This window comes from Lutjanus erythropterus, chromosome 22, assembly GCF_056507025.1.
Source record: "Lutjanus erythropterus isolate fLutEry1 chromosome 22, fLutEry1.hap2, whole genome shotgun sequence".
Classification (NCBI taxonomy): Eukaryota; Metazoa; Chordata; class Actinopteri; order Lutjaniformes; family Lutjanidae; genus Lutjanus; species Lutjanus erythropterus.
Genome location: NC_139338.1, coordinates 3,140,600 through 3,422,526, shown reverse-complemented (window position 1 = coordinate 3,422,526; position 281,927 = coordinate 3,140,600). Strand labels below are relative to the sequence as shown.

The following is a 281,927-nucleotide window of genomic DNA, read 5'->3' as shown; positions in this document are numbered from 1 at the left end:
GTGAAGGTGACCATGGACACGGCCATCTTGGGCTGTAACTATGTCACGGGTAGAGAGGGCACCCAAATGAAAAGTAGAAGTGGACAAGAAAACAAAATCAGTACACTAATCATAGACTTTATTGCTTACTTTCACACCAAAAGACCTGATCAAGCTGCTGTATTTGATAAGTTGAGACTGAGAACATGTTGGGAAAACATTGCACTCTTGAATTAGGTCTTTTCAGGAGCATGTAAGCTAAGGAAACAGTCTTATCACATGATTGGGAGTGATGCGTCTTTCATCAACTCATCACAGCTAGTTAGAGGAGGTAACAAGGCCTACAAGGACTGGAATCAATATCTAGACAATAGATTTATGAAGTGGGAGGATTTTTTTTTCCTATCATATTATAAGTAAGATAGTGAGATGTTTGCTGATAGAATGATTCAACCTGAATAAATAAAGGTCATAGAAGCTGTAGAGAGGCTACGCTGTGGAGCTTTGATACATCGTCCAAACTGGAGAGCTGGAGAGCATTTTTGACCAAATGCTGATATCTCGGCAACATCTTCCCAATGAGCAAACGCCCTCCATATGACATTTCAGTGATGCAACTTTATTCATCGTGCTGATGTTGGCAAGACATACGCGTGCTGTCTGGGCTGTGTTGTTCATCTGAATTAAATCTGAATTTTTTCCATAAAACTGCATCAATAACAATGATAACTGTCAAGAGTGAATAGAGTAGCTACCGTTTGGATTGGTTTGGTTTAAACTTTATCAATAAATTCTGAATCCAACAGGAGCTCAGTCTGCCTGTTCGATGGATCTTATTGTACGCACTCATAAAAAATGTATAATGAGAAAACACATAAAAGAGATACTTCTGTGGATAAAATCAGACATATATTAATATACTAATGTGACATGAACAGGTGTGTTGCTGAACTTGTCTGATAGATTTACAATTTGTTTAGTGGCATACCATCAGTCATCTAACTGATGTCTGAAGGTACAACAGCCTAACACGCACACAGGCTTTTAAGTAGCAGCAGAGTATTATATTCTTGTTTAGTTGTGCATCAAAGCCCTTTCAGCATATTTACATATTCATATCTGTGTTGATATATTAAAAGTGTTCTCTAAATGCATTTTGGAGTGCACGTCACCTTCAGATGTAGCTGAGTTGTTTTGATGAAGAGCATAGATCTTTTTCATAAACAGCTCTCCTGCCCTCAGGGCTTTGTGCTTAATGCACACGGAACATTAAGGCTCCATGGATCCAGGCCACGTCTTCCACAGGTCGGCCCAGGACAGGGCATCGAGCCTGGGGGAGATGTGCATCAGTAGGGGGGCATGCCCCGGAGCATTGTGGAGCTCCAGCATGTTTAAAACCTTGCCTGCTGATGTTTCTGTGTCTTTGTCTCCATCTTCTCTCCTGAATTATACATCAGAAGGAGATCATATATTCTTTGACTCAGGGCGAATCACATCAGCTCAGTCCAGGAGGAGGAGCCTATCTCTGGGCATGAGTTCGTCTGTCTGGTCCCCTTGGCTTTAATTCTGCACATGAGGTGACACAGAGGACGTGTGCAGCACACTGTACTGCCTGTAATCAAAGGCAGGGAGGTGATAGTGGAAGAGAAAGTTACAGAGAGCATAGATTCAGGTTGTTGTGCAGTCCTTAAAATTTCTCACGATGAATCTGGGGCTGAGTCAAAGGTAAAAGCGTTGGTATGTACAGTAGTGGAGATGGAGGCTAAAATAAAACTGGACAGGTTGGGAGGCAGAAATTTAACCAGCGATGATTAAGTGTGAGTAAAGTTTTTAAAGCTTCCTGAGCAGGCTGAAGAGCAGTGCTTCGTTGACTGAAAGCTTCAAGCCACAGCATCACATCTAAAAGTGATGTCACAGGGTTCTGGAGTTCACCTGCATATCAGCCTGACATTGTATCTGTCAGTTCCAATGGGCGTTATCAACAGGTGCTGCCCATAATGCCTTTGGATGCGCTTGGTAGACCTGCAGCCCATCAGAGCAACAAAACTTGTGATGTTGTTTAGTTATTTGTTCTACTTTTCATAGAAAATATACCATCCAGGCCATTTAATAGCAATAGCAACAGTTGTAACTCTGGGGCAGCTATCTTGGTTGTTTTCCCCCAAAGGCAAATGAGGTAGTGTCAAACCCGCCCCAGATTAAATAAATGATTGTGATTGACCTGACCAGATCCAGGATGGGTGCAAAGAGAAGGGTCAGATGCGAGTGATGGGAAAAGCAGTTCTTTTCAGTGCACTGAATCACACGGATCCATTCACTGAAAAGATCCATTCACTGAATTGTTGAGTGCTTGACCAGAGCTAAAACTGCATCATCCCACTCACCGGACTAAACTAGTGAACTGAGAGCGACTGTTGGTGAAGGACAAGCCAGTGAGGTGAGAATTTAGTTGGATAAAGATAGCATGTCGTTTGCAACCTGAAAGCTCAAAATCCCACCCTATCATGTACCACCCAACCCCTTATGAAGGAGGGGGGTGGTCAGGCTTGGGTGAATCAGCGGCTGTCTATCCCGCTGTTCACTGTGTAGTACTCTCAGTGACTGAAGCGCTGAACATACACACTGCTCCCTTGCAGTGAAAGATCCAAGACAGTCTTGGGCTCAGGCCCATTCCCTCTGCGAACGAATGGCTTGATTCACTCAGTCACTGAATGAGTGTAAGACTGCATGTTTGCTCACAACTAAGAGCTCAACCAAACTGACTAACAGAAGTGATTCAGTTCAGTTCACTTAGTAGAAAGTTGAAATGAAATGATCACGAATGACTCAACACTACATGCATCTGCCAGAGCAGAATAAAATAGCAGCTTGCAGATTCATTTGGTTCCCAAGCTAAACCACTGAAGGTCAGCAAAAACAAGACTTTGAGGATGGGGAAAAAACTAATAAAAGCAACATATTACAATTTCTCAAATACTAACTACTACTAAGTATTTAGGTAATAGTTTAGAAAGCAAGATAAGAAGATTGATACCACTCCCATATCTGTGTAGTATAGAGGCTTACTGTAAAGTAATAATTCCCAAACAGGGGTGTGGGCTTCCCTGGGGTTGTGCAGAGCTACTGCCGGGTGGTGTGGATGACCAGGGCAGACATAAAGACTGAAAAGTTTGCTGGTGCTATGCTAATTCAGTTTGAATTCAGTTTTTTTTATCAGTTGCTTCCACAGTTATTGTTAATGAATAATAATAATTGTTGGGTGGGGTGGTGTGAACTTCTTTCAGCTTCTGAAGTGGGGCATGGCAGAAAAAAGGTTTGGGAACTGCTGGTATGAAGACCAGTCTGCCTCTCCCCAAGGTTATAAACTATGTAACAGCAGATCACATCACACAACATTGTATCTCTATCAGCCCACAAAAATTTGCGTTTTCGTTGCTCAACTTCCTGAATCTGCAAACCAACAACTTTATGCATTACAGTAGCACAGTTGCCAGGACTGAGTGCTGCACTCTCCAAAGAGTTAATCCTGCTGCTGGGAACAGAGAAGCTGTCAGAGTGCTCTCTTTCTCCCCCTCCCACAGTAATAGGAAGATCAAGGCTTAATAAACTGAAAAATTGTTCCAAATCTTGTTCTTCATTATTAAACGGCAGCAAAACAAACTTTCATTAAACACATGAATTCTCTCTCAAACATATGCACATTCAAGCAATGCATCCTTCATATCTTAACAGTGAATTTTAGCATGTGGCGTAGACATAAGTAGATGCCACATTGGCCTTTGGGTTGTATGGCCATGTTGCTGCCATTCTTGTTATGTCATAACTGACCTGTGAGCAAATATATGTAAGCGGGGGAGCTGTGTTTACTCTGAATAACAAGCACTAGAATGTATCAACAAATCTAAGTGAGTGGTGGTTTACTCATGGGTTTATGGTCTACATGAAATGAGAAAAAAAAGTTTTGTTGTGTTAATAATTTTTCTCTCCACGTAGATCATAAACTCCTGAGTTTAACAACACTTACTGAGATCAGTTGAGAAATAAATGTTATAGAGTGCTATAACATTATCCAGGAAAAATGCAGCTTCTCCATTTACATGAAATTATTCACATGTCCATCTTGACCTAACAAAAATGGTGGCGACATTGACATAAGGCAGCAACAAGCCAAAGCGATCCATTCATCATCTATGTATATAATATTAATACATGTACAGGCCTACACTGTATATTTGGGCCCGTCCACAGTTCGAGGAATTAAACTTTTTCAATGTGGCCAGGACTGGGGGACTCGTGTCACATCATTTAACTCAAGTGAGACTTACAGTTACAAATTTGAGAATTTAAGACTTGGTTGATTGACCATGATTATAGACTCAACTTTGCATGACTTAGGACTTGACTTAGACGACTCAAAAGGACTTCTCTTTTTTAAATGAAATATTTAAAACTTTCTACATATTGAGAAAATATTTGTTGAAACATTAATAGCTGATTGCTAGTGCAATGCATGCGAGCCTGGTGACCTGCAGACCAGCAGATGTCAATGCATGAGGCAGCTGACGTGGAGGAGGCTAGTCCAAATATAATTAACTTTGGATTGAAGGATTATGTTGTTGATGATGGTAGTAAGAAGAGGACGGCAAGGTCTGCAGCTGGACAATCAGCGACACGACCACCCAACATCCAATTTTGTACATCTGTCACTACAAAACCCACACAAAAAAAGATGTGTTACTGTCATATAACAAGTCAAACAATGTGGACACATTACAGATTAACAGGACTGCTTGCTCCTGTGTTTCACTCTCATGATTCCATTTTCCATGTCAAAGTATCATTATGTATCATGAAATTGAAATATTGAAGTAGAGCTGCAACTATTATTTTCATTTTCTATTAATCTGTTGATTATTTTCTTGATTAATCATTTAATTAACAATCACAATCTTGTCACTTGAAACACTGTGACAAGATAATGATGTACATCTGTGTGCTCCACGTTTGGACCTACTGTTCAAGTCTTTCCTGTAATGATTATTTTCAATTATTTTCAGTGTTGATTAATCTGTTGGTCATTTTCTTGTCACAATTAATCAGTTAGTTGTGGATGTGGCTTAAATATGGTTAATAACTATAACTAACTGTTCATAACCACCATAACTCCCAATGAGTGTTATTGACTGTAATAGCTGTCAATGACTGTCAATGATGGGAGTAACTGTTAATAACTGGCAATGACTATTACTGACTGTCAGTATTACTGACTGTCAGTGATCATAACATTAACAACTGTTTATTACTGTCAATTATGTTAATAACTGTTTATAACTGCCAATGAATGTCAATGATGGTAACAACTGTTAATAACTGTCAATGACTGTCTATGATGATATTAACTGTTACCTGTTAATGACCATTAATGACTGTCAATGATGGTAAAAACTGTTAATAACTGTCAGTGACCATTAATTACTATTAATGATGTTAATAACATTATAACTCCCAGTGATGTTCATAACTGTTAAGAATTGCTAATAACAGTCAGTGGATCTAATAAAAAAATGACTTAAAATGATCAATTGATTATCAAAATACTTGGTGATTAATAATTGATTAATCAATCAATCATTACAGCTTTACATTCAAGTAAAATAAAAGTACTTCAGAACTGTACTTAAGTACAGTACGAGAGTAAATGGATTGAAGTAGATGTCAGCAGTGTAACGACAGACCTGAAAGGTCCTGGAAAAGAAAATGTATTTGTAGAAAGCATTGAGACACAACTAATAACATTTATTTATTTATTTATTTATTTATTTATTTATTTATTTATTTATTATTTATTTATTTAATGTTTTTTTTCTTTCCATTGGTGGAACAATAAAATATAAGTCAATACACATCAGTATTAGGAGTAATTAAAATTATTCAGACTGTCATCATGTTCTCAAATCCCCAAGAAAATAAATTCATTCAGTATCCACACTACAATTACAGAACAATAAAATGTAATTCAGTGCACATCAATATAGTGAGTTAATAACATTATTCACATTAACTATGTTTTTCATATCTGAAAAAAAAAGAATGAAGAGCAGATAAAAATAAAGCTTATAATCCCTGTTTAAAACCCTGTACTAAACTGGGTATTTACATAAAAATACTTAAATTCATATCTGAACAATTCATGAAAAAATAATATTTAAATGATCACAACAGAAAATTAAAAGGACTGCCACATTTTCACTGGTTAGGCTTGTTGACTTAATAGAGTTAATGCAGTATTTACACTGGTGTTAATGGCAGCAGGAAGTCAATGTTTCCAGCACAAACTTTAGTCACATATAAACATTTATAACCACAAAATCTGTAAATCTGTGTTTTCCTTTTTTTTGTTTAACAGCATATGCAGATAACTCCTGCTGGAATACTTTTTACAAAAGAAAACTGCTAACAGTTTCACACATTTACACTCAAGTTTTTCTTGGTCATACTAATGTACCGTATGTCCAGGTCTCTCAGAATTGAGACTTTCTCCCTTGCCTTGTCTCATAGGCCTGGGCAATGAAGCAATGTCAATATCTACCAGTGATAGACACGTCATCAGTAGCAATAAGAAAGTAGATCGATAAAATGTTCAGTAGTTTCACTTGCATTAAATGCAAACCATGAAACAAATACACCCCAGCTCATAAACAGCTGGTCGTATCTCTTGATAATGGAGCGAACTACAGGTGAAAAAAACAAAACAAGAGGGATTAATCATCTTCATCATGATTATTTTTGACAGAAGATAATATCATCATCATTTTCTTCATCATCAGCTCCTTCATCAGTAAGAAATCTTCATCTTCATTACAACTGTCATCATCATCATCATCATCTTCTTCTTCTTCTTCTTCTTCATTTTCACCATCTTTTTCATCACCATCCTCATCATGGTCATCATGATCATCATCTTCTTCATTTTCATCATCTTCATCAGATGATGATGATGATGATGACAATAATGATGACAATGATGACGATGATGTGGACGACAATGATGATGATGAATGATGATAAAAATAGAATGATATCCTTGTTACCATCCTTGTTATCATCATCATCATAATCTGGTGATTATCATCATCATCATCATCATCATCATCTTCTTCTTCTTCTTCTTCTTCCCCTCTCAATGCTATCAGGAACCGAATTTTTTTCTTCCAGCCTGGCTTGGCCTCTGATATCTCTCTCTCAATAAGCATGTCAGTGTACTCTGGAGTAGAGAGAAGATTTGGCTTCAGTGCGATCTCTTTGAGTCTGCTCAGACACTTGACAAACGTCTTCACCACCTGAGCCCTCATAATTTTAGAAATCATAGCGTCAACGAATGATCTCTTAATACCTTTGTCTTGCATGTCCATTTCATCCATGTCTTCAAACTCAAACTCCTCAATCTCATCTGGAAACTTCTTCAGCAAAGTTTCAATGGACCTGTCGAGCTGCCGTCTCTCTCTGAGGACCTCTTTCGTCATCGTAAAGCTTTTGGTTCCTATGACATTCAAAGCAGTAAAGAACCTCTTCATGCTTTTTGCCCCCATGTTCCAACAGACCTGATCAAAGCCTCCATCTTCATCTTCATCATCCTCAGTCATGCTATCTGCTGCAGATGAACTGTTGTCTGTAAACAATGCTGAATTGTTGAATTTGAAGTGATCAGGCAGCCCCTCATTTGTTTTAGGACACGGGACACCTGAAGCTTTGATTGCCTCCAGGACTGGTGGGTGCTGGCCATCTGCGAATGTCACCAGAAACGTGATGTTGTCTGCTACATCTTTGCCAAAGATTGAGAGCAAGGAATCAAACGCATACTTCTGTGGTGTTGAGAGATTAGCTAAAGCAGCCTGAGCTACAAAACACACAGCGTCAACTTCACTGACACCACCCTTAGCAGACAAGAGGCCACACAGTTGTTCAGTGATCTTCTCATCTCTTTTTATGCCTCTTGTATCTCCAAACCCTGGAGTGTCAACAATGGTCACTGAGTGATCTATTTTAAAACCCTCCTGGTGGTTGATTTTGTACACCGTGATTCCAGAGGTCTGGCTTTCACCTCGTGATCTTGAATGATCTTCGTCAACTAACTTAAACCGATATGAATCCTCCCATTCAACACCTAGAATGTAATTGATCATCCCATCAATGAGAGTTGACTTTCCAACCCCAGTTGCTCCAAGAAGCATTATGGTGCGATTACATTTTGTGGATTCCTTCCCAAAACTGAAACATCTGCAGCCAGGTACAGTGATTCGTTCTTTTTTCAGGGGAAGTTTATAAACAGATAGACTTCCTGTCTGGGGTTTTGACAATGTGCATTTTTTTTTAACAGCATTAGCGAGCTGATTAATCGCACTTGAGTTTGGTTCAACTCGAGGTGAGGTTTTAATGGAACCACTGACTTCGTTGGCTGGCCCAACACCCACATCGGTTACTGCTCTGCATCTGAACATGTACTCTGTGTCAGGACTCAGATCTGTCACTGTGAATTCCTCACATTTGGATGCTATCTTTTGTTGCCAGTCATCTTCTCCACTGACACAGAACTCAACAGAGTAGGAGGTGATGTTCTCGGCTCCAAACTTTGGTGGAGAAATCTTCAGTGTCACACTCTTGTGGTTTATGTTGCTTATTGATACTGTTTCAGGCTTTGAAGGAGGCTCAAAATTCTCATTGACAGAAAAGCCGTCTTTATAGAGGCAGATGCTTGAACCTTTGTGTTCCTCGTTTGTTAACCCCAGTGTCAAGAACTTAATGTTCTTGTTTTCCTTGTTGGCCTCTGCAAAATCACTGAAGAGCTTTGCTTTATTCCTCATTGTATCTGCTACTTCTTTTGAGGCATACCATTGTTCCCTCTGTACATCATGAGTATGCGGATCTTGAAGGTCGTCTGGTGAGGGCGTTTGTTTTAAGTAGTTTGATAAAACTTTCAGGTACGGTTCAGATCTTCCCAGTGAGGTGAAAACAAAACACACTGCATGCTCTGTACTGAATATATGTTTGTACAGGTCTGATTCAGAAGGGATGATCACGGTGTTTTTCATGATTTTGGTGAAAGACATTAAGGTGTAGATTTCTCTGTCTTTACAGTCCATCCATTTGTTCAGGTTTTTGCTGTTGAAGGGAGAAGAATGTCTCTTCTTCAGGATATCTGCAAGCACATCTTCCTCTTCACCTCCCCCTCGGATTGATGGAAGTTTCTTTGCCAAGTTTTGTTGGAATTCCAGTTTGAACTCGGAGCACATCTCTTTAAAGGTTTTAATTTTTGTGCCAATTTCTGGGAACTTCTGTGCAGCAGTGGTTTTCAATGCATCATTACACCTCATTTCCAGATCACTGAGCTCTTCCAGGACACTCTGTGATTCTTGAACTAATCTTATACTTATCTGACGCACAAGTACAGCTGCAGAAGAGTCTAAACTTTTCAGTGGCAAAAGCCAGACCTTCATTGGTACAGCGTTTTCTCCTTTGGCCCCCAGCAATTTTGGCAGGCTTTGGTAGACTTCTACGGCTTCTTGAAAGGACGTAGGAGTTTTCGGAAGGGAAAAGTCTCCGTAGAATCTGCAGGAGAATTTCTCAACATTTGCTCTGTCCTTCTCATCTATTTTCACTGAACCTTTACCATCTATAGTAAGACAGGGGAGTTTCTTAATTATCATTTTCAAGTTGCCCTCAATGTCTTTATTATCTTCCTTTTCAGAAACCTCACGGTCAAAGACAAAGAAGGCTTGTGCCCCATAAAGAATAGCTGTGACCACATGTGTTGCTAATCCTTTTTCAAAGACATATGGATGCTTTACATTTCCTCTTCCAAGATGGTTCATTGACAGTTCCTGGACTTTTGTGGTGGCATTGTACTTAAGTGTTACTCTGGCTTGATTTTTGGAAGTCTTACTGTCGTTCAGATATTTTGCTGATCCATCAACCTTTATGAGTCCACCCAAGAGACTTGCCTTCAGTGATGCCTCAACATTTAATGCTGAAGATTTGTCCTCAATTGATTCCGATGCAACTATCTCAAAGTCATTAGAGTTCTGGGGTCTTTCTCCAATATGGTCTTTCAGGTCATTGCGGTCCCACAATGTCATTCCTGCAAAATAAGACACAAAACTAAAAATCAGCTTTTAGAACCTGTCAGACAGAAGTCAAATGTGCAAAGTGCATTAGGGGCATGTCAAATGCATAGGTTATTTTGGATTATTTTTTTATTAGAGAGAAGTTTCTCCAAAACATCTAGAACATTGCTTTTTTCAAATGTGATCTCTGAGTGCCCTCAGCCTTGACCTCATACTGATTTTTCCCTCCTCTGTTTATGCCAATAAACCAGAAAAGTAACAAAGATTGAAAGGCTTTCATGACACTGATATAAACTGAATCAATAAAATAAAAGGATCAAACAAAATCTGAAATGAAAACATTGCTGAACATGTGTTTTACTTTATTTATATTTAACTTTAAATGTGAATCCATACCAGGGACGAGGGAATCTTTGCGGCAGTCATACAACATCCCAAGGCTGAAAGGTCGGCCGAGTGCTGCCACCTCCATCGTCCCGCTGGCTTCAGAGTCCATTGCTCAGTCTGAACCAGACAAAATAGACAACAGGTTGTTAGTTCACTTCTCTGACTCATCCAATCTGTTTTTTCTGTACTACACCACACCAAATATAAGTTTTCATTAGTTTTTTTGGCTTTGTTGCTGAAACACATGTCACCTATGACAGAAATACACTCATAAGCATTAGTAAAGGAAGTGCTGGGTTTGGATTACAAAGCACCAGCCCATGAGACAAGCAACAATGCACATGGCATGTTTCAACCATGCAGTCAGATCAGTTGAACCAAGCACTGCCTCAGGTTGTGTTACATCCCCTGGAGGAGAGAAGGTGAGATCAGATAAAAGCCGTGCTAACACAGCTTGGACCAAAGGCTGCTTCTGGCTAAGTCCTGTCAGGAAAATGAAATGGACACAATGGGACTCAGGCTCGCCAAGCAACAGGAAATCAGAGATGGCTGTGCAGACATCTTACAGAAACCTACTCCATCACGACATCAAGAATTTAGCGCTTGATGGTGTGGAATCTGATATCTGGTTGAGACCAAAAACAGAGCTAAAAGCGAGTGATTCTTGGTTAAGCTATTCAGCTATTCTTGGTTAAGAATTGTTTTTTTTAGCCTCACGAAGATTGACTGAGGTCTGAGTTGACAGAGCAAGACTCTGGCAGGACAAGAGAACTCTGTGTTCACATCATGGATAGATTGATGAACACAACTGAAATTGATATCTGTTTCCCAGATATTTCATTTGAAAATGTTGACCATATTCAGTGTTGGGGGACACAAGTTACAAAATAACGGATTACAGTAACGCTATTACTTTTTTTGGGTAACGAAGTAAAGTAATGCACTACATTTACATTATCTGTAACGAAACTACCTTACTAGGCTATAGGAACGCACTTTCCTGCGTTACCCAAGCTGTGTTTGCCTGTGTGTAAAGTTCTGATCTGTTTAAGTGGTACGTGCCTGCGTGCTGCCTGTGTGTATGTGCTTGCCTGGGCATGGTGACACGGTGATTTGAGTGATGTAGCTGCTCGTGCGAAGGATGGAGAGAGGTAAATGGAGATGGAGACAGAGACGGGGGGTTTCAGTCAGTTGCGATATTCCTATTACTTTCAGTTTATTGTTTGAAAGGACAAAAATATTTGTGTGAAATGCGCTCTATGCGCAGGCCACAGGTGTCTTTCAACTAGTGCTAAGTCAATGAGCAACCTGTTTTAGTATTTGTCAGCACAGCATGGCAATTCCAAACTTAAATGATACAGCTATGATGTTTGTCATATAAAGAATGTTTGGCGTGAACCTACAGAGAATTATTAGCTTAAGTTGCAGCTCACTTCAGCTTAACTGAGGTTTCTAATAAGTCTGAGCTCAAGGCTACTGCCCGGTTACAACTTTACTTTTTTGCTTCACTCTCATTTTCAGAGTAAAAAGAGAAAAAGTTGCAAAAACTCTGTGCTAGTGGAAAATTTGGCAGAGCCAGATATCTGATTGAGACCAAAAACAGAGTTTAAGGCGAGTGAATACTGGACTACATTGGCTATTCTTGATTAAGAGTCTGTTTTTTTTTTCAGACTCACAAAGATTGACTGAGTTCAGTGGCCATGCTTATTAACGCTGCAGACCAAACCAACAATTTTGTTTTTCAGACTTTTTAGAGCCTCAAAAGGGAAACTGAAGAAATCACATCCCAACCAAACATTGACTTATGACCTTAATATACTATATGTCTTTAGGCTTTATCTGTGGCATTATGACTGGGTCATGTGTCATCCATAAACTGTAGCTTCTGCACAAGGTTTTAAGTTACTTATTAAATTTTATTCCATATTCCTTCGGTCATGCATGATAACATGATAACTAATTCACTAGATAAGGTACACAGTCTGTAGGATAAGAGCATAGATAAGAGGGGTGTGGAGGTCATATGCAGGTATTGATAGTATAGACTCTGCTTTTCTTTCTGCTCTTCTTAGCAAAGAAACTTTGAAGTAAATGGGACATAAGAACAACTTTGCCATTTATGTATTGTTATTTCTATAGGACATTTCTTATTTATTTAGAACATTTTCTTATTTATTAAGAACATTTTCTTATTTATTAAGAATATTTTGTTATTTATTAAGAATATTTTGTTATTTATTTAGAACATTTTCTTATTTATTTAAGATTGACTGAGTTCACACTGAGTTCAGTGGCCATGGTTACTAATGCTGCAGACCAAACCAACAGTTTCCTTTTTCAGGCTTAGTGGTCAAAAAGAAAGAAATCACATCCCGACCAATGAACTATAAGATGATTATTATTACAGACTGTTGGAATTATAACTAGCAGTAACAACTGTAATTTGGATTTAAATCAAAAAGCTTACCTGTTTGGTTTCAGAGCATTTCATGCAGGTTGAAAGTCCTGACAATGGTGACTGAAGGCTGATTCACATCATCAGTTGAGTTATAACATCAGCAGTAACATGATTCTATTGACAAAGAGAAAAAGATTTAAAGATTATGGCTAACCAGTGTGTTTGGCACATAATGTGACATTTATCCAGGTAATGTTAGCTGAGGATGCTAGAGTGTAAAATCCAATAAATACCAGGAAAAAGTTAATAATGTCAACTGAAATGGTTAAAAGCAAGTACAACCAGCTCCTAAATGGTAGTGCTGAACCACTCCACAAACTAATATAGTCAGCAAAAAGCTCCTTGGAAATAAAGCTCCATCATTACCGCTGTAGGTTTTCAGTTAGTAGCTCTCACTGTAGCTTCAGACACACTGCCTTAGCATGTGGAGATTTTTGTGTTTTTGGCAGTGAGTGAAGCGAAGGGTTAATCTGTGTTAGATGCGACAGACAGATGGTTCATCCAATCACCTGCCAAGTGTTTTTTGAAAGTGCCTGCCCTTTTCCAAACAGTTTCTAAGGACGACTTCACAGATGGTTCTGTGTAAATAACCATCTGGTGTATCAGGTTAATCCTTGTGACCATGGTCATCAAAGCAGCTTCACTAATATTTTATTATCTGTGAGATTATTACTGCACAACTTGGTAAAAGAGTGACCACACATAGATGTCTTTCTTCAAACATCATATGACTGTTTATCTTGAGCTTTCCTCTACTTAAACTTCCTCTACACCTGGCACAGATAACTATTTTGCCCACCAGACTTCTGTTCAGACAGTGGTCAACAGTGATTGGCTGCTCATAAATGGGAAATCAGATCAAAGTTGTATTTGTCCAGCTGAATCTCATAATCTAATGTAACCAGAAATTATGATAATTAATTGGCATACCGATGTGGATTTGTCATACTGAAATGCCTGCAGATCCAACAATATGAGTTCTGATCTGGGCTCAAACTCAGTTTTCCTTTACCTCAGGAAAGATAGCACTGCGATCCAAGGTAACATTCTCAAAGAGTAACAAGTAACAAGAATGTTAGCTGGATTACATTAACAGGATCATTAATAAAGTAATCTGCATTTAAACAACAGACCCCTGCAGTCAAGTAACTGGAATAATAAAGTGACAAAACAGCATCATTGCACTTACAGCAGACAGGTGTGGTGATCCTCTGTGCCTGTTTGGTGGTTTCTGCCTCTTTATTCTCTTTGAGGGACAAACTCCACCTCGTGTTTATTCATTGATAGAGGGAGGTGCAGAAAAGAGTTAGGAGGATTTCTCAGAAACGTAGACTGCAGGAGGGAAAACAAGTGATCCTACAGCTATGCTAGTAGCTATGTGACCCTGTCCTCAGGTATGTTAAATGTTTCAAGTCAACTAGGCATTAAAAGTCTTTCTTCAGTTAAAACACAGACTATGATATCACTAGCAAAACGTAATTCTTGAAAACTGTCCTCAAAATTATTTGTGACATTACTAGATAGATCCTGCATTGCAGGAGGTGGAGCAACTTTAAACTTCTTAAGGGGTTGGGCCCCCAGGGTCACCAGAGAAATATATATAGACACCATCTACGGGGGGCGTTGGATCGTATGCTTGCCCACAGTTGAAGTTGGGGGTGCAGTGACCCCCAGTATATATATATATATATATATATATATACATATATGTATATACTTGCAGAATTGGACAAAGTATTGTCAGCATGGCTCAGGATGCCACCTGGACTGTTCAAGGTACAAGGTTTATTTATTTAATGTTTTACAGCACTGCCATACACTAGTGGGTACTAGTTGTAATCCCTTTATGCAAGGCCCTCATGACAGTCCAAAGATTGAAACATTATATCTCCAATAAAGTTTACTGCAAGCAAAAGGATATTGTGTAGGAGTCTTTTCCTGGCTATGAATATTTCCTACTACACACCAGTCTACAAAAGAAGCAAAAAAAAAAATCTGAAATGAAACCATTGTTGGACATGGCTTTAAATGCTCAAAGTGTGGTTGTGATTCATTAAGTATCTTTAAATGTGAATCCATACCAGGGATGAGGGAATCTGTGTGGTGGTCATAAAACATCCCAAGGGTGAAAGGTCAGCCGAGCGCCACCACGTCCACACTTCACAGTCCATCGCTCAAAATAGACGACATTGATTTGTCCGGCTGTCCCAACAAAAAACAGATAAAACAACACTTGTTATTCTGTGGTACATAATGTGAACCAAGATATTTGACAGTGCTGATGTACACTGCCTGCAAAAAGTCACACACACTAATATTTCACTGGATTGCTTTTAGCTTTGATTAAGGCACAGACTCACCATGGCATCGTCTTGATAAGCTTCTACAATGTCACAACATTTATTTCTGTTCAGAGTTTCATTAATTTTGTGCCTCTCTTCTTACCCTGATGCTCCCATCACTCTGGAACAGGATAAATACTGGACTCATCAGACCACATGACCTTTTTCCATTGTTTCACAGTCAAATCTTTATGCTCCCTCACAAACTGAAACCTTTTTTTTCTGATCAGCCTCACTGATAAGTGGTTTTCTTAAGTCTACTCAGCTGTTTAGTCCCAATCCCTTGACTTCTCTTCACATTGTGTTTGTGGAAATGTTCTTACTTTTACTATTAAACATAGTTGTGAGTTCTACAGTTGATTTTTTATGATTTGATTTCACCAAACATTTAAGTGATCTCTGATCACAATCATTCAATATTTTTTTCTGACCTCATTTCTTCCTGGAAGATGATGGTTCATCACTATCCTTCCAGGTTTTAATAACGTGTTGGACAGTTCTTAACCCAGTTTTAGTAGTTTCATCACCTTAGTTGTTTTCTTTGCTTGATGCAGGACGATAAGTTGACTCTTCTGAAACAGAGTAACATCTTTTCCACGACCACAGGATATGTCTTCTGACATGGTTATTTAAGAAATGAGAAGCTGATCACTGCATCAGTTAGGCTTCAATAACTTGTTACCAGCTGAAACATATTAATCACTGCAGTCATTATCCAATGGAAAGATCTTACCTGTTTGCTTAGTTAAATCCAGGCCAGGCAGTGTAGTTTAACAATCTAAAGGATGTGGGGAAAGTCATATCAAATAAAACACCTGTGACTCTCCATAGTGCTGTGGAAACTGCATTCGGGTCTCTTCCACTAGTAATCATCACGACACATCATTTGGTTTAATTGTATTTGTGATGCTTGCTTTGCATTCTGACTTCTCTGTACTTAATTTTAACTTTTTTTTGTTCTCTGCACCAAACACAGTCAGAGCAGATATGACTGTCTGAATAAGAAACAGGAATAAATTGTCAGATAAACTACTCAGTAAAATGAATTCAACGTTCAGGATGTTTTAGCCTTGGATTACTGTCTCCCTCTTGCTTTTCTCTGGGGTCCCAAAATTCGAATTCTCTTCAGCTCGCCCCTAACTGCTGGAAGAGTGAGCTGAATTTCATTTGCAGCATCATCTGGGTTTGTCTTCTCCCAAGTCACCGATGGAATCGATGCTGATTAATTCAGTATTGAGGAGTGGGAGATGGAGGGCATTTGATTCATGACTACCCATTGATTGGAAGGTGCAGGTGACAATGAGGGACTGTGCGTGTGTGTTTGGGTGTCTTTCACTACATTTGTAGGGTCTAAAAACCAGAAAGACACTTTACTTGTGGGGACCAATAGCTTACTGGGGACCCACATTTTTAAAGGGCTGTTTGAGAGTGAGGACTTGGTTTTAGGGGTAGGGAGTAGGGGTTGGCACTGGATAGGTAGGGTTAGGGAAGGCAATGACAGACACCCATGAATATAGTAAAAGAAGGATGTGTGTGTGAGGTGGTGGTTTTTTGAAAATAGTATGATGTAATAATGGTTTGTTTTGGGGAAGAAAACAGTCACCAGGTTGCCAGTTCTGCTGCTTTAACACTTTGACAGTAAATAATTCTCTTGAATCTCTCCAGCATCCAGTGACATTACATCTTCACTCTGCTACAACACACACACACACACACACACACACACACACACACACACACACACACACACACACACACACACACAACAGCCCAACCAGCTGCAGGTGTGGGTTGCATCAGGCTGGAGCTGCTCCTGAGGCTCTGACTCAGGTAGAGGAATGAGGACAAATTTAGCAATGCAGCAATAACTTGGGTCCAGTCCTCAACGGTCCCAAACACTGTAGCCCTGAGGCCTGTCTCTTGATTAGTATAGACCTTTAGGGCCTTATCTTACCTACTGCAGTCATTTTTGCCATGCCTGCAAGATAGCGAATGAACTTGGACTTAGTCTGTGTGCCTGTAGGTGGGAGGTCTAAAAATGAGGACAAAATGAAGGCATGGCCAGGCGCATTTGGTATCTTGTCCTCGGCGCATTGTAGCTGAAACCACTTGCACCTTAGACCAGCCTCGGCGAAAGCCTGTGGTGCATTAGGCCTGTCTACACAAGATAACAGAAGGCACATTTGGCTGAGGCGCACACACACACACATCTCCACAATCACAAAACACCTTTCATTTATGTGAAACAGCATGTGCGCTTCTCTAAAGTTAATCTCATTAATAAGGAAAAAGGAATCACTATTATCATTATAAAGCCTAATAAATCTCAAAATGCGCAAAAAGCGCATGGGACAGGATCACAGCTGTCAGATCATCTTTAACAGATCAGTCAGCATGACAGCTGGAGTGTTTGTGCCTGCGTGTTTATTGGGATCCAGAAAAACAAGCATTAAACAATTATGATCTATAACATACAAAACGAACAAGATATTATATCTGACCATGAAATTGGCCTGAAAAACGTCTGTGAACATCTGTAAGAGCCTGATGCTGGTTGGAAATACAGTGGGAGGGACAGAGCAAAACACCTCTGCACCCCTGGTGTGAGATGGCAAAGATGGATTTGGATGCGCCTCGAATAAATTAAAACCATTGCGACGTGCACGTTGAACTTGCGCTTTAGTGTAAGATGGGGTCCTGGCTGTTGATTTTAAGTGGAAGTCCTAGGAGAGACTACTGGCAGATACAGGCGTGGTTTTAGTGTGACAACAGCGAGAAGTATCCATGGAAACGACTCTTGAACAAACAATGGCAGCTCCTGAAGAGGTTAGCGTAAATACTGTGATAGCATCAGTTATATTAGAACTGGAGAGGATTTTTTAATTGAAAGAAGAGCAAAGAACGGCACTGAAGGCTTTTATTGATGGAAAAGATATTTTCACTTTTCTCCCAACCATTAGCCGAAGTTAGCCTGTGTTAGACATGATAGACTGATTGTTCATCCAATCTCCTGTCAAGTGTTTTTTGAAAGTGCCTGCCCTTTACCAAACTGTTTCTAAGGATGACTTCCCAGATGGGTCTATGTAACAAACCATGTAGTGTGTCAGGTTAAAAGTGGTGTACTGAGAGTGCAGTCAGGTTTACACATATGACCAATAACTATTTCTACCCAACTCAAGACTGATTGTTATTACCAGCAACCTTTCCAGCAAAGTCCAACAATGTTACCGTACACAACTTCAGGCCATGCTTACTTTTTTTTTTTTTTTTTATCAAATATTTAATACAAAGAAAAATAGAAATTGTATTACCACTATCAGTATTACTGCTTTCACTCTTTGCCAGGTCTGTGTTTGCTGCAGCAGTTTGGCTGATCATCCCTCTCGCATTAATATTTGTCAGCTGTGCCTGACTAGCTCAGGAAATTATTTTAGCAATGAAAAAATGTAATTACAAATTCAGAGTCTGCTGCTGCTGTTATAGAATTCCAATTGCAAGTTTAGCAGGGGAGACAGGATCCAGATGAACTATTTTTCATTTTATATTGTATTTGTGTGTGTTTGTGTGTGCATGCGATTCATCACTGATATAGATGTATTTTTCTAGAGGCAATGAATTTGTCCAGACTGAAAATGGGAACACAAGATGCAGTATTTTACACACCAGGTTGAACACGTACATATAATGAACATGCATGCATGCACACACAAACAAACCCCATTTATTCTCCTAAATGTATCCCTATAAAATAAAGCACAATCTTGTTGCAAAACCAGGGAAAAAAACAATAAAATGGGGGACACATGACCTAAAATGAAAAAAACAACAACAAAAAAAACCAGACCGAACAGGAAAATTGGACTTTTGAAACAAGCAAAAACATCTAGCCTTCAAGAATTCACAGATATGTCAGACCAAAAGCACATACATTTGTCTTGATACAAAGAAAATATTTAAATATTTGATAATTATGTTCTCAATACAGAGTAAAATGTGCTTGAAACAAGGCTTTATGACTAGACAACATATCTTATCACAAAAAACAATGTGTTTAAAATCCGTAATCCTGGTGAAGACAAATGTAATAGAACTACTACTAAAAATGAGATAGATTTGTCTCCATAAAGTCAAAATTGATGTTTAATGAGGAGTCAGCTGACTAGACCACTTTCCTTGACATGTCTATGGACTGCTTTAGCTTGTCAGTGTCTGTGACAAATCCCTCTCTACTGCCTGCTCCGCTAGCTTAACCAGAAGTTAGCTCAGCCAACAGAAGTCCCTGGTGCAGATGCTCCATGGGCACTGGGGCCAGTGTGGGCTGTGGGTGTCTGACTTGGTGACTCGAGTGACTTGAAAATTAGTGACAGACTCATACATTCAGCGAACAGAGTGAAACCTCGCATCTCATCTCACCTGAAGACCGACACAAAGACAAAATGTGACCACAAAAACATTTCATCTTTGTATCTTATGGTCAGGTGATGTGAAAATTCTAATACGTACACTAATTTCTCAGTGTGAAGCACAGTGATGTGAAAATAATAATTGTCTCATTTAATTTTCTGCAGTATGGAAGCTCATTTCCACAAGTGAAAGAACATAATAACTGTATGTTAATTCTCAAGAATGAGATAAAATCATAATTCTATAATAATTTTAACTTTTTATCGCACAATTATGACTTTTTATCTCATAATTTTGACTTATCTTATAATTTTGGATCTTTTATCTTATTTCAACTTTTTATCTAATAGTTCTGAGTTAATCTCAACATTTGGACTTTCTATTTCAGAGTTATGACTTTTTATCTCATAATTTCTATTTTTTGTCTTGTAATGAAGGCCTTTTATCTTCAAATTTTTAATCTCATAATTAGAATTTATATTTCTTTCACAGGCAGAAATGGTCTTCTGTACTGCAGCCAGTTATTTAAACAAACATTAATTATTTTCTGGGATTCTTTGTCAGTGCCAGTGTTGGCCTCATGAACATAATCTATGTGTCATCAGGTTTTAATGTTGCACACTGACAGAAACAAACAACATGCCTACAAACACACCTGAGAAACACACACACTTGAGTCCAGCTCCTAACAGCTTTGCTGCACTCATGCCAGTCAGAAATTAAAACTACGGGAAAGTTAAAATCATCAATTTGTCAATCGATGGGATTTAATTGTTTTGGTGGACTGTCTGTCTGCTCGCTAAACGCTAATTACTTATTCCTGTGATTCCTTCTTCACAGCTCTATACCCTGCTTCTTACGTGACCATAGCAACCTGAGGCACATGCATCTATTAGAAAGGCCCCTGTGTGTTCTCTCATCGGAACACTTGTTTCTGTGTTTCAACTCTCATAAAGACAAGGTTTTTTTTTTTGCATGATACATATAATCACATAGATTCTTGCTGGCTTATGGTGTTAATGAAGGTCATTTTTCCAACCAAATTCACAATGTGCATAAACAAAGCCTTTCAGCTCAAAATAACATAGTATGTGCCCAAGACCCCTGAAAACTGCAGTAATACTAAGCTGCATTAATTAAAAAGCCTGACACTCAGAATAAAATTAATAGCAGAATAAAACATCATCAAAATAAAAAAACAAAAAACTATGAGCTGTAGTGCACGTACACAACGCTACATTACACTGATGTTCTTCCCCTTAAAGAAGGTGAGCTTACAGCATAAAACTATAAAACTGGACGTGTTCCACATACTTTTCATAGTTGGCCACAGGTGGAGAAACAAACACGATCAGATGATCGATTACTTTTCTTCCCTTGAGATGAAAAAATCCCCAATTACTCATAGCTGTTACAAGCTAAATTTAGCTTTTCACAAAATAGCCCTGCTGTGAAAAGTACAGAAAGACACAATAGTGACTAATTATCTGTTAAGAAATGGAATCAGTAATGCAACTCAGGTATCACAATTTTAAAGTGATGTAAATTGATTACTGTCCATTACTAGTGGATTACATCAATATAAAATATTGTTTAGTCAAATATGGTGTTTTTAGGGTTGCAGCTAATGATTATTTTCATCATCAAATAATCAGTTGATTATTTCCTCAATTAATCGATTTGTTGTTTAGTTCAAACACGTCAGAAATTGGTCAAAATGTTGATCAAAGACCAAGATGACGTCCTTAAATGTCTTGTTTTGTTTTTTACTGATTATTTGAATTTCTTGAAAAATGACCCATAATGATTATAGTAGTTGAGTAATAATAGATTAACTGTTGCAGTTTGTTGTTAGGTTTATCAGTTTGTCCAGCTGTTCTTTCCTTTGTTCTGTTCAATTTATTGATTGATTGGTTAACTTAAAGACAAAAAATAGCAAACTTTCAACCCAGTGAAGCATTTTTTCACTACAGGCCATGGTAATGAATTAGCAGCTGTGTGTGCACTGTGTATGGTAGAAAATCAGTCTTTATTTTAAAACTGTAATGCTACTAATAATCCACATTTTTACTAAATGCACCTGTAATACGATTACATCTGTAACTGTAATGGAATACAGTTACATTTTTTGTATCCAGATTATATAATCTGATAACATGATATGGTCATCCGTTGTATCAAACATTAATTTATACTCAAATATAATGGATATATATCTCAGCTCTATCTCGTCCCATGATGATGTAATTCTTGTAGAAGTTTCCACCAGTGTTTGGTTCACACACTGCTAAGCCTGGCTCTGGTTCTCACAGGCCCTGACAGTGTCAGCTGGGTGCAGAGCATCTCCTCTCTGGAGTCACCTGCAGTCTCCTGCACTCACACACAGCAGCTTCTTCTCTGCTGCAACCTCTGTTCCACACACACTTTGTCATGACCCTTCATGTGACTTTGCCACTTAAAATGTAGCAAAGTACAATATAAAAAATGAAAAACGTATATCGTTTATATTAAACAAACTCCATTAAATGTAGTTAATTACTTCCGGCCCTGCCTGATAAGCCCTGGTGGAAAAACTACTCTGTACAAACAATTTATTCCTCTGCAGTGGCAGTAAACACAACACATGGGCCCCTTGATAGCTGTTCTGTATTCACAGCTTAACAAGACATTTAAGGTAATGTACTGATACTTACACACACACACACACACACACACACACACACACACACACACACACACACACACACAGGCATGAGCAACAACACAGGTACCTAGACAGTAACTCTCAAAAGGCTCCAAATGTGCTTCCAGTGAATACATCAGACTCCCTGTCTTTCCAACAGAGACAGTGTGACAGTAGCTACTCATTGCTTGGTTTTTCCTGACTACCAACACCCTAAGGCGGGAAGTAACTAAGTACCAATACTTCATTACTGTACTTAAGTAAATTTTAGAGGTAGGCACTTTTCTTGAGTATTTATTTTTACTTTTACTCCCTTCATTTTAACACAAATAGCTGTACTTTCTACTCTTTACATCTTGTTGCTTTAGATTTAATGCATTTAAAGGAAATGATTGATTATTTTATTTGGGCTCATTGCGTGCCACCTCCACAACATCGAGACAGATTTCACATGAAATGGATGGAACAGTAACACAGAAAAGACAATTTCCCAGTATACAGAAACAGTGCATATCACAGACAGATGAAAACAATGAGAGGAAAATGACATAACAAGATGAAATGCACCACAGAAGATATAACGAGAGGAAAATAACATTAACTAGATGAAACTACAAAAACAGCAAGAGGATTAACGTAAAGAAAACAACGTAAAAGATGTAACACGACTAAAACAACATAACAAGAGGAAAAATATGTAACAAGACAAATACACCAGGATGAAAACAAAATAAACAATGTAACACAATGAAAGCAATGTAAAAGCAACAAAACAAAAAATGACGTAGCAAGACAAAAAACAATGAAATAATATGAAAACAAGGTAAAAAAAAAAACAACAACAATGTAACAAGATGAAAACGACGTAACAAGACATAAGAAGACGAAAAAGAACAACATGAAAACAAAAGACGTAACAAGACAAAAATGATGTAACTGCAGGGACAAGGTGAGGTTCAGTTAGTTGTTAGTTCAGCCAGGTGCATGAAAACAGCTGGTAAAAATATCTTTCAGAGGGTGACTCTTTACTTCTGTACTTTGAGTACATTTCAGAGCCTGTATTTTTCACTTTTAGTTGAGTAAAGGAGATGAATCAGCAGATTTACTTTACTACATTTACCTGTTTTTGTTACATGAATTTCTGTACTTCTTGGGTCATATACGTACTTTTGCCAACTCTGCACAGCTCCAAGAATCCAAGGGACACTCAAAATACTCCACTACAATAAGGTAGTGATTCCTACAAGGAGTACAGAATTTTATTTAAGCATGTATTTGCCAGTATTTAGTCACTGACCTCTAGTTATTGCTGTCCAACCACACAAACCTGCACTAAAAAGCTGCAAGCAGCACTGCTGTGTTAGTATGAGTCAGATAGTTCAGATAGTTGTCCATGAGATAGCTGTCTCCCACCCTCACGTCCCTGTATAATCTGCACCTGGTGGGACAGACAGACACAGGCAGACTGATTAGGATGAAAAGACAAACAAAGGAAGAGATCACATTTGAAAGAGGACGGTGTAGGACAGTATACAGCCAATCGGTTAAATTAATTACAAGCTGATGCGATCACTACTAATTCAGTGATAAAGAATTGCGCTGCTGTTGCTAACCTGACTTGACTGATGATAGGTCAGAGGCTCTGTGTGCGAGAAGGTGAGCCAAGACTGAAACACAGCAAAGATGATTTGTCTTTGCGACTAAGTGGCTTTAAAATCAAATCATACACACACACACACACACACACACACACAATACAGAACTGCACACAGCCCATGGTAATGTTCTCAGAGACAGTAATGGCATTAGTCTTAAGTGGAATTCTTTCCGTGATCTCTTTAAGCAGTTCCTGGATGCAAAGTTCAGCCAGAGTATTTGATCCAACTTGGTGGAAGGATTAGGAAATGATGAAACATAGCATGTGAGTATTTGTAACCTTACTGTACATGTTTATTTGTACTTGTACTACAGAATTTATCAGCTACTTACAATACTGCCCTAACCAGAGTTTAGGCATGAGGCAACAGAGGAGATAGCTGCAGGACACTGAGGCAGAGCAGGCTGAATTATAGGCACTTAACTGTGATTCATGGTCCATGAAAAGACTTCTGACAGCAGCATGTTCTAACACTGATAGCAGAAAACAGGAATGATTACAAGAACAGGGAAAAAGCAAATTTGTGTGGAATGCTAGGTGAGGTTATTTATAGACTGGGGCTTGATGAGAGAATTGGACACAGGTGTGAAGGGTCAAGTGATTGTCAAAGGCAGGACACTGGTTAAGTGCAGGGGTGCATTCAGCTAGGGTTGTCACCTGTCCTGTATAATACAGGAATGTCACATACTGAAAAATAAAATGCCACAAAAACACACATCTGCAGCAAATAGTTTGTTGAACCTCCGGCGCATCCACTGTTCAGGACTAATGCAAAACGCTGTCCACGGCAGGAAACTGGTTAAGTGCAAGGGCGCATTCTGCTAGGGTTGCCACCAGTCCTGTGTAGTACAGGATCATCCCATGTTGAGAAATAAAATGCCTCAGAAATGCCCCTGTGCAGCAAACAGCTTATTGAACCTGTGGTGCATCCATTCCTCAGAGCTCACACAAAGTGCTGTCAAAGGCAGGAATCAGGTTAAGTGCAGGGGCGCGTTCAACTAGGGTTGCCACCCGTGCTGTATAACACAGGATTGTCCTGTATTGAGAAATAGAATGCCACACAAACAGCTCTGCAAATCGCTTGTTGAACCTCCGGCGCATCCATTGAGCACATGCAAAGCTACTGGCAGAAACTCACACATGCTGGTACAATACCGAACAGTTTCAATTTCAAAATAAAATTCCACTGTTCATGCTGTCTTTTAACTGATTTTAATGTGGAACCTGTGGAGAACCATTAGGATTTCTTATGACTTGACATGTGACCTGCTTTACCTGAGCAATGACTCGACTTGACTTGCTTGGTTCTTATCACAGTGACTTTGAACTTGCTTGAGACTTGAAGGTTAAGACTTGAGAATTGCTTGTGACTTGCACATGTGTGACTTGCTCCCACCTGCGATGTACTCTGCTGTCAAATTGGCCTTTTAACATTTAATAACACCTTTATGACCAAAATGTACTGCTTTACTTGAAATGTAAAAACATAAAGATAAACCATTTCCTCAAGTTTCATGATATCAAGTTATCATAAAAATAACAAAGATAAAGATAAAATAGACTAAAAAAAACAGTCACAAACATTCATAAAGACTGCAAAACAGAAAAAAACAAACAAACAAAAAACAATCAGAACCGATATCACCGTTAGGACCTCTTTCTCTTCGAACAGCCATGTTTGATTCTTTGTTCCAGTTATTTTTGCATGCACAGCAGATGTGCACAAAGTCTTCTTGGTGTTTTATGTTGATTGGCAAACAACATTATGGTGTAATACCACCAACTGGTCTGAAGTGTTACTAGCACAGTCCTTTTTACTCAGAAAAACCAAATAAATATTATAGGATGAAACATATTTGAGGGAAAAAAGTACAGACAACTCAGTGTAAGCAAGAAAAGTTAAAATACTACTTTAAATTAAGTTAAATGCACCATTTAATTCAAGTAAGGATAATATTTGCATTGACAATGCATCATGTTCCACACATGGTAAACCGTTACCACCATATTGTTATCACAGAAATACCCTGATATTATTTTAGGGCCATTTCGCCCACCCATAATGCTCTTTGCTCACAGGTTGTAAATAGCCAGTGTGGCTTAGCAGATACAGATCACGGTAATACTATATATAAAGTCCAAAGTTGTGGCTACAGCTGTGATACAGATATGTTCCATTGTATTTTAAAAAGTACTTTTTAAAGTTTTGCCTTTTCACTTTTAATTGATAGGACAGCTGAGGCAAAGACAGGTAAGGGTTTGGAAAGAGAGAGGGGATGACATACAACAACGGACCACAGGCTGGCATCTAACCTGGGGCTCCTGCAGTAAAGACTTTTGTTTATTACCACTCTCTACATACTTATTCTAACCACGTTTTAAGTCCATTGTATGCATACTAAAAGCACTTGATCTTATTGCAGCACAGATAAATGGAGCTCCCTGCTGGAAATAATTCAAACAAATTGTGGACGTGCTCTCCTGTCACACACCTTGCATTAGTTCCTGACAATTCATCAGAGCACTCGCTGCATGTGGCTGAGAAACACTCCGAGGCAGCGTGTGGCCTGCAGCTGATCAGTCACAATCACATCACTTTAAAATGATTTAATCTCCCTTTTTGTTCACTTTGTTGACATCGTCCTCTGTCACCATCTTTTATTCATCCGCTGTTATCCCTCCTCCATGCATGGTCGTGCATTCACTGTAAAGCTGCTGGATTTTAATGATGTGTGCGCAGCTGAGATACGGGAAGTCCAACTGTTGGTGGCAGCTCTCCTCTGGCTGCATGATGGAAATGCCAGAGGAGGGTGGGAGAAGTAGACAGTCGCTGATAGGGTTCATCGCCTCCGGATACAAGCAGCCCTTCATGATACGCAGGTGAAGGCCTGCAGCACATGTTCTATATCACACTATCACACACACACAGACAGTCAGCTGCTGGTAAGAACTCAGTGCTGCTACCTGCACTCTACAACTAGCTCATAGATGAAGTAATATGAACAGTAATCGTCATAGCTTTGCATTTTTTTTCACTTCACTGCACTAATTGTATCATGGGTGCAGCCACAGGGCTTCATAAAAAATGAATGGCTTTACTGTACATGATGTTGAGCGCTTTGATGCCACTGCTGATGCAGTTTTAGGGGCTTTTAATAAAAGTCGATAGTCTACCATGATTCAACTCAATTTAAAGGAGAAATCTGTAATATATTTACTATAATAAATCATAAAAATGACCATAATGTGTCATTAAAGATCAGGGAAACATGTTAAGTTAACATGAACGCTGCAGCCGCAGTGTCCTCCTTCGAAATTTCCTTTCCAGGCTGGAATAATTGTTTTGTATGTCTGGTTTATGTTAAACAGAGTTCAAATGAATGCTGATTTTTTTGCCAAATGAGTAAGTGCCATTGATAATTATCATTAATAATCTTGTAGAAGGTGTAGATACTTATAACTGTTAAATTGAGCAAAATGTTAAAGGAGTAGCCATTTAACTCATCATCCATAGTGTGTTATTTCAGAGCAGTGGCTTTTGTTTTTAGGATAACAGGCTGAACTTTACATTGACAGACAACTGACAGTTATACACAGCTGATCAACTTACAGTGGAGGACTTACTGTTACTTGTTACTGTCAATTTACGAGGTTATGTGCATCCTGCTCTCCTGCAGAGCTCTTGCAACCTGCCTGTCTCTGGCGTGTCTGGGGAGGAGGGGGACACACATATTTACATCGGTCTTGTTTCACCATCCAATTGGTGTAGCCATAGGGAACATACAGCCTGTATTGTAAAATTGTTACAGGTGATCACAATGTTGAGAATTGGATTTTAAATGACCGATGATTGACTTTACTGCATTGATTGATGATGTTTCAACAATCAATTACCATAGATTACAACCTGTTTAATACACAGTCTATGGCTCCAACTTGCTATTTGGACTGCATGACTTATTTTGCATGTATATTGGCTACATCTTGCTCCTTTAACCACTTTTGTAGTAACAAACAGATGTCATGCATGAAAACAGGTTTGGGATTTATTTGGCCTTTAAACAGCTAATCCTCTCATGGTTTTATTTAAGAGAAATAAAGGGAAAAATTAGTGAATTTCTTTGTTTTTTTTAAAAGTAATAAAGAATAGTTTGCAAAAGGACTCTGCATACTGTCGAACACCATTTTAAATAGGTAGTAGTCAGCAGACTGACACCGAAATGTGAACAGACCGACACCAAAATGTTGCAAATAAATGATATATTGCAAGTTAGGCGGTGTGCTGGAGTCCTTTTGAAACTTTGTGGCCTATTCTCTCCAGTGCACCTGTCTTATCTAATAGAAGTGTTTCCTTTGTTCTCAATAAAGAATACTTTAAAATACATTTGTCATTTATATACGTTTGAAGAAAGTAAAGGCAAAATAAAAATAAATGTCATAAATTTGAGAGGGGACTGGTAGGAGGAAATGGCTGATTAATTGAAGAAATGGTTCTGGCATATTGCATTTCCTCTTCCATCTTGGCCACAAATAGGATGAAAAGGATGGTCCTCTTCAGTGTCATTGATTTGTATGGCAGGATGTCTTTCTGCATATGTCACATAAATATCACATGCCCTCTCGGGGGTGACCCTGAGCCGACACAGACACTGGAGCCAGGCCTTTTGAATGCCAATAGTGATCTTAACCCTGGATCTAGTTTGCTTGCGGTTAGATGAACCCACAGACGGCCTAACAAATGGCTGCCTTACTAATGTGCTCAGCATCTCCGGTGTTTCAGAGAGAGCTTCCATTTGCAAAGAGCCAAAGTGCAATAAATAAAATCTATTAAAAAGATCACTGATGTGTGATGAAGGAAATTTGCAGGAGTGGAATGTTGTTTAAAAATATTATTGAAGATGCTGCTAAATGTCTAAGTGGGGTCTACTCACCCTGTTCAGATGTGAACCTCCATGTTAATTACATCATTCAGATAAGGGCACACCATGTCCAATGTCTAACTCATAGCCTTAAGTGAAGCGAGTTGAAGTGAAGGTTAGCTTCAGAGTATAAATTGCCACAGTTACTGATCTAGAATTAATGTGATCTTGGTCTCTGGAACAATGAAAACCTCAGACCCCAGAAAACCCCAGACTCCCCCGCAAAACAGTAGTGAATTGTGGGACATGAAATGTAAGACATGTGCCAGTGGAGAGTCCCAGCGACAGGCATTTTTGTTGTCACGCATTCTACAGTCGCTGTTTGAGTAGGTTTTGGCACTAAAACTACTTAATTGGGTTAAGGAAAAGATCATGGTAGAGTCACATTACTTCAGGTAAGTAAAGTTACTTATGTAAGTTAAGTTACATTACATACATGACCTAAGTTAAGTGAGTTATGGAATGTTGTGTGAAATGTCAATAAAAACAGAATGATTTGTAAATCCTGTTAGACCTATATTAAACTGAATACAATACGAAGACAAGATATTTAATGTTCAACCTGATTAGCTGTGATGTTTTTTGCAAATATACACTAAATATAAACACATTCTGAATTTGATGCCTGCAACATGTTCCAAAAAAGGTGGGACAGGGGCATGTTTACCACTGTGACACATCGGCTTTTCTTTTAACAAAACTCAGTCAGTGTTTGGGAACTGAGGACACTAATTGTTGGAGCTTTGAAATTGAAATTCTTTCTCATTCTTGCTTGTTATACGACTGCAGATGCTAAACAGTCTGAGGTCTCTGTCGTAATTTGTGCTTCATAATGCACCACACATTTTCAGTGGGAGAAAGGTCTGGACTGCAGGCAGGTCAGTCTAACACTCCTTCACTACAACACCACGCTGTCGGAACATCGCCTGCATGGCAGCATTGGTCGCTCTGAAAACTGTATGTACATTTCAGCATTAATGGGGCCTTTACAGATGTAACAGATGCCCATGATACAATGAGCACTAACACACCAGCAAATTCTATTCTATTCTCACCACTATACCACCAATGCTAACTAGACAAGACCTGGGTCAAGATCAAAACACAGGAGGTTGAAAGTTTCACAGACCATATCAATGCAGTGGACAGAAACATAAAGTTAACCTGTGAAGATCTAGGAGGGAACAGTCTAACCCCAAAACGGCCTCAGCTGGAAATCCTGCAGCAGCATCCGCACGGACGCAGCAGCATCAGTGACGGGCAGCGTGAGAGGACTCATAGTGCGCATTAAAAAGGAAAACCCCGACGTGAAGTGGATACACAGGGAGGCATTGGCATCCAACAAAATGAGCCCTGACTTACATTACATTTTGAACTACAGCGTCAAAGTGGTTAATTTCATCAAGTCAAGGCTACTAAATGCACGCCTGTTTCACCACCTCTGTGAAAATATGAAAAACACACACAGCTGCTGCTCCACACAGACGTTTGCTGGCTCTCTCGAGGGACAATACTCAATCAGTTGTTGGAATTACGATCAGAAATACATACCTTCCTGATTGAGCACAATTCCCCCCATGCCACCTTGTTTCAGGACAGACTGGCTGGCAAAGCTGTGCTATCTGGCAGATATATTCAGCAAACTGAATGAACTGAAGACACCAGCATTTTAAACCTGTTTGACAAGGTAGGTGGCTTCCTGAAGAAAGCAGAGCTGTAGAGAAGGGCCTGTGAACAGGGAAATTTAACCTGCTTTCCTCAAGTGGACTATTTTCTCTCTGGTGGAACATTGGACCAACTTGATTCAAGATATTTATTCCTGCTTTCCTGACACGGAGGAGAAATCTTTACAGGAAAAGCTCTTGGAAGTGTCATCTGACCATGGCCTCCAGACAAAGTCTGCCACATCCACACTCACACAGTTTTGGGTGTTTGTGAAGCAGGAGCACCCTGGCCTAGGGCAGAAATACTACCCTTTGCCTCCACATATTTATGTGAGGCCTCCTTCTCTGCAATAGCTGTGATCAAAACAAAGCAGAGAAACAGACTGCCTGGAGAAGAGCTTGATCACAGCAGTTGCCTCCCTGCCACCAAGACTGACCAAGATCCTCAGTGAAGCACAAGCCCCAGTTTCTCACTAAAACAATGCAATCTTCAGTGTGGACAGTTGAGATGCCACTTTTATTTTGATCGTTGAACATTTTCTGTGCACATATATATTAATGATTTTTTGTGTTAATTTATGGATTTTTAACAGATCTTTATTATTAACCTAAAAGAGGACACTTTAAGTTGATGATTATTTTTATGTGCACAAATCTTTATTTATAACTAAGTTAATTATTTATTTTTTAAGAAGTCTTTAGTTATTTTTTTATATATTTTTTTTTATTTCCAAAAAGAATGCAATGTTGCACAGTTTAAGTGCACAGTTACAAAGTTTAATAAATCAGTTTAATAAATCAGACACTGACAGTGTTTTATGTCTTTTTTTTCAACCAAAAATGCTTTGTGCTGGTGAAGGGGTACTTGGCTGAAAAAATATTTTACAGGGGGTACATCACTGAAAAAAGGTTGAGAACCACTGGTCTAGAGGCTAGGATTCAGTGCTCTCCCAGCTGTGGTTAGGGTTTGATTCCCAGTCAGGAAATAGTGAGTTTTAGCACTAGGATGCACTTGTGACTCTTTAAGAAGGCTCCTATGCTTTTCTCCCATGGTACATGTCAGTACCTGATGCTAATCAGACACAATCACCGAGATAAACAGTAAGTGTACAATAAAGAACACTTATGACTGCTTTACTGTAAGGGTATAGACAAGCACAGTAAGTGAATTACAAGACTGTGTGGTTTGATCTACAGTTTAAACCTGGTCACCAGCAATACTCACATCTGTAAACAGGTACTTAGTGAAACCCAATCTTCCCACTTTACCACAAGAGCTGGGAAAAGCCTCCATCCTTTGTAGGACCCTTTGTGAAGGTGAAGGCCATTTTAAATGTTTTGCATTGGCCGGGAATCGAACCCGGGTCAACTGCTTGGGAAGCAGCTATTCTCACCACTATACCACCAATGCTCCTTACAAAATGATCAATGCCATGAGACATGACGATGGATGAGACCTGGGTTAAAATCAAGACACAGGAGGTTGAAGGCTTCAATGCAGTGGAGAGAAACATAAAGTTAACCTGTGAGGATCGAGGTGCACACTGAAGAGGACAGAAGCATCAAGATTTGTGACCTGTAATAAGTGGGTCCTTGTTGGTTCAGTGGCTAGGATCTGGCACTCTCACTGCCGTGGCCTTGGTCCTGGTCACCATCATCGGTCAGGGAATGGTGGTTTTAGCACTGGGATGCACTTGTGACTCCCCAGCAAGGTTTCTGTGCCTTTCTCCCATGGCACATTTCAGTACCTGACACTAATCAGCCACAATCACCCTGAGAAAGAGTGAGTGTACAATAAAGACGACTTATGAAGGCTTTCCTGTAAGGTTAAAGACAAGCACACAGTACGTGGAGGACAAGATCATGTGGATTGATCCAGTTTAAACCCGGTCATCAGCAACAGTCACATCTTTAGCAGGTACTTAGTGAAACCAGATGCTCATCAGACACTTTTCCACAGCTGGCTCAAACAGGCTTGTTAATTTAGTTTTTGATGCATTTGATGGAACTTGATGGGTCAAAAGACATTAAAGACAAAAAAGCCACCAAAAAAAATTAAGACGAATATGTACAAAAATTATGTAACAAGACAAAATAGATATAACAAGTCAAAAAAGACATAATATGATCAAAAACAATCTTAAAGATGTAACAAGATGAAAAAGCCCTAACAACATGGAAACTATAAAGAAAACATAACAAGACAAGAGATTTAAAATTAAAAGATGAAACATTCTAAAAGAAAAGACAACACAGATGTAAACAAAACAGTTGTAATAAGACAAATAAAACATAAGATGATGAAAAACTATGTAAAATATCCAACAACACAGAAGACATGCACCAAGTTGAAAAAAAAATCTAACAAAACAAAAAAAAAAGAAAACACACCATAAAAGCTGCAATAAGACAATAAAGATTTAACAGCAACCAATATGAAATTTTTACTTTTATACTTTGACTAGATTTTAGATGCTGCACTCTTTCATTTTCACTTGAATAAAGAGGTTGAATCAGAGCTTCTACTTTCACCAGTCTTTTTTACACAAGTACTAAAGATCATGTGTACTTGTACCACCTCTGCCTATTTCCAATGAACCTGCCTGCCTGTGGAATGTTCCAAACTGTTGTTTTTCAGCATTATATAATTTTCCCAGTCTATTGTTGCCCCTTTCCCAACTTGCTTGGAACAACATGTTGCAGCATTACATTGAATTCAGAATGAGTGTATGGTTACAAAAAACAATAAAGTAAATAAGTCTGAACATGAATATATTGTCTTTGTATCATTTTCACTTGAATATATGTTTTACACAGTGATCCACCTTTTTATAACCAGTGTATTTCTTCTTAGATGCTGAACAGGTGATATTATTCATTCTTCATGTTAAATGAAAGCATCTCACATGAATCATGTGCTCTGATAAACCTCCACACACTTGCACTCAATTCGACATCATATTTAACATTTTAATACATTTAATTATGTGGACAGTTAGGCTATAAGCAACTGCAGCTACAAGACTAAAACATCAGATGCATACCAAGTAAAGCAGAATGTTAAAATATTTATAATTCTTCATTCTGCCTCCCCTGGTATGTGATTCCCTGCAATAAATAGGATAATGCACAACAAATAGTCCGTATGTATCCATGAGCTGATGTTTGATGAAGAATTTGCAAGACACCGGAAAAAAGCATTTGCCAGTTGAATGTAATGTAATGTGGAGAATATGAGAGTCTGCAGAGAGAGCAGCATTATGCCGAGCAGAGCAGCACTCCCTCCACCTGCTCACATAAAACACTATCATGTATAATATATGCATATAAATAATTTAAATGAAAATGAACTCAAAGTATGAATAGAAAAGTAGAAAGAAGACCATACATTTGTAGACATTTATTGGCACACACTGGTATCAACACACACACACACACACACACACCCTGCAAGCACACCAGCAGTATAATGTAGAGCCTCTGTTCCGTCTTACTTACAGCCCAACCTGTTGAACTTCCAGCTAGAACACGACTCACGAATGTATGAAAGCACATGAGATGAGATGAAGAAAGAACCCGCAAGTCATTCTAATGAGAACCTTTGTTGAAATAATGAGTTAGTATCTGAAAATAATAAGAAACTTTTTTTTCAGAATAATGATTGTAGTGTAAATGTGCAGAAAGTGATTTTGGAGAAAGATGGTTGAATGTCTGTTCTTCTTCCCAAGTGATCAAATACTGATTTTGGTGCTCAACAATCAACAATCTTACCATCCTGTGATTGACCAAAGTCTACCATCATGGGCTAGATTTTTCTAAAGCCAAAAAAGACAATAAGACATTTTAACAAGGTATTTGAACTTGTTTTGCAAAAAAAAAAGAAAACCTATAAGACACATTTTATTACTTCTTGCAGGACATTTTATATTGTTTAAAACATGACTGGTGGTGGACTTTAAAATACAACAGACAAATTGTGCAGTTAGGCTGTTACGGTGGGAGCCACAGGGATGCTGGAAAAAAAAAAAGGCAGCGGTGTGAGGCAGATAAAACTGAAACAGGGTCAACTTTTGGGAAACTGATGTCATGCTGCGGTGGCCGGTCACCTGACCCAGCGACCAGACTGCTCCAGAGACAGCCTGAAATCTCAACTGACTCTTTCCCTGCCAGGAAAAAGTTTCCAAAAAGCTGCCAGCCAGCGCCAGTATTTTTGACTTTTCAACACTCACAGAATATTCAGTTCTGTGTGTTAAATATATCAAAAGAAAGAACAGATCTTCTAGTTCCAGACACACAAAAAGTTCTTCCTTCATTCTTTTTTTTTTTTTTAAAGCACTTGAATATTGGTTGCTTGCAAGAAAAAGTCCACTTTTCAGACAAAAAACTGAGAAAATTGCATTTTTGTGAAAGAGATTTTTAAGCTGAATATCAGCGTTTTTATTTTTGTTTATGACAATACATCATCGAAGGCCAAGTCACACATATGGGAGGATTTTGGTGCGAGTTCTCAGACACTCTGAGAATAATGTTGTCAGTCTTGCAGCTTGTAAACTAGCATTAGCTTTGGGCAGCCGCAAACTAGGCTTGTTGTCACTATGGAAACACACTGGCTGCAGGAGCACAGGTGTTTCTTCAATTGAGGACACAAGTGAGTTACAACTGAGTGACTGTGAGTGTGTGTTAAATCATGGCTGGGTCACGGCTATGCAGATAATCACAAAGTTGATTAAAAGCACTCTGGCTTTACTAAGATCGGTCTTGATGTCTTTTGGGTGCCATCTTCACTGCTTATGAGACACGTTCCAGTGCTTTTCTCTTTGTCGCCTGTCTTCTTCACACACATGCACTAATAGTGTTGTTGATGTGTTATTTTCATTCCAGGCTCTCATGCTCTGCAGTGAGACAGTAATTCATGATGTCCTGAAGCCTCGCTCAGCCTCCTTCGCTGCCATTTCTCCTCCCCTCGTTCCTCTCGCTGTGGGCTGACTGATGTGGTCACGTATGAAGGCTGACACACTTGACGTAGGAGACGCTTTAATATGCAGCGGGCCTCAAACCTTCAGGCCGATGTCTCTGCCCCTCCGACTCTTCTTTCCCTCTTCCATGTTGTCATCTCTGTTTCTTCCCTCCCCGTCTCCCGCCTTCCTCCTCCTCCTCCTCGCCACCACCATCCTCCATCTTTTTCCACTCATGCGTAGCAGCACCAAACCAGAGCCTCAGGTTGTGAACACAGGGTGCCATCTGACTTCATAAATATCCCTGTCCTTGTACTTAAAGTGAATGTTGGGGCTTATTTGCATCACACTTTCAGAACATGCACATCATGGTAGTGAAATCTCAGCACATGTCACTGTTTTTTAGGTTGTGATTCAGTCTTTCACTTATTCAAAAGGATGGAACTACAACCCCAGTTACAAAAATAATGTTATGTTGTGTAAAATATACATTATAAGCAGAATGCAATGATGTGCAAATCATTTTGGAATTTTCCTCAATTGAATACAGTGCAAGGACAAAATATTTAGGGCCCGAGTTACTAGGTTTGCATGTGTTAAATGTGTGCAAACTTGATATCACCTGCAAAGTAATGTGTAAGCTGATCTACTAAAGGTGCGCACTTTCAAATGTCCAAGACAGCATGCACTGTCCATTTAGACTGTTTGCCTCAATGAATATGCAGTATGGGACGTTTCTACCCTAGTGTGCAAAATACAAGGGATCGAATTTCATTTTGCATCATTCCGCTTTCCATCCAAACTCCCCATGGTAGAAACCTGTAAAACATGCAAAACCCACATTTAAATCCTTGCTGTGTTTGCATCTGTTGTCATTTACACAGTTATTCTTAGCAGATCATCCGCAAAACGCTCAGCAACCAAACATGCAATATGTTAGAATGCACACGCAATATAAGGTCTTTATCTGGGATCTTAAAAATCAGGCCCTTAATGTTCAAAGTGATTAACTTTGTTGTTTTTTGTCAACACCTGTTTGTAACATTCACCAAGTAAACAGGTTCATTGGTGAGAGCTGACAGGATCATGACTGGGTATTAAAGGGGCATCCTGAAAGGCTCAGTTGTTCACAAAGTAAGGATGGAGTGAGGTTCACCAGTTTGTGAAAAGCCAATTTTCTCATATTTTGAGTTTTCTTTCTCAGATACAAACACTGTTCACGAGGTCCAGACCTGTCTTAGAGTCATGTGTACAGTCTCTCATCATTAATTTAATTATGTATTATTACCTGCTGTCAGCTGTCTTTGTGTATATCTTCACATGCAGGTTTATGAAGGCTCTGTCCAGGAGAACATTTATCTATCACTTATCTATCTGTTGTCTTTCACTCCTTCCTGTGACGAGATGCTTTTTTTTCTTTGAAGACATTTTCATACCAAGGTACTTCAGTGACAGTCCGACCTGCAGGTAACACGGCATTAATAGCACTGGGTTTTCCCGTTTCTTTGCTTTATCAGGTCCCTTAATTCCACTGTTGACGCTGTTAAAATGACAGATTTTCCTTCACGGATCTCTGAACGCAGAATGTACGCAAACTCCTCTTCACCTCTTTTTACTCTTTGATTTTCATTTCATTTTCATGAATGAACGCTTCCTGACATATGGGACAGGAAGTGTAGCCTTATATGGTATCATTGGGGTGTTAATTATGCTAATTTACAAGCCTCATGCGCGTGCACAGGTGGATTATTTACAGCTATTTGAAGTTACAAGTGTTTGCTGAATCTAGTGTGGCATTTTTGTATGTATGTTTGTACAAAAAAGTAAGAGAAATTTAAGATATGACAATGTTCTTGCATGAGGCCCAACATTTCTCAACCCAAAACTGCAGGATTTCACCATCGAAAATCCATAATACTGTATCATTAAAAGATTCATAGAATCCAGAGGAATCTCTGCACGTAATGGGCAAGACTGAAACTAAAGAGGAGAAATGAAATCGTGATCCCTGATGTCTGTGATTGTTACCAGAGCTTACTTCCAAAGCCAGCATCAAGGTGAGAGATGATTTTGACATTTCTTTCCATTTTGCACACCAATCAGAAATTTATTTTTAACCAGATGACGGTATAATTATATTGATTTTATTTTTTGTAAATATTTACAGTGAATATGATAAACTGTGCTAATAAAGTGAAACAGAAACATTTTCAGCCCTTAATAAAGCTAAACCTTACACAATTGCAAGAAACACACACACAACCATGCACGCTTGCACAAGATCTAAAAAGCACAATGAAGATAAAAAAAAAAAAAAAAAATCCTGAAGTGTAGGGTGTGTATATATGTATGTGTTTGAAGTAGTATTTCATACACAGTATACTGTGGGCTATGTTCACATGACAGATTTAACATAGAGCTAAGAATAGCAGCGTAGGCTGTTTAACTCCCCTATGGCACACGCACAAACACATACACACACGCACACACACACATACACACACACACGCCTCCTGTAAATCGGAGGCAAAGAGGAAGCAATTTGACTTGTAAGAGATTCCATCAGTGTGTGGAGCTCCGTGCTGCTCCGCTGTCTATGTATGATGGTATGTATGAGGCCGGAGGCTGTGGGAGGCTAACCTATGAATGTTTCATAAATGTAAAGTAAAGCTGCAGTTATGGGAGATTTATTTATAACGTGCTTTAAACACTCCGAGTCTATTACACACAACAAATAGAGCGAAAACACCAATCATAACAAGAGACAACTCAACTACAACAATATTAAGTACTTTGCAGCAGGACAGCTGGGTTGATATTTCAGAATGAATTTCAGTAATAATGAAGGACTGCTGTAATATTTACACTCTTTAAAATGTAAATCAGCTCTGGATTATAAAATGTCGGGTTAATGTTCAGTGACTACAATTTATTCATTTAGACCTGTGCTAAGTGGCAACTGACGCAGTGGTTCCAAAAGTGGGTACCATTGCACCCTGGGGTGCCTTGAGGACGGGCCAAGAGTGCTACAAGATTTACAGTATTACTGTTCATTTATGTTGTCTTTTTAATAATGTTTCACCACGTTAAATAATAGCAGACATTTACTTTAACGACATGTCAGAATCTGCTTTTATTGACCAAGTAAATGTACACTTACAAGAAATATATCTATAAACCCATCTGTTCCTGTCTATTTTCTCTTGTGGGTGAGTGTGATTTGTGGAGAGAGGTCATCAGTATAATCAAGGTCTTCTAGCTGGGTAAAGAGAGTCCTCTGGATGCCTCTGGGCTTGTCTGAGGTGGTCTCTTGCTTGGTCCAGTCAATGGCAATCAGGAAGAGGATGGAGGAGATGATACTTCCCTGGCGTACACCAGATTCCACGGGGAACCAATCAGTGAGGCTGCCATTTACAATGACAGCACACTCAAACTGACTGTAATACATGCTCATCAGTTCAGTCATCTTTGAAAACCTTCAAACTGTTTTTTTTTTTTGTACCAGGCTGTGAACAGCCTGTAAGGTTAGAAATTTTAATATGTGGCTCCCATTTTTGTAGCAAGCCCCATGTGGTCATTACAGGAACTGCAGTTTTTAGCATTTCCATGTTGGCTTCCCTTTTCAGGTTAAAAGTTGCCGTGTGATAACAGCTAATGACGCAATACTAAACGTGATCGAGCTGGAGTTGTGTAATATTCCCTCTCCTGTTGGCTCTTCAGCTCTAAATGCTTCATTATGTGCACCAGTTTCCTTCCAACTGTGTCAGTCTGCTGTTTAGGACTGAGTATGTAGTGTACAGTGGCTTTTTAGACGTCCTTCTCTGAAAACAGCTGCCTACTGCTGCTGGAAATGAGGCTGATGATAGTGTGATAGTGCCAGAAAATCCAAACATGAGCTAATAGAGGTTAAACAGCTCCAGAGAGCTGATTAACTGCAGAGCTGGGTCTGCCACCACAAGCAAAATGCTTCGATTATACACTGTTATTAGATCCTTAACATAAAATAACCTTCCCTTTGATAGTGTGAATAACTCACTAGATATGTCACTAGTCACTTAATTCATATAATACATATTTTAGCAGTAAAAAGAGAACAATGGCTAATGATAGTTAGCGGACCAAATCAGTGTGAGGCATGATGAGAGGGAGTATGCAATCTTTACAAGCTTAAAAATTTATTATTTTATGTCTATATGTAGCACAGGTGCTTTGTAATACTCAATCTCATTAGTTTACACTGAGTAGACACTGACAGACAACAGTAGTTATATTTTTTTGATCAAAATTATTGTGGGAAGCAGTTCAGTAATCACTATGGTCCCCCCTAATTCTACACCCTTGATATAAAAATTCTGTGGTTGCAACGGATCAAAAAATTCACGATTTGGATCGTATCGTGGTTTTCAGTCATGGATCAGATCATTTTTCGGATCAGCAAAAAAGAAATAAAGGTGGGATTGGGGTTATATTATTTTATTTTTGGCTTTGATCTCTCTCTGTCTGTAGTCATCACTGTTGTAATGTAATGTGATAATGATAATAATAGCAATACTACTACTACTACTACTACTACTACTACTACTACTACTAATAATAATAATAATAATAATAATAATAATAATAATAATGAAATAATCAAAAATATTGAATAATTATGGCGGCACAGTACAGCAAGAAGTTCCTTAGTTCGATCCCCGGCTCGCTGGGGCAAGGCCTTTCTGTGTGGAGTTTGCATGTTCTCCCTGTGTCTGTGTGGGTTCTCTCCGGGTTCTCCGGCTTCCTCCCACAGTCCAAAGACATGCATACTAGGTTAATTGATGATTCTTAATTGCCCGTAGGTGTGAATGTGAGTGTGAGTGGTTGTCTGTCTATATGTCAGCCCTGTGATGAACTGGCGACTTGTCCAGGGTGAACCCCGCCTCTCACCCAATGTCAGCTGGGATAGACTCCAGCAGCCCGCGACCGTTATGGAATAAGCGGTTGCAAAAAAGCCCTCAGTGGACGCCCTTCCAGTGGACACAATGTGGCAAAGTGCCCTCTGGGGTGCCCTTCTAATGGAACAAATGTAGTAAAGTGTCCTTTAGAGTGTCCTTTCACACCAGAAAATTATTCAGACTTTAAATGGTTAGATAGATATGCTGGAAGAAGCGCAGTCCACGACTGGTTAGAATAGTTAATTAATAGCATCTGATCTCCCTGACCCACACAGGTCATATAAACATTGTTGAAAACATTTGGGATAATGTACACGTCATTCACTTGTGCACACACACTGTCACTCTGCACACACCTGGTTCAGACAGTGTGCACGTGCACATGAACCACATGGCTCCATGGTAAGGATCTATAATGAAGACTTTTTGTTTTTTTCAGTTGTTTTTTTCCATTTGAAAACTGGTCATCATTCACTTAAATTGTTTGGGAGATTCTACAACACTGTTTTCCTGTGAAACTCCAGCAGTGTTTTGTGGACTGAAAAACTAAACCTGACCTCACATCAGCAGGAGGGTGAGTAGATAATGACTGAAATTTCATTTTTGCATGAACTATCCCGTCAATACCAGATTGAAACAGCTCTCAATAGGATGTATTTCAGTAATTTTGTGTCCCTGTTGTAGAAACAGGTCTGCAGCCATGTTTCCTTCAGAGAGATATTTCAGAGAAAGAACAAAAGGGACAACAACAGCTGGTGTCCTTAACTAGTCTGAGCAAACAGATCCATCTCATTTACAGAGAGAGAATCATATTGATTCAGAGTAAACACACTGAGGAGATGGAAGGGACAATCCTGAAAAAGACGACAGAACATCCAGACACATGATTAAAGGTTAGTGTGTTTGCTAACCAGGCAGGGAAGAGTCCTGTCGTAATCTTAGTGTGAGGAGACTTTACACTGATGGAAACAACTGTAGTCCTTCTGTGTGTATTGCTTATGTTTTTTCTGTTGTATCGTGATCCCTGATGTCTGTGATATGATCCCAGACAAAAGAAAGATAGCAGATAGTCTCTGACTATCACCTTTTTTCTGATGAGCCAGATGGAAAACGAGTATATTCTGAACCCCCATATGTTGGACTGTTCCTCTACAAACACATCCCATTTCCCCCAAAAACTGAGCATGAATTCTCTGCTTGTTCATTCATGCTACTCTGCCGTTTTCTCTTGTTAGACATCTGGCAATACAGTGAAAGACATGAGATGTTGTGTTTCACAGCACTCTGGGGACGCTGATTGCTGTGGCTGTGTGATTGGAGAGGAGGGGTGAATGCAATCACAGACTGTGTATTCACTGTACAAAAACAGGGTCTGCAACACTGTATTTCATTCATCTCATGTATTCTAATGGCTTCAGTGATCCCCTGTGGGATCTCCTGCAGGTGAAATATGTCAATAACTGCTGGATGGAGAACTGCTACATTTGGTGCAGATATTCATGAACACTCATCAACTCTTACATTTATTTTAGGTTGGACAGGAGGTATGTAAACTATATCAAAAACAAATTTGGACATTGGCTTCTAGATTCTTTACATTAAAGCCTCTCATAGAACAAAAACAGAAATCTCATCCTGCCTTATTGTGGTAATGGTGCAAAGAGCTAACACTATAAAGAATGGCTCAAAGTTCAGTTTCTTTGCCTAATGTGTGAGATTCCCTCTGCACTGTCTCTTCTTTGGGTCATAACCACTGTGACATGATGTATGCATATATAAATAATGGAAAGATGGGATGGCACATCATCACCCAGTCCCAGTCTCAATCTCTCATCACTCCCTCCATCCTGCCTTTATCCCTTTCATCTCTCGCTTCCTCTCTGTATATTTACATGCTTCTATGTTTCACTTGTAGTGTGATGCTGGGGGTGGATTCCCCTTCAGATGGCAGCAGTGTGAATAATGGATGCTCACTGCTGACAGCTCTATGCTGCCACTGTAGAGCAGCTGATGGCAGAGGTCAGGCTGTGGAGACGGGAGATGGGGACAGAAGCCACATGGACAGGATTTAAACCCCTCCTGACAGCAGACTGATAACACCCTGCAGGAGGATAAAACTCTGCCGTGTGGATTGTGCTTAAGTATGAGGCAGCATCTGCAACATATGATGTGTATTTTATGTGATGGTGCCAAATGATATTATCTACAATCTCTGGAGGCTTTTGCTCCACTGTTGGCTGGGACGAGGGATGGCAAAGGTCTGCAGCTTAGTCTGCCCGTCCAACACTTTGGTCTTGAGAAAAGTATCTCACAGTAAAAGTACAGTTTAGCCAAAACTTGTTAAACCAAAGTAACTGGTAACACTGTTATGACCCAGGTCATGAAGAGTGTTATTGTATGGCAATATATTATGTCAATGTTCTTTTCCCCTCCTTGCTGGAGGGTGGTGTTGTGTTTCTATTTGTGCTCTTTCCTCAGCATGGGCATCGGATGATGATTGGCTCTGAGGCTGAGGCCGCCTACTTTAAAATGGCACCTGCCAGCGTCGGAGCGTTTCCTCTGTTTCCCGACTCCCAACCAGACCGTGCCACTCCATCCGTTTGTGCCGTGCAGCCTTGAGAAGGCTGACGTTGTGATTAATGTGTTGCCTTATGCCAAATGTAAATACTCAACAGAGAGGTAGGGGTGAGAAGTTTATTTTGTAACCCCTTTTTCTCCTGTTTATGTTAGGGAGTCAGGTAAGATACCTGTATTTCGGTTACTTTATTTTATGGGTAGGTAAGTTAGTTAATTTAACCCCAGATCGTTTTGTTTGTTATTTTGGGCCATGCTCACCCTGATGTTTCTACCATGTTTTCTTATGTGAGTGATGAATAAATCATTCTTTGTCGGACTGCACCTGCTGTGGCACTGGTCATCCTTGGGAGTGGGGAAGTGGGGAGTGGGCTCAAAACTCAAAAATCTATTGCAGTAAGTTGCATAAGTTCTTGAAGTTTTTTTACAGGGACAACACAGAGGTGTTGACATGCAAATAACACAGCATTGAGTCATAATTAATACCCCATTAAGGTGCAATTAACACCTTGTTGAGGTGTAAATAATGCCTGGTTGGTACGTGAATAATGCCTGGTTCAGATCCAAATAATGTCGGTTGAGATGTGACAAATGCCTGGCTGAGATGCAACAAAACGTTTCACTGAGATGCAAATAACACCTGGTGGAGACACAAATAATGCCTACTTGAGATGCAAAAGATGCTTCAGTGAGATGCAAATAACACCTGGTTGAGATACAATTAACACCTAGTTGATATGCAATGTACGCCTGGTTAAGATGTAATTAATACCTCATTGAAATGCAAATAATGCCTAGCTGAGACAATTTACACATGGTGCACATGGTTGAGATGCAAATAACACCTGATTGAGATGCCAATAACGCCTCAGTGTGACGCAAATATTGTGTGGTTGAGATGCAATTAAAACCTGGTTGAAATACAAGTAACACCCGGTTAAGATGTAATAAATGCCTCAATGAGATGCAATTACCATCTGGTTCAGACACAAACAATGCTTGGATGACATGCAACTAAAACCTCAGTGAGATGCAATTAACTGCAGCATCCATTTGGAATTTGATAAAAGCGTACTTTTAGTGGACATACTTTGACAGGCACATTTGCCTCCAAGGATTATGTTGCACCCATGACAGCCCATTTCACTGCTGTTGGCTGAGGCGAAACTTTGTACTTTTTACTTATTTAGATCCCCAAATGTGTAAAAATAGGGCCCACGCTTAAAAATACATGAATTACCTTTTTATACGCTGCCATTTGAGTGACAGATCACTAAACAAACAATTCAAAAGTTCAATATTTGATGGTTGCTTGTGAACAATAAATACAATACATACCATGAATCAAAAACTTTTGCAAAAAGAGCTGGAATCTCCCTTTAATTTTGTTAGGATTGTTGAAATGATTGGAGTCCATGTGACAAGTGTGTGTTTGTGCGACTGAGACCATGTGTTTTAAGCCAGTGCTTTCTTACACCAACGATAGAGGATGCGTCACCGAGCCAGCACCTGCAGGTAACACATTCAACAAGTGGTAACAAGAACAAAGAGTGTGTGTCGGGACAAACACACACACTCTGATACACATTTAAACACAGCCCAGGCCTGAGCTCCCAAAGGGTGAGTAGCACCTTGCTACTGTAGTTCAGACAGATGAGAGTGTGTTACAGAATGAAAACAGGTCAGATCCTCAAAGTGCCTTTTTCACTCAAGGATGTTCTGCTCTAATTCTCTGAGCAGAGAAAGCAGCATCCACAACTGTTGTAAAATGCATGAAGTATTCACTTCTTCTACTACTATCACTGCCGCTGCTTTCTCTATCCAGCATGAAGTTTTCTCTGAACACTTTAAAGCTGGAGCGGGCGACTTTGTAAATGGTGGTGTAAGGTAACTGTAGATGGAAGACTTCAAAGAGTCCTCTGTGAGGTCCCAAAGTCACACTGGACTACAATTACCTGCAGACCTGCAGATCTCAGTTAAAAATTCATCCTCCATATTTGGGGTTTTTATAGCATGAAGATGAGAACACAAGCCAAAATATCACTTGTTGAACACCTTTTAGAAACACATTATAACCATAAATTATTAAATGTAATTATCTGTGTATACTGTACGTTCATAGAAATAAAGGTGTTAATGAGAACCACAAAGGGTTCCTTAGCTTGTCTCCATAGGACAATCAGTTTTGGTTCCTTGTAGAAATGCTTTAACTCAGAGCGCTTCCAGAGTCTTCTACCTAGAACCCAACATGAAGGGTCATACCTAGAACCATCTATGAAAGGTTTCACCCAGAACCTGCTATGAGAGATTCTACAGAGGACCCTTCTCAGGTGTAATGGTTCCTCCCAGAACCCTGACTGGGGGGTTCTATGCAGAACCTCCTTTCAAGTGGTGCTAAGAAGAAACCAGTGGTGGAGAGAGTACTAAAAATCTGTACAAGTACGAAGTATTCGTCTCAAAAACTACTCTGAGTAATACTTTTTAACTGTTGGTGTTTAATATATTATCAATTTTTCCTTCACTGTTCCTTCACCATTCACCACTTTAGCAATAATTAGAAATGCTAGCAATCGATTACAAGATACAAAACATGTTCCTGCTATTTTTATTTTCTCATTTTCATTTTTTTCTGTTTTGTTTTGTCTTTTTTTGTCATTTAAAAATTCATTTCTAGACTATTGATTATATATCCATGAATAATTTTTTAATTGGTTAAACTTGACAACTTACTATGAGTATTTGTACTGAGTATTTGTAATTAGTTACGTCTGCCCCTGCAAGAAACCACCCCGGGGGTTCTACTGATCAGCTCCACCTACATTGAGACAGTACAACAGTACAGTGGAGTACAGTAAAGTTTTACTCAAATACCACCTAATGCTGTCTACCCTGGTAAAATGTCAGGAGGGTATGAAGGTATGAAAAAATAAATACTGACCCAAGGAAGTGAGATTATTAGTATTGCAGCATCAGTGTACAGCATGTTGTTGTCGTGCACAGTCAGACCTGTCAGCACTGGAGGTGGAGCTCATTTGAACTACTTTATAACTTTATTGCCATTACTGCTGCTTGCTCATTCTTGGATATAAATATATATTAAAAACTTGTAGTAGTTCTGCATTTGGGATTTTCTGTCTGCTGCTCCTCGGCTCTTCCATCTCTCCCTCCTCTGCCATTACTCTGCGTCTGCTCTCATTGGTGGATCTAGGACTTGAGGAGACTGCAACAATTTTTTTTTTGGCTTCCACACACACAATAACTTTTTTTCTTCTTCTTTTGCTTAAGCGCACACCAAAATATTTTGCGCCCTAATGAAATGCCTTAAGAACTTAAGGCGGACAACAGGCACTGGAGAACTTATTTACACACATAACTTCACATCCTTTAATCATGCAGACAAATGTCTTAACTCACTCATGATTCAGTCAGCAGCTGGTTGAAGTCACTGGTCAGATCACTGACTTGCCTCACATCTGTTCTCTTACAAGTGCTCTTGGCTACTCCTCTGCTCTCCTTTACTGCTCTGTTCTTCACTCCTTTCTTCTCAGCACATTTTCATCTTTCGCCCCCTTCCTTTTCACCTGCCTTCTCCACAAGTTTCCACATCTCATTTCCTGTTTTTTTCTCCTTCATTCTTTCCCTCGCTTTCTCTTTCATTCTTCTCTCCTCCTCACTCCTTAAATACTTCTTGTCCTCCTCTCACCAGTTCTCCACTCCTCTCCTCCTGGGTCGTCATCAAACATTTTTCTCCTCTCTCCTCCTCTTAACTTCTTTCACTCCTTTCTCACTCCCCTCATCTGTCTCCTCTTGTCCTGCTCCCTCCTCTGCTTTGTGCAGTGTTGTGACAGGTTTTCTCCTGTCCTTTCCTCTTCACTCTCTCACTCATTCTCCCTCCTGGCTCATTTTCACATGTATTTTATTTTCTTGATCCACCTTCATCAATATCGTCCTCCTTCCTCCTTTATTTTCTTCACCTCATTCTCTTTTCTGCGTATTTCTATCATTGTAAACTGACCAACTTTGAACTTTAAATTAATGAATTTGAATTTATAACATGTAACAGCCATGAACCATCCAGAAATACTGTATTAAGCATTTCCATTATGTGTTATTTTAAGTGTCATACCTGCAGTTTCACCGCAGTTCACTGATGGCTGATGCTGCAGCTGATGTACCACTTTCAGTCAATGGTGGCAGTGGTAGCTTTTTGAAAAAAAAATGCAGATGTCCATGCTCAATAACAAATGTGAGTGAGACTGAAACACTAGGCTCCTTCAAGGTGAACTGCACCTCACCTGGAGTTAGATGAGATCAGCAGGAGGCAATGACAAAAAGATGCAGACTTCAGAGAATAAACAGGAAGAGACACTAACGTCCCGGTAGGTCACCTGTAGGCTACCTGTAGTTTACAGAATACGGTCATAGCTGAAGAAGTAAAGTGTATTCTTGATCGCTGATTGAAGTTGAAATAGAAGTGATCCCCCTACTGTCACATGGTCCTCTGTTCTTTTATCTGAACTTTGTAACTGTTCGTTTAAGAAGTCATATACCTAACCTTTATTATTATTATTATGATCAGCCACAGAATATATGCTTATTAAAAGATTGAAACTCCATTGCACAACAGAGGACTAATATATTTAGTTAAATAAAACAATTACACAAAAAGTAGTGTTTTATTTTTATTTTTTGTTGTCAAAATTAAGAGCCAATCAGAGGCTGTCAGCTCATCGATCAGGTGACAGCCAAGCGCTTGCAGTCGGTGGAGAGCAGCTGTGAAGCCTGGCTCTAAAAACTGTCTCTGCCTTGATCTTGTCAGGTTATTGTTGCCCACATGTGTATGGCGCCTGAGCAAGTGGAGCTCAAGCCAGACACAAATCTAACCAGCATACATTGTGCGGTGATTGCCGGGGATCAATTCTGCGTGAGCTCACCTTGGCTCATCTCGAACACACCTACTTCTTCTTCAGTACTGCACACTGACACACACACACAGAGAAGATACACAGATGCAATCACAGAGAGACTGAGAAAAATTACTTGTACAATGTCATTTTCAAAACATAAAAGATTCAGGGCTTTTGAGAAAACATGTTAGATATTAGATATTAAACCTGCTTGATATCCATCTGGGTGTCAGTGAGTCACCAGTGAGCTTTCGTCCAGCTGAGGATCAGGTCCCTGAACAGCGAGGCAAATTGCACTTCGATTTGCCTCAGATCAGGGGTGGTTTATCGGCAATATCCAGAATTTGTTGGTAAGGGGGGTCAGGGCTAAAATTGCTTAGTGTGGCCCTGGATTTATAAATTCAGTCTGATCAGAAGCAGGGATAACTTGTATCCCCACTGGGGATTAAAAATGAATGACCACAGGAAGGGATATCAAAAGGAGAGAGGGGGAAATCCCCCTCCATCCCCCCCAGCAATTCACACCCAGGTTACAACTATAGTCTGGAAAACTCAGAGTGTTTTGCCTGTTGTGCCACAACTACTTCACACAATAGCTCACTGTTAGTAAAATCACACAATTTCCTTACATCCTGGAGGCCGAGAAAAGGATCAGCTCATGAAAATGAATCTACTACTGCAACACTGCATGTTTATGAAGCACACCACCTCTCCACTTTTCTTCTGTTGTCAAGCAACCTGCAGATTTCCCCCGAAACCAACCTGGCGATACCCTGGAGATCACAAGGAGTCACAGTGGAGGCTGCTGAGCTGTGGTCTTGTTTGTTCACTGTAATTAATGTCTCACATGGAACATGAGATTAAAATAAAGATAAAATGCTTCATGTACATCGGTATCTTTAATTGGTACGAGGAAGTGTGAAGCAGCAGACGGGGGTCAGCGGTGGAGAGTCAGATGGAGGTGCAGCACTGTCACCAGCACTACAAACACAAGCACAGATGCTGGGAGAGAACGCAGTCTGCATACAGTTTATTTTCCCTCTTTCTGTTGCCAAAGCTAACTTTGAAGAAGCAACACAAACACATTGTTTGGCAGCGCTCCTGTTTCCTCAGCGGCGGTGTCTCACCGCTCTTGACTCCTCTCTTCCAGCTCCCCTTCACACACACATGCAGATCAAGAAACTGAGTTACGTCAAGCACAGAAGATAAAAGTTACATCATTAAGAATCAGGATCAGGTTTATTGCCAAATAGCTTTTCATATAGCCTACAAGGAGTTTGCTTTGGTAAACTGGTGCATACCAATTAACATGATATCAGAAAAATATTAAAGTAAGTCCTGCAAGTCACAATGTGTAAATAGAAAATTGTGGATAAAATGAAAAAGTATTGTCAAAATAAAAGACTATATGTACAGTTATTGAAATTGCTTTACAGTTTGTGCAGGAATATGCCAGAGTTCACAGAATAAGTATAATTTATATTATATATATTTGCAATGTGCAAGATAGAGACCAAGATCTGCACATTAAAGGAGAAATCTGTAATATATTTACTGTAATAAATCTTAAAAAGACCACAATGTGTCATCAGAGATCAAGGAAACATGTGGGACCATATTTTACGCCCCGTGCAAAGTGGATGAGGTGCAGGTGGCATTGCTATGTTACACCAGAAGAGTTCTTGCTACACCTGCAAGATAGCAAATGAACTTGTACCTAGTCAGTGTACCCATAGGCGGGAGGTCAAAAAATGAAGGAAAAACGAAGACGTGGCCAGGTGCATGTGGTATCTTGTGCACAGTACATTGGAGTCGAAACCACTTGCACCTTAGATGGCTAAAACCTGGTTGATACACAAAGTTTGTGGCACAGTAGGTCTGTCTGCACAAGACAGCAACCGGCTCACAGCTGTCAAATCGTCTTTAACAGATCAATCAACATGACAGCTGGAGCAACTGTAGTGTTTGTGTCTGCTTGTGCGCATGCGTGCACGTGTGTGTCTAACCATATGTATGAGAGGGTGTGAACCGGTGTTCCGTGATGTGACGCAGTCATGGGGTATATGAGGAAAAATAAATAAATACATAACATTCAAAATAATTAATAATTATTAGTATTACTATACATTCATAACAAAACAGCAATAAAAATAATAATAATAATAACAACTGCAAATATGATAGAATAAAATATTGATGCTATTACCATTAATTATAATAATAATTATAGTAATAACCCAATTTGAAAAGTAAACATTTACCTATATATAAGTACAAACATATACCTATATACACATATACACACCCCTAACGTGTATATATACACCAAGAAGGAGAGATATTAAAAAAAAAAAACATTGTAATAATGAAATAATACTCTTTAGTTATAATAGTTATAATTAATGTTGCAGCAGTGCGGGGTGAGAACATACCGTGCCATCGGAGAGGCAAGCAGCCCCACGTCCCCCCAAGGCCCCAAGCGACGCGCCCAGGAGATGTTACATCTGACCGCGAGACCGGCCCAACCCGTGGAGAAAAAGGTATGTGTACTTCTGTCAGAGCCTGAGGCTGGTTGGATATATCCATTGGATAACACGTTCGTAATTTTGTGCACAGGTTATCAAACTTAAGAAACACTTTCCAATTCCATTTCCTCCATCCACAGTAGTGTTAGCGGGACGAGAAGCAAGGATGGGAATAGGAGATGAGGATGAGGAAAGGGTGATGAAGAACAGCTTCGTCTGTCTCTCAATGTAAAATACAATCTAATTTCAAGGTGCTTCAGTGTAAAACAAGCTGTTGCATGTCTGCATGACCTTTATAGCTCATGTATTGTATTAGTTTTTGCACGTGATAATGTAAAATAAACTATTTACACATGAAATTGCTTTGGAGGTGTTCTTTTGTCTCCTTATATTGTGTGCTCTTGTGTTTTCACTTCTCTAAACAGGAGATTTGTCTCCTTGCTGTTCTCCTTGTTTGCTTCTAGTAAATCCACCTTCATGTTACCATCGTTTGCTCTCCTGGCACACCTGCCTCTTAAAGGTCATGAGAACTGACTTTCTGATTTCTTTATTGTATGTACAGCCAATGAATTAATTAATGGACTTGTGCACAGCTGATAGGTGTATCCTGCTGTGTGATGCAGGCGCAAGGGGCGGGACAAAGCAGGATACCCCTGCTCCCCTGACGCAAGATGGCAAAGGTGGCTTTGGACACATCTTGAATAAATTAAAACCACTGCACCTTGCACTTCGAGCTTTTACTTTAGATCAAACATACGGCCTGTTAAGTTCAAATACTGTCTTCAATTGATGAGAACACTACAGCCAGTGTCCTCCTTTGAAATTTCCATTCCTGGATTAACTTTTTTGTTTGTCTGTTTCACATTGATCAGAGTTCAAAGTAATACCAATTATTCACTGAATGAGTAAGTGTTTATGAGTCATACCATTCAAATCATTAGTAAAAGGTGTAGATGTTTATAACTGTTAAATTGAGCAAACTGTCAATGGAGTTTGGCAGGCAGTAAAGTGCTTACAATATGCAATCCTAATATTTGCACATTATGACTGTTTTGATCCAGATGAAAGCAGCTGTACATGTAGACATATTGTGCATAAACTAAGCACTAAGTGTAAATGTACACTGTAACATTTAGAGGATTTGTTGACAACCTTTAGGTGAAAGGCATAATAAGCAGGCTTTTATGTGATTAGTTTTAGTTTTCACAGCACTGAAAGTGATGCTGGTCATGTTGCTCATCACGATGCCAAAAGAATATAATGATTGCACTCGTTAGACAGGCCTCCTCTCTGCTGTGATTATTGATGCAAGAGCTGCTGCACTGTTTAACTTTTTACAGTTTTTTATCTTTGAGAATCTGCACATTATTGACTTCACTGGTATCAGAAAGTTGCTGCAAGATGCGCTTTCAGTAACTGTAAGCTGTCTGACAAAACCCCAAAACATGTACATAGTACACTGTACATAGTAGAGCTATAATTGAACAGCAGAGGGTGTAGAAGGTAGAGTTGAAAAATCCTTCCTGATTTGATTGTCGGGTCTCATGTCCTAGTGTTCGAATGGACCAGTAAAAGACCTCTAGTCGACACTAGAACATCTTGATAACTGTTGGATGGATTGCCATTAAATTTGGATCAGACATTTTAGTTCAATAGAAAAGTCTTATTGACTTTTACAGCGAGTGCCACCAGCGGGCACTTGATGTTATGTAAGTTAAGTTAGATAACCACCAGCTGGATACATGGACTCTCATAATGTTGTCTTGCTTTTATTTTTGTACCTGTGACATTTGGAGCCTTTACCACAACCCCCCTGATGTACCAAACTCAGCAGCAGATAAATGTGCCTCTCAGGGGCTGCACTCTGTACATTTTTTCAGCGCAAGACCTTCAGTGAATTTCCTTCTACTTGATCTGAAAAGTTTACAGCGAACTCCTTAAACAGCCTTGATCCCCGAGGCTTTGTGCTGTTCCGCTCGGTGCATAGCAAGTAGCTCACTGCTTGTCAAGTCTTACTCTTCTGCACAAGAATGGCTGTGTTTAAATATAAATGTGTTTGTTCTTTTTGGAAGGAAGATGTTAGTTTGAACAGTCTCTGGAGTCAGCAGATTAAAACACATCCACAAGCAGAGCCACACAGCAACTCTCCGCTTCCTGCTTGGCAACCGAGAGGCTTCTTAATGAAAACTGGCCGGTGATGGCCAAGCTCGCCGAGGGATCTAGATCGTGCTCCGGGGAAACCTGGAGCATCCAGGCGCTTTTTGGAGTTGCGCCCATGGACGAGGGACAAAGACTTTCAGAAATCGACTGGCTGGTGTGAAAATCCTTTCTTTTCTTCTTCGTCATTGGACATGGAGGGATCCAGGAGAGAGCAGGGAATAGCGGAATGAATGTCAGAGCTGACAATATTAGCTGTCAGTCAAAGAGGAGGCCATGTAATGAACAGGTGAAGGAAGACAGAAAGATAAGATGACTGAACGAAGAGAGGATAAAACCTATTTGTCTGAGAAGAGTTGTGGCACAGAGAGCCTGATATGTCCAGTCCCTGACTGTTGGTACAAGAGAACAGGAAATGAGAAAACAGAATGTTCTAGAAAGCAGGTCACAGCAACCTTTTCTCTCTAGAAAGACTCTCACCTACTTTAAAGTCTCTCTAGTGACCACAATCACACCAGCGTTATCCCTTGTTTTTTTATTTCCACATTAAAGTGCCTGCTCAAAAATAACCTTGTGTATACTGATTACTAAATAATGTTTTGAATCTGAGTGTCAGCAGAACATCCTGCCTTGTTAACCTTCACATTTCACTATTAATAGTTAATGGCACACTCAGTATATCAACAAGCTGTGGACCTGGGGCCTTTTTCATCAAATTTTCAACATGCACGCTACAATCAGCAATACTCCCTCTTGCTTCTCTTCTCAGATTCCACTCATTGATACAGACCATACTTGTGGCCCATGCATGAGCATACAAGGGACCTGTAGGACCTGAAAATGTAATTGCAATTTGCAAGAGAACATTTGAGATCATTTGGCATAATTTCTGCCATGCTACAAGATTTTAACCTACATTAAAAACTGGAGCAGAGTGCCAGAGAGCAGCACACTCTTCTCCCTTTAGGTTGGAAAATGTAGATAAATATATTTAATTCTGTACATTTTACAGGGCACCAAACTCGCATTTATGCAAATATTACCAAAAAAAAAGACTTGAAGTATAAATAAGCACTTCAGGTTGCAGATATGTTATGCCCGTGAGACACAGCTGAGCAACCCTGCATGGATGGACAGGAATGACTGGAAGTCAATTAAACCATACAAAGAATAAACCATGAAGTCTGTGTAAAGGAAAAAGAGTTTTTTCTTTTCAACATATAATACATGTAAGAAAGTAACAGCTGGAAACATGTGAAAAGACTGAGAACTATGTAGTACCGAATTGTGGAGGCTGTTAAATTGCTGCTCACTATTTCTGTGTGCAGGATTTTATAAGCCCCATGAAGCGACACACAAAAAACACCATCTCATCCTCCCTAACGGTCAGTTATGAACACACCTTCAGTGACTCTCTCAGTCCAAATCAGCCCAGCAGTTCACTTCAGCTCACTTCAGTTCCAACAACCTGACACAGAAGAAAAGAAAAATACCATCCTGTCACTGTCCTCTGGTGGCTCAAACATGTGTGGACATGTCCAATGAAGCTGCTGGACAAAGTGTCCATGTTGCAGGTGGTTTTCAAGTCATAGTGTTGTTTGACACTGAGACAGCAGAGTGGACACACTCCTTAGTGACTTTTTCATGCTTGAGACCTAATTTTATGGACTTTCTTATGGACTATTTTTTAATCATTCAAATTTGGCTGGGTGGTTAATAACATGTTTCTGTGGTGTGACAAACTCAGAACACATTTATTGTTGCTTTACACAAACTTTAATGGTGACAATATTGGGGCATCTTGCGAGGCAGCTGTATTTGCAAGATCACATGAGAGTCCATCTTGCCAGGCTTCAAGTTACCTGTTTGTGTCCACATCAAAAGTGGCACAGCTAATCAGCATCCTAGGAGGGACTACTGGCAGCTATGGGCATGGTTTTAAGTGACGACAGCGAGAACCATCCATGAAAGAAACTCACAATGACAGCTCCTGATGAGGTTAATGTAAATATTGTGATAGAGTTTGATCTGATTGGTTGAAGTTAGCCCTTTTTAGACGTGATACAGAGACAGTTCGTTTAAGCGTCAAGTGTTTTTTGAAAGTGCCTGCCCTTTTCCAAACAGTTTCCAAGGACGACCTTCCCAGGTGGTTCTTTGTAACAAACTATCTGGTGGGTCAGCCTGGCAAGATAGACTCTCAAGTGATCTCATCAATCCAGCTGGCTCACAAGGTGAGACTTTAAGGGTTTGAACAAACAGCCAGTGCTGTTGTTTCTCAGATGAGGACAGCCTCACCTGTTGCCATGCCGATTCGGACATCTGATTTGTGCAGCAGACTTTGCGGTCTGAACACGCAGAGATGCTGTAATTATAACACAGCTTTTGGCTTGTATTCTGAACCAATTTGGTATATTTGTATGCAGAATGTGCAAAAAAACACACGCCGTCTCTACATGCCAAAAGACTTTACTTTACATGATTGTTTTTCGGGGAGCCAAATGTGCTTGGCATCACCCAATGTGGAGCACATCTGCCCACAAGGCCTTCACTGAATCAGTGCGGCAACTTCTGAATGAGAGAGAAGAGAACAGTTGTGAGTTTATCATGCCAGCAGAGGATGCTTTTCTCTGTGATTCTTTCAATCTATCTATCTTCACGTGTACATGCAGCATAGAAGTTTCTCCTCAGGATATTATTATTTTCCAGGAGCAGAGCGTGGAATAAGGTAGAAGATTAATTGAAGCGTGTCAGAGTAAAAATATTGATCATGTTTGCAGCATTGAGAGAGGATTATTATCGACTGCAGGGAGGCCGAGTGTGTGGCTGAGAACACATTCAGATGATTACAGTCTGTTTATTTTCGGTCACAAAGACTTGCTCTGAATGCAGGGCTGGTAGTACATTGTGTAAGTGTGTGTGTATTCCTGTGTGTGGCAGTTGGACAGAGGAGGATGGAGCCTGCTGCAGACAGTCAGCTTCATGGGTGTGAGCAGAATCTGCTTTTCCTCCTCTGGAGAGAGATTTTTAAAATATTCCCACAGTCTAACATCCCAGAGGGTGAGCTGAGTCGCTGCTCTCCTGCTATGTTTCAAATGATTCAGCTGTCAAGTTGGCCGGATCAGGATTTCATTTCATCACGTGTGCAGGGGACAGGCTTTGCTTCTGTTTTACTTTAACTGTTGGCTGCAGGCTGCACAGCAATCAATCTCAAACTGACCAGGAGCAGAGACATCAGCGTGTGTCAGAGTGGCAGGTGGCTGTTGGGTGGCTGTTATTTAAAAACCCACTCAACTTTTACAGCTGACAGTGAGGTTTTATATCAAACAACTGAGACACATCATTCCCTCAATCTATTATTTTCTTTCAAGTAGCACAGCATTAGAACAAACCCTCAAAGGCCTGTCAGTCACTCATTCCTAAATTTCAACTTTTTTCGTCTAAATCACATCACACTGAGTTTTTATTTTACGTTGAAAAGCACACCTCACCTTATTAAAAATAACATAGCAATAAGATACAGATACATCTCGCACATGTGCTTGAAATGCATCATCAGTGATGTAATCTGGGGTCATCGGGTGTTTCGGGTCTTTCAACATCAGACACCCTCACCCAGGTGACCCAGCCAGTGTAGATCAAATCCCGGCTTGCATCCCAGCAGCATTTGCTCAGGGATCTGCCCTCTTGATCCAAAGCCACCTCGTAGCATTCTCTGCGGCCTCTGTAGCTGATCTGATGGCCCTCCTATTCACCTGCCCAGTCATGCCCAGCAGCATCAACACTTTGCAGAGTGAACGTCCTGCAAATCCTTGGCAGCCCACCTCCACAGACTCACAGCTTTGCAGTCTTAAATCATCCACAAGCTCCTGATATTTGACGCGCTTCCTGTTGTTGGCCTCGTCCGTATGTTCTTCCCAGGGCACTGTCAGTTCCAGCATGATCAGTTGCTGAGTGGACTTTGAAACAGTAATCATGCCTGGTCACATCCGTGTTGACGATATCTGGGCCAGGAGCTTTAGTGGCAGAGCTAGAGAGTGGTGGCGGCTTGCGTTCCTAAAGCCCTGGCCTTGATTACCTAAAGGAGGCAGAAGACCTCCCCTCCTCATGCAGGAACATGCTAAACCCCTATTCATGGCTGTCACCAGCGGCCCTAACCAGCCATGAACAACACCCTCCTTCTCCCAGGTTGATCACAGCCACTAGCTCAACAGTAGGCTCCTCAGACACACAAACAATGGGTGACCCTCTCCTCTTTAGCCCCAGAGTCACAGGCTGCGCAATTACTCACACCTGATGTTCTTTATTTCATTACCTGTTGGTCCAGTGGGGGCAAGTTCAACAACTCCTCTCTGTTTACATCACAGTGTTTACATTTTGCATTGACAGATGGGTTAAATTTGTATGTACTTTGTGGTTTCATTTCACATAATTTGGGTGACATTTGGGTCTCTTGCCCAGGCAGTTAAGGAACATCAATATATTTTGCATTTTAAGTCAACCATCTTATATGATAAAAATTAAAATTAGCATAAATATCTATGTTCTCATTTAAGTTCTTTCTCTCCTAATGTTACTATTTAAAACACATTACTGCCGTGTAAAATGACATTTTTTCTCTGTTATTAGGTTGTCAACTTTATCACAGTGAAAAAAGTCAGCAGCTTTTTAAAAAAAATGTTTTTAAGTGTTACCATGGGAAATACATGGCAACATGCAGCATTGGTCAGCAAGGTTAAAAGGAATGTGTATCGTTCCCAGCAAGATTCTCCCTCTATCCCCCAAAGACAGTACATATAAAAGCCCGTGTCCATACAAACACACAAAGGTCTCTTTTTCTCTCACATTCAAACTCATGGTCACATTCAACAGCCGTATTTACTGCTGTCAGAGTGGACTGTATTCACCATGCCTGAATAATGTCCAGAGATTTTAAAGTACAACACTCACACGCACACACAGATACACACATGTTGACTTGTGTTTCTGCAGAGCTCGAGCAGCCAGTCTCAGCGTACTGTTAGGAGGCTTTTAAATCCTCCCCAGGTGGTTTGTGTTCCCTGCTCTCCATCTAACAGGTTCCATCATCTCCACAGCCTGACCCTCCACAATCAGCTCTACTGTACTGCAGTGTATACCCATCAGCACTGTGTCTCCATTAATCATACAAACAAGCTTGTTTGTTTAATGTCACTGCTACGACAGGTAATAAGTTGAGCAAATGTTAAAGCTATTTTATGTTCAGTGAGCAGAACAAATTACCAGCATCTTTATGGCAATAGCAATTGTTTTTTTTTTTAATTCATTCACTGTTCTAAGAAGCAGTTTGCAATGCAACTTTTGCAATGCCCTACAACCTACTACAACTGGTTCAGGAGCTGATTGACTGAACTGATTGAGTGATTAATTGTAGGTAGGAAACAAGAAGTGATCAATGGTGTATCTTTTAAAGTCAGACAGTTTGTTAACCCATCCATCCACCTCCTATGCAAACTCATTGTAGTAGTGGTAGTTTTTATTTCAATCTTTATTCACAACTTTCCAAAATGAATGCACATAGAAATCCATAAATATTAATGAGTCATATAGTGCTGCAGGAATGAGTCTGACAAACTGGAAATGAGTTAGCATATTCACACTGGTTGCTTTGTTTTGAAGTCAGTGAGATTTTTGAATGGACTTTGGTTAGTTGCCTAAAATAAGGTGTGTGGTTTGAACAAGTTTAAGAGATTATGGCAGTTAATACCCCTTTCATGATTTTGAAGCTTTTACATGTCGTAAAACATGCAGTTGCTAACAGATGGCTAAATGAGACTACAGAGGACATTAAACATCATCACACCAAGTAAAAGTCATCTACTGGCAAGTCCACCTTTACAGCTTGTGGTGTTTCATAGTCACATTCTTGCAAAATATTCTAAGTCAAACGTTCAAACTTGTCGATATATCTATTTATAGTGAAATCAAATTATAAGTTGGAAGCTTAGTAGTGGTGATGTTGAAGTCAAGCGATCAGTGTAGTTTATTTATAGCTTATCATTGGCTAACCTTGAAGCAATCGCTTCAAAAATCATTAAAGAATTATTAGGTAGTGACAATTATCTTGCTGAACAAAATGTGTCAGTATCATAAACTTTTGTTGCTACAGAGCTGAATTCTGCAGTAAACCCAGTGGAAAAGACACCATTAGGTTTTTGTGCAGGAAATTGGGGCACTGCTAATTTCCACAAAATACATCATCCTTGTAGCATCCTATTAAATTAAAAGGAAATAATGCTCTATAATAATATCACCCAAGTGATATTAGTAAAAGTTAAGTAAAAATTGATTAAAAGGAAACACTGCTGGTGTGTGTGTGCTTCTATTTTGCTCTAGTGGGCTAGATGGATCTTGCCTGAGTTTCCAACATGTAATTCCAACTTGAATGATCGTTCCACTTTTCCTTGATGGGGCCACTTTTTTTCTGATATAAAGGATGGCAGCATAGTCTGCACGATAAAGGCTGTCCTGTGGTTGGAGCCCATTGCATTCAACCTGTTTACCTATGGTTGTACTGTGAATAGACCACTAAGCACACCTTGATGTGATTCATTTAAAAACTAAATTTTTGCTGCTTTGCAGTCTGGATGAGTTGGAGTTCTTCTTAGGAGGGCTGTCTCCATGGTCTGTAACTCAGCCAAAAGTCTGTATAATTGCAGCTTATGTTAAGATAACTAGCAGCTTGTTAGTTTACACAGTGGTATGACTGACTGCTTCCAGGGCTGTGACAGGCTGTGGTTTTAATGGCTGCAACTGTCTACATGCAGGGGTAGTGAGTTGGCACATGGTAGCATTGGGTGGACATTGTGGTGAAGCTGTTCATTACATTATCTTACATTTATTCAGCTGACACTTTTATCCAAAGCAACTTGCAATCAGTGCATATTCTTTTTGGGAACATTTAAGGCAATGTTTTCCCCATTAATGATAAAAGACACAGAAAAATGCAGTCTTTCTGGTCAAATATTTTGTCTGCAATGCTTGACAGCAGTGACTGACTGCCCAGTTGACTGCCTCTGCTAATCTGTCTTACCAGTCATGCCTAATTAGCATGCCTTGTCATATTTAGTGACAGCCATGCTAATCCTTTCCCCCTGTTGGCTGTCACTCCCTCGAGCAGGTCTCATCGAGGTCTGTCTCATCTTCCCATCAGGCCGCTCTGCTTCAGCCGACACTTCTCCCTCTGCGCTGGACTCTTATTGATTGGTCTGCCTGGTCAGGAGGCATCAGGCGTTATGTAAGAGCTCAGCAACAGGCCTCCTTCTGAGGTCATTCAGGACACAGAGATGAACTACACTGTGTGTGTGTGTGTGTGTGTGGAGACACTATCTATACATTGCAGAGCTGCAGTGTCCGGTAGAGTCAGTCCTGTCCAGAGCGGTCACAGTGATTAATGACTATCTGTTCTTTTCCTGCTAACTCACTTTTATCACGGACTAGTGAACATCTGTCTTTCTCTCCATCTCTTTCCATTTCATTGTAGAGGTTTGAGTATGCCCAAACCAAATAGACCCAGCACTCAATCGACAGTAATCTAATCATAATATTAACTAGATTTATGTTGGTATACTGCTTTCAGTTTTAAGTGGACATATGCTGCATTCCATTTTCCTTCAAAGTTGTAGCTGGAAATACCGTCACACCTGAGCTGACCACGTTCCAGCACAAGTCAGAAAACAAAAATGGATGATGACAACACATTGTATTGCACATGTCCAAAGATAGCAGAGGCAGGAAATAACTTAATACTAATGCTTACTAGTACTTATCTACTTGAGTAGATTTTTCAGGTATCTGCACTTTACTTGAGTATTTGATTTTTCTGACAACTTTTTACTTTTTTAATCTGTACTTTCACCTCCTCACATTTTCAAAACAGACACATTACTTAGTTTCAATGCATTTGAGGGGAATTATTGATTATTTTTATTTTGCATCATTGTGCGCCGCCTTCGCGATAACACATAGAAAAGATGATTCCTTAATGTATCCGTCAGTGCATATCATGCATGACATACATAACAAGACGAAAACAATATAAAAGATGTGACAAGACATATTAAGACATAATGAGACAGGAATGATGAAATAGATGTAACAGGACAAAGAACGGTCTGAAAATATCATGCATGTCAAAATATTCAGTTGGTCAGATTGGCTTAGTCAAACTCAGAGCCAAGGCCACAGATATCACCACATTTCTCTCACACTGGTCATTTTGTTGTCTGGGACACGTAGCGTATACCCATCTTAAAACTCGAGATATAAAATTCAGACCTGAGCAATCGGGATACCAAGGAGAAGTGATGGAGCTTGAATGGGATCAATCAGGCCTCTAGTTTCCCTGTGTCCTTAAATGACTGGATGGTGTTTGGAGTTTGAAAGATGGAGATGTTTACCAGGCAGAGAAGGTCAAATGAAAGATGATATTGAGCTGCACTATGGGAAATGTAGGATCCAGCGTTTCTTGATCCATACAAGGGACTAAAAGTCAGGATATCTGTTTTCATTTTGACAATTTTTTGTTAAAACTGGTCTCTTATGAGTCCCCCAACTTTATTAAAGAGCAATCCCAAATCACTGGGGAACCCTTTTAGCCAGTAGGTGGGCATTTAATCCAACATAACTGAGTATTTTGCAGTTCAGCCCACTGATAATGGCAGAAGTCATTAAAATACAGAACCCGAAGTCCTGATGCAGTCCCTGATTTGCAGTGATGACTCTCACTGCATCTATAGTCAGTGCTGATTGTCTGATTCCATTTTTCTAATATACCTAAAATACAAAACAATTACTCGCACAGCAGCAGAATACCGATTGCTGAATGTCCTGAATACCGATTGCTGAATGTGCTCTACCCACATCCAGTCTGACAGTTCAGCAGACAGGCACTCTGGGGGTTCTGTATCCAACGGCTCCATCTAGTGGTCAGATCAAACACTGAGCAGGACCACTCAGTATCTGATGCTCTGTGCAGGATGACCACAGGGAAGAGCTACAACATCATCAGACACACCGTGTACTGACTGATTCCACTTCTGACACAGATCTGAGATCAGTGGGTTTGCAGTGAGGGTGAAATACAGTGCAGGGGTTCACACAGAGGACACACACAGACAGACACACACACACACACGGTTATATGGTGTTAAACACAGGAAGTCTAAGTGTACATCAATCTAACTGTATTGATGTATTGATGTTCTCAGCTCCATATGTTAACTTGAACATGCGGCAGGCAGAACATGTCTATATGTTTTATACTGTAAATAAGGAAGGATCATTGATCATCACAGCAGTGAAGCCCAAAGCCTCTGATGAACTACTGCTGTCTCTTCAATTTGTGGACAAATATTACAAGTTCAATTTATCAGTCCTTCATTAACATCTCTGGGGAGCAGATGTGTCCAAACATCATGCAGAAAAAATGTCAGGTGACGTAGTGTAAAGAGTCCACAAAGGGTGGAGGCTGGGTTTGATGGATGGGTCAGACAACCACAGGACTTCACCCAGGAGATGGGAAAAACTACACCACATTTACACCTGGTATTACAATGCAGTCTGTATCTAGATAAGTTATCCAGATAAGGAAAAATGCAGGTTAAGGCAAAATGTAAATGCTGCATGATCAGAATGTGATCAGATTTGCCTGACCACATCTGGAGGTAGTCCAGCTTACAATGTGTTTGGATCTTATGTAGATGTAAATGCAATCCATACATCAATCTGGATAACTTACCCAGATACAGATTACATTTTAATACTAGGTGTAAACATGGTGCAAGAGTCAGTATAGACTTCTTGTAACATACATCCGTAAGTCAACAACATAACACAGTTAAATTATATAACGTTATGATACGTAAATTAAATAAGTTACATTAGTTTAACTGTGTTTATTTTTGTCACCATGAATATGAAGGTCAACTGACTATCGATCTGCTCCCAACAGAAGTTTAAGGGCAAGTGCTGGAACATCACAAGAAAAATTGGACTTAAGTGTGTGCACAGAATGCAATTTGAAAGTCAAAAGTCAAATTATTTGTTCACAGAGAGAGGAGACTGGGTCAAATGCACAGGTAGGCATAATTAACCCTTACTATGCCACACCCTTTTTCTCTGTGCTCCAATAACAGTTGAGCAAGCATGTCACCTTGGTCAACTTTCTTCTTTTCTTGCAAAAGCAACATATATTTACACCTTAAGTTAGCTAATAGCAAAACACTAGTTAAAGGAGCAATACACCGATCAGGCATAACATTATGAGCACTGACAGGTGAAGTGAATAACACTGATTATGTCTTCATCATGGCATCTGTTAGTGGGTGGGATATATTAGGCAGCAAGTGAACATTTTGTCCTCAGAGTTGATGTGTTAGAAGCAGGAAAAATGGGCAAGCATAAGGATTTGAGTGAGTTTGACAAGGGCCAAATTGTGATAGTGATAGTGAACCGGTGACAGGGTCATGGGCAGCCAAGGCTCATTGATGTACATGGGGAGCGAAGGCTGGCCCGTATGGTCCGATCCAACAGATGAGCTACTGTTGTTCAAATTGTTGAAGAAGTTAATGCTTGTTCTGATAGAAAGGTGTAAGAATACACAGTACTTCGCAGTTTGTTGCGTATGGGGCTGCATAGCTGCAGACCAGTCAGGGTGTCCATGCTGACCCCTGTGCACTGCCGAAAGCACCAACAATAGACGTGAACATCAGAGCTTGACCACGGAGCAATGGAAGAAGGTGGCCTGGTCTGATGAATAGTCGTTTCTTTTACATCTCGTGGATGGCCGAGTGCGTGTGTGTTGCTTACCTGGGGAACACATGGCACAAGGATGCACCATGGGAAGAAGGCAAGCCAGCAGAGGCAGTGTGATGCTTTGGGCAATGTTCTGCTGGGAAACCTTGGGTCCTGCCATCCATGTGGATGTTACTTTGACACGTACCACCTACCTAAGCATTGTTGCAGACCATGTACACCCTTTCATGGAAATGGTATTACGTGATGGCTGTGGCCTCTTTCAGCAGGATAATGCTCTGTGCCACAAAGCAAAAATGGTTCAGGAATGGTTTGAGGAGCACAACAATGAGTTTGAGGTGTTGACTTGGCCTCCAAATTCTCCAGATCTCAATCCAATTGAGCATCTATGGGATGTGCTGAACAAACAAGTCTGATCCATGGAGGCCCCACCTCACAACTTACAGGACTTAAAGGATCTGCTGCTAACATCTTGGTGCCAGGTACCACAGCACACCTTCAGGGGTCTAGTGGAGCCCATGCCTCGACGGGTCAGGGCTGTTTTGGCAGCAAAAGGGGGACCAACACAATATTAGGCAGGTGGTCATAATGTTATGTCTGATTGGTGTATGTAACAATTGCACATGCAAGAATTAGTACTGCAGTCTATGAGATGGAGCCATAGACTGTATATTCAATATGTTGAAATCCTATTTAATATATGATCTATGGTTGTAGTCAGTTGTTCCCCCCAGTCCCCTTCTCCTCAGACTCTGGGATGCTTAGACTGCCAGCAGGAGGTACTACTTCTACTCTGTTTAAAAGTTTATTAATGATTTCTTATGACTTATAAACTGATTCTTATTCATTCGGCGAACATTCAACATTAATTTGAACTTTGATTAACATGAAATGGGCGTCCAAAAAGTTATTTTGGCTCAGAATAGAAATCATTGCAGCTGCAGTGTTGTTGTCAGAGTAGCAAGTATGTCACCTTAACATGTTTCCTTGATCTCTGATGACATGTAATTGGCATTTTATGATTTATTACAGCAAATATATTACAGATTTTTCTTTTAACTAGCTAATGATGATGTATATCAACTCATTAGTTAGCTAGCATTAGCTGATTTTACCAAAACACTAGCTAACTGGACAGCTTGATTAGCTTGTTTGTTAGTTAGCATTTTGCTAACATTAGCTAACGGTAGATGTGACCATTCATATGTGGTCATCCAGCAACAGTTTAAGCACCTTCAAAATTGTTTATTCTTTTCAATATAGACAAGCCAAGCACATAGCATATAAGGAAAGGAGAAAGTTGACCGTGGTTCAAAGCTTGCTCAACTGTTATTGGAGGACAGGATAAAAGGGGGTCGGAATTAGGAAGGGCCAATCACAGACAATGCATGAATCATCCCAATGTTATAAAAACTAAAACATTTAGGGGTATTACTAATGACAGTCCAAAGTCCATCTTAGTGACATGGCACATTCATCTTCTCATTTTAACTGAGTAGATATCTTTTCTGAACTTTGTGGGCTGTGATTGACATTTCCCTCACACTCTTGGCAACATAACTCTTCAACCTGACCATGGCTCTAATGAGCCAGAATATAACACCTGTGAGGGTCTGCAGAGGCAATGCAATTGACTGGTCATATGTTTGATTTTATCTATAATGCAGAAAAGGAAGCCGTAGATATTCAAGGCAGAAAAAGGTCATCTGTTCACTTAACCTTAGTTACCCTATGCCACTCCAGTGGCCGCTATAGTAATCACTGAAGTCATCGCTAACCCTGTAAGTGTTGGTGATGAGCTGAAAAGAAGGCCAGTGCAAATTTAGATCTCTCACCTTTTATGAACTGAATGAAATGCTGCTTTACCACACTTAAATTAAAAAATTATTTAATTTTCACATTTAATCTTATTTTCCCTCCAGAAAGATTGCCAATTGTATAAAGAGCCAAGATGGCAGCAGTGCTTGCAGGACAAACTCCTCTCCTCATCATCATGCTTGTTCCTGAGCTTAGTGCCTGTGACAGTCTGTGAGATCTTTGCCATACTAATGACTCACAGGAAGCACAGGCCTGGCCTTCTCTGAAGGTAAGGATATTCTCGTAACAAGAAAGACTTGTAAAATTAATCCAAAGTATACTGGAGCACACTGACTGAAGGCAACAAGAGCAGAACAGAGCAGAAACAGAAGTTTGTGTAAAGCAATAAAAAATATCTATCACAGAGATGGGCTTACAGGCCCTGTCGCACCATTTCAGTACAAGCAAAAAACAAAAATTAAAGTAAAAAAGGTCACTCAGCAAAGTGCAGATCCCTGTCAGACAACCAATGGTGAAACACCTACTGCAATGCCACCACAACTGATGCAACCAACAGAGATTTGTTAAGTTCTGCCAACATTAACATGAGTTCCACATACATTGTCCTGAGCTGAAACAAGATTTCAAATAGAAGCAGTTGTTCATCATTTGCGGCCCCTATTGGCTGGTTAAGAAGAGTGAGAAGTCAGAATTACTGCCTCACAGTTGTTTGTCTCCACCAACCAGTCAAGTTATATTCTACATTCATGTCTGTTCAGACTCACGTAATGTATGTAGTGAAGACTTTGAAGGAATTTAATATAGAACCTACCACTACTCTCTAAGTTCTCACCATACATGTGTGATTTCAGTGAATCATTTCCAGGTAGAAACATGCTGTCTGCACTTAGAGACTATTTTTACAGAGGAGGACAGAGGACTGATAGAGAGCTGAACATTATGATGTCACAGTGAAGTTGACCTTTGACAGTTTGAATATAAAGTTTAATCACCTCATCATTTTATTCTGTTAGATATTTGTGTATAATTTTGTCATAATTAGCATATGAAATCTTGAATTATAGACAAAAATATTCTTAGTGAGGTCACTGTGACCTTTGATCACCAAATCAGTTCAGTGAGCCAATGTGAACATTTGTGCTGAGTTTGACATCAGGTTCAGAAGAATGGGGTGACCTGAAAACTAAATAATGAAGCAATGATAATGAGGGCTTTTAACATGTACTTTTTGTGGACAGTATGGTGGTATGCAAGCTCCTGTTGGTGTGTTAAATATCTGTTTCATGATAACTATTGGCTATATGAGTGACAGGTGAGTGGATGATAACTGGATCATCTGTTTAATCTATACAATCCACATGTGGAGTTGTGGATTGTTATCTTAGCATATGGATTTCTTTAATGACTGAGCAGGAGAGGAGTACACAGGGTTAACCAATGAGTACACAGACTGTATGTGTGTGTGTGCTTGTGTGTGTGATGTGCCTCACATCACCAGAGCAGCTTCATCTACCTTTAAGGGAGTTTATGGTCTTGACAGTTGCAGCGTTCAGCGTCTCAGCCAGGAGCCTCCTGAGGCAACGAGGAGGAGAAATACTGGAAGAAGAAAAGACAGACGGCAGCAAAACAAAAGGAATTTAGAAAACAACAGATCAAAAAGTGAAGAAATGCTCTCAAACAGCACGATACAAGAAGATGAAATGTAAAACAGAGATCAACGGTTGTCAGAGTGTGGAAGAGGGAATTATCTCTGCGTGCCTTCACCTCCTGGGGATTGTTGGTTTGTGTGGATACTGATGCTGCGCTGGCAGGTGTCAGCAGGTGAGACAGAGCAGGGAGCTGAGAGGATGGCGAGAACTGAGGCCTCCAACGTTCCGTCACACTCCAGACACGAGATTCTGGGCAGGGAGGAGAGGAGGGGGAGGCGCCAGGCAGGATAAGGAGTCAAAGCGTGATGGCAGCACAAATACGAACTCTGAAACAGCAAGAGGTGAGATGCTGGAACTCAGATCTTCACACATCAGCTGAGATGCCACATGTGGACTGACTTGAAAGTACAGCATAAAGAAAAACTTTTTTTTTTTATGCATTCTGAGAGGTTGTGCTGGTGAAACATTTTCCCAAAACACTGTTTGAACTGTTCTGGTTCAATGTAGAGCAACAGTAGTAACAGTAAAGTGAGCAGAAGCCAGTATACTTTAAGTCTCTGTGTGTGAACAGAACATTATTCTTGTGGTAGTGAAAGTAGGCCTAATTCATTAAATAAAGACACAAACAAAGAAACATAAAAACAAAATAAATTTTCAATAAAAATTAAAAGGGGTCACCTTGACCTGAACCCCTCATGAGGGTTAATGGCCTTGGCTTGCATCCCCATTTGATAATGTGCTATGTAAACATTTCTATAAGTTCCCCCTGACTCTATTTTGCAGGGACGAGAGCTGGGCAGATCAATCCCTCAAGTATTGATACTACCAATACAAAGTCTAGTTTTGAGACAATGCTCACATCAGTAGGATCAATACAGGATATGAATGCACACCATTACAAAACATGTCACATGTATGCACTTAAATGGAAGTGCGCAACAGGTCAGTTTCAGGGTTAGTGCACAAAACATTCTACTGTACAAGAGACAGTCAATTAACAATTAGTGAAGACAATAATTCAGAAATTGTAATGACCGAATAAACACAGAAGATTGAAATATATGTACTATTATTTATTGCAGGAACATTATGTTTTAGAGCTCCCCTCAAATTTCTCCAAGTAGGTTTTTAGGGGTGCTCATGTCTTTTTTGGGGGAGTAATTCCCCCTTAGTAATTTGAACTACAGATCAAACCAAAAAAATCCATCAATCCATCAAATGTGAGATGTGAGATGGCACCCTGGGCATTTGAACATTCTTAGTGCTGCAATATTTGAATCTCAGCTGCTGTTGTGTGCATGTGCACAATGACGATTCACACAATGAACATTCACCATTATTTACCCTAAAAACTTTTTTGTATAGCGTGATTAAAGGTCCATCCATCCATCCATCCGTCTTCAACCACTTATCCAAAATTGGGTCACGGGGGTAACAGTTGCAGCAGGGGACTCCAGACATCCCGTTCCCTGGCTACATTAACCAGCTCTGACTGGGGGATCCCCAGGCGTTTCCAGGCCAGGACAGAGATATAATCCCTCCACCTAGTCCTCGGTCTCCGCCATGGCCTCCTCCCAGCTGGACATGCCTGAAACACCTCCCTATGGTGGCGACCAGATGGGATCCTTACAAGATGCCCGAACCACCTCAACTGGCTTCTTTCTATGTAAAGGAGCAGCAGCTCTACTCCAAGTCCCTCACGGATGACTGAGCTTCTCACCCTAACCCTAAGGGAGATACCAGCCACCCTCCTGAGAAAACCCATTTTGGCCGCTTGTATCCGCAATCTCGTTCTTCCAGTCTTGACCCACCCTTCATGACCATAGGTGAGAGAAAGAACAAAGATTGCCCATTGATTAAGGGTATAATATGTAATATTTCAGTATAATATGTAATATTTCTGTATTAAAATGTTTAAAAAGGCGAGACCTATGATGTATATTTTGTTGAGTTGTGTATTTATATTATCCCAAATGTTTCCAACAATGTTCAAACAGGGAAATCTGTAATTTATTTGTGTTTTCTTCTAGCCAATACTAGTTAGTTGCTAGTTGCTATAATTTCCAGGAAAAGGGCACACATGGGTAACATGAGTAAAAACTTAAATATCATACCATATCAATTTTCAAAAGCTTTGGTTGTTGTTTAAATGTGAATAACTAACTTCCATGTTCCCACACCACTTTAAAATTTACATATTATGCCTTTAATTACTTAACAAACAATACTAAAACCAATTGCCTAATGTTTGGAAATTATTAATATATATAATTTATGAAATGTTCTGGTTTAAACCTGCTCTGTGCCAGAAAACACCCTTGTATCAGACAGGAATTCCCAAATACAGACAATTTAAAAATGTATCAAAAGCCTTCAAAATCTAAAACTAACAATACCTATGGAAAAAATAGGTATAAAAATGAACTATTATAATCATCTTTGTTTGAAATCTTGTTTCAGCTAGAGACAGTGTATGTGGGAGTCATATTAATGCTGGTAGAGCAATCTGGCAGTTGTGGTTACATTGCAGTAGATGCTTCACCATCTGTTGCCTGGCGGGATCTGTACTCTGTACATCACGCCGAGTGCATCTCACCAAGCAACAATCAGTTCAATGTTATCTTCCAAGCTAAATCTGGTCAGTCCACCGTGATCTCTATTTAGCAAAAAATTAGACGTTGACAATTGGGCCGTGTTTAGTCCAGCCGATTTGGTCCAAATGTAGCTCAAAATTAGATGTTGAAATCTGGGTCTTGTTTGGTCCATTGGATTTGGTCCAAATATAGCCCAAAAATAGATGCTTATATTTTGGGCTGTGTTTAGTCCATCTGCAATTTCAGCGACAACTTTTCTCCTTTCACTTTCAACTAAAACTGAACATGGATGGTCTTCAGCAACATGAAATACATGTGTTTTCATTTATCATTTTCAACCAAAATCAATGTTTCTTAGACATTGGGAAAGCTTTTTTATCAACGTCTTTTCAGCCAGATTTTACAGTGTGGGATTCTTATAGTTCTAAATATGATTTACTTTTCAGTCATCAGGGTTCATTTCGGTGTTCAGGAGTGCGAGCAACAGGATGCTCACTGCAGTTGACTGAAGGATTTCCTGAAAGTTCCATCTTGAACCTTTAAACATTCTTTATGCCAGTTAGAGTGAAAAACTAAAGAAAGTAAAGATGATAAAAAGAAAACACGCATGGTAGGTGTGTACTTTTCTAGTTAACTTACAGCTAACATCTGCACAGTTGGGCCATTGATTGTTCGGGGAGACTGAACAAACAGCCAGCAGTCAAAGTGCAGTAAATTAGTCCTCATCTTTATCTTTGCTGACTGTTCAGTGACTTATGAAAATCCTCAGTCACCAAACAGGAGAGATCAATGTGATGAATCACTTAAACACAACAAGAAACTCTGTAACTCGCGGCATGAATGATGCAACATCACAGAAAGAAAATCAGAGAGTAAAGTTAAATTTGAGACAGACAGACATGAAGTGTGTTAAAGCAAGTTATTAAACACACTCTGGGGAGTGTGTTTGCTCCTGTGCTCTACATGATTCCCTTTGAAGCTGATTCCAAAATCCATCTCATTAGTTATTCATTGGAAGCTCCATGCTGAATGCACCATCTACACTAAACACAGTTTGGGGAATTGCATTGTGTGCTGTTGTATGCGAGTGAATCTGAGACAGAAAGAAAGCAATTAGAAGAGAAGTGTGTGGTAGTTATATATGCATGAACTGACTAACGCACACTAATTATGTATATTTATGTAAATAAGATCATAGTTGGATAAATGAAATAAAAGAAGCTGAACTCAAACGTGAGTGTGTGTTTATATGTGTGTGTGTGTGTGTGCAGCCGACAGCAGCACTTATCACAGAGGGAGGACGATTTTCAGCCCTGATCAGTGAAAGGAGCTGGAGAGTGTCTGAGCAGAGTCACAAGACAAACCTTCAGACCAGACCAGAGAGGAGAGGAGAGGAGAGGAGAAGAGACGAGAAAGCTAAAGTTCATACTGTGAAAATGTGTGTAATGACTTAAGGAACACTGACATTGCTGCGCACATGAAAGCGTTAGAAATGACTGAAAGCAGCCTCTCTAATCATTCAAAAGAGCAATAAGTATCAAGTGACCCTTCACTTAGCCCCACCTCCTACAGCAACTGTCAACTCATAATTTAGTAATGGCTACTAAAAGAAGCTTTCAGTTTCTCTACATGTTGACACGCTGTGCACGAAGCTCTTGAGAAGAGGCACATGCACATTTTTTCTATCATATTGGAAGAAATTGTCTTCCATAGATACAGATGCAGCGGTTGTTTAGTTTCCCCAGTCTACAGGTCTGTGCATTCCTCGCTACACCGGGCTGCGTGCACCACATTGCCCGCTTTTCCCGTGCAGGTTGGTATCCTTGGCACCACGGCAAGTCTCAACTTTTAGCTCTTCTTCCCTTCACTCTTGAGCCAGCTGGGTTATGTTGTTGAAGCGCTCAGCCACGTGCAAACATGTACGAGTGCCATGGCTGGCTAAAAGCCATCTGGATGTCGGAATCGGATCCAGTCAGGCACGTAAATGTCATGCAACGTCTTGTCTCATGGCGCTGAGCTTGCTGTGGCGAGCATTGGTGGTATAGTGGTGAGCATAGCTGCCTTCCAAGCAGTTGACCCGGGTTCGATTCCCGGCCAATGCATGGCGTTTAAGAGGTCCTGCGGCGTCACAAAGGCTTTGTGCGAACACGGAGGGTTTTTCCAGCCACTGTGGGGAAAGTGTCTGAAGTTTGTGACAACACCTGGAACACTGGGTTGCACCAAGGGCCTGCGACAGTTGTGAACCCTGCTGCTGGTCTGGCTTAGGCTTAAACTTAAACTCTGGAGCAATCCACAAGGCGTGTTCGCTACGTGTCTCAAAGCCTTCATCGGTCGTCTTTATTTGCACACTCACTCTTTCTCGAGGTGACTGGGGCTCTTTGGAGTCCCGAGGGCATCCCAGTGCTAAAAACACCATTCCCTGACCGGGAATCGAACCCGGGCCGCGGCGGTGAGAGCGCCGAATCCTAGCCACTAGACCATCAGGGACCCGCTCTTTGCAACTGGGAGGTCACAGAAGTCGTTCAAATCTAGGGCCATTAGTGTCGGTGAAGAGGTTCTCAGTCATCCGGGGAGCTCCATTCGCAAAAAGGGTCACGGTAGGAAACTGGGCTTGTTTTTGTCTCTTGAAGACGTTCTGCCTCTCACCCAAGAGGCTTCTTCGGTTCTAACTGACTAGTGGGGACTTCCAGGTATTCGGGGTCGTTAACAGCTTGGAGAGGCATGTGAGTCATGGACCCACCCCCCTCCATCAACTGAACCGTTAGGGTCACCTGACTAAATGTGTGAGCGGGTGTCGTTAAGGTCACCTGAGGTGTAGGTGGACTGCCGAGTCCTGACCAGAGGAATTGGCTCCCCTGTGTTGTGCCGTGCGCTTATGCAGCGGTTGTTTAGTTTCCCCAGTCTACAGGTCTGTGCATTCCTCGCTACACCGGGCTGCGTGCACCACATTGCCCGCTTTTCCCGTGCAGGTTGGTATCCTTGGCACCACGGCAAGTCTCAACTTTTAGCTCTTCTTCCCTTCACTCTTGAGCCAGCTGGGTTATGTTGTTGAAGCGCTCAGCCACGTGCAAACATGTACGAGTGCCATGGCTGGCTAAAAGCCATCTGGATGTCGGAATCGGATTCAGTCAGGCACCTAAATGTCATGCAACGTCTTGTCTCATGGCACTGAGCTTGCTATGGTGGTATAGTGGTGAGCATAGCTGCCTTCCAAGCAGTTGACCCGGGTTCGATTCCCGGCCAATGCATGGCGTTTAAGAGGTCCTGCGGCGTCACAAAGGCTTTGTGCGAACACGGAGGGTTTTTCCAGCCACTGTGGGGAAAGTGTCTGAAGTTTGTGACAACACCTGGAACGCTGGGTTGCACCGAGGGCCTGCGACAGTTGTGAGCCCTGCTGCTGTTCTGGCTTAGGCTTAAACTTAAACTCTGGAGCAATCCACAAGGCGTGTTCGCTACGTGTCTCAAAGCCTTCATCGGTCGTCTTTATTTGCACACTCACTCTTTCTCGAGGTGACTGGGGCTCTTTGGAGTCCCGAGGGCATCCCAGTGCTAAAAACACCATTCCCTGACCGGGAATCGAACCCGGGCCGCGGCGGTGAGAGCGCCGAATCCTAGCCACTAGACCATCAGGGACCCGCTCTTTGCAACTGGGAGGTCACAGAAGTCGTTCAAATCTAGGGCCATTAGTGTCGGTGAAGAGGTTCTCAGTCATCCGGGGAGCTCCATTCGCAAAAAGGGTCACGGTAGGAAACTGGGCTTGTTTTTGTCTCTTGAAGACATTCTGCCTCTCACCCAAGAGGCTTCTTCGGTTCTAACTGACTAGTGGGGACTTCCAGGTATTCGGGGTCGTTAACAGCTTGAGAGGCATGTGAGTCATGGACCCACCCCCCTCCATCAACTGAACCGTTAGGGTCACCTGACTAAATGTGTGAGCGGGTGTCGTTAAGGTCACCTGAGGTGTAGGTGGACTGCCGAGTCCTGACCAGAGGAATTGGCTCCCCTGTGTTGTGCCGTGCGCTTATGCAGCGGTTGTTTAGTTTCCCCAGTCTACAGGTCTGTGCATTCCTCGCTACACCGGGCTGCGTGCACCACATTGCCCGCTTTTCCCGTGCAGGTTGGTATCCTTGGCACCACGGCAAGTCTCAACTTTTAGCTCTTCTTCCCTTCACTCTTGAGCCAGCTGGGTTATGTTGTTGAAGCGCTCAGCCACGTGCAAACATGTACGAGTGCCATGGCTGGCTAAAAGCCATCTGGATGTCGGAATCGGATCCAGTCAGGCACCTAAATGTCATGCAACGTCTTGTCTCATGGCACTGAGCTTGTTGTGGCGAGCATTGGTGGTATAGTGGTGAGCATAGCTGCCTTCCAAGCAGTTGACCCGGGTTCGATTCCCGGCCAGTGCATGGCGTTTAAGAGGTCCTGCGGCGTCACAAAGGCTTTGTGCGAACACGGAGGGTTTTTCCAGCCACTGTGGGGAAAGTGTCTGAAGTTTGTGACAACACCTGGAACGCTGGGTTGCACCGAGGGCCTGCGACAGTTGTGAGCCCTGCTGCTGGTCTGGCTTAGGCTTAAACTCTGGAGCAATCCACAAGGCGTGTTCGCTACGTGTCTCAAAGCCTTCATCGGTCGTTTTTATTTGCACACTCACTCTTTCTCGAGGTGACTGGGGCTCTTTGGAGTCCCGAGGGCATCCCAGTGCTAAAAACACCATTCCCTGACCGGGAATCGAACCCGGGCCGCGGAGGTGAGAGCGCCGAATCCTAGCCACTAGACCATCAGGGACCCGCTCTTTGCAACTGGGAGGTCACAGAAGTCGTTCAAATCTAGGGCCATTAGTGTCGGTGAAGAGGTTCTCAGTCATCCGGGGAGCTCCATTCGCAAAAAGGGTCACGGTAGGAAACTGGGCTTGTTTTTGTCTCTTGAAGACGTTCTGCCTCTCACCCAAGAGGCTTCTTCGGTTCTAACTGACTAGTGGGGACTTCCAGGTATTCGGGGTCGTTAACAGCTTGAGAGGCATGTGAGTCATGGACCCACCCCCCTCCATCAACTGAACCGTTAGGGTCACCTGACTAAATGTGTGAGCGGGTGTCGTTAAGGTCACCTGAGGTGTAGGTGGACTGCCGAGTCCTGACCAGAGGAATTGGCTCCCCTGTGTTGTGCCGTGCGCTTATGCAGCGGTTGTTTAGTTTCCCCAGTCTACAGGTCTGTGCATTCCTCGCTACACCGGGCTGCGTGCACCACATTGCCCGCTTTTCCCGTGCAGGTTGGTATCCTTGGCACCACGGCAAGTCTCAACTTTTAGCTCTTCTTCCCTTCACTCTTGAGCCAGCTGGGTTATGTTGTTGAAGCGCTCAGCCACGTGCAAACATGTACGAGTGCCATGGCTGGCTAAAAGCCATCTGGATGTCGGAATCGGATCCAGTCAGGCACGTAAATGTCATGCAACGTCTTGTCTCATGGCGCTGAGCTTGCTGTGGCGAGCATTGGTGGTATAGTGGTGAGCATAGCTGCCTTCCAAGCAGTTGACCCGGGTTCGATTCCCGGCCAATGCATGGCGTTTAAGAGGTCCTGCGGCGTCACAAAGGCTTTGTGCGAACACGGAGGGTTTTTCCAGCCACTGTGGGGAAAGTGTCTGAAGTTTGTGACAACACCTGGAACGCTGGGTTGCACCAAGGGCCTGCGACAGTTGTGAACCCTGCTGCTGGTCTGGCTTAGGCTTAAACTTAAACTCTGGAGCAATCCACAAGGCGTGTTCGCTACGTGTCTCAAAGCCTTCATCGGTCGTCTTTATTTGCACACTCACTCTTTCTCGAGGTGACTGGGGCTCTTTGGAGTCCCGAGGGCATCCCAGTGCTAAAAACACCATTCCCTGACCGGGAATCGAACCCGGGCCGCGGCGGTGAGAGCGCCGAATCCTAGCCACTAGACCATCAGGGACCCGCTCTTTGCAACTGGGAGGTCACAGAAGTCGTTCAAATCTAGGGCCATTAGTGTCGGTGAAGAGGTTCTCAGTCATCCGGGGAGCTCCATTCGCAAAAAGGGTCACGGTAGGAAACTGGGCTTGTTTTTGTCTCTTGAAGACGTTCTGCCTCTCACCCAAGAGGCTTCTTCGGTTCTAACTGACTAGTGGGGACTTCCAGGTATTCGGGGTCGTTAACAGCTTGGAGAGGCATGTGAGTCATGGACCCACCCCCCTCCATCAACTGAACCGTTAGGGTCACCTGACTAAATGTGTGAGCGGGTGTCGTTAAGGTCACCTGAGGTGTAGGTGGACTGCCGAGTCCTGACCAGAGGAATTGGCTCCCCTGTGTTGTGCCGTGCGCTTATGCAGCGGTTGTTTAGTTTCCCCAGTCTACAGGTCTGTGCATTCCTCGCTACACCGGGCTGCGTGCACCACATTGCCCGCTTTTCCCGTGCAGGTTGGTATCCTTGGCACCACGGCAAGTCTCAACTTTTAGCTCTTCTTCCCTTCACTCTTGAGCCAGCTGGGTTATGTTGTTGAAGCGCTCAGCCACGTGCAAACATGTACGAGTGCCATGGCTGGCTAAAAGCCATCTGGATGTCGGAATCGGATCCAGTCAGGCACCTAAATGTCATGCAACGTCTTGTCTCATGGCACTGAGCTTGCTATGGTGGTATAGTGGTGAGCATAGCTGCCTTCCAAGCAGTTGACCCGGGTTCGATTCCCGGCCAATGCATGGCGTTTAAGAGGTCCTGCGGCGTCACAAAGGCTTTGTGCGAACACGGAGGGTTTTTCCAGCCACTGTGGGGAAAGTGTCTGAAGTTTGTGACAACACCTGGAACGCTGGGTTGCACCGAGGGCCTGCGACAGTTGTGAGCCCTGCTGCTGTTCTGGCTTAGGCTTAAACTTAAACTCTGGAGCAATCCACAAGGCGTGTTCGCTACGTGTCTCAAAGCCTTCATCGGTCGTCTTTATTTGCACACTCACTCTTTCTCGAGGTGACTGGGGCTCTTTGGAGTCCCGAGGGCATCCCAGTGCTAAAAACACCATTCCCTGACCGGGAATCGAACCCGGGCCGCGGCGGTGAGAGCGCCGAATCCTAGCCACTAGACCATCAGGGACCCGCTCTTTGCAACTGGGAGGTCACAGAAGTCGTTCAAATCTAGGGCCATTAGTGTCGGTGAAGAGGTTCTCAGTCATCCGGGGAGCTCCATTCGCAAAAAGGGTCACGGTAGGAAACTGGGCTTGTTTTTGTCTCTTGAAGACATTCTGCCTCTCACCCAAGAGGCTTCTTCGGTTCTAACTGACTAGTGGGGACTTCCAGGTATTCGGGGTCGTTAACAGCTTGAGAGGCATGTGAGTCATGGACCCACCCCCCTCCATCAACTGAACCGTTAGGGTCACCTGACTAAATGTGTGAGCGGGTGTCGTTAAGGTCACCTGAGGTGTAGGTGGACTGCCGAGTCCTGACCAGAGGAATTGGCTCCCCTGTGTTGTGCCGTGCGCTTATGCAGCGGTTGTTTAGTTTCCCCAGTCTACAGGTCTGTGCATTCCTCGCTACACCGGGCTGCGTGCACCACATTGCCCGCTTTTCCCGTGCAGGTTGGTATCCTTGGCACCACGGCAAGTCTCAACTTTTAGCTCTTCTTCCCTTCACTCTTGAGCCAGCTGGGTTATGTTGTTGAAGCGCTCAGCCACGTGCAAACATGTACGAGTGCCATGGCTGGCTAAAAGCCATCTGGATGTCGGAATCGGATCCAGTCAGGCACCTAAATGTCATGCAACGTCTTGTCTCATGGCACTGAGCTTGCTATGGTGGTATAGTGGTGAGCATAGCTGCCTTCCAAGCAGTTGACCCGGGTTCGATTCCCGGCCAATGCATGGCATTTAAGAGGTCCTGCGGCGTCACAAAGGCTTTGTGCGAACACGGAGGGTTTTTCCAGCCACTGTGGGGAAAGTGTCTGAAGTTTGTGACAACACCTGGAACGCTGGGTTGCACCGAGGGCCTGCGACAGTTGTGAGCCCTGCTGCTGTTCTGGCTTAGGCTTAAACTTAAACTCTGGAGCAATCCACAAGGCGTGTTCGCTACGTGTCTCAAAGCCTTCATCGGTCGTCTTTATTTGCACACTCACTCTTTCTCGAGGTGACTGGGGCTCTTTGGAGTCCCGAGGGCATCCCAGTGCTAAAAACACCATTCCCTGACCGGGAATCGAACCCGGGCCGCGGCGGTGAGAGCGCCGAATCCTAGCCACTAGACCATCAGGGACCCGCTCTTTGCAACTGGGAGGTCACAGAAGTCGTTCAAATCTAGGGCCATTAGTGTCGGTGAAGAGGTTCTCAGTCATCCGGGGAGCTCCATTCGCAAAAAGGGTCACGGTAGGAAACTGGGCTTGTTTTTGTCTCTTGAAGACATTCTGCCTCTCACCCAAGAGGCTTCTTCGGTTCTAACTGACTAGTGGGGACTTCCAGGTATTCGGGGTCGTTAACAGCTTGAGAGGCATGTGAGTCATGGACCCACCCCCCTCCATCAACTGAACCGTTAGGGTCACCTGACTAAATGTGTGAGCGGGTGTCGTTAAGGTCACCTGAGGTGTAGGTGGACTGCCGAGTCCTGACCAGAGGAATTGGCTCCCCTGTGTTGTGCCGTGCGCTTATGCAGCGGTTGTTTAGTTTCCCCAGTCTACAGGTCTGTGCATTCCTCGCTACACCGGGCTGCGTGCACCACATTGCCCGCTTTTCCCGTGCAGGTTGGTATCCTTGGCACCACGGCAAGTCTCAACTTTTAGCTCTTCTTCCCTTCACTCTTGAGCCAGCTGGGTTATGTTGTTGAAGCGCTCAGCCACGTGCAAACATGTACGAGTGCCATGGCTGGCTAAAAGCCATCTGGATGTCGGAATCGGATCCAGTCAGGCACCTAAATGTCATGCAACGTCTTGTCTCATGGCACTGAGCTTGTTGTGGCGAGCATTGGTGGTATAGTGGTGAGCATAGCTGCCTTCCAAGCAGTTGACCCGGGTTCGATTCCCGGCCAATGCATGGCGTTTAAGAGGTCCTGCGGCGTCACAAAGGCTTTGTGCGAACACGGAGGGTTTTTCCAGCCACTGTGGGGAAAGTGTCTGAAGTTTGTGACAACACCTGGAACGCTGGGTTGCACCGAGGGCCTGCGACAGTTGTGAGCCCTGCTGCTGGTCTGGCTTAGGCTTAAACTCTGGAGCAATCCACAAGGCGTGTTCGCTACGTGTCTCAAAGCCTTCATCGGTCGTTTTTATTTGCACACTCACTCTTTCTCGAGGTGACTGGGGCTCTTTGGAGTCCCGAGGGCATCCCAGTGCTAAAAACACCATTCCCTGACCGGGAATCGAACCCGGGCCGCGGAGGTGAGAGCGCCGAATCCTAGCCACTAGACCATCAGGGACCCGCTCTTTGCAACTGGGAGGTCACAGAAGTCGTTCAAATCTAGGGCCATTAGTGTCGGTGAAGAGGTTCTCAGTCATCCGGGGAGCTCCATTCGCAAAAAGGGTCACGGTAGGAAACTGGGCTTGTTTTTGTCTCTTGAAGACGTTCTGCCTCTCACCCAAGAGGCTTCTTCGGTTCTAACTGACTAGTGGGGACTTCCAGGTATTCGGGGTCGTTAACAGCTTGAGAGGCATGTGAGTCATGGACCCACCCCCCTCCATCAACTGAACCGTTAGGGTCACCTGACTAAATGTGTGAGCGGGTGTCGTTAAGGTCACCTGAGGTGTAGGTGGACTGCCGAGTCCTGACCAGAGGAATTGGCTCCCCTGTGTTGTGCCGTGCGCTTATGCAGCGGTTGTTTAGTTTCCCCAGTCTACAGGTCTGTGCATTCCTCGCTACACCGGGCTGCGTGCACCACATTGCCCGCTTTTCCCGTGCAGGTTGGTATCCTTGGCACCACGGCAAGTCTCAACTTTTAGCTCTTCTTCCCTTCACTCTTGAGCCAGCTGGGTTATGTTGTTGAAGCGCTCAGCCACGTGCAAACATGTACGAGTGCCATGGCTGGCTAAAAGCCATCTGGATGTCGGAATCGGATCCAGTCAGGCACGTAAATGTCATGCAACGTCTTGTCTCATGGCGCTGAGCTTGCTGTGGCGAGCATTGGTGGTATAGTGGTGAGCATAGCTGCCTTCCAAGCAGTTGACCCGGGTTCGATTCCCGGCCAATGCATGGCGTTTAAGAGGTCCTGCGGCGTCACAAAGGCTTTGTGCGAACACGGAGGGTTTTTCCAGCCACTGTGGGGAAAGTGTCTGAAGTTTGTGACAACACCTGGAACGCTGGGTTGCACCAAGGGCCTGCGACAGTTGTGAACCCTGCTGCTGGTCTGGCTTAGGCTTAAACTTAAACTCTGGAGCAATCCACAAGGCGTGTTCGCTACGTGTCTCAAAGCCTTCATCGGTCGTCTTTATTTGCACACTCACTCTTTCTCGAGGTGACTGGGGCTCTTTGGAGTCCCGAGGGCATCCCAGTGCTAAAAACACCATTCCCTGACCGGGAATCGAACCCGGGCCGCGGCGGTGAGAGCGCCGAATCCTAGCCACTAGACCATCAGGGACCCGCTCTTTGCAACTGGGAGGTCACAGAAGTCGTTCAAATCTAGGGCCATTAGTGTCGGTGAAGAGGTTCTCAGTCATCCGGGGAGCTCCATTCGCAAAAAGGGTCACGGTAGGAAACTGGGCTTGTTTTTGTCTCTTGAAGACGTTCTGCCTCTCACCCAAGAGGCTTCTTCGGTTCTAACTGACTAGTGGGGACTTCCAGGTATTCGGGGTCGTTAACAGCTTGGAGAGGCATGTGAGTCATGGACCCACCCCCCTCCATCAACTGAACCGTTAGGGTCACCTGACTAAATGTGTGAGCGGGTGTCGTTAAGGTCACCTGAGGTGTAGGTGGACTGCCGAGTCCTGACCAGAGGAATTGGCTCCCCTGTGTTGTGCCGTGCGCTTATGCAGCGGTTGTTTAGTTTCCCCAGTCTACAGGTCTGTGCATTCCTCGCTACACCGGGCTGCGTGCACCACATTGCCCGCTTTTCCCGTGCAGGTTGGTATCCTTGGCACCACGGCAAGTCTCAACTTTTAGCTCTTCTTCCCTTCACTCTTGAGCCAGCTGGGTTATGTTGTTGAAGCGCTCAGCCACGTGCAAACATGTACGAGTGCCATGGCTGGCTAAAAGCCATCTGGATGTCGGAATCGGATCCAGTCAGGCACCTAAATGTCATGCAACGTCTTGTCTCATGGCACTGAGCTTGCTATGGTGGTATAGTGGTGAGCATAGCTGCCTTCCAAGCAGTTGACCCGGGTTCGATTCCCGGCCAATGCATGGCGTTTAAGAGGTCCTGCGGCGTCACAAAGGCTTTGTGCGAACACGGAGGGTTTTTCCAGCCACTGTGGGGAAAGTGTCTGAAGTTTGTGACAACACCTGGAACGCTGGGTTGCACCGAGGGCCTGCGACAGTTGTGAGCCCTGCTGCTGTTCTGGCTTAGGCTTAAACTTAAACTCTGGAGCAATCCACAAGGCGTGTTCGCTACGTGTCTCAAAGCCTTCATCGGTCGTCTTTATTTGCACACTCACTCTTTCTCGAGGTGACTGGGGCTCTTTGGAGTCCCGAGGGCATCCCAGTGCTAAAAACACCATTCCCTGACCGGGAATCGAACCCGGGCCGCGGCGGTGAGAGCGCCGAATCCTAGCCACTAGACCATCAGGGACCCGCTCTTTGCAACTGGGAGGTCACAGAAGTCGTTCAAATCTAGGGCCATTAGTGTCGGTGAAGAGGTTCTCAGTCATCCGGGGAGCTCCATTCGCAAAAAGGGTCACGGTAGGAAACTGGGCTTGTTTTTGTCTCTTGAAGACATTCTGCCTCTCACCCAAGAGGCTTCTTCGGTTCTAACTGACTAGTGGGGACTTCCAGGTATTCGGGGTCGTTAACAGCTTGAGAGGCATGTGAGTCATGGACCCACCCCCCTCCATCAACTGAACCGTTAGGGTCACCTGACTAAATGTGTGAGCGGGTGTCGTTAAGGTCACCTGAGGTGTAGGTGGACTGCCGAGTCCTGACCAGAGGAATTGGCTCCCCTGTGTTGTGCCGTGCGCTTATGCAGCGGTTGTTTAGTTTCCCCAGTCTACAGGTCTGTGCATTCCTCGCTACACCGGGCTGCGTGCACCACATTGCCCGCTTTTCCCGTGCAGGTTGGTATCCTTGGCACCACGGCAAGTCTCAACTTTTAGCTCTTCTTCCCTTCACTCTTGAGCCAGCTGGGTTATGTTGTTGAAGCGCTCAGCCACGTGCAAACATGTACGAGTGCCATGGCTGGCTAAAAGCCATCTGGATGTCGGAATCGGATCCAGTCAGGCACCTAAATGTCATGCAACGTCTTGTCTCATGGCACTGAGCTTGTTGTGGCGAGCATTGGTGGTATAGTGGTGAGCATAGCTGCCTTCCAAGCAGTTGACCCGGGTTCGATTCCCGGCCAGTGCATGGCGTTTAAGAGGTCCTGCGGCGTCACAAAGGCTTTGTGCGAACACGGAGGGTTTTTCCAGCCACTGTGGGGAAAGTGTCTGAAGTTTGTGACAACACCTGGAACGCTGGGTTGCACCGAGGGCCTGCGACAGTTGTGAGCCCTGCTGCTGGTCTGGCTTAGGCTTAAACTCTGGAGCAATCCACAAGGCGTGTTCGCTACGTGTCTCAAAGCCTTCATTGGTCGTTTTTATTTGCACACTCACTCTTTCTCGAGGTGACTGGGGCTCTTTGGAGTCCCGAGGGCATCCCAGTGCTAAAAACACCATTCCCTGACCGGGAATCGAACCCGGGCCGCGGAGGTGAGAGCGCCGAATCCTAGCCACTAGACCATCAGGGACCCGCTCTTTGCAACTGGGAGGTCACAGAAGTCGTTCAAATCTAGGGCCATTAGTGTCGGTGAAGAGGTTCTCAGTCATCCGGGGAGCTCCATTCGCAAAAAGGGTCACGGTAGGAAACTGGGCTTGTTTTTGTCTCTTGAAGACGTTCTGCCTCTCACCCAAGAGGCTTCTTCGGTTCTAACTGACTAGTGGGGACTTCCAGGTATTCGGGGTCGTTAACAGCTTGAGAGGCATGTGAGTCATGGACCCACCCCCCTCCATCAACTGAACCGTTAGGGTCACCTGACTAAATGTGTGAGCGGGTGTCGTTAAGGTCACCTGAGGTGTAGGTGGACTGCCGAGTCCTGACCAGAGGAATTGGCTCCCCTGTGTTGTGCCGTGCGCTTATGCAGCGGTTGTTTAGTTTCCCCAGTCTACAGGTCTGTGCATTCCTCGCTACACCGGGCTGCGTGCACCACATTGCCCGCTTTTCCCGTGCAGGTTGGTATCCTTGGCACCACGGCAAGTCTCAACTTTTAGCTCTTCTTCCCTTCACTCTTGAGCCAGCTGGGTTATGTTGTTGAAGCGCTCAGCCACGTGCAAACATGTACGAGTGCCATGGCTGGCTAAAAGCCATCTGGATGTCGGAATCGGATCCAGTCAGGCACGTAAATGTCATGCAACGTCTTGTCTCATGGCACTGAGCTTGCTGTGGCGAGCATTGGTGTTATAGTGGTGAGCATAGCTGCCTTCCAAGCAGTTGACCCGGGTTCGATTCCCGGCCAATGCATGGCGTTTAAGAGGTCCTGCGGCGTCACAAAGGCTTTGTGCGAACACGGAGGGTTTTTCCAGCCACTGTGGGGAAAGTGTCTGAAGTTTGTGACAACACCTGGAACGCTGGGTTGCACCGAGGGCCTGCGACAGTTGTGAGCCCTGCTGCTGGTCTGGCTTAGGCTTAAACTTAAACTCTGGAGCAATCCACAAGGCGTGTTCGCTACGTGTCTCAAAGCCTTCATCGGTCGTCTTTATTTGCACACTCACTCTTTCTCGAGGTGACTGGGGCTCTTTGGAGTCCCGAGGGCATCCCAGTGCTAAAAACACCATTCCCTGACCGGGAATCGAACCCGGGCCGCGGCGGTGAGAGCGCCGAATCCTAGCCACTAGACCATCAGGGACCCGCTCTTTGCAACTGGGAGGTCACAGAAGTCGTTCAAATCTAGGGCCATTAGTGTCGGTGAAGAGGTTCTCAGTCATCCGGGGAGCTCCATTCGCAAAAAGGGTCACGGTAGGAAACTGGGCTTGTTTTTGTCTCTTGAAGACGTTCTGCCTCTCACCCAAGAGGCTTCTTCGGTTCTAACTGACTAGTGGGGACTTCCAGGTATTCGGGGTCGTTAACAGCTTGAGAGGCATGTGAGTCATGGACCCACCCCCCTCCATCAACTGAACCGTTAGGGTCACCTGACTAAATGTGTGAGCGGGTGTCGTTAAGGTCACCTGAGGTGTAGGTGGACTGCCGAGTCCTGACCAGAGGAATTGGCTCCCCTGTGTTGTGCCGTGCGCTTATGCAGCGGTTGTTTAGTTTCCCCAGTCTACAGGTCTGTGCATTCCTCGCTACACCGGGCTGCGTGCACCACATTGCCCGCTTTTCCCGTGCAGGTTGGTATCCTTGGCACCACGGCAAGTCTCAACTTTTAGCTCTTCTTCCCTTCACTCTTGAGCCAGCTGGGTTATGTTGTTGAAGCGCTCAGCCACGTGCAAACATGTACGAGTGCCATGGCTGGCTAAAAGCCATCTGGATGTCGGAATCGGATCCAGTCAGGCACGTAAATGTCATGCAACGTCTTGTCTCATGGCACTGAGCTTGCTGTGGCGAGCATTGGTGGTATAGTGGTGAGCATAGCTGCCTTCCAAGCAGTTGACCCGGGTTCGATTCCCGGCCTATGCATGGCGTTTAAGAGGTCCTGCGGCGTCACAAAGGCTTTGTGCGAACACGGAGGGTTTTTCCAGCCACTGTGGGGAAAGTGTCTGAAGTTTGTGACAACACCTGGAACGCTGGGTTGCACCGAGGGCCTGCGACAGTTGTGAGCCCTGCTGCTGGTCTGGCTTAGGCTTAAACTTAAACTCTGGAGCAATCCACAAGGCGTGTTCGCTACGTGTCTCAAAGCCTTCATCGGTCGTCTTTATTTGCACACTCACTCTTTCTCGAGGTGACTGGGGCTCTTTGGAGTCCCGAGGGCATCCCAGTGCTAAAAACACCATTCCCTGACCGGGAATCGAACCCGGGCCGCGGCGGTGAGAGCGCCGAATCCTAGCCACTAGACCATCAGGGACCCGCTCTTTGCAACTGGGAGGTCACAGAAGTCGTTCAAATCTAGGGCCATTAGTGTCGGTGAAGAGGTTCTCAGTCATCCGGGGAGCTCCATTCGCAAAAAGGGTCACGGTAGGAAACTGGGCTTGTTTTTGTCTCTTGAAGACGTTCTGCCTCTCACCCAAGAGGCTTCTTCGGTTCTAACTGACTAGTGGGGACTTCCAGGTATTCGGGGTCGTTAACAGCTTGAGAGGCATGTGAGTCATGGACCCACCCCCCTCCATCAACTGAACCGTTAGGGTCACCTGACTAAATGTGTGAGCGGGTGTCGTTAAGGTCACCTGAGGTGTAGGTGGACTGCCGAGTCCTGACCAGAGGAATTGGCTCCCCTGTGTTGTGCCGTGCGCTTATGCAGCGGTTGTTTAGTTTCCCCAGTCTACAGGTCTGTGCATTCCTCGCTACACCGGGCTGCGTGCACCACATTGCCCGCTTTTCCCGTGCAGGTTGGTATCCTTGGCACCACGGCAAGTCTCAACTTTTAGCTCTTCTTCCCTTCACTCTTGAGCCAGCTGGGTTATGTTGTTGAAGCGCTCAGCCACGTGCAAACATGTACGAGTGCCATGGCTGGCTAAAAGCCATCTGGATGTCGGAATCGGATCCAGTCAGGCACGTAAATGTCATGCAACGTCTTGTCTCATGGCACTGAGCTTGCTGTGGCGAGCATTGGTGGTATAGTGGTGAGCATAGCTGCCTTCCAAGCAGTTGACCCGGGTTCGATTCCCGGCCAATGCATGGCGTTTAAGAGGTCCTGCGGCGTCACAAAGGCTTTGTGCGAACACGGAGGGTTTTTCCAGCCACTGTGGGGAAAGTGTCTGAAGTTTGTGACAACACCTGGAACGCTGGGTTGCACCGAGGGCCTGCGACAGTTGTGAGCCCTGCTGCTGGTCTGGCTTAGGCTTAAACTTAAACTCTGGAGCAATCCACAAGGCGTGTTCGCTACGTGTCTCAAAGCCTTCATCGGTCGTCTTTATTTGCACACTCACTCTTTCTCGAGGTGACTGGGGCTCTTTGGAGTCCCGAGGGCATCCCAGTGCTAAAAACACCATTCCCTGACCGGGAATCGAACCCGGGCCGCGGCGGTGAGAGCGCCGAATCCTAGCCACTAGACCATCAGGGACCCGCTCTTTGCAACTGGGAGGTCACAGAAGTCGTTCAAATCTAGGGCCATTAGTGTCGGTGAAGAGGTTCTCAGTCATCCGGGGAGCTCCATTCGCAAAAAGGGTCACGGTAGGAAACTGGGCTTGTTTTTGTCTCTTGAAGACGTTCTGCCTCTCACCCAAGAGGCTTCTTCGGTTCTAACTGACTAGTGGGGACTTCCAGGTATTCGGGGTCGTTAACAGCTTGAGAGGCATGTGAGTCATGGACCCACCCCCCTCCATCAACTGAACCGTTAGGGTCACCTGACTAAATGTGTGAGCGGGTGTCGTTAAGGTCACCTGAGGTGTAGGTGGACTGCCGAGTCCTGACCAGAGGAATTGGCTCCCCTGTGTTGTGCCGTGCGCTTATGCAGCGGTTGTTTAGTTTCCCCAGTCTACAGGTCTGTGCATTCCTCGCTACACCGGGCTGCGTGCACCACATTGCCCGCTTTTCCCGTGCAGGTTGGTATCCTTGGCACCACGGCAAGTCTCAACTTTTAGCTCTTCTTCCCTTCACTCTTGAGCCAGCTGGGTTATGTTGTTGAAGCGCTCAGCCACGTGCAAACATGTACGAGTGCCATGGCTGGCTAAAAGCCATCTGGATGTCGGAATCGGATCCAGTCAGGCACGTAAATGTCATGCAACGTCTTGTCTCATGGCACTGAGCTTGCTGTGGCGAGCATTGGTGGTATAGTGGTGAGCATAGCTGCCTTCCAAGCAGTTGACCCGGGTTCGATTCCCGGCCAATGCATGGCGTTTAAGAGGTCCTGCGGCGTCACAAAGGCTTTGTGCGAACACGGAGGGTTTTTCCAGCCACTGTGGGGAAAGTGTCTGAAGTTTGTGACAACACCTGGAACGCTGGGTTGCACCGAGGGCCTGCGACAGTTGTGAGCCCTGCTGCTGGTCTGGCTTAGGCTTAAACTTAAACTCTGGAGCAATCCACAAGGCGTGTTCGCTACGTGTCTCAAAGCCTTCATCGGTCGTCTTTATTTGCACACTCACTCTTTCTCGAGGTGACTGGGGCTCTTTGGAGTCCCGAGGGCATCCCAGTGCTAAAAACACCATTCCCTGACCGGGAATCGAACCCGGGCCGCGGCGGTGAGAGCGCCGAATCCTAGCCACTAGACCATCAGGGACCCGCTCTTTGCAACTGGGAGGTCACAGAAGTCGTTCAAATCTAGGGCCATTAGTGTCGGTGAAGAGGTTCTCAGTCATCCGGGGAGCTCCATTCGCAAAAAGGGTCACGGTAGGAAACTGGGCTTGTTTTTGTCTCTTGAAGACGTTCTGCCTCTCACCCAAGAGGCTTCTTCGGTTCTAACTGACTAGTGGGGACTTCCAGGTATTCGGGGTCGTTAACAGCTTGAGAGGCATGTGAGTCATGGACCCACCCCCCTCCATCAACTGAACCGTTAGGGTCACCTGACTAAATGTGTGAGCGGGTGTCGTTAAGGTCACCTGAGGTGTAGGTGGACTGCCGAGTCCTGACCAGAGGAATTGGCTCCCCTGTGTTGTGCCGTGCGCTTATGCAGCGGTTGTTTAGTTTCCCCAGTCTACAGGTCTGTGCATTCCTCGCTACACCGGGCTGCGTGCACCACATTGCCCGCTTTTCCCGTGCAGGTTGGTATCCTTGGCACCACGGCAAGTCTCAACTTTTAGCTCTTCTTCCCTTCACTCTTGAGCCAGCTGGGTTATGTTGTTGAAGCGCTCAGCCACGTGCAAACATGTACGAGTGCCATGGCTGGCTAAAAGCCATCTGGATGTCGGAATCGGATCCAGTCAGGCACGTAAATGTCATGCAACGTCTTGTCTCATGGCACTGAGCTTGCTGTGGCGAGCATTGGTGGTATAGTGGTGAGCATAGCTGCCTTCCAAGCAGTTGACCCGGGTTCGATTCCCGGCCTATGCATGGCGTTTAAGAGGTCCTGCGGCGTCACAAAGGCTTTGTGCGAACACGGAGGGTTTTTCCAGCCACTGTGGGGAAAGTGTCTGAAGTTTGTGACAACACCTGGAACGCTGGGTTGCACCGAGGGCCTGCGACAGTTGTGAGCCCTGCTGCTGGTCTGGCTTAGGCTTAAACTTAAACTCTGGAGCAATCCACAAGGCGTGTTCGCTACGTGTCTCAAAGCCTTCATCGGTCGTCTTTATTTGCACACTCACTCTTTCTCGAGGTGACTGGGGCTCTTTGGAGTCCCGAGGGCATCCCAGTGCTAAAAACACCATTCCCTGACCGGGAATCGAACCCGGGCCGCGGCGGTGAGAGCGCCGAATCCTAGCCACTAGACCATCAGGGACCCGCTCTTTGCAACTGGGAGGTCACAGAAGTCGTTCAAATCTAGGGCCATTAGTGTCGGTGAAGAGGTTCTCAGTCATCCGGGGAGCTCCATTCGCAAAAAGGGTCACGGTAGGAAACTGGGCTTGTTTTTGTCTCTTGAAGACGTTCTGCCTCTCACCCAAGAGGCTTCTTCGGTTCTAACTGACTAGTGGGGACTTCCAGGTATTCGGGGTCGTTAACAGCTTGAGAGGCATGTGAGTCATGGACCCACCCCCCTCCATCAACTGAACCGTTAGGGTCACCTGACTAAATGTGTGAGCGGGTGTCGTTAAGGTCACCTGAGGTGTAGGTGGACTGCCGAGTCCTGACCAGAGGAATTGGCTCCCCTGTGTTGTGCCGTGCGCTTATGCAGCGGTTGTTTAGTTTCCCCAGTCTACAGGTCTGTGCATTCCTCGCTACACCGGGCTGCGTGCACCACATTGCCCGCTTTTCCCGTGCAGGTTGGTATCCTTGGCACCACGGCAAGTCTCAACTTTTAGCTCTTCTTCCCTTCACTCTTGAGCCAGCTGGGTTATGTTGTTGAAGCGCTCAGCCACGTGCAAACATGTACGAGTGCCATGGCTGGCTAAAAGCCATCTGGATGTCGGAATCGGATCCAGTCAGGCACGTAAATGTCATGCAACGTCTTGTCTCATGGCACTGAGCTTGCTGTGGCGAGCATTGGTGGTATAGTGGTGAGCATAGCTGCCTTCCAAGCAGTTGACCCGGGTTCGATTCCCGGCCTATGCATGGCGTTTAAGAGGTCCTGCGGCGTCACAAAGGCTTTGTGCAAACACGGAGGGTTTTTCCAGCCACTGTGGGGAAAGTGTCTGAAGTTTGTGACAACACCTGGAACGCTGGGTTGCACCGAGGGCCTGCGACAGTTGTGAGCCCTGCTGCTGGTCTGGCTTAGGCTTAAACTTAAACTCTGGAGCAATCCACAAGGCGTGTTCGCTACGTGTCTCAAAGCCTTCATCGGTCGTCTTTATTTGCACACTCACTCTTTCTCGAGGTGACTGGGGCTCTTTGGAGTCCCGAGGGCATCCCAGTGCTAAAAACACCATTCCCTGACCGGGAATCGAACCCGGGCCGCGGCGGTGAGAGCGCCGAATCCTAGCCACTAGACCATCAGGGACCCGCTCTTTGCAACTGGGAGGTCACAGAAGTCGTTCAAATCTAGGGCCATTAGTGTCGGTGAAGAGGTTCTCAGTCATCCGGGGAGCTCCATTCGCAAAAAGGGTCACGGTAGGAAACTGGGCTTGTTTTTGTCTCTTGAAGACGTTCTGCCTCTCACCCAAGAGGCTTCTTCGGTTCTAACTGACTAGTGGGGACTTCCAGGTATTCGGGGTCGTTAACAGCTTGAGAGGCATGTGAGTCATGGACCCACCCCCCTCCATCAACTGAACCGTTAGGGTCACCTGACTAAATGTGTGAGCGGGTGTCGTTAAGGTCACCTGAGGTGTAGGTGGACTGCCGAGTCCTGACCAGAGGAATTGGCTCCCCTGTGTTGTGCCGTGCGCTTATGCAGCGGTTGTTTAGTTTCCCCAGTCTACAGGTCTGTGCATTCCTCGCTACACCGGGCTGCGTGCACCACATTGCCCGCTTTTCCCGTGCAGGTTGGTATCCTTGGCACCACGGCAAGTCTCAACTTTTAGCTCTTCTTCCCTTCACTCTTGAGCCAGCTGGGTTATGTTGTTGAAGCGCTCAGCCACGTGCAAACATGTACGAGTGCCATGGCTGGCTAAAAGCCATCTGGATGTCGGAATCGGATCCAGTCAGGCACGTAAATGTCATGCAACGTCTTGTCTCATGGCACTGAGCTTGCTGTGGCGAGCATTGGTGGTATAGTGGTGAGCATAGCTGCCTTCCAAGCAGTTGACCCGGGTTCGATTCCCGGCCAATGCATGGCGTTTAAGAGGTCCTGCGGCGTCACAAAGGCTTTGTGCGAACACGGAGGGTTTTTCCAGCCACTGTGGGGAAAGTGTCTGAAGTTTGTGACAACACCTGGAACGCTGGGTTGCACCGAGGGCCTGCGACAGTTGTGAGCCCTGCTGCTGGTCTGGCTTAGGCTTAAACTTAAACTCTGGAGCAATCCACAAGGCGTGTTCGCTACGTGTCTCAAAGCCTTCATCGGTCGTCTTTATTTGCACACTCACTCTTTCTCGAGGTGACTGGGGCTCTTTGGAGTCCCGAGGGCATCCCAGTGCTAAAAACACCATTCCCTGACCGGGAATCGAACCCGGGCCGCGGCGGTGAGAGCGCCGAATCCTAGCCACTAGACCATCAGGGACCCGCTCTTTGCAACTGGGAGGTCACAGAAGTCGTTCAAATCTAGGGCCATTAGTGTCGGTGAAGAGGTTCTCAGTCATCCGGGGAGCTCCATTCGCAAAAAGGGTCACGGTAGGAAACTGGGCTTGTTTTTGTCTCTTGAAGACGTTCTGCCTCTCACCCAAGAGGCTTCTTCGGTTCTAACTGACTAGTGGGGACTTCCAGGTATTCGGGGTCGTTAACAGCTTGAGAGGCATGTGAGTCATGGACCCACCCCCCTCCATCAACTGAACCGTTAGGGTCACCTGACTAAATGTGTGAGCGGGTGTCGTTAAGGTCACCTGAGGTGTAGGTGGACTGCCGAGTCCTGACCAGAGGAATTGGCTCCCCTGTGTTGTGCCGTGCGCTTATGCAGCGGTTGTTTAGTTTCCCCAGTCTACAGGTCTGTGCATTCCTCGCTACACCGGGCTGCGTGCACCACATTGCCCGCTTTTCCCGTGCAGGTTGGTATCCTTGGCACCACGGCAAGTCTCAACTTTTAGCTCTTCTTCCCTTCACTCTTGAGCCAGCTGGGTTATGTTGTTGAAGCGCTCAGCCACGTGCAAACATGTACGAGTGCCATGGCTGGCTAAAAGCCATCTGGATGTCGGAATCGGATCCAGTCAGGCACGTAAATGTCATGCAACGTCTTGTCTCATGGCACTGAGCTTGCTGTGGCGAGCATTGGTGGTATAGTGGTGAGCATAGCTGCCTTCCAAGCAGTTGACCCGGGTTCGATTCCCGGCCAATGCATGGCGTTTAAGAGGTCCTGCGGCGTCACAAAGGCTTTGTGCGAACACGGAGGGTTTTTCCAGCCACTGTGGGGAAAGTGTCTGAAGTTTGTGACAACACCTGGAACGCTGGGTTGCACCGAGGGCCTGCGACAGTTGTGAGCCCTGCTGCTGGTCTGGCTTAGGCTTAAACTTAAAATCTGGAGCAATCCACAAGGCGTGTTCGCTACGTGTCTCAAAGCCTTCATCGGTCGTCTTTATTTGCACACTCACTCTTTCTCGAGGTGACTGGGGCTCTTTGGAGTCCCGAGGGCATCCCAGTGCTAAAAACACCATTCCCTGACCGGGAATCGAACCCGGGCCGCGGCGGTGAGAGCGCCGAATCCTAGCCACTAGACCATCAGGGACCCGCTCTTTGCAACTGGGAGGTCACAGAAGTCGTTCAAATCTAGGGCCATTAGTGTCGGTGAAGAGGTTCTCAGTCATCCGGGGAGCTCCATTCGCAAAAAGGGTCACGGTAGGAAACTGGGCTTGTTTTTGTCTCTTGAAGACGTTCTGCCTCTCACCCAAGAGGCTTCTTCGGTTCTAACTGACTAGTGGGGACTTCCAGGTATTCGGGGTCGTTAACAGCTTGAGAGGCATGTGAGTCATGGACCCACCCCCCTCCATCAACTGAACCGTTAGGGTCACCTGACTAAATGTGTGAGCGGGTGTCGTTAAGGTCACCTGAGGTGTAGGTGGACTGCCGAGTCCTGACCAGAGGAATTGGCTCCCCTGTGTTGTGCCGTGCGCTTATGCAGCGGTTGTTTAGTTTCCCCAGTCTACAGGTCTGTGCATTCCTCGCTACACCGGGCTGCGTGCACCACATTGCCCGCTTTTCCCGTGCAGGTTGGTATCCTTGGCACCACGGCAAGTCTCAACTTTTAGCTCTTCTTCCCTTCACTCTTGAGCCAGCTGGGTTATGTTGTTGAAGCGCTCAGCCACGTGCAAACATGTACGAGTGCCATGGCTGGCTAAAAGCCATCTGGATGTCGGAATCGGATCCAGTCAGGCACGTAAATGTCATGCAACGTCTTGTCTCATGGCACTGAGCTTGCTGTGGCGAGCATTGGTGTTATAGTGGTGAGCATAGCTGCCTTCCAAGCAGTTGACCCGGGTTCGATTCCCGGCCAATGCATGGCGTTTAAGAGGTCCTGCGGCGTCACAAAGGCTTTGTGCGAACACGGAGGGTTTTTCCAGCCACTGTGGGGAAAGTGTCTGAAGTTTGTGACAACACCTGGAACGCTGGGTTGCACCGAGGGCCTGCGACAGTTGTGAGCCCTGCTGCTGGTCTGGCTTAGGCTTAAACTTAAACTCTGGAGCAATCCACAAGGCGTGTTCGCTACGTGTCTCAAAGCCTTCATCGGTCGTCTTTATTTGCACACTCACTCTTTCTCGAGGTGACTGGGGCTCTTTGGAGTCCCGAGGGCATCCCAGTGCTAAAAACACCATTCCCTGACCGGGAATCGAACCCGGGCCGCGGCGGTGAGAGCGCCGAATCCTAGCCACTAGACCATCAGGGACCCGCTCTTTGCAACTGGGAGGTCACAGAAGTCGTTCAAATCTAGGGCCATTAGTGTCGGTGAAGAGGTTCTCAGTCATCCGGGGAGCTCCATTCGCAAAAAGGGTCACGGTAGGAAACTGGGCTTGTTTTTGTCTCTTGAAGACGTTCTGCCTCTCACCCAAGAGGCTTCTTCGGTTCTAACTGACTAGTGGGGACTTCCAGGTATTCGGGGTCGTTAACAGCTTGAGAGGCATGTGAGTCATGGACCCACCCCCCTCCATCAACTGAACCGTTAGGGTCACCTGACTAAATGTGTGAGCGGGTGTCGTTAAGGTCACCTGAGGTGTAGGTGGACTGCCGAGTCCTGACCAGAGGAATTGGCTCCCCTGTGTTGTGCCGTGCGCTTATGCAGCGGTTGTTTAGTTTCCCCAGTCTACAGGTCTGTGCATTCCTCGCTACACCGGGCTGCGTGCACCACATTGCCCGCTTTTCCCGTGCAGGTTGGTATCCTTGGCACCACGGCAAGTCTCAACTTTTAGCTCTTCTTCCCTTCACTCTTGAGCCAGCTGGGTTATGTTGTTGAAGCGCTCAGCCACGTGCAAACATGTACGAGTGCCATGGCTGGCTAAAAGCCATCTGGATGTCGGAATCGGATCCAGTCAGGCACGTAAATGTCATGCAACGTCTTGTCTCATGGCACTGAGCTTGCTGTGGCGAGCATTGGTGGTATAGTGGTGAGCATAGCTGCCTTCCAAGCAGTTGACCCGGGTTCGATTCCCGGCCAATGCATGGCGTTTAAGAGGTCCTGCGGCGTCACAAAGGCTTTGTGCGAACACGGAGGGTTTTTCCAGCCACTGTGGGGAAAGTGTCTGAAGTTTGTGACAACACCTGGAACGCTGGGTTGCACCGAGGGCCTGCGACAGTTGTGAGCCCTGCTGCTGGTCTGGCTTAGGCTTAAACTCTGGAGCAATCCACAAGGCGTGTTCGCTACGTGTCTCAAAGCCTTCATCGGTCGTCTTTATTTGCACACTCACTCTTTCTCGAGGTGACTGGGGCTCTTTGGAGTCCCGAGGGCATCCCAGTGCTAAAAACACCATTCCCTGACCGGGAATCGAACCCGGGCCGCGGCGGTGAGAGCGCCGAATCCTAGCCACTAGACCATCAGGGACCCGCTCTTTGCAACTGGGAGGTCACAGAAGTCGTTCAAATCTAGGGCCATTAGTGTCGGTGAAGAGGTTCTCAGTCATCCGGGGAGCTCCATTCGCAAAAAGGGTCACGGTAGGAAACTGGGCTTGTTTTTGTCTCTTGAAGACGTTCTGCCTCTCACCCAAGAGGCTTCTTCGGTTCTAACTGACTAGTGGGGACTTCCAGGTATTCGGGGTCGTTAACAGCTTGAGAGGCATGTGAGTCATGGACCCACCCCCCTCCATCAACTGAACCGTTAGGGTCACCTGACTAAATGTGTGAGCGGGTGTCGTTAAGGTCACCTGAGGTGTAGGTGGACTGCCGAGTCCTGACCAGAGGAATTGGCTCCCCTGTGTTGTGCCGTGCGCTTATGCAGCGGTTGTTTAGTTTCCCCAGTCTACAGGTCTGTGCATTCCTCGCTACACCGGGCTGCGTGCACCACATTGCCCGCTTTTCCCGTGCAGGTTGGTATCCTTGGCACCACGGCAAGTCTCAACTTTTAGCTCTTCTTCCCTTCACTCTTGAGCCAGCTGGGTTATGTTGTTGAAGCGCTCAGCCACGTGCAAACATGTACGAGTGCCATGGCTGGCTAAAAGCCATCTGGATGTCGGAATCGGATCCAGTCAGGCACGTAAATGTCATGCAACGTCTTGTCTCATGGCACTGAGCTTGCTGTGGCGAGCATTGGTGGTATAGTGGTGAGCATAGCTGCCTTCCAAGCAGTTGACCCGGGTTCGATTCCCGGCCAATGCATGGCGTTTAAGAGGTCCTGCGGCGTCACAAAGGCTTTGTGCAAACACGGAGGGTTTTTCCAGCCACTGTGGGGAAAGTGTCTGAAGTTTGTGACAACACCTGGAACGCTGGGTTGCACCGAGGGCCTGCGACAGTTGTGAGCCCTGCTGCTGGTCTGGCTTAGGCTTAAACTTAAACTCTGGAGCAATCCACAAGGCGTGTTCGCTACGTGTCTCAAAGCCTTCATCGGTCGTCTTTATTTGCACACTCACTCTTTCTCGAGGTGACTGGGGCTCTTTGGAGTCCCGAGGGCATCCCAGTGCTAAAAACACCATTCCCTGACCGGGAATCGAACCCGGGCCGCGGCGGTGAGAGCGCCGAATCCTAGCCACTAGACCATCAGGGACCCGCTCTTTGCAACTGGGAGGTCACAGAAGTCGTTCAAATCTAGGGCCATTAGTGTCGGTGAAGAGGTTCTCAGTCATCCGGGGAGCTCCATTCGCAAAAAGGGTCACGGTAGGAAACTGGGCTTGTTTTTGTCTCTTGAAGACGTTCTGCCTCTCACCCAAGAGGCTTCTTCGGTTCTAACTGACTAGTGGGGACTTCCAGGTATTCGGGGTCGTTAACAGCTTGAGAGGCATGTGAGTCATGGACCCACCCCCCTCCATCAACTGAACCGTTAGGGTCACCTGACTAAATGTGTGAGCGGGTGTCGTTAAGGTCACCTGAGGTGTAGGTGGACTGCCGAGTCCTGACCAGAGGAATTGGCTCCCCTGTGTTGTGCCGTGCGCTTATGCAGCGGTTGTTTAGTTTCCCCAGTCTACAGGTCTGTGCATTCCTCGCTACACCGGGCTGCGTGCACCACATTGCCCGCTTTTCCCGTGCAGGTTGGTATCCTTGGCACCACGGCAAGTCTCAACTTTTAGCTCTTCTTCCCTTCACTCTTGAGCCAGCTGGGTTATGTTGTTGAAGCGCTCAGCCACGTGCAAACATGTACGAGTGCCATGGCTGGCTAAAAGCCATCTGGATGTCGGAATCGGATCCAGTCAGGCACGTAAATGTCATGCAACGTCTTGTCTCATGGCACTGAGCTTGCTGTGGCGAGCATTGGTGGTATAGTGGTGAGCATAGCTGCCTTCCAAGCAGTTGACCCGGGTTCGATTCCCGGCCTATGCATGGCGTTTAAGAGGTCCTGCGGCGTCACAAAGGCTTTGTGCGAACACGGAGGGTTTTTCCAGCCACTGTGGGGAAAGTGTCTGAAGTTTGTGACAACACCTGGAACGCTGGGTTGCACCGAGGGCCTGCGACAGTTGTGAGCCCTGCTGCTGGTCTGGCTTAGGCTTAAACTTAAACTCTGGAGCAATCCACAAGGCGTGTTCGCTACGTGTCTCAAAGCCTTCATCGGTCGTCTTTATTTGCACACTCACTCTTTCTCGAGGTGACTGGGGCTCTTTGGAGTCCCGAGGGCATCCCAGTGCTAAAAACACCATTCCCTGACCGGGAATCGAACCCGGGCCGCGGCGGTGAGAGCGCCGAATCCTAGCCACTAGACCATCAGGGACCCGCTCTTTGCAACTGGGAGGTCACAGAAGTCGTTCAAATCTAGGGCCATTAGTGTCGGTGAAGAGGTTCTCAGTCATCCGGGGAGCTCCATTCGCAAAAAGGGTCACGGTAGGAAACTGGGCTTGTTTTTGTCTCTTGAAGACGTTCTGCCTCTCACCCAAGAGGCTTCTTCGGTTCTAACTGACTAGTGGGGACTTCCAGGTATTCGGGGTCGTTAACAGCTTGAGAGGCATGTGAGTCATGGACCCACCCCCCTCCATCAACTGAACCGTTAGGGTCACCTGACTAAATGTGTGAGCGGGTGTCGTTAAGGTCACCTGAGGTGTAGGTGGACTGCCGAGTCCTGACCAGAGGAATTGGCTCCCCTGTGTTGTGCCGTGCGCTTATGCAGCGGTTGTTTAGTTTCCCCAGTCTACAGGTCTGTGCATTCCTCGCTACACCGGGCTGCGTGCACCACATTGCCCGCTTTTCCCGTGCAGGTTGGTATCCTTGGCACCACGGCAAGTCTCAACTTTTAGCTCTTCTTCCCTTCACTCTTGAGCCAGCTGGGTTATGTTGTTGAAGCGCTCAGCCACGTGCAAACATGTACGAGTGCCATGGCTGGCTAAAAGCCATCTGGATGTCGGAATCGGATCCAGTCAGGCACGTAAATGTCATGCAACGTCTTGTCTCATGGCACTGAGCTTGCTGTGGCGAGCATTGGTGGTATAGTGGTGAGCATAGCTGCCTTCCAAGCAGTTGACCCGGGTTCGATTCCCGGCCAATGCATGGCGTTTAAGAGGTCCTGCGGCGTCACAAAGGCTTTGTGCGAACACGGAGGGTTTTTCCAGCCACTGTGGGGAAAGTGTCTGAAGTTTGTGACAACACCTGGAACGCTGGGTTGCACCGAGGGCCTGCGACAGTTGTGAGCCCTGCTGCTGGTCTGGCTTAGGCTTAAACTCTGGAGCAATCCACAAGGCGTGTTCGCTACGTGTCTCAAAGCCTTCATCGGTCGTCTTTATTTGCACACTCACTCTTTCTCGAGGTGACTGGGGCTCTTTGGAGTCCCGAGGGCATCCCAGTGCTAAAAACACCATTCCCTGACCGGGAATCGAACCCGGGCCGCGGCGGTGAGAGCGCCGAATCCTAGCCACTAGACCATCAGGGACCCGCTCTTTGCAACTGGGAGGTCACAGAAGTCGTTCAAATCTAGGGCCATTAGTGTCGGTGAAGAGGTTCTCAGTCATCCGGGGAGCTCCATTCGCAAAAAGGGTCACGGTAGGAAACTGGGCTTGTTTTTGTCTCTTGAAGACGTTCTGCCTCTCACCCAAGAGGCTTCTTCGGTTCTAACTGACTAGTGGGGACTTCCAGGTATTCGGGGTCGTTAACAGCTTGAGAGGCATGTGAGTCATGGACCCACCCCCCTCCATCAACTGAACCGTTAGGGTCACCTGACTAAATGTGTGAGCGGGTGTCGTTAAGGTCACCTGAGGTGTAGGTGGACTGCCGAGTCCTGACCAGAGGAATTGGCTCCCCTGTGTTGTGCCGTGCGCTTATGCAGCGGTTGTTTAGTTTCCCCAGTCTACAGGTCTGTGCATTCCTCGCTACACCGGGCTGCGTGCACCACATTGCCCGCTTTTCCCGTGCAGGTTGGTATCCTTGGCACCACGGCAAGTCTCAACTTTTAGCTCTTCTTCCCTTCACTCTTGAGCCAGCTGGGTTATGTTGTTGAAGCGCTCAGCCACGTGCAAACATGTACGAGTGCCATGGCTGGCTAAAAGCCATCTGGATGTCGGAATCGGATCCAGTCAGGCACGTAAATGTCATGCAACGTCTTGTCTCATGGCACTGAGCTTGCTGTGGCGAGCATTGGTGGTATAGTGGTGAGCATAGCTGCCTTCCAAGCAGTTGACCCGGGTTCGATTCCCGGCCAATGCATGGCGTTTAAGAGGTCCTGCGGCGTCACAAAGGCTTTGTGCAAACACGGAGGGTTTTTCCAGCCACTGTGGGGAAAGTGTCTGAAGTTTGTGACAACACCTGGAACGCTGGGTTGCACCGAGGGCCTGCGACAGTTGTGAGCCCTGCTGCTGGTCTGGCTTAGGCTTAAACTTAAACTCTGGAGCAATCCACAAGGCGTGTTCGCTACGTGTCTCAAAGCCTTCATCGGTCGTCTTTATTTGCACACTCACTCTTTCTCGAGGTGACTGGGGCTCTTTGGAGTCCCGAGGGCATCCCAGTGCTAAAAACACCATTCCCTGACCGGGAATCGAACCCGGGCCGCGGCGGTGAGAGCGCCGAATCCTAGCCACTAGACCATCAGGGACCCGCTCTTTGCAACTGGGAGGTCACAGAAGTCGTTCAAATCTAGGGCCATTAGTGTCGGTGAAGAGGTTCTCAGTCATCCGGGGAGCTCCATTCGCAAAAAGGGTCACGGTAGGAAACTGGGCTTGTTTTTGTCTCTTGAAGACGTTCTGCCTCTCACCCAAGAGGCTTCTTCGGTTCTAACTGACTAGTGGGGACTTCCAGGTATTCGGGGTCGTTAACAGCTTGAGAGGCATGTGAGTCATGGACCCACCCCCCTCCATCAACTGAACCGTTAGGGTCACCTGACTAAATGTGTGAGCGGGTGTCGTTAAGGTCACCTGAGGTGTAGGTGGACTGCCGAGTCCTGACCAGAGGAATTGGCTCCCCTGTGTTGTGCCGTGCGCTTATGCAGCGGTTGTTTAGTTTCCCCAGTCTACAGGTCTGTGCATTCCTCGCTACACCGGGCTGCGTGCACCACATTGCCCGCTTTTCCCGTGCAGGTTGGTATCCTTGGCACCACGGCAAGTCTCAACTTTTAGCTCTTCTTCCCTTCACTCTTGAGCCAGCTGGGTTATGTTGTTGAAGCGCTCAGCCACGTGCAAACATGTACGAGTGCCATGGCTGGCTAAAAGCCATCTGGATGTCGGAATCGGATCCAGTCAGGCACGTAAATGTCATGCAACGTCTTGTCTCATGGCACTGAGCTTGCTGTGGCGAGCATTGGTGGTATAGTGGTGAGCATAGCTGCCTTCCAAGCAGTTGACCCGGGTTCGATTCCCGGCCTATGCATGGCGTTTAAGAGGTCCTGCGGCGTCACAAAGGCTTTGTGCGAACACGGAGGGTTTTTCCAGCCACTGTGGGGAAAGTGTCTGAAGTTTGTGACAACACCTGGAACGCTGGGTTGCACCGAGGGCCTGCGACAGTTGTGAGCCCTGCTGCTGGTCTGGCTTAGGCTTAAACTTAAACTCTGGAGCAATCCACAAGGCGTGTTCGCTACGTGTCTCAAAGCCTTCATCGGTCGTCTTTATTTGCACACTCACTCTTTCTCGAGGTGACTGGGGCTCTTTGGAGTCCCGAGGGCATCCCAGTGCTAAAAACACCATTCCCTGACCGGGAATCGAACCCGGGCCGCGGCGGTGAGAGCGCCGAATCCTAGCCACTAGACCATCAGGGACCCGCTCTTTGCAACTGGGAGGTCACAGAAGTCGTTCAAATCTAGGGCCATTAGTGTCGGTGAAGAGGTTCTCAGTCATCCGGGGAGCTCCATTCGCAAAAAGGGTCACGGTAGGAAACTGGGCTTGTTTTTGTCTCTTGAAGACGTTCTGCCTCTCACCCAAGAGGCTTCTTCGGTTCTAACTGACTAGTGGGGACTTCCAGGTATTCGGGGTCGTTAACAGCTTGAGAGGCATGTGAGTCATGGACCCACCCCCCTCCATCAACTGAACCGTTAGGGTCACCTGACTAAATGTGTGAGCAGGTGTCGTTAAGGTCACCTGAGGTGTAGGTGGACTGCCGAGTCCTGACCAGAGGAATTGGCTCCCCTGTGTTGTGCCGTGCGCTTATGCAGCGGTTGTTTAGTTTCCCCAGTCTACAGGTCTGTGCATTCCTCGCTACACCGGGCTGCGTGCACCACATTGCCCGCTTTTCCCGTGCAGGTTGGTATCCTTGGCACCACGGCAAGTCTCAACTTTTAGCTCTTCTTCCCTTCACTCTTGAGCCAGCTGGGTTATGTTGTTGAAGCGCTCAGCCACGTGCAAACATGTACGAGTGCCATGGCTGGCTAAAAGCCATCTGGATGTCGGAATCGGATCCAGTCAGGCACGTAAATGTCATGCAACGTCTTGTCTCATGGCACTGAGCTTGCTGTGGCGAGCATTGGTGGTATAGTGGTGAGCATAGCTGCCTTCCAAGCAGTTGACCCGGGTTCGATTCCCAGCCAATGCATGGCGTTTAAGAGGTCCTGCGGCGTCACAAAGGCTTTGTGCGAACACGGAGGGTTTTTCCAGCCACTGTGGGGAAAGTGTCTGAAGTTTGTGACAACACCTGGAACGCTGGTTGCACCGAGGGCCTGCGACAGTTGTGAGCCCTGCTGCTGGTCTGGCTTAGGCTTAAACTTAAAATCTGGAGCAATCCACAAGGCGTGTTCGCTACGTGTCTCAAAGCCTTCATCGGTCGTCTTTATTTGCACACTCACTCTTTCTCGAGGTGACTGGGGCTCTTTGGAGTCCCGAGGGCATCCCAGTGCTAAAAACACCATTCCCTGACCGGGAATCGAACCCGGGCCGCGGCGGTGAGAGCGCCGAATCCTAGCCACTAGACCATCAGGGACCCGCTCTTTGCAACTGGGAGGTCACAGAAGTCGTTCAAATCTAGGGCCATTAGTGTCGGTGAAGAGGTTCTCAGTCATCCGGGGAGCTCCATTCGCAAAAAGGGTCACGGTAGGAAACTGGGCTTGTTTTTGTCTCTTGAAGACGTTCTGCCTCTCACCCAAGAGGCTTCTTCGGTTCTAACTGACTAGTGGGGACTTCCAGGTATTCGGGGTCGTTAACAGCTTGAGAGGCATGTGAGTCATGGACCCACCCCCCTCCATCAACTGAACCGTTAGGGTCACCTGACTAAATGTGTGAGCGGGTGTCGTTAAGGTCACCTGAGGTGTAGGTGGACTGCCGAGTCCTGACCAGAGGAATTGGCTCCCCTGTGTTGTGCCGTGCGCTTATGCAGCGGTTGTTTAGTTTCCCCAGTCTACAGGTCTGTGCATTCCTCGCTACACCGGGCTGCGTGCACCACATTGCCCGCTTTTCCCGTGCAGGTTGGTATCCTTGGCACCACGGCAAGTCTCAACTTTTAGCTCTTCTTCCCTTCACTCTTGAGCCAGCTGGGTTATGTTGTTGAAGCGCTCAGCCACGTGCAAACATGTACGAGTGCCATGGCTGGCTAAAAGCCATCTGGATGTCGGAATCGGATCCAGTCAGGCACCTAAATGTCATGCAACGTCTTGTCTCATGGCACTGAGCTTGCTGTGGCGAGCATTGGTGGTATAGTGGTGAGCATAGCTGCCTTCCAAGCAGTTGACCCGGGTTCGATTCCCGGTCAATGCATGGCGTTTAAGAGGTCCTGCGGCGTCACAAAGGCTTTGTGCGAACACGGAGGGTTTTTCCAGCCACTGTGGGGAAAGTGTCTGAAGTTTGTGACAACACCTGGAACGCTGGGTTGCACCGAGGGCCTGCGACAGTTGTGAGCCCTGCTGCTGGTCTGGCTTAGGCTTAAACTTAAACTCTGGAGCAATCCACAAGGCGTGTTCGCTACGTGTCTCAAAGCCTTCATCGGTCATCTTTATTTGCACACTCACTCTTTCTCGAGGTGACTGGGGCTCTTTGGAGTCCCGAGGGCATCCCAGTGCTAAAAACACCATTCCCTGACCGGGAATCGAACCCGGGCCGCGGCGGTGAGAGCGCCGAATCCTAGCCACTAGACCATCAGGGACCCGCTCTTTGCAACTGGGAGGTCACAGAAGTCGTTCAAATCTAGGGCCATTAGTGTCGGTGAAGAGGTTCTCAGTCATCCGGGGAGCTCCATTCGCAAAAAGGGTCACGGTAGGAAACTGGGCTTGTTTTTGTCTCTTGAAGACGTTCTGCCTCTCACCCAAGAGGCTTCTTCGGTTCTAACTGACTAGTGGGGACTTCCAGGTATTCGGGGTCGTTAACAGCTTGGAGAGGCATGTGAGTCATGGACCCACCCCCCTCCATCAACTGAACCGTTAGGGTCACCTGACTAAATGTGTGAGCGGGTGTCGTTAAGGTCACCTGAGGTGTAGGTGGACTGCCGAGTCCTGACCAGAGGAATTGGCTCCCCTGTGTTGTGCCGTGCGCTTATGCAGCGGTTGTTTAGTTTCCCCAGTCTACAGGTCTGTGCATTCCTCGCTACACCGGGCTGCGTGCACCACATTGCCCGCTTTTCCCGTGCAGGTTGGTATCCTTGGCACCACGGCAAGTCTCAACTTTTAGCTCTTCTTCCCTTCACTCTTGAGCCAGCTGGGTTATGTTGTTGAAGCGCTCAGCCACGTGCAAACATGTACGAGTGCCATGGCTGGCTAAAATCCATCTGGATGTCGGAATCGGATCCAGTCAGGCACGTAAATGTCATGCAACGTCTTGTCTCATGGCACTGAGCTTGCTGTGGCGAGCATTGGTGGTATAGTGGTGAGCATAGCTGCCTTCCAAGCAGTTGACCCGGGTTCGATTCCCGGCCAGTGCATGGCGTTTAAGAGGTCCTGCGGCGTCACAAAGGCTTTGTGCGAACACGGAGGGTTTTTCCAGCCACTGTGGGGAAAGTGTCTGAAGTTTGTGACAACACCTGGAACGCTGGGTTGCACCGAGGGCCTGCGACAGTTGTGAGCCCTGCTGCTGGTCTGGCTTAGGCTTAAACTCTGGAGCAATCCACAAGGCGTGTTCGCTACGTGTCTCAAAGCCTTCATCGGTCGTCTTTATTTGCACACTCACTCTTTCTCGAGGTGACTGGGGCTCTTTGGAGTCCCGAGGGCATCCCAGTGCTAAAAACACCATTCCCTGACCGGGAATCGAACCCGGGCCGCGGCGGTGAGAGCGCCGAATCCTAGCCACTAGACCATCAGGGACCCGCTCTTTGCAACTGGGAGGTCACAGAAGTCGTTCAAATCTAGGGCCATTAGTGTCGGTGAAGAGGTTCTCAGTCATCCGGGGAGCTCCATTCGCAAAAAGGGTCACGGTAGGAAACTGGGCTTGTTTTTGTCTCTTGAAGACGTTCTGCCTCTCACCCAAGAGGCTTCTTCGGTTCTAACTGACTAGTGGGGACTTCCAGGTATTCGGGGTCGTTAACAGCTTGAGAGGCATGTGAGTCATGGACCCACCCCCCTCCATCAACTGAACCGTTAGGGTCACCTGACTAAATGTGTGAGCGGGTGTCGTTAAGGTCACCTGAGGTGTAGGTGGACTGCCGAGTCCTGACCAGAGGAATTGGCTCCCCTGTGTTGTGCCGTGCGCTTATGCAGCGGTTGTTTAGTTTCCCCAGTCTACAGGTCTGTGCATTCCTCGCTACACCGGGCTGCGTGCACCACATTGCCCGCTTTTCCCGTGCAGGTTGGTATCCTTGGCACCACGGCAAGTCTCAACTTTTAGCTCTTCTTCCCTTCACTCTTGAGCCAGCTGGGTTATGTTGTTGAAGCGCTCAGCCACGTGCAAACATGTACGAGTGCCATGGCTGGCTAAAAGCCATCTGGATGTCGGAATCGGATCCAGTCAGGCACGTAAATGTCATGCAACGTCTTGTCTCATGGCACTGAGCTTGCTGTGGCGAGCATTGGTGGTATAGTGGTGAGCATAGCTGCCTTCCAAGCAGTTGACCCGGGTTCGATTCCCGGCCAATGCATGGCGTTTAAGAGGTCCTGCGGCGTCACAAAGGCTTTGTGCGAACACGGAGGGTTTTTCCAGCCACTGTGGGGAAAGTGTCTGAAGTTTGTGACAACACCTGGAACGCTGGGTTGCACCGAGGGCCTGCGACAGTTGTGAGCCCTGCTGCTGGTCTGGCTTAGGCTTAAACTTAAACTCTGGAGCAATCCACAAGGCGTGTTCGCTACGTGTCTCAAAGCCTTCATCGGTCGTCTTTATTTGCACACTCACTCTTTCTCGAGGTGACTGGGGCTCTTTGGAGTCCCGGGGGCATCCCAGTGCTAAAAACACCATTCCCTGACCGGGAATCGAACCCGGGCCGCGGCGGTGAGAGCGCCGAATCCTAGCCACTAGACCATCAGGGACCCGCTCTTTGCAACTGGGAGGTCACAGAAGTCGTTCAAATCTAGGGCCATTAGTGTCGGTGAAGAGGTTCTCAGTCATCCGGGGAGCTCCATTCGCAAAAAGGGTCACGGTAGGAAACTGGGCTTGTTTTTGTCTCTTGAAGACGTTCTGCCTCTCACCCAAGAGGCTTCTTCGGTTCTAACTGACTAGTGGGGACTTCCAGGTATTCGGGGTCGTTAACAGCTTGAGAGGCATGTGAGTCATGGACCCAGCCCCCTCCATCAACTGAACCGTTAGGGTCACCTGACTAAATGTGTGAGCGGGTGTCGTTAAGGTCACCTGAGGTGTAGGTGGACTGCCGAGTCCTGACCAGAGGAATTGGCTCCCCTGTGTTGTGCCGTGCGCTTATGCAGCGGTTGTTTAGTTTCCCCAGTCTACAGGTCTGTGCATTCCTCGCTACACCGGGCTGCGTGCACCACATTGCCCGCTTTTCCCGTGCAGGTTGGTATCCTTGGCACCACGGCAAGTCTCAACTTTTAGCTCTTCTTCCCTTCACTCTTGAGCCAGCTGGGTTATGTTGTTGAAGCGCTCAGCCACGTGCAAACATGTACGAGTGCCATGGCTGGCTAAAAGCCATCTGGATGTCGGAATCGGATCCAGTCAGGCACGTAAATGTCATGCAACGTCTTGTCTCATGGCACTGAGCTTGCTGTGGCGAGCATTGGTGGTATAGTGGTGAGCATAGCTGCCTTCCAAGCAGTTGACCCGGGTTCGATTCCCGGCCAATGCATGGCGTTTAAGAGGTCCTGCGGCGTCACAAAGGCTTTGTGCGAACACGGAGGGTTTTTCCAGCCACTGTGGGGAAAGTGTCTGAAGTTTGTGACAACACCTGGAACGCTGGGTTGCACCGAGGGCCTGCGACAGTTGTGAGCCCTGCTGCTGGTCTGGCTTAGGCTTAAACTTAAACTCTGGAGCAATCCACAAGGCGTGTTCGCTACGTGTCTCAAAGCCTTCATCGGTCGTCTTTATTTGCACACTCACTCTTTCTCGAGGTGACTGGGGCTCTTTGGAGTCCCGAGGGCATCCCAGTGCTAAAAACACCATTCCCTGACCGGGAATCGAACCCGGGCCGCGGCGGTGAGAGCGCCGAATCCTAGCCACTAGACCATCAGGGACCCGCTCTTTGCAACTGGGAGGTCACAGAAGTCGTTCAAATCTAGGGCCATTAGTGTCGGTGAAGAGGTTCTCAGTCATCCGGGGAGCTCCATTCGCAAAAAGGGTCACGGTAGGAAACTGGGCTTGTTTTTGTCTCTTGAAGACGTTCTGCCTCTCACCCAAGAGGCTTCTTCGGTTCTAACTGACTAGTGGGGACTTCCAGGTATTCGGGGTCGTTAACAGCTTGAGAGGCATGTGAGTCATGGACCCAGCCCCCTCCATCAACTGAACCGTTAGGGTCACCTGACTAAATGTGTGAGCGGGTGTCGTTAAGGTCACCTGAGGTGTAGGTGGACTGCCGAGTCCTGACCAGAGGAATTGGCTCCCCTGTGTTGTGCCGTGCGCTTATGCAGCGGTTGTTTAGTTTCCCCAGTCTACAGGTCTGTGCATTCCTCGCTACACCGGGCTGCGTGCACCACATTGCCCGCTTTTCCCGTGCAGGTTGGTATCCTTGGCACCACGGCAAGTCTCAACTTTTAGCTCTTCTTCCCTTCACTCTTGAGCCAGCTGGGTTATGTTGTTGAAGCGCTCAGCCACGTGCAAACATGTACGAGTGCCATGGCTGGCTAAAAGCCATCTGGATGTCGGAATCGGATCCAGTCAGGCACGTAAATGTCATGCAACGTCTTGTCTCATGGCACTGAGCTTGCTGTGGCGAGCATTGGTGGTATAGTGGTGAGCATAGCTGCCTTCCAAGCAGTTGACCCGGGTTCGATTCCCGGCCAATGCATGGCGTTTAAGAGGTCCTGCGGCGTCACAAAGGCTTTGTGCGAACACGGAGGGTTTTTCCAGCCACTGTGGGGAAAGTGTCTGAAGTTTGTGACAACACCTGGAACGCTGGGTTGCACCGAGGGCCTGCGACAGTTGTGAGCCCTGCTGCTGGTCTGGCTTAGGCTTAAACTTAAACTCTGGAGCAATCCACAAGGCGTGTTCGCTACGTGTCTCAAAGCCTTCATCGGTCGTCTTTATTTGCACACTCACTCTTTCTCGAGGTGACTGGGGCTCTTTGGAGTCCCGAGGGCATCCCAGTGCTAAAAACACCATTCCCTGACCGGGAATCGAACCCGGGCCGCGGCGGTGAGAGCGCCGAATCCTAGCCACTAGACCATCAGGGACCCGCTCTTTGCAACTGGGAGGTCACAGAAGTCGTTCAAATCTAGGGCCATTAGTGTCGGTGAAGAGGTTCTCAGTCATCCGGGGAGCTCCATTCGCAAAAAGGGTCACGGTAGGAAACTGGGCTTGTTTTTGTCTCTTGAAGACGTTCTGCCTCTCACCCAAGAGGCTTCTTCGGTTCTAACTGACTAGTGGGGACTTCCAGGTATTCGGGGTCGTTAACAGCTTGAGAGGCATGTGAGTCATGGACCCACCCCCCTCCATCAACTGAACCGTTAGGGTCACCTGACTAAATGTGTGAGCGGGTGTCGTTAAGGTCACCTGAGGTGTAGGTGGACTGCCGAGTCCTGACCAGAGGAATTGGCTCCCCTGTGTTGTGCCGTGCGCTTATGCAGCGGTTGTTTAGTTTCCCCAGTCTACAGGTCTGTGCATTCCTCGCTACACCGGGCTGCGTGCACCACATTGCCCGCTTTTCCCGTGCAGGTTGGTATCCTTGGCACCACGGCAAGTCTCAACTTTTAGCTCTTCTTCCCTTCACTCTTGAGCCAGCTGGGTTATGTTGTTGAAGCGCTCAGCCACGTGCAAACATGTACGAGTGCCATGGCTGGCTAAAAGCCATCTGGATGTCGGAATCGGATCCAGTCAGGCACGTAAATGTCATGCAACGTCTTGTCTCATGGCACTGAGCTTGCTGTGGCGAGCATTGGTGGTATAGTGGTGAGCATAGCTGCCTTCCAAGCAGTTGACCCGGGTTCGATTCCCGGCCAATGCATGGCGTTTAAGAGGTCCTGCGGCGTCACAAAGGCTTTGTGCGAACACGGAGGGTTTTTCCAGCCACTGTGGGGAAAGTGTCTGAAGTTTGTGACAACACCTGGAACGCTGGGTTGCACTGAGGGCCTGCGACAGTTGTGAGCCCTGCTGCTGGTCTGGCTTAGGCTTAAACTTAAACTCTGGAGCAATCCACAAGGCGTGTTCGCTACGTGTCTCAAAGCCTTCATCGGTCGTCTTTATTTGCACACTCACTCTTTCTCGAGGTGACTGGGGCTCTTTGGAGTCCCGAGGGCATCCCAGTGCTAAAAACACCATTCCCTGACCGGGAATCGAACCCGGGCCGCGGCGGTGAGAGCGCCGAATCCTAGCCACTAGACCATCAGGGACCCGCTCTTTGCAACTGGGAGGTCACAGAAGTCGTTCAAATCTAGGGCCATTAGTGTCGGTGAAGAGGTTCTCAGTCATCCGGGGAGCTCCATTCGCAAAAAGGGTCACGGTAGGAAACTGGGCTTGTTTTTGTCTCTTGAAGACGTTCTGCCTCTCACCCAAGAGGCTTCTTCGGTTCTAACTGACTAGTGGGGACTTCCAGGTATTCGGGGTCGTTAACAGCTTGAGAGGCATGTGAGTCATGGACCCACCCCCCTCCATCAACTGAACCGTTAGGGTCACCTGACTAAATGTGTGAGCGGGTGTCGTTAAGGTCACCTGAGGTGTAGGTGGACTGCCGAGTCCTGACCAGAGGAATTGGCTCCCCTGTGTTGTGCCGTGCGCTTATGCAGCGGTTGTTTAGTTTCCCCAGTCTACAGGTCTGTGCATTCCTCGCTACACCGGGCTGCGTGCACCACATTGCCCGCTTTTCCCGTGCAGGTTGGTATCCTTGGCACCACGGCAAGTCTCAACTTTTAGCTCTTCTTCCCTTCACTCTTGAGCCAGCTGGGTTATGTTGTTGAAGCGCTCAGCCACGTGCAAACATGTACGAGTGCCATGGCTGGCTAAAAGCCATCTGGATGTCGGAATCGGATCCAGTCAGGCACGTAAATGTCATGCAACGTCTTGTCTCATGGCACTGAGCTTGCTGTGGCGAGCATTGGTGGTATAGTGGTGAGCATAGCTGCCTTCCAAGCAGTTGACCCGGGTTTGATTCCCGGCCAATGCATGGTGTTTAAGAGGTCCTGCGGCGTCACAAAGGGTTTTTTTCCCAAAGGTCTAATAACCTGAATTTTAGGACTTAAATTAATTTTGACAGGTCTTAAAATTGTTTGGATCATGACATTGTGTTACTTGTTACATGTTACTTTTATTACATTGAATTCACCACAATCTGACTTTTAAATCATGCTTAGGGTTGACAGGTCTGCATTTCTCCTGCAGAATTGGGCTACCTTTGAAGCCTGGATGATTTTTTTTGGCTACTGGTTGGATGGTTCAGTTCTGCATAAAATTACATTAATAATTTGGGAATTACATTAATAATTCAATTTAATAAATCTTTCAGAATTTTCAGTACAATGACTTAATTTGTGTTTTTAATGCCTAATCGTCCAAATCCTCAAAATATTCTGTTTATCAGATAAAAATAAGAACAACATTCACATTCTAGAAGCTAAGAGCTGTGATTCTTTATTTATTTATTTATTCATGTTTGTTTCAAACATCACCTCCTGCAGTGTTTAGAACTCAAAGTCGGGGATGTAGCCTTTGTCTCTTATGCCCCAAAGCTCCAGGACAGACTACCTACGGATGTCAGGGAGGCCAGTTTGCAAAATATTTTTAAAAGAAAGTTCAAAACTTTTTTCTTCATTTTAGCCTTTAACTAGCTCTGACATTCCTGATACAGTCCTGAAACTCTGCTTGATTTGATTGATTTTATGTCTTCTATACACTGTATTTTTAACTTGAAATCTTATTATCATCTCAGTGGGTTTTATTTTCCATCTTGTGTTATGCATTCTATTTTCATCTTTATTTTATCATACCTTTACTAAAATTATCCAGTGGCTTTTATCCATGTGACGATGCATTCTACTCTTTTCTCATCTTATCTTACTTTTACATTTGGGTTTTATCCTTTATTCCATTTTACACTAATTATGGCATTATATTCCTGTTGTTATCTTCATTCTATATCTTTTTTTAATGTGTTGCATATATTTTCTTTGGTTTAAAGCACTTTTTGCTGCATTTCTTGCATGAAAGGTGCTGGGCAAATACAGTTTATTATTACAGTAAAGTAACACAAGAAAAAAAAGATGACACATGAAATTGCAGGGAACCTGTTAACATGTTATGAATTCTAAACAATTAAAAACTGTCCAGGTTTGGGAGGGTATTATTAATGTGTACATACCTTACCTGTCTACAGAAGTTAGCTCAATGTAAAGTTGTCCACCGCGCTCATTGGACCAAAGTTAGGGTCTTCTAAATTTATGACAATATTGATCCCTCCTGTGAAAACAGCTGCAAACCATGTGCATATGTTCTGGTCCTTTTCTTTTTCCTTTTTCTGTAGTTATATGTTATATGATTCTATTGTACTGCTACCACATGACACTGTCACTTTCAGGTATTTTAACACTTTTGTCAGTTTTGGGGTAAAACACCAAAAAACAAAATTCTTAAAAACCCTGAACAGAAAGAAAATGACATATATATATATATATATACATACATACATATATGTATATATGTATATATACATATACATATGTATATATATGTACATATGTTATATATTACTATGTGACTTTAATCTGATTGTCCTTCATATCGTTCATACTGTTTTGCGAGTATGGATGTAAAATATGTTGTAAATTGTATTTATAATGGTTTTCAAACTTCTTACATTTAACATGTTGAAACCTGCAGGAACCCTGTATTTCACTTGGAAATAAACTGTGATAGTAAAATGAGGTAAAACAACATAAATTTACCATGAGATGTAAGAAGCTCTCTGATTGGTCAGGTCACCCTTCCTCATATCATCTTTTCCAACATGGTTGAAATGCAAATGGAAAAAGGAAATTTCCCTTTTACTGATTTAAATCTGTATTCTTAATTCAACTTATGAATCCAGTTATTTATTTATTTATTATGTTTTAAATTGCCTTTTCAAATGGATTTTTAAATCAAACGATTCATTTATGAATTCATTCATGTAATTTTAAATGATGCACTTACTGTTTTTCAATGTTTTTTTTTTTACTCTGTTCTTAATTTGAACTATTTTTTTAGGAATATTTCCACTGAAAATTCTTTTTTATGATTCCTCTTTTTATTGCCCAGGAAAACATCAAATAATGAATTTCTTTGTAATATATTCTATTTGTTTATAGATGAAGAAATGAAGTTGTACAATTTATTAATGCCTGTTTTATTGTATAATTAGTTATTAATTATTCATATGTTTTATTAGTGTTTCTGTGGCACTCGTGATCTGCAGCAAGACAGCATCGAGGCTCATGCTTTGGCCCGGCCTCCACTCAGTGCGTCTCTGTGCAGCGGCTCAGGATGGAGGCAGGTGATGACACATACACACCTCTGACAGCAGGTGGTGCTGCAGACTAACTGCTACATGCACAAACATGGAGCCTCCACTTTATCAATTCCACTGGATTATTAATCTGTACAGGAGAAGTCAGAGGATATTGTTAATGAATGCCATGAAACTTCAAATCAACACTGAATTATCTGCTAATGTGTGGATCCTCAGTCTGACAGTTTCTTCCTGTTTTTATGTCTTTATGTTGAGTTAATCCCACACACACACCATCCTGTTGCCCCAGATGTGGATTAAACCGCCACTGAAAATAGTCCCCAACAAAAGCACCATTTCCTCCTGTCTGAGTAATGTCCTCATCACCTCCAACAGTAGAATTTTGGTTTAAATTGTAATTAACCAATGAAATAACCTGTAGATACATCATCCCATAATCATAATGTCATTATAATGTGTAGCAGAGTGCAGCAAACACATTCCTGGTTCTATACGTCTTATTCTCAGCTCACACTGTACTTTATTACTCCTATCTCCTATCTCGTACCTTTTATTTTGATTGTATAGTTTTATTTGTATATAATATTCTTATTTGTGCATAATTCTTGTATTTAACTTAAACAATTTAACCTTTGAAGTTAGTCTCTTTAAGCTTTTTGTCTTTCTTGTCCACTGCGCTGCATCACCAAGTCTAATTCCTGTGTACTTTGTACATTTGGTGAATAAATGGATTCTGACATAATGACATAATAGGAATTCAGTAAGAATTCAGTATGAATCAATTATTTTAAATATACATTTTTTGTTTTTTTTTTTAAGTCAAATGCAGTTACCAGTTTTCTCCATGTCTTCAGTTTAAATATGTCTCAGTTATAAGGACAAGTGCTTTTTACTTCTTTTTTTTTAAAGTCTCATATATGTGACTTCTTACAGGTCTTGTGGGGTTTTTAAACAATACTTGCAAGCTTTCGGTTTGATTAATAGTTGCCCAACTCATTTAAGTTTGATATTACACATATAATCACTGTCAGGCAGAAATGTTCTATGTCCAAAACGGTAACTTTTCAGGGAATGAAAAGAAGAAAAGTTTTTAAATTCTTTAAATGTTGCTAAGTCAAAGACAGCAGCTCTAATATTTTTCAACAGGTAATATATTAATAAAATGCACAGACAGACATAAAAGGTGACCAAGAGCACTGATTTATGGACAACAACAAAAAAAGGTCAGGGTATGGATTCAACAGCCCCTGCAGGATTTCACTGCAGGTTTTCAAAGAAACACTGACGTATGTTGCAATGTCTTCAGGTATTTTTTGCAAAGAAATTGCAAGAGCCATCAGAATTTGTATAACTTCTTAAAAATCAAAGGCGAGTTGTTCCAGGGAGAATAAACGACACTGTTCTGAGTTTTCAAAGAAATCTTACTAAAGAGTCAGAATAACAACAATAAATAAATAAAATTTAAAATTGCTTTCTAGCAGAAATGCTTGTCAAGCAGAAGAAAATATCTAAAACACATTTTATTTAAAATTCTTTTTTTTAACTTGTGAGTTGAATTTTCATAAATCTACATTTTATTTACCATCAGCTGTTTTCTCAAACACAAGGAGGCATTTCTGGTTTCTGTTATATGGATGTTGTTAAAGTGATCTCAGTCTGTTTTATGCTTTTGTTCCCTCTCCATTACTTGGATATCAGTGTGTTTTCTCAAGGTGCATCAGCCATAAATTGGCAATTTTGGGCCAGTTTTAGGTAGTTTATCCATAATCTACTAAATCATCTATGCTTTAATGGTTGTTTAGACTGAAAGATCTTTTAAAAAAATAATAAACCAATGTTAAGTTCACGTTTATTCAAGTTGTCCCTGAAGTGTTCAGTCACCATGTTCAGGTGTGCAAAGATTTTGTTTTTAGATTTTTGAGGATAAATGCAGACATATACTGTTATTGTGACAAAAGATCTTAAATTTTTATTGTTAGGTTACAGCTAATAGAAAAAAAGGTCAAAGACAGGAATACAAATCAAAGAATACAGTATTTCTTCTGAACATCAGTGCTTGTTGTCATAAAATTAAAATAAAACAATGTGACAGTGAATATACTGGAGTCCCACCAGGGAAACCTGCTGAATCAAGAAACAGAAAACTCATTATAGGAAAATTATCTGATAAGACTCAGAACAAAGTTCCTGCAAACTCTCCAATTTAATCAGAGGATTTATTTTTCTTAAGCCTGACATCCACTAACACCCAGACCACACTGCCTACCTGAGCAGTGCATACTGGTTGTGGAAGCTCTTGCTTTTTATTCCGACACACAATAACAGGTTAGAGCAGCTGCACAGGACACGTGAACAGAGCAGCTGCAGTGAAGCATCATTAGATTCAGTATCTCGCCTATTCTTCCCACGTGACAAATGTGATTCTTAGCTAAAATGCAGTGAAAATGATCTGTCAACAGTCATATGTATGTCATATCTATAAAATCATGTGAAGGGCAGAATTTTTCTCTCTGAATTAACTTGTGCAAATGTCTTGCAAATTGACAGAGCGAGCGTAATACTAAAAATTCAACTCAGTAATTCAAATTTATTCTCAATATGTCCACTTTATTCTCAAAATGCAAAATAAAAAAAAAAATCTTTCTTCTCTATTTTGTTCCTTATGCCTGGCACTAATACTCTTCTGTATATTTACAGGTGTGTGTGGTGACAGAAAGAACCTGATATTTACTTTAAGTTCATATAAAATAAAAAATGTTTTGTTTGTCACACCACAGAAACATGTTATTAACCATCCTGACAAATTTTAATGATTTTAAAAAAAAAAAATGCTTATTATATAAATTAGGGCTCAGTCATGAAAAAATGAGCAGTTTTCTCTGCTCTAAAACACTTTGGGTGTGTCCACTGTGCTGTCTCAGTGTCAAACACTACTACAACCTGAAAACCACCTGAAACATGGACGCTCTGTCCAGCACCTTTATTGGACATGTTTGAGCCACCAGAGCCAGAGGATGGTGATAGGATGGTACTTTCTTTTTCTTCTGTGTCGGGTTGTTGGAACTGAAGTGAACTGCTGGGCTGATTTGGACTGAGAGAGTCAATGAAGGTATGTCCATAACTGACCGTTAGGGAGGGTGAGGGGAGTGTGAGGTGGTGTTGTTTAGAAATGTCTCAATTTGAAAATGGCGTCAAGGAAAAAAACATCTTGCCACAGCAATGTGATGGATGACTGTGGTTTCCATCACAAAAACATAAAATTAATACATCACAGAATTAAAGATACGAGGGGCATTCAAAAAGTTCTAAGACAAATGACATAAATTCAAACTGAGTCAAAATAGTGTAATAAAATGACCTTGAATCGTACCACTGATGACTTATAAACAAATTTGACAAGTTACAGCATTCTAACTTTGTTATTGAATGTTCCAGGTTACATATTACAAAACCAACTTTTTTGACCGTCCAAAATGAGCCAATTTGAAGTTCGAGCAAACATCAAATTTCTAACAAAACTTCAATGGAAACCTACAGAAATCATTGAAGCTTTGCAAAATGTTTATGGAGACTCTTCACCTTCTAGAGCTGTATTTCCAAAGTTGAACGAACTTTTGAAAGGAACAAGATTTCAGCCCATACTTGAAGCGAAGAGGGAGGTTGTGACCTGGTTGACTAGACAAGCTCCAGAATTCTATCAAGAAGGAATTTCTCGGTGGAAACATCGCTTGCAGAAGTGTATTGAGTTAGGTGGATCTTATGTTGAAAAATAATTTTGTATCTTTCATAAATAAAGTTTTTTTTCAATTTGTCTCAGAACTTTTTGAATTACCCTCGTAGACTCTATATGTACAATGTCATTATAATTTGAAAATCAGTCAAACAGGATAATGTTGACATAATTATGAAGTGTAATTATTTTTCAAACTAATGAAATATACAGTCATTAGTGAAAAAGTGAAAAACTTTGGTTTTATTCCTGCGACTGGTTCTTGCATGAGGCCCAATGTTCCCAGGTCAGATTTGTGGGGTTGGTAGGACACAGGTATCACCACCAGGTGGCTCCAACGCCTTCTTAAATCTTTCACATAGTGGCTTCTTCAACAGTGACAGCAGATAAATCAGCTGTGATTACAACAGTAGCTGTAAACGATGTGTGATATATGATACACCATCATGTGATGATGTCACCGCTGAAGCAACTTCCTCCGCCCGCTCACTCGTGTCCACAGGCTGCGGGCCGTCTGGGCGATGCTTGCCCTGTGGGGTAGACGGAGGCTCCTCAGAGGCTCCCTGATGCATGCCAAGACTCCTGGCTCTGTGGGCTGCCCCAGGTATTCATGGGAAACGTAGTTTATCCTCCTGAGCTGTTTGCTGTAGTAGTTCCTCAGGTTGCACAGTTCCTCGGCTGCCGTCTCAGAGATGATGGAGGCCTGAGATGGAGAGCTGGGTACAGTGTTGGGGGCAGAGTCACTGCCCAGAGATGGAGAGGGAACACTTCCTGCTGCCGCCGCTGTGTTAGCACGGGGTTTCCTCCTCCCTCTCTGAGGGGTGGTGGATTTGCGTTTGGAGCAGGGTTTAACTGAATGTGATGGTGTTTTCTGATCGTCACTTTTATCTATAATGTTAATTTCAACATCCACCTCGATTACATGTCGTGGCATGACGCACCTCTCCTCCTCCTCCTCTTCCTCTTCCAGCTGTTTCTTTGCTCTCTCTGTCCGTCTGTCTGTCTGGCTGACTGGTCTTAGGTCTTGTTTCCTGGATAGGTTCCTCTGTTCTTTGATAAGTTTCTGTTTGGGTTGTGGGGGACAGCTGTTGTCCATGACAACGGGGTCAAAGGTCACATCAGTCTCCTCCTCATTGGCTTTAACAGATGTGTCCTATAACAGGAGAACTAGTGTAAGTGAACAACAGTGGATCATCATCCTGGTATAACGCAGAGGATACAGCACCATAATATTCACCACGCACTGTCCCTTTTAGAGTAATATTTTACTACAGGTACAGTAACATAGACAAAAAAAATCCATAATGTACAGTTTATCCTACCTCTCTCTGTAGCAAGTGAGAACAAATTGACCATATTAGTAGAGACAGTGTGATGAAATGTTAGTGAGTTAGTGGCAGCATGCTCCTGAGTGTGGACATTTGCATGAGTAATGGTTATAGGCTTGGGCGATACTAAAATTAGATGATTTTTTGTTATTTACAGTCATTTATGCCCAACCTGGGCTGTCACTTTTTATTCAGATTTCAAGTTGTATTTATGCATTTCTGTGGCGTCAGTGCAGTTGGGTCTGCTCTCCATACATTACGCACCACATGCTGCCTGTGGAGAGTGATTAAAAAAACAAAAGTAATGATGAATAATTTCTCTTGTTTCTATGTTGCCCCAGGCTAAATATTCTGTGAGTTGAAATGTGTTGTCACTATAGTATTCATGTAAGTGTGTGCATGTGTGCCTGGCTTCATGCAGCGGCAGAAGAAAGTGGACGGAGCAACATCCATTTTACAGTGTTGTTTAGGATTAAGCTTTATGGTTTACTTCAAATTCATTTGAATAAACTGCAAGCTAACTGTCTTTTTTGAAAACGTGACCACCTAGTGCAAAGCAGCACACAACACTGCACAACAGTTACTACTAGTTTCCAACTGAGTATGCGGATGAGTTGCAGGTGGGAGAAACAGGGTTAAGTATCTGTTCATAACAAGAGACCGTGTGCACATTTACACAGAAAAAAAATGCCAGATGTGGTTGTATAAGAAGCACATACGGAGGAGGCAGGGTGGATGGATTCATCCCACAGACCACAGTTCATGTCCTGTGTGAAACCAAAAGTCAGTAATGACTTATTTCAACTTTTGTATGCATGAAAACTTGTGTAAATAACCAAACTGTTTTACAATGTTAGTCATTATCATGATGATGATGGCCACTCGAGAAGCTTAAAATACAAAGTCATGACACACAAAATGTCCTTAAAGGTGGGATGTTACTTATACAGCATCCCATCAGATCACATTGGCAGCTGAGGCCTCACAAATGAACAGAACATTAATTCTGCAGTATAGTTTTAGATTCTATTTTTTAAAAAGTGACAGTCCTATCTTAAACATCTTCAGAGCAATCTAAAGGTTAGATAAGGAGGGCAATGCTGCTGAATCACATTTAAAATAGAGCTATATATTCAGTTCTAATGTGCAGTGACATTGTAATCATTTTATCAGACTACCGATCAACGAGCTATGAACTAATGTATGATTTTGGAAATGTTTTCTAAACACAACCAGGCTTTTGAGGATTAAGATCTCTGGGTCTGTTTGTCCACAAAGTAACACTACATAAGAGTTTCATTCAAATTTTAAGCGGCCACATGCAGCTGCACATCATTTCATCAAGTTGTACAGCAGCAGCAAGCTAGCTAGCAAGAGTGCACCATCCTGCATTCATTAACAGAGTGAGCAGAGTGAATGAAGAAGAAATAGATTAGCAGATCTTATATTTTCTTACAATCAGTGTCACCATCCAATCAAATTAGACAATTCAACAGCAACAAGAGGCTGTGCTGCCAATAACGTCTTTTTATCGCCCAAGCCTGCCGGTTAGGAACGATTACATGATCTCATGCTTTTCATCAGACAACTTATAAAAGCATGTGAAATGAAATCAAAGAGATTCTCAGTGTTTGTTAGTCCCTCAGCATGAAGTCAAAGTGCGGACAGTGCCATGGCAACAGAAGCAGTAGTAAACAGAATAAAGAATGATGGACTGTACTTTGTCAGCTTGTCCTCTGGACAGGGTGGGGGGTTAGGGGCGGTCTTTCTTGACTTTCTTGGACACGGGGGCGTCTCCAGCACTTTGACCTGATCTCTTTCCCTCTTTGGCATTGCCCTGGCCACTCACAGCTTTTACCTGCAGGTCATTAACAACAGGCTTTACCTGAGAGGCTTCACACACCTACTTGGATTGGACGAGGGAACAGGGGAAGGCTGGAGGACATGGGACACTCAGGTCTAGACAAGGACAGAAACAGAAGGATCCTCCATTCATCAGCACAGCGGCTGAGGCTGGGGATCCCAGGGCCACTCTGGATTCAGATCATTTTTCAGGTTCCTTGCTCATTTTTTTCAGATCTATATGGAACGGCTTTTGGATCTGACCTGATAATTTTGAGTTTTGAAACTTCGATCAGGATCCCTGCACTACCAGTCAGTATTTAATGCAATGAATACAAAGCTAGGTCCACAACTACCAACAGCATTATTGATGAATTATCAATTTCATTATAGGATACAGATAATCAAAAAATCACAAGTGGTTAACTGGTCAGAACAGAGAGTATGAAGGCTTGCATAAGGAAAAAAATGACTGAACTTTTTTTTAAATTTAGCATTTTGAGAATAAAGTCAAGATGTCAAGAATACATTTGACACGCTGAAAAGAATATCGAGAATAAAGTTGACATGTCAAGAATAAAGTCAAAATTGTGAGAATGAAGTTGAAATGTTGTGAATTAGGTTGAAATGTTGAGAGCAAAGTTGAAATGGCGAGAACAATAATATAAATAATTCTTGACTTTATTCTTGACATTTCAACTTCAACATTTCAACTTTATTCTCTGCATTTCTCAAGAGTTTGAGTTTCTCAACACTCTTCTCATTGTTTACTTTTATGCATCGCCTCAATTCTTCTGTAGAACAACCAGTTAAACACTTGTACTGTATACAAATCCATTATACTGAGACAACTTCATATCAGTAGTGAGTCGACTTTGACTAAAGAGTGTTTTGTCAAACTACTATTCACAAGAGTGAATCACACTTTCAAAAATGCACTGTCTAAAACTGATCATCTTAAATATGATCACAAATCATTCACTTCTGTCAAATTACTTAACTGATCATTTCAGTAGTAATTTAAGAATCACTGTTTGTATATCATGATATGAATATATAAATGATCTATTCTAACAGCACATCTGTTGAGATCAGCACAAACCTCCAGGTCACACCTGCTGTTTTTCTCCATTCATGTGCACTGATCTGTGCCAGTAACACTTGTTTGGCCTCATATGTTCTTAACAGCTGTGATGATCACAGGGGAAAAATGAAGTGACCAAAAAAAACAAAAACAGAAATAATGATTTTCTTATTATGTGTAGAGCAGCAGTGGAATCTACATCAACTACAACTACGTCTATGATTGATCATGTTAGGGTGCTAATGATCACATTAGCAGTTATGAGGTAGTGGTGTGAAGGTTATAAAATCTTCAAAATAAAAACACAAAAATCCTGTCACCACTATGTGGACAAACGTACACAACATTTAGCTTCAATTCAAGCATGACTTACCTCTGTGGATTTTTAGAAACAATTATAAAACATGTAAGAACATTTTAAAATGACAGAGGAGAGACACATCAGCCACACATTGGAAGAAGAAGAAACTGGTTAGAGAGACTTCACACACAGAACACAGAGGATCCGAAGAAAACAACACATTAATACACAAACACAGGAGATACAGAAACAAACTAATGACAAGAGTCCAACTTCTACTGCAGTCATAATAGTTTTGTTCAGTATTTGCTTGTCACAGATAAAATGTATTTACAGTTTATAGCGGTGTGTAAACTGGCAGAGAGGTGCAATACATAATCAGAATCTTTTTACGACCAAAAATTAGTGTTTGTGTTACAACTGCAGTATCAGTTTGACTCATCACTTTGCTCAAGAACTCATGTGAACTATCAAACTGGCTCAAATACCGTCATCATTCAGTGGGTTAAAATGTCTGAACCAGGTCAGATGTTCACTTTAAATGATTTTATTTTATATAAAGTAGGGTTGGGCAATAGTATGACATTTATAATACTGCTGGTGTACAAAGCACTTGTTAAATCAGACTATTTCCACAGTGATTTTCTGATTGATGTGCTTGAAAATTAAGCTGGAAATGACACTTAATAAATAATTTTTCATGGTCATGCAGCCAGAAACATCACATGGTTAGTGTCAAATTTATTTTTTTTATTATGATTAAATAAAACATTGAAATAATGAAACAAGTTTTTGATATCTATTTTAGGTCAATTTATTGTCATATTAATCAAATAATCTAAAAATAATTGTTAGATTAATCGATAAAGTAATCATTAGATTAAATGAAAAAATAATTGGAAGTACATTACACACTACATGAATGGCTTTCTAATATTTACCTACGGCTGAAATACATGGGCAAAGACAGCACGTCCATTATAATCAACTGACGCTGCTACACTGACCACAGAGCTTATCTTTATTTTTATATCTGGTCTATTTATTTTTTATTTATGTGTAGCTGCACAGCCTTCCAACAGGTAAAATCTAGATATTGCTGAGACAATATCTTTTTATCAGAAAAAGTGACTTGTACTACTGTCTAAAATTAAAAAAAAAACAAAAAAAAAAAAAACACACAACTTTGCTGCTACTCTGACACGGAGTGTTTTCTGGTTTCAGGGTCACACATTGAGCACACCAGCCAGCAGTGTGGGCGTCCCTGACCCCGGAGATGGGGAGCAGAGATATAAAACACTAGATGAGACGCGTCTGATGAAAGCACTGACGATGAGGACCGCAGCCTTTCACAGGTTAGCAAATACGATCATAGTTCTACAAAAGAATTGCTAAAGTTTGAGCTGGAGTTTGTATAATACCAACTCAATTTATGTTGCTGTTTTTAGTACTGTAACTGATATTTTGTATCAAGTTGACTGTAGATGGGTTAGGTTTTACTTAATGTGTCAATTTGCTTTGTAAAATTGTGAAGGGTTTTGTGTTTACAGTTATATATTTAAGTAAACTTTAAACATTTAATATATTGTTCAATTTTAATTTAATCAAATTTGCTTTAGCAATAAAAAAACTGGTGTTTAATGCCATCAACTACCATTTTGTGTGTACTGAAGTATCAATTCAGGCACCGTTTTGGCACCAATACCATCTTTAAAAAAGTGTTTTTGTGCTGCTATCAGAAAACAGAGGTGCTTGATAAATACAGGCTCTGGTCTGAATTGGAACCTGTTGTTAGACCCCAGTTGATTATCTAAACAGATTAAGTGAATAATACTATTTAAGTGGTCTCATGCTGACCTTTTCTTTTTATATTGCCCAACCCTAACTGAAGAGAGGCTTTTTAAAACTCACTCAAACCACAAAGTGTTTTCTCAACATGAGCATATAAAGGGAGTCCTGGACAAGTTTGGCAGAGTAACTTTGCTGGAAATAGTGGAGGGTGAAAAATTTGGAAAAATTTCAATGTAGTCTTTGGATTGATTCAGACCAAAGCTGAACTTGAGTTTTAAAAAAGCCTCTTTAATCACAGCCAGCAATCTATATGTATGATCTAATCTAGTGGACACAGTGATATATCACGGTGGGCAGGAGTCACTCACCCCAGCAGGTCCAGTCCCTGTCCTCATCTTCATGCTGACTGTGTGAGTCTGGCTCTTCAGCAGAGGAGCTTTGCGGCCCAGCTTCATGTAGAAGTAGGTGGTGTACGGGGTGAAGCTGAAGTCCTCACTGAAGCAAACACACAGAGAAGAATCTAAATCAGAGCTTCCCAAACTTTTTTCTGGGAACCCCTTATTAAAAATGACAAACCATCTCAACCCAGTTCACAATAACCTTCATCAATAAATCTTAAGGAGAGTTAATTTATGCATAAATGAACATTCCTGTCTATTTTTACTGTCATTTCCACATCGTCTTATATTAACTTGATGCATGAATATACACATGAATATTTTATAAATGAGAAATAAATACATCACAGCTGAGTTAACAGGTCATCTCATTGTTTTTAACTTCCTCTCATCAAACAAACAAATCTAAAAAAAAGTTGAGAAAACTCTACATTTCAAGTCAACTTACTGTAACAGATTTTGAAATGACCTAGTGCTGACCTAGTTGAGTTTTCTTCTTTAGATAAACTTTTTAAATTTTTGGGTTCTCTACAACTCAAAGACTCAAGTTCATCTAATGGTAATTGGTAAAAAACTTTCCAAGAAACACCATATCATTGGCTCACATACAATGTATAGGGGTGTATGAAAATATTAAAATATTAAGTATTGCAATATTAGGCTTGTATCTATTCTTAAATCCTGAGGCTCCAGCGCCACATGTGGCTCTTCAGCTCCTCTCCAGTGGCTCCCTGTGACTTTGACAAAAAATGATATGGAAATGAATGACATTATATTTTTTAAATAGTTGTCATCTTTCATTGTTGTAGGTCTATGAAAAAGTTGAGACTGCTCAAAATTTCAAGCCAACATACTACATACATGTACATCAGTTTTGAGCCTAAGTCAAATTTTTCAGTTTGGAAAAAGTTTTACCAACTGCTGATCTTTTGTTGAGATCATTTACCTTTCATCTTTAGATAAATTTAAATATTTCAATTTTAGAAAACTCAAAATGTTGTATTTAAAAAAATATCACTAAACCTTTTTTAAGGCAACAAAATAGTAACAAATCAGGTTCACTGTGACCAAATTTTGAACATTTTTTTGAGTTTCTCTAACTTTAACTTTTACTATAAATTTATCTAAGGAAGAATGGTTTATTATCTCAACTAAAGGTCAGCAGAACGTTTGCAAAAGTTTGAGTTGGGCCCAACCTCAAAAATCTATTGCAGTATGTTGTACACTAAATTTCCAAAAAGTGTTAATATTTCATCAACTAAAATATCAAAGACTGTGTCTATGGCTCAGTGTCTTTTCCTCTAAATTGTGATGGTGGCTCATCTTCTTGAGTCTCTATAAGCTATGGCCGCCAACAAGTCTTCAGGGAAAAGAGCATTTAATAGTTGCAGCTCCAGACAGATTTTTTTTCCCCCTTTTTTGGCCATAAATGTCTCTTTTGATGGTAAAGGTTGCAGACCCCTGTTCTAGACAGACAGAAAATACTGTAAAGTAACTTATTACTTTCAAATCAAAGCAGCAATATTTAATATATTGCATTTTGGAAATAACTTACCCAGTACAATTGGTAGCTAATTAACTACCCAATAATTGAACAATCCAGTGGTAAAAACAAAACATAGATCGATATGTCTTGTCTATATTATCCCACTAATGGATTTAAACAGAAATTTGAAGCAATCAGTAATGAAAGCAAATGAACACAAACCAAAAAATCAATAATGTAACAAGAATAACAGAGCAGGATGAATCACCCGAGATAATCCTGCAGCAGCATCCGTGCGATCACCGCTTCAGCCTGCAGCCGGGACAGCATGGTGGTCTGGATCATCTTCCTGCGCTTGGCAGGGCCTTTCCCCATCCACGCCTCCACCAGCTTCAGAGGAGTCAGCTTCTCATCGTTAGACGCCGCCAGCTCCAGGATCTGCACCACCTGCCTGGCATGCTCCGTGATGTCCACCGTGGCGAAGTCTGGAGGGGGAGAGGTCAGTTCAAATTTAGTTGAGATAGATTTCCACATCCATAAAGAATATTTAGCTCACACATTCAAACAACCAGTCATTAACTTTGTTAAGACACATGACATAATAACACACCTTTTGCATGACGGCAAGTGTCACACATCTGGTTACATCCTTCATCGTCCCACACTTCATCAAAATGAACAGCCATAAGGGAGCGCCGACACCTTTTCAACAAACACAATCAACATGAGACTCAACAGACATTCAGGTCATGATGTGTAAGCCATTATCTACCACACTGTGTTAACTGGGGGACAAAAGCTGTGTCCCAAAACAGTAAAGGCTGATTTTCGGGTCAGTAGTTACTGTTCAGGTTAGGTTGAGGTCAGGGTATGAAATCATAAATATGATCAATATTAATCTGAGGATTTACCTCAATACATGTGGGGGGTCTGTGGTCTATAATATAGGTATATTAATTCTGGGAACCAAAATTCATAAATCTGTGTGAGTTAGAAACAGAAGTTGAAATATTTTCCTCTATAGGGATGATGGAGAGCCCATGAGAGAGTAAAGGCTGGTTGACATACATCAAGATGCTTTCAGTGCATGTTCTGCCGTTTAGAACAGTGGGTGTACGTCAGATGCCTTATTGCATTTTGGCCTTCAGTGTTAAAAGGAGTAGCTACATGAAGCATGAGAAGGTGTGCTGGGGCTCTCAGAATTTATGAATTTGTATATCTAAGAGCTCTCTATATGAATTCAGGAATTCATATCTGAGAACCCCCTCTGGTTCTCTGGCAGGGGAGCAAGGCTACGAAACCTCTTGGTACGTACTTATTCAGCAATTCCTATATCAGATGGTTCTTGGCACATCTGAATTCTGGGATTTGTATATTGTCCCCACCCACAAAATGACCATGTAAAAAACCCTAAGTGACCCTGCCTGCAGGTTTAGGGTGAGGGAAAGTCTCCAGGAAATGACTGTAAGTCTCTACAATGTCCACTGAAGTCAACATGTGCGGGCTACCTGTCAATATTCTGGCAGTAGTCGACCATCTGTTTCAGTTTCTGCTGACCAACATTTTCCATCACCACCATGGTGCTGATCCTGAAGATATCAGAGAAGCCAAAGTAGACGATGCAGTCTGCTGGACTGTCGTCTCGACCTGGAGACACACAGAGACAGAAGGGTTTTCATGTAGATTTGCAAAAACACAAGCGGTATAAACTGGTGTGGAGTCCTGCTAAAAGTCTACCTGCGCGTCCACTCTCTTGGTAGTAGTTCTCGATGGACTTGCTGATGGTGTGGTGGATGACGAACCTGACATCGGGTTTGTCGATGCCCATGCCAAACGCCACTGTGGCGACCACCACCTAGAGGACAACACAATCATGGACTGTAACATGTTCAAACAGGACACCAGAATGTTTTTTCTTCAATCTTTTTCAATTATCCAACAATTTGTAGTTACTGTATGTATGTATGTATGTATGTATGTATGTATGTATGCCAGAAAAATAATGATGAAAATTACTTAAATTAATTCATTTAATAAAGCATAAATGCCCCAAAATTGCTGTATTTTCTTTATTTTCTGCCACTGCACAGTGAATCTCTTTGGGGTTTTGACTATATTCACTATTATGTGGACTTTTCATGAATTAAATGAAAAATGAATTAATTGAAATGAAAAGTACAAACTTATTCTTATGGTATCATCATTTTTTACAAGGTAAATCAAATGCAAAAAAAAGAAGAAGAAGAAGAAGTCAGTTTTTGGTCAGAAGTTACTGTGTTTTCACAGTGTAGTGATTGCTAAACTGAGGATGAAGTTCAAGTCACCATGAACCAAATAACAAAGCAAATCTTCTAGAACCCAATGCCTCTAGAAACAACTCCCCAAAAACACCAGTAGGTGTGTCGCACCCAAATACCTGGATTTTGTTGGAGGTCCACTTGCGGTGAACGCGGGTTTTGTCTTCAGGTTCCATGTTAGCGTGGTAGGGATGGGCCAGGATGTCTCTCTTCTGGAGTTCAGATGACACCAGCTCTGCATCCTTCTGAGAGAACACATACACGATGCCTGCGGCACACACACATCAGAGCATGAGTGCTACAGTTCAAATCATCTATTCAGTCATATCTGCTTTAAATGTCTAATAAGATCTGAGCGTATCAGTCTTAAAGGGAACATCTGGATTATCTGAAGTGTGGCTGTATGAGGTACTAGTCAGTGTCTCACCTACAGCAGATTGCAGTCAGCACACCCCAAGTTTGTCAGCATTTTCTGACAAGAAACTGCTGTTATATAAGACAAATATCGCTCTCTCCAAACCAACCTAACTCCATAGGCAAAATCAGTTATTTTACCTTGCAGATCACAGGAGCTGCTTCTGTACCGCTGCCTTGATTGGTTAGTTTCTTTATGTTGTTGTGTGACCATGGTGTTTTGAAGGGTTAGCTTGGATTCACCAAAGTCACACAATAACACAAACAAACAAACCAATTGAGCCAGCGGTAGACCAGCAACTCCTGTGGTAAAATTACTGTTTTTGCCAGTGCAGTCTGGTTGGTTTGAGGAGAGTGATACAACTTCAATTTCCCATCACAAAAGTCTGTTTGACAGCAGTGAAAATATTCTAAATATAGCATACACTTAAACTGATATTGATTTTTTAGTTGTCTTAAACCCATGTTGCTGCTGACTCTGTCCACAGCAGTACATTGCTTAACTTCCTACACCAGTACTCCTGCTGCTTCTCCAAACTGGGGGTGTGTCGACCAATATCTACTGTAGGTAATACACTGACTGTGGATAAGTGCGTCACACAAACCACTTAAAATAAGGTGAACTATGCCTTTAACATGATGCATCATATTGTCTGTTTTAGTTTTGTCAGTGTAGTTTGCTGCAGTACCTGACTGGTCCTTGTATCTGTTCTTGATCAGAGAGCAGATGTCATTTATCGATGCATCGTCAGATTCTTTAATACGAACCTGAGAAACAAGCAGATGGTTAATGTCAATGGAGCATTTTCTATTAAGGTGTGAGATGTTAAATTTGTTCTGTTTTGTTTACAATAATGTTACTCACACCTGTCAGTTTGTCAGTTTGACAGGGGTGAGTTAGTATTTATAGATTACATTCTTAATAATAGGTTAACATGCAGAATTAACATTAGAGTCTGTCCTGTGGCAGTGCAGATGGTTGTGAAAGGTTAGACAGGCGTGTTAGCAGGTGGGAGCATGTGTTTGTATCTGTGTGTGTGTATGAAGCAGGTAGCTGAAAGTGAGAGAGAGTGTAGTTGTCGTGTTTTCCACCTCATAGAAGAGGTTGGTTCGGTTGAAGGATGCTGTGAGTGTGATTGGCTGTTTGACACACAGGATCTTCTCGCAGTCCTTGAGGACGCTGCTGGTTGCCGTGGCAGTGAGGCCGAGCAGCGGGACTTTAGGGAACTGTCTCTTCAGGATGCCCAGCAGTTTATAATCTGCACAAGAACACAAACACACATTTATCAACTTTGCATATAAACCTGGAATTGAGCTGAAGGTGGTTGGTTAGATACTGCCACACCCTCCATCCTCTCACCTGGTCTGAAGTCGTGTCCCCACTGGCTGCAGCAGTGCACCTCGTCCACAGCAATGCGACTCAGCATGTTTGCATTGTAGGCCTTCTCCAGACGAGACATGAGCAGCTTACTCTTGGCGATCTTCTCTGGAGTCACGTACACCAGCTTGAAAGTGGCCTTGGGATCCGTCATTCCAGCCATGACCGTCTTAGCATGCTCCTATTTAAATAAAAAATGTTGTCATTTTTTCACACTGTAAAAGATGATAATTCACATCGAAACATGACTATTACCTATACAGATGTAAATAGATCTAGAAAATTGCTTTTTAAGACTACTTTGACAAACTAAAAAACAGTGCAGGAAAAGCGCTGTTCTGATTCTTTTAATTTGTCCAAGTGTTTCTTAACAATTGATTCAACCCAAGTCAAGTTTGTTCAATTACAAATGTAACTGCAGCAAATTTAAGTGATCATGGACTTCTTTTGTCGAGGCAACCACAAGGTCATACTGGTCCAAGTGATTCACTGATATGTGTAGTTGTCCCAGAACTAAAAATATAAACGGTCAAAATGTCTGTATGCCAAATAAATCATATAAAGTATATAAAATAAAAATAGCATAATGAAAACCTAAGTGAATTATTTTCTATTCAATATCATAGTTTGCTACCTGCTACACACAGAGCTGAATTAAACAGTGACTTGCAGAATGTCATTAACTGGCACATGTAGCAGAGGGATGGTATCCATCCAGCAGAACTGGGTATCTAATTCTGGGATGAGGAAAGGAAAAAGAAATGAACTTGACTTCATAGGTGTAGTGCTGCCACTTTTTTCTCTAAAAGAGGAGGATGATGTTTTTTGTCGTTGTGGTGCGTTTGAAGACCAAATCATCACTAAAGTGTAGACAGAAGTCAGAGTGCAATTTTTGCAGTGACAGGTGTGTTTTTCCAGTTGTTTCCTGCATATATGCAGTTTGACACAGAGAGAGTGACACGCACAGACAGTGAGGACTCGTGGACTGATAATATTGTCAGCATGATCAAATTACTCATAAAGACAGTCTAACATTTGACTGTGGGCTCAATTATAGTTGACTAATGTATGAAGGAACAGAGGTTACAGAGGACCTGAAACAAGCCATGATTTAAGCACTTCATATGTCCAGTGGTTCTTCTATAATCACTAGCATTCTGAATATAAACAGGCATATTGGCCATCAAAAACAAAGCTAGTGTAAGTCTAGTGTAGCCAACCTGAAGTAAGACAAAGCACAAGTGTTCAAGAAATACAGACCTAAACACACATGCATCAACAAAAGACATAAACATGCACAATAAACTGTAATACAAATGCAGTAAAGCCTTACAAACACAGGCTCAGACTTACTTTACAGTTCAGATTATTTTATTATGGTTTTATTATGATTATTCTATTATTTTATTATTATTATTGTTATTATTATTATTATTATTATTATTATTATTAGTAGTAGTAGTAGTAGTAGTAGTAGCAGTAGTATTACGTTGCAGTGGATTTTTTTCAGCTGGTACAGATAACTGATTTAATATTCTATAACTCTGACAGAACAAAATGTAACTGCATCACAAAAACAGTTCTGACTCTTCAAATGTTCAGTTAGTGTTTCTAAAGTTTATCAAAAAACTTCACAGATATACTTTGGCTTTTTACAGCCAGCTTTTTTGTTCAAGAATTCAAATGAAATTCTTTGACAATCCATCAGATCAGATAGAAACATAGCCAGTATGTACCAGCTAATATAAGCTGATACCAATAAAGACTGTCATAGCTGGATAGGCCAATATTGGCTGATAATTTACCAGCCCAAATATTTAATCATGCATACCTAATTTTCAATCCTCTCTGAGACATGTTTTCAGCAACATCCTTCCAGAAAAATCATTCCTATTAATCTAAGTGATCCATAGTCCTCAATGTCAACATTTACTTTAGCGGGTTCTGGTGAATCTGAGGTTCATGCAGTTTTGTAAGTGACAAAGAGATCAGCAGGCTGGAAGGTGAGCTGAAGTGGAACAAATTAAACAGAATGCGGCCACCAGTCATTACCTTGCTGCTGGATGCATTCAGCATGACTGCTGACACGTCAATGGACTTCAGGTACATGGTCTGATCCTCCATCAGGGACACCAGGGGAGTGATCACCAGTGTAAAACCTGACACACATACACACACAACGTGATTAAATAACTGAACAAACAGTGTTATGTTATAGAGTGTCAAGCGGTGTGTGATGATGAGCAGTGTGAGGACCTTTGGAGCAGACTGCAGGCAGCTGGTAGCACAGACTCTTCCCTCTGCCTGTGGGCATCACCAGGAACAGGTCTCTGCCTGACATGGTCAGGTTCATGGCCCTCAGCTGCAGAGGTCTGAACTTGGAGAGCTGGAACGAGTCCTTGAGCTGCTGCCCCAATTCTTTGGACCAGGGGAAATCTACCACACATCAAGAGGTTAACACACAGCAGCACACACTCACCTCCTGACAAACTGTACGGCCGTGTGTGTACAGTACCTGTCCCATCATAGCGCTGCATCTCCTGCTTGCTCATCGCCGAACCCGCTGAGGATGACTTTGAGGAAGATGAGGATGAGGAGGACGAAGGCTGTGCAGCACCACAGGCCTCCTCCAGCTGCTGCAGCAGTGAGTTCTTACGAGTGGTCAGTTCCGACTGCTTCTGCAGGAGCTCTGTGATCTGCAGCTCCACCAGCTCCAGCTCTGCCTCCACTGAGTCCAGCTCCTCCTGCACATCTGGACAGAGACAAAACATCAGGAGGACTGTTAGCAAGTCCAAACTGATAAAAGTCTTGACCTGAGTCAAATAAATTATCTTAATACAATTCAGATTATTCAGGCAAAGCATTAAACACTGTTTGGTAGATTTTTGTGGAAGCAGGAAGTAGAGGCGCTCCCTAACATGAGGCCTAATAAAAACCATCAGCTAATGAAAAAGTCTGAACTTCCCTCAGGGATCAATAAAGTATAATATTTAGGAATATATAGGTGTGGTGCATCTATGGCAGGTTTTTAGTCCATTAATTATCAATATAGTCTCCTTCTAATACTTTCAGGGCTGCAAGTAATAATTATTTTCATTATCAATTAGAGTGGAATGATTCTGAAAAACCTCATTGAGATTATTTTCTATTCTCATTTTCATTTAAAAAAAATTATTAAAGGTCTGATTTTTGTCGTAATTTGTCCCAAACCATGTAGAACTACAATGATTAGTTGATTAATTTAGATTAGTTGTCCAATATTAAAACAATTAGCAACAATTTTGGTAATCAATTAATCAGTGTGGATCAGTTGTGGACAAAACAAGACATTTGAGGACGTCATCTTAGACTTTGGGAAACACTGATCAACAATTTTCAGCATTTTATGGACCAAACAACTAATCAATAATGAAAACAGTTTGACAAAGATGGACAAGAATTTAATAAAAAAGGTATTCTGAAACACATTTTGCCTTTAACAAATATTGTCTCTCCTGTGATATGAAAATTGCAGTAGACCATGTGATTTTGATAAAATTTTGACCAATTATTCAGTCCTATTATCGATCCATCTGTCAATCATTTTCTCAATTAATCAATCCGGTCACAATCTTTCAGTTGAAAACATGTTTGGACTTGTTTTTCAAGTCCTTCCTGTAATGATTATTTTCATTTATTAATCTGTCAATCATTTTCTGCATTTATCAATTAGTTGTTTGGCCTACAAAATATAAAACAAAATTGTGAGAACTGTTGATCAAAGTCCAAGAAGACGTCCTAAAATGTCTTTGTTTGTCCACAATTCAAAGATATTCAGTTTACCAGGAAATATTCACATTTAAGAAGCTGAAATCAGAACATTTCTTGATTTAAAAAATGACTCAACCTGATTAAATGATTATCAAAATAGTTGGCAAATAATCAATTAATTGCTGCAGCTCTAAATACTTCCTCCAAAGTGATGCACTGGCAGCAGGTTGGAGTTCATAAACACATTGAGGTATTTGAGAGTTTTAAACTTTTCAAGTGAATCAAAGTAACCAAAGACATGAGGCACTGATCATCCTGGCAGAATCTTCTGTAAGGCCAGAACAGATGTGCTCATTACAGACACATTAAAGGGCATTATCATGTTTATATCATTAAAATAAAGCCATTCATTTATATTTTTATGCATTTTGCAATCAAAATCTGAAGTGTTTCACAGTCATATCTCTGTTTCCTGGTAACGCCTGAGGGTTTGATTAATAACTGGAACAATCATGACCATCCCGTAAGGTTCTCATGCAACAGAAATGTTATTCACTCCCTCAGTAAACAGGAAACAGGAAACTTGGATACGACTTGGCAGCGGGTGATATTTCTAGTCCACCTAATCTGATTCTAGATCGTCAAATGAAGACCAAAGCTTTTTTCTGCAGCTGCAGTACCTGTTTAGAGGAAGCTAAAAAGGCACAGACACACAGCAATTCTGGATGCACTGTGGACAGATGAACAGCATTCACTCACATATTTTCTAGTCATGTATAAAAATACAACCATGTGGGACAGGACAGGGGACAGGGTCAAACTCAAAGGATGTTTTCTGTTATATGATTCCTAAGGATCCCTGGATTGTGTACCTGGGATTGATACCAGCTGATAATTCTATAGAAGGAAATCTGTCTTCTTAAAATGTTGACACTTGCATGTAAAAAGGTGGTCATTATAAGGAGTTGGTTGAAATGTGACCCTCCAACTATAGAAGAGTGGAAAAACTGACTCACTATCTAAAGACTGAGGCAGAGACCCATTGGGGAACACCAGGCTGCATACAGGACAAAAGATGGGTTGGGTTCTGAGCAGATACGATGAGAATAAGGTTGTAAAGAGAAGTGGATGCTGATGCCAACCAACTTTTTGATCAGAATCCTGATGTTGCTGCACAGCTCAGTGGTTTATTACTACACTGCAGACTGGAGTCTCTGTTACGGTGACAATTATTATAATGAAGTGTCTATGCACTGTCTCTCCTCTTCATGTCTTAATGTCGGTGTATGTTGGTGTTCAGTTTGCTGTCTGCTGATGTGTAAAACCATCTTGCATATGGGTGTTAATAACTAAGTTATCCTGTCTGCCTAATACAAAAAAACATGAATATCGTAGCTATTACACATATAGACTGACCTGAAAAAGCAGAGAACTTTAATCCCTAAGAAGGACAATATTTTATTTTTAAAAAATTATTGATAATACTATCACTAAACAAAGACACAATTTATTTGCTAGCAATTTTATTGCTAATTCTGTGGTGTATTTCAATCTGATGCCTCCTGTGCATTATGGGAACATCAGCTGAAGTAGGGGTGCAAGTAACAATTATTTTAGTCGTTGATTAATCTTTCAGTTATTTTCTAGATTAATCAATTACTAATCGATAATGGTTTGGTCTGTAAAATGTGAGAAAATAGTAAAAAAAAAAAATCCTGATCACTCCAAATCCAAGATGATGTATCAAAGTCTTGTTTTGTCCAAAACACAAAAACATTCAATTTACTGTCAGAGAGGAGTAAAGGAACTAGAAAAATACTCACATTTGTGAAGTTGAAATCAGAGAATTTTTACATTTAGAAAAATTATTCAAAACAATTACTCAATGATCAAAATAGTTGGCTATTGATTTAATAATCTGTTAATAATCGATTGAGCAATTAATCATTGCAGCTACAAATTGAAGCACATCAAAAGAAAAACATCAATTATCGTTTTTAGTGTGTTTGGGCTCAGGATACACAATAAATACTGCACCTGGTAAATTATCAGCTGATACTGGGCTACCCACTTATATTGGTCTATACTGGTATTAGCCCATATGAGCTAATAACTATTGGCTATAACAATAAGTGATTTGACATACTGTCAAAGCATTTAATTTGTATTATGCAAAATGCAAGTATTTTTGTCAAAATTTTCAGTGTACTTTACTAGAAAACCTAAATCAACATCTGAACAGTCAGAACTGTCAATTGTGTTGTCATAGTGATGTCAGATTTTGTTCAGTCAGAGCTGTTAATATTAAATCATCTTAGCCTTTCGTATCTCAGGTGTGCATAAACTACATTACATGAACTTCTTTTTAATCTAAAAAAACGTGAATGATTATCCTGAGTATTGGCCATGAGAAGCAGGTAATGATCTGTTATCAGTATTAGCTGAAAAAAAAAAAAAAATACATATTGTGCACTGTGCCTTGATGTTGTTTTCTCAGCAGCCCCAACCTTGATTTCCAGCTTCCTTGTAAGTTGGCAAATTTTGTAAAATAAAAAAAGTGTTAAGTAGAAAAAAACATTGAATGGTTACTGAAATTAAGATATCATACTTGCCCCTCTACTGAAATGTTTGGAACTACACATGTCATGAGTGTAAAATCAGGACACATTAGAGGGATAGAAGAGATGTTTGTAGAATACCATGTGCAGCAGGTTGACGTCAGTGGATTCTCCTGACAGTGTCAACAGGGAGGAGACTGTCAGGTCTCACACCTGCAGAGGTACCAGACCTCTGAGGATTACACCTCCACAGCTAATGATGTCACTCCTTCACTCTGTACCTCCCCAGAGACCCTTCAGAGCTGACGCACAGTCTTATTATCTGCCCTCACCCTCCTTTCATACAAAAGCAGCTGCAGGATTACAGCAGAGAGAGGACCGTGGGACTGTTTACATCTCTGCACTATTTGGACTTTCCTGACGTTTGGCTCATTTCTCATGCAGACAGCTCAGTGAATACATATGAACAGTTTGTTTCACGGTTTGACCAGAGCAGACCTACCACTATTCCTGCCTCCATCCTCCATGTTTCTGCTGCTTCTTTGCTCAGCCAACCTTCAGACTGTCACAGATGTTGTGCGATGTGTGTGTGTGTGATTCCCTGTAAGACAGAAAAACACATTCAACAAACTCAGTTTTGAAGCACTGTAACCTTTTACGACCTTTAATCTCCACTTCACAAAGAAACACTGTTCATCTTCTGACTGGTTCCCCTCGGTTTGTGTCTCAACTGTTATCACAATGATAAGAGATCAAACACACTATGTGCTATCTCAGAGTCATTGCCTTTTTATGTGAGTTCTACTTTCACTTTTTGTCACAGTGGAAAATTCCGATTCTAATTTACATGCTCAACTACAAAGTGCAGTAGTCCTGCAAGTAATCAGGTCCTTTACTACATGTGGTACTAATACCACACTGTAAAAATGACAGGTTCTCCACTGAAAATGGTGCTTAAGTAAATGAAAGGAAGCATAATCAGAAAAACATACTTAAAGTACCAAAAGTAAAAGTAAAATGTCCCTTGTGGACGTTGTACTTTCTCTCTGATCACAAACGACTGTAATGTAAAAGCAGGATTTTACTGTTGTGGTTGGTTGAAGTGAAGCTTATTTTGAACTATTTTGTATTAGACTGAAATAGAGCTGCAATGATTTACCAATTATTAAATTGATCTCCAACTATTCTGATAATTGATTAATCAGTTTGAGTATTTTTTCTAGAAGAGAAAAAAGTCATAATTCCCTCATTTCAGCTTCTTAATTTTGAATAATATCTGGTTTCTTTACTCCTCTTCAACAGTAAAGTGAATATCTTTGAGTATCTTTGAGCATCACTTCCACTTTCACTTTTCCTTCCAATGGAGCATTCATAGTGTTCAAGTTAATGTGTCAAAATAATTAGTTGAATGTCTCACAAATAATAACTTACAATTTAAAAGAATTACTTCTCAAAAACTGATTTATTATCTAAAGAAAATACTTAGAATCTCAAAATAATGACTTCAAATGTCAGACAAAATGACTCAGAAACCACAAATTTTCCTAAAATCTTGAGTTAATATCTCAAAAATAATGATTTACAATCTCAAAATTACTCAGTATCTCATAGTTAGTTTGTGTCTCAAAATACTGACTTAGAACATCAAAAAGGCGTCTAAAAATATTCTGAGGTTTTTTTTTTATTTGGTTCTTACTTTCTTTCTTTCTTTCTTTCTTTTGTAAAGTAAATTAGTCTCTAAGTCAATATTTTGAGAAGTGTCTCATTTTAATGACGTGCAGAATCATATTGGTGGAAACTGGCTTCCATACAAAGGCAAACGTTTCTATAATCGAGGCTCCCTCTGTTTACTCAGTATTAGGTGCAGTCACAAAGTAACATGTAATTCTCCATCTTATTTCATTAACATGACACCACAGAGCCAGCTGGTCACAGTGAATGTTAACATGAAGCTAACTTAGCTTCCACTCTACAGCCGCACCTGCTTCACCACAGAGCTCCGCTTGTTCACGGAAACTTTCACCAAAAAAGGACACTGAAGCATCAGGTTTAAGCAGCATCTCAGTCTCGTGTCTTTAAACTCATGTCCACTTAACTAGCTTGTTAAACTTCGCAACTTGAAAACCCCTCTGCGCTGTGAGCTAAACTAGCTCAGTTCGTCTGGGACAAGGCGTTGAAAAAACATAAAATAAGGATGACCAACCATTCAGCGGCTCCGTCCACGTCCTGGCCCTTCTTGTTTCTGAACCCACTTCACGGTTGCTATAGCAGACCGCGCCACACGGCACAAACACACTGTAGGGCTAAGGGTGAGAGGTTTAGCAAAGCTTTGTTTGCCCTGGATTTATACTGCCAGGCTGCTGACAGATTCTGCCTTCTACTGTGGATTTAACAAACCTCACAAACTGTGGCTCGTTTTTAATGTTTTTCATCAATATAACTTATTCAAGCTATGTTTAGTACATAACCTAATAGGTCTGGTCTAAAGCACAAACGTCCTGTTATCTCAGATCCACATCAGCACTGCCTGATAATGCCTGACAATTGTAAGCAGGGCAACTGTAGCCCATAAAAGATGTATGACGCATTCAGGAAATACGTTGAAACTGGAATTGAAAAGAAAATGAAATTAAGTGAAAAATGATGATACCCAGGGCTGCTTTAACATCTTTTCACCATAATAATAATAACAACTTAATGTAATCTTATTGTAAGGAGCAAAATCTGAGAAACTGTTGTCAAGCAAGAAATTATTAATATCTTTCCACAACTAATGTGTAAATTTGCTAGACCGAAATAAATTAGAGCAAGTTTCAGGATTTAGTTCACAGGAGAAATTTATATCTATGTTTCTCTTTAACCTTTGAAAGAAATGCTTCACTGGATAGAATCTTTGCTTAAATGAAACTTCTTTCACGTTGCTTGTTATAAGGTATGTTTGTGCTAAAGACTAAATCTTCTCACATCAACAGCAGTTAAAAATAAAATATTGCAGAAGGGACAGAAATATTCTTGAAACAGAGCCGTGATCCTTGAATTCATACCTATGTTTAAGGCGGAACAAATTTTACTTAATGGAGATTGAATCCTCTCACTTGGCAATTGTAATTAACGACGGTGAAGATTGTACCTGAATGCGACACGGCGCTGTTCCGGAAGATGACATCGCGAGAAGGTGTGTTTCCGGAAGACGTGGCTGTTGCTGCAGTGGCAGCTGTCATCTAAATTGTCCAGAGAGGAGGATTCAGTAGATACTTTAACATTTAAGTCTGTTTCTGTTGTATCCTCACCCGGTTCTTCCGCGGCAAGATGATTTCACTAACGGACTCCCAAAGTAAGCGCCCGTGTTTGTACTTGAATATGTCTCGGTTAGCGTTCTGTCCTCTCTGTCAACCCGGCTTTATATGCAGCAGCTGGCTAACTAGCTGTTAGCATTCAGTGCTAGGAAAGGAGAGGAACCTGTGGCCCAAAGAGCCACCGGCTAACACTTACTACTAGTTGTGTGACTCCAATAACAAGCCGTTGATTTGAGAGTAACAGGCTGTACATTTATGTTGTAATTCTGAACATCTACAACATCAAATAGAGAGTGAACAACCAAGTTCATGATAACTAATTATTTCAGTTTCATTGTGGTTATCAGAGAGAGATTTACTTACTTTATTGTTGTCATTTGTATTAATGAGTTACTTATAGAGGTACTGTAAACTGAAAAAAAATAATCCATTCAGATAAATCTGAATACTGAATACTTTTATAAACAATTATGACTTGCAGGAAATGCAAAACGTCTGTCACTGGGCTGTATTTATCTAAGGCTGGGTGGGTTGCTTTAATGTATTCCAACCACTTGTTCAAAAATGTAGTCAGTAACCTAATCCAAGTATCACAATATTAATGGGATAGTTCACACAAAAATGAACATTCAGTCATGCTCTTGAAGGTTGGGTTTAGCTTTTTAATCCACAAAACACTGCTGGAGTTTCACAGGGAAACAGTGTTGCAGAATCTCCCAAACAATGGAAGTGAATGGTGACCATTTTATAAAAAAAAAAAAAAGACAAGGGCAAAAAAACATAAAATGCCTCCATACTGCTCCAGCAGTGTTTTCAAATCAGAATTTTGCCCTTTTTTTTTTATTAAATATGGCTCTAAATGAGTAATCAATTAATTAATTCTGTCACAGTCTTGTAAGTTGAAATAAAAATATCGATATAAGTAATATCTATTTATCAAGTCTTTTCTGTTAAGATTGTTTTTTGTTATCAGTACATCTGTCAACCATTTTCTCAATTAATCAGTGAATTATTTGGTCCATAAAATGTCATAAAATGGTGACAAATGTTGATCAGTGTTCAAGATGATGTCATCAAATGTCTCGTTTTGTCCACAACTCAAGGATATTCTGTTTACTGTCAGAGAGGAGTAAAGAAAGTAGAAAGCTTACTTTTTTAAACTAAAAATGAGTCAAAATGATTATCATTATTGATCATAAAAATATAGGCAGATTAATTTAATAGTGGACTAATCCTGTTACATGCAAATGCATTACTCCCTGAGCCTGTATTTATCACATATTTATCGAGATGAGAAACAGATTATAGCTTTGTCAGCCAGTCACCCAGAAAAAAATGTGAAACATGACATCATCTCTTCCTCTCTAGAACACCTCTATGTCTGGATGCCATACATAGCCAGTAATGGAAGAAGTAGTCAGATCCTGTACTCAAGTGAAAGTACTAATATCACCCTTCTTAAAATACTCAATTACAAGTAGATGTTTCCTTTATTTTATCCCTTACTTAAGTAAAAGTATTGAAGTATTTTAAGCAAAATGTACTTAAAGGGTCAGCTCACACCAAAATCAAAAATACATAATTTTCCTCTGGCCTGCAGTTCTATGGTGCTCCAATATAATGGGACTAAATGGCACTCAGCTTGCAGTCTGTAGTAGAAAGAAAGTTTTGGTGGATTCTTCCGCCGAAAGAAAGTAGTTCCTATATTAACTGCTCACAACAAGGCCAGTGGATAATCTTGTGTAACCAAGTCATGATTTTTAGAAAGAGCCACTGGTACTGATATTGATGGAAGGGGATATAAAAAATATAATCTGAAAAGTAACTGTTGTCAGACAAACGTAGTAGAGTAAACAGCACAGTATTTGCCTCTGAGATGTTGTGGAGTAGAAGTATAAAGTAGCATAAAATGGAAATACTCTAGTAAAGTACCTGGAATTTGTACTTAAGTACAGCACTTGCGTAAAAGTATTTATTGACAGTCCAACACTGCACATACAGCAGTAATGCACATCTTACTTTTTAGGTGATTTTATTGTGATTTACACAGTCAGTAACATGTAAGAACATTTAGGGTGGTGTTGTCAGTCAAATTTTTATCATAATAGCTGTAATTAACGCGTTCTGTGCTGCGTGTATGTGTGTGTCCTGCAGAGATTGGAATGGGATTAACAGGCTTCGGCGTGTTCTTCCTCTTCTTCGGGATGATCCTGTTCTTTGACAAAGCACTCCTGGCTATTGGAAATGTGAGTGTGTCTGCTTTCTGTTCTCCTTATTAGCTCTGCTGACTATAGAAGAGATTTTAGTTCAAATACAGGTGGGAAAGTGTGTTTCAGTCTAGTTTGGATTATTTGATTAATGGTGCTTCTAAACAGTCAGTGTATTACCTACAGTAGATGCTGATCAACAGGCCTCCAGTTTATAGAAGCAGCAGGAGCACAAGTGTAGGAAGCTAAGCCATGTACTGCTGTGGACAGGGTCCTCCTTTAGTTTCAGCGGACTAAGTAATAATTGGACCACACTGATTCTTGTTGCTGTAGATCCTGTTTGTTGCTGGACTGGCCTTCGTCATCGGGCTAGAGAGGACCTTCCGCTTCTTCTTCCAGAAGCACAAGATGAAGGCCACCAGTTTCTTCCTAGGAGGTGTGTTCGTGGTGCTGATTGGCTGGCCCATCATCGGAGTTGTGCTGGAGATCTACGGTTTTTTCCTCTTGTTCAGGTGAGAGATGAGAAACAGACAGAACACTGACAATTCAGGCGCACCTGAAGGTCCCATGAAGCAGTAAAATGTGAGATACTGGCTAGGGTTGACCGATTGGACAAATATATCATCTATCAACGATGGGCTGAATCCATCGCCGATTGCTTTTTTTGGCTGATGTTTAGGGTGATATTTGTCATTTTATTTTGCTAATGTAATAGTCTGCAGAGTGACAGCCTCTACTCTGCACCATGCTATCATCCAGCGGCGCAGTATACACCCACTCAGCTGACCATGAGTGATCTGAGCTGGGTGAGGAGTGAGAGGAAAACAGCCTGTCGAGTTTGAATTAAGTATGTTATCGAGGCGTTAACAAGCCAATTAAGGTCACCTTAGTTCAGTAAAAAAGAGAAACTTGAATTCAGAAGGTGTACTCTTGTATTTCTCTGTTTAAAATGGAAAATAAGTGTGAGAACATGCAATTTTCTAGACACACTGAGTTTATTTTGTCTATTGGACATAGTGAACGTACACAGCTTGTGCACATCTCCCAGCTGAAACTGGAGAGGATGGGAGGAGGTGGGAGGGGGGATGATGATATCGTCAGTTGCCGATGGATGGGCTGACAATGATCGTTTGGAAGGTTTTACCATGTCGGTCAACTCTAGTACTAGCTCAACCCATTTCAAAGTTCCCCAAATGCAGTTCAGTTTTTTTTTTCCCAAAAATTTGTTGCTATATAATACCAGAGGTGTGCCCAAGTTAAGGCTGCATATGGTGAAAAAACAGTCATATTGGGACTATTTTGACTGAAATTGCAATTGTCGTGTGCAACACTGCATCACAGTTTTCATTTTTACCATAAAAAAAGCTATTGATATCATGATAATGTATTATTATTTTTTTTAGGGTCTGTACCAAACAAACATGTTTTCTTTCATCTGAAGAACAAGACACTTAGGCCAGGTTGTCTATAATGCAGTTTTCTCACACATTTTATCAAAAAACAGCAGTTTGGATAATGCATTTGGCCATATTGCAATTTTGATAACGTTGGGATTAATTGTGTAGCCCTAGATCAGGTTATTGTTTGCGCGTCCCAATTAAGTCTCAAGACTTTGCACTGAAGTCCCAAGTCAAGACAGACAAGTCCCAAATCAGGTCCAAATTTCTAATCTTTGGTTTTTGAGTCCTAAACAAGTCATAATGTTACAGAGATTTTCCAGCCTCACTGACGCATCGCTAGAAACACATCACCAGCAAAACCATAACCCTAACCCTCTGGTACAGAGCGCCTGGCTTGTGCTCCTCTCTGGAGCCGCACATCACTTTTTTCTAGCAGGTTCTAGATGCAAACAAAAGTTTAAATGTCATCAGCTTTGCAGTGCACACCGTGGAGTTGCACCGCTCATCAGGTAGCGCATGCAGCCCCACTCCACAGGTGCACCATCTGTTTTGCCCAACACTTTGCTGAGGCATTTTTGAAGCAGCTACACCTATAGCAATGCAGCTCGGGCTGCTCACCCTCTGAGCCATTAAAGCGATAGTTCACCCAGAAATGACATTTCACTCAATATCTACTCACCCCCTGTGCTGATGTGAGGATGAGTGAAGATCTCCAGTTCACAAAACACAAAATACTGGAAAACAGCGTTGCAGCCAAATCCAGTACAATTGAAGTGAACAGAGAACAGTTTTAAAATGTAAAAAAACACAAACAAAACACAAAATGTCTCCATACTGCTCGTGTGGTGTAATCCAAGTGTCTGTATGGCACAACATTTCCACGTGCACACGCCTGAAGCAGGTACACAGGCTCTCACCCAAGCGGTCTGACACGAGATATACAAGATCTCACGATACCTTCACATCTGTGTTTACATGATTCCTGGAAGCCCGTCACAGAGACATCTGCTCAGAAATAGTGACTTGTTATGCACACAGCTGACTTTGCAAACTTTCAACAAAGAAGAAAATGTCCGAGGACTTCGACATAGAAGAGGATCATCATTTCTTTGCTGCAAGAGCTTGGGCAAGAGCCTGTGTACCTGCTTCAGGCGTGAGTACACAGATCAGGTCTGAGAGGCTACAGTTGACATTTAGATTAAAAACATGGTGTAAATGGCGTCTTTTTGGCTCAAATTTTAATTTCGTGGTTTATGGACACTTGGATTACACCACACGAGCAGTATGGAGACATTTTGTGTTTTGTTTGTGTTCTTTTTTTACATTTTAAAACTGGTCACTGTTCACTTCAGTTGTACTGGATTTGGCTGCAGCACTGTTTTCCATTGAAGCTCCAGGAGTGTTTTGTGAACTGGAGATCTTCACCCATCCTCACATCAGCACAGGGGGGAGTCGATGTTGAGTGAATTTTCATGTTTAGGTGAACTATCACTTTAAGCTTACTTGTCCTTGTGAAAATTGTTTTATTTATTAGTGATTATCAAATAACAACACAGGCTAAAGTTAACTGTCATGGTTAATATAGGACTGCAACAACTATAAAATATGAGAAAGTAATGAAAAATGTCCATCCCAGTTTTACAAAGTCTAAGCTGATGTCTTTAAATGTCTTGTTTTGTCAGTCTTAAACTCAAACATAGACAAACAGCCCCACCATTTTACTCAGATAACAATATATAATACATATATTTTATTTACTTGTCTAACATGGTATTTTACTGCCCCAGACAAGTGGGCAAGCCTTATTGTTTAGTCCTGATTAGCTTGCTAACTATGCTAATATTAGTAGTAACTAGGGTCTGCTAGTATGACTGACTGACTGATGACTGATTGTATGATTGTACGTGTTATGATTTGTTGATGTTAATAGTATTTCTCTCTCCATGTCTCTGTCTCTTCGCCTCCCTCTGTCTGTCTCCCTCTCATCACATGCAGGGGTTTCTTCCCAGTTGTAGTAGGCTTTATCAGAAGAATACCTGTGCTTGGCTCCATCCTCAACCTGCCCTTCATCAGTGCAGTAAGTCTTCCTCAGCACTGCAGCAACCCTGCAGCTCTGCTTTGTTTACACGCAGCATGGCTCTTCTTCTTGTTTATTAATCACCCTGTTCAAACAGCACAGCCACAACAGATTAACCAAACTGCCCCGATCAAATGTCAGATCAGCTCCTGCACACCTCAGCCCGTTTAATAAGACAAAGCTTTAGTAATCCACCTGCCGGGAAAAGCAGATGAATTGTTGAATTTCAACAACAGATGATGTCGGGGTTATCTGGGCTCCAGTCTGTAAGACCTATCAGATCTGTTACTGTTAAATCCAGAACTTCAAGTTAGCAGACGCACAGTTAGCTTTGTGGCTAATGAACATGCTCCTACCATGCTGTTGTGAGGGAAGCTTTGTTTTGAGGTGAATGTCTCTCTGTCTTTGTTTTTTATTAAAGCCTTCGTAAGGCTCTGAGGACAATCAGCAGTCGTGGTCAGTCACTGCCGATTTTCCCTTGCATGCTAACATATTTAACACGCTTTACAATATTCAGAAAACACCTGTCTCATGATAGAAGGGAAAGCATACATGTCTATTTTGTTTAGGGAACCGGTAATCCCTCTTTTAAATATGCTTTTATCTTAGTTTATTTGACTTTAAAGGCACACACTACAGGTAAATATGGTGATTTGTGAATTGGTGCATCGTAAGATCTGATTTTTTGTTTTGTATATACCATTAAACACAATTTCATTAACTGTACAAAACAGCATTTTAATGCAGTTGTTTTTTGACAATTTGTGTTTGGAAAATTCTTCCTAACTGCTAGTTAGTGAGCCAGCTTATTTGATAAGGTAAATAACCAGGCAAAAATGTAAAATACTCCATTCAAGAGACATATTAATACCAGTGTTACACTGGTACCATGAAATATTGTGTCAAAATTGGGAGTAAGTTGTAAGCTCACACTCACACTTTCTGTATATTAAAGTGGATGTGGTTGTTGCTTCTCTCTTGCAAAAGGGGGTTTACAACAATATGACAGCTTCCTCTATTGTGGGCTGGGAGGCTCTTAAAGGGACAGTTCACCCCAACATTCTGAGAAAATACTTTGCAAAGTGAAGCAATTCAGATCCATTATATATAGTTGTTTTGTTTTTTGTTTTTTTTTTTTGGGGGGGGGGGGGTATTTTTTTTTAATCCTACAATGGCCCTAATATGCAGTTGAACAATTCCCACTGCAGTATATACATAGTAACATTTTTAAAATAAAAACCCATTAAAAGAAATGTCATGAATGAGGAAAAACATTGTAATAACAGTTCTCTGGCAGTAGTTCTAGCTCAGCTATGCCTGCCGTTCTCTTGACCCTCGCCCTGTGGGTTATAACAGTCTAGTATAGTAGTCCCTCAAGAGTCTCCCATTTTTGGCACCCTGGGTGTCGTTCCTCAGAGATCAGAACTGTGGACTGTTTGCAGAAAGCTCTAGGCATCGAATGTATTAATCTGTCATATTTTTCACATTCAGATGAATCAAATTTCATATTTCATAAATCACTGATTTTTGAGAACTGGAGGAAAATGTTAAAGTTTTAAAGTTGCTTTTAATGCAAATCAAATACACATTTTTAAACCATAATTCTTATTTAGCTTTGATTTAGAAGGACTACAGAGTTGACATGTTATGGTTGAGACACATCTGATAGAAATATTGTTTAATGATATTTATCTAAAAGTAGAAAGTTTACCAGCGCTTCAGCAGTATTCCTGCGTTTTTTAAACCAGGAAGTGAGACAGGGGTTCTTAGGGTATAGCTAACCCTTTTCATGCCTGATTAAATCATGTTTTGTAAAAATCTGACAGAGTTGACAGAAATCTTAAAGGGTCGATATTGTCATAAAATATATATTTTAAAGCAAAAATAATTATAATAGCTCATTTTTACACTTCTGTTATCAGTAGATATTGTTGCTTATAGATTTTGAAGGATTTTAACACATTTTTAAATAGTTTGAAGTTCTGAATTATTGTCTGGGACAAGACTGTTTCCTGGCGCAGAACAAATATAGAGAAAAAAATGGCAGGACATTATTTGTCCCAATTGTCCAGAATGGATGAAACACTGGTGGCCCTTAATTTGAAGACACAGTCATCAATGGTTTTGTTTGCTTGCTTTATTAAATAGTAAAATTGAGAAATCCCCTATCAAAATTGGAGATTTTTGAAGTTGTACACAAATTTGCGCATTTTTAATGAAATCCTGACCAAAATATTTCCAAATCATAGCAACCAAAAACGAGAGAGAGTGACTTTGTCTGTCCTGCTGTCCTGTGGTGTGTCCCCTTTAAGTCATGCATGCTTTCCACAATAAAATGCTTGAGGATAGTGGTCAAACGGTGCAGTCCAGGTATCGATTTAACTCACACTAACTCCTAACATCTCATTGACAGCTCTCAGGTAGGGTTGTTCCGACGCTGATATCAGTATCACAGATGCCTCTGGTGCAGCTTAAAATGCTGCATCGGGTATCTGCAAGTCTATGCACAATCCAGCATCATTTATTTTAGCTCCAAAACAGGACCCTGCTACTTCCCAGCAGTGTCCCACACAATAAATATTTTTAACCTGAGTCAGGACATACAGATATCATTCATATTACATTAAGTTTAGCAGTATACAGATTTTTAACACACTCATGTTGGACTGATACTCAGTATCAGTCCATATGTGAAGTGTAGGTATCAGTATCAGGAAGGAACTGATAGTGTCGGAACATCTCTACTCACAGGTCTTTGTCAGCTTGTGCTTTATACATGAGAGCAACTGAAAATCAACCAGATGACACTTTTCACACGGTCTCTTTCTTGTCTTTCAGTATGTGGACAAAGTGGGAGAGAGCAACACCATGGTATAACAGTGACTTTTTGTACCCAGAGAAGGCTGTTTGACTACAGCAGGTTTTATAAAGCAACACAATGTCCCATCGGGCTGATTCAAAGCGTTCTGATTCCTCCCCCCTCCAGCAGGCAAGGACTGCTTTCTGTCTGTCTGTAATTTCACTGGTCAGCGCTACCAATCAAAGGTTCATCAGAGCGTTGCACCACCAGTCTGTTACTAGAGGGTGGAGTTACTAAGGTCACTACAATAAATATTTCAAATGCTATTGATCCCTTCGCCGTTCAGTGCATCTGGCATGAAAATGGAGGATGGAAGACTCCCTCAAAGCGCCATCGACTCTGTCTACGTGACTTTCTTGTTCTGTGGGACAAACACAAAACTACCAACCTTCCACGTGGACGAGAAGTGGACCGACAGCTTGCCATATTGTCACATTTCTGTGCCTGTGCTTTAACTTTATTTGGACGAAAGCTTTTTTGAGTCCAGCATTTTGTCTCTTTGCAGTTACTCTGTGACACTTTGTTTCTTTTTGTCTTGCAGCTATTTGAATACCAAGTGTGGCTATTGTAATATTTTCCCTTTGTTACATGTCATTTCTGTTTACGGATGGCTAATGAGTACTACAGTATAAATTATTTTTTAAAAAGATAAGTGCTTCACTTCATGTAAAGTGAGGTGCTGTGGGATCATACTAGTATTTGTTACAATTATTATTATTACTACTATTAAAGTCTGGTCACAGCAGAAAGTGGCTACATCTAATTCCAACAGATCATCAAACCTAAACTACAGGATAGGTCATTTACCAGTGACTCACAAAAATATACATAAAACTGCTGGAGAGTACCAGTAATAGGTGTAGTGAACTGGAAGTATGTGACTTAAGTCACATGACATTAAACATGCAGTTAATGTTGAAAAATGGCAGCAGTTTATTAAGGTTTAGGCACCAAACTTATTTGATTAGGTTTAGAAAAAGATCATGGTCGGGGTAAAATAAATATGTTGCATACAGAAGTCATGTAAATGATGTGACGGAGGTCTTGTACGTAGCAAAACTTAACATCAACTCAATGTTGACTTTTCGTTTGACATGGGACATAAAGCCTTGTCTCGTGGGTGAAAGTCCTGTGTTTGTTTGACTCCTCCATCAACCTTGACTTCCTCCCTTTGCAGACTTTCTCACTCTTTATACTTCTCCAGTCATAGTAGAGAGGCAAAGTCATTCCCCATGAGAACTTGATTCGGAAAAAAGTAGTCTGCAGCAAGAGACAAATAATTTTTTTTTATCCTTGTTGAAGTGTGCCATGAATTACACATATGTTGTTTGTTTAAAGCATTAATACATTAAAACTATAACTTTACAAGTCAAAAAAGATTCCGTTTGTTGTAGTTTAGTTTTATGTGAAACCACTCCGTGAACTACATGTTTTGTCATGCGCAGTAAATGAAAAACGTCATCATCTGTCCCATGTTTTATCGCGAAGAGAAAGAACAACAGCTTTTGGAAGGTGAAAGTCATGACGTCACCCAACTTCTGGGTGTGTAATCTTTCTAATTATGTATCTTCACAACTGTTTAATGACAAACTGCGACTTACTTGACTTGAAAAATTGCCTTTTAAACTGATGTATAATTGGTGGCACAATTCAAACAGTTGATATTTTTTTTCCAAAGCTAGGTCCCATGGTGGTCCACCAGAGGGGGGAGTGATTCCAGCTCTTTATTACTACACCACTAGAGGTCACTGGCCAATACCAAACATAAATATGGGTTGTAATAAGCTGCTTGTACTGACGACCTGTACAGCTGCCTAATATAATGTATCTAATCTAATGTTGCGTCTACTTACAAGGCTAGCAGGCAAACTACTGTAGCTGGCGAGCTAACAGTTCTAGCCAGCCAGGAAGATGCTGGTGCTAACCTATCACAAAAGCTCTCCAAGCAAGCTAGGTCACTCACTGGTTAACCGGAAAATACTGTAGGTTCACACAGTTTATTCAGGAAACTTCTTTGTACCGTTTTCTCCTTCGGCTGTGTTTGCACTTATTTTTTTAATGCTGTTATTTTGGGAAATCAGTCTTTTGTTTTCTTGAGATAACAAGATAAATTAATTTGTCAGCACAAGAAAACAAGCTTTGTTATCTTGAGATAATAAAATAAATCAGATGTGATCTTGAGATGATGGCATTTAAAAAAACTGCAACCATAGCTGTTCTTGGCTTCTGTACCTGTCTCAAAACTGTCTACACTCCGAGTGTCTTTTGTAGAGCAATGTGTACTCGAGCAAAGCAGCGTTAAATCAAAGTGGATGACGCAGCGCCACTAATAGGTTATGATGGCTTCAGCTCTCCATTCCCCCAAAGGTCAGCACTGTTAAGACAGTTTGCTGCCATGTAAAAGTTGACCAAAGTTGAACACTTAGTGCAGTCTTCTGCTGTTTTAAAATGCTGGTGTGACCAGGCCTGCTGTGCTGTTTTCCAAAGCATGCCATCAGGTTTTTGGACTTCCTATCTTCCAAGTCTGTCACAAGAAACATTTAGTCATTTTTATTATCCAGGTTAGCTCATTTCATGGTGAGTAGCAACCTATTTGATGCAAGAGACATTCCCTACCAAACAACAAGAAAACATCAAAATATAATGTTCATTGTACTGGGGTGTGGTTTAATCCTCTGCAATTTGATTTTCATAGCTTACAGAAATGAATTGCAACCAGTGGCTGCCTGGAAGGTAGAAATCTAATCTAAAAATGCGTAGTATGCTTTGGAAAATGATCAACACTATAAAGCGATATAAACCATTTGTTTTAAAGCTTATTGGCTGAATTCAACTTGGGTCTTAAAGCCAAAACTTCAAGAATAAGACCCAAGTTGTATAAAAAGAAAAAAAAAAAGTTAAATACTTGTGTGCTCCTTGTAAAGCTGAAAAGGAGAACTCACACTCTGCCTGTGACCCCATCAAACTGTAAGATGTGAAGCAGCTGCAGCTTTACATTTTTCTGGACCTACAGATCTTTTCTATCTACATGAGCATTAGTTTTATCAGATCGCACCTCCTAGAGAATCCCCAGAAACCTCTCTGCAGTTCTCTGTTCATCCAGTGTCCTTAAACTCTCTGTTGAGCTTTAAATCTTCAAATTCTCCTCTTTTTCTTTCTTTTTTTTATTGAGAGAGAAATGTCTTCTTGGCAGACATCAGCCACCACAAGCCAGGAACTGAATACATGAATTCTTTAACTGTGGGTCTTTCTGTTCAGAGCATCCAGAAAACTGATGAAATGAAAATGACAATGTTTTTCTTGTATGGCACTTTTGTAAATATACTATAGAAGTACGCTTTGTATCTGCCATTCTTGTTGTACCTGGTCATTTATTCCTGTCTGGTCATGGACTCTTTACATACACTGTATTTCAGATTTTTCAACATCAATATACCTTACATTATATGTATTTGCTAAAGTTTAAAGGAGAAATCTGTAATATATTTGCTGTAATAAATTATAAAATGACTATGATGTCATCCAAGATTAAGAAAACATGCTAAATTGGTATACTGGCCTATCTGACAACAACAGTACCATTGCAGTGTCCTTTAAAATTTCTATCCCAGCCTGTAATTTGTCCTTTTCTCTTTGCCCGTTTCACATTAATGACAGTTGAAATTTATGCCAGATGAACAAATGAAGTGTCTGTTTTCTGCATAGCAACAAAGAATTAAGAATTACAAAGATGTGGCTCAGATTCATTCACTTGGGTCAGAGCTATTTTTAAAACCATATTGTAGTTACGAGTTTTAGCCCTTTTGCTCCATTTAATGAATTCACTGGTAAGAAAGCTTGACTTAGGATCATCAACTCAAGACAGTTTTATGATTGCAGAGTTGGTGGGGGCTATGAAATATCACCCTGGTTCCAAAAAAGTCAAAAAGCTGTATTAAAGATAGATGAAAACAGAATGCAAGGATTTGCAAATTCTTTTCAACCTATACTCTGCTGAATACAGATGTAAGGCTAAATGTTGGATGCTCCCACAGTGCAGTTGGTAGAGCGCTCACCACATGTACTGAGGCTGTTGGTCCTCTGCAGTGGTTGCTGGTTTGATTCTCACCTGTGACCCATTTGCTGCATGTCATTCCCCCTCTCTCTTTACCCCCTTTCCTGTCATATCTTCAGCTGTCCCTATCCAAATAAAGGCAAAGAGCCAAAAAAAATTATCTTTTAAAAAAGATAAATGTTCAGATAAACCTTGTTGTTTGTTGTAAATAAACACTCATTCTGAATTTGATGACTGCAACATGTTCCAAAAAAAGTTGTGACAGGATCATGTTTACCACTGTGATACATCGGCTTTTCTTTTAACACTCAGTCAGTGTTTGAGAACTGAGGACGCTAATTATTGAAGTTTTGAAAAAGTGAAATTCTGTCTCATTCTTGTTTGATATACGACTTCAGGTTCTCAACAGTCCGGTCTCTGTTGTTGTATTTTGTGCTTCATAATGCACCACACATTTTCAGTGGAAGACAGGTGTGGACTGCAGGCAGGTCAGTCTAGTACCTGAACTCTTTTACTACGAAGACATGCTGCTGGAACACGTCCACAATGTGACTTTGCATTGTCTTGAAAAAGATGTGACAGTTACCCATGATGCCGTGGGCACTAATACACCCCCATACCATCACAGCTGCAGTCTTTTGAAGTTAGTGCTCGTAACAATCTGGATGGTCCCTTTCCTCTTTAGAAATCCATGATTTGTGAAAACAATCTGAAATGTGAACTCGTCAAACCACAGCACACTTTTCCACTTTGTGTCAGTCCATCTCAGATGAGTTCAGGTCCAGAGAAGTCTGCAGTGTTTCTGGATGTTGTTGATATGTGTCTTTCTCTTTGCATGGTAGAGTCTTAACTTGCATTTGTAGATGCAGAGACAAACTGTGTTTACTGACAACAGTTTTCCAAAGTGTTCCTGAGCTCATGTAGTATCCTTTATACAATGATGTGGGTTTTTAATGCAGTGCAGCCTGAGGGGTCAAAGGTCACAGACATTCAATATTAGTTTTCTGTCTTGCCCCTTACCTGCAGAGATTTCTCTGGATTCTCTGAATCTTTGAATGATATTATGGATTGTAGATGGTGAAATCCCTAAATTCCTTCCAACATGTTGCAGGCATCAAAGTCAAAATGAGTGTATAAAACATTAAAGTTTATCAGTTCAAATATAATATACCTTGTCCTTATAGTGCATTCAACTGAATATACACCTAAAATGGTTTGCAGATCATCACATTATGTTTTTAGTTACGTTTTACACAGTCACTGCTTTTTTGGAATCAGGTTGTACTTTTCGTTGACAATATAGTAATTAAATTGAGGTTTAACAGTTTTTAGATTACACATATATTCAGTGCCAAGATGAGAAAGTGTCCTAAATTGTCATAAAGACTTGGATGTGACTGGGTTGAATGCCCCTCAGAATTTCTAAGAATGTTGGGTAGCTGCCCTGCAGTTAATGATATTCTTGTGGTTCATTCATTATTGGAAGTGTGGCCTTTTGATTCATAAAATCCAACTCTCATCTCTCTGCGTTCTGCTCCAGTGAGCGAGGTGCAAACATATCAATATGCCCACTGTGGAGAGAAATATTACTGCTCATATCAACAGTGACTACAACACCAGAGCCAGGCCACATTTTACAATAACGACCTGCTGCAGCTGCAACAGGAGTCATTTGGAACAACTGAAAGTGCTTATGGCAGCTGTTTTAATTCAGAAATATTTACTGTACAGTACTGCTCTCAATGGAGGGAGCAGGATCGATCGGCTGCTCCGTTCATTCACTCTAACCGCCCCCGTTTCATCAAATTGGCGTGACCTATCGCTGCTCGCGTCATGAAGGAGCGGAGCGCACAGGGTTCCCCGCCCCGGAGGATATAAATACAGGGAGAGGGATCACCGACGCAAATTACCTCCTCTCATCCTCTCTGTTGGACACCAGACTCACAGGACCTCCGACACCATGAAAGTAAGTACAATCAGTTTGTGTTTAGTTCGGTGGAAACATCTTGCCTGTTGAGTAATTTCCCCTTTTTCAGCTTAGTTTCACCTTCTTCTAGAGGCATTATCCGGACAAGTTTGCGCTTTTATACAGTGAAATACACGTTTCTCTCGGAATTATGTTAAGGAAACCAGGTTCTGGTTCAAAAGACTCGACCAAATTATCTGGAAACCATTTATACTGAAGTTAAGCCAATGATTTTCTGGCATTTTTACGCACCAGCGAATTTTCAAGGAAACCATGCTTGTTTGTTTTTGTATTTTTTTTACAAGTTTTGTATCACCAATTATATTCATAATATTCTACTTTGCACTTAACTTTCAAAGTTACTCGATGAATTTAAGGCGTGTTGAAATGATTCCTAAGGCGTGCACCCTGTGCGTAATGTGTCCATTACGCACGGAAACGCACGTCAGATTTAGTCTGGAAGGATGCTGCTGCTGCTGCTGCTGCTGCTGCGTTTAAAATTGTGATTCTAAGCTTTTGTTCCCACCTCCCGCAGGGTTTGAGGACCATCACATTAACGTATGTCCTCACCCTTTTACTACTGGCGTCGTTCATCTCACAGTCGTGGAGCGCACCGAAGGTAAAGCTGCTCGATTTCTCTCTATCTATTTTTTGGTTGTGCTCATGTGTTTCTGTATGTATGGCTAAATCTGGCACATTTACATGATGGACTTAAGTGTTTATGTTCATTAATATGCATTTACTGCCCAGCTTTAAAATGCAACCAAATCCTTTTCCTTGTTTCTTCATTAAAGGGCTCATTCCAAAGAAGAAACTGGACTCCGCAGGCTATGTTGTACCTCAAGGGAACTCGTATGTATTTACTGATCCCATACCTGTATAGAGACCCAAAGTGATCTATAATTACGACATTTTTAATTTTTTTTTAAATAAAAATTTATAAAATTAATCGGATAAATAAACACAGACACAGTATTTAGAGAAGGAACAAATCATGTTCTACCAAAACAAACATCAAAAATTATTAGTACCATCACTCTAATTCCGATTTTTTTTTTTTGGTGAAAATATATTATTTAAGGATTCATGTCTATGAAATATATGTAATTTACATAACGTGTTGATTTGCTTTAATTTCTTTAATTTCTAAACTTGCTCTGTGCCAGAAAACACTCTTGTCCCAAACAAGAATTCACAACTTCAGACAATTCCAAAATGTGTTAAAACCCTTTAAAATCTAAAACTAATAATATTTCTAATGAAAATGTTGGCCCTATAAAGTCTCAGACTTCCTCAACTGTGAGATTTTTACAAAAACATGATTTAATGGGGCATAAAAAGGGTAAAGCTATACTGATGTACTGGTGTTAGGCCAAATAATTGGTGCATTCGTAGTTCCTAGACACAGCATTCTAAAAAGACTGAGCCCTGAAACGTGTTTTTTCTTTTGTGTTTTTCCCAGAGGGACGCAGGTTCATCTCAGAGGACCGAAAAGAAGGAGATGTCTACGACACGTTACACTTAGGTACAACCAACATTACTGAACACGATCGTTTGTGGTGGAGCTAGAATCACCTTTGGTCCATGAAGCCATCAGTTAATGTGTGTTGTTTGGTGTTTGTTCGCTGTCAGAGACCCGCAGTCAGAACACGGAGAAGCTGAGTGTGGATCAGGCCGCCACTGTTCTGCTCAACTTCCTGCAGCAAGCCAGAGAGGGAGGTGAGCAGCATCTGGACCAGCTGACACACAGCAGCTGGAACACACATGCAGGTCATACTGCAGGGCTGACTTTTGGTGCAGTGGAGTCTTTATACATATACACACATAGCATATTATGATCCCAATGATTTGTGCTTGTCACATCATTATAATTTGAAAAAAGAATACAAATTGTTGTAAATTGCTGTGTTATTAACTGGGCATGTTCCAATACAAGTTTTTGCATCTTGATACTGATTCCTGCACCTGAACTTTGCGTATTGGCTAAACACAGAGTATCAATCAAAAATATCTACATATAGTCCTCTTTCAACAGCTGTATGTTACTAACCCTGTACTGATGAAGTTTATGATTGTTAGTATTGTTGTATGGCCTGGCTCAGTGTCCTGTCTTGGGGCTAATAAATCACTAAATATCAGATCAGTGCATAGATTCACATAGTCACCCATGTCTGATCCAGCATTTTAGGCTGCATCAGAGGTTTTCCTCATACTGATATCTGTATTGGGACAACCATATTATTAAGACACTAAATCCTACTTATGATCACAGTATATTTGTGGATTGTTGTGGACTTTATTCTTAGGATTCTGACTTTATTCTCAGAATTTCAGCTTTTTTTCCCCTCAGAATTCTGACTTTTTTCCTCAGAATTTAGATTTTACACTCTTAGATTTCTGACTTTAAACTCAGCATTCTGACATTAAACTTAGATTCTGACTTTACTCTTTGCATTCTGAGTTTATTCTTAGAAATCTGACTTTATTCTTTGGAGTCTAAGTTTATTCTAAGACGTCTGACTTAATCCTTTGGATTCTGACTTAAAATGTAAAATTCTGACTCAAAACTCAAATTTTTGGCCATAATGGCCATAATCCTGTTGTGTATTGTCTGCTCTCTGAACATCTGCTTGAGAAAACTTTTAGACAAACTTTTAATGAGTGGAAATGAGTTCATTTGAAATTCATTCTCACTGTCAAATTCACTTTTAAAACATCCCCCCTCTAATCCACAATATTTTAGCACCTTTAAGGGAATTGTGATGTCTTTAACTCAAGACTTACATTTTAACTCCATAACTTCATGTTGATTTTCTCTTTCTCTCATGCAGCTGATGAAAACCCAGATGAGGTGTATTTCCAGGAGCTGCCGGTGTGGAAGAGAGAATACTTCTAATAGTCTTTCATACATTTGAAACTTTACAACCCGGTCTTTGTTTTTGAATGTGAGGTGTTTGGTTCTGTGTGAGGGAGAGGAGCAGCTGTTTTGTAAATATGAATTATGACTTTGAAATGTGATGTTTTAATAAAAAGAGTTTGAATTCATAGCACTATTCGTCTGAGAATGTCTGAGTTCTTTCATGACTTCCATGACAAAATGTTGAAGGCTGGGCTTATAGTGTGTGGAATATTGTGGAGCACACACAAAGAGTTAAATGGCATCACTATCATGAAGTAGGTCAGCAGCTGTGAGGGTGGGAAGAGATGGTTGGAAGTCAGTGGGGTGACACCATCATCATTGTGTAAGGCTGAAATGTTTCCTAAATTGAGTTCAGTTTTGACCACAGGGTTAAGATTGTTTTTTAGAGTAATAGGTAGTGAAGACACCAGCAAAGAGAATGGACAGACAGGAAGACTAGACTGTAATTCCATGATTGACCATAAGGGTCCCTCTCCATCTTTAAATTAGATTAATCACATTAATTAGATATTTACTGACCAATAATATTGCAAAAAGTTGGGCAGCCCTAACCTGCCCACCAACTGTGATCTCTCTAGACTCACTCATCTAATACATGAGGGGGATTTATGCCAGATCAAAGTAGAAATTAGGCGGTCCAACTTTTTAAAAAAGGATTTCAATAAGAAAAAAGGGATCATCTCATCAATGTTCCAATGTTTTTGACTGTTTTGCATCACTAAGTAATAAAACAGTTATGCCTCACTGACATCTCTTGGACAGTCCAGCCGGAGGACAGCTTTCCAGTTCACCAAAGAAATGCAATCGTGTTTGCCTCCTTGCTGGCCCGGTGAATTTTTTTGCATAATTTTAAAGTGAGTGGCCCCCGCTTCCTTTACTCAGTGGATCCAGGAAGTGTTGCCAATGGTAATGTGAGAAGATATCTAGTTTGCTGTGCGTGGTGCACATCAAAAATGTAAGGAAACATGATCTCCATTTATAAGCTATACTAAGAAGAAGATTTATCTCTGTATTTATTATCAAGATTAATGAAAAAAGGATTAATCTGTTAACATGCATGCAACAGATATGATAAGGTCTAGACTAGGTTATCACATACTGTGGTGTCCTTCTCACATCACTGAATTCACCACTTCACCTTCATCTGAACAGTTAATGATGTTGCTGGTATTATTGTAATCACTACCCACTGAACCAGGGGGGCTGGAAACACTTCTCCTGTGTTATCATGTTTGGTTCAGGAGATATGATGGAAAGTACACTATTCAGATGCTGGAAAATAAACTGACTCCCACAAGCTGTTTTTGTGGCTTTTTTTTTTTTTTTTTAACACAGGATTGTTCCACCACACCTCTACCCAACTTTGCTGTGACAGGCCACTACTACTGTACTCTGATTGGCTCTGAGCATGAGTGTAGACTGGCGCCTCACAAGCAGTTATGCAGGGAGATGAATAGATGAAAAACATTAGATTCATCTTTGTGCCCTGTGTGAGGCTAAATTATAGTTTTTTAGACTTTGTTGACTTATTATTTTCTATTTTCAGTCACAGTTTGGAAAGAAAAAGGAAAAAACATTTTTGTGATAGTTCAATTTCTGAAAATGTCCTGCACCCCAAACAGTACAAGCATAGCCTACCAAGTGTCCATGCTTTTATGAAAAAGTGACCATATCACCTCAGATCTGGTACATATCACCTGGACTATACGTTAATAATGTACTACACAGAGAAATAACACATACTGAGGTTGTTACTTGTCTAATCAACTCATCTGATCTCTGGTGATCAAAAGAAAATTTTGGAGACTTCAAGTCGATTTTGTCTCGTGCACAGCTTCAGCAAAACCTCAGAATCTAACTGAGTATCTTTCAATGATTCACAAGATTCACAAGCTCCCCTTTCACAGGTACTGTGGGAACCCAAACTTGTGTAGTTAGTGACACAGGAACACAGAATTAGAACTTGTAAAATTCATTTTTTATTTCACGGTCATTAAGGCAGACTAGATCAGTTAGGCTGCTAGAATTCCTGAATTGAATTACTGTAGATAGAATCATTGGATCACATTAGAACATGTCACACTGTCATCTGCCTAGCAACTGAAGACAATATCCTGCTGTTGCATTACTGAGGAAGCATGCATTTTCAACAACAGTGGGCCAAGAATGGAGCCTTGGGTAACACCAAAATTAAACAGCTTCAGAAGAGGAGTCTGGGTTTTATGATGGACATAAATCAGGGCTACAATATAATTTTCATGACTTGTTCAAAGTTTAGTCTCAAATGCACATCCTTTTAAATTTGTGTTTTTTCTTTGTTTTGTTTTTTGATATTTTTAGAACGGTCAGCACTCTTTGATTTAATATGACATGTAATTGGCCCACTACTGCAGCTAAAGCTAGCAGCTACATATAGCCTGTGGTGGTGAAGTTGACAAAGGTTGGCTGTTAAGTGTGTTCAAGTGCCACCAAAACATTTGAAAGTACACTGAATGAAGTACTCATGTCTTGTAAGTACTGGTATCACCTTCATTGTAAGAGTACTGGTATTGGTACTGGTATCATAACATCTGGCCCTAGTCTGCAGGTACTCGTGTTAAATTTCAGTTTCCTGACTCTCCTGGTTGCTTCTTCTTGCCCTCTGGCACGGCGCCCAGCACAAAGGGAGCCTTGATGTTCAGCCGGTCCCTCTCAGCCTCCTCGTCTTCATCGTAGGGTTCATTGTCATCATCGTCCTCCACGTCACTGTGGTGGGGCGTGGAGTGGACGGAGGCAGAGGGAGAGGGGGGCACCGAGAGGGGCCGGGGATAACGGAAACCATCCGTCTGCAGAGACAAAGGATGACAAAAGTAAACCACAAGACTTTCAGTTTCAGCTCTATGAAAACCACCTGACTTCCTAACTGAAGACTTCAAACCAGACACATATCAATGATAAACTAAAACCAGGTATGAGATATAGTATCAGCCAAAGTCCTTGAATCAAAGAAGGAAGAGCAGGAGAAGGAGGGAGTCTTATTTCATGTAGCAGTACAGGGATCAGCATCATCAGCACACACCATGTGATGTCTTGTCATTCATCCAAATGTTAGGCTGTCAATTAAACCTGGCAAATGGGTAAAATCCATCAGTTTCCAGTGTGTGTGTCAGTCAGTACATCACACGTGTTCTCATGTACATGCATGTGCAGTTAGAGGAAGACTTCCCACAGAAAGGCTCTAAAACAGCATCTCTCTGAGAGCCACACAAAGATGATTTTCAGTTTGTTGCACCATTAGGAGGTTAGTAATATTGTTAATAACTGACACTGTTCGAAGGGTGTGTTGGTAAAGAGTTACTTTAGATTTGTAAATTTGGACGGGGTTAGAAATGTTAGGACTCAGTTGTTTGTTGCGTACATTTGTTTTTCTCTTCATTGAGAAACTGTGCTTAACAATGAAAAGGTGTGTGAAGTTGTTGCTCACTTTTACCAATGAGACCTCTGCCACATAAAAAGAATCAGCCTGGCAGACATGATAGCATTGTCAAGGGACAGTTTAGAACTCTTTCAAAAATGGGGCCATATTTTAGAAATGAATAGACTCAAATTTAAAGCTCTGGTTCTTGGCAGTATTAAATTGTACATTATTAGGAGTTAATTTGTTTATCCAGTGTAATAAATGGATGCCAAATAAACAACTTTTAATATGTTAATATGAAATAATAAATAGCTACTACTTCAAACTCACAAACAGAGCTACAGCCATGGACAGATTTTGGGCCTTTGGACACAAATGTAAAGGGTCTCCACCCAACCGATATAAGAGGAAGACACCCAGACACCCACCATGTTGTTGTAGTTGTTTTGTGTGTGTCTTTGTAGTTGTTTTGCATCTCTTTGGAGTTTTTATGTGTCATTTCAAATCTCTTTGTTTTTCTTTTTACTCTCTTTGTTGTTTTACATAAAATCATAGTCATTTTGCATCAATTTGTGGTCATTTTGCATGCCTTTGTAGTTGTTTTGTCTCTCTTCGTGGTTGTGCATCACTGTGGTTGTTATAGGTCTCATGGTCATTATGTGTCATTGTGCATCTCTTTGGGCTTTTTACATCTCACTTTGGAGTCATTTTACATCCCTTTGTAGTTCTTTTGTCTCTCTTCGTGGTTGTTTTGCGCCACTGTGTTTTACATCTCATGGTCATTTTGTGTATCTCTGTAGTTGTGTTGCAGGTCTTTGCAGTGGCATGGTGTGGCAAGGTTGTGGCTCTTTGTTGACAGTTTGCTTCACTCCATTAGTTTTGTGTCTCTTCATCATCATTTTGCATGTCTTTGCAGTGGCTTTGTATCTCTTTTTGGTTGTTTTGTGCCTCTTTGCAGTCTTTTGCAAAATGTTTTCGTCATTTTGTGGTTGTTTTACATCTCATGGTGATTTTGTGTCTCTTTTCTGTTGTTTTGCATGTCTTTGTAGTGGTTTCATGTCTCTTCTCTTGGTGTTTTTATGTCACTTTGTGTGATTTGTTTGTCTTTGTAGTCATTTTCAGTCTTTTTGAATTATTATTTGTGTCTTTGTGATTGCTTTGCGTCACTTTGTAGTGATCTGTGTCTCTATGTAGCGGCTTTGTGCCTCTGTGTGGTTGTTTTGTGTCTCTTTGTAGTCATTTTGCATCACTTTATGGTCTTTTTGCCCCTCTTTATAGTTGTTTTGTCTCTCTTTGTGGTTATTTTGTATGTCTTTGTAGTGGCTTGGATTTTTTTTATGTGTAGTTATATTGTATCTCTTTGTGGTTATTTTATTCCTTTGGGTAGTCATTTTGAGTCTTTGTGGATTATTTGTGTGTCTTTGTTGTTGTTTAGCATCACATTGTGGTGATTTGCATTTCTTTGAAGTGGCTTTGTGTCTCTTTGTGGTTGTTTTGTGCCTCTTTGTAGTCATTTTGTGTGTTTTGCGTAATTTTGTGGTCATTTGACATTCTAATAAGAAACAGTCCCTTCATACAGAGGTTATGACACAGACAAGCCAACTACCACTAGTACCGGGTTTTCATTCTCTAGTTCAATCATTCATTCACAAACTCTCTCATCTCCTTGTACAGTATTCCTCACCTTCAGAGGGGCCATGGGGTCCAGCTTGAACTTTTCAGGGAAAGCTCTGCTAAGTGCAAGATGGCGGGCGTGTATGTAGAACTGCAAATCACAAGTCAGACATCATGTACATCAAAACCTGAACCAGCAAGTTTATCTCCTTTGATTTAAGATTTTCAGGATCATGTGTTTGATGTTTTAAACCTCATGTGCACTTCAGTTATAGTTTTAAATGAGGATTTTCATGAATGCAAACTTTATTATTATTTTTGATTCCTATCATATGAACACATGAATGCAGGATTCTGCCTGACAGAGATCATGTTGTATTGTCTCTGTTTGGTGCTGGTGCAGAAACAGACCCGTCCCAGGTATCTCCAGTCCAGCAGATCAGACAGCCTCTCTGTCCGGTTCCGCTGGATGATACGCTGGCGCCGAGACTGCTGGCAGAAACTGAACATGAACTGGGTCAGCTGGTTACAGGACTCCTCAGCTGAACGGAACCGGCGGTCCACAATATATATACCTGATGGAGACGGCATCAATGATTAGCAATGAAAATCAATGAGTGTTTATGTGTGTGTGTGTGTGTGTGTGTGTGTGTGTGTGTGTGTGTGTCCTCACCATAGGCAGCGGGTTCAGAAACATGCTCCTCCATGAAACAACCAAAACCTGACAGGTTGGTGGTCACACTGGGAATGCCCATCACAGTACATTCACCTGGAGAGGAACAACCGGGTTCAGAGAAGGTGCCGTATGTGTGTTGTCATGTGTGTTATCAGGTATCAGGTGACAAAATGCACCACATAGCAGCCATGTTGTAGGTCCTCAGCACATTGGGGCACGAATAACTGGTAAAACTGATTGCATTTTTAAATATGATGAGTGTGCTGACTTGTAGAGAGAACAGTTCAACTGCTGACATGAGGACTTATCACACTGCACTTAGCCCAGGTCTAAAAACATTCTTAGAACCTTCTTAGCCCTGGGCTAAAGGGAGAGTCCCAGGTCAAGAAAACTTTCACACTGGCACAATCCAATGTGACATAACCCCAACTTTAGCCTAGGGCTTGCTGGCCCCTCTCTGGAGCAGGATTAGCAGCTGAAAACTGACTAAATACGGGGCTAAAAGGTTCCACTGCATGTCCTTCACACAGTGATATCCTCAGCCCCTTTTTGTGCACAAATTGTTAACCCGGGGTTAGTCCTGGGTTAAGTGGATTTTCAGGGGATAAGTTCACAAATACATGCAAATTAGGGATAACAATGCTCTGGAGCAGAGCAAGCAAGCCCTAAACTAAAGTCAGTGTTAGCTGACTTTGAAAGTCAGGCTCAACCCAGGGATAGTTTAGCCCTGAGCTAAAAGCTGACCCTGGATAACTGAGCTCCTTTTCACACAGACATACTTAAACCAGATTATTATTAATCTAAGACTATGGCTATATGAGTCACACTGCACTTCTTATAGCCCAGGGTGAAATGTTTACATTCTAGAATTTTCTGTGACTACTCTTTAACAGAATTTAACCTTGTTTAACACTGGCACCTTTTAGCCCCAGGGGATAACCCCACAAATATGGGGCTAACCCTACTCCAGGGCAGGGCAAGCAGGCCCTAGGATATAGTCAGGGCCAGCCCACTTTAGAACGTGCCAGGAGTGTGCCAGTGTGAAAGCTTTCTTAACCTGGGACTAACAGCTCCTTTAGCCTGGCACTAAGAAGGTTCTAAGAATGCTTTTAGCGCCGGGCTAAGTGCAGTATGAAAAACCCTATAGGGTAGTCACTTTATTCTAGAATGTAAACATTAACTCCATCTTCCAAAAGACATTTAATCGAAGGTTAACAAGTACAGTGTGAATACTATAGTCTTGGACTGAGATTAACCCTGGGTTGAACAATGCTTGTCTGAAACAAGGTTTGGTTATCCAAGGGTTAAGTCCTATCCAAGGATAACACAAATAGTAAGCTAATAATAATAATAATATTAAGCCTAAGGATAGCCCTGGAATAAGAATATGCAGTGGGAAATGATCTCTAGAACCTTCTTAGCCCCAGGCTACATGAGCTGTTAGCCCAAGACCAAGAAAGCCTTCCCATTTGCATGATCCTGACACATTCCAAAGTGGGCTAACCCCAACTTTAGCTTAGGGTTTGCTGGCCCCACTATGAAACAGGGTTAGCATTGACTTTACACAGCAGTATCCAAGGTTTAACTCTGGTCTAAGGATATCCCCAGGCTAAGAAAGCTTTCACACTGGCACATTTCAAACTGGGCTAAGCCCAACTTTAGCCCAGGGCTCACTGGCCCTGCACTGGAGCAGGGTTAGCCCCAGGTTTGTATGGTTATCTCCTGAAAATTGACTAAATGCCAGTGCATTAAGAGTCACATGTCATTCTAGAATGTACAATTAGTCACATGACTTAGTTTAACCCTGGGTTAACTGTTTTATAATGTGGTGGTAAAAGGTTACCAGGTGTGTATCCCCATGGTTCATAGTAAGAGGGAAAGACTCCAAGGTTACAGCCACGAACAAAGTCCTCATAGTCCATCGGCAGCAGAGGACTGGTGGAGGACAGGAACTCAGGGTGGAAGATAATCTTAGAGGACAGACAGGAAGACATTGTAAGAGCAATACTGAATAGAAACATGATGTAGTGGAAATAAAAATATTTGTCACCCCTTAAAATTGTTTGTCATTTATTTATTGTACAGATTAGACTGATCATTGGCTGCAGTATGTGAAATAATAATTATTTAAAACCTAAAATTTGCTGACCTAATTATCATGAAACATTGCACATCATCATCACCAGGCAACACATGACTAAGAAATTTCCATAAACTGACTTTATAAGAAATTGCAATGATGATGAACACATAAAGGAAGTATACAGGAAATGAAGTCTACCTTGACGCGGTCGTTCCTGGAGTTGAAGAGACCGATGCGTCTGACGTTGGACAGGATGGGATCTGTTGAGTCGTCCAGCATGTTGTGAGTGGTCACTGGAGGGAGGCTGTGTCTCTGTTTGAAAGAGCAGATGGATCAGTTAGCAGGATGGAATATTCAGTCACCACTCTTGTAGAAATAAGGGTTCTTCCTGAGGTTCTTCCCAGAATCAGTTGCTTCTGAAGAATCATTTTTTGAAGAAAGACTTTGTTAGACTAAGGGTTCCATTAACAATCTACAGCTCTCTTTTTGAGAATTCCCTGAATGTGTTCTAAATAACACCTTTGGAATATAAAAAGGTTCTTGATAGAACCCCCTGAGAGTGTTCTAGATAAAACCCTTGGAATATAAAAAGATTCCTGGTAGAACAATGAGTGTGCTTTAGATAAAAGCCTCAAAATTTAAAAAGATTCTCAATAGAACCACCTTGGTGGGCTGTAGATAAAACCTTCAGAATATAAAAACCCCATAGAACTCCATAGGTGGGTTCTAAATAATACCCCTGGAATATACAAAAGTTCCTGGTAGAAGCCCCTGAGTGTGTTCTAGATAAAACCCTTGGAATATAAAAAGGCTCTAAATAGGACCACCTGAGTGTGTTTCAGACAAAACCACAGGAATTTACAATGGTCCTCAACAGAACCACCTTGCTGGGTTCTAGATAAAACCCTAAGAATATAAAAGTGTTCTTTGTAGATTCCTGCAAGTGTGTTCTAGATAAAACCCTAGGAATATAAAAAGAGTTGTCAGTAGGACCCCCTGGGTGTATTCTTAATAGCACCCTTTGAAGGTGGAATGGTTCTGAATAGAACCCCCAGAGAAGGTTTTGGGTGTAACCATTACACTAGAGAAGGGTCCTCTGTCGAACCTCTCATAGAGGGTTTTAGATGAAAGATGATTCTAGGATGATTCTTGGTATAATTTAATTTATTTTATGTTAGGTTCTAGGTAGAATTCCAAGTGAAACCTTTATAAAAGGTTTTTACCAAGTACCACAAAAGGGTTCTCATATGGGGACAAGCCAAAGAACCGTTTATGGTTCTAGGTAACTCTTATTTCTGCACATTTTCAAGTGATAGATTTCATCATTCCACTGTGTGTTTGACAGGATGATATCCTGACAGTTTTTTTTGAAGATATTGGTTCTGACCATTTTTTTTAACTGATCTTTGTTCAGATGTTGCTTAGCAACAAATCAGTTTCCTTTCAGTTAATAAGTCAATATAGCTTATGTTCACCTCACCTGGATGAAAGACTGTATTTGAATTTCCATTTATATGAATTTCCATAAATGTAAATCTCCATGACTGCATTCAGACACACACACACATAAACACACCTGCCTAAAGCAGTGCAGTGAGGAGAAACAACATAATGAGTGTTTGATTCAGTGGTCTGTGACCAGTAACTTGTCAGACTGTTAGTCTAATAAGTATCGATCCCTGCAGGGATTTACTGTCTCACACCATGTCAGGACAGGTCCAGTCCCAGAAGGAAATGACTGGGGGTGCATCTGAAATTAGTGGGGGTGCACTCGTAACTACACTGCAGGCTGGTGACATCAATGCAAAATAGTTTGTGTTGTGCAGCCACTGATAAACAGATTATACTGGAACAGAAGTGGGAAAAGTACAGCCAGTTCAACAAAAAACTTTATACAGCATGTCACTCCTTTTCATCAACAGTTTGCTTCAGAATGACACCAATGATATAACAATATCTGCAGCCTCTGCAGTGGTGTGCACAGCACTGTTACACACAGCCCTCACTGTTTACCTTCATCACATCAGCTGAAAACAACACTATTCTGCTGCAGTATAACCATACAGACCTCATCTCTGCAGATGTCTGATTACCAGGGCTCATCATAACCTTTCCAACTTTCTTTTTCACAAAAGTAGTTCATGATTTATACTTGAAACACATCATGGTACAAATGCTGTTGAGTTATGTCATTATTAAACTATGTGACTGTATATGAGGTGAGATACACTGCCTGGCCAAAAAAAAGTCACCACCTGGATTTAACTAAGCAAAACAGGTGAGATCCTTCTATTGGATAATGACTGCAGTGATTAATATGTTTCAGCTGGTAACAAGTTATTGAAGCCTAACTGATGCAGTGATCAGCTTCTCATTTCTTAAATAACCATGTCATAAGACATATCCTGTGGTCGTGGAAAAGATGTTACTCTGTTTCAGAAGAGTCAAATTATTGACCTGCATCAAGCAAAGAAAATAACTAAGGTGATGAAACTACTAAAACTGGGTTAAGAACTGTCCAACACATTATTAAAACCTGGAAGGATAGTGATGAACCATCATCTTCCAGGAAGGAATGTGCTCAGAAAAAAAATCTTGAATGATTGGGATCAGAGATCACTTAAAATATTCAATGCAGGATATCTCTATCAGCTAAGGATCTGTGTCCTGAAAAACTTTGAAAACTCCTGGTTTGGCATATAAAAGTCTGGGGTAAAAAAAGCTTTTTTTCTTCAGTAGTAAGGGGTACAATCAGCATTCACACACAAGTCAAACTGCCTGCCTTTCAGCAGGTTTGTCCTCTCTGCTCTCCTGCACACACATGAGTCTCAGTGCACATCAGAAAAAAACAGAAAGGCAAACAGGTCTACTGGCTGTCTGAAAAGGGCCAAGTGCCTACTTTTAGTGGGTTTACCCACATTTAAAAAAAAAAAAAAAAGGCATATACATGCAAAATTTGGTGTAAAAATGGTGTAAGAGACTCTACTCCACTCTACTGACCACAAGACAACAAGACAAACAAGGTAATTGAAAAGTGGGGATCAATGGAAAATGTACACATGAAAAATAATCACAAACACACTTCAACCAATCACCAATCAGATCAGGAGAGTCTGTGTTCCATCACTGGCAATCGATACCACTCTTACTCCATTTCCCACAACTGAAATATTGACATTGGCATAAATTTATTTAATTGAGAACGACCTTTGTATAAGCTCTTTTCTTGTAGCACCGTTCTCTAACATACATCAGCTCGATAACAGCCCATCTATTGACTTGTGGTCTGAGCTGTAGAAAGGTAATTAATTAACACTCAGCTTGGTTATGGCTCTGATGTTCATTCATGCTCTCCGCTCAGGGGAAACCCCCTCTTGTCCTGTTGTAATTCATCTCCAGCAGGAACCATCGCTCACATCGATCACTCCTAGAGAAATGCCCTATCCATTCATAAAAACAGAGCTGAGCACATGTGATGGTGCTGCTGGAGATTTATCTTTTACAGCATTTGCACTTTCTCTGTTTGCTATTTTTAAGATTAAAGCCACAGAAACCTAATGTAGACTTGTTTATTCTTATTATACTTCTTGTTTATACTTATTTATACTTACACAGTTATAAATCAGGTTCTATTTCCAATGAAGTTCCAATGAAAACTGTTTACAGTGAGTACTATTATCCAGACAAACTCCAGAATAAAAGACATTGGTGCCAAAATTAAAAGGTGGCATTTCTCCATTTTGGCATTTTTCCTGTTTTTCCATTCTGCTCGATATCATGAGGGCAACCATCTGCTCTCAGAATGTGCACATGCCCTCTGATGTTGTGCGTACATGCACACTGAACCTATTATTGATACCCAATTCAATCCTCCAGCATTTTTCGGACTGTTTTGGGGATTGCTGCAACCCAAAATCAATCATTTCAGAGCAGCTTTTCTAAAAACATTGTGATGCATGTTGTGATGTTTTTAGGTAATTTTGCAATAAAATTATGGGAACAAGCGAAAACTGCAAAAACAAAAACCAAAAGAAAAAAGCTGTAATTTAGCAAAAAGGCTCAGGATAATCAAATACAAAAAGTACACAGAGAAGTAAATTTGTAGCTTAAACTTAATATAACAATAATTAACAATTAATTAAAAATATTAAAGTACACAGAGCATTGATAAATGCCAATAACAATGGCAGGTTTGGAAATAGTTAGAAGGTAAGATGATTGGTCAAGTTTGCAGAAGAGTCACTATGATTGGATAAAACGGCAAGGCCGTGCAAAATTTATGGGGCTTGGTTGAATTTGCATTAATAATTGCAATTGCAACATTGCAACTTCCAAGACTGACTGAAGGACCCCAGCTACCTATAGTACCCGAACAAGTCGATTTTGTTATCGTTTGAGCAAAACTCCATGCTGTCATTATAATAATAACTGCCTGGCTAACAAAAAATAAATGGCTAGATAAGTGCTCTGTCGATACCTGACTCTCAAAAATTAGCGAGCATTAAAAAATTGTGATCACAACATGCAAAATTAATATCAACAGCTGGTAAAATATCAGTGTCCATACAGTTTTTGCTGTAGGTATAAAGGAATGCTTTACACTTTATTTTTGGCAATTGCATATTATAGTAACAACTTAGATGTGATAATAATTGCTGGAGAGCCTGGAAATTTTTGATATAGGTACCTTGAAATTGGTTGAAAAGTGCTTCCATCACAACTGTGTGGTTGAAGTTTGTGTAAAGTAACAATAAATATGTGTTCTGAGTTTGTCACACCACAGAAACATATATTATTAACCATACAGCCAAATTTGAATGACTAAAAAGTATCACCAAGTTTATGAACTTTAGTCTCAACATCATGAGATATGAGCAGTTTTCTCTGCTCTGAAAGACTGAGGGTGTGTCTGCTCTGCTATATCAGTGTCAAACACCACCATCACCTGAAAACCACCTGAAACAGCAGTCTGCGTATCCAGACATGTCTGAGCCACCAGAGCCAGAGAACAGTGACAGGATGGTATTTTTCTTTCCTCTTTGTTGGTTTGTTGGAACTGAAGTGAGCTGAAGTGAACTACTGTGTCAATGAAAAATACATCCAGGGAGGGTGAGGGGAGGGTTGTTCTTTGTTCATGGTCCTTACATAGTGTTGGGGGATCATGTCTCTAGCACATCACCAAGCCATTTTTTCAGGTCTGCCCCAAAAACCCTCAACGCAGTTCTCAGTTTTTTCAGCCACTATTTTCCAACAGTTGTTTAGATATGTTTAGAAGAATAACTCCAATTAACTAACGTCACTTCTTTGGGTGTGGACAGAAGTAAAAAAAAATGTTTCAAAATGTCCATCTAAGGGAGAGGGGAACATAATAGTGATACCCCATGGTTAAGAAATAGCGTGTCTTCCACAGATTTTGATACTAGCTGACTCATATTACTCAGAAAATGAGGCTGGATTGCTAACCAGTCAAAACAGTGAAAGCCTTGGGGCCCCAGAACTCTAGGACCCTCGAATGAGGAGGAAAGTTAAGGAAGAATGCTGTTTCCTGTAAACAGAAGAATGAGAGAAAGGCTCCTGCACCTGTGTGGCGTAGATGGCTCTCTTCATAATGGTGAAGTCGTCTCTGTCCAGAATGGAGTTCATGTCAGGGATCTGCCCTCTGATGACAGAGAAAACAATAAGACACACAACATTAAACATGCCTGGTCTCCATTCATCAAAGAGAACCAGTGCTAATATACACACACAGTCAAATCAATAAAGCCCTGGGTTCACTTACACTGTCCATATACTTACTTTAACAGAGCATCATACAACTTTTTGCCAAACTTCTCCTTCACAGTGTGAGCAGTATCCCTGTAAAATACAAACATAAATATACATAAATAAATAAATAAATAAATGGTACTATACAAGCCCAGCTACCTATAGTATCTGCTCATCAGATACAGTGAGCAGTAAAGGTTGCATTGAGATGGCAGCTGGCTAAGAATGGTGTTCCAGTCGTCCCTCTCCAGAGCAAAATTTTCTAGCTCCTCCTCAGGGATCTTGAGGTATTCCCAGGCCAGATGAGATATGTAATCCATCCAGCAAGTTCTGGGTTTACCCCAGGGTCTCCTACCAGTTGGACATGCCTGGAAAAGCTTCAAAGGACGGCACATCCCAAATAGATGACTGGACCACCCTAACTGGCTCCTTTTAATGCAAAGAATTGGTTGGAACTCTATTCCAAGCTCCTTCAGATGTCCAAGCTGCTCACTCTTTCTTTCAGGTTGAGCCCAGACACAGAGGAAACTCATTTTGGCTACTTGTATCGGCAATCTCTATCTTTTGGTCACTACCCATGACCATAGTGTTGGAACATACATCAACTGGTAAATCGAAAGCTTTGCCTACCGGCTCAGCTCCCTCTGAACAACAGTGGTACAGTACAATGCCATCATTATTGCTGACACCCCACCTTATCTCATCTTCTCATGTTCCAGTTCCCAGGATATCTCAGGATCCTCAAAACTAAAAGTAATTCCTAGGTTTGTTTCCTGATCTGCCACTGCTGTGAGCCAGGTTTGGTTAGATTTAGGCACCGAAATTACTTGTTTAAGTTTGGGGAGAGATTATGAACATGGCTAACACTGACTGGAAATAGAAAGTGAACAACAATATCAAGTAAAAGCCACACACTTTGTCAACCCAACCACCCACACAAACCTACTCCCTAAGGCAACATCAAGCCAATTTTGAGTTTGTCTCTTAGAGATGACACTATTTGCACAGTAGGTGGACCCCTGCTGTTGGTTTTCAGGTGAAGACATTATCCAAATAGAGCTGCTCAGAGGCCAGCAGATCAGATTGTAGTTGTACTCAGCTAACCCTGCAAGGCAGCTGGATTTGCAAGATGAAGCAAGAATCCATCTTTGCAGGCTTGAAGCTATGCACATTTGTCTGAACCACAGTGGTTTAGAACAGTCAGCAAATGAGGAACTACTGGCAGTTACAGGCTTGGTTTAGATGTGATGACAGTGAACTGGAGAGTATTTGTTGATTAAAACAAAAGATGGTTCATATGGTTCATGGATCTGGCTGATTGTAGTTCACCCTTGATAGACAATGATAGACAAATGGATCCAGTCACCTCTCAGGTACTATTGAAGGTGCCTGCCCTTTTCCAAACAGTTTCTATCAATGGCTTCTCAGTCCAGTCCATCTGGTCTACCAGGTTAGTAGTGAGCAGTTTTCTTCTGAATCTGTGTAGTACGGGTTTGAGCAAAAGACAGCTTTGGTGTCACTGAATCTATCCTGCTCAAATGAAGGCTAATTTATTAACAGGATGTCTGCTGCCTCCATCATATGCATTGAGTATGGGTTAGAGTGCTTTGTATTACATACAGTATACCGCATGTCATCTGTTTATGTTGGTATTGGACTGTTACAATATGTAAACCACATGAGGCCATACCAGAGCTGTTTGCGTACTGCCTGGCCCTTCAGTGACTCCACATTGAAGTTGTTGGTTTTAGCTGGCATGATGAAGAAAACTACCACAGTCATATCATTCCTGTGTACCTGTGGACAGAGTGACAAAGGAAACAAAAAAAGGGGAGCGGGATGAATGAGGCATTTAGACATGCTGAATAACTTTCTCTTCACAAGGTCATAGTTCTTTCTGTTCTGTTTGAAACTTTAACACATTTGACTCATACAGCACTGTGCTACTGAAAATAGAGGACTAAAAGACCTCACCCGTAGTAGGTAGTTGAGTCTGGACAGTGATTCAAGAAATATATCAGCTCCCTTGTTGGAAAACTCATAGCGTCCAGCGATGAAGAAGAAGAGGGTCTTCTCCAGGTTGAAGTCCAGATGACTGCCAGAAGAATGAGAATTACAGTAATGTTTAAAGGGAACAGCTCTTTTTCTAAGGAGCATCGCTTCAGACATTGAAAGTCTCCTTTCTGTGATGAGAATTGTCAAACCAAAAACATTTAGTTGCCTCAACACGTGATGGATCAGAACTACATTCACCCACCCATAGAAGTGTCCTCTGACAAACTCCTGGATGCGGGCCTTGCTGGTGGAGTGCAGGTTCTGAAACTCATGCATGGCCGAGAACTTCTTCACATTCAGGCCGTTTGGGGTTACCACATCTGTACCATCAACACAACAGCAGGAGAGCTTTAATGGATAGTTAAGTCATTGGTAGGTTTGTCTTCACAGTGGTGTTGGAGGACAGGTAACAAAAAATCTATGACTTTATCCTTTGGAGACCAAAATAGTTGACACTGTCATGTCTGTTGTGTCTGACTGGTTTTGTGTCACTTGCATGAATAGACCGATTGATATCAACATTCATTAACAGTGTGGAGCATCAAGGTGTAGCAGTGAAACACTTCCCCACCTGGCTTCCTGTGCAGCATGTGGTTGGCTTCCACAGCAGTGATCTGGGAGACTGTGGTGAAGACATGTGCACAGTGGACCGCTGCTCTCTCCATGCAGTATCGATGATAGATCTGCCTCTCACCTGCCTCCTTGTCAATGTTGAACTACAACACACACAGAGACACACAGGGATCATACAGCATCCATTCAAGTTGCAGGAGAGAATTTGGAAGAACTAGCATTACATTATTGGGCTCCAGTTGGAAAAAATGATACCAAAGATAATTATATACCAAAACTATGCGGTGGTCAACAAAAACGGAATTGCAGTATGCAAAAAGTTCTGGTTGGAAATTACAGATTTAAACCCAGCAACTTTCACCTTAATTCAACATTTGAAGTTGCACAAAGAATGATAAGATGATATTACATTTAGTTATGACTTGTTTAGGACTCAAAACTCAAACTTGAGTTAAGTTTAAGTTTAGTTTAGGTCAGTCTTGACTTGGTTTGGGGCTTGACTTATGGATTTATCAGTCTTGAATTTGGGAATGGTTTGAAATTTGTCAGTCTTGACTTGGGACTTGAGTGCAAAGTGACTTGCAAAACAATGACTTTGTCCCACTTCTGCAGTACACACAAACAGTTAATAGAAAGATACATCAATGAGATCAAGTCATGGGTTTCTGAAGGAACATTTTTAAGTCTGGAGTTCGTGTTCAACTCATGTCTCCATATTTACTGGAACAGCTTGTTTGTTGCAAAAAATCTGGCTCTGATAGGTCCATGCTCATGTCAAATAAACACTAGTTTAACACCAGTGTGGAGGATTTAGTGGCATCTAGTGGTGCAAACACCACTCTCCACTTATAAACGTGTAGGAGAACCTATGGTTGTTGCAAAACCTGCCAAAAAACAGGTCATATCTAAAGCCAGAGTCTGGTTTGTCTGTTCTGGGCTACTGTAGAAACATGGCAGTTCAACATGGAGGACTCCATGGAAGAGGAGCCGCAAGAAACTTATAATAGAATCAAATTAGGCATTGCTGCTCAGACTTGTCAACAACTGGCCTCTCTTGATATTGTGACAAAATGTTTGCCACTGGCCCAAAAAGCATTTCCCCCCATAGGCAACCCTTATATTAAGAGACATCTGTAAAACTGTTGAAAGGATACCCTGAACTGCAAACAAGTGACTCTTCCTATTATAATTTTTGAAAGAAAAAAGTCATCACAATGTAAAGTCTATGGGCTGAGCTGGAACTTGCAGACAGGGGCAAGGAGGCAAACACTATAGTGTATATTCAATAGGCTTTATAACCAAGAATTAAACTCAGAAACTAGAAAAATTTTTTGGCTTATGTGCCAGGTGAGCAGCTCTGTTTGGACCGAATGGGTGCCATCTTTGCTTTCATGATCTAGTTCATTATAATATATCTATGGGTGCTGCTTCCTGTGGAGTCATGGATGGATGCTGGCCCCAGAAGCAGATGTTGGTGGGCCCCTAAGCCAGAGTCTCTGTTGTGGGATTGCTCTTGTTGGGGAGTCAAAGTTCATGCTTGTAATATTGAGTATCTGCCCACACTAAGAGCTGTTATTTCTTTTTATCATCTTTTTGTTTGTATAATTTGTGCGATGGCAAATGTGCTTGGCTTCGGGAACTTAGCATCCTTTATGCCCAGACACTCATTGTCTCACAGTCTGTCTATGGTCGGAACTTCTTAGGTAGATTTTTTTAAAAGTTCAGAAGTTTTTGGAAGATTTCTGCATTTCTGTTCCGTCAGATTCATTTTCACATTCAAAGGTTCAGGCCGAAAATCACAGCCTTTTACAGCCACTTAGCGCATCATTAGTGATGTGGAGTTCTGTGTGGAGGGGTCAGTGGGATGTTTGTAATTGGCTCTCGCTGCTCTCAACCTAAAGGTCAGTGTGAAACTAAAGGCCACTCACTGGCTGACTGGATCATTGACAGATGGTCAGGTGTTTGTAACCATCAGCCAGCCCACAAGAACCTCATCTGTTCTATCGATGGAATCATATCAATATGCATTTTCTGCTTTGATGACTGTGACACAATCTGCAGCCAGGAGAGAGAAAACGAGGAGCTGTAGTTTTCCCTAGAAATAAACTTTATCCAAAAAAGGTAACATTTTATACTATGTTTAAAGGAGCAATATGTAACAATTGGATGTACTATAGTCTAAATAGTCAAGGAGCCATAGACTGCATATTATATAGGTTGAAATAACATTTGATCTATGGGTGAAGTGAGTTGTTCCCCCCCTGCCCCCTCCTCCCCAATTCAAGGAAGCTCTGCAGGAGCTCAGCCGGAGCGCAGGACAACAACAACATAAATTGACAATAAGAAGCAATGACGAGTCCTCCACTGTAAGCTGATGTTTATAACTGTCAGTTGTCTGTCAATGTAAAGTTCAGCTTGTTATCCTGAAAACAAAACCCTGCTGCTCTGAAATAACACACTGTGGACGATAAGTTAAGTGGCTGCCTGTCTCACTGCTGCCAAACTCCATTAACATTTTGTTAACTTTTATAAACATCTACAGCTTCTACAAGATTATTAATGAATTCTTACAAACATTCAACATTAATTTGAACTCTAATTAACGAGAAACGGGGAAACAAAAACAGTTACTCACACCCGGAATAGACATTTCACAGGACATCGTGGCAACATGTTTCCTTGATCTCTGATGACATACCATGGTCATTTTATGATTTATTACATTGAATATATTGCAGATTTCTCCTTTAAGTTAATAGGTAATAATGCCCTAAGTACTTATATGAAGCTTATTACCATTGTCAACAAAAAGAACAAGGAATTGTTCTTGCTTAGATCCAGAAGCTGCAAAATGTATTGTTAGCTTTTAATAAGTGCATATTTAATTAACAAGTTCAAAATATGTGTGTATGTATCAATCTTAATAAAGCAATGAACAAAGTTAAGTTAAATGTGTTTGCAATGCTGTTATAAACAACTATAAGCAACTCATAAGCCTTTTATTACCATTTTAAGCAGTCTATAAACTAAGTTAAGTTTCTAATAGTACTAATAAATGTGTTATAATCTAACAGTATAGTTATCGTTAATAAGTGCATAGTTAACTGCTAATAAATGCATAATAAAGTATGTATCAATGTCCTCATATCTACTTTTGACATGGTTCTTACTATAAAGTGTTTCCAATCAAAATAAATTGGTAAACTAAAAAATTAGTTAAGGGCTGGTTTTTCATATGTGACATATAGATTTATCTCCTGTGCTGGTTATCATGAAATCTGTCTTGTTTTCATGCACATTTGTGTTCCAGTACCATACTACATAGTAAGTCTAGGCAGGTTCTGAGAAGAACTTAGAAAAGTGACAAATGATGTATCATTTAAACAGTCACTATATGCATGTGTCTCTGTAGTGAGTGCATGTCCAACCCTCCTGAAACTCTCACCTTGTCCAGGTTGTTGTAAAAGTCGGCGTTCCCGGCACAGAGGTACCGTCCCAGCAGGGTGGCGTGTGTGGTGAAGATGGTTGCCATGGGAATCCTACGGAAGCGAGATAGAATGAGCCCCGGACCCGCTTGCCACTCATGGAAGTGAGCAATGACATTGGGCTTGTCTCCTAGCTGGTCTGTCAACTGGAAGACAAAAGATGAGCTGGAGTTAGAAACAGCAGCGTTTACATGAGTTTATACTGTATCTGACTGAGAGCTGTGAAGCTGAAATTTAAAGACGAACAGCAGCTGACCTCTTTGAAGAACCAGGCGATGAGGGAGCCCAGGATGAGCGCGTCGTTGGCCTCTCGGTCATGGTAGGGCAGACCGATGTTGCAGGTCTCCCACAGGTCCCCCTTCCAGCGGTCCAGGTTCCAGGCTGCAGAGCCGATGTCAAACAGGATGACGTAGGGGCTGCCTTCGATCAGCCAGCGACCAAAATGAACCTGCAGCAGCAACGTCAGCAAAGGAAGCCCACTGAGAGGTGTACAGTCATAGAAATCAGTTTTTAAAATCATCTTCCAGTTTGCCTGACACTGAATGCACGCTGTGGTCAGAACATACTCAGCTGTTGACAGAATCACTTTAGGAAAAGGTTCACCTCAGTGTCTAAGTAGAAGTAGAATTGATGTCAGAGATGTGGACTTGAGTCACACCATTTAGACATGAGTCAGACTTGTACCAATTTAATGACTTTAGACTTGACTTCACAAAATAAAAAAAAAGACTTACTCTACGTACTTCTGTAACTTGACCAGTGACTCATGACTTAACTTGGACTTGAGCTGTTTGACTTGAAAATATTGAAACCTTTACCCAAGCCCAAAGAAGAAAAGTGTGAATCCACAAATCAATTCATGTCCCTTCACTTCATGAATCGACCAACTTTAACGCTGTTCATTCTCAGCAAGTCGACACTTCATTCCCCAGATCCACTTTGTTTGAACCAATACGACAGCATCCAATCAAGTTGCAGGAGAGAACCATGAAGAACTGATGTTGCGTTACTGAGCTGTAGTTGGAAAAATGACCATTTTGTTTGCAAATAAAAACTATGAGGTGGTGAACAAAAATGAATTTCTGTATGAAACATGCCAGTGGAAAATTTCAGATGGAGATTCAACAACTTCGTTTGGCATTTGAAGTTTCACAAAGAATAAGTCACTGCTAATATTAGCGTAGTTAAGTGAGTTAATGCTTAGCTAACTTTAGCTTAACAACAAAGTGACTTTGTAAATCAATGAGACTGGAAACTCACTGTTATGTTATGACTTGTTAAGGACTTGAAACTCAGAGTTTAGGATTTGTGTTTCTTGACTTGAGTACAAGTCCTGAGTGTCTGAGTTTTAAAACCTGGGAAGCCATTATTGTTATTGCAGTACAGCATCAAATAAAACATTTTAATGCTTTGTGTATAATTCAAACACATTTGCCTGCAACTTAGGCTGACAAACTGTGTGTCACCTTTGGGAAATCTGGGATCTTGACGAGAGTTCATCCTCAGGTTTTGCATTTCAGGTCATTTTCAAGCAAATAATGGGCTCTTAAATGTAGCAAAAAAAACAAAACAAAACACACAAATGAGCTGCTTATAACATGTTGGCCACATTCTGTGTAATTTGTCCTGGATCATCAGGCTGTTTCTCTGGTATATGACCGCCCTCTAGTGGCCAGTGATTGGAGGATAGAGCTGGATTGCATCAGTCCTCATAGTGTAAACAGACTGCACAGTAAAGTGCACACACAATACACAGTGTCACTGCCAAGATAACACAATCAAATTATTACTGCTGTGAGTTGAGCAGTTCCACTTCATTTTGTATACATGCAAACATATGCATGTATTCATACATGTATGAATAACATGCATAATTGTGATCGTAAAACACCAACTTGTTGAATGCTCACTGTTGATGAGACCAGTGCATCACAACTACTGAGAGAAGATACTGATAAGACTATTGATTATTAGTAGTAATGGCAGCAGCAGTATTGTTAGTATTAATAATAATATGCAGTAGCAGTAGTAGTAGAATTAGTGCTGCAGTAGTAGCTCTAATAGCAGTAATACTACTAATTAGGGCTGAACAGTTAATTTTATCGAAACTGCAATATAGTCTCCTGCAATTTTCAAATCACAGGAGGTGCAATATTTGTTGAAACCTAATATTTGTTTGTAAAATGATTGTTGCTGCAGAGATGTGCTGACCTATACATCAGATCTACAGACTGAAGAAAACATTTTTTGTAGGACTGAAACTAAAGATTATTTTCATTATCAATCATTTTTATGATTAATCAATTAGTTGTTTGGTCCATAAAATGTCAGAAAATGGTAAAAAAAAAAAAAAAAAAAAAAAAAAGAGAAAAAAAAAAGAATGAAAATGAAAATGAATTCTGTCAGACTCCAATTTAAGATAAAGGTCCAAACGTGAAAACACATCCACCTGTCCTCCACAGGCTCCACCTGTTTGGACCAATTTTTCAACTAGTGATCAATCTGTCATTAATTTTCCCACTAATCAATCAGTTGTTTGGTCTATAAAACATCAGACAATGTTGATCAAAGTTCAAGATGACATCCTCAAATGTCTTGTTTTGTCTACAACTCAAACATATTCAGTTTACTGTCAGAGGAGTTAAGAAACCAGATTTATCAGAGTAGTTGCCAAGTAATTTTCTAGTTGACAACTAATTGATTAATCAACAAGTCACTGCAGTTCTACACTGTGTGGTACAGATCACTGCAAAAATCAGACCGTTAATATCTTTTAATATGTTTCTCAAAATTAGCATTCTCTGAAATACTGCAAATTAAACTGCAATTGCAATATCAGTAAAAATATTCACAATTTGATATTTTTCCAAAATCGTTCAACCCTACTACTGATAAAGAAGAACTTATCAGTTTAGAGCTGCAGTTAGAGCTGCAGCCACCAGCTCTAGATAGAACAAAATAAAACATACACACACACACTTTGTCCTACCTGGCAGCCATTGTGGATGAGAGTGTCCATGGCCTTCCTGATGGCGGGGTTCGGTGGCTCGCAGCCCTCCACCTGCGTCTTGAAGTTGTGTTCGAAGTACGGCCCCATCATGTAGAAGTTCTCCCCCCACTCGTCCACTGTGATCTTAGCTTTGGTCTGAATCACTGTGTAGATTCCTCCAACTGTTCACACACAGTGAAGACAAATCAACAGCCCTGAAGGCACACTTTTAACTTCTCTGCATTTAAAGCACACTGATACTGTCGCTGTGAGAAGAGGTCATATCTGATACTGGAGTTTTCATTTATCTGTTAGATTAAAAGTCTGGGATCATTTCATGCAGAAAGAAGCAAAAAATTGACATTTAAAAGAGAAACCAATCTCGTGAAATTTCCCTTTCCACATCCTCTTTGCTTTGAACATTTCAGGATAACCTGATTACCCCTGGAAGTTTTTAAATATGAAATGATGATGCAGGCTGTTTCATAATTCACTTGTTGCCCATAAATTCCAAACGTTCAGATGTGACTGCAGGCACCTGAAGGTTGATGCGGGGCGATTTAGTGTAGTTTGTGACTCAGACAAACACAGACAGCAGAGCAAAACACGTGGAAATGTTTTCTGTCTCTCACATGGCAACAAAAAGACAAATATTGATATGAACGACTATCAACAATCAGTGAGCTCATAATGACGTCTGAACTGCATCAGAGAGCAGGAGTTGTATAAGAGCTGAGACAACAGCAGAGAGACTGATAACCTCTGGACTGTTTGACAACATGATGACCATGAAACAGAGAAACACACAGACTCATATGAAGTATTGAACATGCAGGAACTGTGCTGCTGTCAGAATCAAAGTGTACAGGAAAGAAAGGCTCTGTCATTTCTGTGTGAAATTCACCTCCAGTTCTTCTCATCCAGAGCCCAGGTTGAGCTCATCACAAGTCCACCCCTCATCACATCCTGATCTTCAGCCATCCCTTCACCACCACACCCCATCACGGGTTTCCTACATTAACTCCTTCCTTATACATGATGGCGTCATGATGGAGTCTACTCACCACATTTCTCATCCAGATTGAGTACAGGCCAATTAAATATATTGTGTAGCAAAGGTGGAAAAAGTACATACATTCTGCGTTCAAGTAGAAGTAAAGATTCTATTGTGGAAAAAAAAAAAGACGTAGAAGTACTGATTCAACTTCTTTACTGCAGTAAAAGTGAAAAAGTACAGGCTCTGAAATGTCCTCAGAGTGCAAAAGTAAAACATAGCTCTCTGAAGGACATTTCCACTGACTGAGTCTGTGATCCTCAGCTTTTCTCTGAAGTAAAGTCTGTTTCATCTTCTTACGTCTTTTTTGTCTCCTCACACCTTTTGTCATTTTCATCATATCACATAATTTTCATCTTGTTATGTCTTGTTACAATGTTTCTGTCTAGTTACATCATTTTTTCTTGTTATTTTGATTTTGTCTTGTTGCATCTTTTACTTTGTTTTCGTTTTATTATGTCTGGTTACATTATTTTTGTCTTGTTATGTCTTCATGTTGTTTTTGTCTTGTTACATTGTTTCTGTCTCATTATGTTGTTTTTGTTTAGTTGCATCTTTTATTGAGTTTTTGTCTTTTTATGCCTTGTTACATTGTTAATTGTCTTGTTACGTCATTTTGATAGTTTTCACCTTGTTACATCTTCTTTACCTTCTTTTTTTGTCTTGGTTCATCGTTTTTGTCTTGTTATGTTGCTTTCTTCTTATGGGGTCTTTTACTTCATTTTTGTCTTGTTACATCTGTTACAATGTTTTTGTCTTGTAATATCTGTTTACATCATTTTTGTCTTGTTATGTATTAATGTTGTTTTTGTCTTGTTATGTCTGTCGTGCACGGAATGCACTGATGGACACACCAGTGAATCGTCTTTTCTGTTATTGTCCTATCTATTCAGGTTAAATCAATCAGTCTTGCTGTTGGAAGGCAGTGACACTAAATAAAAATAATTAATAGTTCCTCTCAAATGTATTGAAACTAAATTAACAGGCCTGTTTGGAAAATGTTAGAAATAAAAAGTGCAGATATTTGTGTTAAAGTTTAGAATAAAAGAAAAAAGTCAGAAAAATAAATTATAATTATAATAATTTATTAAAGTACCAACACCTGAAAACTCTAGTTAAGTAGAGTGAAGAATTTTTTGTACTTTGTTACTTCCTTCCTCTGTTGTTGAGTCATTTTCAAACCCTTAAATGCAGATTTTTATAAATTTGTTAAGTTCATCACAGTACAGTCATATCATTTAGTTCACAGCTTAAAAACATGTTTTGTGTGCAGTACCTCTTTAAATATTTTTTATATAAGGCCTTATACATCACAGGTGCCTGAACTTTCAAAAAGTAAGTTACTGCAGTCACTGGCAGACTATTATCACATCTGATGTCCACCAAAATGAAATGTTACACACAGTAACAAGTTGCAAAAAAAACTCTGACCTCAGTCACGACCTCACTGGTCATGGTGGAGGGGGAAATATACAAAAGTGCCCTTTTGGATGCTCCTAGGGTAGATAAACACGATAAAGTGCACCCTAGAGTGGTCCAATGTCCAAGACAGTCTGCCCTTCCAGTGGAAAAAACACAATGCAGTGTAAGTGACCTGATGGCTAGAAAATGAATTGGCCTCTACATGCCTCTAAATGGTTAAATAGTTAATAACTCTCTGTGTGTTTTATTACAAAGGTGTACCTTGAGTCACATAATAAAATAATGTTAGTTTAAACCAGGGATTGGTAAGTCCACCACTGCTCAGTGTCTTCAGTGGTGTGGTTCAGTGTCTGTCTCACAGAATCAAGCAGATTAAAACTACACTGCTCAAACAGGAGTACACACACACACATCCAGACTAAAAAAGGGTCCGAAAGTGAGCAAATCATGAAATAAACAAATAAACGGCTCGCAAACCGCAGGGCTCCAATGTCCATTTAATGCAACACAGTCGTTGCTCAATATGTTACTAATTTTGCTGCAACAAAGTAGTGACGTATTGAGCAACACTGTTCCTCATCAGACTGAAACTGCACAATGGATACTATTTGCACCCAGGGTGAAATAGCCACTGTAGCTGTTTGCAATCAGGTGTATGTCAGGCAGAGCAGAGATCAGTATGAGCACCAGGTGGTCGTAGCCAACAATGCTATTTGCACCCAACCTAAGTATGTAGTTTTGTTGCCGAAACCTAACCAAACTACACCTCAAACTGAAAATGATTAGACAAAAATAAACTAAATAATAAGACAAATTAGAAGTTAAAGTTAGCTTCTAATTTCACACTTAACTAAAATTCTGGTTTTCCAGAACAAGTCTCAGATCACATGTGAAAGAGTCCTGTGCTTTATCCATTCATCCACCACCACCCGTTATCTACAGAAAATGTATCACTCTTCATAGCTTAACTAAGAGGGTCAGGTGTCTATTCTCACCTGAGTGCAAATAGACACTCCATTATTTATATATGCATGCACTCTATGTGTATAACTGTATTTATTAATGGATGTCCAGTCCTCTGTTAGAGGCTCTTCATGTGAATTATCACCTGACTGTTTTCATGTGTATAAGATAATGTCACTGTAGTTTGATGAAGATCAGTGTTACTCAGTATGTCACCACCTTGGTGCATAAAATGATGGTGCAGTGTTTAACACTTTTGCCTCACAACAACAAAGTCATGGGTTCTGATCCCAGTTCGGACACGGCCTTTCTCTGTGGAGTTTGCATCTTCTCCCTATGCTTGTGTGAGTTTCCCCTGATTTAAAATTTTTATGTTAATTTTAAGAACCTTTATTAAAACTTCCTTTTTTATCTTAGAATTACAACCAAAGTTAGACCCTTTTTAAAAAAAATATGTTTAGCCATTTTATAGTTTTATTCATTGGACAAGAAATGGGAGAGAGAGTGGGGGGGTGACATGCAGCAGAAGGTCACATTCACAGCTCTACTGAGCTACCAGGACATCCCAGAATTAGACCCTTTTTAACTATGAAAGATGCTGAAATACTCATTCATGCTGATATTACTAGCTGTTTAAACAGTAACTCCGTCTTTACTGGTTGGTAAGAAAACTACAACTTGTTGAGAATGCTGCAGCCACAGTTTTAACCAAAACCAAGAAAACTGATCACATGACCCCTCCGTTTAAAACACTACACTGGCTACCTGTTTCTTTTAGAATTGGTGTTTAAGTTCTTTTACTGGTTTATAAAACTTTGAACGATCTTGCAGAACTACCATGAGATCTGCATGAGAGCCTGCAACCAACCAGGACCCGTGTGTGAGAGCCTAAATGAATGTACTACACAGTGGCAGCATTACTTTCCATTTTCATTCGAAAAGATTACAAAAGTTTAAATAAGGATTACTTAGTGATTTCAGAGCATTTTAAATCTGTGTGCTCTCGTTTCCTTTATTAATTACTGACATTAGATTTGATGGTGATGGGCAGGTCCTCACTCTTCCAAACAACAAGGATCTTCTTTCATTTTATGTTCCAGTTGGATCACTGAGGTCTTCCACCACCTTTCTTTTAAATGTTCCTCACGTCCCATAAACATACTGGTGAGAGTTTCTTCTGTTTTTATGCCCCTAAACTATAGAACTCATTGCTTGTAGACATTAGAACAGCAAGCTCTCTCTGTATTTTTAAGAGGAAAGTTAAGAGCTGTCTTTTATGTTTTATTGTTGTAATTTTACTCCTTTTATTTGTATTTTTATTATTTTTTGTTGGTTTTTATTTGTTGTTATTTTAAATTTACCATATGAAGCCCTTTGGGCTGCATGTCTGTATGAAAGGTGATGTCTGAGTTGAGTTCCTCCAGGTGCTCAAGTTTCCTCCATCATCAAAATTCAGTAATTTTCCAGTCAGTACTTCTGACCAAGGTACTGGTTTAGAACTGGAGCAGGTCTCCAGGCGCTGCACAGCAGCTGTCCACTGCTCCTGATAGCAGGACGAGCTGAATGCAGCCACTAAACCTCACTGTACGTTGTTCTCTGTATGACTGACAATGAAGTCGACCTATAAAGTGAACATTGATTCTGTTTTACTACCCTGCAGACACAATTATTACCTCTATAAAAGGTGTAATTTATTCATCCAGTTTGTTCACCACACATTTTCCATATTTGTGCTATCTCATTATTGACACATCAGCCAAGGCAGTAGTTGCTCCACTTTCAGCACTTATCTGCAGTTTAATGTTTAGCTCTGCAGAGGGAGCAGACTCACTCGCTGGGTTGCAATATTTGCTCTTCACAGGGCAAAGAGACACAGTTTTACACAAAATAAAACCAATACTGCAGGCCTACTGCCAGCCACAGCATACATGAGACTTCCTTTACTACGTTTACTAAAATGCCCCATACTGAATTAATTCAATGCATTATTTTAATTTGTTATTATGCATTCAGAGAAATATTTTAGTCTCTTGCCAAAGTTCATTCATGTTTTCAATTTTCTAATCATTACAGCTGATTCTTATCCAAACTGAAGGTGACAAATACGTGAAATGAGAGGTCTGCCTGTGTTGTGTCATGAAATATACAAAAAATACAACATTTGCATTGTTTGCATTTGCACTTTTGCCATTCTTTGAAATGACTTATACTTTACTGCATCAATGCATCAGTGCAAACATCTAATGTGTTTCAGAAATGAAAGCATCCTCACACTGCTGATCTTACCTTTGTTGGTGACCTCCCAGGCCACCTCGAACAGCAGCAGGTCCTCCACAGGCAGCTCGTCCTCCTCCCAGGCCGGCAGCACCCCGCTCAGGGACGTCATGGACAGGGAACGAGACAGCGGCATCTTCGAAACGTCTGGACCTGGATTCTACAACTGTGGCGGTCTGAGGAGAGGTCCTTCAAACGGGCCTGCAGGTGGAGGTCCTGGGCTCAGCGGGGACAGTCCTCCAGGACACTGCAGGACAAGATAAAAGGGACTGACGGGGGCAAAGAGCTTCCACCCCGCCTACTGAGGCTGACCTCCAGAGAGCAGGAGGGGACATTTACCTTCCATAGACACACACACACACACAAACACACAAACACACACACCAGGGTGATGAACTGAATGTGATTGTGAAATCTAGATGAATGAAAGCAGCTCTGCCAACAAGGACGGGGGGAGAACTCTCACTGACAGATATTATCAAAGGATGTCACCATGGCGATGTATCCAATCATGAATTTAAACAACTTTTTTTTTTTTAGATTATTATTTCTGCCTGCATTTGAGTTTTTTTTATTGCTTTGTTTATTTGACAGAGACATTTATTGATCTACAGGGGAAAAATCTAAATGACCCAGTTGTAGTCTATAGAACCATTTTTCCATGACCAGATGTTTAAAAGTAGAAGATATGCCAACACAGAACTTTATTTTTGAACATAATGTTTTTATTTTTTAGTTTTATATGTAGCATCTTATGTGTATTTGATCAATTTATAAAAATCAAAAATACTGGTGAAAGTTAACTTTTGTTTCAGTGCCTTGATGTCATGTGGTAAATTATTTTGCCTCCATTATATATCTTTGTCATAAATGCAGCATTATATCCTAATGCAGCAGTCCAGTGGAGCCCGTCTACACCTCTATATGAGAGCATTACACCAGCTGCAGCAAGAAGGTTAATGATTGTATTGATTGTCAAGTTGTGAAATAGTGATCAATATTTGTAAGGGCTGATACTGAGGCTTCATTCAGTAACAAAAACACACACAAGGCTTGTCTGCATTTTCACTTTCAGTATCCTTTGATTTCAATGACAAATCCTGTCTCTTCTCATTCCTTTAATATTTTAAGTTGTTACAATGACTCATGAACTAATTCCTGAAGATCATCATGATAATCATCATCATCATAGTGATCATCATCATTGTAGTGGTAATCCTCATTATAATAGTGAACATCATTATCATTATAGTGATCATCCTTATGATCATAGTGACCATCATCATCATAGTGACTGTCATCACCATGGTGATCATCATCAGATCTTTACTAATAGTGATGAGTGCACCTATCTGTCATATTGTGTCCCAGTTTCACACTCAGCTGTGTTTCACCCCTGTGGAGTCTGCAAACACACCATAACATGCAGGAGCACGGCAAACACTCTGCCATCAACAGTGTGATACTGACAGAACTTTGAGCCTTTGACACATTAAAGTCTTTGATGAAAAAGGTGAAGAGTGTAAAAGAGTTTTATGAAAATGACATGCATGAATTATTAAAACGAGGCCTTTTCTCATCTATTGCTAACTTTTGCTAAATTGATGAGAAATCTACAGATGCAGATCGACATACATCAGTAAAATAAAAGCCTAAATATGTATTTTGGATGTTTTTTTCCACTAGTCTGAAAGAAGACGTGTTGCAGAAGCAAAATAGACCAAAATTTCAAAATTGATCAGCTAATAAAAAAGAGTCCAACCTGTTGCAGGTCTTTGTATCACTGTAGAGAGGACTGTGCAATTACACTGCCGGGGTTTTTGCCCTGTTTCCGTCACTTACTTGTTTTTAAAATGTTCATCACTTTACCATTTTCCAACATGTACTGACATATTACCTTTTACCGGATGAATGATATCAACAGCAAACTGAGCCGTCAACATTTCCCGGAAGAGCTGATGAATGATGCATTTGAGAACCTCCAGCGATGGACAGCTCTGCAATTTACAGCACAGAGACGCAGGTGACTGTGATTGGCTGTGAGCTCCAGGAGCACAAGGTCACCTGGTGAAAATATAAAACAGGTCTGATGGGAGTGAACGCATTACTACCTGGAGATTCACACTTGAATGTGCAGCGTTTGGACACACAGCAGACGGGATGAGACTGGTGGCTCTGGTCGTGGTGTGTGGGCTCATTGTAGGTCAGGATGGAGGGAGTGTGGGAGCAGCTCTGCCTGGATTTGACTCACAGAGGACACAAGCAACAGGTGAGAAACCTAATCAGATCCATTTGAAATCAAAAATAATGGACAGGTGGAAGCCTACAGTATAGAAATACAGTACAGAATACATTTTTGAGGTACTTTTTATAATATTTTCTATATTTCATAGGGGACTATTGTACTTTTAAGTTCACTGCACTAATTGGACAGCCACAGTTACTGTCCTGATAATGATTTTACATCTAAAACATATGATAAACTTTTTATTTCCAAACATAAACTTCTGTTTCAAAGCCTTCTCTACAAAACAGTGTTTGGAAACAGTAAAAAAAAATGTATATTGCACATGTGGAAACACTCACATTGAAACACATTGAGGAACATGCTCCATGAATTGCAGTGCATCAGTCCATTATAACAACAATAATAATATGAATGTGTTTTAGAAATATTGATTTACTCCATTACAGAAGCGCCACAGCTGCCACATCTAAAAAAAGAAAGTGTATCACATTATAATGTAAAAAGTTTATTCTTATAACAAGATATTTTTATATTATTACAATATATATACCAAAAAAATGAATAAATTTAACGTTATAACATGAAAACTTGCATTGTTAAAATTTAGACCATTTCATATGTGATAACTTACACTACTAAAATGTAAAATGTTTCGTGTTATAAAGTGATAACTTACATCGTGAAAACATGAAACATTTGACATTATAACACAACAACTTACATTATAATGTAACACGTTTCATGTTATAGTCTCATAACTTCCATAACTTATATTGTTAAAATATGATAACTTTCATTGGTAACACGTAAAACATTTCGTTCTGTCACATGATTACTTACATTATTAAAACATAAAATGTTTAATGTTTTAATATGATAACTAACATTATTTAAATGCAAAATATTTCATGTTATAACGTGATAACTTTCACTGTGGAAACATGAAACATTTCACATTATAACATGACATCTTACATCACATTACAATATAAAACATTTCAAATTTTAATGTCATAACTTCCATAACTTGCATTCTTAAAACAAAATGTTTCAGACATTAAATTTAAACATTTTATAACAATATTAAAAAAATAATATATTTCATGTTATAACAAGAAAAGTTTATAAATCATAGTAATGTAAAATATCTTGTCATAACTTAAACTTTTCACATTCTAACATGATACTGATCTGTTTTTCTTTTCTGGTGTAATCCTTATATATGAAATATTCATTTTGTGTATTTATTTAATAAAGAAACAAATAAAGTGATGCTCTCCCAGCAGAAGGCTGCTGATGTCGGTATGTGTCCAGATGTGAGCTGATGTTTGCTGCTCTTCTCCTCAGGATCAGTCCTCTCTGCACTGAGGAGAAGTGTTGGAGAGTTTCTGGCAGAGGACTCCAACCCGTGTTTGTCCCTGAGAGAGAATGAAGACCAGCGGCAGCTCCTGTGCAACGACCGCAGGAGTAAATTCAACTTCAACCCGTTCGGCCTCCGCTTCGGGAAACGCTACAACGGCTACATTTACAGGAGAGCTGTGAAAAGAGCCAGGACAAACAAACTGCTTTCACCCCTGTCTCTGTTCTCACGAGAACTGGAGGTGCCTACCTGAGACACGTGTCCACTGAGGACCAGTGTCTCATAGGTGACAAGTCAACATGTCTTTACATGTGTTAAAATAGGTCTTTTCCTTAAGATAGAATGTTTCTGTGAATAAAACTTTTGTACCAACCTTTACTGTGAAATGATTTGAAGAGCTACAACAATTTACTGTACATTTTGTACCATTTTCTCTTCTCTTCTCAGTATTTAAGGAATCCAAATCAAATGGTCCAGTGGACTTTTATGATGAAGAGAAAAGCATCCTTCCTTTCACAATAAAAGTACTTAATGGTGAAATTAAAAAGGCTCAATTGTAATTTTCTGCAACCATAAGATGGCACTGCAGTGCCTTTTTACACTGACAACATACACAAATCCATCAGCAGTACAAACAACAAACAGAAAATAATTATTAACAAAACTAATAATTAATTATATACACAATAATTTTTACGTTAAAAAAAAGTTTTTAAAAAGTTGCATCACCAACAACTTTTACTATTTCTGTCATGTAGGCTATGAAAACACTGTGCTGGTCTTAAAGAATTTAGGATTAAATTAAATTCTGATATTTACAATAAAAGACCAATACTTAATATTACATTCATACTTGGTTATGTCTTTTCCCAAATTTTGTTAATATATCCAAAACCTCCTTGATGACAGAAACTCTCAAACTCCGGCTCCACATCAGAAGACGTACATTTATCATTGACATGAATCCATTTTGAAATGGTCACATTTCTAGACGACATACACTGATTTTGAAGTCAGTCCATTTAATTATGTAGAAAAATACAACATGTTGAAAACAACAAAAATGACCACAGAATTCAAAATGACTTCCTGTTGGGTTTAGGCGATGGGTCCAAGAGACTTTTTTGTGCGTCTGGGCATGATACATGTGTGTATGCTAGTGTCTGTGTGGCTTTACCTAGTTTTTGCCTTGTATTTGTTGTAGTTGGTGTCCATCTTGTTTTCACCTTGTCTGTTATTTGGTTTGACTTGGTCACTATATATGTTCACTGCTGCCTCCACAACAGTGTTCCTTCCTCAGTCACAGAGACAGCTGCTCTGTGCGAGAGACTTTTTATGGACCCATGTTTAAGAATTAATTAATCATTTTATTGTATGAAATGTTTATAAGTGTCAGTGTTAGAGGAGACAAATGGAGGATAACCATTTTTGTACTTTTACTTTTGTAGTTTTCCCAAATGTTATTGGTTCTCTATCCTGAACTCATGTGTTTATTTAAAGTTTTTGTCCAGTCTGCACAAGACAGACTTCATCATACTCTAACGTCTCATGACATTTAGTTTATTTGAAGTGTTGTTTGAAGTGTCTCATGTTTGTCTCAGGCAGTATAAAATGACATGTTCCATCATTTCCTGTAGTCCACAATGTCCACATCACCTGTAGCAGGTTTACAAATTAATGTTCTGTTGAAACCAGTGAGACCAAATGTCCTCCTTTCTACTTGTACTGATTTCTCTCTTTTCTCCTGCTGTCCTTTGAATGCTGTAGTAACTCATGTAGACTGAGGTAAATGAATGAGGCAGGACATGTTTCATGTCCATGCGCACAAAAAAAGCTTCTTGGAGCCACAGCCAAAACCCAACAGGAAGTCTCCCATTTATGAATTTCGTGATCAGTTTTGACACTTTCACACGCTGTATTTTAACAAACTCCTCCAAGAAAACTGATCAGATTGACTTCAAAATTGGTGTGTCATCAAGAATAGTTTGATCAAAAGTTATTACAAGATTAGGTTATTGCTTAAGGGTGTGGCATGGTATCACATTTTGATCTCATAAAACAGGACGTTAATGTAATTTGAGTATAAACGATCCCATCAGCCCCTTCACATGGAGAGGAGTTATACTCATTGCACCACCTACTGGCAACAGGAAGCAAGCCTCGTGTGACATCATCATCTGATTTATCTAATTTTCAGTGCTGTCTACATTTAATACACTGGAACATAACACATAATTAGTGGCTGTTCTATAGTGCCACCTAGTGGAAACAGGAAGTGGGATCAAGCTTCTTCCTGTGGTGTCCAAAGCGTGATAATTAAGAGTCTTGTTGTCTAGTCCAGCGATGGGGCGGTCGCACATCCCAGTGAGTGTGAGGGACCATTCAATGCTGCTTGCAACCTGAATTGTTATTCTTACTACTGGGGAAAAATATATCTCCATATATATCTATATAAATATACCCTAACCCATCTATATATAAATAAAAAATGTATAGCTAAAAATTCTATTTTCCACCTATATACAGCCTAGAATGGCAAGGACAAGCACCCAGGTGTCCATAGCCAACAATGCTATTTGCACCTGGGGTGTAAATAGCCAACATGGCCATGGCAGACAAATCATGATCTTTCTCTAAAACTAAGTAGTTTTGTTGCCCAAAGCTAACCAAACTGCAGTTTGAAATAACATTTTAAAAAAATAAAATAAAAAAAACAGGAAAATAAAGTCAACACTGACCTCTTGTTTCCCCCATTCTCCAAGATTGTCTCAAAGTCCTGTTAAAGCCAAAGTAGGGGACTGGTTGCCCTGTGATTATTCTATACCTGGATGCAAACAGACACTCTGAATGATTAATCTCCTCACAGGATGCATCATTAATAAAAGATGACACTTTTCTTTAAATTTAGAAAAAGACTCACAGACACATTGTACCCTTCACAAATCAAATTTATTTTAAGTTACACGTTGCTGTTTCCAACAGTTTACAACACAAGGTCAGACAGTCACAACTGTTGTTTAAAAAAAACAACTGGAGCTGGACGTTTCCGCTCTCCCCTGCTGCTCCATCTCCCTTTACTAACACCGAGGAAACAGGAGGGGAAGAGAACCCACATTCACACTCACAATGTCACAATTTCATCGTGTTGACCTAAGTGTGCAGCCGTCTGTCTGCTGAAGAGTACCACTTTTAGACAAAGGCAAGAGGAGAACAGTGTCCTTTAGGAGTTTTGGGGTCTCTCTCTAGGCGTTTAGGGTCTTTCTCTCAGTGACTCCCTGCAGGGACTAAGTGAACGACTCAGTGGAGTGAGTGGTGGAGGAGGACACTGACACTTTTGGCTTTTTTTTTGAGGGTTGTGTTTGATCCTGGTCCAAACAGCTGAAACACAAGAATCCATACAGATTACACTAACACGGGTCAGCTTACATCTCCTAACACAAACACAGTAACACAGCAACTGCAACCTACAAGCTGTTGGGAGCAAATGAGCTTATTTTTTAAAGGAGCATACCAGTGTTTTTTAGAATTAAAGGTATCAGGTGGTAACATAATGCAGCACTCAAATAAAAACAATCATATCAGGCCGGGTGACGTACATTACATGTAAAACTGAAATTCTCACTGGCACAATTTTTAAAAAACACTGGTACTGTCCTTCAAAATAAGAGCGATACGGTCTAAGAGAGAGGGACGTTAGAAAAGGAGTGTGTGCGTGTCGACAAGCCTCCCTGCGTCATGGCTGTGTTTAATGTGCGCCGGAGTGTTCAGATGTCCTTCAGGTCCTTCTGGATGCCCCACAGCGTGTCGGCACTCTTCCTCAGCTGGGACACCTCGGCGTCCGTCAGGGTCATGTTGACCACGCTGCTCACACCGGTGCTGTTCAGGACACAGGGCAGGGACAGGAAGACCTCCTCACCGATACCGTACATGTCCTGCACAAATACACACACAAAGACACGAAGTTAGGTGAGGAAGAAGCTTGAAGAAATACACAAAGTTCAACATAATATATATGCATTGAAAGACAGCTGTACGAGGAGTGTTAAGTGCCACAGACAGTTTAAACTAATCCACTATAACAATTTAAAGACAACTATATGAGGTGTGTAAAGTGCCAGAGACAGTATAAAATGACAGAGTATACAAGCATTTAAAAACAGCAATATGAGATGTGTTAAGTGCCAGAGAGAGTATATACTGATAAAGAATGTAAGCATACTGTTTTGGGAAATCCATAATATTTACTACTTATTACTTATTTGATTTATCTCTGACAGTGAGATGAGAGGATGGATATCAATCTATGTCTGTGAGTGAAGTACAGAGCTTGAGTCAGGTTGTGATTAGTCTAGCTTAGCAGAAAGACTGAAAACCAGGGGGAACCGTATCAAGCTGTTGCATCATGGGTAATAGATACCATGCACTGTTAAACTGTAAACCAAATTACTGCAAACAGGAGGAAGGGGTTGACTGAATGGGTCAAGTGTGGTTGATGGCTTATTTCCCTCCCCCAGGACACTGTAGTAGATGAACACGGCCATGCTTGTGTGTATGTCCTGCGTGCGTGTGTCAGACCTTGACCATGGTGGAGACGGGATGGACACGGCTCATGTTCTTGACGATGCTCTCAGTCAGGTCGGCCACGCTCAGACCGATGGCCCAGTTGGTGTAACCCTTCAGCTTGATCACCTCGTAGGCACTGAAACGCAAAGCAGCAATGTGTTCAATTCTACATATAAATGTGTGTGTGTGTGTGTGTGTGTGTGTGTGTGTGTGTGTGTAAAATGTTATTGCACAAGCCTGATCTTAGAGGAAAATTGCTTGTATAAAAACACTATATATTAAAACATATAGAAGCAAACTTATTGCTCTAGCAACAACTTGCATGATATAAGGTGATCTTACTATAACCCCATCAAAACCACAGACTGTACAATAAATAGCAGATGTGACCAGTGTGATTTGTTAATATTTAATAAGAGGGAGTGGCTCCTCTGCAGCTTGATGCTGCTACTTGACATTGTGATCATTCTTCTGATCATAAAGGTGACACTAATTGATAGAACAGTCATAGTAGATTTTCTTTGGATCACCAAATAAATAAGACTGTGAATTCAATTCTGCAAATTGAAGATTTATATCTCCACCTTTTGTAAAGCATTCAAAATGTGTCTAATGTTTTACTGATGAGAGCAAATAAAAACAATGAGATGACCTATTAACGCAGGGTCAGTGTATCTTTTGAATATTGGATTTTCCTTTCAGTAACAGTTACTGTATTAAAAACCAAAATATGACTGGATAATATAAACTGATGTGGAAATGGCAGTAAAATGGTCCAAAATGTTAATTTCAGCACAAATTAACTTTATTTTTAATTGGGTTGACATGGTTTGTTATTTTAAAAGAGTGGGCCCCTGACAAAAAAAGTTTAGAATATACTGATACAGTATATAAACATTTAAAGAAATCTATATCTATAGGGGGGTTTAATACCAGCAACAGTATAAACTGATACAGTATTTGAGCATTTAAAGACAGCTGTATGAGGGGTGTTAAGTGCCAGACACAGTTTATACTGATACAGTATATAAGCATTTAAAGAAAGCTATATGAAGGGTGACAGTATATATTGATATGTTATGTAAGCATTTAAAAACAGCTATATGAGGGGTATTAGGTGCCTGAGACAACAGACCTCATTGGCTTTAGTGCATCCACTATTTCTACTGTCTGTGGTACTTGGCAATTAAGTCAATATATTATGCCTGATCCATTTAAGCTGACCCAGACTGCTGATGGTCCTCAGTGTACAATGACTGACATTAGTGAGTGTCTGTGTTTGATGCACAGCACTTAATGCACATTAGGTGAGAGCTGACAGACAGTTAGTGAGTGAAGCTCACATTAACACTGCCAGAGTTGGAGGTTACATCCCACTGGGACACTTGAACTCAAACTGTAATCACGGATGGCTCATATAACAGCTGCACTCACAGCTCTGCTACTGGCACTCAACGTTAAATACTGATACGGAAACTCAACGTTCATGTACGTGGTAGCAGTTATTATTACCAGAGTTAATGTTGGAAATGTCTTAAATCTGCTGGTCATATCTCAGTAAACAGCCATGACAGGAGGCAGTGAGTGTGCTGAGAGATAAAACTACAGACCTGAAGCTCCAAATCTCTGTCTGTGTCCCTCATCTACACTGGCTTTATGTGAAGAACAGATGGATCATTCTAGATCAACTAACTTGCACAGAAAGGATTTGTACTTTGGTCTATTACAGAGAAGAAAATGGCAGCTCTGTCTCCTCTCCTCTCAGAGGTATGTAAACTGACAAGAGGCCAGATCAGGGTAAGCTCAACTTTCCGGACAATGAACACAAGTCCCTGATGTAAGCAGAGTGTTGGCTAATATCATTTGGCAGCAGATTTTAGCTGCAAGGAGCAAGAATTCAGCAGCTGGAGGCTTTAAAAACAACCTCAAAACCAACAGTCTTCCAAAGAGAAGATGGTGTGATGCGATGTGTTGGAGGTTCTGAAGAAGCCAGTAGGTGGCAGGTTAACAGTATATGTCACATAGAAGTGTTATTCATCATCTGAAAGATGAACCTGAAGATTTATTTGAGATGCAGCTCAGGACTGTGTCAAGTTTTCAAGTCATAAATCTGCGACAAACATTGTGCTTTCTTTAGACACCTATTCACATTTTGAAAGTTAAAACTGTATATAAGAACTTAGAATATGATGGTTGAAGTATATGATGGCCATTCCCATGATACTCTATCATGTCTCGTAAGTTGTTGCAGCAGTTTTTGGTTACAGATTTGATGCAAAATGTAACCATTTTTACCACTTTAGAATTGAAAACAGTCAAAAATCCCTTCAAAATACCACATTAAGACAACACGGACACTATCTAGATGATCTATAGATCTACCAGGACTAAAGTGCATAATGCTAGTGTATTAAGGTTGTGTCCAACTCCACGTTGCTACTTAAACCGTGCATAATCTGGATGCAAAGTACGTCATAAAGGGGTTGTATGTGCAGGTGGGTGAAAGAAGGTTAAGACACTGTAAGTGTATTTATGCACGAGGCACAGCAGCATGACTGTAGTGATACTGCATGCATGGAAACATTTCCGCATTAATTACTGAAAGCGACCTCTTTAATTATTACAGTAAATTGTTAAAGAAAACACTCAGACATCAATACAACACACATTAAAGAAAATACCTGGAATGCTCAAGCTAAAATAAAATATGATTTTACAATGAGAGGAGCTATGTTCAGTCATTTTAAATATTTCCATATGTGCAGTAATGTCACTGCAGCAAAACTGAAGACTATAGTTATGAACCTGAGTAGACAGAGTAAACTTCAGTTTTACTAGATGAGCTTTGTGTGAGAGACCTTCTGGATGAGTAGAAGAACACAGAACATGAATTAAAATAAGCTCCTCACCAATCTTGTCAGATTAAAACAGTCAGTGAAGTTACAGCTGCTGTGCGTAAGTGCTAACAGTGCCTCTCATAATGCTTCACCCTGCTTCACCAACTTGTCATCTATCCGCTATTAATCAGAATGTTCCTTTTTATGACCTGTGGATTAACTGCAATGTCATAGAAGCAGAGCATATGTGCAACCCGCCTGCGTAGGCACACTGTACTGTCTGAATAACGTGTCCTTTGGCAATTGATTTTAGACCGGGTTTTTGTCGGTCAGTGTATCAATCACTTTCTGCTGCCTCAAGACAGCCAAAAACCAACAACATACATGAACACGCCCTATTTTAAGATCAACACACCCATGGGCGCACAGATGGGCACAAGTACATTTGCACAACGTGGGTGCTTGGCATGAAAATGACAACTATGTCAGTCCAAAAATAATAATGAAAGCTGCTCTGTGCTGTACAGCACTTTATTCTTGGTAGAAGGCAGACCAAGACTTTGAGGAACACCACAGAAAAAATCATGCTGTGCATTTTTGCACTTTTGCTCTGGGGATTGCTCAGAGACCTCCTTATTGTCAATATACATAGTAAAGCCATCCATCCTCTGAATGTTCCAGGTCTCTAGTTTGTGGTTGTGAAGTTTCATGAGACTGTGACTATCCTAGAGGTCACAATAAGACATTTTTAGTCCTGACCTCACTGTATAAAATGACTTATAAACTCACTTTCCCGAAACTGCATGTGTTTAACACATGCATAGAGACGTTAATTAAGACATCTTGAAGTGAGATGTCAAGGGACCCCTTTGAAAAATGGTCATGCTGAGTCTGCTACAGCCTCTGAAAGACAGTAATCAGTCAGCCACAGACGTGGGCGTCCACTCTATGTGGAACTGAAGAGGTTGGTTTAAATTCCCATTACAAGTGCTGTAGTAGATACTCATCTATCTGAGAACATGGATAGTAAGCCCAGAATCCCACTTCACATTTTTATAGAAAAAAACACTGAGTGCAAGCCTGAATGACAGATTGTGCTGAGTCACAGCTGCTAGAGGCTAAACAAGGTGTGACATCAGTGCTGTGGCTCTTTATAGAAATGTTTGTGATATGATTAGTCCAGTTTACTGGATATTTAACTGCAAGTTTAGCAGGTACTCAGAAGATATGACACCTTAATGTTTGTGTGATGAATGTGGAAAAGATGGACATGCCAGATATTATAGCTTCAGGTGAGATATTTCAACAGAGTCTTCTGAAGCTCAGTCCTACCATAGTTCTCCAATATTCACTCACACAAACATACCTGTCCACCACCGCCTTGTGTGTTGCCTTCCACTGCTCCTTATCAGAGTCAGTGCCGATCTCAGGGTTCAGCTTCTGCAGGTTGACTCCTGCCACGTTGGCTCCACTCCACACTGGCACTGAAATCCAAACGCACACAAACACACAGTTAATACAGAGAAAAACTGTCTTAATTAACTACAATGTCCTGCAGACATCATATCTGACATATATTGTGGATCTTGTGCGTTTGTACCCACCACTGGTGTCTCCGTGCTCTCCCAGCACCCAGCCATTGAAGGAGCTGGCGTGGATGCCCAGGCGTTCGGCCATCAGGTAGCGGAAGCGGGCGGAGTCCAGGTTGGTGCCGCTGCCAATGACGCGGTGTTTGGGCAGACCGCTCAGTTTCCAGGTCACATAGGTCAGCACGTCCACTGTGGAGGGAGTGTAACAAGCATAGGTTAGTGATATGTAACACACACACACACACACACACACACACAAACAAACCCAGAGATGATGATGTGTGTATTATTCACCGGGGTTGGAGACCACGATGAGCGTGCAGTTGGGGCTGTACTTGATGATCTGGGGGATGATGGACTTGAAGACATTGACGTTCCTCTGCACCAGGTTGAGGCGGCTCTCTCCTTCCTGCTGGCGAACGCCAGCTGTCACCACCACCAGGCGAGAGTTGGCTGTCACTGCGTAGTCTGTAGGAGGAGGAGAGGAGGTCAAATGAGATCTGATGAATCATGCCTGGAAATGTTTCTCTCATACAGTACAGCTGTGTGAGCAGCAGGTCCTGACCTTTGTCTGCGACAATCTTGGAGGTCTTGAGGAAGAGACTGCCGTGCTGCAGGTCCATCATCTCTCCCTTCAGACGGTCCTCCATCACGTCCACCAGAGCCAGCTCATCACACAGGTCCTGTCCACAGGAGGAGAAGGAATAATAATTAGTGTTGGGCAAAAATATTCTTCTATCTTACTAACTGATAAACAAGCGACCACTGTTTATCATCCTTCAGCTGTTGTTTTTTTTGTTGTTGTTGGAGCATGTCTAAAAAACTGATGGGTGTCCTTGCTGGCGGGTGTGCGTGCACACAACAACACAACAACTTTGATTTCATTAACTTGTCAGCACAGAGGCCTCGCTGTCCGTAAGGAGAGGAAGAGAGGGGTGGAGGAGGGAGAAGGGATGGGGCAGCTGCCAGGCAACACTTTAGGAGGACGAGGAGGAGGAGGAGGAGGAGGGGGCAAAGTGAGGATGTGTTCTGGACTGTCATATAATGCTGTACACAACAGAGGTGAATTTCACTCAAACCATCATAAAACTATCAAACATACACTGATTAACACTTATGGCTGTATCTGATTCTGTCTGTCCTCTTCTCTCCTGTCAGAAAGCCTGTGCTGACCATGTTGCTGTCATGTCTTACCCGCAGCAGGATGCTGATGGCGCAGGCCATGCCCACCTGTCCCACCCCGACCACCGTCACCTTGTTCCTGGGGGGCTCAGCAGGGCTGCTGGCCAGAGGGCTGATCAGCTTCTGCAGCACTGAAGACATGATCACAGCTGCAGGGGGAGACACACAGGGGACAGGTCCTGGTGAGTCATGCTTTTAAAAAACTAAAAAAAAAGTCCATTATAAGTTCTCAGAGCTCATGGTGACGTCTTCAGATGTCTTGTTTCACAAGACTAACAGGTCAACACCCAAAGAGATTCAGTCAAACAGAGAAAAAGAGGAAATCATTACACTGGACAGGCTGGGATCACAGAGTATTTGCTTAAAATATTAATTATTGTTTTATATATTATTATATTAATTCAAAGAGCATGTATGTTCATCTTCATGGAGAGAGTTTTGTTGGAAAAATTTCATTACTGCAGCAAGTTTTCTAACTGCTGGACACAGTGTGGCTTCTCTGAGGCAACTCATTATCACATATTCTGGTCCTGCTTGTTATTAATCCCTTTCTGGCAGGAAGTTCATAAAGGTCTACAAAAAGTACTTCAAGTGGACATTCCTTTTAAATTGGAGACCTGCCTGGATGTTGGACAAGTACAGCTGGCAGGACAGACATTACTAGAAAGCGTCTAAAATCAGAAATACTAACAGTTAGCTATTGGATAGACATTATTGATGACATATACAGGAGGGAAAGAGTCACTTCTTCTATCAAACTGCAGCAGGACAAGTTTTCAAAACATAGGAAAGTTGCAGCAAGTACATCACACCTGTACAACCATCACTTGTTAAATGCATTTAATTGTTTTTTAAATTCCTGTAAAGTGAGTATAATGAAAGCACACCCAACACCCTGGGTCTCCTTAGTAAGTTTGTTTTTCTGTGCTGTATTTGATTTTTTGAAAATCAGATTTCTGTACTTTTATGGTGATTATTTTATTTCAGTATTACAGCTTTCTGTTACTGCCGGACATTATAGAAGGCTTGGAGCGATTCAGCTTTTATTGTAAGTCCTATGAGAATGCTTACAAAGTTTGTATGGACCTTAATACAATCCAATAAAAAGAGCATCTTAAAAAAAAAAAGAAAAAGAAATCTTAATTAAAATAATTAATCATGACCAAAATTGTCAATTACAGCAGCATATTGTTGCCATGCCAAACCAAAGATCACTTTCACATTGTAACGTAAAATATTTATTGTTATAACAAGATGTTTTTTACATTATATAAGATAGTTCTACATTATTTTTTACGTTTTAGTAACTCTGCACAGCACACATAATCCTTTTCAGGAGGAATCAGTCCAAGTGTAAATAATGACAAAATAAAGTCCACAACCAACAACACAACACAATCAGTCCTGGTCCAGGACCAGGTCACAACACTTACAGGAGGACGAGCGGATGGGTGTCAAGAAGCGAGACATCATGATGGATCCGAGTGCAGGAACCAAACCCAGAAAACTACTGACGACTGACTTCAGTCCAGAGTCCGTTTTAAATACTAAAGTCTTATCAGGACCATCATTTTCTCCACTGTCACTGACAGCATCATCACTGTCCCAACATCAGCACACAGCTGTCTGAGCATCATGTTAATCTGTACATACATGATGTTTCTGTGCAGGTTATCATGGCTGTTATCACGTCCATCCTGCAGCAGAATCTGTGCTGTGTATGATTATCATTTCTGATGCTGTCATCCTCTGACACCAGCTGCTTGATTCAGACTCTTATCACAGAGATATCATGTTCTTTATGATGCTGCATGAGGCCTGATGAAGCCATGAGAGATACAACTGTTTCTACTGTGTCAGTAACCTGCACTGAGGGCTCATGTCAACGTCTTTCTGTTCATTATCATCAGGGTTGGGGGGGTTATAATAAAAATGTGTTCTGATACAGTTACTAATTACCCATTAAAATATGTAATCAGTAACATAATACAAGTATTAAAGTAATGTAACTTGATTGCTTTCCTTTACTTTTGGATTACCTGAATGTAAAATTTGGTGAAATTGTTCCGCCTCATAAAATGTTTTTAGGGCTGCAACTAACTAATGATTATTTTTTATCATCAATTTATCGGTCCATTATTTTCTCAATTAATCAATTAGTTGTTTGGTTCATAAAATGTCAGAAAATTGTGAAAAATGTTGAAAGTCAAATCAAAGTCAAAGATGACGTCCTCAAATGTCTTGGTCCAAACATGTGGAGGACATAGACATACCTGACCTATTATTCAAGTCTGTAATTATTATTTTCTGCAATCTGCAATTACTAACAGATTCTATAAGTTGTCAACCATCTTTTCCATCAATCAGTTCATTATTTGGTCCATAAAATGATAGAAAATTGTGAAAAATGTTGATCAGTGTTCCCTAAAGCTCAAGATGAAGTCCTAAAATGTCTTGTTTTGTCCACAAGAGGAATAAACCAGAAAATATTCACATTTAAGAAGCTGAAATCAGAGAATTGAGATTTTTTTATATTGAAAAATTACTCAAAATGATTAATCGATTATCAAAATAGATGCAGATTAGTTTAATAGTCAATCAATAATAGATTAATTGTTGTAGCTCTAAGTGTATTATGTGGGTTATTAGGTTTATTAGTTTGTCCAGCTCTGTCTTCCTTTGTTGTGTGCAGTGCACAAATAATTGATTAATTTAAAAACAAAAAATTGTGAAATGTCCACCCAGTGAAGCATTTTTTCATTAGAGGCCATGATATGAATTGACAGCTGTTTGCACTGTGCATGGTAGGATATCGTTCTTTATTTTACAATTGTGATTCTACTAATAATCTACATGTTTCTTAAATAATCTAATCTGGTTACGTCTTTTGCATCCAGATTATGTAATCTTGGTGCAGGTAATCCAAGCCTGGTTATTGTGTCAAAACTAAATCTAAATGAAAATACAGCACCAGTCAAACGTTTGGACACATCTTCGCATTATTAATTTTTATTTTTCTACATTATAGATTAATACCGGAGATATCAAAACTATGAAATATGGAATTATAAACTATGTAGTAAGAAAAATATGTGAAAACAAAATGCCAAAATATACTTTTGCTTTTTAAGGTTCTAAAATATAAAAGACTCTTGCACACTGTCCACTGCACTTGCAATCAAAGATGACTGCAAGTGCAGAGGAGAGTGTGCAGTGTGAGTCTTTCTGCTTTTTACTGTCAACCCATGATCTTCCTGTTAAGCTCTTTGATATTTTACATCCTTAAAACACCTGTATGGCTGCAAAATTAATTAAAATGTTATTGCAATGTAACTTTCTGCAATTTTCAAATCACAGGAGGCAAAATGGGTCAAAAAACTTAATGAGATGTCCTGTCTGATCAGGTCCAACAGATGTAAAAATAAATAAATCTTCATTTGGTACAAATTCCTGCAACTAGATATTTTTTCAAAAACATTTAGCCCTAGTCGCCACCTTTTGCTTTGACAGCAGCTTTTTTTTACACTATTGGTACAATCTGACCCATTTCTTATTAAAAAAAAAGAAAAAACACTGCATGAGAAGGCTGTCTAAACTTTTGACTGGTGCTATATGTGGGACAGACAGATCACACAATAATAAAATACTTACTGTCCTCATGTGGCATCTATTGTACATAGAGAGATCAAGAATCACTGTATGGCTTAAAGCCATGTTAGGAAATGTCAAACTTGTGTCCCCCTGAAGACTTCAAGTTATGTCACATCATTTTACATTTTCCCTGCAGCTTCAGTATTACAGTTCATGCTAGTTTAGAGATTATGAGTTCACAGGAGCTCTCAGTTCTTTGTTTCATCTCAGGCCAGGTCCAAATTATATTTAGTCCACTGGGTTCTGTTGTATTAACACAGGTCTCAGGTCTGTGTGTCAATATGTGGAATACTTAAGTGTATTTTCTCCACCAACGCTGCACACAGAGTGCATCTGAATCATCAGAGGAAAGAAATGTGAGTTTTTTTTTCCAGGTACACAGTGAGTATCAACTCTGAGCACAGGAAAAATTGTGTCATAACAGTAAAATTGTAAACATCCTGAGATCACAAAGGACAGGCATATTATATACATATATTTAGATATATTAAAAAGTCTTGTCAAAGCCATGCTTCTCTTAAAGTATAAGATTGATTATTTTCTCAGATAAAAGCTGGGTGGATTGTTCCCATGAACAAATAAAGACTGGTCCCAAATACAGAGCTGGGGGGAAAAAACAAAGGCAAATAAGCTTCTGGTAACTTTTACTGGTTACAACTCAGCTGAGGAGGACACCATTAATCTCTACATCTGGCGCTGTCAAAAGCATGAGCCTCTTGTCCATGAGTAGATGCGCAGTGATCGGGTTGGCGGGCGTGGTTTGGCAATAAGAAAATAGTTCCTACATGAAACTGGTCACAACAAGGTCTGTGGATTATCTTGAGTTAGCGGGTCGTGATTTCTGGAAAGAAACATCACTGTTGAGTTTTTCAAATGTATTTTTTTGCTGCTTTGAGAAAACTGTGTGCCACCTAGTTCCATTATATTGGCAAGAAGGCAGACATTTCTACAGGTGATACATCCAAAACTCACACTAAAACTATCTAGATGGATAAATAGCACTACAGGAAGGAGGAAGAACATGGAGTTATAGTCATGATGGTGAGACAGAAAAGCAGCTATCCAGTCCCATAAGGAACAATGATAATGAAGCAGAGACTGCATGAATAGATACAGAACATCTTGTACCAAGATATAGGGTCCTATTTTACACTGATCTAAAGCACAAGTGGAAAACGTGAGGCACAGTGGATTTAATTTATTCAAGGTGTGTCCAAATCCACCTTTGCCATCTTGCAGTTCTTTTTTATGGCTTTGATATTTTCATAACTATAGAATGTTAGTACTGTATTGTTTTTAATTATCTGGTACTGAAAAAGTATTAAAGTATTGATACTTTTGATGACCTTAAAATCTGCAAGAAGACTGCAGCAACAAAAGGAGCAGACTAAGAATGTTATTATTATCACAGATAGAGCTGCAATGATTGATCCATTAATTAATTATTAAATTGAATGCCAACTATCTTGATGATCGATTTGAGTAAAGTCCAAATTCTCTGATTTCAGCTTCTTAAATGTGAATATTTTCTGCTTTCCTTACTCCTCCCTGACAGTAAACTGATCAGAGAGGCTTGGCTGTCATGACCATAACAAAATACAGTAATTGCAAAGCACATTCTAAACACACAATACACACACAAAACACTGGCAACTAAACCCAACCCTCAACTGGCATGAGGGTGAGTAGATAATGACTGACTTTTCATTTTTGGGTGAACTATCTCTTTAATCGAGAAAATAACCACTTAATGGACTATGAAAACAATCATTAAATGCAGCCCTAATCACAGAATACCCTGAAATATTGTTATATTATGTTAGGGCCATATCAACAACATACACAGAAGTCTGTCAGTTCCCCTCCTCCATCTGATGACTCTGTACTATTTTCCCATTCTCCTTCCTTCCTCTTTCTGTCCATCTTTCTTTCATTCACAGTTTACAGTGGCATATACCAACTGATGATACTCAGGACAATACACTGTATTTGTGTGACAAAAATCAATAAAGTTATTGCAAAATGTATAATCAGTAACATACAGCGACATGTTTCTGGTGTACTCCCACATAACAAGAGAAAGTTTGGTTTCTGTTTGTGTGTTCTAGCTCGGTCAGAGTGTCACAAGTTCATTTTGTCCTTCAGTTAAACTTCCTCCTAGACAACAGTGCGGATCATGTGGTTTTCTGTCAACAAGTTTCAATATCAGCAGGAAGAAAGCCTTTCATTATAAAGGTCAAGTAGACCTACAATTCTTCAAAGGAGGCCGGAGATGAAAAATTATTCAAACAAGACACAAAAAATAACTGAACAGAGTAAGCAATACATGGAGTGATGGTGTTCTGCAGAGCTGAGACACAGCAGTGTTCAGCTGGTAGCAATGCAAGAAGCAACAGGCAGATTTTACATCTATCAAGGTCAAATTAGCATTCAAAATGGCGGAGGTGCTGTTGACAAAAACTGGGACACAGAGTCCAACTGAAACCAGGGCTTTCCCAACTTTTATATGTCACCAGCCTCTGGAGACAGAACACACTGTCAAGTCTTATTTAATAAAACTGTGCTGAGAGGAAACACATAATTAGAACACGACAGGTAGTGGATGTTTGGGGCAAATAAACATTTAATAAAGAATTTAGAGTTAGATTTCTTTAAATATATTTTCCAGCATAAGTAAAGAATATCCCCTAAAAATACAGTTTTGTCCCAATTCTCAAGAATTTTGCTCTATTTGTATTTTTTTTTAAATAGATTTTTCCAGCATAAGTAAATATACATATACAGATATTTATAATTATTCAAAACACCAATGAACATTTACTGTTTCACTTCCCTGATGCCATTTTGGCCAATAAAGTTATAAAGTTATTGATATCAAATTATTTTAGGCCTGATATTGATATCGGCCCCAGAAATCCAGTATTGGTCCGCTCTTAATACCAGCACATATCAGACAACATATACATTAATAACAATACAGACTAATATAGCTGTGATAGGCCTATATCAACTGATTACATTGGCTGACCAATATATCTGTCTGGCTCTAGATTTAATATATCACCACAATTAACTGTGGATGAAAACTTGATTTAAGAAGGAGGATCAAATATATATTAAATACTGCCTATAAAACTAAATGCTCAAATTAATTAATTAGTTTAATTAATTGTAATAAGTTTTGAAAACTTAAAATTAGTTTAAAAGTTCTACTAACTTAAAAATGTTGAGATTCACTGGAATTTTCTTTCTTTTGTGTCCATCATTTTTAATTAATGTGACCTTTACTGAACATGAAATAATGTTTTTATACCAAAAAATTGTTCAGTTTTATTGACTTATTGCAATGAGAGGAGTGAATGAAAGTTGCATGTGCTGAAAATATTAAAGTAGCAACTGATTGCCTCAGCTTTATTGAGTATTGTTAATTTAATCAGGTTCACAGTGAATCTGCATCATGTTCTGTCTACAAAAAACATGTTTTCATATCTGTGCATATCAGGCATCAGTACAGACTGATATAACTGTGATAGATCAATATCAACTGATAATATTAGCTGATCAATATATCTGTCCGGCTTGAGACTTAATATATCGTTATACAATTAACTGTAGATGAAAAGTTGAATTAAGAGAGTGTCAAATATACATTAAACACTGCCTATAACTAAAAAAATATTAATAATAAAAAATAATCTGCCTTGTAAAAATAGTTTTCATATCTGCATATATTAGGCAACATGATTAGACAAATCTAGCTGAAATAGATCATTCTGATAATATCAGCTGACCGATATATCTGTCCAGCTCTAGAAATAAAAATACCATTATACAATAAACTGTAGATGAAAACTTGAATTAAGAGGGGTCAAATATACATCAAATGCTGCCTATAAAAAAATGCATTATGTTCTGTCTACCAAAAGAAAGGTTTTTATCTGTGCATATCAGACAATCAATATAGATCAATATAACTATGATAGGTCAAGATCAGCTGACCAATATATCTGTCTGGCTCTAGACTTAATGTATCATTATACAACTAACTGTAGAGGAAAACTTGAGTTAAGAAAACAACAAACAATCAAAGAAAAATTATGTTCAGTTACAAAAATGTTTGACCAATATAGCTGCAACAGACCAGTATATCTGTATACCAGCTCTAGATATAAAAATAGCATTATACAATTAACTGTAGATGAAAACTTGAATTAAGAAAGAAGTCTACCAAAAAATTTATAAACCAATAATATCCGCCAACCGATGTATCTGTCTGGCTATATTAAAACAGTAGATTGAGTGGTATATTATAGGAAACCACTTGTTTAGAATCCCAGCAGAGATGCCAGAGGTCCCTGCAGGGCCTCAGCTCACTTATCAGTCTCCATAAAGAACAAAGCCCAGCTGTGGGCTCATGTTGTCCTGTAATATTTAGCCTGCTGGCACACACAGCCTGCCAACAGGCACAGATATCATGCAGCTGAAGGTCAGACTGCTGGTCAGGGGGAGGCTGCTGTGTCCCTCTATGGACACACCTCGTGTCTCTATAAAGTGGGCTGTCCAGCAGCTATCTACCACTTCACTTCGGGAGACAATGGGGGCACTGAACAACACAATGTCCTCATTTTAGCCTCCTAAAATCAATTACATATTAAAGGACATGACAATGCTTAATAGCACTGGGTCCTGGTGTCCTGTCAGCACATTTCAAGCGTTTATTGAAGTAATGTGCTGCTTTTGTTCCTCTCTTAGTGGGATTTTAGTGGAATTGAGGTTATGTAAGAGGCCGGGCCTGAACCCTGCCAGTGGTGCCCTTCATTTTAGGGATGCTGAGACACAGAGGACACAGATTTAACGGCGTGAAATGCTCCAAAATGAAAGTGAATGTGAACACAGCGAACTCCGAGAGGCGAAGAGTTCAAGTTCACTGCGAGTTCACAGGAAAGGTGTTTCCTGTCTGTCCGACATTACAAGAAAATGCTACAAATTTACAAAGTCAAGTGCGCGTCGGGAAATACAGTTACATTTTAGTCATACGTCGACGTTATAGTGGTGGAATGTAACAAAATAACCCGACATTATATTTTACGACTTAGCTTAATGAGCTAAAGTAGCCGCACTTTGCCGAGTTTTTCTATTAACTGTAACAGAAGCTGAAATAATTCAAATTTCACACGTAATTAAATGAATAATAATTCAAAATAATACCCGACAGGTTGTGAGCTATCCAATCTGTCGCCATCACACATTAAAACCCGCTTCAATGTAGTTTCAAACAGTTTTACATATATTCTTTTATAACTTCGTGTAAATTGAAAATGGATTCCTGCAGCGGGCAGTTCAACTGTAAGCATCCATTGCTGCTCACGCGTTCAGCACGCACCGCTGTGCGGCAGCGCCGAACCCCACAAAGAAAATGATTTTAAAAAAATAATAATAAATAAAAGCATTACACTTACATTATTGCAGATCTTAGTAATTATTGGTTTTCTAGTCGGGTGGAGGAGGCGGTGCAGCGTCCAGCGGCTGGCAGAGAGATGGAGAGAAGGCGAGTGTGGAGCTGAACGGGTTGCAGTGAGGAGGAGGAGGAGGAGGAGGAGGATGAATGTGACCAGGCTGGGTTCACATGTGAGGAGGGGTGCAGAGCAGGATGCCAAGCTCTCCGTGTGGCATTTATATAATATAGCCCTGTGTTATGGAAGGTTAGGAAATATGGGCAGCTGGAGATTATATGCAACACTGTCATTAATCTTCCTCCGCGAGTTTACACTGCTCACATAGGCAGATGCATGAGTAGGGGAGACTGGGGACAATTGTAACATTTAATTTTACATTTTCCTTGATAACTCACAAAATTATTCAGTTTTGGTGGGAGGAATTACTATAGATAAAATCATACCTTAAAGTATTCCCATTACTGCTGTGCTACCTACAATAATAATTTTAGTTAAAGGGACAGTTAAACCAAAAATCAAAAATACATATTTTCCCCCTGGCCTGTAGTGCTATTTATCCACCTTCATTCTTTTGTTGTGACTTACAGAATTTTCGAGATATCAGCCATAGAGATGTTTGCCTTCTCTCCATCATCATGGGACTAAATGGCACTCAAGCTCAAAGCACTGAAAAATACATTTAAAAAAATTCAAAACCAGAGTCTCTTTCCAGAAACCATGACCCATTTACTCAAGATAATACACACACCTCATTGTGAGCAGTCTTGTGTAGGAACTACTTTCTTTCTGCAGTAAAATCTACCAGAACTACTTTAGAATCTATCAGAACTACTTTCTTTCTACGTTTTCTACTCTCTTACTTTTCTTTCACTTTCAACTAAAATCAAACATTTCTTAAACCATTTTTAATGTCTTTTCAACCAAATTTTGCCAGGTGGGTAAACTTTTTACTCCACTACATTTATCTATCAGCTATAGTTCCTTTACTATATTATTATTATGAAGCTGGTTTTCATTTCATTTTCATTTTCATTTTCATTTCAATCTCTAAACCAGATGTGTCAAATTCATTTTTGTTCAAGAGCAACATACAGCCCAGTTTGAGCTCAAGTGGCCCAGACCAGTAAAATCACTGCATAATAACCTCTAAATTACAATAACTCCAACTGTTTTTCCATCTTATATAAGTACAGTTTCAACAATTCCAACAATTTTCCACATTCAGTCAGTGCATTACAATATACAGATGACAGTGCATCTACACAAGACATTGTATGTATTTTAGACCTGTACATATTTTATTTCTATATGATTCAAACTGGTAAAAATCTAGAAATTATTTTAATTCTTTTAATTTCCACTCCTGTGTAGTAATACTGCATTGCCACACAACAACAACTGAAGAGGAAGAAGATGAAGTTATCTCCTGCTGTCAAACGATTAATATCTCTAAAGCCTTAGCAACAGGTTTCCACCAAGACTATTTTCAGACAGAAGTTGAGCTGTCTCTTCCTCTGTCCTGCCCTGACCAAATAAAAGGCATAAAAAAGTTAATAAGTAATCAAAAAACAAGAAGTCTGATGCAGACTTTTTTTATATGGAAGCTGCTGATTGATAGTAACATGCACAATGCTCAGGATTTATGAATCATTCACTCACTCATTCTTAAAAATTGGAACAAAACTGTATTTTTAGGGGGTTGGAATTTACTTATGATGGAAAATATATTTTAAGAGATCAGACTCTTGGCTATTAAACCTTATAACAGGACAACCTCATAGTGATGATTTGTTTTATTAAATATAGCATCTGACAGACTTGACAAAATGTTGCATTTTTTCATTTCAAATCATAGTCATAATGAGCAGCTGTTTTATTTTTTAAAGTGTCTCAGAGTTCTCTTAATGTTAATCAAAATACACATTTTTAAACCATAATTCTTATTTAGCTTTGATTTAGAAGGGCTACAGAGTAGACATGTTATGGTTGAGACACATCTGATAAAAATATTATTGAATGAATTTGTTTAAAAATAGAAAGTTTTCCAGTGCTTGAGCAGTATGCCTGCGTTTTTTAAACCAGGAAGTTTAAATTTAGGGTATAGCTAACCCTTTTTAGGCCTGATTAAATCATGTTTTTGTAAAAATCTGACAAAGTTGACAGGAAACTGGGACAAAACTTTAAAGGGCCAACAACAACAAAACAAGTATGATTATACTGGCACATTTTTACAGCTCTATTATCAGTAGGTATTGTTAGTTTTAGATTTTGAAGAATTTTAACACATTTTTAAATTGTTTGAAGTTGTTAATGCTTGTCTGAGACAATGCTGTTTTCTGGCACAGAGCAAGTTTAGAAAAGGAATTTCACCAAAAAATCACAAGTAGTGTGTCAGTATTAATATTAGCATTAGCAATTTTTTTTGGTAGGACATAATTTCTCCCAGTTCTCAAAACTGGCTGAATATGACTACAATAATTAATTGTAGTTGTGTTGTTTTTGCAGAGGACTGTATTGTGGTCAGGAATTGACTGCTCTGCAATTTTTGACACTTTGCAAAGCCACCTGGGCTGGACTGGACTCTTTGGTATGCCGGTTCTGGCACACAGGACATATGTTTGACACCCTGCTCTAAACTTTCGGAGGTTCTAAGACGGCTTTACAAAGGCAGACCTCCTCACTGTACACTCGACAGGTGTGTTCACACCTTATCTGGGTGGACCCGGACACAGATGGACTTTCACCTGCAAATTAAACATCCTTTATGCTTCAGGGAGAGAGTTACTGTATCAAATATTTATCTCAGCTGAGTGCTGAACTTTGTCCAGTCTGGTTAAACCTGTTACTGTAATATCATGTAACCTACATTATGTTTCATGATCAGATCAGGAGTCTTTTACTACATCTGATAACCTAGTTTTCAATATCTTCAGGGTGATAAGACCTGTGTGTATGAATTGACAAAAAACCTGTCAGAAGACTGATTAATTCTGAACACTATGCATATACATATTGACTGTGGATGCTCATTGTTCGCTCAGTGCAGGGAAAATTCTTCCTCTCGTGGACCGTGACTGTGCAAGTCTACACAAGTCAATAACGTCCTCCTCTGGAACCACGTCCTCCTGCAAAAGTTTGTTTTACCCCATCATGGTGGGTACTTGATTATCCTTGAGTTATTCCATAGCACAATATCCAGTCTCTTCTGAGCTTTGAGCCAGCAGTGCAGTGTCAACGAGGTTTGTCTCAAGCGATTTATGGGCTCAACGGTCACTGGGTCACAGAGAAACAGAGGACGCCTGTGAACGGAGATTCAACTCTCTCCTCCTGCCTGCGTCACACCAGCTCTGGTTCATTTGCTTTAATCATTTGCTACAGTCAGGGCTGCATGACATGGTTTTAAAAAAGTCATTTTGCAGTTATTTTGACTAAAATTGTGATATGTAACACAATACGTTTGCCTTACAATTTTAATTTTTACTGAAAAAAGAAAAACTATTAAAGTCGTGATGACGTGAGATTGGTTGGGGCTCTGAATCAAACAAACATGTTTTCTTTCATCTGAAGAGTAAGACTTTTACACCTGAGCATCTCTGCAGCACTACAGTACCTCATTTTAATACTATTTTCTTACACATTTATACTTTTTTTAAAAATAAACTTGCAATTTGGCTCTGCAATTTGGATATTATGATTACAAAAATATTGTGATTAATCGTGCAGCCCAGCTACATTCATCTATCCTGACACACCAGATGGTTTGTTACACAGAACCATCTGAGAAGTTGTCCTTAGAAACTATTTGGAAAAGGACAGGCACTTTCAAAAAACAGTTAGCAGGTGCTTAGCTAATGTTAGACGTGATGGATGAACATTAGCTAACTTCAACCAATCAAATCAATGTTTCCATGGATGTTTCTTGCTGTAATCACAGCTAAATCCATGCCTCTAGCTGATGCTGATCAGCGCCATCACTTTTAACTTAACTTTAACTTTACTATTCCTATCCTATCTTATTGGTACCTTTTATTTTCAATTTGTATAGTATTCTTATTTGTATATAATTCTTGTTTTTAATTTTAACTTAATCTCTTTAAATTTTTTATCTTTCTTGTCTGACCGTGCTGCATCACCAAGTCATATTCCTGTGTACTTTGTACATTTAGCAAATAAAGTAATTCTGATTCTGATTCTGATTAACTTTAACATAACTTGAAGCTTTGCTAGATGGATTCTCACTGCTGCCTCACAAGGTTAACATTCACCTTCATTTATTCAAAAATGATCCTGTCATACAAACTCTTGATTTATACATTCCACAATTCAATTGCTTCACTTTATCTACAGATGCTTCACAGATTATCTATATAGTCTAGGTGACAATGCATGAAACTACCTACATGTTCCCAGAATCATTTTGTTGAACTTGAACTTGTCACTCAACATATGCGATACAAATGTTCAACAATTAGTGAAACATTTGATTAATCTTTGTTGAACATTCTAATGGTAATCTAATGTCAAACATCATACTGTTCAACAAATGTTTTAGTGTGTATATACTTTATTTCTTTCATTGATGTTGCACAAGTTTTCACTTGTATGTTCCTGGTTAAGTAAATGTTCCTCAGTAGAGTTACAAGTTTATCTTTTCAGTCAACAAGTGGTCAACAATGTATGCAGCCAGGGGTGGAAGTAACTAATTACAAATAATCAAATTACTGTAATTAGGTAGGTTTTTTTTTTTGGTTACTTGTAAAGAATACAAATAAGAATCAGATATACTTTATTGATCTCAGGGGAGATTGATTGCATCACACTTGCTAATATTCAAGAATACAAGTATATGTAAGCATGATGAAATTGTAAGAATAGAAATAGAAATATGAATATATAAAAATAAGTAATAAATATTTGTGCATTATTACTACTATATACAACAACATAGTTAAAAACAGAAATAAGATGTGTAAAAACATGTCAACAACAAAATAAACAACAGTGGCAGACATCACAAAAACAACAATGATGTTGAAGATGGGGGTAATTATGTCAGGATTATTACACATTTATTACATTTTGCAACATGAACTCATTGCACTTTTCTGCAACAATAGAAATGCAGCAGCACTGGCCCACATTCATGTGAACATGCTGTTCCCTGCATCCCCCTGCTGATGCTGCACATGTGACACACAACGACGATGATGATAATGATGGCGGCGGTGGTGATACAGGCTGGTACCCAATAGGGTCGCTGCAGTCGTGCCTCTCTCTTCATCCAATGGGATGCTGATCCCTTGAAGGTGCCCACTCAGCTGCGTCAACGGCCTTTGTGTGTGTGTGAGGGCAGGGGAGGCCGTCGTCTGTGAAGAATGAGGAGAGTGGCGGAGGGATTACATTGGCCAGTGGAAGAGGGCGGGGCTAACAGGCTGTTGCATAACACAAAGCCCCCCCCCTGCGAAGCTGCCTCACTCTCTCTGTCTTTATCTGTCCTCCTCCCTCTTGTCTTCTTATCTCTGACATGCAAACATCCTCAACTGCCTCACGTAGTTCTCATTATATTCTGCACACACGCTCTTCAGTGATGAGAACACAGACTGATTTATCCTGAGGCTGCCAGGTTGGAATTAAAGGGCCAGTGTGTGAGATTTAGGGGAATTTATTGCCAGAGTTTAACAGGAATTTAATATAATAATCATAAGTATGTTTTCATTACTGCATAATCACCTGAAAATAAGAAGAATTTTGTTTTCATTCCTTAGAATGAGCCTTTTATACCTACAGAAGGAGATGTTTTCATTAGTTTGTTGATTATGTTGGTTGTGATGATATAATGCAGTTGCATTATTATGCAGGCAGCACTGCACAGCTAGGGAAGAGCTGCAGACAAAGGAAATGTTTAGTTTGTATTAACAGTAACTTTATACTGCATTTTCTCCACAAATGTTGTCACAAACATTCAATTTGTAACACTGCAACTATACAAATATTTCTACTCTTCCATCAGTGGCAGTTCTGCAGACAGGAACCGTTGGTGGGATGGATGTTTATGAAAATAATGACTTAATATCTCAAAATAATGCCCATAGTAGGAAAGTCATTTAGAGAAAATGTGTCATTTCCATCATATTGGCACCAGACTAACAGCCACAGTTCAGCGTCTAATAAATGTGTTTCTTTTTCATCGTTTTATTGTGAGCAGTCCAAACACACCTGTGTAATAACCCTGCTGTTTAATCAGCATCTCTATATGTCACACCTGTCAGCTGAATCTTTTGTGTGCACAGAAGAAGTCTGAGCTCTTTGACTGCAATGCATGACAAAGGGAGTGAAAACAAAAGTGTTGCATTTGTATTTTTGTTGAGTGTAAATAAAATTAATCTATGCCACTGTTGGTCTTGTGTCACAGATAGAACGCCAGCCAACTTTTTTATAGATAGTACAATGATGTGTACTGTAAGAAGCAGCAGTAATAAATCAGAGCAGAGTGATAAATAACATCCAGGGGCTAAAGAGTGGTAACAGCTGCATGTCTATATATGACATCACCATAATACAATACAGGGACTAATACAGCTCCAACTGTTCTTCTCTTCCTGTTTAACATGAGAAAGTTTCATCTGCAGCTGTTTGACCAGATTATCAACAGTAACTGTTCAGTTACAGTGCTGATCTGAAAGAAAAGAAAATTCTCTGTTGATGTTTGTACTGGTATCATATTTTAAAATGACATCCACCCCTACACTCTTAGAAATTAAGGTGCTAACTAAAACCTAAAAGGGTTCCTCAGCTTGTCCTCATAGGAGAACCCTTCTTGGTTACTGGTAGAACCATTTATAAAGGTTCCACTGTGGAATATAAAGGGTGATGCCTCAAACCAACTGTGAAAGCTTTCAACCAGAACCTCCTATGAGAGGTTCTAAAGGAGAACCTTTTGTTTTTTTAAAGCAGAAGTCAAAAAGCAGGAAATACAGAATCCTTCTACCTCCTAAGGGCGATAAGAAGAGCCCAACCAGGTGGTTCTATCAGGAACCTTTTTTATATTACAGTCCAAAAAATCCTTGGTGAAAGACTTCTTCAAAGATTTCAACAATCCTTGAAGAACCCTTTCTTCCAAAAATGGCTCTTTGAATGAAAAAGATTATAGGAACCCCTAGTCTTATAAAGAACCCTTGCCAAACCCTTTTCTTCTAAAAAAAAAAAAAGGTTCTCCAGAAGCTAATGGTTCTGGGTAGAACCTCGGCCCTTCAGGAATAACCCTTTGGGAACTTTTGTCTCCAAGACTGCCAAATATAAAAGGGTTCCCAGTAGAACCTTAAGGGAAGGTTCTGGATATGAAAAGGTTGTTGGTAGAACTCCCTGGGTGAGTTCTACATGAAACCTGTGGAATATAAAACATTTCTCAGTAGAACCCTTAGAGGGTGGAAATGTTCTGAATAGAATCCCCGGAAAGGGTTCTGGGGGGGTTGAACCAGTATATCATCAAATAGTTCTCTGTGGAACCTCTATAATGGGTTCTAGTTGAAACCTTTCTGAGATGGTTCTGGCTATAATGATTTATGCTAGAATCGTCTAAAAGTGTTCCTAGTGGAACCTCATAAAAATTCTACAGGAACCAAAAATTGTTCTCTATGGGCAGGCTATAGAACAATTAATAGTTCTAGTTAGCACCTTTATTACCACGACTGTACATTCAGGTCACACATTTTGAAAAAAGAAAGAGGAAAAGAAAAAAACAATAAACAAACAAGAAAAACTAATATTTAGTTGTCATCACATGACCTACAACTTTCAGTCGACTTAGTTGTCATTGTTGTGAACCAGGACGTGAACTGTTGTGTTATCTGAAAATCTGAGTATGTGAGAGTTTCAGTTTGTGGTTTAGCCGTCATGGCTGTGAGTGAGAACAGTGTTCAGAGCTCAGACTGCAGCCCTGCAGGATCCCTGTGGGACTATTACACCACACTGAAGTACAAATTCTCCGTTTTCCCAGAATTTAGTTTTTGATGTGGGTGGAAAGGCCACTGAAGGCAACATCAGCTACAGCACCACACCTGGTCACCTCAGTGTAGCACTCTGCAGTCTTCTCCATGACTGGTTCTTCCAAAACCAGTCAAAAGATTTTCATTTTTTTTCTGGTTACTGCGAAAGCCATTATCCAATCAGATCACATGTACTTATTTTAGACCTAACAAAGGGTTTAAACCCTTTTCTGAACACAAGAGGAGGGTTAGGTACCCAAAGGTATTTTACTTCAGCTCGATATTACATAAATATTTACATTTTTTAATCTGAGCACAGCAGGCTGAGTCATACTTAGCACAGGAAGTCAGTCAATTAAATGAATTTAAGGGATCCTGGTACCATTTTGCATTTAATAAAAGAAGAGTTGTTTGTTTTTAGCCCCGTGGCACGCTATTAAGTTGTAGTTTTGATCCTCAGAGGGAAAGAATTTGTACATTATTACAGTATCCAGTATACAGTGTTGTTATTCTGGAATTACAACCTTGGTCCAGGTCTGAGTGTGGTCTTTGATGAACTCATACACAGCCTGTCAGATTGGGCTGAACAGGCCTCATGGCTATTTCTTGGGTCATTTGGTACTTTGCTGTAGTAATGCAGGCAGTATTCACAGAACAGTCACAGATAAAACAGTCACACGGTCAGCTGTGGAGCCCTGAGGCTGCTTTGTCCTTGTCAAAACTGATCACAGTCTCCTGTTAAATATATCACATGTTGACAAGTGCCGACTGATATGATGCTTATGATCGTTGTCATTTTTCAGCACGCTACAGCTGTCCTGCTTATAATCATCAGATAAACCTTTATGACTTCATAAAAACTGCACAGAAAATTTCATTTCCCAACTAACTATAGCTGTGATGAAGAGCGGCTTCCATCATTTCTGACACTTGACCACATTATGGCAAAAATAAAGGCAGACTGAACTATCAGCCCAAGATGAGTTTAGTCTGTCCTCATATCTGGCAACCTTGGACTTGTATTTCCCCCAACTTACGATCTGAGTCGTAAACATTGAAGGCTGGTCCAAACATACATTTCAACAAAATGTAAACTTTGTGTGATAATATAAAGTCATGCATGCAGGCATGGTTGCCACGTATAGTTAAAATTGGGGGGGACAAGATTAGTGCCAGGCAAGGGGAGACATTGCAGGATGTTTTTTCCATCGGTGGTTACAAAATGTTAAAAAAAATATACACATTACCAGTTTGAGTTAAGTAAAGCTCCCTGTGCTCTCCAGGGAGAATATTACACTAAACTGGACTTCTGCACAAACTTTGCACTTTGGAATTTGTTGCCTCAAATATAAGAGCCTGTTTTAGTTAGCAGCTCTATTTTAGTGGGAGAAAACAGTGGGAATGAGAGACGTTTGGTGGATCAGATATAAACCAAATTAAAAACCAATTCTGTGCAGCTCCACTGCACATGCTGATGCACAGCTGCAAGGTCAGTGAGTGCAGCTGGAGTCTGTGTTGTCTGACTGTTTGGTCTATGTGAATGGAGGTGATGCAGTCAGTCAGACAGAGCAGTGTGAATATTTTACTGATGCAGGAGTCAAAAACAAAACACATTCTTCAATGTATTTGCACAGCAATCTCCATCTTTAATGACCATGAACAGTGTCATGACCGGACACACTCACAGGCTCTATCAAACATCATCAGTGATGTGTGCGATGGCTGGGAGTCTTTTGTCCAACCATGGGGAAATAATTATTTTTGAATGTCTTCTGACCTCTTAGTGGGTCAACTCTAAACAACTATCTTCCAAAACAGTGTGGCATCAAATCAAAAAAGTAACTCAACTTGAACATGAATGGCCTACATGGATGTAGGCCAACAGTTTTTGCTTCAATCAGTGATTGCAATGAAGGTAGAAAAAGGTCTGCCCACACTGGGGTTGTTAAGTGGGTCTACATTCATCAACGTTTTGTGGATTGGGCAGCCAGAGCCACTGACTATTCCACTCTATTCCCCAGATGTTTTCTTGATGGTCACTCATCTGTCTGACAGTTGAACCTGCGACAAAGCCCTGACATCCAGTTTTTACTGTGCAGATCTTTGCTCTCCAGCCCCGCTGTTCTGCTTCCGTTGCATCAGAGTTTCTTTTTCAAAGGCTTCCTGTGCAGCATCCTCTCAAGGGACTGTGAGCCTCACAAAGTACAACATCTGCTGAGAGTTGGACAACAACACCAGATCAGACCTCAGGTTGATGAGGCGATCTCTGATGGTATATATGGTGATCATGCACATCAGCAAACCATTTGAGTCAGGTCCTGATGGCAAATAAGCCGACTAGGCAAATGGAGAGGGGGTTGGTTCTGGTAATAGCCAGGATGTATCGCTGAGCCTACTGGAGACCGTGTGGGTCCAGTCTGCAAAATGGTGATGAAGGTAGGAACTAGAGTCCTGCAGCAGGTCAGGTATCCATGAGTACCTCACAGGTGACCTGCAAAAACATTGTGTAATAGTTAAAAGAATATATGAATATAAATTCCCCAGTGCAGGCACAGGTAAAAAATTAAATAATTGTGGGTGGGCAGCAGTCAAGAACCATTGTTAGCTTTTGATAGCCACAAGCTAGGCTTGTCCTCACTATGGAAACACATCAACAGCTGCAGGATCACAGGTGCTATGCCAGTTGAGAACACAAGTGATTGACTGTGTGTGGGTCGGGCCGTGGGGCTTATAATCACGGTTCCAGGTGGGTGTGTATTTGACTTAGAGATAATTGCGGGTCACAGGTTAGTTCTGGTTCTGGCTTTGCAGGTGCAGGCAGAGGCAGGTTTGCAAAACTGGACCTGTGGTAGGAATCCATTTAACAACACCAATGACAAGTCTGCTCAGCCTTTCTCAACATCGGAATAGCACAGGTGAGTCCTTACACCTTCTAACACCACTGGGAGAAAAGGAGTTTAAGAGATGGCACTTTGGATTTCAACATCATGTCCTGAGATTGATGCCAATCTCATGTCCGTTTTAAGTACAGTGGTGGAGTCATGTTGTGGTTAGCCTAGCTTAGCATTAAGACTAGAATCCTGGCTCTGTCCAAAGTTCAACAATACATACATTCCTGCTCTACACTTCACTCACAGACTGGCTGATATATGAAGAAACAAAGCAAAAAAAATGTATTTCCCAAAATGTTGATCTGTTCCTTTAAAGCACAGTGTTTACCGGATAATGCACTCTATAACTCTAGATTATTCAGTTTGTTTGTTGAATTCTGTATTATGTAAAACAGTATTTCACACTTCACATTCTAATGTGGCTTTATTAATCATGAAACTGTTAAAAACATTGGAATTTAAATGTACTGACTCTGTGGTGTCTTTGTTTTTTTTCATGCAGACAGTCAGATCAGCATTATAACCACCTCCTGTGATCTCCACTGTGGCCTTTACCAGCAAGGTCACCAGCAGAGTGAATAACACAAACTAAATCACGTACAGGTCAGAGAGGATTACATAATGAGGAGCAGCATGAGTTGTTGAGAACAACAGTCAGTGCAGTTATGACTGTAAATAAGGAAGTGAAGTGGAGTGTGTGTGCCAATGTTTACACTTTACTAACACTGAACAAGGTCAGCCCGCTGACCTGGAGAGGCAACGTTAAAGCCTCGAACCAATCAGGATGCAGCCAGTTCCCAGGCAGCAGAAGCAGCAGCCAATCATAAAGCAGCACGTGGACAAAAGCACCAATTGTGTTTTTGTCAGTGAGGGATAAAGTCTGGCAGGCTGAGGGGGCCAACTGGGTCAGACGGAACAATTCCATTACTAGAGAACCAAACCTTACACAAATGGAGCTCAGGGTGGGAAGTTACTGTGCTGCTCACCTAAAGGACCAGTGTGTAGGATTTAGTGGCACCTAATGGTGAATTTGCATATTGCAAACACCTTGTCTCACCCCTTCCAAATGTGTAGGAGAACCTACAGTGGCCACAAAACTCATTTAAAACACCATTTTTTCTTTAGTTTATTTAGTCTGTCTGTCTGTAGAAACATGGTGGAGCAACATGGTGGCCTCATTGGTGGCCTCAAGGTAACAAAAACACAACATCTCTTATTTTCAGGTGATTATACACTAATGAAAACATACTTATGTATATTTTATTCAGTTTCCTCAATATTCTGCTAATAAATCCCCCTAAATCGGACTCACTGGACCTTCAAAGGTCAAGGTGTCAAATTCATACTCTGAACAGATAGGGTGCAGCGTTTTACCAGAGTAACCTCTCCCTACTGCAAACTGCAGCTGCCATAGTTAGTCCTAGCCGATTCTGCATGGACCAGGAGCTCAGACCACTGGTGGAGTGTTGGTGTTTTCACTGCTAGCACAGGAGCTTTGGACTGCAGAGGAATGCTGGTGGGCAAAGCTGATGGGGTGCAGCACCAGTGTGAGCACCAGAACTGGCCTCAGCAGTAGAGGGTGACATTTTTTAGAGATTGGGATGGAGTCAGTTTCATTATTCTTCACAGGACTGGGACAGGACAGGAAACATAACAGTCATTAGTTCGATAATAAGCTTTATTTATATCACACCTTTCATACAAAGCATGCAGCTCAAAGTGCTTCACATAATAGGGACTATGAAGAATAGGAGTAAAAAGTACAAATATATATACATACAGTAAAAATTAAGCAAGAATAGCACAACTAAAAAGAAAAGATGTGTCTTTAACTGCCATTTGAACATCTCAACAGAGCCTGCTTCTCTGATGTGTTTGGGTAGGCTGTTCCACAGTTTGGGAGCATAGCTGAAAAAAAGCTGCATCTCCAATTTTCTTTTTGTTATAGTTTTGGGTGTCTAAAAAAACATTAAACATTAATAGGAGTCATTCTTGTGGGGTTGGGACAGGACAGGAATTTTTTCCACTCTGTCATGGGATTGGGATGGGACAGGACAGGAGTACTGTAGCAGAAGCAGGATGGGACAGGAGTGAAAATCCACTCCTGTGCCACCCTCTACTCAGTAGCCTTCCAGTGAACAGGGCTGGACTGGGACCAAACAAACCATCCAAGACCGCCGGAGGCCAGGCCTGAGCAGGGGTTACTGGCGGTCAGCCCTGTGGTGCCAACCCCAGCAAGAAAACCACCTTGGTGGTTTTGGATTTAGGGTAGACTGGCTCACCATTGCCTTTTGAGCTACAAAGTGGTATTATGAGACAGGACGGGCTGGATATAGCAAGGTAGTATCCTAACTTTAATAGATATCCCTGCAACACAAACCACGTTTCCACCCAAAGTACCTTTTAATCCCCAGAACAGTGTTGAAGCACAATGAACAAAACAACAAACTGTTCTTAGCTGCAGACTTTTAAAAATAGTGGCTGCCATAAAAAATGTTCAGTGTTGCAAGCCCCACTCCCAAAGTTCCTGTACTTTTGGAAAGAACTAACCACCAAGCAGGGACTTATTGGGGGATAAAATAATGTCCAGGGACTTAACTTAGTTTATGCAGGGGAAACACAGTTCCTCCAAAGGTTCCTAGTCCTTGTGAAAAGCTCCAGCAGTTGAAAAACAGATATTGCTCCTTTAAAGTTTTTGCAAGTAATTTTATGCACAGACAATACATTTACTCTGAACTCACTTAAAGGTAGTATTAGCACCCAGTGGGTTGTCTTAATAAAAGTAATGATTCAAGTCCAAAATGACCATAATCAGTGGACAGCCTAGATCTAACAGGTGGGACGAGGCCCTTACCAGTAGTGTACCTGCTTTCATTCACAACACAGCCTTCCTGGCATGTTCCCTGTAATGTTATTAGGTCTTGAGGTGAGAAATTGCCACTGCAGATTTCTCAGAAAATCAATTCTGGTGCTTATTCATACACAACCTCTTCTAGGGAAAATACTGGAACATTTCTGGGAAAGGCTGCATGTGTGAATGAGGCTTTATACAGTTCAAAAACTAATAGTGTAAATGTGTCGAACATTTCATCCATTTTTTTCTACTGATTTCTGGGTGTTTTCTTGCTCTTAGCGCGGGTGAAAGGTCAGTTTAGGGTGTGTCGGTTTTTCACTTTTGTTATCTCCAGCAGGCAAAAGCCCAGGAGAGATCTTGCAATAGGTCCTGTGTGTGCATGACCAATGGGACTGGAGCTACTGTCTGCAGATAATCTCTCACACTGCTGGACCCAACAGCCTCATAATTTTTGTGAACATTTATGGCTGTATGCTCAAGGATATCTTGGATGGACTTCTGCACAAACTTGCACAACCAAGGATGTGGTTGTGCTGATTCACGATTTTTGAAAACCCTTGAACAACCTTTTTCACTGGTTGCTCTCTTTTGACTCCTCATCCCTCTGTAGGGGCCACAAGTCATCAACAACTGCTAGGCTAAAAACAAGGCTTACCTGCTCGTCCTTTGTCGTGGCTCAAGCATCTGCTTCACCGCCATCTCCACTCTCTGTCTATGCAGCCACCATATTGGAGTCACTAATAAACAAATGAAAGATGCAGACTATCAAAATGTTCTAAAAGAATAACAAAATGTTCTAAATAAACAACAAAATATTCTACATGAGTAAAATTGTTCTACATGAATATCAAAATGTTCTAAATAAATAAAAAGTTCTAAATGATTAACCAAAAGTTCTACATGAATAACAATGATTAAATGAAGAAGTCTGGACTCATGGTCCAGTTTTTGTTTCCTTATGAAGTTAGGTGAAGCCAGGACGTTTGGTTACATCACCATTACTCTATTCTATGCATCTACAGAGGCTATACAATACAAAATCACTTTATTGAAAGCTTTGCAAATCTCTGCTGGTTTCATCTGGCAGTTGTGGTGACACTGCAGTAGGTGCTTCACCATCTGTTGCCTGGTGGAGAGCTGCACTGAGCGACCTCTTTAAGTTCCCTAATGAAGCCACAGTGACACTGTAACTGTGATCCACAGCGTTATTAACAAACCTCACTGTACTCTTGGCACATTCAGCCGTTGGTTAATCATTTCTAAAACCCTGGTTGTAAAATCTTCACAGATCTTGGCTGTGGGCCCACAGAGATCCAGCTGTATGCAGAAACAGATGTAATATAGATGTAGTACAAGTTCGTCCTTGTGGTGACCGTGTTCAGTCTGACTTTTCCAGCCCCCTCCCTGCTACTTCCCAGGCAGGCCTGCTGTGGAGTGGATTCCTCCCACTGCAAATTCCTCACAGCGAGCCAAGCCAGGCCCCCTCGTCCATGTGACCAGGAACACTAGCTGCTATTTCAGAGTGACCTCCAGAACTCCAGACGGGGCTGGAAGGACAATAGCTGGATGCATGAATCCACGGATGAATGAGTTTGCACATGCGCCAACGCCGTCTCCTCAGCCCCTCTTCCTTGTCTCTGTGGAGCCACTGTTTTCTCTCCCCCACCTCACTCAGGAACTTGTCAAGTAGGTATTAAAGGTATAAACTACACTCCAAATATAATGTAAATATCGAAACCGCCTGTGGGCCCTACTTTGCCTCTGTGACAACGCTGGATTATGAACCAGGAAAAGAGGACAAGTGGCTTTAGAACCCCAGAGGCTCCTAAAGAGACGGGTTCACTGCATGGCAGCTGGATTTGGTCATTTGATTAATTTGTTGGGGGATTTATGTCACTAAAGTCGGACCTGCAAGCTCAATGAAAAGGGTACCAGTTCTGAAAGCAAGCCTTTATAGGGAGATGCAGCAGCACCGCCCTCACTGTGATCTGTTATTTTACAGACTACATGATTCATCAAAGAATCAAGGCGATTCATTTCATAATTCATTCTTCAACACTAGGTTGCACAACGAAAAGAAAGTTTGTCCCTTCATCGTACACTCACATAAAACATTTACACATAATTGTATATAGTTATTTCTATACATCTATACATATACGCACTGTAAAACTAAATGCTCACATTGATTAGTTGTAATAAGTTGTGAAGATTTGTTTCAAAGTTCTGCTAACTTTAAAATGTTGAGTTGCAGTTTATTGAACTCATTTTTTTAATCATCAGGAACTACAATAAACATGAAATAATGTTTTGTTTTGTTTTTTTTACTTAAAATTAGTCATATCCAAATACTGGGTTGGGACCCACAGATGGGTTGCAGGAGGTTTTTGTGGGGTCCCCAAATAAATGAAAGACTATGGAGGGAATTCTGGAAATTTAAGATTTACCTCTTTTTTTACTGATACTGAGAGACAAAACAAGAGCCTGTTAATTTTGTTTAAATATACTTATTTTGACTCATTTATGAAGTAGGCTAAATAAAACAATGAGCTGGCCTGTTAACTCAGACTAAAATATATTTATTTATCATTTCTAAAGTTTTAACATGTATTTGTTTTCAGTGAAGTGTTGCGATAATATAAGGTGATGTGGAAATGGTCAGGAGTGTTTGTTTATGCACCAATGAACTCTGCCTAGAATTTATTTTTGGTGAAGCTTATTGTGACTTGGGTCACGACAGGTTTGTCATTTTTGTGTGTCCCCAGGAATGTAGTTTGGGAAACAGTGCTTAAAATGATTCTGTTCTGCACTGTAAAAAAACCAACCAAACAAAAAACCCAAACAAATAATTCCATAATTCATAATTCATAATTCCAAGGCATCTGCCATGTCAGTGCTTTGTAAACGTTGTTAGAACACATTTTTATTCCATCTGTAAAGCCTTCTGAATCCCCCTTGTGTTTGAAAGGTGCTCTGCAAATAGAGTCACCAAACTGACCCAGTTTTACTGTACTCTCAGTAAAACCTATTCATTTCCAAAGATGTTCAAAACCACAGAGCTGCCACTCCAACCTTGTGGAAACTCTGAGCTCCCTGAACGTGAAATGTAACCACAGCAACATTAATAACTGTGACTCATCATGTGCTTCAGCTTACAGCTTTACTGTTCTAAGTTGCATCATTTCAACCCTGTATTCTTAAAATTATAAATGAATCAGTTTGTTCCTTCTGCACACAAGATGAAAAGTTACAATCTTTCGTGACTTTATGGGGTCTTTGGAAACTCCCCAGCTCCTCTAAAAAAGTCAGACTATCCTCTTTTCAACAGAAAGAAAAAATACCTCCAACTGTGGTCTCTCCCGAATAATTTTCCTACCAGTGTTCTTTGGGTGACATTTTATCAATTGTTGCTTTTCCAGGTCTGGTTTATGTATAGATGTAGGAGTTGCCCTCAATGCCAGAAAAACCATGTTCACAGTCAGCATCGTCAGCACCTCATTTTGAACCTGGGCATCAATATTGTGGCCTCCATCACACTGGTTAATACAGATTATGCAACAAAATACCCTTGAATTAAAGCCAAGCCTGTGGCATTTTGCATCAGGGGATGGAGAACACTCTACCACCCACAAACTGATGGACTTGCAGAAAGGTTTTACCAGACACTGAAGCAAATGCTTTGGAAATTTGTCAATGAAACTGTCTCAGATTGGGACCAGTCGCTTTCCTGTCTCTTTTTTGCTATGTTGCCTCTCAACAACATCAGAAAATCTGGTGTAATCCAGGCATCCAGGAGTGGAAGTTTCATCCTGGCCAGGAAGTAGTGGTGATACCCACAGACAAGCGCAAGCTCTTGGCTAGTTAGCAAGGTAACTCAGAGGTAAGGTCCTACCACTTACAACATTTCTGGTCCAGATCAGAGCCGTACCCCCCGGGTTCCCAACATCAACCTGTTGTCAGTCTGGACCACTTGTCCCAACAGCAGCAGTCACAGGTGAGCAACCTTTGTACAACTGATTTGTTCAAGGAAAAATCCAGGCTATACCAGTCTGATAAAGCCCACTATCCCTTAGAAAGGAAATCCAGCTAATTCTTTTCCCTCACATCACTGAAGCCAGCCCCTGAGAGGGAGTGGTGCAGCGCCATTGTTGTGGTTCCAAAGAAAGATGGCATGATCAAGTTTTGCACATTTTCGTCATCTGAATTCCAAGTTTGACACATCAGACCTGATTGACTGACTAGGCAAGGCAAAATATCTCACCACTGCTGACTTTTGTAAAGGCAGGTAGGTCCTGTGAGCTGACTGTCCACAAGACTGCTTGACCCTGGCTTGACCAGCCCACTGTCATGCCTTTCCGATTACATGGAGTTCCATCTACATTACACACTCTCAAAGATAATGTACTGAATGATCTGTCACATTTTGCCTCTGCTTACTTGGATGATATTGCAGTGTGCAGTAAGAGCTGAGAAAAACACCTAGAACATTGAGGTGGTCTTTGAGTGTCTCCACACTGCAGGTCCCACAAATAACCCAGTCAAGGGTACCCCTCAGGTCCAGAGAGTCCAGGCCATCTGATCCTGCCCTCTGCCCCAGACCAGAACCCAACTCAATTCCTTCCCAGGGATGGCAGGTTGGTACACAGATTTATTTCTAACTTCTTTTTTTTTTTTTTTTTTTTTTTACCAGGGCTGCTGTGCTGCTTATAAATATGACCAATCTCAAAGGGTCCAATCAGCTACTTTGGTCAGAGGGAGTAAAGATTATCTTCAGAAAGATCCAGCATGCCTTGAGCAGACACCCTGTGTTGTTTCAGCAGACCTTCACTTTGCAAACAGGTGCCTCAGATCAGAGGCTTGGCACACTGCTCCTTCAAGGCCCTTCAGAGGATCACAATTGCATTGCAGTTATAAGTTTGAAGCTCTACCCCAAGATAGAGAAGGAATGCCAGTCTGTCAAATGGGCCTTTGACTTTCTAAGATACTACCTCTTAGGTACACAAGACCTTGAAGAGGCTGGAGATGATGATGGCCTCAAACAACAGAATCACCCGCTGATACTTTGCAATGTATCCCTTTAATTTTGAGGACAAAACATCCCAGACAAACACAACTCCACTACTTCTTTTGATTGGCTGTTTATGCTTGGATATCTTTAAGTCTGTAACATCTTTAATGCTGTTTGTTTTCCTGTCTAAGTCTGTCTGATCATAACCCACCATATGTCATTTATAATTAGGATTAGGTCTGTATAGTTTTATTGTTTTGAATCTTTTTCTTTGTTGCTTAGTTGACCCCCTGTGAGTTTGGACCCTTGTATTTGTAGCCTATTTTTTCTGGTTATATTAAGATTCACTAACTTTTGTCATTTGTTATTAAACTGTTCAACTTTATGGAAAGAAATGTGACTAGTTGCACCTTTGTCCTTTTGCGTTTTTTCTTGGATGCAGTCCCTTAATAATACAAAAGTCTAAGCACGTTGTCAGTCTTAACACTTGTGTGGATGTGGCTGAAAATGATCTGAGTGCATTAAAAGTTTCCTTGGTACGTCAGCACTAATAGTCATGACCATAGTACAAAATAGAGATTGTTGTTTTAGAGAAAAATCATCCATCCTTGGAAGGGAGCAAAAATGCTGCTGAAAAACATTAAAGCTGGAGGTTCATGGGGGTCGTTGGGGTGTAATATATCTCACTCTGCTCTGCCTTGTCTGGATTTGGCACAGAGTGGTGGAAACATTGTTTGTACTGGACCTGAAGCCTAACTGTCCCTGATGGAGCCCACAGCTGTTTCCATCAGCAGGCAGACGTGCAGGAGATGGAGCCTGAAAATAGAGCACAGATACTGTTGAAGCTGTGTGGAAGTCAGCAGAAAGAACAATGCTAACAGGGTGGACGGACAGACGGACAGGCTGTCAGGCTCGCAGATTTCAAATATGGAACAAATGTCCAGGTTACATGTGGAAATGACTGCTGTGATGAGAGCTCTGTGAAACCTTTTTATCTCTCATGGTGTAGATGTTTTATTCAGTGACAGAAATGACACTACGATCTCACAAACAGGCAACACATAAATGGAATCCATTTCCCATGGCCCCTTGCAACCTTACCCTGTCATCAAGCCCTGTTAGGCGCAAACACAGGCACTGAGATGCATCCTGTTTCCAGCAGAAGACAGCGCTGTTGTTGCCTGTGTATAAACTGCCTATTTTATGAGCAAACAAATGGATTCTAATGACCGCAGCAGCAGCTAAATCTGCTCTGTGATACATTACAGTTCACACACGCACATTAGCTGCTGCTAACCCAGTTTGAAATGTGGTGTGTGACTTTCATGATGCCCCCCTGCTCCATTACTACCAGCATCATGAGGAGGTGCTGGTATAATGGGCCTACAACATAAACTCACAGGTACAGTGGATGCATGCAAATGAAAAATACTGACTGGAATTCAGCTAAAGCTACAGAAACCTGAGACGGACCTGTTCATCTTAAATAAGGGTTTGTTCAGTTTGGTTTCATTTTTCATAACTCTTACCTGTACCTACTGGTGGACTCAAAGGGGAAGCTGCACCACCCAGTGTCCCCATGTTTGAAAAAAAAGATGCTGCAAAAATGCCCCTACGGTTGATAAAACATGAGGAAGTACCATCCAGAGACAGTGTGGTAAAGAGCCCTCTAAAGAGTCCTTCAGGTGAATAACGTGTGATCAAGTGTCCTTATAGGTGTAGAGAACCTTGTAAAGTGTCCTCTAGAATGTCCTTCACATGGAGAAAACATTATGAAGTGCTCTGTAGGGTGCCCTTCTAATCAAGAAAATGTGATGCAGGGCTCTTAGGGTACCTTGGAGAAGATATGATGAAGTGCCCTATGAAGTGCCCTCTAAGGTGCCCTGCAGTGGAGAAAACATGAAGCAACCTATGAAGTGTCCTTTAGGGTGCCCTCCAGTGGAGCAAATGTGACAAAGTGCCCTATGAAGTGCTTTCTAGGGTTCCTTACAGTGGAGAGAGCATTAAGCGCCCTATGAATGCCCTCTAAGCTGCATACCAGTGGAACAAACATGATGAAGTGCCCTCTAAGGTGCCCTCCAGTGGAGAAAACATGAAGCGACCTATAAAGTGGCCTTTAGGGTGCCCTCCAGTGGAGCAAACATGATGAAGTGCCCTATGAAGTGCCCTCTAGGCTGCATACAGTGAAGAAAACACAATGCAAGCTTTTTTTTTTCACTCCTGCCCCTCAGACGTCCACCAATGCTTTTACCAACCTCTCTCTCAAGATACAGACACTCCCATCTCTCCTGTAACAAGTTAACTGAACTGAAATATTCTTTATTAACTGACAAAAAAGTAAGATATTAAATGCGACTATCTTTGTTGACTGTGGAAGCTAAATTAAAAGGCTAAACTAAAATCTAGTCTTTTGTTATTCATGCATACTGTCATCTTGAAAAATACACCTCATTTCTTTGGTGATAAATTAGTATATAGTGGTTTTTGTCATGGGTGTGTGACACATCAAGTAAGCGTCCACAAACAAATTTTATGATGAGAACTGTTCTTTATAGAGGCATCTCAGTTTGAAATATGCTCCCTACCAGCATTAGACAGATTAAAATTAGATATTCCTTCAAGAAGTCACTAAAACTCAACTTGATGAATCACATGTAAATTTTGTTATGGCAGTTCTGGAACATTTTGGTGAATTTTATTTTGGGTTGATACTGAATTATGTTGTCTCTTTGATCTTTTATCTCTGTGATTTTAAATTGTTGTATTTCTAATGGTTTGCGAGTGGACCCCAGGAAGACTAGTGACCACGTTGTGGAAGCTAATGGGGATCCAAATAAAGAATAAAGAATGAAAAAAAGACTAAAGAATAAATGCAAATACTTGTAATATTACAGTGTTGCTATTTTACTTAAGGACAGGACCTGAATACTGCTTGCATCTCCACTTTACTGAGGGATTGAGTCTCTTGTCCACCAAACAGTAAACAGTGGAGTAAGCACCCCCTCTAGTGCTAGAAAACAAGAACAACCTGTAAGGACAGAGGCAACTCGAAGGTGGAAACTAATTTAGCCCAGTAATGTGTTGAATTACAATTCTGACATAAGAACACCAGAAAAATTCCATATTTAAAATTAAAGGACCATATGACTGTTTTAAAACTTTAACCTCAACTGAAAATATACATGTACTCGAGACACTGTTATTGACCATATGAGGCATTCTATATAGATTTTTTTTAGATTTTGGATGTATTTTTACTACTGTAACATCCATCCATTTCATTTCTGTATGGTATGATATGGAAGAGGATTAAGGCCATGTGGGAAAAATCAGAGTTCTGACTTTAAAGTTTAAATATGCCAAGAAAAGCATGGAAGAAGACTGCAAGCTGGTAAACATGGATGGTGGAAGTGACATCGGTTTTGCACACTGACTGTAAACATAACTTTATTTGTTTACAAGAAAACTCCACAGGGACCCTTTAAGACATACATAGACAGAATCAGAGGGATTTATCGGTTGCTGTTAGTAAAGATAATTGAAATCCTGCAGTATTTACCTTTAATATTCACTCTGATGGATTATAGAAGTAGTACAGTTTCACTCTGATTTTCACTCCTTAAAGGATTAGTTCACCCAAAAATGAAACTTCAGTCACTCTCTACTCACCCTCATACCGACTGAGTCGAGTTCAGTTTTAGTCCACAAAACACTGCTGAAGTTTCACAGGAAAACAGTGTTGCAGAATCTCCCAAACAATGGAAATAAGTGGTAACCAGTTTTCAGATGTAAAAAAACAACACAATAAAAACATAAAATGCCTCCATACTGCTCATCTGGTGTAATCAAAGTCTCCTACAGAATGTTATTGACACCATGTTTTTAGTCTCAATCTTCACTGTACATCTTTAGCTTGGAGCCACGTTCATGTGCACACTGTCTGAACTGTGTGTGTGTGTGTGTGTGTGTGTTCTGACTGTGCAAATGGCATGTCGGGACTTAAGAAGACTTGGATTACACCAGATGAGCAGTATGGAGGCATTTAATCTTTCTTTCTATTCACTTGATTTGTTTAGGAGATTCTGCCTGATTCGTGTAAAACTCCAGCAGTGTTCTGAGGACTAACAAAATAAACCCAACCCTCAGTCAGCATGAGCGTGAGAAGATACTGACTTAATTTTCATTATGGGGTAAACTATCCCTTTAAGGAAATTACTCACCAATGACTGGTAGAAAACCCTGCAAAGGTTTAGAACATGACACAAATGGTAAAATTCCAAAGTTAATTACTAAAAATTGTCAGATAAACTGTATTACAGATTTTGATGCTTAAGATAAAACTGTTAATCAACTGATTTAAACTGCACCATTGATGCAGTGCTGTAGTTCATTGTGCTGACATGCACAGATCTGGAAATCAATGAAAACCACCATGTAGGCTAAATCAAAAACATCTAAACTGTACAGGGATAATTAAGTTCTCTTTCAATATTGAATATAACAAGTTTACTACAAGAGTTTTAGTTGAGTACTTCATTATCTAACTGCTCATTATAAATAGAAATGTGACTTTTCCTTTAGTGCTGAACTGTTGTACAATGAAGGTACTAACAGAACACGGTTTCACCTCAGTGATAAGATCTGTAGTCTACTGAACTAATTAGAAGGAAACAAAGGTAAAGACCAAGTTCAAAAGAAACAGTTCAAGCATTTTCCAGGGAATTTAATTCTTTTATTAGAATTTCAACAATTTTCTAATGACAGGAATTGATAAAACCAGACAAGTGTTTCTACTGAAGAATATTTGCTGTCTGACTCTTGGTCAGCCAAGAGTGACAGTTCCATCTTCTCTCCTCGCTTGTTTTAAATATACATGAGTAGTAGCAGCAGCCCTGAGCTCTGATCTGTCAGGGCAGCAGGAGCTGAGGACATAAATATAGAAAACTGCTGTGTGCGCTGTGGAACTTTGGGGTTCAGAGGTGTCGAATGGAGACTGCTGCGGCTCAGTGGAGGGATGGAGGGGAGGGGCTTTACTCTGTGAGGCCGAGCTTCTTCTTCAGGGACTCGGGCATCTCAGGGGGAGGTGGGCGGGGCAGGCGGAAGTAGACCTTGACAGAGTCATAGATGAACCACTGCAGGGCGGTCAGAGTACCGATCATGATGATACGGGCGACCAGACCCTTCCAGACACCTGGACAGACAGACACACACACACACACAACATAAGTCAGACAGCACAGTCTAGTTCTCACCTCGTTCCACACAGGGCTGGGAGCACTTCAGCATTTACTTCCTCAGGTACTTTTAGTTTTGTCTCTTCTTGTGAATTTGGAAACTATTTTTTTAAGACTGGATGGAAAAATATCCTCGAACCAGGGGTTGTGAACATTAGAGATGCACTGACTGCAACCGTCTATGCCAATTCTAATTACCTAAAGGACTAATACATCAGCTCTGATTTTCTTTGTAAGAATTATAATTGACAGCACACAAACATTTTTCACTTGTACTCACTGTATAACTCATATACAGACCATTAAATATCTTCTTCTGATCCTGTTATTGGAGTCTATCACTCTTCCTGACACGTGTGTGGCTGTGACCAGTACTACTGAATATTGCTGTCATGTTATGGTCATAGATGTAGTGCTGTTGGACAGCCCTGGAATGATGCTGAGACACTTTCTTCTCGGTCAGAAAAATGAATTTGCATATTGTGTTTAAAGTCCTTGAAGATGCAGCTATCACTAACGCCCAGATCAAGCAAGCATGTCAAGGCTATTTAGATATCAGCGCACCTCCAATTTGTTGCGACTCGTCCGTGGACATGTCCTTATGGCAACTACAGACACTGATCCAGTGCACGTGTGGAACCTGTCCTCTAAATGGACTCCAGAGAGTAGCATAAACAGAAATAGGCGTCTAGTTTTTGCATCCATTGAAGAGTATAACAGAGGCCTTATAGTTGACACAGTCTTTTTCTGTGTGTGTGATGTTAACCATTGTGCGGTTCATGTTTTAAACTGGATCTATCTGATGTAGTCATAGCCGGTCAAGCTGAAAACCAGCTGAATATGATCACTCTTCAAGATGGTCAAATGGAGAGTCATTTCAGTATAAACTGTACAGAATATTATCACAATTTTATGGCTCTGTTTACCCGGCCCCACCTTCTATTAGAAACTAAGACAAGAGCAACTCCAGCCTCACAGGAACACTGTCAACAATATTTAACTTTTCACTGAGTCCTGTTTTAATTCAGCTGTCTGACTGAGAAAGTCTAACACAACCTGGACACTTGTTTCCTGGAGGGTGTTTCAGTTTTAAACCACAGATTGTGACAAAAGTGGAACAAGATGACTACATTAGAACACTGTAGAACAAGATGTGTTCACTGCATTTGGAAAAAAGAAAATTTCTGGTTTTGTCACCAAACTAAAAAAAGAAATTGCATTAAGATAATCAACTCATATATGATAAGCTGAACATGACGACACACACAGTGACTATGTTCAGTGTGTCCGTCCCTCAGGCTTGCAGCTCTGGGAGCACCCTGTCTGTAGAGGACAGGGTTGCCAGTGTTGCAGGTGGGCTGAGGGACAGGTAGACTGTTCTCACACGCCAATGACTCAAGCACCTCCAACTGTACAGCCAGAAAGCTGCTGAGGAGCTCTGCGCAGAGCACAGCGCCCTCCAGAGGTGGATCTAAGGAGCGTGTTAAACTGAACCTCATGTCATACATTACCATGCAATTATTATGATACAGACCTTTGGGTCCCAGTTTCTTGAGGACCTGGACAGCAGTGCTGCCCTTCTCCTTGTTCAGCACAGACACCACAGAGTCAGCAGGGTGGGACACGATGGCACAGAACACACCAGCTGCACAGAGAACACACACACACAGCTGAAATAAGTGCTCTGTACACCAGCACATTTAATACCAGTTCAAAAAGAGGCAGGATTACTGGAATCAGATGAAAATGATTAATACCGCTGATGTGGAGCTACAATACTAAGAAATATTCAACAGCAGCCATGCTTTTAAATCATCTAAACTCTAATCTTCATTATGTGATTAGTTTTTCCATCTTCAAATATCACCTCTTGCAGTGTTGAGAAAAGTAACTGGATTGTGTTTTCTGCGCAGTGTTCTGTTGAGCTGTTGCATTACTCACCGATGTAACCAGCCACGAACGTGACGACCAGCTGCTCAGGTTTGGTGCACTCACTGCGGGGCTTGGGAACGACATACTTGTAGAGCAACTCCACTGTGCGCTCGAAGCAGGCGAACTTCATCATGGTGTAGGGGATCTGCCTCATCCACAGGGGAACCACACCCTTATAGAAACTGGAGACAAAGGGAGGGAGGAGTGGAGACATGAAGTCAAGAGAAATATCCAGAGATCTCCATAACATTTCCAACTACTTTCTTGTACAGATGTGGACAATTATGGACTTTTTTTCTCCTTGTAGTCCCCTCTGTGAACCACTGTCTATGCATTATCAAAACACTGCCTTCATTTTAGGGTCAGAGTACTTCTGATTAAAAATTAGCTTAACTTTTCACCATCTCAATGCAAGTACTTTGAGCTTGTTGAGCATGATTGTTTAACAGGAAAAACAGAACCAAAATTTATCTCCAAAGTCTATGGGAGGACCATTCTTGTGCCTATTAATAGATGTCACCGTAATCAAATATTTTATGTCACTGACCAGTTTGTTTTAAACAATGAGGGAAAAATCTGAAGGCTGTGGGCCATTGTTACAGATTAAAACGCTGAGGATGATTTACTGTAACTAGTGCTTGTGTTGGTTACAGCAGAAGAGATCACCTTAAACTACACAAAAGTAATATCAAACTCACTATAAGGACATCATGTTTCAAGTAAAAAGGATTTTAAAAATCCATGAAGGGAGGTAGAAGATCAAACAAACTATTTACTGGGGGTGTCAATTCAATTACAATCAGTTCAATCAGAAATTGATCTTAAGCTTTAAATCTCAATCAAATGGGCAAATAGGTGATTCTCCAAGTAGAAAAAATAAAACACTTCAAACATTTTCAAGAATTGGAAAATGTAAATGACAGTCCAACAATGGTAGAACTGCTGATGTAAAATAAACATTTACATTGAAAATCAAACAGAATCATTACCTTAAATTTAAAAGTCAAATCATAGTTTTGGAGAACTGTGACAGCCTACTTTTTACATGTTTGAGAGAAAGTGGGAGGCCTCTGTCCTACAAGCTAGATCTGACTGAGGATCACAGAAGAGCCGTGAACTGTATTACTCTTAGCAGTATGCATGGGAATGAATTAAAGTGTATTGAATATATTCCTGTGATGGTGTGAAAAAGTCACTTAATTTGTCGCCAGTCATTTTTTTTTAGAAATCAGTTCTCACAGAGGGTCTGAAAAGTCCTCAATGTAATAACAAAGTCACCAAATTGGCAGCACTGAGCTCCTCCCTCTCTAGCTTCAATAATTAGGACATGGTTGATAGTGGAGGATGAAGGCCAAGCAAGTGACTAAAACTACATTTATAAGCAGCCCTTCACTGTTGACATGAAACATGACCACATTGTCAGTGCCTCCATTCATCTCTTCTCTCTGTGCCCTTAAATGCATCACCTGTCTGTGTATTCTGTATGTTAATGAAACTGTGTTTTGAAAATTAAATGCTTTTAAATGGGCTGTCACATTATGACTTAAATAAAATGAGTTTTTATGAACCGTCCAAATGACAGTTACATTTAAAATCTCATTTTCCTAGAGGACATTACAGTTCTAACTACATTAGAACACTCTTTAGAACAAACTGTGTTCACTGCATTAAGAAAAAAAAAATCTTGTTTCATGACAAAAAAAATCATAGTACAATAATCAACTTCTATCCAACTTTGATAAGCTGAACATGACGACACACACAGTGACTATGTTCAGTGTGTCCGTCCCTCAGGCTTGCAGCTCTGGGAGCACCCTGTCTGTAGAGGACAGGGTTGCCAGTGTTGCAGGTGGGCTGAGGGACAGGTAGACTGTTCTCACACGCCAATGACTCAAGCACCTCCAACTGTACAGCCAGAAAGCTGCTGAGGAGCTCTGCGCAGAGCACAGCGCCCTCCAGAGGTGGATCTAAGGAGCGTGTTATTTTCTAATGCAACCATTAATTTATAAGAAACCTCAGTGATAATAAAACTGAATGGTGAGAAAAAGTAAGAAGGTATGACACTTACGCCCAGAGCCCCTCCTCTGCGAACATCTTGGGTACACACTGTCTGAGGGTGTTGGCGTAGCCTGGCTGGGTCTGGATACGAACCTTGACAGCCTCCATGGGAGCCAGAGCGATGTCAGCAAAGAACTCTGCGCTGGCTGAGGCAGCCAGGTACAACGATGTCCTCCACAGGTAGGTGTTCTCCTGTTGGGTCAGACCACACAGCAAATGGTCAGACGGATCAGGTGACACATGCACAAGTCAGGTTTCAGTTTCAGTATTCAAGAAAACTGCCTCTCAAATCCAATGCAAGACTTAAGACTAAAAAAGGTTTCCAGATAATGTTGTAATGACTACACCCTGTTGAATTCAGGGTACTCCACACAAAAATAAAAGCTAACAGCTCTGATTTACCAAGATGATTGTTAATCACTGCGCCTCGCTCATGTATCAGCTAGAGGATAACTTTGATTAGATTAACTTCTAAACAACTGTAACAGATTCAGTTTGGATAACAATGAAGCTCTTTGCTCTGAAATTCATGCATTCATCTTTTCCTGCAGGTCAAGTGTGTGTGAACTAGACAGCTGATATATGGCACATAAACATGTGACGGTACACATCAAAACAAGGGCACTTCAGCAACTAGTTACACATTTATCACACCGTCTCTATAAATGATGTGGTTTGGTGCCTTAGTTTTCTTAACAAACACTTTAACAACTTATTTCAGTTTATGTAAGAAAATCCTCAAACCTTAATTTCATCATATTACTTTACATTTTTGAGTGTGAGGACTGGAGGCAAGAAAAGGAATCAAGGATGTACACGCTGAGAAGTAAATGTAGAAATGGTATTCACTGCAGCACAACCCAAAAAACAAGATGTCAACCTTTTGTGGAGACAATTCAATTCGACCCCTTTGCCTGAACACAACTCCTTGGCACCGAAGACGGAGATACTGAACCTAGCAGACAAGAAGCAACATGTATTCTTTTGTGTGAGGGTGCCTCACCTCTCCCAGCATGTCACTGTACAAGATCTTGAACACTTCGTAGAAGCCAAACTTGCAGAGTCCCTGCATGGAGTAGCCAATGAAAGTGGGGGCCCAGCCCTTTGCCAGGCCTCTGACACCATCTTCCCTCACTGTCACTGCAAAGCCATTGCCGATGCTCTTGTATTTATCTGGGTTCACCTGAGGGGCAAAAAAGAAAAGTGTGAGGTAACATGGCAACACACTACTGGCAGCTCTGATGTTCTAAGCAGATATTTAGAGATTTATGGGATGACTAATAAATCACTTGGAAATTGGTGTTTTTCTTCACATCTAAGTGCACTGGGGGGAACTGGATTTTCTCTAATCTAAATTGCACTGTAGAAAAAGATGCCTTTGGGGCAAGTACAAGTCCTGTTGTTAGTCATAATGTCTCAACATTTTCAGCAGTGATACTTGATGGTATTTTACAAGTATTTTACTTTTTATGAGTATTAACTGCTAGAAAATCCCAAACTTTACAATTTAAAGTCATTTAAATCAGGACAGTTGAGGAGAGACAAAGCCAACCTCCAGGTTTTATTGACATTCCATCGTCTAAATGCTGAACAGGGTTTCTTTTAAAAGGCACTCTGACAGCACTTGTTAATTATTTAGGAATCATTCATTTTGTGCCGAACTACATCACTGAAGATCCTACATGAGGCTGTGGGGCTGAGAGGTTGGAGGAGCTGCTGGCTGTGACATTAAGCTTCCATACAAACCTGCAGACGGCACTTGACAAGGTCGAGGGGCACCACTGCTGTGTGTGTAATGCCGCAGCTCAGGATACCACCAAAGCCACACAGGGCATAGTACTTTGAGGAGCCAAACTCGCAGCTGACATCCTCTGTGGTAGAAGGGAGGGAACACAAACATGCAACATGCACGGTCACATGCAACACAGGACAAAAATCAACACCACACCAGAGCCATGTAATGGAAGAGCCTGCACTGTGGGAAGAAAAGTACCACACCTTTGTTGAGGACAGTTTCTCCATGTCCCATCTGTGGACAGTCTGAGTTCAGTGTCAGGACTCTTCCATTATAGATAGCTCTGCCACTAACATGCCACCATTTATTAGGAAAACACACCAAAGGTCGATCAAATCAATGTAAACATGTGATTTCAGTAGGAACTTTAAAACAGGACCAGAGTGTTGTTTTGCAAGTTTGGTCAGTCACTAAATAACTTGACTAACCACAGGTTAGACTGGTTTCAGTTCATCCCAGTGAACTAAGCAAGTTAATTAACAGACAACTAATCTGTGTTTTTATACTATAGTTAGGACATCAGCAGTCTCCTATAGGTACAAATCTAGCAGTAGTAGTGCAAGACTTCAGGATAAGTGGCTGAAACACTTGCAAAACAACACTGTGGTCCTACAATTTGTGAAAGAAATAATTTATTACAGAAATACTTAAAGTTCATGTAACAGACTAACAGCAATAGAGGTATTTTTTTATTACATCTTATTCTCATACCTACAGAATGATCACCACAATGTCTGGACTTTATCAAATGTACTTTTGACTTTTCACTCTACATTCTTACCTGCCAGTACAAGGTTAATCAGTGAGTGTGTTAATGAACAATAAATTGCTGTCAGATAAAGTCCGCTTTAATGCGTTACATACGTCATACATCACCTATACATTCAGTCAGTCCTGACATACAGAAACACCTGATGGTGTCAAATAACACTGTCAACATTCAGGACATATTCTCCTTCAGGTCTGGCTCTGACCTTCATCTACATGTGTCCTCTACTGTGGACTGAGTTGGGGCTGAGGGCAACGAGGCGGGTGGCGAGGCGGGTAGAATCATTAAACACATAGGAACACTGGTGCAGGATCATGCAGCCATGTTATGATCACTCCAACACATTCGAATCATGGGAATCAATTCACAATGACAACTTGACCACAGCTGGGCTCACACTATCTCTCCCATGCAAATTGGTGAATTTTCAAAACAAAAAGAACACGGTTATGGGTGGATGAGACGGTAGAAAGGCACCGAGCCACAGAGACAGACCTGCATTCTGCATTTGACCAGATCGAGGGGAACCACAGCTGTGTGTGTGGTGCCACAGCTCAGAATCCCACCAAAGCCACACAGGACGAAATACTTCTGAGAGCCGAACTCACAACTGTCTCCCTCTGAAGAAACACAGGGGACACTGTAAGAATAGGGCAGCTCTCAGCTCAGGAAGGAGGGAACTAACTGACTAATCAACATGCTATGTGCCTGTAATTTAACTATATATCTGATACTGATAAAGGCTGTACTAAGGTGACAACCTTAACCAGTCTCACCATTATGCAACAGACAGTGGTTGAAGTTGCAACCGCAACTATTTAACCTGAAAACAAAGCCACATAAGCCTTTTAAAATCCTTTAAGTTACAAACAACCGACATGTACCACTACAGTAATGAGCTAGCTGTGCTGTCAGGATAGAACCAAACTTATAATTCAAGGGACAAGAGTAGAAGGAAATTCTGAAATGAGCACATGGACTTCATTCCACACGCTGCTGTTTTCATACAATAAATGTTCAACTGAAGCACTTTTAGAACTTCCATCACTGCATTCTGAGGCACAAAAAAATGTTAACCGTCTCAAACAACTGGTTGGTCATAGACTGCCTTCAGCAAGTGGAGGTGATGAAAGTTAGTGTCTGAAGCCTGCTGGACATTTAAGACTTGTTAAAACAAAACTAACTGGCCTCAAGCTCAGAACCCAACTAACACTAGACCATTAGCAGTATCACTGACTTTGTTTACATGCCCAGATATTCTGTTTCCCCTCACCCCTTGTTCAGAAAAAGACAATATTCCTACCAAGCTGTTTACACGAAAAAGTGGCTGCTTCTTAGCACCTAAAACAGGAAGTTTCCCACTGGTGGCTGACTTGTTTGACCATGCAAACACAGCCTCCATCTTTCATTTGCTAAACCCCACTTAAAAAAGTCAAAAAAGTAAGCCGTGGTATTTGAGCAAATCCAAAAACCTGTTGATGTCCAAGTCTTTCCTAATGTTTAAAAGTGGTCACATTTCTCCCTCTGACCTCTGACTGTGGGCTTCTCTTTTGTGCATGCATCTCTACCGCATGCCTTGCAAACTGTGGTAAAAACCCCAAATGAAATGCATATTCTAAATGCACTGTGTACATGTCCAAAGAATGATCCTACATCCTAAATAATACCAGCATATCCAACAAAATGTTAAACTCAGTATAAGGTCCAATTTGAAATGCCCAAACAGAATATGCTGTTCACATGACCTTTATCAAATTCAGAATACTGTCATATTCAGAATTATAGTAGTAAAGTAGTGTGCATAGAAACATAGCCACTGTGTAATGCCAAAGTAATTTTAAGACTGTTTTAACAACCTGCCCTATCATTTTCTGGCTAGGACAATTTGTACTTGACGAGCCATGAGTAGCTCATAGTCAGGGGTCACATGCATTTACTAGTTTGCTATTATGTAACATAACAGATAACCAGCTTGAACGGTTTTGATCATCTTATTTCTTCTATTTAAAACAAGTGCGACATGTCACATACAGTTTGCTGCAGTGCAAAGGCTAGATTCCACTTTGTCCTTCCTTGTCCTCCACAGGCAGCTTGTATGCAGCACAGGCCTAGCGGCTAACTGCCTAAAAAAAACTAATCGAAAACCATTCCGAACCATGAAAAGCGGGTGGCGATAACGTACATGTAATTTAATGCAAATTTCCTTAGCAATAAATGTATCTCTGCTGAGTTACGCAGTGAAAGTATCTGCAACCGGGCCTTTCTGCTCGGCTAAGCTAATGCGGCTAACGCCGGCCCTTCAGCCAGGCAGCCTGCAGACTCTGCCGGGGTTACCGTCTACGGTGGCGGCTGCTGCCAGTCTGCGGGTCCTCTGTCCATGGAGGCTCTGTTGGGGTTCTTCCACTTTCTGGAGGGTGAAGAGGGGAGCGCTGAACGGGTTGGCCCGGGCCAGCTGCGTCAGAGAGGTCGGGTACATGCTGGAGTCCTGCCTGCTGGCGGAGCTGCGCTGCAATAAGCAACAAGTTAGCTTCGTGTTAGCGCCGGCTAATTACCCGCGGTGACTGCTGGGAACACAATACAGCACCTCCGACACACACACACAGACACCCCGACACCCGAACTGATGGATACCATGTCACGTGCTAGCTAGTCTGAATGACCGCGACCAGGAAATGCTAAGTTTGCTGAATGAACACAAAGCTAATGCTAAGCTAACTATTCGAATAACTATATACTATATGTTGTATAGAACATTAATGACAGCTGTTAGCCTTAGCAAGTTAAGATCCAACTAACAAGCCCAAAATTGTCTGTCTACACATTTATATTACGTCTCAAATGTGCTTTTCTAGCTGACAAGGCCGTGTCTAGAAGATAACTCCAGATCCGCTGAAATCTCGCGAGAGTGATCATATTACACAAACCATGATCCTGCTCTAAGCCTACTTATTTTTTTTTCTGTTCTCAAACATGCCCATACTTCAACAAAATAGTTGTCAAACGTAATCAGTTTTAACAGGCTGCACAATTAAGACATAATGCACATGTCTCGCGAGATTTTCGCAAACCAAAGGTACTCTTCTAGGCACGACCCTGACCTAGCTAAAACGCTAGCTACATTACGTGCTAAGCTAACTTGACCGCTAAAAGGTGGAAGGTCTTCTATTAACAGCAGGATGAGAAGTCGCGTGAACAAAGCAGCTAAAAGAAATCATATGTCCGCAAAAAGATGTCCTTCTTAAAGAAATGCCAACTTAATGTAGCACATGAGCTATTTTAAATGAGCAATTTCACTCACTCTATCAGAATCTTAAGATGGCGCCTCCGCTTGGCTGTAGCCGGCTGCTCGGAGAGGCCGAATGACCTCGCGGTAAATCAATTTGTCCTTTCGTGACGTCATCAGCAAGCCTGGGCGGGCCCATCCGCTTCCCTGTCCCGTAAGAGGACGCCCCAAAGCTGCCAATCAACACTTTCTGGTCCAATCACAAAACTCGTCTGTGACTAAATGAAGGCGGTGCTTGTAGCAACTTCCGAAGCAACATTTCCTCTGAATTGTGGATGTATTGGTGACTTTTTTATTTTCAATTCTTTTTTCAAACTTTTTAAAAAGAGAACTAGAATAATACTGCAAATTGCTTAAATATATGAAAACGAACACAGCAAAAAAATACTGAATATTAGTTAGTTTCTTTGTTTAATTTATTCATTTATTTTTAAACTAAGTTATATTTCTGTTTTCAGTGTGTGTCCCTGGAATGTTGTATGACTTGCCATGAATTGTTGTATAATTTTTACTTAAAAAAAAATAAAATGTTTTCCCTCTAAGATGAATGAATGCCTGTGTGTGTGGCAATCATGTAAATAACAGTGATGTGGGTGTGACAGAGAATGACTCCTACTGTGACCCTTAGAGGAGCACTAAGTGGATTAGCTGTTGACAGCTGCTTCTATTCTTGTCCTCTGTAATGCCTTTGAGAGTGAAGCCCCCCCACCCTCTAGAGATGATCACTTAGTGATGTCACTGCACACCTGGTCACACCTGAGGTGGGGGTGGAGCTACCTGAAAGTTGGGTGCATGTAGTTTCACATGATGCATGGAGTGGCACTCCACTTGTTACAAGGAAAAGTCATTGTGTTGTTGGTAATGTAGAAATCACAATCACCCTTCTTCACAGCAGCCATATTGATATGAAATAGAGTAAACACTGGTGTTAGCAATGTTACTAGGTAAATTCCCATTCCATTTAGTGTTGCAGCCAACCTACACAATAGCACCACCCTGACCTGAATGGAATGAGACTTTAACTAGTATGATTGGTAACACCTGCATTTCTCCACTCTCTCATGCCAAAATGTGCCTGTGAGAAATGTCTTTTGTTGACTGCAGACAAAATCTGCGAAGTAAAATGTCAAAGTGCACACCCGTGTTGTGGCTGCATGTGTGTTGCTGACAATGAACAATTAGTACTATTTGTGATGGTGGTACACTTGTATCTATTTTGAGTCTCTACTGTAGCAGTTGTGATTAGATGCAACAGGGCCAGCAAGCCCCTACATTTGGTGGCCAAAGTACATTTTTGGTGGCCCAATGTAAACTTAACTGTAAAAACAATACAGAAAAGGCGTTTTATTCAACTTAAATCAGCCTTCCTTAACTGTGACAACTTGTGTTTTCCGTTTTTCACATGAATTGTGATGTGATGTTTGTAATGAAAAACAAGCTCAATTTCTCAGCCACTGGAGGAAACTGGCGGCACTATCTCTTTAAGGAAAAATAGAGAATTTAATTGTTACAGCTCCAGACAGATTGTGTTTTGGCCAGAAACAGCTCTTTTGCTTGTAAAGGTTACAAAACCCTGCAGCCCGTTTCATCCTGAAGAAATTCAGTTAACCCGTATAAAAATGTATTAAAGTTCGGTTGCCTTGAAATGTTTACAGTGCACACACACGTTACATCTTCAGGTATAAAAACACCCTCAGAGACACACTAACAACATAATAGTTTATTGAGTGGATATTCAATATTTGTGACAGTGAATACATAATTAAGTAGAATACACAGGGACATAGACTTTTATTCAAAGAGAACATTAAGAAAATATTGGTGTAGGGTCTTAAGAAGATTTAGAAGTATTTGGATTATAATAACGAGCCTCCCTGTCTCATTAACAAAGATGGTCAAGTAACATACAAAACAGCATGACAGATTCAAACTCCATCTTCAAGGCTGTTAATGACTAACAGAGACAGACACTAAGGCAAAGTGTGAAAAAAAAAAAAAATCTCAAACACACACTCAATACAAACACACTCTCACACGCACCATGCAAATATGACAAAAAAAAATAAAAATAAACAAGTCAATAAAAAGTAAGTCCACATTTTTCTATGAAAGCTACTTTGTGTTTCTGAGAGTTGATTAGTGACTGGCTTTGTCGTAACCTCACAGAATGGACCAAAACAACAACAGCAGAGGCGATACTGTCCTTTCACAACGTGTCACAGAGATCCTTGAAGTGTTCACTGAAACGGCCGCGTCACATCTCTGACGGGATTCACTGAAAACTCATTTAGAACAAAAGATAAAGATCAAATATTGAGGAAAAAAGAGGGCGAAGATGTCAGAGGTCATTTCACAGCGCCCGAGAACAAAATGGCTACAATGAAGATTCACACTTAAAGGGATAGTTTGGATTATTTGAAGTGTGGCTGTATGAGGTACTTCTCCATAGTCCATGTTTTACCTACAGTAGATGGAGGTGGACACACTGCTAATTTGGAGAAGCAGCAGGAGAACTGGTGTAGGAAGCTAAGCCATGTACTGCTGTGGACAGGATCAGCAGCAAAAGGTATTTTAGACACCTCAAAAGGTCAATATCAGTACCTATATTAGCCTTTTCTGACAGGAAACTGCTGTTTTAGAAGCCAAATATTGCTCCCTCCAAACCAACCAAACTCCATAGGCAAAATCACCAATTTTATTTCACATACAACAGGAGTTGTTGTTGTTTGTCCACTGCTGCCTCAATCTATTAGTTTGAGTTATTGTGTGACTTTGGTGTTTTAAAGAGTTAGTTAAGATTCACCAAAGTCACACAATAACACAAACAAATTCACAGATTGAACCAGTGGTAGACCAGCAACTCCTGTTTTGAGGTAAAATGACTAATTTCGTCCATGGGAAAGCGATATTTGGCTGTCTGACCACAAGTAAAGTGATGAAAATATTCTAAATATAGCGTGCAATATGTAAGAATTGGCCACCTGTTGAATTAACACCCCAAACAGGGGGGAGCCATATCACCAAACTAACTGCTAATTGTGGCTAACTGTAGCTGTTGTTAGCTAATTAGCTCATTTAGGACATAGATAACAAGTGTCGGCACTCAGCCTTGCCTCCAGTTTTGCTTTCTGTTGACAGGACACCTTGGTAAAAAGTGATTACAAGACTGAACAGGCTGAAGCTAGGTAGTTAGCATGCTATCTTAAGCAAATCTCTCTTCAATAAATACATAGATGTTTTTGACATAACAAACTGTTATTTCTTCATATTTTGTTTTTGACTTGTACTGCTGTGGACAGGGGTATTTGGCAGGCATTTCACCCGTTTAAAAAAGGTGCTTAGCTTCCATGCTGGTGCTCCTCTCTGCTTCTCTGGAAGTGTGTCAAGCATGGATAAGATCCTCATACAAACATATCTCAAATAATCTGAACTATCCCTTTGAAAACTGAACAGATGGAAGCAGGCAGGCTTGTCTGTCTTCTCTATGCTGTGCTGCCGGTGGCATCTCCTGTTTCTTGGCCACCGAAGGGGCTGCTGGAGTTGGTCTCCATGGCTTGGTAAACCAGGAACAGGAAGGCGGCCACGATGGCGAGCAGGAACACCTTGACCCACAGAGACATGCTGCTGCGGCTCGCTGCTTTGGTTTGAGCTGCAGGGGGCGCTGCAGACAGAGGAGGCCTGGCGGAGGTGGAGAAAGAGGAGGTGGAGTTGTAGGAGGCGGAAGGGGGCAGGCTGGTGACTCTGTTGACGGTGCGGGTCTCTGTGTAGGAGGAGGAGGAGCTGGTGGTCTTGGTGGTTTTTGGAGAGAAGAGGAAGTTTTCGTTGTTCCACAGCTCGCTGGATTTGATTGGGCGGTCGGCAGCACCTTTAATGGGTCGTCGACAGGTGGCGCTGCAGGAGACGAGGTTACAATCAGTGTTTTCTTAGCGGAAGGTGAAAACACAGCAAACAATCTTATAGGTCATATTCAGGAGGTAACATGCAGATGTTGTGCGCCTAATGGGGGAGAGCATAATTTTCGGTAAGGCCTGTACTCGTCCTTTTCTCATTGCTGTTCTATCAACTACCTTGCACTTGCACAACTCATAATAAATTTGGAAGTCTGACTTCCACCCTAATTCTAAAGTTTCTTTTTCATTTCATCAGTCTAAATAAAAAAACTTGCATGTGAAATCCATGAAGGAAGCAAATTAGAGTAGGAACCCTCAGCAGTTAGCTCACAGGTTCAAAAGAGAGCTGTGTACAGCCTCACAAATGTGACAACTAGCAGCCTTTTGTTCATTAGATATCATTAATGAATAATTGAGGATATGTGACTGCTGGTTGAAAACATCACAAAGGCTCTGGTAACTTCTGATGAGTCTTTGTCCTCATGTTTGACCATTTTATTGACAATAAAAAAGCAGTAACTGATAATATAACTTACGTGATGCCTGTTGGACTGTTGATGTCGTTGGGGAACAGCTCCTTCAGAACGTCGTTCTGTTTCACTTTGGGGGTTTGCTCACTGGCTGCGATCTTCTCCACCTAAACACACAAACAAGAACACATGGAGAGCATGAGTTAAAGAGCAAACACCAGTGATTCATGAGGACACCTCACCAGTGGACTTTTGATGTGAAGGAAAAAAAGCCCTAACTCCTTGACTCCTTCACCTGCAGGTGCGTGTCTGGCCCAGCAGAGGGCCCCCTGCCTGATATTAGACACCTCTCACCATGTGACCACTTCAAACAAAGGCCTGGGCCAACCACCTTGTTTAATTGTGAACCACCCAGTGAATGTGACACAGGACTGTTCCCAGCAGTCTACCTGTCTCACTGACACGTCCTTGGACAGTGTAGACGTCCAGCCGAGCGTCCTCACAGGGTCGCACGTGGACATGAAGCTGGTGATTTTCTGCTGCCTCCTTTTCTGCAGCAGGACATCTGGAGAGACACACTCCTCCTGCTCATAGAAGACACGTGTGTGTCAACAGTCCAGCTGTCGCACAACTGTCCCTGCACAGACCCCCAACAGCTGCACACACACACAACTGAACAATTCATCATTTAACAGCCCCATACCATAAACTATAGATGGTGACGCTTTCAAACAATGCACCATTCAGAGAGAAGCGTGAGAAGCACGAGGACAGAAAAAAAGAGAACAGAAGAAGTCTGAGTGGAGCTGTACCCGTGCTGCAGAGACACCTCCAGGCTCTGACAGAGACCAGGGGGACTCGTGTCTCTTAATTGGTGAGATGTTACACATGGGGCTAAAGGTGATGGGGTCCACTCTGGGGAGTTTAGACGGCTGGGCCGCCAGTGGACGACTCTGTTCTTCAGGCAGACTCTTTGACCAGAACACACACTAGATTATTACATTCACATTTTTAATCACAGACGATTTTTATAGTAATAAAAAATAAATCATAATAAAGTAACTGATTCCAACGTGATACGAGCGTAATTCTACGCACCCTAGCTGCTGGTTGTAAAGGTTCACTGATGGGCTCAGGCTCCTGAGACACAAGACCAGAAAGAATGAATCACAGTTGACCCTTCACTAAGCTCCTTAGTTGCTGTTGCTACACCTGTCAAGCTTTCCACTCTTGCACTGCCTTTATGCAGTTTACAGAGATAACGGTGGCAGGTTTAACATCGAAATTGACGTCTGTGATTCCTTAGAGACGTAAACAAACACAGCTTCTCATTTCCACAACCGTGGATTTTGTCAGCTAAAATGACGACTCTCACACGCAGATTTCATAATTGTAGCAGTCTAATGTAAGCTAGTGCTAACTCCCCGAGTCAGCCTAGAAGTCCATCTGCAGCTGATGTTTTACTGTTTCCATCTGACACGTTTTAAAGAAAGAACCCTGTGAAAGTGTATACAGTATTTAAAGGTACCTGACAGCTGCATACATGATATAACATTCTTGGAGGAAGGCTGTAGCATGAGCCAAGGAAGAAACCATTACATTTAAGTAGATCCAAATCATCAAATTAATTTTCACTTTTGTTCAAGTTTGTCTAAAGCAACAACAAGCAACAATAAGACTTAGTCACACCACAGAAACGTGTTACTGACCACCAAGCCAAATCTGAATGCTTAGGGGAAAAAAAATCATTAAGTACATAAAATTAGGTCTCAAAATCATGAAGAAAATTCCAGGGGGTGTGTCCACTCTTAAGTCTCAGTGTCAAACACCACTGTGACTTGAAAACCACCTGAAACATGGACGCTCTGTCTAGCAGCTTTATCGGTCCAGACACGTTTGAGCCACCAGAGCCAGAGGACAGTGACAGGATGGTATTTTTTTATCCTTCTGTGTCAGATTATTGGCACTGAAATGAGCTGAACTGAACTGCAGGGCTGATCTGGACTGAGAGAGTCTCTGAAGGTACGTTTATAACTGATTGTCTGGGAGAGCAAGGTGGTGTCATTCGTGTGTTGGTTCATGGGGCTTATATAGTGTTGGGGGACCATGGCTACGGCACATCACAGAGCCATGTTTCAACTCTGCCCAAAAAACCCTGAACACAGAAATCGAGTTTAACAGTTTAACAGTCTAACTCCACAATTCAGTGCTAGATAGTTCTCAGTCTAAACATGTTATAAAATAGTTGCTGAAAATATGTAAAATGTGTTTAGAAGAACAACTCCCTTTTTCATTCTCAGACTTTAACACTGTGAGACAGGTCACTTGGCCTTGGAGGAATAAATCCCATACATCTTAAACACCAGTAGATGGGAGTAAAGTTTAACAGCCAATTGTAGCAACACCGTGATTCCATGTCACACTCAACAATCATGGGTACCAGTAATCCTCTAGGGTAGCTGACACATGTAGCTGCGCAAACTTCACTGAAGCTTGAGCAACTACATGAACTGAGTGAACTCAGCTGCTGCTAAGAGTGTGCATGGCTGATGTAGTTTAGATACATGTGAGCAACAAAATCACACACAAGTAAAGAAATGCAACACTGATCCACTGCAGCACCTGTGATTAGACGCCTCAAAACAAAGCCTTTAAGCAGTGTACTGTGTGTAGGATGGTCAGCTGAACATCAAACTTCACATTTTCACAGTCTTGTTCACCACCATACAATACACCATTCCCCACAATGCATCACCAGTGTGCTGACTGATCAAATGATTGTGCTGTAGGGCTGTGCAAGATATGGATATTATACAGATACCATAATATAAGATATGTTCTTAAATGTTGGCTCCTTATATGGTGATGTAACTGTTTCTGAAATTTCCAGGATGTTCTACTTGTTCTAAGTTTTGTCTTTACCCACTTAGTCATCATATCCACATTACTGTTGATTATTTATTAAAAACCTCACTGTGTTAATACTGCATGAAAGCCAAAATAGTCTAACTTAACACGCCGGTTTGTTACACAGAACCATCTGGGAAGTCATCTTTAGAAACTGTTTGGAAAAGGACAAGTACTTTCAAAAAGTACTTGGCAGCTGATTGGATGGACCATCTGTCTATCATGTCTAACACGGTCTAACTTCAACCAATCAGATCAACGCTTTCCGCTGTCGTCGCACCTAAAGCCATGCCCACAGCTGCCAGTTACTCCTTACTGGACGCTGACACAAATGGATAACATGATGCCTGGTAAGATGGATTTTTACGTGATCTCACAAATCCAGCTGCCTCACAAGGTAACCAATAGTCATCAAAGACTGATGCAGTATCAAAATTGAGAAGTTTGGTCACAAATACTGATATCTGATTTTGTCCATATCGCCCAGCCCTAGTGTGTTAGTGTTAATAGTTTGCTCTTGAGTGAGCAGACCCAATCATAGTGAGTATACGGACATTTGGTTGCACGTTTGACCTTTAGTTGAGTGCAATTCCACCATTGAGAACATGCTGAATGTGATGTCTGTGTAACATGTTTTGGTTAAGACAGATGGTAGATGGAAGGCTAACCTCCAGTAGAGCAGTGTTCAGCTGAGCGACTGGCTTGTTAGACAAATCTTTACTATGTTTGGGAAGACGTAGCCCCAGTTCTTCTTCTTGGAGCTACAAGTTACAACAAAAAGGTCAGTGGGCAAATGATTTCTTGTAGGATTCGAAGAACTTGTGTGAACTTTAGGCTTGACAAGATCATAAAAAGACTTGCAACAGATGCAGACTTTATCATCAATGACTTGTGACTTCACTTTTGAGGATAGACTTTTTTAATCTTTGGGCTTAGGGGAACATAGAGTATTTTCAAGTACTGTTATTAAAAAAGTGTGAATCCATGAATCAGCTAATATTCACACTATTCATTCTCAGTGAGCAGATACTTGAAGAACCAGTAACTATGAGGAACTGTTATATTACTGAGCTCCAGTTGGAAAAGTGATACCAAAGATATTTTTGTGCATGTACAAAAACTACTTGGACAACAATGAGCTGCATGTGATCATCTATGTGACTTCATGACATAAACAAGAAATGAGCGAGTGAGGCACCTTCCAGCGGGGGCTTCCAGGAACTCTAGAGACCTCGGCTGTGTTTTGGGCAGCCATCTTCACTGGATCAGGCCTCGGTTTGTGGCCCAGATTACGGGACAGAGTTTCCCCTGCTGGACTCTGAGGTAGTCACATCAGCAAATCAAACAAACGTGAAAACTTGCAATGAATGGCACCACAGGGTGATACAGGAAAATAAAGTGGCAGAGCACCAAACCACCCCCCAAAATGTCCTCAGTGCTTCGCTGGTCCTTCATTGTGACAAAGAAACAGATGAAATGTAACCCGCTTGTGACTACAACCCCTGTTGATAACGCAAATAGTATGCCAACCACCCATAGGTGCAGTTTGAGACAAGGCTTTGGGAAGCACTCATCTCTTCAACAGCTCATTGGAACCAACAGTCCAGTGAGTCCACGCAAGTCTCAGTGAAGGAACCAACAGTGTCTCCCAGTGGCCACAGCCCAGAGCTACCTGAGCAGGTTCAGGCCGAGCTGGACTGTCTAGCCTGTGGTGAACCCTCCTGTTAGACTGAACTTGGTCCTGGTCTGTCAATACTGGCCTGAGCTCCTCAGGCACTATCTGCTGGGACAGAAAGACCATGAGATAAGGACAGAGGACAGAATCAGGAAGCCATAATTACAGGAAGAAAGTGGACAAGTGAGACAGAGAAGGTGCAAAGAATAAGACAGAATGAGAGGTAAAGAAAGTTGAGCAAGCTAGAGATTGCAAATCTGCTTTTCAGTCATTTTGTTCTCCATCTTGCACTAAAGACATCTGTCCAGTAGCTTAAGCAGACATGGAAGAATACATGAAGAAGAAAATCATCTCACTCAGTCTTAAGAATTGGGACAAAGCTGTGTTTTGAGGGGGATTTATTCTTAAATTATGCTGAAAAATATATCTTAGAAGATCAAACTCTGTTATTAAACCTTGTAACGGGACAGCCGCCTAGTTTTTTATTACACGTAAACATGAACTCGGACCAATTTTCCAACTGACGGGGTTGACAAAATGTTACATGTTTTTCATTTCATAGTAGTCATAGTGAGCAGCAATTTTATTTATTCAAGTACCTGAGTTCCCTTAATGTTAATCAACATACACATTTTTAAACCATAATTCTTATTTAGCTTTGGTTTAGAACGACTATAGAGTTGACATCTTATGGTTGAGACACATCTGGTAGAAATATTATGGGACACAACTTTAATGGTCCAACATTTTCATTAAAAATCAATATTAAAACAAAGATGATTACAAGAGCAATTTTTACACTTATGTTATCAGTAGGTATTGTTAGTTTTAGATTTTGGAGGCTTTTAACACAAATTAAATTAAATAGTTTGAAAAAAATAATCCCCAAAAATTTAAATTAGAGTGTTGGTATTAATAATAAGTTGTTGTTTTTTGGTAGAAAATGATATGTCCCAGTTCTCAAGAATGGGTGACATATATCCACTTGTTTGAAGGCAGGTGTGAAGAAGGTGAGCAGGTTGACAAAGACCTCCGACCAGAGGAGAAAGTGGTCAGACTGATGGTGTGGACGGAGTGGGTGTGGAACTGAACACCAGTGGGTTTAATCAGTTGCAGTGTTGCTGTGTGGAGGGACAATATTCACCGCTCTGTGGGATAACCTCTTGGATCTGCGCTTTACTTGCAGGACAGGCTCTTCATCATCATCTTCCTCATCCATTAGCTGGTCTCTCTACACACATGGCACGCACATACCAGCACACAATAAGAATACCACTGTTTGACTTATAGCCCACTCATCACCACCTCTGTCTGTTTCACCTTCAGTCCAGATGTTGTTCCATGCATGCCCACATGTGCTGCACCAGCCTGCATTTAATGCTGCTGATGTTACGTTTGCATGTTGATTAAAGTCCTGTCTTTGTTTTCAATTGCCTTATGTTTTAAATTTTTGGTCAACTTTTAATTAATTGTCATATCTAATCTAGGACTGCAATGTCTATAAAATGTCTGAAAATTGACAAAACAAGACATTTAAAAAAAACTAGGACTAACATTTTTCTCAGTCTAAAACCTAAACATATTCAGTTTAATATGATAATAAATGAAGAAAAGTGGGAAATCTCCATATTAATGATTCATCAATTATGGAGAAGTTAAATGGTTCTTTTTATTAACCACTTGCCAGTAAGTTGCCAGCTTTACTTGCCCAACATGCCACTTTACTAGCCTTATTATCCCCATCTTCAGCATTATTGTTGTTTTAGACTGTGTACCACTGTTGTATATATTGTATATTTAAAAAAATAACACGGACGGACACCCAAACATAAGACTACGATCAATTCACATGCTGCCATGTGAGACTTCTGATGGGCAGTTTTAGTGGAGACATTAGTCACTTTCCATCGACATATCGCAAAACGTTTTTACACTGAATTGCAGGAAAACTAATTCAAATTTGTGATACATTTGGATGGAACCCAGTGAGTGTGGAGTTGATTCAACTCTAATTCATGAGGGTGTAGACGGTGTTGTTTTAGTGGATTATACAACACCACAACCAACTGTGTGTTTGCACTGTGACATGCTAATTTCCCTCCTCATGCACATAATCACTGAGCCTGAAGTAAACTTTGCTCTGATGTGACACAACACTCGATTAAGACAGAAGGACCAGGAGGAAGGTTACACTGTAGAGAAAAAAGACTTTGTACAACCAAGACAGCAACATCACAATGTGCTATCAACTGAAATACACAACCAACACTAACTAGCAGCATTAATATATACCACAAATGATTTCATGTACATGCAAAATGCAGAATATAGCACATTCTTGAGAACTGGGACAAATTACATACTTAACAAACTTTCTATGTGCCAGGAAACAGCCTTCTCTCAGACAAGAATTCACAACTTCAAACAATTTAAAAATGTGAAATAACCTTAAAATCTAAAACTTACAATATCTACTGATAACATAGATGTAAAAATGTGTTGTTATAATAATCTTTATTTTAAAATCAACTGTTGTTTAATGAAAACATTGGCTCTTTAAAGTTGTGTCCCAGATTTCCATAAACTCCATCAGATTTTTACAAAAACATGATTTAATCAGGCATAAAAAGATTCAGCTATACCCTAAGGACCACGTCTCACTTTTCATACATTATTTCATACATTCAATGGAATTTAATCGCTAGAAGGTTGGCCCATTATAAGATTTGATGGCAAAGAGTTTGATCTTTTAAAATATATTTTCCAGCATAATTGAAGAAATTAAACACAGTTTTGTCCCAGTTCTCAAGAATGAGTGATTATACAACCAAAAAAAAATCTTTTCTGAAATGAGGAAAACTGTAAATGTATAAATGAGCTTAAATGAATTTAAAGGAAACAGAATGCCATTAAAATCAACACAACACTATTTCCTATTCTTAGAAAAGGTTGTAGTTCAGTTCTTCAGTGAACTGAAGAAACCTCTTGGAGGAGAGGTGAAACATCTTCAAGGACTCTACAGAGTCCAGCTGCCTTCAACAACTTTTTCTACAAACACTACGACCTGGATGACTGAGAATCTTCACAAACAACACTATTTCTTTTACCACAGGAAGGGAATTCAACTGCTTGGTCACATGACAATTAAGTACCTTCACTTAATGTGATTACATCATTAGAAGAAGTCATCCACCTACGATGTAGAGTACCAGTGGAAAGTTAGCAAGAAAGCAGGGGAAACACCTGAAAACACACAGCGGGGAGCTCCTCCTCCACAGCTCTCATCAGGAACATCAGATCATTGTTGGCAACCCCCCAGCTTTGGCGTGCCAGTCGTTCCTCGGAGCTCAGCTCAACAGGTGCACAGCTGCAGTGTGAACAGCAGGAGGAGCTGCTCACAATCACAACCACTGCTGGAACACTGCCTCACATGTGTGAGACAGTTCATCTGATAGCTCCCAAAAGAAGCTATTCAAACACTTTGGACTTTTGTGACTTTGGAAAAGTGAACAGCGAGGGCGGAGGGTTTTATGGTAGAGTGGGTGGGGGGAGCTTATGATTACAATAACAACTGTATGTAGAGGCGGACCCCAAATATCTTTAAAAAAAGAAGCAAACAGACGGAGGAGAGGGCTGAAGCAGTGAGGAGAAAAGTCAGCGTGTGAAGGAGTCTGAGGCATCCAGCACATGCATGGCAGCAGCTAATCCACATCATGTGCTCCAGAGCAGCGCTGATAGACTCAAACCTACAGCTCGCACTGAGCTGGGTGTGACTGACTGCGCTCCAATAAAATGAGAGACTGCTTCCTTTGCCAGTGTCACAGGAAACTGTGTAATCAACTCCAGCTGCTGCCGTCCCATCCTACCTGCTGCTCCACACACAGGAGGTGGAAAAAGTGCTTGACGTGCTAAAATGATTTAGCTTTCTTTGTAGTATGTGGCTCAGAGTTAAAGGTATAGTCTGTAGGATTTGTCCAAGCTGTTCCTAACGCATCTGGACGTCAAATACCAACAAAACAATGAGAAAATCTAAAAAAAAAAAAAAAAAACAGAGGCAGAGAGCAGCAGGGTCTACAGACACCTACACAAACTTCTACTGGGTCATAAGTGATGATTGAAAGGGATTATGTACGATCCATACATTGTTTTTTTTTTTGAGAAAACGAGCTATTTACTATTTTGTTAATTGATCTATCACTTGAGTCACTTTAAGAAAAGTCAACCTTCTGATTCTAGTTCATTAAACATTAATCTTTCATTATTTTCTGATATTTTATGAACCGAACAAGTAATCATTTAATCAAGAAAATGATCAACAGATTGATTGATAATGAAAATAATCCCAAGAGGACAGAGTCAAAAAAAAAGATCCAAATGTGCATGTTTAAATCTATTTTTCAACTGAGAAGATTTGAACTTTTGAGCTAACCCTAGACAGCAAACAATGTCATGTTTTGTTAAGTTTTAGCTAACATAAGCTGGCTAATAATGTAACTTTTGGTTAACTTTTTGCCCCACATATTTGGGCGTCTTTTTAAGTGACAAGATGAATTCACAGATTAATCGAAAAAATAATCGATAGATTAATTGATTTGAAAATAATCTGTAGTTGCAGCCCTGATGCAGATTATGCCTTTGACCCCTCTGTCTGCAGCTGCTGGTGTTAAACACTCTGTCATGGTTGTTTTTTGTGATGACAGAGAGTGACGTGCTGGAATGTGGTTAATGACATGGAAACCAATCAGAGCGACACTGATGGACCAGCTGTGTGCACTCACACCGTGTGTCTCTTCCCATCACACACATCTTCAGACCTAACTATAGTATAATGGTTATGATAACAATGAGGAAGAACACTGAGGAAATTTGATTTTCTCTATTTAAAATACAGGCCCAAAAAAGGAAAGAAGCTCTCTTCCTGAGGACTGCAGCTACTCTGAGCTCTCTTCCACCCCCATAGTTCAGCTCGTTTGGTTCAGCCCAAAGGAAAAAATAAACACTGTGCTAAAAGTGCCTTGAGATAACTTACATTGACTGACTGACTGTATGTGTTTGAACAGAAAGTGCTCAGACTGATTTTGTCTCGACTTCCTTTCAGTGGTGTTGTGTAGATTGATGTCTGCTGGTTATCACCTTTTATCTGACCAGTATTATAATGTACAGCGTGAGGGATCTTCGACAACAGTCTGACAAACACTGACCGCTGTTTACACAGCAGCACTAATTAGATCAGTTCTCCTGCACAGTGGAGACTCGTCTGTTTAGTTACACAACAGGGCTCCACATTAACTTATTTCCTCGGTGTCCTGCAACTGAATTCTATTTTTAAATGTCCCAGCCTGAATAGCCATTGTCTAAGACTGAAATTCTTTTTCTTTTTTATATTCTTTATGATAATATAGTTCAATAACTTTGTTTCAGACTCACTCTGATGTTTTCACATCACAAATGATGAAAAAAAGGCATAAAAATGTGAGCTAAAATTAAAACTAAAATAGATTAGACTCATGTAAGCTGATAGCAATCGAAAGTCTGTATGAAAACGAAACAAAACTGCTGCAGCTGCTGCAGCTGCACGCCACACAGCATCATCAACACGCCCACTCACTCGCTTTAGACACTGCCCTGCTCTATTCACACATGCAGCTCATCCAGACTTAGGTCCAGGGATTTGTGTTCACACACAGCTCTTTGGGTAGTTTCTACATAATTGCAGTTGCAGTACCTGTGTGAAAGGGTTATAATAAACACTTTGTACCTATGATGTAGAGCTTTTTAAAAATGTTCAACACTTCCAATAAAAATGATAGAAGTCTATATTTCACACACATAAACATAATAATTACATTACATTACATTTCTAAGGAAGTTTATCTGCTAACCCAGACACCATATCTTTTTTTACTGTGCCTGGGACATCAGTTACACACAGTTCAGTTTACTATGACTTTGGCTCATTTTTGAATAACAATAAAATGATATGATAAATCAAATATTATGATAGATTCTTGGGTAAAAAGATTCATTTTAATTTGTGCTGCTGAATCAAATTATGAGCCCAACAAAGTAAATGTAAATGTAAATTTATTACGTGGTTTTGTTAAATGCTCCATTCTGATTGGTCAATAAAAACATTCTATGGTATGTTAGTTCTTTATAGCGGTTTAGTCTCAAATTATTGTTTTTTTTTTTTGGTAATTAACCATGTAATAAGCAGGATAAAGCACAGTCAGCAGGTCATTATTGTGAAATAAACCCCTTCAGGATAATTCAAGACCCCTTCATGTTTGAATTATTTTCATCATCGATTAATCTTTCTTGATTAATTGATTAGTTAATTAGTGGTTTGGTCCCTAAAATGGGCTTTGGACAACAATGATCAACATTTTTCACCAAGATAATGTCCCCAAATGTCTTGTTTTGTCCAAAACACAAAGCTATTCAGTTTACTGACACAGAGGACAAAGAAACCAGGAAATATATATCTGAGAAGCTGACATCGGAGAATCTGGACAATTTGTCAGGGTTTATTTTGTAATTATGCTTTATGTATATTATTTATTGTGACTATTCATACAATCAGCTGATTTAAGAGTAGTTTTAAATTCAAGGTACAATCAAAAATGTACTACAACAAAATACAGTGGTTAGTATGCTTTGTCTTCACATCACACCCAAACCTCTGGACACTGGACGGAGACGGCTCCAGACTGAGACCCTCCTTTTCACTCAGCTTTAGTCTGGTTGTCTCATGTGCACCAGAGTTTTAGTGACCGCTTTCACAACGGAGTTCATTCAAGTTCCCTTGCTGAATATGTAGCTGTACCTCGTGAGTTCATTTACTAAACATGGGTAAGGAAAAGAGAAAACAGTTTGTTTGCTTTCAGATATGAAATAGTATCAGGCTTTTTATGCAATCCACCAGTGAAGCTGTGATCACTGTGGAACAGGAAACTCAAAGGTGGCAAATTGCAGGTGTCTCAGAATGGAAACATTTCAATTTGCTTTCAATCACAGGCTGTTCAAACCCGTCATTTCCCCAGCTCCTCTTTCATTCAGCTTTACAGTTGGCCACACAGTGAAATGACACACTGTCAACATGCAGTGTAGCAGACGGTGCACATAAAGGTGTACAGATTCAGTTCTCAAGGTTCTCACCCTGTGGTGCTGGCTGCTGCTGCTGCTGGTGCGGGAGGAGACGGGCGTCTTCCCTCGACTCCTCAGCGGTCTCTCCACCACTGGAACTGGTTCGGGTTCAGGTTCAGGTTCTGCCACGGGCTCTGGTTCTGGCTCTGCTGTCACTTCTGACAAAAATACAGTCTGAGTTAGTTTACATTTGTTTCAAATCATCCACCTCCATGTTGGTTCTCAGAGACACATTGTCTCTTAATGCAGGCAGGTCCTCTCAGTGCATTTGTGTTTAAAGCAAGAAGTCCTCCATGTTTGCGTCCTAGCAGCTGCTACTGAAACTGAAAAAGTACGGCATGCTTTGGAAAGAGGTTGTCAATAACTGTGATTCTTGTCAAGTGAATTTGAAGCAAAATGTCAATGTCAAAAAAAGAAACTAAGTGTGATTTAGGCTGGTTTCCATTGGAGCAAATAAACTAGAATTAGCGCTCTGATTCTAATAGAGCAAATAAAAAAGGCTATGCAAAGCGGAGTTTCATCTTTAGTTAGAGTTTTCATCTATAATTATATGTATCAACTCTGTGGTTGTGTCTATGTGTGTACGATAATTTACACCAAAACATATGCATTTGAGAGTTATTTATGATGTTAAGATGGTACTTATTTAATCCTGCGCAAGAACAAGAAAAAATTCAGCTCTTTGTCAGCAAAATGTAAAACTCTGTAAAGGAAATGAACGCCTTAATTTGGGAGTTTTAAATGCTTCTTATAAAGCCGTGATTTATGGATTTTTAAATTGACTGCTTGGAAGACCATATGGATACCCTGAAATAACATTCTCATATAATAACACCACTGTGGCAATTCATAATATCAGTGCCATGACAGTAAACATCACATTTTATATCAAAGCACTTCAAAGCAATAGTACCAACAAAGTGAGTACATACTGTTCATATTCAGTAAAAGGGTGACCTATACATTCCAACATGTAAGCCTTTAATGTGCCGTGTTGGTGCAGATATAATCAGTCTGAATGGTGTAACAGTGTTCTCACCGTCCTCCTTGTCACTGTACAGGTCTGACTCAGAGTTGCCGTTGTGGTTCACTTGGATCTCTGTGACGACCAGCTCAGTCAGCACCGGCTGTACAGGACCGTCGTCCAGCAGCTTCTGCAGTTTCTTCTCGTACAGTTTACGGGTGGAGGCTGGGAGAAGGAGCAGAGGGGAAACGTTTTGATTACAACTTCACATGTAATCGATTCATTTATACTTTCTGGTTTCTTTACTCCTATCTGACAGTAAACTGATTATCTTTAAGGGAAACACCTTTTTTTGTTTTGTTTTAACATTTTCTGACATTTTATGGACCAAACAACTGAGAAAATTATTGACACATTGATCAACAATAAAATGATTGTTAGCTGCAGCCCTAGTGTGTGAGCAAGTCAGCATTCAACAAACTTCTACTTTAACTTCATCCAGTAGAATTTCAGCATTTACACACTGAGCAGCAAAGAAGAAACGAACAGTAAACATAGTGATTTCTTTATTTATATTCAATCTTCACTGTTATTATTTACAGTCCCCCCTGGGGAGGAGTGCAGAAAACCAGGGGACACATACAGAATGAAACAAAGTTGAAAATACACAAACACGAGTTTGCTGATTCTATCCTGCTAACCTTTATTTAACTAAAATTAAACCTTTGAATCTTTTCTTTTTTAAAAATCAGTTCCATGCCCAATTATTGTTAATAACTGGTAAATTTGTGGACTGGTGGGGGCACAATTTATTTTCGGCTTTTGAAAAAGGGGCACACCAGAAAAAGTCTGGGAACCACTGCCATTATTGAGATTTTTCAGCCAATATAAGGCCCATACCGATATAGACTGTTACTGCTGAATAGCCAAATATTGGGCAATATTTATCAGGAATAATTATCGTAGATCCTATCATTGTTGAAGCTTTGGTAATATGACCTCATGTGTGTTCAACTTCGTCTACATTGGCTGTGCAACAGCTGCAGTCCTCAGTCTGTGTGTTCTCTGCATCTGTCCTGCAGTCACAGCCCACTACACAACCATGTACACACTTAAAGAGAAACAAGTGCACACGTGCCGTAGTGTGGCCAGCGTGGACAGCTGCTTTATTATTGCTGGATGTGTGTCTGTTCTGTTAGAGGGGGGCTTTCAACTTGTCAGCTGTAGACGGGCTGTTTGGAGAACCTGGAGTTCAGATGTGTAACCCTACACTGTCACCAATGATCAAGTCAAAAGTGTAAAGCAACACTAAGAATGAAGAATACAGATTAGCTACAGCAATGCAAACACTAGTGATATTATTTCTGTGGTTATATATTTAGTTTTTAGTGTTTTGTACGTGGTGATATTAGTGCCATTTTAAATTACTAAACTGCAGCACTGGCAGCAGATGTGTGGAAGCTCACTACTTGTATGGAAGGATGCCATAAAGTGACATCCAGAGCCAAAGAGGAAATACTTCTTTACAATAATAACAAACCTCAACAGCAGAGAGCCAGACCTTTGTTTGATACAGGCCTTTACTGTATACTGATACTATTTACTGATTTTCATTATTGCATCCATTACACAGAGAAAAATACGATAAAATAAGTATATCAGGGCAGGAATTATATCATAATCCAACAGTCAGTGCTGTGGATGCCCCAGAGTGCAGCTGTGGCCGTAATGTCAATTAACTCCACACACAGCCAATTTGACATGGCCTGTTTTGATCTGGCCAATGTGTCCTTAAAGGGAAAGTTCACCCTCAAAAATAAAATTACATATTTCACGACTGACCTTTACTGCTGTTTTTCCATCTAGCTTTTTTTGGTTTGAGTTGCAGAGTTTTGGAGATATCAGCTGTAGAGATGTCTGCCTTCTCCAGCCACAGACCTTCATGTGAGCAGTTTTCTGTAAGAACTACTTTCTTTCTGCAGTACAATCCCCACAAAGCACTTCAGAATCTACCGGAACAACTTTGTTTTCTTATAGAACCATCTCTATGGCCAGACTCTGCAACTCACAACGAAACACTCTACATGGATAAACAGCAGGGGACACATTTGTAATTTTGATTTTGGGGTGAACTGTCCCTGTAAAAGAAAGTTGTGCATCTCCTCATTTAAAACTAAATGTGACACACCAACTACACAGACACACATTTTCCAGATTATCTATCGTCACGCTGGACATCAACAGTAACTTGACAGTTGTCCTGCTCCCTCAAATATGTAACAAAACATTAAGAGCTAATCTGCTAGCTAAAATGATCTAAGTATTAAAGTCCATCTTCAGTCCTGATTTCACTCCTGATATGTCTTGTAACATGAAAAACAATACATGAGCATGTTAACAAGGCAGCAATCTTTGGTGATAGCCAAAAAACTAAATACTATCACACACACACACACGATAGACAGTGAAAAAATCCGTACAGAAGAACAGGTAATCTTGGATGGATTATATTGATGTTGAAGTGACAAGAACACTGTCCACACATGAAACCTTTTTTCTTGTGTTTCTACAGTTATGTGTTTTGGAGGACACCATGACAAATTGTAACATATATATTTTAAGAGATAATTTGGTGTAATATTTTCCCCAGAGAGCACAGGGAGCTTCTATTTCAAGCTGTAAATTCTGTATGTATATTTTTTTAAACGTTTTGTGAGGACTACAGAAGCGTTAGGTAGCTGCTATAGTAATGTTATGGTAAGGTTTCCTGATAATTTCTGCAGGTAGTTACTGGTTTAGCTTGCATGGCAGGCTTTTAATGTGAAACATCTGCAGGAAGTGCAGAGATACGGTGTATCTTAACGTTGATAGAAAAAACAGCAAAGAAGGGGAGTTTGGATTTAATGAATGAATGAAAGTGAGATAAAGTAAGCAGAGTGGTAAGAATGACACAACGGTTGTAGCAACCTGCTTGTATTTGTTTGTGACGAGTGTTATTTAAGATTTGGCTGAGATCTTCCTTGTGAATTTATGACCTGCGTCTTGCCAACACATTCCAGAGTAATCACTTCCAGACTGGGTTGAATATGGAGTGCTGTTCACTAGCATGTCAAATCCACTTGTGAATTCCATCACCTGTGTGCAGTGTGTAGCACCAGCACACCACATCCCTGTGTGTGAAGTGTGGTCATACAGCTGTGTGCTGAGGGCAGATGTCACCTCAGTCTTTAACCTGTTGTGACCCAGCTGCTGCTGGTTCTGTTGCTCTGAGAACTCACCGACGATCGGCCCGGCATCCACTCCGTGCTTCAGCAGCTCGTCCTTCAGGTCCTGGTCGCTCAGCACGGTCACGTCCAGCTCGTCTGGCCGAACCTTGTCTGTTTTCCTGGTGGCTTTCTGTGGGGCGAGGACAGGACAGACAGTTAATGATGAAATGATAAACAAAGTGTACTGTTAAAAAAAACAGGTCACTTTCAGGCCAGGGACTATCATGGATTTATTTCTGTCCTGAGGCGTGTAATCAGCAACTAATGACAAGAGTCGTCCGACACAGGTATATTTGTGGGTGTGGGCTGTTTGTGCACCGCCTGCTGAGATAATACGCTGTAGACATGTGACATTGTGTTGCTTAAAGTACAAACACTTACAAAATTTACTTTGTCTAATGCTAAATAAGTCCAAAGGATAATTCATATCCATCTCTGCAGCACTATGTCTTCTCTGGGATATGGACAAAATCAAATATCACAAGATTTCTTCACAAAATTCTGGCAACGACTACTGGTGCTTTCACAATATATTAGTCATGATATCCACATTAAAGCTGCAAACTGTTTTAATAAGCAATCGATTCACCAGTTTGATAAATTTGTTTAAGGAAAAAGTCAAAAGTCTCTGATTTTTTTTTTTTTGGTATCTACACTCCTCTCTGACAGTAAACTGAATATCTTGTTGTGGACAAAACAAGACATTGGAAGACGTCTTCTCAGGCTTTGGCAAATACCGATGACATTTTATAGACCAAAAAACAAATCGATTAATCGAGAAAATGATCAACAGATTAATCAACAATGAAAATAATGGTTAGTCTGCAATTGACAAATACTGGTTTCATAGTAAGGTTTCATATACTGACAAATCTCACATACTGTTGTAGTGAACTAAACATCATGTTGATAAGAAGTTTTGGATGCAGCCACTGAGTTAGTGTTGGCTAGCACTGGTAAAAATGCTAAGCTAATATCATCCAAAACAGTGAAGTGAGTGTTGTCTGTGTCGACTTTTGAAAAGTTTAACCACTCAAAGTGACGCCTTTCTGCTCGTTATTGCTGACAAGCTGTGACTAGAACAGGCTGGGTAACATCACTCTCTCTCTTCTTTTCTATACTCCCCATTACTCCCTCACTCTGATGCACTCTCAAGTACCAAAATTTAGCACCAATTGTATTACTGTGAATCTGTACGCAGTAGTACCAATGTAGTTTGGTCAGCACCCTTAAAAGTTCAGTATCCAAAACTGATGTAAAATTGCAAAACAATCAATCAATAGCAGTTCTTTCTTATATACATAAAAATAACAAAATGAAACAATTAACCATGTAATATCACAGTAGACACAGTCTGGTACTCCAGTCTGGTACAGTTGTCATGATACCACAATACTGAACAATACAAAATACCATACTCCATACGTCTTTCAATATCACAGCAAAAAGAAAAAAAAAGTCCTAGGCACACAAATAAGTTTGGTTAAGGATTTTCTCCCTTTAAAAAAGAACAACCTGCCCACAGTGCTGGCACAGTAAAAGTCACTCCACACTGTGGTTTTGCTGCTGCAAGCATACGGTACTGAAAAAGTATTGATACTTCAATATTGTTGACAACCTTTCTATTGAGACATTTTCTACTGCAATATTGGAAATAAACTACTGTCACAGCCCTGATATGTGGCCCAGCCCTCACTGGAATGATGTGATAATCCTATTTTTAAGCCTTGTGAGGGACAGACAAAAACAGAGGATAAGTCAATAACACAATAGCTGCTCGGTTCACACCCTAAAGCCCAAACCCACACTGTCCCACCCTGCCCACACGTTCACCTCCAAACACCCTCCTGTGAACCTCTGCCTCTCTTTCAGAGGACAGCTGTGTTTGTCGAGCGTTCAGACCGTTACAGAAACCTGTTTACCAGGTTGCTAATTACACATTACATGACTGAACGGCTACATAAAAAATGCGGGAAAAATATGCAAATGTTTGACCTTTTTTAAAGGTAAATCCTCCATCATCCATGATCTATGAACAGATGAGTGGAGATGCATGTCTCACGTGCATCTCCACTCATCTCCACACATCATGCACATGATCACACACAGTTGGGAGATAAGCTTCAGCTTAAAGAGTTTCCTTCAATTTCCTGATGTAGTGAAGCCAGAGGGAGAAAAAAGCGAGGGAAAGTGGCGGTGTCTGAGGACACGCTGCAGGCGTTTCTTGATAGTAAACACTGTGCTGGGCTGTGGCTGCCCTCACACACCAGCCTACAGGAAATTACTGCATGTTTGAAGCAAGCTGCCTCTCAAATGAAGCCCTGTGTCTCCTCGTCGGCTCGCAGCCAGAGGAAGCTCTGCCTCAGACCAAATATTATGCACGCATGCTTTATTTACTCAGACACAATGTGTACGCAGCAGCTACACAGGCTGCCATGTTCTGAACCACCAGCTCCTCAAAGAACTGAATTGTGCAAAAAGAATCAAACAGGGGTCAGTGTGCAGTCAGTGCCACCGGTCGATCATGTGACTGCCCAGGCTACAACACTCAGCTGCTCCACAGGAAAGTCACCACAGTCTCTTTGCTTTTAGACTTTGACAAGTACAATCGGTGCATCTTTTACTTTGGTTGCTGAGGAATTTTTTAGCCACAAGTTGAAGATGGCAGGATGCCAAACATCCACCAGACTGCTTTTCCACAAGAATGTGCTGTTTTCTCTTCATTTCCTTCTCTATGTGACCTCACATTGACTTCTCCTTGCAGCAGCTCTATATGAACACTAGCCTCAGCACTATGTTGTTGCTGAACCAGCAGCAGGTGAGATGAGGCCGCAAACCACTGATAATCCAGAACTACAGATGAAATCCCTCCTGCATCTGAATTTGCACCAAACACACAGGAAAAAAGTTAATATGTTAAGGATTGTCAATCAGAGTAGCATTAGGGCTGGAAGAACAAAACAACACACTTGAGTATCACAATATTATGTGGAGCTGCAGCTACTGATTATTATAGTCAACCAGCATTCTACTGATTATTCTGGCAATCAATTAAGCAATCTGATCGTAAAGTCTGCTTTATTTAAGACCAATAATAATATATAATATAATAATATACAAAAGAGAAAATAAGAATAATTAAAAGAAATACAATTTAGAACTCATTAATTTTATAACTAAAAATAATAAGAGAAGCAACAGTAATGTTTACAATATCTCATTAATATCTCACTGGAAACAAATTTCTGCATTACTAGTAATCAAATTACTATTTTTATTTATTTTTTATTTGTTTTGTGTTTGTTTTGTTTGTTTTCATTTTAATTATTAACGTTATGCTCACTATTATTGTGAATTACATTACTAATTGTTATGCATAATAAAAACTTCAATAAATATTTGATTAAAAAAATAGTAATTACGTTACTTGAGGAATCGTTTCAGCCCTAATATGTGTTGTGATGCCATATTGATTCTCAAATAAACTATCGATTGTACATGTATCGATATTGAATTGATAGTTTACATGCAAAGATTTGTGGCTGTGGTTCAGTATCTGTTCTGATTACATTAAAAAGTCCATATTTGACTTACTTGCTGTATATAGTGGTGTTACTATGACAGTTTTCCTAAAATTAGATTAAAAATATCGTCTTGTTTACATTATTTCAGTATATCACAATATACTGAATTGTAACCGCTGTATCTTGATACGTACTAGATCGCCAGATTCTTGCCAATACACAGCCCAAATTATAGAAATTCCATCAAATTCATTTAACATTGTTTTTGTGGGCAGCAAAACGGTAAATACATCTTCATCTCACCATCCAACCATGTGTTCTCTTAACAAAAGATACATTGAGGTGGTTCAGGTGGAAAGGACAAGAAAAGGTTGATTTAACAACAAAACATTACATAGTAGGCCAAATATTTTCAAATCTCCAGTCAGCTTTTATCACCAACTTAATGTTGGGCTCTATGATACCTGGATTGTTACCAATTTAAACTCTCAATACTGTGATTCTGGCCATTAATGCTGATATCATTCTGTCACCAAAAAAGACACTTGGCCGCCGGCCGCTGTCATACCACTGGAACACCCTGAATTCAACTGACACCCTATAATTTTCATTAGATTTAAGCGATGCCTAAATTAATGGCATGACCAAAAACCACACTATAATGAAATCTATGTTAAAGCATCTTTGATTTACACAAACATGTAGCTGTGTTAAGAAAACACTACCGCCTTCTTAAGCTCCTTTTACACTGGTCACACCTGCTAACATCTGACTTTTGTCCTCAGTGGGAAAGGGAAGAATCAGCATTCATTCCAAAGAGGGCTACTCAGTTAATCATGATATTATTAAAATCACAACATGGCCAAGTGCAATATCCAAATTGCAGAGTCTTGCAATTATCTGATAAAGAAAAAAGTACGACAAAACACTGTAACAATGCTGCAGAGATGTTCTGGACTACAAATCTTGTTCTCCAGACGTAAGAAACGTGTTGTTTGTTTTCTACAGACTTCAACAAATGTCACATCATTATGATTGTTGATGATTGTTTTTTGCTGTGAAAAGTGTGATGAAAAATAGAAATTCCCACTAATCATAATGCAATTTCAGTTAAAATGATGTTCCAGCATGGCAGAGATTTAGCCTGCTTCTACCTGCTTGACATGCTTGTCTTGAGTCAAGGGGCTGTAAAATGAAGAAACGCATTTCATTTCCTTTAAATTCTTCCCTATACAAGTACCCCATTATTTTGTCATTTAAAAACTTTTGTTATGAAGCAGCAAACTTAGAAAATGTTAGGTTTTCACCAGATACCTGAAAGTACAAACAGTGAAAGAGGAGAGAAACTAAACTTCAAACCAGAGATTCAGTTAGAAGCTACAAAGTTCTGACACAGACACTTGAAACTCTGTTCTGTGTTGAGTCTTTCCAGTGCACATTATGAAAAAAACAGAAACTGTCTACTCGTAACGGAAAAGGAGTCAATTGCCTATTTTTAACAGGTTAACCCTTGTTTAAAAAAACCACAATACACACTAATTTTGTAAAGTGACTCTTTGTAGCTTATTCATCTGGAAGCAAATGAGCAGAAAATGTGAGGAATGCAGAGATGATGTGCTCAGCTTCAGTGGTGAGCTGCTGCCACGGTTCACAGCGTGGAATAAATGTGAGAGACACAGAGAGAGAGGCCGTCTGGCTCTCAGTGGGCCCTCGGCGGGGTTTGGTCTGGACGGTAGCCAGGCTGTTTCATAATACCAGCAGAGAGAGGGAGAAGAGGAGGAGGGGAAGAAGGCGTCTGATCCAGACCACACCCTGGCCTTTAAAGGCATAACTGAAGGCTGAGCTCACAGCCCAGCTCGGCCTCGGCTCTGTGGAGTAAAACTCACTACAAACACCGTCACACTTTCCCCTACAACTCCTCACTGCAGCCTGGAGGGAGTAGTGTGAGGACGAGATCTGCCAGGACCTGTGGCTGCATGATGTAACCTGCTGCCTGCCTCACTAACAATGGATTGTGTGTGGTTAGCCACGGTGCACACTCTTAGATTAACCACACAACTGTTTGCATTACTGGTCACACATTCTTTATACTTACAGCTCATTCCTTTGAATCTCACAAACACCAGGGGGAAAACTTCCTGCAGGAGAGACACCAAGTATGTGAGCCTTCGAGGTTCACTCTAACTTCACTTAAACATCTCAAAAATGTACGGAATGGATCTTTGAGCCCACCTCCAGCTCACCTGCAGCTAAGAATCTCTCAGACATGAGCGTCAGGTTTCACATGATAAACAACTTAAACACTACGATGCTGCAGAAAACAAAGGACAAACTAATTACACACGAGCCACATCTGTCCACAGCCCTTGACTTTTTACACTGAGAAAAGTTTAAGAGAAAAGTATTTCCTCAATGAAGACATGAAACCCATTAAGACGACAGCAGCAGCTGCTTGAAAACCACTCCAACCTTACAGCTGAATGAGTCGATTTTATACAAACACACTACTCTACTTTATAGCTGCAACAATTAAGTGATTATGAATCAATTAGCAAATTAATTGCCAATTACACTGATAATTGATTAATCATTTAAATAAGTTTACAAAGTCAAATTTAACTGATTCCAGCTTCTTAAATTTCTTCACCGCTTCATGTCAGTAAACTGAATATCTTTGGGTTGTGGACAAAACAAGACATTTGAGGATGTCATTGAGGACTTTTGGAAATCCTGATTGACATATGTCAGCATTTCCTGACTTTTACAGACCTAAATACTAATCAAGTGAGAAAATAATCAACAGGGATGCACCTATCGACCAGCCAGAGACCAGAACCAGACAGTCAGCGTAACATATCTGATTCTGTACCGCTCAAATTCACACATATGCTCTGCATGATAGTCAGATGATGCACACAGTACCACTGACTATAACATCCAAGTACAAGTACAAACAGCAACCTCTGGTGCAAAAGCAAACAAAGTTACTGTGAAACAACTGAAAATCATTACACTGTTATGAGAAGTACCGAGGTATTTAGCAGACAGTGTGGAGCGTGACTATTGCTGGCTGTGTTCTAATAAACTCATCACGAGACGAGACGCATCAGGATCTGGTTAAGTTACAACCCCTGCTAAATCATTTCCTGGGGAAACCCTGTATGGAGCCAACAGAGGGACAAAGAAAAAGTGCATTATGCTGCAGGAGTGAATGAAACTGTTTTAGTTACATTCTGATACCATTTCACACTATAAACCTGGGTCACTGTACTATTTCATGTCTTAGAAAGTTTGCATGTGTATATACAAGCAGATGTATTTATTGCATATATATTATTCCTGTTTTACTTTATTCTATCCTATGACACGTGTTACTATATTTGCCATGTGCTGCTGTGTTGAACTGAATTTTCCCTACAAGGGATCAATACAAGCAGCATCTTATCTTAAGTAGAGTTCCACTGTATTGTTATGGGTATCAAAACTAAATATGTCAGATACCTGAGAGCAGACACACAGTCACCTGTGATCATGTAGTGACACTATCAATCCTCTATCATGCAGGGCTGGTTGCTATGGATGAAAATATTCTAGGCATAACTATAGGTGTTTTCACAAAATATTTGATAAATAGGCTAATCATCAGTAATGTGGATATAAAGACCAGTCTGGTAAGTTCAGAAAATGGCATTAATCACTTTACTGTAATGTATCTTTTAAAACCAGGAAAAGACAACACTTATGTCACATCCAGATATATCCTAATGATTGTAATCCAAGAAATAACCAACTAATAACCTCCAAGTCTGCACTGAGACGACCTCAATAACACCATCCAAGTTTCCTTTACTCACTTAATTGTCATGGTAACTTCTTTACCATGTGACTGACTAGATATTAACCCTTTAATTCCACCGCTTGAGTTTGTTATTTCACATACAAACATATCCAGAACACACCAGGGCTGCACAATTTATCAGAAGAAAAAAAAACTGTGATCTCAATTCATGCATCTCATCATGAGCAGCCCAGAGATATTCACTTTACTGTCAGAGAGGAGTAAAGAAACCAGAAAATATTCACATTTAAGAAGCCGAAATCAGAGATTTTGGACCTTTTTTTTTTAATTACTCAAATCAATCATCAAAATAATAAATTAATCGCTGCAGCTCTAGTTTATGTCATCTGTTTAAAGCCCTGTCTACAGAGCAAGTGTGTTGTTGAAAAAAATTTGATTTGATTTGCGACATCTGAGTAAATCATCTTGGACTTTGGGAAACACTGATCAAATTGTTTCACTGTTTTCTGACATTTATTGGCAAACAGCTATGGATTGATTGAGAAAATAATCAACTGACTAATCAGCTATGGAAATAATCACTAGTTGCAGCCCTCAAGAATTGTGTGAGAGAATTATGATCTCCGTTCTTCGGAAAAAATAAATCCTTGTTAGCAGAAAAGTGCAGCCCTAGAACACAGTGTTAACATGATGTAAACCAACAGTAAACCTGGGTGAAACTTGTGTTTAAGCACCATCAGTGTCAGCCCACCACCTCCCAGCATTCCTCTGAGTTCACCTTTACTCTATCTGTGTGTCATATCACATACTTTACACTTCAGAGAGTCAGTGCTCCACACACACACACACACACACACACACCTGTGCCTGATTGACTGGTGGGACTTGTCTGGTTTGATATCAATGATAACCAACATCCCCTCTGCCCAACCTGTCAGATTTGATTCATCGTTTGAAAACTCATGAACCACAAACATCTTCACGGTCCACACCTCGCCGCAGACCTGCTGCTCACGTGAACTCTACCTGACAGCCAGTTCAGAGAAGGAGAAGCAAGAATGTAAATCGCGCAGGAAATATGCAGCCTAACACCTGCACACTGTGTTGTTTGTGCACACTGCCCCCTCCCACATGTTGACATGTCGTTTCTCAGTCACCACCTTTGTTCTGCTGACTCCAATCATTCAGTCAGCGTGTACACACCTCCCCCTCAACAAGCTCAGGCCTGACACGTCCTGCTGCACACCTGTTTGAGTCCAAACCCAGATCAACAATGAGTTTGTCTCAGCACACGATAGGTAGCACACATCATTACAGTGATATATAAGCAACTTATATCATTGAGGACTTTTGATGCACTGAAGCACAGTGCATCAAAAGTCAAGTGTTTCCCTGGCAACTGTACAGACCTGAAAGGCAAAAACAATCTTTTTATTTCTTCTTACATGCCAACAATAATGCAAAATATCCTTTCATTCAGAAACCAATGCAGTGTTTCCCCTACCACTGCCTTGGGGGTTTGTTTCCTCTCCTCCACTACAGAATGGAGCAGAGGGAGAGACAGGTGGCATACATACTGTTACTCCAGTTTAGAGCACATGATTAATCGACTATAAAGTTCATCTCCACCTATTTTGATAATTGATTAATCGGTTTGAATCATTTTTAAGAAAAAAAGCCAAAATTCTCCGATTTCGGCTTCTTGAATGTGAACATTTTCTGGTTTCTTTGCTCCTCTCTGAGAATAGACTGAATATCTTTGAGTTGTGGATAAAACAAAACATTTGAATACATTATTTTAGACTTTGGGAAACACTGATCAAATCGTTTCACTGTTTTCTGACATTTATTTGCAAACAGCTATGGATTGATTGAGAAAATAATCAACTGACTGACAACTATGGAAATAATCACTAGTTGCAGCCCTACAGAGTTGTGTGAGAGAATTATGATCTCAGTTCTTAAGGGAGAAAAAATTGTGATTCACATTTTAGCAGGAATAGTGCAGCCCCAGAACACACCACGTTAACGTGATGTCAACAGTAAACCTGGGTGAAACCTGTGTTTAAGCAGCATTAGGGTCAGCCCACCACCTCCCAGCATTCACCTTTACTCTATCTGTGTGTCATATCACATACTTTACACTTCAGAGAGTCAGTGTGAATTGTGGACAAAATAAGAGAAACACTGATCAACATTTTTCAACATTTTCGGACTTTTTAATGGACCAAAAAAAAACACTGATTAATAGAGAAAATGACTGACAGATTATTCGACAATGAAAATAATCGTTAGTTGCAGCCATAGTACAGACTAGGGACTGCAACTATTATTGTAATAGTTGAATAATCGGTTGATTATTTTCTCGATTCATTGATTAATAGTTGTTTGTTTTAAAATGTCAGTAAATGGTGAAAAATGTTGATCAGTGTTTCCCAAAGCCTACGATGACCCTCACGTTTCACGTTTACTCTATGACAAATATCTGTCAAATATTAACATTTAATAAGCTGTTATCAGAGAATTTTGACTTTTTTCTTCCGAAAAAAATGACTCAAACTGATTAATCTATTATCAAAATAGTTGGTGATTAATTTCATAGTTGTTTATTTGATTAATCGTTGCAGCTGTAGTAAACATCCACAGATATCACATTGTCATGATAGTTTTTTTTTTTCAGTAAAAATTTAAATTGTAATGCCAAACTGATCACTCACACTAACTGTATTGCATGTGACAATTTAGAATTTCAATCAAAATAATCACAATGTGACTTTTTTATTATATCATGCAGCCCTACATGACAGCTTGTAATTCTTTGCGCAAACGACGCATTTCTGTCACTGCATGAATTGCTGGCGTACACCAATTCCTAACTGTGGAGTCGTACTGTGACTCTTAAGTCTTCTACAGTGAACTAAACTTTTCTGATGCATGACAGCTCAGCATGTAAACAGTGCAGTATGTACAGCTAACTTCTGAGAGCACATCAGAAAGTTAGCAGACTTTAGAAGTCGAGCTTCTTTGAGGAGCGTTCTCAAGTATGCAGACAGCTGCCGGCTGGAGGGGATTATTATCATTAAACAAAGGAGGAATGCTGGGACACTGAGACTACTACACCCAACACACAAACAAACAACAACAGAAACTGCATTCATTTGTTATCTGTGTTTCAGTATCTGTATCTGGGAGCGATTTCATTTCATGTAACAACAGGTAAATCAGCAAATACTCTATTTGTCCACCCAAAACACAATCTGATGAAATTATCATGACAAAGAGATGATATTAAGAGAAAGAGAAACCCACTCTGTCTGCAATCCAGACCCAAACATTGATAACGGCCTTTTTCATTCAGTCATTGTAGTTGTGTTGTTACTGACAACAGTGAGGACACTCCTCCAGCACGTTACACCAGACTGAAGTTTTGGGGGGGAAGTGAAAGCTCAAACATGTGAGCGTGGTTTCTGGGTGTGAAGTGATCAGGGTTTGGCCACAGCTTCATTCATGACGCTGTGATTTAAAGTTATGAATTTACAAACAGGGCCTTAAAGAATGTAATGGGTCCCAGAGGAAAATGATTGACAGTCCAATTTAAAATAATGTCCTCTGGGATAGAAGGAATGGTGGCAACTGAAGCATATGGCTCCATCCTGGGCTGTGCTATAGAACGCAACAGGACTGTTTTGGGTGGGGTCGCTTGGCAAAAAACCACAACCTGTGCATGATGGTAGCCCGTGATCGAAGCTAAAGAAGCCACTGTGTGCCAATGTGATGGAAAAAAAGACCCTGTTGAAAATTATGAGAAACTTTTTCACAATAATCACTTACATACTAAGATAAGACTAGATAGAACCTTTATTAATCCTGAAGAAAATAACTATATTTTGAGCTAATCATTATTTTAAGTTAACTATTTTGTGTCAGCTCTAACTAACTCAACACTTTGCACTAACTCATTATTTTGAAAGATAAACTCAATATTTTGGGCAAACTCACAAACTCTTTTTTATGCTAACTATTCATTATTTTGAGATATGAAGTCATTATGTTGGAGTTCACTCATTATTTTTAGATTCCAACTCCAATTTTGAGTTTCAAATTAAATATTGAGTTAACTAACTTATTACTTTGCATTAACTCAATATTCATTAACTCATTAATTTGCTACGCTAACTCGATTTGAGATATAAACTCATTATTTTGAAATTAACTCTTTACTTTTAGATTCTCACTCAACATTTTGAGCTACCAACTCATTTTGATAGTTTCATAATGACTTGCAGGATTTTTTTTTCATTACACAGAGCAGATGTTCAGATATTCTATACTTAAAAGAAGCTGACTGATTGATGAGGTTTACTGAGTGTTGGTCAAAGTTTTTAAGTAGTTTGAAACATCTGTAAACTTCTAATGTGCATTTGTGATGAGACAGGACACTTAAGCAAGGAGTAATCTATTGATCAGAAAATAATCAGGGGGTAAATGGATCGTTGCAGTCGTAGTTGATTTGTTTAACATAGTAAATCACAGAATTGTGGTATTCGGCAGAAAGCAAATTCACTACTTTTAAGTGCAGTTACAGAAACTTGGAGCACCATGCTTCTCATAGCTGTGGAATGTCGTGTTTCTGCAAATGAAATGTAAATTAATTAGAGAAAAGTCCCACTGACCCTTCCGGAGGAGCGGCTCCTGCTGGAGACCACGACGGGCGGCGGCAGCTCCTCGTCGCTGGAGAAAGCGTCCAGAGTGGCGGCCGGGACATGCTTGTTGTTCTGAGCGGTCAGGTTCTTCAGATACAGCTGGACGTACACGTCTTTGGTCGGGTTGCCGCTCGGCAGCTCCACGTTGTTGGCCAGCAGCTCGCTCTTCAGCTTGTCCTTGGTGAGCACAGACGGGTCGTCCAGGTACTCCGGCATGTCGGCGTGCGGATGGAGGAACACTCTCCGTTAACTGTTAGCGTCGCCTGGGTAAGTTAGCTGGCTAACACCGAGAGGGAAACGGAATGTAGTGAGAGGAGAGGTTTGTGTTAGCTGGAGCGGCTAACCAGCGCCTCTTACTGGACTTTATTCGCAAAACAACTAGCAGCTCAGGGATAATAAAGGGTGTGAAAGAAGAAAAAGGACAAAAAAATAATGACTTTCTGTCGCTGCTCACGCTTCCTCCTCCACGGCACGCAGAAAAATGGAGAAATGAAATCAGTGTGTACCTTCTTAGGTAAAATCTGTTCTACACTAAGATGCCGCCGCCGCTGCTGCTGCTGATGGTCCTCACCCGGGCAGGAAGTGACTCTGTAGAGACGGGCTCCCATTGGTCAGTTGCTGTCACAAGGACCTTCCTCATTGGCGGGACAAACACGCAACTATTGAAAATTATGTTGAAGTCAACTGCATGGCACCAGTCTGTGTCACCGTTCAGTCATCCTGTGCCAACATGATGGAAAAAAAAATCCCCAAATAATGATTTCCTAAACTCAAAACCAGTTAGTATTTCAAAATAATGGCTTAAAATCTCAAAATACTGAGTTAGTATTGAAAAATAAAGGTTTAGTATCTCAAAACAATGACTCAGTATTTCAAAATAATGGTTTAGTATCTCAAAGTAAAGGTTTTGAATCTCAAAATACTAGGTTAATATCTCAAAATGAGTATTTAAAAAAGTAGTTTAGTACCAAAAACTAGTATTTAGTATCAAAATAATTACACATTAATCTCAAAATGAGTTAGTATTTCAAAATAATGACTTATCTCAAAATGGTTGTCTCTAAATAATAGCTTAGGAAAAGTTTTTCATTTTAAGACTATTCAATATTTTGAGCCATTTGGAGTTTCTCATTTAATGAATTACAGGATCTTTTTTCTCATCACACTGGTGGAAATGGGCCTCCATAACCCTGTTTAAGTAGCATGTAACATGGAGAGAGAAGAATGTATACATGAAGACAAGACCCCAAGACAATGGATAGTGAAAGACAGTATGTTTGATGGTGTTCTCACTAAATTTTGTATTTGATTTACATTATGACAGGACAGTTTTGCAAAGCAAGTAAAAGACATGTTTGTGTTTGTACGTAACAAATGTGCAAAAACAAAAAAAAATTAACATGACACACCATTCATCCACATTAGGCAGAGGTTAAAAAAAGAATTAAAAACACCAAACCCAGTTTGCTCTTTGTGCATTACTTACAAATAAAACTGTAATGCGTTTGTTTATTTCATCACTGGACACAAATGAAGACAGAAACCAAAATAAAAAAAAAAAAACAACCTGACATTTCTTCCCTTTCCACTTTGTCACAAAACAATGTTTTCTTTTCATTTTTTGGATACTTAACTTTATATACTCAACCAGTACAACAGCAGCGAATACTCAAAGCAATGCTTCTGAAGAAATGAAAGCGCCTTATCTTGAGCACAAACTGTGCAACAATCGCTTGTATCTTGTAACCATGAACTGAAAATTAAAGCCTTGGTACCAGCTCATTAATTTAATTTAGAAACCAAAACCAATTGTAGCATCATGTTCGGCAAGGTTTGAGGCTCCAGGCTTTAAACAAGTTAAAATAAGTGTAAGCAGACAGACAGAAGTGGACTGATCAGAGAGAAAGCAGGCAGCGATGAGCCCACACTCACAGCTCTACTGCTTTACTCTGCAGACCACACTGTCCATGTGACTGCATCAGATCAGTGTGTGTATAAGTGTGTGTATGTATGTGTGTGTATATATGTGCATGTCTGTGTGTGTAAGTCGTGTGATGGGTTGGTCTATGACAGACAGGGCAGTCATAATATCCACATCAGTTCCTGATGGATGGAGATGTTCTGGACTCTGCTCCTTGCTGGGGCCTGATAGAACGCTGGAACACCCCTCCGTTCGTCTTTTTTTTCTTCTCTTCCCGGTTCTACAGAGCGCTGCTTCTCCTCAGGCTTTGATCTCAGGGGGCGAGTTGTACAGCTGCTCAGAGTTCTCTGCCCCCAGGTCCTCTGAGGAGGAACGCAAGACAAAGACACACAGCAAGAATTAGAGGACCCATACAGATACTTTGATATACCATAATACAAACGAGCAGAGCTGCTGACGGCAGGATACTGTCACTTTCTATGACATTTTCCAGCCACAGCTTTCTGGCCAGACAGTTTAAAATTTGGATTCTTGCTTAACTGCTCATAATTTGATCCGTTTTTTGCCCAAATGTAAGTGGTTCTGGGCCAGGATAATCACATGGCAACCAACAAGGTTAAATGCAATAACTTGAATACTGTCAGTGAAGCAGATTTTCATAGTACTACATGGGTTTTTGCATAAAATAGCAGGATGGTACCATGCCAGGTGGCTGCCTGTTACAGCACCTCCCATCATATGTTTTGTCCACATGCTATATCTGATGTAACCTAAGAATTTCCATGTTTGGGATCAGTTAAGTACTATTAGATTTACTGCATTCACAGACACTTTGACATCGCCTTCACCAATTAGCATTTGAGGTAGCCATTTGCTGAGAAGATAAGATTTTGATTTATGATCAATGTCATGTAGCTTGTTCCAGATCACAGAAGAGTGACTACATAAATGAGTGATCAAAGAGTGTTACCAGGAAGGACACACTTCCACAGGCCGTAGGTTTTCCCTACAGCCGTCTGCCACAGTCGGAGCGTTCCATCCTCAGAGCCACTAGCGTACAGCTCACCATCCGGACTGAAGCGAACACAGTGCACTGGACCAAAGTGACCCTTATAGGACTCTGCAGACAAGAGAATAGCATTAGCTACGAGTGGTACAAAATGTGTTTTTTCTTAGTTTTTGCAGTAGTCATAAGTTTCATATATATTTTGTTCTATATTTTTACACATCACATGTCTAAAATGATCCAAAGTGTTGAGAAAAAGCTCATCTCTGCTCCTCACCGAGCTCCTCCTTGGTGCTGTAGTCAAACTTGTAGAGCTTGAAGTCGTCTCCACCGGCAACAAAGAAGTCTTTCTCTGGGTGGAGGGAGGCTGAGTTGATGGGAGCTGGGGCCTCCACTGTCTTGATCAAGTCCAGACTGGAATGTTCACAAAATCATTTGAATGATACACTTGAACTACAAAAAGCCTATAGCAGGGCAGGAAGTATACCACAGCAGAACGGCCTGTGCAGTGGATGCTCCCGGAAAGGATTGAAGGCTCCACTGTATATCGCAGGAAATGGCTCTTTCAGCTGTTGATTAAATAAAAATTTTCCTCCCATACTTCCCCTTGCCTGTTGTGGCACCACTTTTATCTATAACTAGGGCCCCATAGTTGTATTCCTTCAGCTACACTCTTTGGCTATAACACAGTGTTGTTGTTTGCCACCCAAAAGAATAAAAAAATAAGAGATCTAGCTGTTGTTAACATGTTAGTAGCAGTATCCAGGATGTGTATGATGAGATGTCAATGTACCTCAGAGCATTGTAGAAAGCGATGGTCTTTCCATAAGTGATCACAAGAATCTCTCCATCAGCCACATACTCCATGCTGCTCACAGTCGTGTCGAACGTCAGTGTCTTCACCTCCTGCATTGAGGTTCTGTCCCAGAGCCTGGACACACACAGAGACACACACACATGCTATAACTTCCAAAAGGTCTCTGGTGTGTTTACTGTCTGTGTGACAGCAGAGATTTGCATCACAGTCAGGATGATGAGTTCAAATGTTTTTTCCCTTTTTTTTCCTCCTTAAAAAAGGAGAGAGGAGTTCAACCTTAGATCAAAATACATCTTTCCAGAAATCATGGCCAGGTTACACAAGATTATACACACAACAGTTTGAGCAGTTTTCTGTAGGAACTACTTCCTTTCTTCAGTAGAATCTCCTAGAAAGGAAGTAGTCCCTACATGAAACAGCTCACAACAAGGTCTGTGGATTATCTTCACTAACCAGGTCATGATTTCTGGAGAGACTGATTTTGAATTTTTCAAATATATTTTTTTAGCAATTTAAGCACCACAAGGACAGGTGATATCCAGTTCCATTTTTGACTTAGGTGTGAACTGTTCCCTTCACACACAAATGAAAAACAGGGCCTCACTGACCGGATGGTTTTGTCCTCGGCAGCAGAGAGGATCTGCTTGTCATTGTTGTACCACAAGGCTTTTTTGATGGCTGAGGTGTGACCGGCGATCTCCTGAGGGGCTGCAGGACACAAAGATGAGACAGCTGATTACATGAAAAGACAAAAATGATACACAGCACAAATATCAGGGTCTGACTGGGATAACTTAATGCCTCTTCTTTTTCTTTTCAAATCATTTAGACACTATATTTTGCCATTTTGGTTCTATTCAACCCAACTCCATTCGAAAAGCAGCTGTTTTATGATACTGTGATATTTTTTAACAGTAAAAACTTCAGCACCCATGTCTTTTACTCAGTAACATCATTAACTAACCTGTGATAAAGAGTTTACATACTGACTAGCTGCTTCTACAGTGCTTTTTTTTTAAACCCAGGATAGACATGGTCATGGGACGTGATGTACGCCTGCTCTCATCTATGTCCCTAATGATGGGCAGAGTTATGTCTTCGATACATTCACTTACCTGCTTCAGGGTTACTGAGATCGTAGATGCGCAGCAGCTTGTCGTTTCCTCCAGTCAGCAGACAGTTGCTGTCCTGAGTGGAGAGGGAGGGGCAGTTTAGAAATATTCAAACTCATCACATGCAGGATGTGTACAGAAAAAATCACATTCATCAGCATGTTACTGGAACGCTGCACTGACCTGAGTGAAGCTGACAGTCTTGACGATGTGTTTGTGTGCCAGTGTGAGGACCTCATCTCCACTCACTGCATCCCACACCTTTCTGAAAAGTACACAGGTCAGCTTTTAATACAGCTGCAGTCATTTCATAACGTGTGATTATTTGGGGATTTGCAGTTTTATAATATTTTGTCAGATTTTATCAATTTTCTAGTTTCTGTTTATGCTTTTTGATTTGCAGACCTTGCTTGTATCTTTCTATTTTCTACTCACCATGTTTATTATTATGCACCAAAACACCAATACAAATTCTGTGTTGTGAAAACCTAATCTGTAGTAAACCCGATTCTAAAAAAAGCAAACCGAAGTCCAGATTAAACAGCATTTTGAAAATACGTTGTGACGCATTTCTGAGTGAAAACAGGATGGAGAATGCCACGATATAATTGTTTAAAATTGGTTGGTTCAATCCTACAAAAGCACACATCATATTTTGTTTAAAAGGAAGAAAATATGATTGGATTTTGATATAAGAATACAAAGAAATAAAAACAGATCAAGGCAGCGGTACACCTGCAACTCCCACGTTCTGGTGAGGTGAAATTACAAGGATGGTAGCTGACTCAGGATTTTGTCAGTTGAATCCGATTTGGCTGTTTAATACCAAGGTACGACAATTTGTTCTTCTTTTCAGTTCAGCACCATACTAAAGTCCTCTATCAGCCTACAAGAATATGTTTTACCACTAAGACTCATGTTTTAATCAGCATTTTTGATGTGAAAACATCAGACTGCCACATAGTCAGAGAAAAAGTATGTGTCCTGTTGATAGATCAGGTATAAAATCGCATCACCTGCACTCTGTTTCTATCACTCTTTTCTGCTTCCATCACAGTTAGTTTTGTGATGATTTAGTGACTCAGTTTATAAAGTTTTACAGCCTATCATGCTGTTGCATTGCTATGTGTACAATAACAGTTAAAAAAGACAAGAGCTGAAGCTTGTTTACCAACCACTCACAGATTTCTTTTCTCAGCTAAGCACCAGCGCATGTTGTCACCAAGATTTTTTTTAATGTGTGCCAGCTAATATAAGATATATTTATAATTTCTCATTGAAATGTTCTCCCTGTGCAGTTCTGTAAGCTTCTATATGATTTATCTGTTACTGTAATGTTCACTGACTGACAAAGGAAAAGAAGCAACAAAAAAAGACAGCTCAACCAGAAGAATCTAAGTTGACTGAGGGATCTACAACTGTTAATTTGAATCTTCAACTTTAAGAGGGCAGCCCAAAAAATGACAGATTTTGCCTGTGGAGTTTGATTGCTTTTAAGAGAGTGATATTTGTCATCTATAACTACACTCCTATCAGAAAAGGCTGTCTGACAGCAAGGTAAGGCAGAGAAAATAATCTAAATATAGTGTACACTTAAAGTGATATTGCTCTTTTTCTTAGGTGTCTACAATACATTTTGCTGCTGACCCTGTCCACAGCTTCCTACACCAGTACTCCTGCTGCCTCTCTAAACTGGGGGCGTGTTGACGTCCATCCACTGTAGGTAATACACTGACTGTGAAGAAGTACCTCATACAACCACACTTCAAATAATCCGATCATGTAAAACTGTCAGAGAGACAGAGAAGTACTCAGGATGACTGGACTATTTTAGACTTGTTTCAAAACACACTGTCAGACAGCCACTGTAGACAGGGTGTGTTGTCCCCATCTACTGGACTGGACTGTCCACTCACGCTGTGAAGTCAGCGGCGGCGGTGGCTGCCTTGGTGGCGTCTGTGTTCAGAGTGGCTCCCCAGACAGCGCCTTTGTGACCCAGAAACGTTCCTATCCAGTCCCCTGTGTCTCCCTGGCGCAACATAGGCTTGCCATCTGACAGAAGAGAAGAAAGACAGGGAGGACACAAAGGTTACATCAGTGTACCAGCTTGTGACAGCTGAGACACAACCTGTGGATCCTGCAGTCAACAGGTGTCTCAGACTGATTCATTATGACAACGCCTGATTCTGAACTAGAAGAAACTGAAACATCTTCAGAGACTGCATATTAATGCAAAAGCTTAGAAACATTTATAACAGTAACCAAATAAAGCCTAACAGTGGACATGACTACTAAGTCCACAGATTCAGAGAAATCTGTTTGTCAGAGCTCACAGGATGTAGAGTGACGTCACGTTGTTGGATTTACGTCTTAAACCACTTGAAACTAACGTTAACCGTTAAGTCACTCCCCGGCCGATAATGAAGCTCATTCATCCCCCTCACAGACTGTCGGTTGGTCTCACCCTTGCAGGCGCTGATGAGAAAGTAGCCGTAGGGGGTGATTCCACTGAAGGCCAGGTCCACCACAGGCCGGGTGTGACCGGAGCAGGTGAGCGGAGTCTGTCTCATCGCCATGGTCCTCTAGCCGGCAGGAGACGGTTCACACTGAGGGAGGGGACGGGAGAACGCTAACGGCTAGCTGAGCTAACTGGCTGGGTGGATGGGCTAGCGGGCTAACCGACAGACAACAAGCTAGCTGGTGTTAAGTCCGGTATTCTCTGTCGGCAGCTGGTTGGACTGTAGCTGAAATGAATGAAAATTAAACACGGAGGTCTATAAAGTAAACGGCGGGTCTCCCCCCCAGCGAAGGAATGGCTAGCGTGCTAATAGCTACAACATTGCAACTAACTAGCAACGTGCGACGCGGCGGAACTACCGCACAGATGATATAGCAACCGGTGCTCCGCGAGCCACAACAGGGATAATACTTCCGCTGTGATGATTTTCATAATAAAAGCGCTACCTCCTCAAACTGGCCGACGGATGTGTTCAAGTGTTCAATGTAAAAGTGGGACTGCAACTAACGATTATATTCATTGTCGATTATTTTCTCGATTAATTTACCAATTAATCCTGTCAGCAATGAATTGCTTAGTTCATTGTTTGGTTCATGAAATATCAGAAAGTGACAAAAAATGTTGATCAAAGTCCAAGATGACGTCCTCAAATGTCTTGTTTTGTCCACAACACAAAAATATTCAGTTTACTGTCAAAGAGAAGTGAAGATTTAAGACGCTGAAATCAGAGAATTTTGACTTTTTTTAAGTTGGTCAATTGATTAATAAATCCTGTCACAATCTTGTCAGTTGAAAAATAGATCCAAACATGTTGCTTGGACCTATTTTTCGGGTCTTTCTTGTAACAATTATTTTCATTATGGATTAATCAATCAATCATTTTCTTGATTAATTGATTATCAAAATTGTTAGCAATTAATTTAATAGCTGATTAGAAATTGATTGTTTGATTAATTGTTGCAGCTCTATATAAAATAAATGTATAATACATTATGAGATAGATATATAGAATAGATATCGTAAAAATAAATATTATGGTCTGAGTGATACTGGATTTTTAGTACCAATGCTGATACCAAATTAGGGAGTTAAAAAAATAATGATATATCAATATGCACACTTAAATTATGGCTCATTTCTGGTCATGTGACCACTGTTCCAACTTTACATACATTAGTCAACTATGACTGCACATAAGTGAATGTTAGATTGACCTTATGAATAGTTTGATCATTCTGAGAACATTAAACAGTTGTCAGTCCACGTGAGCTCTCTGTGTCTCTGCGACTGTGAGTCTGGATCACACTTTTCTTATCAATTTAACATCAATATGACAACTTTGACCATTCCATGTGTTTTTATTGGCTCTCTTGCATGACATATTAGTGAGGATTGGATCTCCAGCAACATAAATCTTTACACAGCTTGCAAATGTTCCTCACTTGGAGGATTCTGGTGTACTCTAGCAGAACTACACCTATATACACTTGTAACAAACAAATGTAGCCGATGAAGTGGAGTCAGGATATTTTACAGTTAATCTTATTGTCCAAAACAACATCAAGGGACTGAAATACTTTCACTAGCATTTTTGATAAATATCAGTAACTATAAATAATTTAAAAAAAAAAAACAACAAGCAAACAGAACTTGAATTAAGAAAAAGGATTAAACTATATAATGCTACATATAAAACTAATTAATAAATTTTTTTATTATGTACTCTAAAAAAATGTTTCCATCATGGCCAAATATAGATATACCCATATAGTTGTGATAGGCCAAAATGGGCCAGTAAAATCAGGTGACCAGGCTTTAGAGATAATAAATTATTTTGATCATTAATCCAGTGGTTTATTGGAGGCCATTTCCCCAAAGACTGTTTTTTAAATTTTTCATCAGTGGTGTAAGGCAGTTATACTCCAGTGCAGAATAAAGTGACTTGATATTCAGCACACATATTACCCACCAACTGTCATTTCACATTTATTCTGTATATGACAGAAATACCAAATAAATAATTTAATTGAAGTTTTATTTTAAGTTTGAGTTGATGTAGAATAACAATATAGTTTTGTTATGGACTGCTACTGACTATTTTACCAATAAATTCAAAAATAAAAACCATGATTGAGATGGGTTTTTCCTTTTGAGGACATAAAAAGCAAGTGGCACCATTTTAAATTTAATGTAGCTTCTTGTTTTGAACACAGATGTATGTGTCTGAATCACTGCGCCCCAGTGCAACAGAATGAATAAATAACTCATATATTTATATGTATTTTACCTGTAGTCATATGATAATTGATTTCATAATGTCTTTATATGATTACACTTGTGGTATCAGTACTTTATCACTGAAATGTGGTGGGGGTGGTCAGTTTTTTCTCTTCTTCATTATCTATTTCTGGCTATTGTCACAACCAACATTTAGCTACTATGTAACATTTGAATAACATTAATAAAAGGAACTTTCACCAGTTACTGAGCGCTGCTGTCAATCACTCTTAGCGAGTAACATTAGACACGGTGTCTGGAAGGGAACCCCACATCCACAGCAGCTCGAGAGAGTGAACATTTTAACTGGAACCATGAAAAATCTCGCAACAGTCTCACAGATTTGGTGTTCTCTTCTAGACCCAACCAGCAGACACCAAGAGTGACGGACATGACGCTTCACCGCAGCCATGGCGGCGCCGCAAGATGGTGGAACACACAAAGCAGTCATTGGATTGGTCTATATGTTTTCAGTAGTTCTATGACAAGGTAATTTAGGGGTTCATAACTCTTGTGATCTTCAATAGTTTTTCAATAACGTATAGACACTACATAGTGATGCATTATAGCATATTTCATAATTATTTTGATTATATTAAACTAGGCTTTATTTGAGAAAATTTCAATGAAATATAAATCAGCTTATTTATTTATTTATTTATTAACGTTCCTTGCTTTATTTTGAAGTTTTAGCAACAACTTCTTCATGTGCTTCATAGTAGGATAAAAGCAGCTCACCTGTGTTGGTGCCCCCTGCAGGACTTTAAAACCAGTTCCTCATATATGAATGATATCAACATTTTCATCCTAAACTGTATTATATTATCTGTGTTATATTATCTCATGCCTGAAAACATTTTTCTCAAAATATTTGAAAATAATTATTTTTATACTGAATATTTGTG

At 41.3% G+C, this 281,927-nt stretch overlaps 10 protein-coding genes and 68 non-coding genes across 82 annotated transcripts; 36 read left to right on the top strand and 42 right to left on the bottom strand.

Moving 5' to 3' along the window:
• Positions 1 to 5,844: 5,844 nt before the first annotated feature.
• On the bottom strand, positions 5,845 to 14,188 carry LOC146306476 (uncharacterized). The gene is made up of 4 exons (XM_084711289.1): positions 14,135 to 14,188; positions 12,955 to 13,059; positions 10,497 to 10,604; positions 5,845 to 10,114 (listed from the first exon to the last, which is right to left on the bottom strand). The coding sequence occupies exons 3-4, from the start codon at positions 10,594 to 10,596 to the stop codon at positions 6,741 to 6,743; spliced, it is 3,474 nt and encodes a 1,157-aa protein (XP_084567415.1). The 5' UTR covers positions 10,597 to 10,604; positions 12,955 to 13,059; positions 14,135 to 14,188; the 3' UTR covers positions 5,845 to 6,740.
• Positions 14,189 to 31,953: 17,765 nt separating this feature from the next.
• On the bottom strand, positions 31,954 to 32,025 carry trnag-ccc (transfer RNA glycine (anticodon CCC)). The gene has a single exon. It is a non-coding gene; the product is annotated as a tRNA-Gly (tRNA).
• Positions 32,026 to 71,548: 39,523 nt separating this feature from the next.
• trnag-ucc (transfer RNA glycine (anticodon UCC)) lies at positions 71,549 to 71,620 on the top strand. Its single transcript has one exon. It is a non-coding gene; the product is annotated as a tRNA-Gly (tRNA).
• Positions 71,621 to 71,933: 313 nt separating this feature from the next.
• trnae-cuc (transfer RNA glutamic acid (anticodon CUC)) lies at positions 71,934 to 72,005 on the bottom strand. The gene has a single exon. It is a non-coding gene; the product is annotated as a tRNA-Glu (tRNA).
• Positions 72,006 to 72,694: 689 nt separating this feature from the next.
• On the top strand, positions 72,695 to 72,766 carry trnag-ucc (transfer RNA glycine (anticodon UCC)). Its single transcript has one exon. It is a non-coding gene; the product is annotated as a tRNA-Gly (tRNA).
• A 313-nt stretch (positions 72,767 to 73,079) lies between these two features.
• trnae-cuc (transfer RNA glutamic acid (anticodon CUC)) lies at positions 73,080 to 73,151 on the bottom strand. The gene has a single exon. It is a non-coding gene; the product is annotated as a tRNA-Glu (tRNA).
• A 698-nt stretch (positions 73,152 to 73,849) lies between these two features.
• trnag-ucc (transfer RNA glycine (anticodon UCC)) lies at positions 73,850 to 73,921 on the top strand. Its single transcript has one exon. It is a non-coding gene; the product is annotated as a tRNA-Gly (tRNA).
• A 307-nt stretch (positions 73,922 to 74,228) lies between these two features.
• On the bottom strand, positions 74,229 to 74,300 carry trnae-cuc (transfer RNA glutamic acid (anticodon CUC)). Its single transcript has one exon. It is a non-coding gene; the product is annotated as a tRNA-Glu (tRNA).
• A 698-nt stretch (positions 74,301 to 74,998) lies between these two features.
• On the top strand, positions 74,999 to 75,070 carry trnag-ucc (transfer RNA glycine (anticodon UCC)). Its single transcript has one exon. It is a non-coding gene; the product is annotated as a tRNA-Gly (tRNA).
• Positions 75,071 to 75,383: 313 nt separating this feature from the next.
• trnae-cuc (transfer RNA glutamic acid (anticodon CUC)) lies at positions 75,384 to 75,455 on the bottom strand. The gene has a single exon. It is a non-coding gene; the product is annotated as a tRNA-Glu (tRNA).
• A 689-nt stretch (positions 75,456 to 76,144) lies between these two features.
• Positions 76,145 to 76,216, top strand: trnag-ucc (transfer RNA glycine (anticodon UCC)). Its single transcript has one exon. It is a non-coding gene; the product is annotated as a tRNA-Gly (tRNA).
• A 313-nt stretch (positions 76,217 to 76,529) lies between these two features.
• On the bottom strand, positions 76,530 to 76,601 carry trnae-cuc (transfer RNA glutamic acid (anticodon CUC)). Its single transcript has one exon. It is a non-coding gene; the product is annotated as a tRNA-Glu (tRNA).
• A 688-nt stretch (positions 76,602 to 77,289) lies between these two features.
• Positions 77,290 to 77,366, top strand: trnag-ucc (transfer RNA glycine (anticodon UCC)). Its single transcript has one exon. It is a non-coding gene; the product is annotated as a tRNA-Gly (tRNA).
• Positions 77,367 to 77,674: 308 nt separating this feature from the next.
• trnae-cuc (transfer RNA glutamic acid (anticodon CUC)) lies at positions 77,675 to 77,746 on the bottom strand. Its single transcript has one exon. It is a non-coding gene; the product is annotated as a tRNA-Glu (tRNA).
• A 698-nt stretch (positions 77,747 to 78,444) lies between these two features.
• Positions 78,445 to 78,516, top strand: trnag-ucc (transfer RNA glycine (anticodon UCC)). The gene has a single exon. It is a non-coding gene; the product is annotated as a tRNA-Gly (tRNA).
• Positions 78,517 to 78,823: 307 nt separating this feature from the next.
• On the bottom strand, positions 78,824 to 78,895 carry trnae-cuc (transfer RNA glutamic acid (anticodon CUC)). Its single transcript has one exon. It is a non-coding gene; the product is annotated as a tRNA-Glu (tRNA).
• A 698-nt stretch (positions 78,896 to 79,593) lies between these two features.
• Positions 79,594 to 79,665, top strand: trnag-ucc (transfer RNA glycine (anticodon UCC)). The gene has a single exon. It is a non-coding gene; the product is annotated as a tRNA-Gly (tRNA).
• A 313-nt stretch (positions 79,666 to 79,978) lies between these two features.
• trnae-cuc (transfer RNA glutamic acid (anticodon CUC)) lies at positions 79,979 to 80,050 on the bottom strand. Its single transcript has one exon. It is a non-coding gene; the product is annotated as a tRNA-Glu (tRNA).
• Positions 80,051 to 80,739: 689 nt separating this feature from the next.
• Positions 80,740 to 80,811, top strand: trnag-ucc (transfer RNA glycine (anticodon UCC)). Its single transcript has one exon. It is a non-coding gene; the product is annotated as a tRNA-Gly (tRNA).
• Positions 80,812 to 81,124: 313 nt separating this feature from the next.
• trnae-cuc (transfer RNA glutamic acid (anticodon CUC)) lies at positions 81,125 to 81,196 on the bottom strand. The gene has a single exon. It is a non-coding gene; the product is annotated as a tRNA-Glu (tRNA).
• Positions 81,197 to 81,894: 698 nt separating this feature from the next.
• On the top strand, positions 81,895 to 81,966 carry trnag-ucc (transfer RNA glycine (anticodon UCC)). Its single transcript has one exon. It is a non-coding gene; the product is annotated as a tRNA-Gly (tRNA).
• Positions 81,967 to 82,273: 307 nt separating this feature from the next.
• trnae-cuc (transfer RNA glutamic acid (anticodon CUC)) lies at positions 82,274 to 82,345 on the bottom strand. Its single transcript has one exon. It is a non-coding gene; the product is annotated as a tRNA-Glu (tRNA).
• Positions 82,346 to 83,043: 698 nt separating this feature from the next.
• Positions 83,044 to 83,115, top strand: trnag-ucc (transfer RNA glycine (anticodon UCC)). Its single transcript has one exon. It is a non-coding gene; the product is annotated as a tRNA-Gly (tRNA).
• A 313-nt stretch (positions 83,116 to 83,428) lies between these two features.
• trnae-cuc (transfer RNA glutamic acid (anticodon CUC)) lies at positions 83,429 to 83,500 on the bottom strand. Its single transcript has one exon. It is a non-coding gene; the product is annotated as a tRNA-Glu (tRNA).
• A 698-nt stretch (positions 83,501 to 84,198) lies between these two features.
• On the top strand, positions 84,199 to 84,270 carry trnag-ucc (transfer RNA glycine (anticodon UCC)). Its single transcript has one exon. It is a non-coding gene; the product is annotated as a tRNA-Gly (tRNA).
• Positions 84,271 to 84,583: 313 nt separating this feature from the next.
• trnae-cuc (transfer RNA glutamic acid (anticodon CUC)) lies at positions 84,584 to 84,655 on the bottom strand. The gene has a single exon. It is a non-coding gene; the product is annotated as a tRNA-Glu (tRNA).
• A 698-nt stretch (positions 84,656 to 85,353) lies between these two features.
• On the top strand, positions 85,354 to 85,425 carry trnag-ucc (transfer RNA glycine (anticodon UCC)). The gene has a single exon. It is a non-coding gene; the product is annotated as a tRNA-Gly (tRNA).
• Positions 85,426 to 85,738: 313 nt separating this feature from the next.
• trnae-cuc (transfer RNA glutamic acid (anticodon CUC)) lies at positions 85,739 to 85,810 on the bottom strand. Its single transcript has one exon. It is a non-coding gene; the product is annotated as a tRNA-Glu (tRNA).
• Positions 85,811 to 86,508: 698 nt separating this feature from the next.
• On the top strand, positions 86,509 to 86,580 carry trnag-ucc (transfer RNA glycine (anticodon UCC)). Its single transcript has one exon. It is a non-coding gene; the product is annotated as a tRNA-Gly (tRNA).
• A 313-nt stretch (positions 86,581 to 86,893) lies between these two features.
• trnae-cuc (transfer RNA glutamic acid (anticodon CUC)) lies at positions 86,894 to 86,965 on the bottom strand. Its single transcript has one exon. It is a non-coding gene; the product is annotated as a tRNA-Glu (tRNA).
• Positions 86,966 to 87,663: 698 nt separating this feature from the next.
• Positions 87,664 to 87,735, top strand: trnag-ucc (transfer RNA glycine (anticodon UCC)). The gene has a single exon. It is a non-coding gene; the product is annotated as a tRNA-Gly (tRNA).
• A 313-nt stretch (positions 87,736 to 88,048) lies between these two features.
• trnae-cuc (transfer RNA glutamic acid (anticodon CUC)) lies at positions 88,049 to 88,120 on the bottom strand. The gene has a single exon. It is a non-coding gene; the product is annotated as a tRNA-Glu (tRNA).
• A 698-nt stretch (positions 88,121 to 88,818) lies between these two features.
• trnag-ucc (transfer RNA glycine (anticodon UCC)) lies at positions 88,819 to 88,890 on the top strand. The gene has a single exon. It is a non-coding gene; the product is annotated as a tRNA-Gly (tRNA).
• Positions 88,891 to 89,203: 313 nt separating this feature from the next.
• On the bottom strand, positions 89,204 to 89,275 carry trnae-cuc (transfer RNA glutamic acid (anticodon CUC)). The gene has a single exon. It is a non-coding gene; the product is annotated as a tRNA-Glu (tRNA).
• A 698-nt stretch (positions 89,276 to 89,973) lies between these two features.
• Positions 89,974 to 90,045, top strand: trnag-ucc (transfer RNA glycine (anticodon UCC)). Its single transcript has one exon. It is a non-coding gene; the product is annotated as a tRNA-Gly (tRNA).
• Positions 90,046 to 90,358: 313 nt separating this feature from the next.
• Positions 90,359 to 90,430, bottom strand: trnae-cuc (transfer RNA glutamic acid (anticodon CUC)). Its single transcript has one exon. It is a non-coding gene; the product is annotated as a tRNA-Glu (tRNA).
• Positions 90,431 to 91,128: 698 nt separating this feature from the next.
• On the top strand, positions 91,129 to 91,200 carry trnag-ucc (transfer RNA glycine (anticodon UCC)). Its single transcript has one exon. It is a non-coding gene; the product is annotated as a tRNA-Gly (tRNA).
• A 313-nt stretch (positions 91,201 to 91,513) lies between these two features.
• trnae-cuc (transfer RNA glutamic acid (anticodon CUC)) lies at positions 91,514 to 91,585 on the bottom strand. The gene has a single exon. It is a non-coding gene; the product is annotated as a tRNA-Glu (tRNA).
• A 698-nt stretch (positions 91,586 to 92,283) lies between these two features.
• On the top strand, positions 92,284 to 92,355 carry trnag-ucc (transfer RNA glycine (anticodon UCC)). Its single transcript has one exon. It is a non-coding gene; the product is annotated as a tRNA-Gly (tRNA).
• Positions 92,356 to 92,668: 313 nt separating this feature from the next.
• Positions 92,669 to 92,740, bottom strand: trnae-cuc (transfer RNA glutamic acid (anticodon CUC)). The gene has a single exon. It is a non-coding gene; the product is annotated as a tRNA-Glu (tRNA).
• Positions 92,741 to 93,438: 698 nt separating this feature from the next.
• trnag-ucc (transfer RNA glycine (anticodon UCC)) lies at positions 93,439 to 93,510 on the top strand. Its single transcript has one exon. It is a non-coding gene; the product is annotated as a tRNA-Gly (tRNA).
• A 307-nt stretch (positions 93,511 to 93,817) lies between these two features.
• Positions 93,818 to 93,889, bottom strand: trnae-cuc (transfer RNA glutamic acid (anticodon CUC)). Its single transcript has one exon. It is a non-coding gene; the product is annotated as a tRNA-Glu (tRNA).
• A 698-nt stretch (positions 93,890 to 94,587) lies between these two features.
• trnag-ucc (transfer RNA glycine (anticodon UCC)) lies at positions 94,588 to 94,659 on the top strand. Its single transcript has one exon. It is a non-coding gene; the product is annotated as a tRNA-Gly (tRNA).
• Positions 94,660 to 94,972: 313 nt separating this feature from the next.
• trnae-cuc (transfer RNA glutamic acid (anticodon CUC)) lies at positions 94,973 to 95,044 on the bottom strand. The gene has a single exon. It is a non-coding gene; the product is annotated as a tRNA-Glu (tRNA).
• Positions 95,045 to 95,742: 698 nt separating this feature from the next.
• Positions 95,743 to 95,814, top strand: trnag-ucc (transfer RNA glycine (anticodon UCC)). Its single transcript has one exon. It is a non-coding gene; the product is annotated as a tRNA-Gly (tRNA).
• A 313-nt stretch (positions 95,815 to 96,127) lies between these two features.
• On the bottom strand, positions 96,128 to 96,199 carry trnae-cuc (transfer RNA glutamic acid (anticodon CUC)). The gene has a single exon. It is a non-coding gene; the product is annotated as a tRNA-Glu (tRNA).
• A 698-nt stretch (positions 96,200 to 96,897) lies between these two features.
• On the top strand, positions 96,898 to 96,969 carry trnag-ucc (transfer RNA glycine (anticodon UCC)). The gene has a single exon. It is a non-coding gene; the product is annotated as a tRNA-Gly (tRNA).
• Positions 96,970 to 97,276: 307 nt separating this feature from the next.
• On the bottom strand, positions 97,277 to 97,348 carry trnae-cuc (transfer RNA glutamic acid (anticodon CUC)). The gene has a single exon. It is a non-coding gene; the product is annotated as a tRNA-Glu (tRNA).
• A 698-nt stretch (positions 97,349 to 98,046) lies between these two features.
• Positions 98,047 to 98,118, top strand: trnag-ucc (transfer RNA glycine (anticodon UCC)). The gene has a single exon. It is a non-coding gene; the product is annotated as a tRNA-Gly (tRNA).
• A 313-nt stretch (positions 98,119 to 98,431) lies between these two features.
• Positions 98,432 to 98,503, bottom strand: trnae-cuc (transfer RNA glutamic acid (anticodon CUC)). Its single transcript has one exon. It is a non-coding gene; the product is annotated as a tRNA-Glu (tRNA).
• Positions 98,504 to 99,201: 698 nt separating this feature from the next.
• trnag-ucc (transfer RNA glycine (anticodon UCC)) lies at positions 99,202 to 99,273 on the top strand. Its single transcript has one exon. It is a non-coding gene; the product is annotated as a tRNA-Gly (tRNA).
• A 313-nt stretch (positions 99,274 to 99,586) lies between these two features.
• trnae-cuc (transfer RNA glutamic acid (anticodon CUC)) lies at positions 99,587 to 99,658 on the bottom strand. Its single transcript has one exon. It is a non-coding gene; the product is annotated as a tRNA-Glu (tRNA).
• A 698-nt stretch (positions 99,659 to 100,356) lies between these two features.
• trnag-ucc (transfer RNA glycine (anticodon UCC)) lies at positions 100,357 to 100,428 on the top strand. The gene has a single exon. It is a non-coding gene; the product is annotated as a tRNA-Gly (tRNA).
• A 312-nt stretch (positions 100,429 to 100,740) lies between these two features.
• trnae-cuc (transfer RNA glutamic acid (anticodon CUC)) lies at positions 100,741 to 100,812 on the bottom strand. Its single transcript has one exon. It is a non-coding gene; the product is annotated as a tRNA-Glu (tRNA).
• A 698-nt stretch (positions 100,813 to 101,510) lies between these two features.
• trnag-ucc (transfer RNA glycine (anticodon UCC)) lies at positions 101,511 to 101,582 on the top strand. The gene has a single exon. It is a non-coding gene; the product is annotated as a tRNA-Gly (tRNA).
• A 313-nt stretch (positions 101,583 to 101,895) lies between these two features.
• Positions 101,896 to 101,967, bottom strand: trnae-cuc (transfer RNA glutamic acid (anticodon CUC)). The gene has a single exon. It is a non-coding gene; the product is annotated as a tRNA-Glu (tRNA).
• Positions 101,968 to 102,666: 699 nt separating this feature from the next.
• Positions 102,667 to 102,738, top strand: trnag-ucc (transfer RNA glycine (anticodon UCC)). The gene has a single exon. It is a non-coding gene; the product is annotated as a tRNA-Gly (tRNA).
• A 307-nt stretch (positions 102,739 to 103,045) lies between these two features.
• On the bottom strand, positions 103,046 to 103,117 carry trnae-cuc (transfer RNA glutamic acid (anticodon CUC)). Its single transcript has one exon. It is a non-coding gene; the product is annotated as a tRNA-Glu (tRNA).
• Positions 103,118 to 103,815: 698 nt separating this feature from the next.
• Positions 103,816 to 103,887, top strand: trnag-ucc (transfer RNA glycine (anticodon UCC)). Its single transcript has one exon. It is a non-coding gene; the product is annotated as a tRNA-Gly (tRNA).
• A 313-nt stretch (positions 103,888 to 104,200) lies between these two features.
• trnae-cuc (transfer RNA glutamic acid (anticodon CUC)) lies at positions 104,201 to 104,272 on the bottom strand. Its single transcript has one exon. It is a non-coding gene; the product is annotated as a tRNA-Glu (tRNA).
• A 698-nt stretch (positions 104,273 to 104,970) lies between these two features.
• Positions 104,971 to 105,042, top strand: trnag-ucc (transfer RNA glycine (anticodon UCC)). The gene has a single exon. It is a non-coding gene; the product is annotated as a tRNA-Gly (tRNA).
• Positions 105,043 to 105,355: 313 nt separating this feature from the next.
• On the bottom strand, positions 105,356 to 105,427 carry trnae-cuc (transfer RNA glutamic acid (anticodon CUC)). Its single transcript has one exon. It is a non-coding gene; the product is annotated as a tRNA-Glu (tRNA).
• A 698-nt stretch (positions 105,428 to 106,125) lies between these two features.
• Positions 106,126 to 106,197, top strand: trnag-ucc (transfer RNA glycine (anticodon UCC)). The gene has a single exon. It is a non-coding gene; the product is annotated as a tRNA-Gly (tRNA).
• A 313-nt stretch (positions 106,198 to 106,510) lies between these two features.
• trnae-cuc (transfer RNA glutamic acid (anticodon CUC)) lies at positions 106,511 to 106,582 on the bottom strand. The gene has a single exon. It is a non-coding gene; the product is annotated as a tRNA-Glu (tRNA).
• A 698-nt stretch (positions 106,583 to 107,280) lies between these two features.
• trnag-ucc (transfer RNA glycine (anticodon UCC)) lies at positions 107,281 to 107,352 on the top strand. Its single transcript has one exon. It is a non-coding gene; the product is annotated as a tRNA-Gly (tRNA).
• Positions 107,353 to 107,665: 313 nt separating this feature from the next.
• Positions 107,666 to 107,737, bottom strand: trnae-cuc (transfer RNA glutamic acid (anticodon CUC)). Its single transcript has one exon. It is a non-coding gene; the product is annotated as a tRNA-Glu (tRNA).
• Positions 107,738 to 108,435: 698 nt separating this feature from the next.
• On the top strand, positions 108,436 to 108,507 carry trnag-ucc (transfer RNA glycine (anticodon UCC)). Its single transcript has one exon. It is a non-coding gene; the product is annotated as a tRNA-Gly (tRNA).
• A 6,187-nt stretch (positions 108,508 to 114,694) lies between these two features.
• Positions 114,695 to 135,711, bottom strand: recql (RecQ helicase-like). The gene is made up of 15 exons (XM_084711242.1): positions 135,405 to 135,711; positions 133,704 to 133,802; positions 129,409 to 129,645; positions 129,150 to 129,329; positions 128,946 to 129,052; positions 126,876 to 127,074; positions 126,608 to 126,774; positions 126,205 to 126,283; positions 125,221 to 125,369; positions 124,542 to 124,659; positions 124,313 to 124,451; positions 123,415 to 123,506; positions 123,073 to 123,289; positions 121,289 to 121,415; positions 114,695 to 115,727 (listed from the first exon to the last, which is right to left on the bottom strand). The coding sequence occupies exons 2-15, from the start codon at positions 133,726 to 133,728 to the stop codon at positions 115,032 to 115,034; spliced, it is 2,532 nt and encodes an 843-aa protein (XP_084567368.1). The 5' UTR covers positions 133,729 to 133,802; positions 135,405 to 135,711; the 3' UTR covers positions 114,695 to 115,031.
• A 664-nt stretch (positions 135,712 to 136,375) lies between these two features.
• golt1ba (golgi transport 1Ba) lies at positions 136,376 to 146,063 on the top strand. The gene is made up of 5 exons (XM_084710771.1): positions 136,376 to 136,535; positions 138,652 to 138,743; positions 139,038 to 139,216; positions 142,100 to 142,181; positions 145,020 to 146,063. The coding sequence occupies exons 1-5, from the start codon at positions 136,511 to 136,513 to the stop codon at positions 145,056 to 145,058; spliced, it is 417 nt and encodes a 138-aa protein (XP_084566897.1). The 5' UTR covers positions 136,376 to 136,510; the 3' UTR covers positions 145,059 to 146,063.
• Positions 146,064 to 149,837: 3,774 nt separating this feature from the next.
• spx (spexin hormone) lies at positions 149,838 to 154,111 on the top strand. 2 transcript variants are annotated; one of them, XM_084710769.1, is made up of 6 exons: positions 149,838 to 151,061; positions 151,597 to 151,680; positions 151,856 to 151,913; positions 152,524 to 152,586; positions 152,694 to 152,831; positions 153,893 to 154,111. In XM_084710769.1, exons 1-6 carry the CDS (start codon positions 151,056 to 151,058, stop codon positions 153,955 to 153,957), a joined length of 414 nt encoding a protein of 137 aa, XP_084566895.1. In that variant the 5' UTR covers positions 149,838 to 151,055; the 3' UTR covers positions 153,958 to 154,111. The 2 variants fall into 2 exon arrangements, with proteins under 2 accessions (XP_084566895.1, XP_084566896.1); XM_084710770.1 differs by having other exon boundaries at positions 149,856 to 151,061; positions 152,694 to 152,780.
• A 1,826-nt stretch (positions 154,112 to 155,937) lies between these two features.
• On the bottom strand, positions 155,938 to 182,611 carry gys2 (glycogen synthase 2). The gene is made up of 16 exons (XM_084711040.1): positions 182,345 to 182,611; positions 176,620 to 176,801; positions 173,887 to 174,078; positions 173,591 to 173,776; positions 170,144 to 170,288; positions 169,775 to 169,892; positions 169,492 to 169,612; positions 169,208 to 169,314; positions 167,548 to 167,607; positions 167,332 to 167,410; positions 161,950 to 162,063; positions 161,512 to 161,638; positions 159,666 to 159,761; positions 159,404 to 159,567; positions 159,063 to 159,143; positions 155,938 to 156,806 (listed from the first exon to the last, which is right to left on the bottom strand). The coding sequence occupies exons 1-16, from the start codon at positions 182,466 to 182,468 to the stop codon at positions 156,585 to 156,587; spliced, it is 2,118 nt and encodes a 705-aa protein (XP_084567166.1). The 5' UTR covers positions 182,469 to 182,611; the 3' UTR covers positions 155,938 to 156,584.
• A 1,845-nt stretch (positions 182,612 to 184,456) lies between these two features.
• kiss2 (kisspeptin 2) lies at positions 184,457 to 186,474 on the top strand. Its single transcript, XM_084710790.1, has 2 exons — positions 184,457 to 184,601; positions 185,928 to 186,474. Exons 1-2 carry the CDS (start codon positions 184,493 to 184,495, stop codon positions 186,191 to 186,193), a joined length of 375 nt encoding a protein of 124 aa, XP_084566916.1. The 5' UTR covers positions 184,457 to 184,492; the 3' UTR covers positions 186,194 to 186,474.
• A 2,393-nt stretch (positions 186,475 to 188,867) lies between these two features.
• Positions 188,868 to 205,378, bottom strand: ldhba (lactate dehydrogenase Ba). Its single transcript, XM_084711406.1, has 8 exons — positions 205,222 to 205,378; positions 196,124 to 196,260; positions 195,495 to 195,612; positions 195,224 to 195,397; positions 194,945 to 195,118; positions 194,707 to 194,824; positions 190,516 to 190,639; positions 188,868 to 189,872 (listed from the first exon to the last, which is right to left on the bottom strand). Exons 2-8 carry the CDS (start codon positions 196,250 to 196,252, stop codon positions 189,705 to 189,707), a joined length of 1,005 nt encoding a protein of 334 aa, XP_084567532.1. The 5' UTR covers positions 196,253 to 196,260; positions 205,222 to 205,378; the 3' UTR covers positions 188,868 to 189,704.
• A 23,288-nt stretch (positions 205,379 to 228,666) lies between these two features.
• On the bottom strand, positions 228,667 to 239,188 carry slc25a3a (solute carrier family 25 member 3a). Of its 4 annotated transcripts, none has more exons than XM_084710637.1 (8): positions 239,043 to 239,188; positions 238,079 to 238,250; positions 236,240 to 236,364; positions 234,184 to 234,363; positions 233,191 to 233,372; positions 231,132 to 231,304; positions 230,725 to 230,835; positions 228,667 to 229,147 (listed from the first exon to the last, which is right to left on the bottom strand). In XM_084710637.1, the coding sequence occupies exons 2-8, from the start codon at positions 238,218 to 238,220 to the stop codon at positions 228,987 to 228,989; spliced, it is 1,074 nt and encodes a 357-aa protein (XP_084566763.1). In that variant the 5' UTR covers positions 238,221 to 238,250; positions 239,043 to 239,188; the 3' UTR covers positions 228,667 to 228,986. The 4 variants fall into 4 exon arrangements, with proteins under 4 accessions (XP_084566763.1, XP_084566765.1, XP_084566766.1 ...); XM_084710639.1 differs by lacking the exon at positions 236,240 to 236,364 and adding an exon at positions 234,927 to 235,051; XM_084710640.1 differs by having other exon boundaries at positions 238,079 to 238,245; positions 239,043 to 239,186.
• Positions 230,473 to 230,675, bottom strand: LOC146306403 (small nucleolar RNA SNORA53). Its single transcript, XR_014769022.1, has one exon. It is a non-coding gene; the product is annotated as a small nucleolar RNA SNORA53 (small nucleolar RNA).
• On the bottom strand, positions 232,901 to 233,103 carry LOC146306402 (small nucleolar RNA SNORA53). Its single transcript, XR_014769021.1, has one exon. It is a non-coding gene; the product is annotated as a small nucleolar RNA SNORA53 (small nucleolar RNA).
• Positions 239,189 to 242,225: 3,037 nt separating the features above from the next.
• Positions 242,226 to 271,948, bottom strand: tmpoa (thymopoietin a). The gene is made up of 11 exons (XM_084710506.1): positions 271,342 to 271,948; positions 259,358 to 259,475; positions 256,155 to 256,304; positions 255,128 to 255,273; positions 249,114 to 249,200; positions 247,967 to 248,074; positions 246,963 to 247,055; positions 244,200 to 244,358; positions 243,837 to 243,971; positions 243,454 to 243,554; positions 242,226 to 242,918 (listed from the first exon to the last, which is right to left on the bottom strand). Exons 1-11 carry the CDS (start codon positions 271,585 to 271,587, stop codon positions 242,510 to 242,512), a joined length of 1,752 nt encoding a protein of 583 aa, XP_084566632.1. The 5' UTR covers positions 271,588 to 271,948; the 3' UTR covers positions 242,226 to 242,509.
• An 886-nt stretch (positions 271,949 to 272,834) lies between these two features.
• On the bottom strand, positions 272,835 to 279,131 carry strap (serine/threonine kinase receptor associated protein). The gene is made up of 9 exons (XM_084710505.1): positions 278,692 to 279,131; positions 278,144 to 278,279; positions 276,411 to 276,492; positions 276,231 to 276,303; positions 275,724 to 275,823; positions 275,092 to 275,229; positions 274,576 to 274,712; positions 274,263 to 274,412; positions 272,835 to 273,654 (listed from the first exon to the last, which is right to left on the bottom strand). Exons 1-9 carry the CDS (start codon positions 278,801 to 278,803, stop codon positions 273,593 to 273,595), a joined length of 990 nt encoding a protein of 329 aa, XP_084566631.1. The 5' UTR covers positions 278,804 to 279,131; the 3' UTR covers positions 272,835 to 273,592.
• Between the last annotated feature and the right edge of the window lie 2,796 nt (positions 279,132 to 281,927).

Coding starts and splice junctions, on each gene's coding strand:
- LOC146306476 (XM_084711289.1), bottom strand. CDS start 10,596: ATGGACTCTGAAGCCAGCGGGACGATGGAGGTGGCAGCACTCGGCCGA. Junction 10,115..10,496: donor CAAAGATTCCCTCGTCCCTG/GTATGGATTCAC, acceptor CTTATTTTGCAG/GAATGACATTGTGGGACCGC.
- recql (XM_084711242.1), bottom strand. CDS start 133,728: ATGGAGGATGGAGGCAGGAATAGTG. Junction 124,660..125,220: donor GGACCTCCAACAAAATCCAG/GTATTTGGGTGC, acceptor GTTGTCCTCTAG/GTGGTGGTCGCCACAGTGGC. Junction 121,416..123,072: donor CTGCTGCAGGATTATCTCGG/GTGATTCATCCT, acceptor TGTTTGCTTCAG/TGAGGACTTCAGCTTCACCC.
- golt1ba (XM_084710771.1), top strand. CDS start 136,511: ATGATTTCACTAACGGACTCCCAAA. Junction 136,536..138,651: donor TTCACTAACGGACTCCCAAA/GTAAGCGCCCGT, acceptor TGTGTCCTGCAG/AGATTGGAATGGGATTAACA. Junction 138,744..139,037: donor CACTCCTGGCTATTGGAAAT/GTGAGTGTGTCT, acceptor TTGTTGCTGTAG/ATCCTGTTTGTTGCTGGACT.
- spx (XM_084710769.1), top strand. Junction 151,914..152,523: donor GTTGTACCTCAAGGGAACTC/GTATGTATTTAC, acceptor TGTTTTTCCCAG/AGGGACGCAGGTTCATCTCA. Junction 152,832..153,892: donor CAGCTGGAACACACATGCAG/GTCATACTGCAG, acceptor TCTCTCATGCAG/CTGATGAAAACCCAGATGAG.
- gys2 (XM_084711040.1), bottom strand. CDS start 182,468: ATGCCGCTGTCTCGTTCCCTGTCCATGACGTCCCTGAGCGGGGTGCTG. Junction 170,289..173,590: donor TTTACAACAACCTGGACAAG/GTGAGAGTTTCA, acceptor TGTGTGTTGTAG/TTCAACATTGACAAGGAGGC. Junction 159,568..159,665: donor TTCTGAACCCGCTGCCTATG/GTGAGGACACAC, acceptor CGTCTCCATCAG/GTATATATATTGTGGACCGC.
- kiss2 (XM_084710790.1), top strand. CDS start 184,493: ATGAGACTGGTGGCTCTGGTCGTGGTGTGTGGGCTCATTGTAGGTCAG. Junction 184,602..185,927: donor ACAGAGGACACAAGCAACAG/GTGAGAAACCTA, acceptor TCTTCTCCTCAG/GATCAGTCCTCTCTGCACTG.
- ldhba (XM_084711406.1), bottom strand. CDS start 196,252: ATGTCTTCAGTGCTGCAGAAGCTGATCAGCCCTCTGGCCAGCAGCCCT. Junction 190,640..194,706: donor CACAAGGCGGTGGTGGACAG/GTATGTTTGTGT, acceptor TTTGCGTTTCAG/TGCCTACGAGGTGATCAAGC. Junction 189,873..190,515: donor CCGTCTCCACCATGGTCAAG/GTCTGACACACG, acceptor GTATTTGTGCAG/GACATGTACGGTATCGGTGA.
- slc25a3a (XM_084710637.1), bottom strand. CDS start 238,220: ATGTACCCGACCTCTCTGACGCAGCTGGCCCGGGCCAACCCGTTCAGC. Junction 236,365..238,078: donor AGCAGCCGCCACCGTAGACG/GTAACCCCGGCA, acceptor GTGTTTCTTCAG/AGGGAGACAGTTGTGAGTTC. Junction 230,836..231,131: donor GTTCGTGGCTGGTTACATCG/GTGAGTAATGCA, acceptor TTCTCTGTGCAG/CTGGTGTGTTCTGTGCCATC.
- tmpoa (XM_084710506.1), bottom strand. CDS start 271,587: ATGCCGGAGTACCTGGACGACCCGTCTGTGCTCACCAAGGACAAGCTG. Junction 243,555..243,836: donor AGGACGTGTCAGTGAGACAG/GTAGACTGCTGG, acceptor TTGTGTGTTTAG/GTGGAGAAGATCGCAGCCAG. Junction 242,919..243,453: donor AACAGTCCAACAGGCATCAC/GTAAGTTATATT, acceptor CGTCTCCTGCAG/CGCCACCTGTCGACGACCCA.
- strap (XM_084710505.1), bottom strand. CDS start 278,803: ATGGCGATGAGACAGACTCCGCTCACCTGCTCCGGTCACACCCGGCCT. Junction 278,280..278,691: donor TCTCATCAGCGCCTGCAAGG/GTGAGACCAACC, acceptor CTCTTCTGTCAG/ATGGCAAGCCTATGTTGCGC. Junction 276,493..278,143: donor GCCGCCGCTGACTTCACAGC/GTGAGTGGACAG, acceptor TGTACTTTTCAG/AAAGGTGTGGGATGCAGTGA.